Source organism: Molothrus aeneus, chromosome 16 (assembly GCF_037042795.1).
Source record: "Molothrus aeneus isolate 106 chromosome 16, BPBGC_Maene_1.0, whole genome shotgun sequence".
NCBI classification, from domain to species: domain Eukaryota; kingdom Metazoa; phylum Chordata; class Aves; order Passeriformes; family Icteridae; genus Molothrus; species Molothrus aeneus.
In genome coordinates this window covers 14,208,673-14,452,298 of record NC_089661.1, presented here as the reverse complement: position 1 = coordinate 14,452,298, position 243,626 = coordinate 14,208,673, and the positions used below count along the sequence as shown (strand labels likewise).

Sequence of the window (243,626 nt, the reverse complement as noted above, 5' to 3'; positions counted from 1 at the left end):
CAGCAGTGTTAATTTTGTTGATTAAATCTCTGCAGCATTAAGCAATTTCCCCCCGGACTGTCTGCAAGCCTCGCTTAAGATCGGAAGTGAAAAGCACGGGCTAAATGCAAGTCATGATTATTTAATTGGATCGATTTCTATTTTGCATTTTTAATGGCCATTCAGTCCTGTCCATTAATCAGCCAGACTCTGCCCCAGCACTCTCCATTCCAGCAAACCCACAGCCCGCAGGGATGGGGGCTGTGTCCATCTGGGCTGGCCCAGAGCCACCTCAGCACCCTTGGAGGAGCAGGAATCAAGCAGGGATTAAAAACCACCATGCTAAGGAGGGAAACCATCACAGGGGCTCTGCTTCAAGGGTAAATCTCAGATGGCATCGATCTGAAATTCTCTTTGTCATGCTGGGGAGGGAAAAAAGCTTTAAAAAATACCAAGCACCAAATCTGACGCCATCCTGGGTGCAATTAGCCCCAACCTTAATCTGTCAGAGCTGTGAGATCATACAGGTTGCATGAATGCTAATAAGCATTTGATATTTGTACAAGCTTTCTGGGGATGAATAATTCAATTGACTTCATCCATTAAATTTCCCCTATTAAGTTTTCAAACCATGGCTGGGTTTTAATGGCTGGGGCCACCTCATCCTCCAGACGAGGGGGCTTAATTAGGAATTTTAGCACACCCTGACAGAGCCACAGGAGCTGAAATCTCTGTGGCTCTTTGGGTTTTGAGCAGCTCGTGTCTCTCTGCTGGAGCCCTGCTGAGCCCCTGGAATAACTCCAGCTCACACCAGGTGAGTGCTCCATCCTCTCCCAGCATTATGGTGCTCTCACAGGCTGCTTTAGCCCTTTCTTTCCACGGGGTCAGCCCCTCTCTGGAGGTTGGGAAGGTGCTGAGGGGCTGCTTGGGACGGGGGATGTGCAGTGGCACTGATGCACCCTCTGGATTTTGGCACCACTCAATGATTCTGTGGGTCCCTTCCAACTCAATATTCTACAATTCCACGATTCCCTGGCATTCACTGATGCAGAGATGTCACCAGGAGTGTCCCACACCCAACTTGGGCTGCTCCTCATGCCAGGACCCTTCACCTGTGTCCCTCACTTGTAGGTCAACGTTGGGTTGGTTTTTTCCAGCTGTGGATGTTGGGCTATCCAGTGAAAAATAAATCTGTTCACAATGAAAGGGGGAAAATGCCAACAACCCTCATTAAGTCACACCACAGGGAAGATCCAGATTAATGATTTGAATATTTGATTGAAGTCCCCTGGAGCAGCTTCTTCTGATTCCGCTTTGCCCCACGTGGAGGCACAAGCTGCCAAGGGCCTGTGGCCACGTCTGCAGGGTCTGCTGGATGCATGGAAAACAGAGTTCCCACCTGAGTTATTCCCAAAAAATGCAGCCACCACTGGACACAAGCAGGAGGGCTCCATGGCCAGCAGGAGAAGGAGCTTGTTTACCCTCCCATCTCCTCGTGCTTTTATTCCTTATGTCCCTATCAAATCCAGCTGTCCCTCTGGGCACCATCTCCCCGGGTCTGCCTCACCCCCTCCTCCCCTCCCTGCCTCTGTGTCAATTTATTCTGACTGGCTCATTAATTCATTTTGCTCGTTAACCAAAAGAAACCTCACCAATGATAACGAGTTCCAATACAAATTAATTCTGCAGGGAAGACCGGGCACTTCACAGCTCCTTGGCAGCGACAGCGTCCGTGCCCAGCAGGGCCCCTGGCATGAGGCTGGCGGCCACATGGACACAGGGATCATCCCTGCAAGTGTCCAAGGACAGGCTGGACAGCAAGCTGGGATAGTGGAAGGTGTCTCTGCCCGTGGCAGGGGGTGGAATTGGATGAGCTTTAAGGTCCTTTCCAAGATCAATCACTCTGGGATCCAGCCACGGAACACAAAACCCACCCAGCCTCACCCAGGTGCCTTCCCACCACCAGGTAAGTGTGAATTACAGCAGAATTACAGCAGGAATATCCCCCTGTGTGTGCTGCTGTGAGATCCCACTCACCCCCTGTTTGATTTGAGCAGCAGGAGCAAAAGGCAGGGAAGACAAAAGGCAGGGGAGCTCCCTGCAGCCTCCTGGCAGGCAGGGATGAGTCAACGCTGTGCAAACAACTCTAAAAATACAAAAGCTTTATGGCAGATTAATGACACCATCAAATGTATTTCACTGGCCATTTACCAGGTGTTGATCATAAATATCTGGGATTCAAAATAAACGTTTGTGCTGTGCCATCGTGGTGTTGTTTGTGTCTCTCCCACCGTCCCTGGATCAGCCCTGGGGCTGCTGTGAGGGGCTTGAGCAGGTAATGGAGACAAAGGAGCTGCTCCTGCTCCCCCCCTGCTGCACGGGGTGTCTCTCCACTCTGTTCTCCAGGGATCTGCTGCTCCTGCTGCAGTTGCAGTGGATGATCCCAGAGGTGGGGCGATGGGCAGGAGACACAACCCACAGGTATCCCCTGCTGGCACTGGAGCCCCTGCCTGCCCTCCCCAGGGCTCATCCAGAGGTGATTCCAGGGTAAACCCATGGAAAGGGCTCAGCACAACTCTCCAGCCTCCCTGGGAGCTCCTGGACCCAGAGCCAGGCAGCCTGGGCAGGTCACAGTGCCTGGGCTGGATTCAGGAGCTCCCAGTGGCAGAGCTCCCAGCAGTTTGGATTTTTTTTGTTTCATTTTTCCAGCCCTTGGCTCTTGCTGGGAATGAAGCAAACATAATTCCCTCAGCTGTTCCACTTCGTGCCTCCAGCACAGAGGTCAGTGCTGCAGGGACTCTGGGAATGGCTCTCCAGGAGCTGGGATCCAACTGGAAAAGGTGACAAGTCAGTGATTAGCAGGACCTTGTCCTTCCTCCCTGGGAGGATGACTGTGGCTCCAAACACCCTAGGGAGGATTCCTGTGAAAATCACAGTCCTGGAGAAGAGGAGAATGTTTTAAACAGCCAGGAGAAACAGCAGCATTGCTAAACAACACCCATGGGGTCACCACCACACACAAACCTTCATCATGCTTGGAAATCAAACTCTCTGATGGAGCATTAATTAAGTTTTCCAGCAGGATAAAACCACTTCCTTGCTTGGGATTTCACTCTGCTCACAAAGATTAAAAGTACAGCTAATTAAAACAAGGCTGGCATGCAAAGAAGGGAGGAATAAAAAGTCTTGCTATGGCTGGGAGGGGACAGAGTCCTCCCAGATGCAGGTACAGATGACTCACGGCTGCTGAATAACCCCCCTGCCGTCTCTCTGCCATGGGGAAGGTCTCCTATTGCTGGGAGAACTCCTCCAGCAGCTGTATATCACCTGCCAGGCAACAAAAATGTCCTGAAATTGGCTCCAAGGTAGCTGGTAGCCAAGTGCCGTGTTAATTAAACTGCCTCACTAGCTGCTCCAGACAGCTGCTCCAGAACGGCTCTACTTCCCCCCCATCCCTGATAATTTTCAGTTCAAATGAATTCTTTTCCCTGAAGCATTTCTGAAGGGCTGTGGAGAAAGGATAACATTTCAGGCATTCCCTCCCATCCCTCCTGCTTCCCTGTCCCATTCTTCTCTTGGCCAAATTTGTTTGGCCTGAAAAACTAAGTTGAAATAGGTACTGACAGAGAACACATCTACTGAAATGTGGAAGGGCTCCCTCCACTCCTCCCACACTTCCCCAGAGAGTCTGGCAGCAATGAATACCCCAAAATTCCACAGGGAGAGGGGAAGGCAGCCTAGGATGTGGAAAGGAGGAGAAGGATGAACCACAGCCAGGCTGGGCAGCCTCCATGGCCCTGACCTGGTGTGTGGGCAGCAAATTCCCTGGCACAACCACAGTCCCGATGGGCCAGCACCATGTCACCAGTCCAGAACTGTCACAGCACCAGGCCAGCAGGAGAAGGAGCTTGTTTACCCTCCCCTCTTTGCCCTGCTTTATTCCTTATGTCCCTATCAAATCCAGCTGTCCCTCTGGGCACCATCTCCCCGGGTCTTCCTCACCCTCTCCCCTCCCTGCCTCTGTGTCAATTCATTCCGACTGGCTCATTAATTCATTTTGCTCGTTAACCAAAAGAAATCTCACCAATGATAACGAGTTCCAATACAAATTAATTCTTCAGGGCCAGCACCATGTCACTGGGCCAGAACTGTCACTGGGCCACCATCAGAACAAGTCACCCTCAGCAGATCCCAGCGGGTGCAGCTCTTAAAAAGCCCCAGCACATCCATCCTTATTTACACACCCAACTCCCCCTTTCCTTTTTTAATTAGAGCGGGATAATTAAGCCAGCACCGTGCTGTTCCCTCTTTTTCCCGCCCCCATCCACACCCAGCGGTGTGAGGGCTTTTCTCCCGCTCGCCATGGTCAACACCCGCCCTGCTGAGGGCACCGCGGGCCCCTCTCCTCACCGCTGGAGCTGAGCCTCCAGAGAGCACAAAATCCACCATTTCCCACATTCTCCCTGCCAACATCAACTGCTCTGGCCCTTGCCCGGCAGCATCATCTAGTGGCCATGGCCTCCACACATGGAATTGTAGGATCGGGAATGTCCCGAGCTGGATCATCCCAGCCCGTCCTGGGATCCCGTCCGGCTTCAAACACGCCAAACCCGCACCCTGTGCATCCCTCAAAGCGCTGTCCCTGAAGTCCGGCAGCTTTGGGGTCGTGCCCATCCCCTGGGCAGGCCGAATCCTCGGTTGGGGTTGCTTCAGGCTGATATTAAATTATAATAATGATAAATAAAGTTCTGGACACGTGGCGGTGCGAGAATAACGGGGCAGCGCCGGGCGGGCTCAGCGGCTGAGGGGAGCGGGTAGGATCCGCCTGGGTACACCCGTGCCGGGGGTGCCAGGGGTTCCGGAGATGGGGTGGCCGCGTTTTGGAGCGATTTGGGGACGATTTTTGGGTGATTTTGGGGCGACTTTGCGGATCGGGAGCCCCGCGAAGAGAAGCGAAGCCCGGTGCCGAGGAAGTTTGGCCGCTGCGCCGCCCCGTCCGTCGCCACGGCAACCGGCGCGCCCGCCATGGCGGCGCCCAGCGTGTTCCTGCTGGCCGTGAGCGGCGAGATCGAGAGCGGAGAGGTGCGGGGGAGCCGGGGACACCGCGGGAAACACACCGGGACAGCGCCGAGGGATGGGGGGATCGCCCTGGCCCGGTCTCGGTGCTGCAGCCGCCCGCGCGGGAGGAGAATCTGACCCCCCTGAACCTGGCCGGCCTCAGCCCCAAACCCAACCCATCCTCATCCTGCCCAACCCTGCACACCCGCAGCACCCCCATAACCCAACCCATCCTCATCCTGCCCAGCCCTGCACACCTTCAGCACCCTCATAACCCTGCCTGGCTTCATCCCCCTTAACCCATCCCTGTCTTAACCCCTCCCAAACTCATCCCAGCCTCATCCCCCAAACCCATCCCAGCCTTATCCCCCAAACCCATCCCAGCCTTATCCCCCAAACCCATCCCGTCTGTCCCAGTCTCGCTGGCACAGGCTGCCCTCAGCATCCTGACTCGGGCAGATCCTCACCCCCAGAAATTCCCAGTGAATTCCCAGTAATCCCTCCCCCTCTCTCTCTCTCTCTCTCCCGCAGTTCCCGGGATTCGATGACCTCTACTGCAAGTTCTCCTTTGTCTACGGCCAGGACTGGGTCCCCACGGCGGTACCGCCCCTGTCCCCACCCCGTGTCCCCCTGTCCCCACCCCCGGGCTCAGCCGGGCCCCAGGCTCACCCCCTGCTCCCTGCAGGGCCTGGAGGAGGGAATCTCGCAGATCGCCTCCAAGAGCAGCGTCTCGCCCACCACGCTGGTCTGGAACTTCCCCATCGACATCACCTTCAAGAGCACCAACCCCTTTGGCTGTGAGTGCTGGGGGGGGTCTGGCCCTGCTGCCAAAGCGCCCCCCTCACCCCCATTTCCTTGCAGGGCCGCAGATTGTGCTCAGTGTCTACGGGCCTGACTTCTTTGGCCACGATGTGGTCAGGGGTTATGGAGCTGTGCACGTGCCCTTCGTGCCAGGCAGGTGAGTGCCAGGCAGGTGAGTGCCAGCCTGACCTGCAGGGCTCAGACACATCCTGGTCTGGTTATTCTGCTGTTCCTGAAACAAAAAAAAACTCCCAAAAATCTCCTCATCGTGCCCTGTCAGTTCACAGAGATTTTCTAGCAGAATTCTTTCATCATTAAATAAGTTTTGGTAATCCTGTAAAGCTCAAACTGGCCTGTAAAAAGGCCAGATATGAAGGTCAGTTCCTCACACAATAAATTCTCATTTATTGGAGGATGGAATGGAGGAAAATCTGTAGTTCCTGTGCAAAGAAACCCTTTTTTTGTGAAGGGAAAGTTCCTGGTTTGCCAGGAATTCTGTGCCTTCATAAATATAAAAATGCTGCTTTTTATTCATTCCTGAGGTTCTGGGCTCTCCTCTTGGTTTCAGGCACAAAAGAACCATTGCCATGTTTGTCCCAGAGTCCACCTCGAGGCTGCAGCAGCTCACAAGGTAATAATTAATGACTTTCATTCATTAATGAATGAATTTCTCTCCTGTTCTCAGCCACAAAGGCATTTGCAGCCACTCAGTGGTGCAGAGGTGTCACTGCTCTGTGCCATAACCAGCTTTGTGTTCTGTGGGTAAAAATCACATTTTCAGGTGTCTGGGTCTTCTGAAAAGCTTTCATAAACTTATTAACCACAATATATTAATATATTACAGTAATATCAACATATTAATATCATATATATTAGTATATAGTAATATAATATATTAATATATAATATAACAGTCATATTAATTACCTGCTACCTGCACTAAATTACTGCCTGAATCTTCTTGGTGCTGTTCTGGAAGGACAGCCACAGGAAGAGCAAACCCATGAAAAAACAATTCCCAATCCAATTTTTTTTTAAGAAACTCAAGAAGAATTTTTCAACAATATCTTTGCCACAGAAAGATTCTTCTAGCCCAGAAAAAAAAACTGGATTTAACAAAATCTGTATGAAACCAGTTGCATTTTTTTTCCTTTAGGCAAAACCTACCTTTGATTGAATTAGATCAATAAAGAGAATCAGATTTCAAAACCCTCTAGGCAGTCTCACTGACATCCATCTCATAGCCTGGATCAATCTCAGCCACCCAATTCATTATTTTGTATTTTGCATTCATAATTTTGTATTGTGTATTCAGTTTGTATTTTAAATTAATTACTTTGTATTCAATAATTTGTGTTTTGAATTCAATAATTTTGTATTTTGTATTCATTAATTTGTATTTTGAATTCATAATTTTCTGTTTTGAATTCAATGATTTGTTTTCTGTATTCATTATTTTGTTTTTGTCTTCATTGTGTTGTATTCATTAATTTGAATTTTGAATCCTGTATTCATTATTTTGTATTCATTAATTTGTATTTTGAATTCATTAATTTGAATTTTGTATTCATTAATTTGCATTCAATATTTTGTGTTTGGTATTCATTAATTTTTATTTTGTATTCAATATTTTGTGGTTTGTTTTCATTAATTTGTATTTTTCTCCAAGCTGGTTCACAGGGAGACGCCCGGAATTCACCGACCCCAAAGTGGTGGCACAGGGAGAGGGACGGGAAGGTGAGTCCTGGCAGCTCCTGCCTGCTGACAAAGAGCTCCCCTTGAATCCCTTTAATTAATCTTTAATTAATCTTTAATTAATGCCATCCCCTCCCCTCTGTGCAGTGACCAGGGTGCGATCCCAGGGCTTTGTCACCATTTCCTTCAACGTGATCACCAAAGACCTGCACAAGCTGGGCTACGACGTGGGCCAGGGCCAGACCACCGGGCCCCAGGGGCTGCAGGGCTTCTGAGCCCCCCAAATCCCCAGGGGCTGCATGGACTCTGAGCCCCCAAACCCCAGGGGCTGCAGGGTCTCTGAGCCCCCAAACCCCAGGGCCTGCAGGGCTTCTGAGATCCCCAAACCCCAGGGCCTGCAGGGCTTCTGAGCCCCCCAAATCCCCAGGGGCTGCAGGGTCTCTGAGCCCCCCAAATCCCCAGGGGCTGCAGGGTCTCTGAGCCCCCAAACCCCAGGGGCTGCAGGGCTCCTGAGCCCCCCAAACCCCAGGGCCTGCAGGGCTCCTGAGCCCCCCAGGGGCTGCAGGGTCTCTGAGCCCCCAAACCCCAGGGGCTGCAGGGTCTCTGAGCCCCCCAAATCCCCAGGGGCTGCAGGGTCTCTGAGCCCCCCAAATCCCCAGGGGCTGCAGGGTCTCTGAGCCCCCCAAACCCCAGGGGCTGCAGGGCTTCTGAGCCCCCCAAATCCCCAGGGGCTGCAGGGCTTCTGATCCCCCCAAACCCCAGGGCCTGCAGGGTCTCTGAGCCCCCCAAATCCCCAGGGGCTGCAGGGTCTCTGAGCCCCCCAAATCCCCAGGGGCTGCAGGGCTCTTGAGCCCTCCAGGGGCTGCACGGCTTCTGTGCCCCCAAATCCCCTGGGTCCAGGGGCTGCAGGGCTTCTGATCCCCCCAAACCCCAGGGGCTGCAGGGTCTCTGAGCCCCCCAGGGGCTTCAGGGCTCCTGAGCCCCCCAAATCCCCTGGGCCCCTGCACAGCTCCCGAGCCCCCCAAAGCCCTTCTGAGGGAAAGGAGGAGCTGCTCCAACTCAGTCACTCCAAAAAACACCAGCCCGGGAGGATCTGGGATAACAACCAAGCCTGATCCTCTCAGCCAGGCTGAAGTGTTTGTGGAAATTGATATTATTGGTAACATGCAGTGTTTTATTGATGATTATTGTATTTTATTCAGTGTTTTTAGGGGTCAAGCTGTCTCAGAGTAAGGCCTGTAACAAAATATTTTTATAGCAGCCTTTTGTACACCTTCTTATAGAATTAATGACATGGAAAGTTTAGAGCTGTAGCAGTTTCCCTGCAGTTAAAACTTTGCAAACCCAGTTTCTCTTCAGTGATATTTTTTTTTTTTGGCAAATGAGGAATTGAAATTATTGCACCTTCCAAAAATGGTCCTGTGAAATGCAACCCATTCTAAGATTTTTTAGGCTGAATAAATAAACTCTGTTGTATCAATGGATTCATTTGTTTTTCTGCTGATAAAGGGGTTTCTTTGTTTTTGCCAGGATGTTTTTAAGCCCTAAATCATCTGAGCTCTGCTAAACTTAAAGGTAGAAGAGAAAAAAAAAGTGTTTCAATGCAGTGACTAATTGCTGAGTCATTTTCCTATTTAATTTTGGGCATGTAACCTCTTGTGTTTGACTGCAAATCCCAGGAGAATGACACCATCTCCCTAAAAGGGAACTCCAAGTGTAGAAATCCCAGGAAAAACACCCAGGGATGAGCCACAAATCCTCCAGGACGCAGCTCAACAAAACACCTGGGCAGAGATTGTTCTGATCCACAGTGGGATGGAATAAATTTAATTTCTGAGATCATAAAGTAGCCACTAGAACATTGCTGGGGGCAGCAGCACCTTTTATATAACATAGAAATACTTTTCCAAACGTTTTTAGGGATAACTTTTCATCTCCTGCCATGTTTTTGTTGACTCCACACTTGCAGTGGAGTTGTTTTGGTCATTTGTAATCTCTGAACTGAGTCATGTTGGAATCCAAATTCAGAAGCATTTCCTGTTGGCTCAGAGGAGACTCGAGGAATTTTGTTTCCTTTTCAGCAGTTCGGGAAGCAGGATGAATATCAGAGTTTGAAAGGCTTGGGAGGCAAACACTGAACCTCCTGCTGCTGCCCAAGGGCCAGTTTTCCCTGGAGTTCCTGCCCACATTCCAACTGCAGCAAGGCTGCACAGGAGCCTGGCACAGCCCAAACCTGGGCTTTATTCACAGCCAGCTCCTCACCCTGCTGCTCCAAAGCCCTGAATTACTCCTGTTCCAAAGGAACTCTTGGCTGTTTCACCCCAGTGGCACCAACCAGACCTGAGCCAGCTTCCTCCTGACAGCTGAGGGGAAGTTAAAAACAATGAGGAGCAAAAATCCTGAACTCCCTAAGACAGGATTAAAGATCTTTGAGGTGTTTAAGCAGCTCTCTAAGCAGATCCCACACTGCTACCTGCACTATTAGGGCTTTTTGCCTATTTTCTCTGGGTTTAGCTGGATTTTGGGGTGGTTTTGGGCTCCTCAATGGCCTGAACACATCTAAGAGCTTCACTTACCTTCCCCAAGGGCTGGGCAAGTTTCCTGTGAGTGTTTCCCTCAGGGCATCACCCAGGGGCTGATGTTTGGAGTTTCCCAAGCCCAATGCCGTTGATATCCCTCAGAAACTTCTCCCAGAAATGGCCCTGCTGCTGCTTTCATCGTTTCCTAGTTGAAATCTTTGCCCCTCAGGTGTGGCAGTGTTTGCACCTGGGGACAACCTGTGAATAAAAATGGACACGACACCGTGAGCAGGGAGCGGTGCCAAGGAAGGGATTTAGGATCCCTAGTGGTTCATGGAAGTTAAACCCTGGAAGCAGCAGTGCTTTAAGAGCAGCCAAATCCCAGTAAAAGCCAGCAGCAGAGGCTCACCCAGCTGGAACAGCCTGCTCCTTTCCTGGTTAATCATTCTCCCTTCTCTTCAAACCTGCACTGAAATTCCCAACCCCACAACAGCAGCGCAAGGCTCTCAGCTGGAGCTCTGCTTCCCTCCCCTGAAATCCCTGCCAGACAGTGAAATTGGTCATTATCCTCTGAATTCCAGATGGGCAGGGAAAAAAGGAAAACAGATAAAAATCTTCCTGGAGAATGAGTCCTGGCACAGGAGAGGCTCCAAGGCCATCACAAACCAGGGAGCCTGGGAGAAGTTTGGGGTCTCTGCAGCTCTCCTGGCCTGGAGAGGCTTTGGATTCGCTCCATGGGAGTTTTCCTGCTGTTCCCCAGGGAGGGAGACAGCCAAGGACGGGGGCTGAACAGCAGCTTGGGGATCAAACCCTCCAGGAAAAGGAGAATGATTCGGGCAATCCTTAGGAATTGGTATTTACCGCCTTTCCTACCAAACAGCAGCAGCAGCTCCTGCCCTCTCGTGGCTGCTCCCAACCTTCAGGAAAGCGCTGAAAGTGATGAATAACGATTAACTCCGAGGCTGAATGAAGAATTCCGAGTTTTTCCCGTTCCTCCGTGGAAGTGGCTCCGTGCTGGCTGCCCTGGCACTGCCCCTTGTCCCCAGAGCAGGGAGCAAACACCTCCCGGGGCTGCTCCACGGGGAGGGGGCTGAGCCAGGGATCTGAGCATCCACAAGAGGCTGCCAGGCTGCTTTACACCAGCAGCTCTGTGGCAGCTGGGAATGATCTCCATCTGAAAATGAGATGGATTCAAGCTGACAGCAGCTTCTCCCCAGCAGCAGTGTCAGGCTGGGAGCAGGAGATCTGTGAAATGCTCCAAAGGAAAACAAAAAAAAAGAATAGGAAAAAATCAAACACTCAAGCACAGAGCAGCCTGTTTGAAGAAAATTGGGGATTTAGCTCCAATTCTTGACATGTTTTTAGTGTTTTCTCCCATTTGTGCCACTGGAGATGCAGGGGGATAAAGGCCCTGGATCTGTGCTGGACACAGATCTGGGGGCTCACGGGACAGGACAGCTGGGGTGGGAGCAGTGGCACAGCCAGGCTGGCACCCAGAGCGTGGGGCATTCCCCATCCTGGGGACACCCAGGCCTGGGGAACAGCAGGAACCCCAACCCTGGGCTGGCAGCACCTGGAGGGGCTGGTGGCCCTGGAGAATCCACCCAGGACATCTCCAGGGTGTCCCTGAGCCCCCCAGCAGCCAGCCCCGGTCCAGCCACACCTGAGCAGCACATCTGGAGCAGCCACCAGCTCCAGTTTGGGAGGTTCTCCAGGCCACACCACCCCCAGCAGAGCTGGGCAAAGGCCACCCCAATCCCACCCTGTCCCCTCCCAACATCACCCTTGGGGTGCACAGGGGATCCCTGAGGGCTTTTTCCATCAGCTGAGGAGTCCTCTGGGAGGCAAACGTGGGGGAGCTCAACCCCAACCCTAAGACACTCGTGGGTATTTGCAAACCCAGGAGCCACCTCCACTTTTGGAAACAAAAACTCCCAAACCTGCAGCTCCCACCCAACTCCAGAGCTGCCAGTGGCCTCCAGGGCAGCCCCACTGGGGCTGGGAGCACAGGACAGCACAAATCGCTCAGAACCCATCCTTGGGGCATGGAAAGCAGGGCTGGGCCCCCGGGAGGGAGGGAGGGAACAAGAGGAGCTGCATTCCCAGCAGGATCTGAGGGATCCAGCCTTGTCCTTCAGAGGGAAGAGCAGCAGACACATGGAACTGCTGAAGGTGTCTATTTTTGGCTCCCTATTCAGGCCAGGATATTTAAGTACCCAAATTCACCTCAGAGAATATCATCACTCCATTTAGTGCCAGACTTGCTGATGAAGATATTAAAAAAGCAGAAAAAAAAACCTCCTCCACCATCACCCAACACAACCCCAGGCAGCCCACGGACTCCAGGGCTGCTACAGCACAGCAGAGCTGGCTCCCTGGAGCTTGGAAAATCCATGGATTTCATTCCATGGCCACAAAAAACCCTTTAGGAAGAAGGCAGAGCTGATTTTCACAGGTTCTAGGAGAAGAAGGACATGAAGGTGTCTGATGATTTTCCATGGCAGGCATTACTCGAGGTGGTTCAGCTGCGGTGCTGTGGAGAATTCCAGGAGGGATGGGGAGAGGATGGGCGGGATTGGGAGGAGGGTTTGGGAGTTTTGAACATGAGGGGTTCATAAATCCCACTGGTTCCCTGAAATGCAGCTTGCAGGGTGTTGCAGAGTGCCAAAGGCAGAGCACGAGATGGGCCCAGCCCTTCTCCCACAGCTCCATGAAAAGCAGCAGAAAGGGCAGAGCTGCACCCTCAGCCCAGCACAGAGGCAACACAAACCTCAGCAAAATCTTAAAGCAGTGTGGGCGAGGGGAAGCCAAAAGATAAATCCTTATCTTCCTCTGCACAGCAGGCAAATCCTCCTCACTCCTCTGGAGAGGAAGAGGAAGAGGAAATGTGGGATGGGGGAGCAGCTCTGCAAGGTCAGCAGAAAGCTCAACCACAGGCACAGCTCTGCTGACCACGGGCTGGGCAGCTCAGGCTCCCCTGGCTCACACTGCCAGCAGAACCCGTCAGAATCCATCAGAATTCACCAGAACCCATCAGAACCCAGCAGAACCCGTCAGAATTCACCAGAACCCATCAGAATCCATCAGAATTCACCAGAACCCATCAGAACCCAGCAGAATTCACCAGAACCCATCAGAATCCACCAGAACGCAGCTCCTCTGGAGGAGATCAGAGTCCCCACATCTTCCACAGCGAGCAGATTTAGCTGAAAATGTGCAATTCCAAGAGGCAGGAGTAGAATCAGAGTCCCAGAATGGTTTGGACCTTAAAGCCCATCCACTTCCAACCCCAGCACCTTCCACTGTCCCAGGTGGCGCCAGGCCCTGCCCAGCCTGGCCCTGGACACTGCCAGGGCTCCAGGGCAGCCCCAGCTCCTCCAGGGACACTGGAACATTTCTGGGGCAGCAGCTTCCCCCAGCTGAAACCAGAGCAGAGACTTCTCTCCAAAGCTGCCTTTCCCACAGTCACATCTGCAGCATTAATTAGTGACCATTGATTAGTGATCAGCCTGATTGGCTGCAAACGAAGCAGGGCACCTGGAGGGGCTCTGCAGAGGCAGCTCCTGCTGGTGCCTGCTAATGAAGTGCCCTCCAATTAAAGCAGCCGGGATTAGAGGCCTGGATCTCTTCCAGGCTGGAAGCAGCCTCGTGATCCATGCACAGAGCCCAGGCTGAGCTACAAAGTGGGAAGTGAGGACTCCCCAGGTGCTGTCCCAGCTCCCCAGCCCTCCTTCCACAGGCACCTTCCCCACGTTCCTGCCTGGACACAAATCCAGAGCCTCCAGAGAGGCACTGCTCCCTCCACAGGGCTGTTCCAGGGTTGAAAGAAGGAATTCAGTCACCTGCAACACAACAAATCTCCATTTTTATTGAGTCAGTAAGGTCTCAGCTGAGCCTGATTTCAGTGAGTCACAGAAACCCTCTTCTCTCCCAGCCAAAGCAGCCTGTCCTGGGCAAAGGGCTGGATGCACCCAAGGAATCCACAGCACCCTCCATCCTCCTGCCACAAACCTTCCATCAGCTCACCCCAAACCCAGCAGCTCCCTGCAAACCTCCACCAAGCAGGGCCTGGGTGGGAATGGGAGAACAAACACCATGGAGAAGCTTGGAAAAAGCAACACAGCTGGAATAGAAGCAATACAATTTTAATTCTGACCAGTCACCTCCAAACCCCTCGTCTTTCCACTGTTCTGATGGCATCGTTTAAATATCACATCTGTGACATTGCTGGGGGGGGAGAAAAAAAAATGACACAAAGATACAGACATTATGATACAATAGTACAAATGATAAATTATTTATACAGTAAATAATGGCAATAGTCAGCACAAATCCAGAAAAAGCAGCTGGCTCCCGGGGTTATGAGCAGTTTGGGAAATATTGGAACACTTGGAGAGGAAGAGTTGTGTGAGATTCTGCTGGGAAAAGGAAATTTCTTCTTTCTCCCCACCTGTGCAATGTTCAGGCACAGAGCACACTTTGAGCTGGGACAGCAAAGGGGCACAAGAGGAACAAGAGCTGTCTTGGCTATGGGATTCCCAAAAACTGAAAACACCACAACCCACCAGGGCTTCCCTTCCCTGTCCCCTCCACAGAGCTGAGTTTCTCTAGAGCATAAAACTGAATAAATAACTGAGCTTATTTAGGGGGGAATTATGCCAAGGAGTGTGTGTTAATTTATATTTTTTTTAACAAGATATTTAACACTTTTCTCTTTGGTCAATTTGACCAGTAAGGCTATTTTGGGCTACAAACATTTTAAAAATCAAAAAAGAAAAAAAAAGCACTTTGAATATTTGCAAAGTGAGAGAAAGAAGGAGAAGAGGAGAAAATGGAGAACTGGGGCAGAGGGGACACACAAACACCCTCCAGGAATGTGGGAGGGCCAGGAGGGAGGGAGGATTATCCTGGAGATGAGGAAGATCATCACAAAGTGAGCTGGACCATTCAGAGCATCCCCAGCCAGGACAGTGACCCCCCTGTGTCAGCCCTGGGGACAGCCCAGCCCAGGAACATTGACCAAACCAGCTCCTTCTCCTGCTAAACTCAGCTCCTGCCACAAGCCCCGTGCCAGGCTGGGCTCTGGCCTTGGTTAGTCTCAGCCTAAGGATTTTCAGCAGCAGAATTTGGGCTGTGGCTCCTCAGGGAGCCTCCCTGGGGTTTGTTGTGCCATAAGTGTCTCTATTTCATATAAAAGGGATAAAGTTCTGGGGGCAGTGACAACGATTTGCCATTCAACAGCTTCATTAAGCCAGGGCTCCCTCCCAGAGCAAATTTACAGTGACAGCTCCAACTGCAGATTATTGCAGCACTTTAAATATTTCTTATCAACTTCATCTTGCCTCTAAAAAGTTCCCAAGAACGTGGCCAGGACTCTTGGCTGGACAGACAATGCCCCATCCCTCTGCAGTTCAGGGGACAAAGGGACAAACCCCGAGTGACCTCGATTCCAGAGCTGGTCAAATGCAACTGGGAAAAGAACCCAGGAGGAATCTTGTCACAGATCAGCTGGAAAAAAGCACCTTCCCCCCCATCTGCAAGAATCACACCCTTCCTGCCCTACTCTTCTCAACAGCCTCAACAACAACAGAAAAAGTCTTTTGCTTTGCTCTGAAAGGCAACACGAATGGGGTTTGGTTTTGTTTTTAAAGACAGGCTGGGTGTGGACAGCAAAGCTCTTCCCTCCTCTATAAAAACAAGGATTGGGAATGCTCCTTGGCAATTCCAGAGGATCCCAGAGGACCCCACATCTGCACAGGAACATCCACACACTGAGCATTCCTGCCACTGCCACAGCTCCCCTGGCCTGCACAGCTCCAGTCTGGGGCTGTGTCCCTAAATCTGATCATCCTTCAGCCTCCCCTTCCCACTGGGAGGTGGATCCCAGTCCTTCCATGGGATCCACTCCCTCCATGGGATCCACTCCCTCCATGGGATCCACTCCCTCCATGGGATCCAGCCCCACAGGGAATTGTTCCACCTCAACACAACTCTGGCAAATTCTGTTCTCCCCCCTCTTAAATTAAGGAAAGGCCACCAAGTCCGTTCAGAGGTGCCCTGCAGGCAGGAAAATTCCCTTTCCATGGATTTTTGGGAGAGGCTGGAGCTGCAGCAGAACTCCTGAGCGTGGTGAGGAGTCCAGACATGAAAATTCATCTAAAAGGGATAACTCAGCTCCCAAGGGAGGCTGGCCATGGAAGCAGTCATCCAACGGAGTGCACCTTCCAACAGGAAAAATCAGTGGATAAAATCAAACAAGTTCTGTTTGCACATCAGGATCTTTAACAGCTCCACAAGTTTTACAAGGAAAATAAAACCAAACGGCCTCTCTTGGGATCTTCATCAAGGCTAAAAGTCTGTCCAGTCTGGGGATTGGGAAATGGGAACAAATCAAGGGAAAGGCGACTTTAGTGTTTTTTCTTTTTAATGTAGTCTTAAATCATGTTATGCTCAAATTCAATTCATCTAAAAATAATTAGTCACGAGGATTTGTTTTTGATTTGCATTATGAATACTTCATTTAAAAGTAAATATTTTAGTGTTAATCTTCCCTTTTAAACTCTCTTTACAGAAACAAAGAGCGAAAACCATAAATAAGAGGGCATTAAAACCATAAAAATGACATTTGCCAATATCTTAATTTTTCAGCCAGACTTGATAAATCTATCAAAACCAGACAGTTAAATAAGAACCACATTATAAAAATTAGCAAAAAAAGGACTATTAGGTAACTCTGCAAACTCAAAATATGAAACTGTACTAAACAAAATATGTGCAAAAGTATACAAGAGTAACTGCATATAGCAAGGTTAAGCCTGAATTAGTTTTAAAGCTTGCCCCGGTGAAACTGAATTCAAAGTTGTCCCACTGTATCTCCTTTTTTTTTTTTTTTTGCTTTTCTTTGTTTTTTCCATTTTTTTTCCTTTCAACTCACATTGTAAGTCAAATAAAAACAAAATACACATGAAAAAACTTCCAAACGAAGCTGGTACTGGACAAGCACAGAGCAGGACACTCACTCAGCACGAGTGCAGCCACTCACAGAGAGTTCCAGGAGTCCTTAGAGTAGTGTAGGAATTCAACACTGCACACGACAGCACAACTCGAGCATGGTCTTGGGTGTTTTGCCTGGGGTTTTGTGTTATTTTCCTTTCGAGACAAGCTTGCTGTTGTCAGTCACACCTCAGAGATACCAAAGCAGTGCGAGTTTGCAATGTTTAATGCATAAAAACCAAGCCCCCCTGGGCCCTCCAGGTCGGTCTCTTCTAAGAGTAAGGACTATGGGTGAACCAACAGTCTAGAACTGTGTGTAGTTATGTGCAAAACATTCACTAGCACTCGGAATCTCAGGTCTATCTTACGGGCAGAGGAAGTGACAGATGCAGGGGAAGAGTAACTTCAGGAATCCAGCACATGATCTGACATCTACAAAATAGCCAAGGGAGTTTTCCGGTGGCAGGTTCTCTCCCTAGAAAGTGTGTTTGAAATGATTAACAAAGTAACAAAAATGGGCAGAATCTAACTTTGGTGAAAAGTCTGAACATTTCACATGATGCTCAACAAGCCAAAGTAAGGTACCATCTGTAGCAAAGACTAGATTTAGATTAACTGGTAAGTAGAGACAACTCTTCAAAGATCATAACTGTAAACTGCAAATCTACTTCCAAGTCTCTCACACACCGTTCAGTCCACACAGGCCACGTTCGTTTCGCTGGAAAGACTTCAGCCTGGAAACACTAAGAAAAGAAAAGTTCCTTTAATTGGGTCTTTATAGGAGGAAAGGGTTAGTTGTATTTGCAGCCTGGGAGGCTGCTGGCGGCATTCCTGTACTGTGCAGAGCTTGGGGCATTGATCCTGCAATGCTCAGCCCCTGGCCCATGCGGATGGTGCCCATGGCCGGCAGCGGCGCCATGCCCACGGGCACGGGGGCCATGGAAGACAGAGGTATTGGCTCCATGCTCAGGGGGGGCACGGTGCTGAACGAGGGGCTGCTGCCCAGCACGGGGCTCGCTCGCATCTGGTTCAGGGTCAGAGGCTGAGGCTGGTTCACCTGGAAGGGGTTGATTGGAGTCGCTGCCGTAGCGGCGCCTGCGGGGCAGAGAAGGGACAGTGAGGCACTGCCGTCAACACCAGGGGCTGCAGTCATCTCTGCTGGCAAACAACACTCCCTGTGTGCATCCCCATGCCCAAAACACCCTGAGCAGCATCTGATCCCCAGCAGAGCACACAGTGTTCCCTGGAAGCAGCCAGTGGTGCCTCCAGCATCCCTTCACTGACCCACAGCTCCCACCTCGGACAGCTCTGACTGGAGTCACAGGCTCCAAACCTGCTTCCCTGCAAAAGCCCTAACCACGACTCCCACATCACTGATTTAATGTTCTATATGCTGCTTTGCAGGCTCTGTGTGCTCCTTTACTGCAGAGAGTGAGTTCACATCAGACATTGGGAAGAAATCCTTCCCTGGGAGGGTGGGCAGGTCCTGGCACAGGGTGCCCAGAGCAGCTGGGGCTGCCCTGGATCCCCTGAAGTGTCCAAGACCAGGTTGGACAGGGCTTGGAGCAGCCTGGGATAGTGAAAGGTGTCCCTGCCCATGGCAGGGGTGGTTTTTAAGGTCCCTTCCAAACCATCCTGGGACTCTGTGATTTGTGTGCTTGCTCCAAGCTCCCAGCAGCCACCTCCATTTTTGTGTTTCTGGCACCGAGCTGGGACAAGAATTCCCAAAGTAAACAACTTGTTTCCGAATTGCAGCGGTGCTCGAAAAAGCAGAGCACAACTTTCCCAGCCTCTGAGGTTCCCTGGATTGCTGCCAGTCCTGCAAATTCCTTTTAGTGTACAAGCCCAGGATTATTTGGATGGCCCAGTGACCCCTCACAAACTTTTTGTAGTACCCGGGAAGGGCAGATACACAGATTTCCTCTCTCTCCCTGCTCACTGCCAAGGCTGCTCAGAATCACTGCTTTCTTCCTACTCAGGGGTTTTAATAAATTGACTTTTTCTTCCATTGGAAGAGTGATGAAAATAAATACTGAAAAAGCATTTCCAAGTTTCACCCTAAGAACAACAGAGGAAAACATCAGTGCAAATTCAGCTTTTAAAAAACACATGTGCCACATGTTTGGTGTCACCATTTTCAGTCTGCTCCAAGCAAGGGCTCACTTCTAACAGGCCCAGCTTGCAGGAGAACTGCAACAGCCAATTTTTCTTCCAAAATACACTGAGAATGTGTTTTCAGATCAAAACTGGCTCACTGTGGCAGCCTGACACAGACTAACCAGCAGCTCACTGAATTACTCAGTGAGTAATTCAGTCAGAGATCTCCCGTGCCTGCTGCAGCTCCAGGAAAAGGGCAATTCCAACCTTCTTCCACAGGAAACTCCTACCTGTTACCTTCCCAAGGCAATCTTACCTGTTTTGACAAAATCCAGCTGAAGTTCAGCCATTTTTAACAACCCCAAACTTTCTAACACAGATAATTCTGAGTGAGCAGAACTGCTGGAATGAAGCTCAGCTGCAGACCAAGAGCAGAGGCTCTGTGTTTTCAGGGACTGTCACTGTGCTGGGTGAGCCCAGGATGCCTCTCTGAAACCCTCCTGCTCTTGCTCATGATCTGTTGGCTGAAGTATCCAACAAAACCAAGCCCAAACCACCCATCTTTAACCCCGCCAGCACCGAGCTGGGCAGAATTCCCCTGCAGGAAGGGAAAGCTCCAACAGAAAAGTGAAGGATTGTGCAGAAACCAACCTGGTGCCAAGAATGGGTTCAGAGAAGTAACAGGCTGTGGTGGCTTGGACACCAGGGAGTCCAGGTTCACCAGGGCAGCGTTGGGGCCCAGGAAGGACTCCGGGGTTTTCCGGGCCGTGCTCTGCTTGCCTGATGTCCCACTCGAGTGCTGGGACTCAAAGAGATCAGGACTCGTGGTGCCACTGTGCTGAGAGGGCAGAGTGGAACCTGATTCAGCTGCAACAACACAAAGGGACAAACAGAACTCCTGGTTAATGCCCAGAGCCCAGGCAGAGAGCAGGCTGAAGGGTGTGGGAGCAGAGATGCTTTATGCTAAGTTAGTGTTAGTCAGGGCTCAGTGTTTCAGGCTGTTACACCCTCTCAGCATGCAAGCAGCTCAATGTCCTTTAGCAGAGCATGAAGAAGCTACAGTCAGAGTTGCAGCGCTCTACTGCTGGAATTCCACAGCTTTGCTGCTCCAGGTGGGACTCACAGGCTCCAAGGAACAGATACTCCAAAGCCTTGGCTCGTGCCCTGGCCCTACACCACTGCTGTGCCCTTCCTAGCTGGATTCCACCCAGGGCTGGCTCCTCAAAAAGCCCAGCTGTGCTTCAGGCAGAACCATCCTGAGAGCAATGCTACCACAGCACTGACAGGGTCTGGCAGTGTTGATTTACTGACCATTGACCAGAGGCAAAATAAATCAGAGTATTCAGAGAAGGTATTTTCTCATCTTCCTGCTGGAATTTACACATTTGAGAGATTCAGTCAGCATGGTTCTGGTTGAGTCTCTGAGCATAAGCCCTGCTCCAAACATGTTGGACACTGGAAATTAGGAAGTCCAACAAATTTCTGGGTCAATGCAGCAAAAGGTCACACGGTGCAATTCCATGGAGTACAAAAGGCCCATTCCCCACGAGTTCATGCACAGGCCAAAATGGAAACAAGGAGCTTTTACTGCTGCATCATCACTTCCTTTGTGGAAACTGATTTTTTTTGTTCAATAAAATTTAAGAACAGAGACATTTGTTGCCGTGACTGTCACCCAACCTGTCCACATGCTAAGAATTTGATTCGTACCTGGCTTTTTGGAAGTTCGAAGTGTGTCAAATTCAGAAAAATCATCTTTAACTGTACCATTCAAATTACTGAAGAGGTCAAAAGATGTACTTCCTGTTCAAAACAACAAGACAGCCCTGTCATTAACACATCTTCAGTTGCATCACACAGCTGATCCTCCTGGAAGCAATTCCTGACCCGTTCCTGTCACCAAGAAGCCACCACAGGTTCCAGGGCAGCAGCTGGGAGTGCTCCTACTCTGAGCTGGGAGAAGCAGAATGTCACAGAACTGTCCTTTCTGACAGCATGGAACAACTAAATCAGAGCAGTTTGCTTTTGGATCAGTGTAGGGCACACCTGAGCACGCTGGGGTTTGGTTGATTGAGTGTCTGCATTAGAGACAAGCAGATCTTGCTGTGGAAGGAGAGAACAGAAATGGATTTACAGCCTCAACTATCAAGTGTTAATCAGCCCTCAAGGAAAACACCACCAGTGATGATTTCATTTCTGCTTCCCAAGTGGAAAGGAGGAGGAATGCCAGAGCAGAGGTTGTGGAGGTGGCAAAGCCCCGTTAGCTGAAGCACCAGCACTCACCCAGAGCTTGCAATCAATGAAACATCACCACAGCCAAATGTGGACACACTCTTACCTCAGACTGGGAGGCACAGAAACAACACCTAAATGATCAGCAATCACACTCCTGAACAGCTTTAAGGTTTGTGTGGGTATTTTTAATTAGCTGAAATGTTTTCTTAGTTTATTTTTAACCTTCAGGACATTTCAAGCAAGAAGAGCACAAGATGACAAAACCCAAGAGAAGGTGAAAATTGAACATAAAAACAATATTTATCAAGAACAAAGAGCCACCATAGCTAAAGGCTCATTTCACAATGCTCCAGTTATTGCCCTTTGCCCAGGAAAAGCTGCTTAGAGAAGTTTTTGCAGCACTCAGATCCCTTTGTCTGTTGTATTCTGGGACGAACGATGAGCAGAAAATGCATTTTGGATGCTTTTAGCCATGGTGCCAATATGAAAATGCCAGGTATTAACACTCATCAAGGTTGTATTAGTTACAGAGCATGAAAAGACAATTACAGCAGCACCTTCTACATCTTTACCAGGGCTCAGGGAGGGTTTCACACCCTCAGTCTGAAGGAACAAACCTTCATTTGCACCTCTAAAAGTCTCCTCCGAGCTGCTCAACCTGTCAATCTACATCTGCAGAGACATCCATCTGCAGAACTATTCATCATGAGGAAAGGTGAAATTAGAGTATCATTCATTGCCAGAAATTAAGTCCTTGCCTAATTAAAGATAAAACCCAGAGCAGCAGCAGTCCCAAGTGCTCAGCAGGCAGCCACAAATACCAGGAGGAGACATAGAAGGGACAGAGCAGGAAGCAGCACCTCGAATTCAGAGCTGTAAGTCTGAATAATTACATTCAAATTTCTTTTTCCTGCTGGTTATTCCAAGTCCCTTTTATTTTGAAGACCAATTCTGCCAATTGTCCAGCTTCTTTGAACCACACAATGCAAGAAAACCATTTGGACTTCTCCTCATTACTCAAATAAGATGCATATGGGATGAGAATATTGCTCACCAGAAGTAGAGAGAGGTTTGTTTGCAGGTGCTGATCCCCAAGGATCCACAGAAGATTTTGCTGCAGTAGAAGATGGCTGAGCAGGAGCCCAAGGGTCCACATTTTTGGCCAGAGGCTGAGCTGTGGATCCTGCTGGTGCTGCCCAGGGGTCAACAGAAGCAGCTGGTTTGGCACCTGCAAGAAGAATCAGCAGGAAGAGAAGTCAGTGCTGCTTCTCTAGAAAGCTTTCCTTGGAGTCTGACCCCATCCAGGAGCCTTTCCTTGGGCACTGACCCCTCCCAGGAGCCTTTCCTTGGGCACTGACCCCTCCCAGGAGCCTTTCCTTGGGCACTGACCCCATCCAGGAGCCTTTCCTTGGGCACTGACCCCTCCCAGGAGCCTTTCCTTGGACACTGACCCCTCCCAGGAGCCTTTCCTTGGGCACTGACCCCATCCAGGAGCCTTTCCTTGGAGTCTGACCCCATCCAGGAGCCTTTCCTTGGAGTCTGACCCCATCCAGGAGCCTTTCCTTGGGCACTGACCCCATCCAGGAGCCTTTCCTTGGGCACTGACCCCTCCCAGGAGCCTTTCCTTGGGCACTGACCCCATCCAGGAGCCTTTCCTTGGGCACTGACCCCTCCCAGGAGCCTTTCCTTGGGCACTGACCCCTCCCAGGAGCCTTTCCTTGGACACTGACCCCATCCAGGAGCCTTTCCTTGGACACTGACCCCATCCAGGAGCCTTTCCTTGGGCACTGACCCCATCCAGGAGCCTTTCCTTGGGCACTGACCCCTCCCAGGAGCCTTTCCTTGGGCACTGACCCCTCCCAGGAGCCTTTCCTTGGGCACTGACCCCTCCCAGGAGCCTTTCCTCCTCCCAATTAACACTGAGCATTAATGGGAGCAGCAGCTCAGCACCAGCCACTCCCAGCATTTGTCACACTCTGACCAACAACAGCACCAGGAAATTCCTGGCAAGGCAGAGGAATAAACAATTCCCCTCTCTGGATACAAATACCTGCAGTTCCAGCAAGAAAATAAACTTGCCTTTGTTGCTGACATTGCCACCACAAGTGACAATCCCTGCCTGGAGGTGACCTAAATCACAGGGTCTATTTATGAACTCAGGGGAAAGTGAATTTATAAAAATCCCAAAGGTAAAAGGTGTGAGATACACAACATTAACCCTTGGACAAAGGAAGCTGTAAGATTCAGAGGGAATGTTTTCCAACTCTTTTAAACCCACTGCTATTTTATAAAAATATAATCAGCTCCCCTGAGCCAGCTGTGCTTTTTTATTCCCATTTCTAAGCACTCCTGACACACATCTAAGCTGCCCACTGATACCCCTTTATTATTTTTAACCCAATGCCTGTGTGCTCAGGGTTCTCATTTCTACTGGAACATGCTGACAACTCTTCATCCCTACAAATTCAATCACCAAAGGTTTGATTCCCAAATGAGGATTTTATAACCCAAGAGAGCAGGACAGAATCACCCACATGCAACAACTCTGACCTTCAATATCCTGCAGATTTCAAATTACAACTGAAAATTATTTTAGCTTTTAAAACTCCATTATTCAACCCCCCCGGCATCCCAATATTCCTGTAAATCAGGAATGCTGTGCCACACAGTGGCACAAATTCCAGCTGGAATTTTGGGTTTTGTTTCATCAGCAGGCACGTGGTCACTACAGCTCCAGAGCAGGAAATGCCAAAACTCTCCAAGGAAGGCCCATTATTCTCACAGCAATACTCCCATTTCCTTTACTGTCCCCAGTGCTGAGGCAGGAGCAGTGCCACACTAATGACAGCATTTCCCAAAATGTCCTTTCTTCCCTAAAAGGAGCACTCAAAACGAGAATGCTCGGGAAAATCCCTTCCTGGAGCTTCCATCAGCTCCACTGGAACACCACAGCACTGGCAGGAGTTGGGAAATGCAGATTCCTGAGTCATTTTTTTACCAGCAAATTCATGAACTGGCATCTTGGAGACTATTCCTGGGAGAATCCAGCGGGCTGGAAGCAGGGATTGTGCTGTGGTGAAAGAAAGCTGGGAAGCACTGAGGAGATGCTACAGCTGGAACTGGTACAAGGAAAATCCTGTCACAGGGTGACACATCAGGTGGAGATTTGAGGAAAGGGGATTTTGGTTGCTTTAAGCCATGGAAAAATAAACGGAGTGGCCTCAGGGCCCAAAATCTGGGCTTTTTCTCAGTTCCTATCACCAAAAAAAGCAGGTGACACTTGGAATGATGACCTGGCAGTTGGCCCAGGAGCTTTGTAGGTGCCTTTCATGCCATCATGAGCAGGGAAAAGTCCCCAAACAAGGCATTTTATCATTAAACTTCCAATTTTTCATCAGGAATCTGATGGTGGTGTGTGGATTGCAAACAGCTTGGAAGCATTTTGGAGCACAGGTTGTAGAATCAGCAGCCCGAAACAGAACTGACAGAACAAAGGTGTCAATCTTCATGGAAATCTTCATCAAGATTTGCACAGAAACTCCCTGCCCTTTAAAAAAGTCAAAAATTCCAACCAAAAAATAGATCCACCTCCAGTTCCAAGTGTTACACTGTGAGAAACCAGCCACTTTCTTATCCAAGGAGTAACTCCTTGGCAGGCTGTGGCTGACCCAGACATCAGCCCACCACACAGGCAGCAACACACACACAAAAAACCAAAATACCACACAAAAATTTGGCTTAGCTGCTCTTTAAAATGTGAAACACTGCACCTTTCCCTTCAGATATATTCCATGGATTTAGCATTGGAATCCTATGGAACATTCAGTATTTTAAATGGCAACCTGAATTTTTTTGTCTGCTATAAAAATCTTCATTTAAGTAATTTAATCCTTTTGGTTCTGACCATACACAAATGCATTATAATTCTCTAGGAGCAACTAAAGACATGATAATTCACACTGATGGCCTTCCTAAGCTCAGCACCCTGCCTAATATCAGATTAAATTCTGGGAACAGTCTAAAGCCATGGCACTGACACAGCCAGCAGTGAGACACCAGCTGGACAAGTTGGTTTTGCTGTAAAGATAACAGAATTGCCACTCTCTTCTTCCTTAGAAGAAACTCAGCTGCTTAAAAAACCACACAGAAACTCAGCTGCTTAAAAAAAAAAAAAAAAAAAGCAACTGCCATTGGTGTTTTGATGCTCCTCATTCCATTGCTTGGAAATGAGGAATTTAGTGAAATGAATGAAAATGGACTCGTACATGAGTACAACACTGAGGAACTTTGAAGTGCAAGGTTAAAAAGCAAAACCTTTGAAATCCCAGTGCTCCTGGCAGTTTGCTCTTACCAAATGATTGCCAGGGGTCGGAGGCAGGGGCTGCAGCTGTGGATCCTCCCCAGGGATCCGTTTGGTTGGCAGCAGCAGCAGCAGCAGCAGCAGCAGCAGCAGGAGGTCCCCAGGGCTCGCTTTTGGCCGGGGCCGGTGCCGAGGAGGGCAGGGCATCCATCAGGTCCAACAGGGTGGTGTGCTGAGGGCAGGAAGAAGCTGAGCTTTACTCAAGAGCCTTGCCAGGCTGAAGTACAAACCCACGAGAGTGAAGAAGCAATTATTATTATTATTATCATTATTATTATTATTTTTCCTTTTACACGCCTGCATTGACTAGCTCCAAATTTAACCCACACGGAAGAAGCTTTAAGCTACACAACAAAGCAAACCCAAAAGCACAAAAGAGCTCGGTATTAAGCTAAATTTGTGTTACTGTAATTCAGCTTTTGGCAGCATAACCGGGAATTTCTTAGGCCAAGGCACTACCTCCTTCTTTTTGGGAATTTTAATTGTGTCTCTGCGACTCTCCTCCAGAGCCATCTGTAATCTCAGATCGTCCCCGCGTCTGAGGCGCTCCTCCTGCAAAGGAAACCAACACTGGTGACACCGAGCACGAGCCTGCTCTGAGCTGCTGCTGCTCCCTGCAGGGCTCCAGCCCTGCCCCTGTGCTCCACAGGCTCCATTTCCACACAGCACACACCAGGCACAGGAGCTCTCCTGGGGTTCGTGCCTCGGGAGCACCCCGACCCTGCTGTGGTCATTGCTGGTTGGGATTTACCCTGGTGTTGTTTTATTCTTTCCAAAATTCTGTTAGAAACACCACAGAACTTCAAGTGAACAAGCCATTTTTAAATTTACCCCGGTGTTGCTCCATTCTTTCCAAAATTCTGTTAGAAACACCACAGAACTTCAAGTGAACAAGGCATTTTTAAATTTACCCCGGTGTTGCTCCCTTCTTTCCAAAATTCTGTTAGAAACACCACAGAACTTCAAGTGAACAAGCCATTTTTAAATTTACCCTGGTGTTGCTCCATTCTTTCCAAAATTCTGTTAGAAACACCACAGAACTTCAATGAACAAGCCATTTTTAAATTGGCATCATGGTTTTTCAGCATTCAGATCACCACTGAGGATTGCAGGGAGCCAAACTGGAATTTCCCCTGCCTTTGTTCACTTCCCTCCACGCTGGTGCGAGATGCACCGAGGGAATTGAGTCTTGCCAAGTGCAGGTGTAATTTGAAGGTTTAAACATCTGTAACTACAATGTTTATGCCACACTCAACTCCTTTAAATATCTCTGCTTGCATCATGTCTCTCAGAAGTTGACTAATCCCCCAGCTTGTCATTTCTGAAGCTACTTCAAATGCTTAGGAGTTGATTTATATTTTAGTTCCCTTTATTGCTCAATAATGACAAAGTTTACTGGGTTACAGTTTCCCTTTCCGAGCATTCATGCTTAACATACAGCTGTAAACTAAATTGTTACAGGAATCCTCTAAAATATTCCAGGCACTCAGCATGGCTGACTTGAATTTTCACTCAGAGCTGAGATTTGTCTTTGTTATGTATTAAAATGCAGTCATTTTATCCAAATTTACTCCAAATTCAGAATGAAGCTGCTAAGAATTAGCACAGTAACATAACTCAGGTGACAGATCAGGAGTCAATTTCCTTAATCCATTTTTTTTTAATATATTCTGGTACTTTGTGTCAGGTCACCCTCCTGTTCCAGAAACTCCCACCAAACGAACAGGCTGTTCCAAATTCCACTGGAATCAGAATTCACTGACATTAATGAAGATTTCAGGACCAGTCATGCTTTCAGCTCTTCCTAACTGAAAACATCTTCAGTAATGTGATGATTAACATCCTCCCACACAAAGTCTTCTCTCAAAGTGACTGTCATCTTCCACTAGTCTCAACAGCTCGGAGGCTGAAGTTACTTTAAAAAGAGATTTGAAGAATAATAATAATAAAAAAGAAACCAACCCACACACAGGATTCTACCTGGAGCAAAGCCAAGCTGCCATAAATAAAATAAAATAAGATAAAATAAATGAAATAAGATAAAATAAAATAGAAATAAAATGGAATGGAATGGAATGGAAAGGAAAGGAAAGGAAAGGAAAGGAAAGGAAAGGAAAGGAAAGGAAAGGAAAGGAAAGGAAAGGAAAGGAAAGGAAAGGAAAGGAAAGGAAAGGAAAGGAAAGGAAAGGAAAGGAAAGGAAAGGGGGAAGGGGAAAGGGAAGGGAAAGGAAGGGGAAAGGGAAAGGAGGGGGAAAGGGGAAAAGAAGATAATAAAATAAAATAAAATAAAATATAAAAATAAGAGAAAGTAAAATAAAACTAAATAAAAATAAAAATAAAATAAAACAAGATTAAACAAAATAAATAAAATAAAAAATAAAAATAAAATAAAAAACGAGATAAAATAAAATAAAAAATAAAATTAAATTAAATTCAAATTAAAAGAAAATAAGATAAAATAAACAAAACAAAATTTAAAAAATAAAATAAAATAAAATTTAAAATAAAATAAAATAAAATAAAAATAAGATAAAATCAAACCCAACCAACCAAACCAGGCTGCACTGTGAACTCTCCAAGCAGGGACACTTTGGAAAACCTACACGGGCACCGACCTGCTCCGCCACCTCCCGGCTCATGGCCAGCGCCAGCTGCAGCTGCAGCTCCTCCTCGCCGCTGGTCTGGGGCCGCGCCTGCTCCAGCTCCGAGGACACCCGCGGGGATGTCGCTGTAGGGACACAAAAGCCAAAACCCGGCACGTTCAGCACAGCGAACTGCAGGAGATGGGGCACAGATTCAGCAGAGCAAAGTGCAGGAGATGGGGCACAGATTCAGCACAGCAAAGTGCAGGACATGGGGCACAGATTCAGCACAGCAAAGTGCAGGACATGGGGCACAGATTCAGCACAGCAAAGTGCAGGACATGGGGCACAGATTCAGCACAGCAAAGTGCAGGACATGGGGCACAGATTCAGCACAGCAAAGTGCAGGAGATGGGGCACAGATTCAGCACAGCAAAGTGCAGGAGATGGGGCACAGATTCAGCACAGCAAAGTGCAGGAGATGGGGCACAGATTCAGCACAGCAAAGTGCAGGAGATGGGGCACAGATTCAGCACAGCAAAGTGCAGGACATGGGGCACAGATTCAGCACAGCAAAGTGCAGGACATGGGGCACAGATTCAGCACAGCAAAGTGCAGGACATGGGGCACAGATTCAGCACAGCAAAGTGCAGGAGATGGGGCACAGGACCCTGCAGGAGATGGGGCACAAATTCAGCACAGCAAACTGTAGGAGATGGGGCACAGATTCAGCACAGCACCCTGCAGGAGATGGGGAAACAGGACCCTGCAGGAGATGGGGCACAGATTCAGCCCAGCACCCTGCAGGAGATGGGACACAGATTCAGCCCAGCACCCTGCAGGAGATGGGGGCAGGCTCAGCTCCTGCACCCCGTGTTTGGTGTCAGAGCTCCCCCAGGGTGAAGAGGTGAGGGGATCATTTAGCTCTTCATGGCAGTTCAGCTGCTTTAAGGGAAAAATATTCCTGGAAAATCAAAGGGTTTTTTTTATAAGAAGTACCCCCAGCTGATGCTGGAGTGTATCAGAGCTCTTGACTTAAAAATTCATTGTTGAAGGAAACATTTGTGAGTATTTCTTCCATCTTCCAGTGTCAGTAAGGATCTTCTGGGAATGGGCCAATATCAGGGTAAAACTGGATACCACCCACTTTTCTGTAAAATAATACAGTCTTAATGGGAAGATAAAGAACTATTCTTAACTGCTGAGCAGGCTTGGGGATAAACAAACCAGCTATTCAGACTCCAAATTTAAACAAATACAGGCTCATTCTCTGCTAAAGAAGAGTTTGGGAAGTGGGTAGGGGGTGTTGGTTGGTTTCTGGGGTTGGTTGGGGTTTTTTGGGGGTATCTCCTCCTCCTCTTCAAGGAACAGCCAACCTTGACAGCTAAAAGATGCAATTTCTCAACACACAAACCATCTTTTAGTGCTGTTTTCACTCCAGGAGCATGTGAAATTCCCATCCTACACCACTAGCAGGTTTAGCACTGTACAGTAATTGAACAATTTTGCGCTCACTCTCTCTCAGACAATTCTTCAGCATCCAAATCATTCATGCAGAAATTCTACCTCGCTTTGGCAAGGAAGTTTGTATTTAGTGGCTGGACTGATGATTAGTTTGGCAAAATATATATTGACATTTAATACATTTAATTGAATGTTTCAAACTAGTGTGTCAAGCTCCAAGAAATCAAGTTTCTTCCTACCAGGTCAGCTGGGCATGTGAAAATGAGATTGCCAAATTTGGTTTGAAAACCACTTTTTCATCACTACTTTAATTCTCCAAACATTTCCCAGTCTTGTCTCTCCCTCCTGAAGTTTCAGGCCAAAATGACACCACAAAACAAGTGGAACTTTCTCATCCAGCAGGCCAGAAGGAAGAGGACTCTCCATAAACAAGGAATGACCTTTCCTCCTTCCCACCACACCCCGAGGTGCCCTCCCACCCCATCTGCTTCTACAGACATAAACTAATTTATCACCCACAAGGATTCTTCCACCCTGTGCTGATCCTGAAGCTCTCAAGCCAACCTTACCTCAATTAAGATGCTCCTCATAGCTCAATTCTATTACTCTTTCACACTTTTTCATATAAAATAATTAAATTTAGCCTGGTTGATGAGTACTTACTGCTCCAACAGTCACTGCCAGGCTCTCCAATATATTACATTAAAAATATGATGATTAAAGCATGTGATAATTCCCAGCCACTCACCTAATACAGGTGATAAATTAGCACTAATTCTAATCATTCTAATCCAAAATGGATGATTTTAAACCAGGATGGAGGTGGAAACGCTTCCCTTTGGAGCCAGAGAATGATTTCTATTTATCTTTGCCAGAAGAAGATGGAGCAGCTTATGGTTGTTAAATACCTCAGAGAGAGAGAAAAACTATTTCAGATAAAGGGGCAAGAATTCATGGTATAAACTGGCCATGAATGGATGTGAGATGCAGATGGAGAAGAGCAGTTCTGCAGCAGGGATTAGAGAAGGAAAGAGTCCTAACTGGTTTAAAAACAGAGCCTGGGACACATGGGACAGCAGCAGAGGCACCTGAGAACAGATGGCACCTGGAGCAGGAGCAGGAGGAACCTTCTGCTCTGCTGGGCCTGAACTGTGGGGGGGAAATGGGATTTCCTGCATTTCCTGCATCCCAGCTTTTCCAGCTCTGCTCACATCCCTGCATTCCACAGCGACCAAGGGCCTGATGGCAGAGTGGCATTAAAATGAAAACGATGCAAAGTGGGTTCGATGCCATTGCTCTTCCTCCCATTTCCACACAAAGGATTGCTGACCTCACTGCCCAGTGATTCCTGCCTGGAAAAGCTGATCAAAGCAGGGATTGCATCCCACTCCAAGCCTTTCCCTGGCTCTGCACTCCCAGCCAGGCATGGGAAGGGCTGGCTTGGCTTTGGCAGGGGGGTCCATGAGCTCCCAGAGATCCCAAGAATGGCAGTTCTGGGACTCCCACATGGACACCAGGGGCTCACACACACACAGGTCATTCCTTCCCATTTCTGGGCTTTCCAGCAATTCATTCTACTTGCTATCATTAACTCTGAAAGGTATTTCCAGCTCCTTTTTACTTAAAATAAAAGGGGAAAATGTCCATTTGAAGTTCTTCCTTGGGCCTCAATAAAAAAAACAAACTATAGGAATGCTGCTGTTTTCCATGTAAGCCTCTGCAGTGTTATAAAATCATCCACATTAAAGAGCTGCCAGCACTTTTCTTTTCTTTTTTGAAAAGGATTAATTCAAAACACCATTCTTGGGAGTAAGCTGACAAGTTTTCCCTAAGATTCCTGTCCACATGGGCCTCATGCTGCTGTAAGGTCAGAATCCCCAGGATCCAGCAGGAAGGTGACAGCCTCAGGAGCAGGATGGTGGCACACAAAGCATCCCTTATCCCCAGCACATGACAGCTAACTCAGATGTTTATGGAAGATGGGACTCAACAGATCAATTCTGAAACCCTGCTAAACCCTGCTTTGCTGGGAATTTGGGGATCCCAGTCCCACCAGGAGCAAATCTGGGGGATCTGGTCCTGCAGGGAGCACAGGGCTGGCTGCTCAAGGAAATCATCTGGAGGCTCAGTTAATCACTAAAGCAGGATTCTGCTGCACCATCTGTGCCTGGCCAGGCTGGGACAGCTCCCAGACACAGCTATTGATAATTTCCTATATTTTGGCTCTATTAAAAGGCCTCTGTAGCTGGTTATAGATCTGGCTGAGTTAAAGTGAAATACAGGACACAGAGAGCAGAGCCTGCATTAATAATAAAAATCAGACTGTATTTTCATTCAGAATCCTGTGCTTGGGCTTTGGGGCTGTTTTTGTTATTTCTGGGTTTTTTCTTTAGTGTCAGGCTTTCTAATTTGCAGGTGGAATTCTGAAGACCAGAATTCAGCTCTCAGAATGAAAAGCTGCTTCCTCACACACTCACTGAACCTACAAAAGTGGGCAAAACCCAACAGTGACTTGAAAAACTGAAATAATATCAAGGTAAGAACTCAGAAATCAACAGCAATTCACTTGGGAAGCAGGCAGAGATCCCATCTGTCAGTGTGCCAGTGAACAACCACTCCAATAAAATGGGATAATTTAAAAAAGGCAAATGATGGAAAGGCAAGTACAAGCTGTTTAATCTAGAAGGAATTGTGTAATCCACCTTTCCCTTGGGAATGAAGGAATCTTTCAGGTACAAGAAGAGAGTTGGTAACACTGATGAGTGTGACAAGGTGGAGCTGCTCAGCCCTCCTGCAGGATTCTGATTGCACTGAGCAGACTGAGAGCTGCTGAAATTCATTTAACACTCAACAAATCCTTCAGGTCTGTTCTGTTGGGAGCATTTTCCTCTCAGGTGATGCCAAGCCCCGTGTGAATGGACACAGTTGGATAATTCAGTGTCACTACAAAGTCTGGATGCACCAGCGGCACCTCCCACCTTCACTCTCAGCAGCAGAAAAATAAATGTATGATGAGAGGATTTAATCAAGCTGTCAAATGACATCTGACAGGAGTCTGCCACATTCCCTCAACACCTCAAACTACAGGAATTCTCCATGCTGCTCAGCCAGATTCATTGCTGGGTGATAGTCCCTATATTCCCTGACTAAGGTGGAAGGGCAGGGATGTGTTCCAACCTGTAGAGAGGCAGAACAGATTATTAAAGACATAATGATTAAATAAAAAGCAAACCCTTTAAAAAGAGGAGTGTTCTGAATGGAACAGGCTGCCCAGAGAAGCTGTGGCTGCCACATCTCTGGAATGTTCAAGGCTGGAGCAACCTGGGATAGTGGAAAGTGTCCCATAGCAGGGGGCTGGGACAAGATGAGCTTCAAGGTCCCTTCCAACCCAAACCATTCTGGATTTCATAAATTTCCAATTGTGTCAAACCCAAACCAGCAATTCCTCTGAATTATTTTCTACTCCAAGCAAAAGGGGAGACAAAACAGAAACAGATGAGTGAACACAAACTTGCTGAGGCTTCACAAAACTGGTTTTAAATAACGAGTCAACTGAACGTGAATAATCGCTGCAAATATAAAACTCATTAATTCAGCTACAGCAAATTGCTCCCAGAATTTTGCCAGGTTCAGGTTAAAGACTTGGCATTTCCCAAGATCCATAAAAGCCCTTCCCAGTGCATCCTTCAGCATCTGCTCTCTCCAGCAGGCTCTGAGCACAGCGAGCTGAGCTGAGCCCACCTCAGGCAGTGCTGCTGAAACCAGGCCACACCCAGCTGTGTGTGACACTGAAATCAGGGTTTGTGACACTGAAACCAGGGTCTGTGACACTGAAATCAGGGTCTGTGACACTGAAACCAGGGTCTGTGACACTGGAATCAGGGTTTGTGTCACTGAAACCAGGGTCTGTGACACTGGAATCAGGGTTTGTGACACTGGAATCAGGGTTTGTGACACTGAAACCAGGGTCTGTGACACTGAAATCAGGGTTTGTGACACTGAAATCAGGGTTTGTGTCACTGAAATCAGGGTCTGTGACACTGAAACCAGGGTTTGTGTCACTCAAATTGGGGTTTGTGACACTCAAATCAGGGTCTGTGACACTGAAACCAGGGTCTGTGACACTGAAACCAGGGTCTGTGACACTGAAACCAGGGTCTGTGACACTGAAACCAGGATCTGTGACACTGAAATCAGGGTTTGTGACACTGAAACCAGGGTTTGTGACACTGAAATCAGGGTCTGTGACACTGAAACCAGGGTCTGTAACACTGAAATCAGGGTCTGTGACACTGAAACCAGGGTTTGTGACACTCAAATCAGGGTCTGTGACACTCAAATCAGGGTTTGTCACTGAAATCAGGGTCTGTGTCACTGAAATCAGGGTCTGTGTCACTGAAATCAGAATTTGTGTCACTGAAATCGGGGTTTGTGTCACTGGAATCAGGGCATCCATCCCATCCCATCCCATCCCATTATCCCATTATCCCATCCCATCTTCCCATCCTCTCCTGGAGCACAGGAAAAAGGGAAGGATGTGGGCACAACCCAAAACAACACCTGGACACCCCAGCTTGGCCCTACCAGGACTGGATCTCTTCAAAAGCGTGGCCTCAGTAAACCTGGTTTTAGAACACCACCAGCAGCACCCCAGCCCAGGCTTAAGAGGTCTAAATTAAGAACATCCTACTTTTCCCTGTGCAGCCATAAATCCAGAATCCTATTTAAGTGGTCACTGGCAGCTGGAGATGAAACAAGGCCAGGAACAAGAGGCTGAAGTTTTTGAAACTGGGTGACAAATGTCAGGCAAAAAGCCAATTATTTAGACCCAGAGGCAGATTAGGAGTGAGGGACTATTGCTCCAAAAGATTTTTAATATCTGCTTTATATCCCTTCCTCTCCCCAGTAAGTTTGCTTTCAGCACTACACAAAAATATTTCCTTAAGGTGAAATAAAACCTGATTTGATGCAACTCTAAAGAACTGGCACATTTTCTAAAATAAATAAAAATGATACATTTTGTCATGGAATATTTAACAGCTCCTAATCTGAGCATTAATTGTCCCTGGTTTGAAGCTGGAAGATAAAACCAATTGCTCCCAGTATGTCAGAAATTGCTGACAAGATGGAAGTTGGGAGGAGCTTTATTTCTGCTTTTTGCTTTTGAGTATCTCTCATAGCTTCCATTTTCAGGTTATGAGACTGGGTAGAAAAAAAAAACTTTTCCAATTCACATGCCATAATGTGCTCCCTGGAATTATCCAAGCACAGAGATCTTCAGGGCCAACAAAGTCATTAAGGCAAAGCTTTGGGGGAAAGGATTTTATTAAAAACCATCAAGTTGCACCATTTCGTTTTGCACAGTTTCTAAAGGATTTTCAGAGATGAAATGAAAATATTCACAAGAAAACGGGGAAAATACCCTTATTTGCTTGTAGCAGTGAGGGATGATTGGATATCAGCCAAGAGATCCTTTTCCATCTTGAATTCTCTCTCACTACACAGGGTATCAATACTGCTTTTATTTTGTTACAAAGGATGAACGTGGGACACAAAAACCAGCAATTCTTTAAGAAAATCCCTTGTGGGCAACATCCAGCAAAAATCCAATTGTCCCCATGCAAACCTGCCCAGGTTGGGAAGCTGGAGGAGAGGAGGAGTTGGAGCAGAGTTCAGTCGGTGCTGGCTGTGCAGCGCAGCTGATTCAACATTCCAAAAAACTGACCCAAAAAGGCTTCACTGATTTAACCAAAACTGCATTTTTAGTGCCTGAAAGGAGAGGGCAGAGCTCCCTCACATCCTCCCCAGTATCCACTGGGAGTTACTGGGGAGCTGTTCTTCAGGAATTACCAAACTCTCAGCTCTTGCTTCTGCAAGAAAGCGCTAAAAATGAGGGTTTATAACCCAACTCTAGAAGGAGCAAGAGTAAAATGTGCAGATGGCAAACCTCTGAGGGATGAAACCTTTCCTGGGGTGGTGCTGCCAAAAGGGCTCTGCCACTCTCCCAAACTTTATTTCTATTTCTATTTCTATTTTCTTTATTTCTATTTGCCTGCTAAGCAGTGCTGGGCATTCAGCAAAGAGGGTGGCTGGACATTTTGAAGAGGCAAATCTCTGCTGTAGATGGCAAATCTAAAAGTCTCTGATCTCCTCTTCAAAGGCTCAGAGGAATGAAAGAGAATTCTGCCAGAATATACAGAGCAGCAACAGCATCTTAGGGATGTTCTGAGGGGAGTATTTCCCAGGAGTGAGGCAGAACTTCATTCCTTTTACAGATTTTTTTTTTCTGAATCAAGATTTTCTGCACAAAAGAAGGGTATTAATAATAAAAAATATATAATTTAAATATAGATGTAATTAATTTATATTTTAAATTTATTTTTATTTAAATATATAATATAAAATATATATTTTTATATATAATTATATATAAAATATATATAATATATAATATATTATATATATAAAATATATATAATTTATATATATATAAAATATATATAATTATATATAAAAATTTAATTTTTTTAAAAAAAGAATACAGGATGGATACAATCTCTTTCACTTTAAATAATGAAAAGCATCTTTTCCATCAAATTTAGCAGGCACAGGAATAACCCTACATTTATGTAACAGATTAAATGTCTGGATTTTAATGAAACTCCTTCCTCGTTTCCTGGGATAAAGCTCTTCCCAGTTTCCCAATATCAGAGGGACTCAGCACAGCTGTTCTGGAAGGTGCTGGTTTGCTTTGCTCCACTCAATTAAACCAGCCAAAAAACCACATTTAAAACTCTAAATAGACAACGTGAGAGGCACCTGCATTTCTGCTGATCCACCGTGAAAAAAGCCCAGGAGAGCTGGAACAGAGGAAGAACCAAGGGGGGAGGAGAAAAACCTCTGAGATTTCTAAAGCTTCTTAAGGAATGAGGAAAAAAAAAAAAGCTTAAGGAATCTTTACCTCCAAAGCAATCCTGCCACAGGACACACACAGGGAGGAGGGAGCAGGAAATGCACCCTTGGAGGAGTGAGGAACAGCCCAAGTCCTTCTCCCATCCGAATTCCTAAAGCAGCCCAGGAACAACTGGGGAACACGCCCTGCATGGCTCAGCCCTGCTGGAGGAACCCTTGGGAGCATTGAGCATTCCAAACAATGGTTTCAGGCATTAATTAAAGTTGGGGCTGGTGGAGCAGTGATTCTGTGAAGCCCGAGGTGTGCAAATTCAGTTATTTTAGCCCACCAGCCCAAGTTAAAATCAGTATTTCGAGCTATTTCTAAATGAAGAATTTTTGTTGTAGTCAACAATAATCTATAGGTTTGAAAAGGGAAAATGTTGTTATTGTTGAGGTAACAATATATGAGGTTTTCTTTAAAAATGCACAGTGCTCAAGTATGGTTATATTGCTCAAATATGGTTATATTATATATAATATTCTATATTATAGAAAAACTGTATAAATACAGAAAAACTATTATTACAGAAAAATTAAGATGTTTGTCATCCTACTGCTAATTAAAAGCCAAGATCAAAACTTCTCATAGCTGGAAGCCTTCACTCACATTTTTTGTACCTTCACTCACATTTTTTGTACCTTCACTGACATTTTTTGTACCCTCTATGCTAAAAAAATTTCCTTTTGGAAATCATTTTTTCTGCCTGTCTTCAGAGCTTTAAACAGAGATATCTTCTCCATCCTGGTTTGATTTTCTGCTATCTCCTCCTGCAAATGTCAGCAGGGCTGACCCCACTCATGGATTTCTGATTTAAGAAGCACTTTGGGACGCAGGACATGAGAAACTTCAGATTCTTAAAGCTGGTGCTCAATGGTTCCTGCACCCTGGCTCAGTCACAGCCCTCCACACTCTCTAAACATTCATTTAAAGAAAAGATTTCCCTTCAGAATTAGACCACAACCACTGACATTCCAGCCAAAGCAGCTTTCATCAGATCATTACTTACATTAAGGAGGATTTAGTGCCAGATCAGGCCTCTTCCTGACATGACAGGGAGTCCCACCAAGCAGTGGTGGAAAGAATTTGTTCTTCCCACATCACTGTATTCATTTTTTAAGAATGAAGTATAGTATTTAGTATTTAGGACACACACACACACACACACACTAAATACTGAGAATTTAAATATTTAAATACAGATTTAAAGCACTCCTCCTCCAAGAACTGCTGAGTAAGCAACAAAGGAAATTTAAACAGCAAAGTACAATAGGAGCAACATAAAGTAGCAAAATGATCCAGGAAATATTTTGTATTTCTTATTTATTCTTAATCCAAGACCAGGTTGGACAGGGTTTGGAGCAACCTGGGATAGTGGAAGGTGTCCCTGAGCACGGCAGGGGGGTGGAATGAGATCAGCTTGAAATTCCCTCCCAACCCAAACAATCCTATGATTCCATCCTGAACAAAAAGAATACATCTCAAGCACTCCTTTTAAAACCAGAAACAAACAGAAAATCCCCTTCACACCCTCCCCACCACAGCAAACACTGGACCAGGTTCACATGAGCAGCCTGGCACTGCTACCTTTGGAACTGACAGTAAACAAGGGCCTTTAAAATCGATTTCCATCACTGCACACGTCCTCTCCAAAGCAAATATTTACCCAGGCATCTGCAGAGCCATCAACAGCACAGAGCAGATCCAGAGGGATCCCAGACCCCCTGGCAGGCAGCGTTTCACCCTCCCACAGGCACCACTCACTCACTCCCTCCCAGGCCCAGGAGGAGCCCTCCAAAGAAAAGGATCTGGGACGTGTTTGCTGTACTTACAGCCGTGGTAGGATGCTGGGGACCCTCCAGACTTGCCATACTCCTGCTCTGAGTAGCTGGTGGACAGGTTGGGCTGGCTGGAGCCTCGGCCAAAGGTGATCTGGTTGCTGCCCACCCCAGTGGCCACCTGAGCCATCCTTTCTTTGGTCTTCAGGGCTTGGGCCCTCTCTGTCTTGAGGCGCTCGTCGTCCTTCAGAAGGGACACCAGCTGCTTGGACTTCTCCCTCACGTTGATGCCCTGGTCCTTCCCATCTCGATCGATGTACTGAAAATCTTTCAACGTCTGGATAGCAAAAATATTCTCTTTACACTGCTGGGCCACCCTCTCAGAGCCAGTTTTAATCAGGTAATCTAAGAGAGTGAGGGCCTTGTAGACGTGTCGCCAGTTCTTGCCGTGGTCATTCAGTCGTTTCCAGATCATGCTCATAATTTCAGAGAAGGCCACAACATTGTAGGTCAGATCTGCTATTTCAGTCATCAAGGAACTGGAAGGACCCCAGGGGTCATTTGAGGTCGCTTCCCGAACTTTTATTTCGGCCTCTGAGTAATTGTTCACAATGTTCTTCATCTGCCGTCGGATAGACGAAGTCGTCATTTTTATTTCCCTTTTTCCCAAGACAGATTCCACAACACAAACAGCAAAGGGCTAAATTTGCTCTTCCAGGAACGTTTCTGAACAGCAAAGGCTCCGTAGCAGTGGCGTGCTTGTGACACGTTCCACTACAATCATTTCCTCTCCTCAAGAGAATGACATGAGAAAATGAAAATCATGACCTGAGCGAAGAAAGAAAACAAAGCAGGTTAGTTGGGTCTGATTGTTCTGCACAGCCAGCAAGGCACACACACACTTGGGAGACGTTTTCCTAGATTAATTTTTTCCTCCTCGAATTTCTTCTGATTTTGAAAACAACTTGTTCTTCTCACGAGTCACATTAAACATTGAAGATTAAAAACTTGAAGTGCTGAGCAAAACAAAAGCAAGAACACAATCACGCTGATACAAAGGCAAAATCTGAAAAGCAAACCAGAAACAAAGTCCAACCTGGAGATTTATTTTCCAGTGTAAAGCCTACCTAGAACTTTAAAATTACAGAGCTGAGATGAAACCACAGGAGGAATTCCACGCTCAGCAGCCCTCTAACACTTGGAATCTGCATCCAGACAGGACAAGCAAACTTCCTAAAAATCAACCAAGCCATTTCTGAAACCCTGGGTAAGTTTAAAGCCCTTTCAGTCTCAGGACAGAGGTCCTGTGGCCCAACACACTCCAACTCAAGGTGACCTTTCATGATAAGTAGATCAGAAGGAATTTTTTTTGTTCCCAAATGCATTTACTTTGTTCATTTGAGAACACTCAGCAGATCCACACTTTCTGCTCTGCGGCTTCCACTCAGCACCAAAGAATTTTTAATTCTATGAGAATGGAATTGTAAAGCCAAAATGACTGGCAAGAAAAGGCAAGGACAAGCTGTGGAGCTGGAAAGCTGGGTCAGTTCTTTAGTTAAGGTCACTGTTTCAAGTAAACAGAGGCCTATTAAGCTTTGGAATAAATTACTTGAGCAAACTGGCAGATTCCATGAGCACAGAGCAGCCCTGAGAGCACAAACACTGAGCAGGGACTCTGAACTGAGCTGGCCATGTTCACAGAGATTCCCATCCAGGTGTCCTTTATGTTCCTCCAAACACTCCAAGAACCAACCTCATCCCTCACAGAGACAAGGAAAGCACAGATTTCAAACCTGACATTGTTATAATTCTCCAAATTACTGCAGTGCCATTTCCATGCACAGATTAAACTCCCATTTCTTGGGATACACACAGTTGTTCTCCCTGTGCATTTCACCTGCCACTTTATCCCTCAGCAGGTCTCAATCTTTCATCATTCCTTTCAATTCAAGATTACATTCAAATGTGACTAATTTGCTTCAATTTAGCCATCTTATTATTCCAGGCCAATCTGCTAAAGGGAATATTTGCAAGAGCACTGATCTCTGGCAGGACACTTGGCTGGGAAGAGCCCTTCCCTGTGAGAACCAACATCTACTCCTAACCCCATTTCCTGTCCTTTAACCCACTGCAAATCTACAAAAAACATTCCTGCCTTATGAAAGTTTTATTTCTTTCAAGGCCACGGATGAGAGGCCTCCCCAAAATCTTTTTACAAGTACCCTACAGGAGCAAGTGCCTCCTCACCTGTGTGTATCTCCCCAGTCATAGACAAGTTTCTCACTTTACAACTTCACAGGCTTTTGGAAAAATCATTTTAATACTTCACATGTAAAAGTCCCTGAAGATTTAACCATCCTCACAACACAACTGCTTCCCTTTTCTCTCTCTGAAACCAAATCCAGCCCTTTTTACACAACAGCACAGGAAAAATACTCCAAGTCTCTTAAGTTTTTCAAGTAAGAACAACCCAACGCGGGATCACTTCTGGAGCTGATTAAATGCAACACAAAGCTGTCAAGGTCTAAAAAAACAGAGCAAAGAGTCTTCATTCCCTCCCAATTACAGCCCACTAGGAAAGCAGGCACTCGGGTTTGGAGAAGAAACCAAAGGAAGAACTCCTTTGGAAGCTTCTCTAAGTCTGGAGGAGCACTTTGGAAAAACAATCCCAGAGCAAACACAGGAGGGAACACACTGGGTAAAGAGAAGCCAGCAATTCACACACTTCCAGGAAATTCAATATTTCACTTGTTGTTCTGTAATAGACTCAAAACCCATCAATCCATCAACGCTGAGGGATTCTTCACTTTCATATCTTCAGTCCTGAAAACCAAGGCCTTTCATGAGAGAAATATTAAGGTTTGTTTTTTCCTTTTCTTGATGGACATGTTTTCATCTTACCCCACTCACAGCCCATAAAAACCAACTTATTCTAAAGCTCATCATAAACACCCAGAGGAGGACAGGGTGGAAAGCTGATGGAGCTGCTGCTCCCCTCAGCAGTGCAGCTGTTCCAATGTTCAGGGTCCTGCCCTGGCACTGACCCTCACCCAAGAGCTCTGGTTTTGTCCCTGCTTTACTCACTCTGCTCCCTCACCACACCATGGAAGCCTTCTCCTGGATTATTTCAAATCTTGCAGCATCACAACAACTCCTTTTATCATTGAACAGATCAAAAAGCCAAACACCCCAACTGCATAAAAGAGGGAGAGTTTCTAACACATTCTAACAAATTCTTACACAGAAAGTTTAGATTTCTTTTTTTCAGTGAATTAACTTCTCACAACAAACCACAAGGAAGCACAATGCATTTGCAACTTCAGCAAAAATGTGAGTTTGCATTTTTAACAGCAGAGTTGCAAAGAAAGCAGAAAGTGAGACCAGTTGATTAAAGCTGTTCCTGGTTAGCAGGAAAAAGGCTTGAGCAGATTTCTGTGAAGGTTCAACAGTCTTGGGGAGCCTTCCTCACGTTTGCTCTTGGTACCCATAAGCTATTTGCTCTGATTTTGAGGTACCTGGCATCTCCAAAGGGCAAAGCAAACAGACGTGCAGACAAGAAGGTGAAGCTTACCTGTGTTACCAGGGCTCACCTGGAGGGAAGCACCCCATGCCCTTCTCCCTATTCCAGCAGTTCCATGACACAAATAATGAATTCTCCTGGTGCTCTCCTGCACACAATTGCAGACAGAAGGAATTCTTGCCTCTCATGCTCATCCCTCTCACAAGAGATGAAGCTCAGTGCACGAAGTCTGCATGAGGAAACATCTTTAACTTGCTGAGACTAACACAGAGCCAAGGCCAAGCCACAAAGTCCTTCATCAACTCAGTTCAAAGCAAACAGCCCCACAAATCCACCTATAGACAGGCTTTCAGCAGAATCCATTCACACCTCTGGAATGCAAAACTCCAAGCAGGATTTGTCTGCACTGATAAAATGCCCTTTGTATCAGCCTGAAGGTAAATATCTGCACAGCCCAGCTAAGCATGCACAGGAAATATAGGAAAAGCTTTTAATATCAAGTGTGAAAATTAACATGGAACATCAGGAGTTCAGCAGACATTTGCATAAAATTTTAATTAACAGTATTACAGACAACATATATCCTTAGATTAGACATTTACTGTAAGTCACATGCATGAGAAGGGAGGTTTGGAAAATAGTTATTAATTCAGTCAGTCTGTGATCTAAATCTGCAGAAAAATATCCCAGCCTTGCTGCCTCCCCTCTCACGGGGAATACACAGAGATCTGCTCTCCCTGCTACCAGGCTGCCATGGCAGAGGCAGGTGATGCTCAGGGACCTGCATTCCAGGATAAAGCAGGGAATTCTTGCCCATCTGCAGAGGATCAGGCTGAGAGAAGCTGCTGCCAGGTGCTGACTGAGGAATCTGACAGACAGACACCAACACCACACCTGCACACACAACCCCAATCCCAACGAGAAGTCAGCTCCTATTTATGGCAAAGAAAAAGGATTCCCATTGCCTGACACTAAATTCACATTATTTTCACATTATTTATAATTCACATATCCTGCTTTTCCTGGGATAGCTCTTTGTGTGTCTAAATCCAAACTCACTGTGTTTTAGGAAGTCTCATTTCCCACAACCAGCTCAGAAAAAACCCAAGCACAAACCTTCACATAAAAATCAGGAATATAATGCAGATAAAAGCCATTTTTCTTATACTAAATCCACGCTGCTAGAGAGATTTTCAAACTTCACTTATTCTCTGATTTTTTTTCTTTCTTCATCAATTATTCTCAGAGAACAACTGGCTGACCAGAGGGTACCATTACCCTGCCTAGGATACAATATTCAACTGCAATCCCAAAACCAAACAGGAAAAGGGGCAACTGTGCATCGTGGCCACTTGGAGGAGAGCACTGAGAGAGAGAAGACACTTGGCACTACCCAGAAAAGCCAACAAGCAGAACACTTATTAGCTCTCTCTTGCTATTCTACAGCAGAGAAAACAGCAATTCATGGGAATAAAACAGCAAAATGAAGAGCCTGAAATTCCCATCAATGCCCTTCCTCAACCTTCAAAATTATTTAGGAAACGAGTTACAAATACAGATTGGCAAAGGGTTTGGAGAACAGGGTTAACTCCAGATGAAAGGTTTCAGTTCCATTTTTCACAGCTTAAATGCTTGTCTTCAGTGTAATTTCTGAGGAGAGGAAATGGTTCAAAATTCAAAGTTTTGGAAGCTTTCCACTCCCTTTTACAAATGAGAGAACAAGGTCAGCTTTCACAGACAGCAGGTGGCCAAATTATTTCTTTATTTAAAGAGTTAATGCTGAAAGATAATTCTCCTTCAAATTTATGCATATTCATGAGTGCCAAGGTTTGATTCTGCGCTGGTTTTACAGTCCTGCCTCAGCCTCACTGAGGGAAAGGAGCTGCAGCTTGAGCAGGCTTTGAGCTGTAAAAGAGATTTCCAGACACAAATCTGGTTCTGTTTTCCCCATACCACCTTTTGTTAGTCCTTGTCTCCTTAAATTCCCAGGATTTGAGCTCCGTGGGGAGCTCATTTCTCAGAGTGGATGGGAAGGGGGGTGAGGAGCAAATCTCTGACCTGTCCAACACAGCAGCAGCAGCACCTGGCCACGTCCTTTTGGGACCTGCCAAGCCACAGCTGCTGGGGCTTTGTCCCCCCCAGCTCCCCTGGCCTTTGTGGGGCTTTGTCCCCCCCAGCTCCCCTGGTCCTTGTGGGGTTTTGTCCCCCCAGCTACCCTGGTCCTTGTGGGGTTTTGTCACCCCCAGCTCCCTTGGTCCTTATGGGGCTTTGTCACCCCCAGTTCCCCATGTCCTTGTGGGGTTTTGTCACCCCCAGCTCCCCTGGTCCTTGTGGGGTTTTGTCACCCCCAGTTCCCCATGTCCTTGTGGGGTTTTGTCACCCTCAGCTCCCCTGGCCTTTGTGGAATTTTGTCACCCTCAGCTCCCCTGGTCCTTGTGGGGTTTTGTCACCCTCAGCTCCCCTGGTCCTTGTGGGGTTTTGTCCCCCCCAGCTCCCCTGGTCCTTGTGGGGTTTTGTCCCCCCCAGCTCCCCTGGTCCTTGTGGAATTTTGTCACCCTCAGTTCCCCTGGTCCTTGTGGGGTTTTGTCCCCCCAGCTCCCCTGGTCCTTGTGGGGTTTTGTCCCCCCAGCTCCCCTGGTCCTTGTGGGGTTTTGTCCCCCCAGCTCCCCTGGTCCTTGTGGGGTTTTGTCACCCCCAGCTCCCCTGGCCTTTGTGGAATTTTGTCACCCCCAGCTCCCTTGGTCCTTGTGGGGTTTTGTCACCCCCAGCTCCCCTGGTCCTTGCAGCTGGAATGATGGACAGGGGGGCTGGAAATGTGCCCTGAAGGGCTGGGAGAGGGGACAGCTCTGCCAGACCTGCAGATCACCACCACGACCCAAATCCGACCTGCACCAGGATCTAATTTTAGGATTACAAGCTTTGACAACAGCTCTTTAAAAATAACACATTCCTCCTTCTGCAGCCAAGTCAGGTGTCACCCACAGTGCCACCTGCACATGTTTGTAGGCTTGGTGTGGTTTTTTTGTAGTTGTTCACTTACTAATTTTTTTGATAATATTTAATTATTTGGTTTTGTTTCAGAGGTTATTGATCAATCTAAATTGGCTGATTGGTTTTCTATGATAAGGTAAGACTAAAAGACTTTGGAGAGTATTAAGACTAAATTTAAGACTAATATTTATGACTAAATACTTTGGAGAAATAGAACCATGAAAGATGCATTGTAGTAGGACTCATGAGGGGCAGTTTTAGATTATTGGCTTTAAGGCATTTACAGCATGGTGTGGCAAAAGCTGATAGACCAAGAAACTCTTATATTGTAATTAAAATACAATATAGTGCATTGTAATCAGGAAATAAGTTAACTTCTGATTGTGATACTGTGAATTATAACATCTGTATGGTCTCACCCTTCTCATGAGACTGAAAATGGAACAAAAAAATTTAAAACACCTCTCAGTTTCCCCATGTCTGGGTCAGGAGAAGGGTACTGTCTGACATGGGCATATCTCAGCTGATGCTCCATGCAGCAGGTGTGCAGTGAACATCAGAATATTGCAGAATTACACACCAGAGTGAGGTCAGGCCATTACACACTGAAGCAGAAATGCCAAATGCAAATTAATCCAACAGGGCAGTGAAAATACCTCCCCAAACTCCCCAAAGGAATTTGTTCTCTGGGGATTACCTGCTTCAAGGAAAGCATTTCATCTGTTTTCTCACAAATTGGAAAAAAGAGACCACCCAATGTGTGCCTTGACAGCCTGAAATAAATTCAGCTTATCAAATATACCTGAATTGTATTTTCAGCTCAATTAAGGGCAGGAGGAGACACTTCTCTCCTTTCACATTTTCCTTTTGGAAGGAAAGAGGATATCCAATACTCTTGCCAGAGGATGTGCCTCAGAATCTATTACTAATTAGAAAAGTCCAGCCTTGTCACTTAGGCTGTTATAGAGTGACAGGCACCTGCTCAGGCCCCACAGATCAGCTTGAACACAGGAAGAACTGTAAAAAATACAAGAGCACAAAATGTCAGCTCCCTTCTTTAAACCCCAGTGTTTTCCTACAGAACTGCAATATTTAAAATTCATGTTCACCTAAATGTGTGCTCATGTATCAGATTCCATATTTTGGGGATGTATTTTGGGAAGATACCTGCTACTTAAAATTACCTGATGATTTCATTACCTAAATTGATTTTGCACTTTTATTATTACGAAGCAAACGTCACCGAGTGCAGCTTCTCCCATCCTCCTACACACACCAGACATGAAACCACATTAATACACTCAGTAGGCCAGAGGCAAATGCTCACCATGACAAAGATTAGGGGGGAAAAACAGTTTAACTCTCCATGTTACTACTGGTAGAAGCTGAAGGATTAATACTTTTATTTTATGACACGGATTTCTAAGGAAAAGGATTGTTCAATAAGTACAAGATGCCAAGAAATACCTGTCCATACATCCAAACACTATTTTTTCCATTTTAATTAAGTGTGCTTCCTGCCAGCACAAACTACAAGCCTGCAAAGAAAACAGAGATTGATTTAATATCCTGCTTACATTCATCAATGTCCATTCACGGCATAAAATATTTCAAGTGCCTTCCCTCACAGCCACCAGATTTTGCACAATCATCTTGAAAGTGACCACAATGTCTTAATTCAACTCTAAGAGCTGCTACCAACATCAGACTGCTTTAAAGCTCAGAAATTCAGGTCCATGAGCTGTCTGCTCATGAGATTGGAGTTGAGGAGGAAATCCTTCCCTGGGAGGGTGGGGAGGCTCTGGCACAGACTCCCAGAGAAGCTGGGGCTGCTCCATCCCTGGAAGTGTTCCAGGCCAGGCTGGATGGGGCTTGGAGCAGCCTGGGACAGTGGAAGGTGTCCCTGCCATGGCAGGGGTGGCACTGGATGAGCTTTAAGGTCCTTTCCAACCCAACTCATTGTGGGATTCTGTGAATCAATTGCTGTAAGACTGCAAAGCAGGAAACACATCCCAAAATCCTCCCTACAGGAAGATTCTGGCCTAAGCCCAGGGTTCCAGAGCAGGATCTGCTGCTCAGAGGAGAACTGAGGATGGGATTCCCCAGCTCCTGCCTCTCCACTCTGCCCCACACCAGAGGCACAGCTGCAACAGCTCCAGAGACTGATCCCACACACCAGGGCAGGCAGGGGGACAGGCAGGGCTGGGGCTGCTCACAGGCCACAACACCCAACCAATTAATGCCAAGGTCACTCTAATTACTCCAAAGAACACCCCAAATAAGGGGAGCACCAGCAATTCCATCAGCAGTCTCCAGTTGCAGCTCACCAGGAAAAGCTGCACCTGGGGAGCTCAAACTGGAGGTGGAGTTGATGGTTCAGGTTTGGGACTTGGCTCAGCAGGTGACTGCAAGGACTGCAGGCTGGGGCTCTGGGAAATCTCCTTTTCCTGCCTAAGGACAAAGCAATTCCACATTCCAGGTGGAAATTTGGTCCTTCGCTCTCCAAATTACTAAATTTCACAAAACCTTAGCCCTGCCCTGTTCCCACCCCGATTTCAGCTCAGTCCTGCAACACCGAATGTTCAGCTTTCCCTCTGACTCCTCCAGACCTCTCTCTTATCTTTTCATACTGCACACACCACAGTTTCCAAAATCCTTCCCAAACCAACCCACCTCTCTCTCCCTCTTCCTCTCAGACCTGTCTAACGTGTCCAGCACCATCCCCCTGGCAGGAGCAATTCCAGAGCAGAGGTCCCAGCTGTGCCACCAGCAGCCTGGATCTACACTGGATTCTGGTTCCCAGGAAACAGAACTGAAGAATATTGAATAATATAAAAATAATTCTCTTTGGTCAGCTTCTGTGGTGCTCCAGTTCCTGATTCTGAGCTGTATTTTTAAGTTCAGCTTTGATGGAAGTGAATCACTTAAAGATTTTTTTTTAAATATCAGCACATCTGACATAAGGATTTTGCCTCATTTTTCTGCTTCAAACTTTCCAATTCCTTCATTCATGCACAAAAAAGAGTCATCCTTGTTGTAATATATAAAATATTTGTTTTTATTGTATTATGATTTTGTTGATTTTTGTGGAATTAAGAAAAAAAAATCTGGTTTGAAAATGCCAGTGAATCCCACATTCTCCTATACAGATATACAGAAATTTTCAGCTGTCAGCATAACAATTCCTCAAGTTTTCTGAATCCATCCTCCAGCAGTAAAATTCTACCTACTCTTTTATCTATTCTGGATATTTAGACGGAAAATGATTTGAGTGGGAGGCAGCTTGTTCGTTTCAAAGAGGATGACAAAGACTTGTTACTCAAAAAAAGCATCTGTGCCTGTTCCTTCATTAAAGGTCATTTTCTTCCAGTCAGCTCTTGCAGAGAACATCTTCTACCCCTCAGCTCTGATACCCTGCAAGCAGCAACTGGATCATGGCCTTGGGACTCCAGATATCTCCTAAGGAAGCCACATGGAAAAGGCACCACCTAGCTCTGTTTCCAAAGCAGCTGATTGTGGCTTGGGATGTATTGAATAAAATGCAAGAAATCCCTGGTGTAGCACTGCTCCTCCCTGTCCCTCCCAGAGCTGCCTGGTGATTATTGTTTTGACCATTGTTTTCATGCAAGTCATTAAGAACATTCCCTCGTTAGATTTAGAAGCAGAACACAAAAGTTGCTTAAAAACTCGCCCACTCCATTTTCTCATTATTTTTTTTTTTTCAAGAGCTTTCCACCTAGTCCAAATGCACAGAAGAAATTCTGGCCCATTAACATCCATCAGAGAGCAGTAATGAATTCATCAATATTGCTCCAATCCGTGGGCACCGTGCTGAATCATTTGGTAACTACATCTGCAGCAGGAAGGGCCCATCCAACCCTCCCCACACTGCCAGCAGCCACCTCCCTGAAGAAGGAAAAATGAATGGATGAGATTTCCCCCAGCTCTGGTATCCCTCAGCGTGGGGCTGGTGGTGCCTCTCCACACCAGGATCCCCAGAGCCACCAAATCCTCCTGGAGCTGCTCCCCCTGGACATGTCCCTCCTTTGCCAAGCCACCTGCAGGCTTGCAAGGAGCTTTCAGGGCTCTTTCTTTCTAGAAATGATACAAGGATTTGGTTTTTCCCCTGCTTGTTAATGTACAGTGCAAATATGTTAAGCCTTGAGTATTTAATTTGCAAAGAAAAATAAAACAAAAACCCCTCCACACCAGGTTACTGCAATCACACTGAACTGTGATTTTATTTTTGTGTCAAGAAGTTTTCCTAACAGTGAAAGTTCTAAGAATAAGAAAAGCTAAAAAGCTACCAAAATCAGCCAGCCTTAAAAGAAAATAATTATCAAGTAACATGGAAGTTCAGCTGCCAAAAAAAAGCCCATACCTGTGGCTGGAGTACAACAGTATTAAATTACTGCTCTCACAACAAAGGAAAAGGAATCTATGCTTAAAAAAAACCAGCCTTAATGATATAAACAAAATTATCCTTCAATGTAGATTGGAAAGGACCCTGCCTGCTCTGCCTCGCCCAGGGATGCCAAGGCCGGTGGGCTCTGCAGTTTCCCCTCTCTCCAAGTCCTTTCCTTGTGTTTACACTCTCAGTTCTAATGGCGTCTCTAATTAACCCCAGGAATAAATAGGGTTTGTTAAGGTGGCCCTTACAGAGCAAGCACAGCTAATCGAGCTCTCAGCACTCTGCTGCCTTAACCCAGAGGATGGCTCAGAACATACACTCACACATGTGTCTACATATCCTCAACTCCCACGGCTTAATTCAATTAATACTATTAAATCTTTAATGCTTGCCTTCAAAGGCTCTTTTTTAATTTTTAATAGCTCTCATAGGTGAGCACGAATGTTTTAAGTCTTTCTGCTATATTTTAAATAAACTCCTCTGTTCTTGCCACTTTGATGTTTGCCTTTCTGACAAACCTCTGCTCTGTGAAGCTGTTGTGACTTTGTTTTGTGTGCAAGGATGACATTACAAGCTCCAAACGATATGTTAATCACCGAGCTGGAATCTGGGATTTTTTTAATTCCTCTCACCTGCCCTCCGGGCTGGGAGTTGGCACCAGAACAGCTTTCATCAAAACAATGAAACCCAGGAGGAGAGAAGAGGCAACTGGAGGGAGGGGGCCCTGATTTGCATCTGTTTAGCATGGAAGCGGCAGGCGGGGCTAAATTCTCTTGTGCTCGGCTTTCCCATGGAAGGAGAGACCGCCAAAGTCACCGGATTTTATTTAAATAGTTAAAACAGGAGTTTTGACAAAAGACTGGTCAAGCTGGATGGAAGAATAAGCCTTGTGGCATCTAAAGGCACATCCATTTCACACATGAATGGGCACTGAATGTGGTTTTAATTCTCCCCTTCTCTCACTCCAAATTACCTTGAGACCCCTCCCCACCTTGCCCTGCCCCGTTTCTAAATTTTGAATTTGTGAGACAGGAGATAAAGCTTTGACAGAACATTTCAGGCCTTTCTGTAAAGCATAAACTACAACAAGAAACGAAAAAGAAAAACAAAACAAAACAAAACAAAAGCACAGACTTTCCTCCTCCTTCAAAGTTTATTTTTCTTCTAAATAAGAAAAAGAAAACCCTTCTTAAAGTAAAACTAAAAATCAGCATTTCCAGGGACAGGAAAAGGCACTATAGTAATATATACACTATCCAAGCTGACACAAAAAAGAAGAGATTAAAAGGCTGGCTGGAAGCCAAGGCATCCAGACACAATTTTGCACAGAGCATAGAGAACAAAAGTGTTCCTGCATTCAGGATGTTGGAGCGAGTTTCCTGCACTCACACCTGAAAGCAAACAGCACTGAAAACCAGGGATCCCAGTCAGCCCCACACCACCAGGTCCCTCACCCCTCAGAGTAAAGATGTGCTCACACTCTGCTTGATCCAGACCATCCCCTGCAGGACAAACCCCCCCAATAAAGCAAATGAAAAACAGAATAATAAAGACAAGCTACAAAACCCTGCTGCTGTTCCTCACTCCTCAACATTTCAGCAGAGCGCTCCCCAAAATTCCCAATCTCCAGCCATAAAACACGTCCTGACTTTTAAAGCCCATGTAAATACTCCTGGAGGCATCCTATGGTTGTATTAGGATGAAATTAAATATCCACAGCCACTATTGGTTGGCAGACAGACACCAGAATGGCAATTGCAGCACTCAGTGTGTGTAAAGCAGCAGGCCAGGCAAAAGCAGATTATTCACTAGGTAGTCAAACGTAAAACAGAGCCAGACATTTCAGGCTGTCTCACAAAGGGGTCAGCGATTTGTAAATTTTAAACACAACATTTAAGCAGTTTTGCAGACTACAAAAATCCTTTGATGATTTACCTCAGTGCTTCTCTGCAATAAACCAGTTTAAAAGTGATTTTGCTGTACCCGGAGCTTTTATACTTCAGTTTCTCTACAAGAATTCTGAAAGCCAAGTCAAACCAATTATAAACGTTCCTGTATTTTACTTCCTTATTAAACTTCCCAAGAGAACCAGTAAACATATAAACAAAAATATCTTTCAGAGGAGTCACCCAAGTACCAATAAAATCTTCAAAAAGCAGCAGCTTTGCTGAAAAAGTATGAAATACCACGATCATAGCCTGGTGCAAGGACAGTCATGCTCTTCTTCTGAGCAGCAGATAGAAATTTCTGCCTTAAAAATATGCAGAAATTGAAAATATTCTCAAAATCTACAGTATTAAATATTGATTTCTGAGCTGCATTTGCATACTCCTAAGAAAAGTAGTCTGTGTCACCTATGCTGTTTATCTGAAAACATTCCAACAGAGGCATTATCTTGACTTTCTGAGAAACTCTTCTAAATTGGTAGACAAAGTTTAACTTCATGAACTCTGCTCAACAACAGCAGCAAAATATAGTAACACTTCTCATAGGTAATAAGCATTCCATCCTTAAAAAAAAAAATAATCACTGCAAGCAGCAGAACACTGCAAGAAGGAATCAAAGCCCTGCAATAAGGCAGGATGGGCTCAGAAGGCAAATATTTCATTAGATAATACAACAGAGGGGAGTTTGTGCTTTCCAGTGGTCATTAGAGAAAGAGGTTTCCATCAAAGAATTAAATACCTGGGCAGGGGCATGTTAAAGATGCATCAGATCTTCCCTGGATGTGAATATTGAGGGTAATGCCTGATCAGGAGCCTCTAACCAGACATTACCAGCCACAATCCAGCAATGGCACAAAATGGGAGGGTTTCTCTGATTAATTAAGTGAATAATTAAAAATATTCAAGTTCTGTTTTTCAACTACCAATTGCAGTGCTTTGCTTTACGTGCACCACGTGGCAGAGCACGCTGTGCTTGACCATCCCCACCAGAGAACAGGCATGTCAGAACAGCTCTGCAGATAAGGATTAATTAATGATCTTCAATTCTGGCTGATTTCATAGGTTAGAGCAAACATCTCTGCCTTACTGCTGTTGTCACAAGCCTCATCCCTGTCCAAACAGAGCTGAAAGTCAGTAGAAAAGCAGCTTCAGCAGCAATTGGGTCAACAGATTTGGCTGAAGAAATCCTCATCACTAAAAAGGAAGAAATAAATAAAAATCAGAATGATAAAACTGAGGTGATGCTTGGGGTCTGCTCATCCCCAGGAGGAACCTCCTGGAACAGAATTCCCACCTAGAGGGAAACGTGCCTGAGGGATTCTTTTGTGCTGCCATCTCAGGGGAGGAAGTTACCTTTGAAAAGATTTTCTTTGGTCTCTCCCTGAGGAATATCAGAACTGTTTGTATCAGTTCTTTCACTGGGGTTTGTCCCACGAAGGTTTTACTCATGAACACCACAGCTCTTACACCAGTGAGCAACTTACTCATGCGATTACTCCCAGTGGACTCAGAAGAACTGTGTGAGAAAGGAGCTTTGCCAACCTAAAGGTTGCACAATCAGGGGGAAAAAAAACTTCAACCAAACCAGGGAGGGGGATAAATTGCAACTGACAAAAACTACAATCAAGCAATAGCTGGTGCCAGATTGTTATTTAAGTACAAGGAAGTGATTTAAACAGGAGCAGTTGTAATAAGATTATACGATTCTCTAGTAAGATTCTTAAAATGTCTTTGTTCTAGCAAAGCTCTGAAAAGACCATTGCCCTTGCAAAGGTTCAGAAACTACTAAATTGATGTTAAGTCTAGAAATTAATATGATTTGGGAGAATAAAGATAAAAATGTAAAAGAACTTCCCAGCCATCATTAGCACCCTGTCACCCATGCTGGTGTTTTTCTCTAGCAGGGGTACCACGTGTGCTGGAGCATTTCTTGGTGGCAAAACTCAAACCCATCCAACAGAAGCAGGGAGCTTGCTCTGCCTGGGTTTCTGCTTTTAAATAATGAAAACTCCCAGGTGGATTGTAGAAGCCATCACATTATGTAAGTGACATCTCCAGAAGGGCAGGGGAGTCTCTATGAGGTTATACAGGAGAGAGATTAAATCAGTGTCTGGCTGCTGAATTTTAGCCATGACCCCCAGACTCCACCACGAATTTTAGAAATTTGTTCTAAAAGTCCAGCCCCCAAAATTGGCCATAACTCCTGCAATACTGAAAAGCAAACAAGGCAAGGGAGTCTCCAGATTTCTGTCTGGTAGGGTGAACATAAAACATCTCTAACTAAGGTGTCTGGCATGGTTTTAAACTCATAAGTAGCTTTGAACTTTCAAAAAAATAATTTATTACTTAATTTGTACGAGTATTGTTCACTGAGTGCTGCATTCTGAGAAACAAAAAAAGCCTCAAAGAGCCAGGTCTGTCCCAAACCTCTGTGTAAAAGCAGCACAGAGGCCTTCTCCTGCCTGGGCCAGCCTCCAAACTCTCCTGGACCTCATGACCATTTAGGATTTATTGTATGGTGACACGAGAGGCTCAGACACTGCAAACAACATGGCTAAAACTGCTCTGGGAGGAGAGGCAGGAGCAGGGTGGAAGGAAAGGCAGGAGAAGGAGCAGGGTGCAAGGAAAGGAAGGAGCAGGGTGGAAGGAAAGGCAGGAGAAGGAGCAGGGTGCAAGGAAAGGAAGGAATGGGGTGGAAGGAAAGGCAGGAGAAGGAGCAGGGTGCAAGGAAAGGCAGGAGCAGGAGCAGGGTGGAAGGAAAGGAAGGAGCAGGGTGGAAGGAAAGGCAGGAGAAGGAGCAGGGTGGAAGGAATGAAAGGAACAGGGTGGAAAAAAAAGGCAGGAACAAGGTGGAAGGAAAGGCAGGAGCAGGAACAAGGTGGAAGGAAAGGCAGGAGCAGAGTGGAAAACTGCAGAGGTCTCACACACAAATTTCAGCTGATTACTCCAGACAGCTCAGGGAGCTCCACTCCTGATGGCAGAAGGAAAACTGTGCCTTGAGAAGAATTTGTGTGGATCACGACAACAAAACAAGAGTGTGCTTGAGGCTCCTTCCAACCTCCCCCAGGCACCTGCAGCACAGAACACAGCCAAGGGGAGCCTCCAAGGTGGAGCTGCAGCCAGGCCTGGGCTGGGACTGGTTGCACCCAGTCCCAGAGCAGAGGCAGCTGCACTCCCACTGCCAGCGGGGACCTGTCCGAGCCTGAGCTCTGCTACCCCACCTGCACAGAGCTGGGCTTGGCAAGCCGAGGCACAGGAGGCGTGAACAGCCCAGGCCTGACCTTGAACACAAGCTCCAGGCACCAGTTAGAGGCATTTATGTTAACAGCCCTGGGTGACAGGAACCAGAGAGACACACTATTAACAATTAATGTAACACAGGGTATTGGCTCTGGGATCAATTCAGGTTCAATTTTTGTAACAATACTGGAAAAATGAGCTGGAAATTATCTATACAGAAGAAAAGCATCTCGCTAGCATAACTCAAAGTTATATATCCATATAGAAAGGCACAATAGTGAATTACAAACTGAATTCTGCAGACATCTCCAGTGCCAGTGCAATGAACAAACACAAAGTACTTCTATACTGATTTTCTAATTAGTATCATCATTCATACAAACTTCACTATTAGGTATTTACATAGAACACAATCTTGGTAACTTAAGCTACTCTCCTTAAACTCTGCCTACAACCACTGGTAACCTACAGAAAACACCACAGAACCTTCTGACCCAACAACTTCACCTTTATCAATGGACAGCATCATAAAATGAAGCAAACCCCAAATTTGGAAACCAGAGACAAAACTGCTATTTATGAAATGATAAATAAAGAATATCAGTTTTCCTGTAGCTTTCTACCTGCTGCACCACTCACTGAGAGGCTCAGCCCAACAGCCACTGAGTTCTAGATCCATCCTGAAGCCCAGAGTCTCTGAATTCACTCCCATTCAACCATTCTGAATTCTCTCCCCACGCAGAACAGGAAAGCAGTCCTGTAACAACCAGCTAAAGTGATTAACTCAGGCTTTTCAGGGTCTGTTATTCAGCACAGCCCAGTCTGTACCAAACCTGCAGCACACCAACGCTAGCAGACCTACAATCAGCCCCGGCAGGTTTTATTCCAGAGGACAGCAATCCATGTTGTTCTCCTCCATGGAGTCTCCTGCCTTCTTAATGAGCAGCCAGGCTACTGAAACACACAAAAACCTGCTGTTCTTTGAAGCACTTAAGCCAGCAGGATGCTGGTACGTTTCGATATTTTCCCTGCACAGATCAGAGCGAGGCGAAGTGGGAAAAGAACATTACAGGCGTTCCTACAAAGCAGGCACATTTCATTTTCTATTAGCAACATCCCAAGGGACACTTTAGCACTCTGCAAATATGGCCCTGCAAGACTGGGAAGTTGCTTCCTGAGTACCAGTCATTAAAGAAAGGTATTAGAGTAACTTATACTCTTCTACACCGAGCAAAAGCCAGAGTCATTTCCCCATCCCACGTAGGAGACCTAAGAAAAGCAAGCTCAGGAACATCATAACTACTCTTTAATGTATTTCCCCTAAACTGATTATCATTTAATGATTGCTCTCTCTCTCTCTCTAAAGGAAAAAAAAAAAAAAACCAGCCACAGAAACAAAACCCCGATTTCTGTATCAAGAGAGACTATCAGCATTTTTATGAAGTAACAAATTAGGCCTTTGGCATTTCCCAGCAGTGATCCAAGATTTGAGGCTTCTTAAAAGCTCCAAGTTTTAAAGCAATCAAATGGCTGACAGCTGGAACAAAACTAGCATGATTAACCAGTTATGTAAATAATGATGTGGTCAGTGCAAGCTGAATTCACTTCTGCTGCCTCCATTATACTGGACATCAGATGTTTGTGAACCCTTCATTAAATGTGACTGCAGGAATAATGCAAGTGAAAACCAACATGAACATCACCAGCCAGGCTACCTGACAGTCTGGGGTCTCTCCTCCAATCCTTCCACACCCATCAGGTAACTCATAAACTGCATTTTTTTTAACCCAAATATTACCCACCCCTGCTTAGCTTCTACCTAGGAAACAAGTCTGCTTTTCTCAGGAGACAAGTCCATGGAGAGAGGATATTTATTTACAAGGGCTTGGACTGACAGGCCAAGGGGGAACAGCTTCCCACTGCCAGAGAGCAGCACTGGATGGGACATTGGGAAGGAATTCCACCCTGGGAAGGTGGGGAGGCCCTGGCAGAGGTTCCCAGAGAAGCTGTGGCCGCCCCTGGATCCCTGGAGGTGCCCAAGGCCAGGCTGGACCTTTTCTGGAAGAACCTGGGACAGTGGAAGGTGTCCCTGCCATAGCAGGGGTGGGACTGGATGAGCTTTGAGGTCCCTTCCAACCCAACCCATTCCAGGATTCAAAGATGTGCTGCCTTGCATTTCTTACAGGCTGATAACAATTTCCATTCCTCAGCAGATGTAAAAGTCAAGCTGCTGTGTCAGAGAGCTGTTGTGACACAGGTGAAATGTTGCAGAGTAACTTCATGGAATAGAGGAAGTTACAATCAGCACCCCCAAGTCAAACTTCCTCAAATGGAACCCACAGTCAATTTGGCCTTATCAGAATCCGCCTTCAGGAATGCACACTCATGGGTCATTTGTGCTTGATAATTTTTGATAACATAGTTAAATATTTAATACGGGGGAGATTATCGCTGAAATTCTGTCGAGCTAGTTTACCATTACTTGGAGTCTATAAAGGAAAATTTATCAAAAGTTTTGATTCCTCCCAATAAAACTCTACACTTGAGTTTGTTCAAAAATAACACATCTGAGAATGAGCCAAGACAAACATATTTAGAAGTAACTCCTAAACAGGCTGCATTTTGCTAAAGATACCATTACAATATATTTCTGATTTTAAAAAATCATTCATCCCGCATTTCACACCCCAACAATACAATCTCCTATGACCTTGTGCCTCACAAAACACAGCAACACACTGGAATTATGCAAGAGTTCTGTATTACCATCAAACAAGTATTTCAGTGGAGAGAATAATAAAACTTAATCTCATGGCCTGATTTGCATTTTGAACTCCTCAAGTCAGACTCTACAGCCCATAACATCTGCAACAGCTTCACAATCCTAACAAGTCTTTTAGGCCTCCTGTTGAAAATGGATGAGCATGTAGATAATTCAGGTTATTTTCTTAATAGATGAGGACAAGAAATATGTCCAACTGTTGTAAATTTAAAATCTCACTCGGCTTTTCAGATCCCTGTCGATACCGTACTCGAGAAGGGGGAGGGGGAAGCATTACACACCCATAAAACTGAGACCAAACGCTACCAGTTTTAAAGCCTTAGAGCTTTAAATCTTAACATGAATATTTTAACATTTACATTAAAGCCTTACGGCTTTAAAATAGGGGACTTCCATTGCGGGCAGCCTGTGATAATTACTGTTTCAATATATTTCACAGCAATAATGTAATACAGCTCGCTGGCTACCCAACCCTAATCTCCAGCATCACAGGTACTGCAGGTAAAAAATTTTAAAAAATATATATATAAGTATGTATCAGTGTAAATATATATAGGGAGAGAGAGAATATCACAGCACCACAGAAAATCACAGAATTATTAGGGCTGAAAGGGACCTCTGGAGATCATCTAGTCCAAGCCCCCTATATAAAACAGACCCTTAAAAATCATTAAAAGCATTAACACACATCTCCCAAACAACGATATCACTGAAAATACAACAAAATACCGCCCGCCCCGCCGCGACGGAGGTGAACAACGCCGGGGCGGGGGTCGGACCGGGCGGAGCGGAGCCCCCCCCGCCCCAGCGCCGCCGCCGGGAGCCCCCCGAGCCCGCAGGCCCCGCCATCCCCCGCAGCCCCGGGAGGCCCATCGGGAACCAGGCCCGCACCCGGGGCCGCGGGGGCCCGGCCCGTCCCCGCCGCCGCCCGCCCAGCCACCCACCGGCGACAACAAAGGCGACCGCGGCCCCGCGCCCTCCCCGCGGGGACCCCCGGGGGCCCTTCCCGCGCCCACCCCGCGCCCCGCCGAGGGGAAAGGCGGCGCTGCGGGGGCCGCCCGCCCGTTCCCCCCTCCCGTCCCGCAGCCCGCGGGAGCCGCGCTGACCTGCGGGCGCGGGGCGGGCGCGGTGTCCCGGTGTCCCGGTGCCCGGCGGCCGCGGGCTGCGCTTGACACCCACACGCACCATCCAACATGGCGGCGGCGGCCGCGGGGAGGCGGCGGAGGAGGCGGAACCGGCGGCCGCGCGCGGCCCCGAGGCGCGGCCGCGCTGAGGGCGGGGGGGACGCGGCGCTGCCCGTCCCCTCCTTCCCTCCCTTTTCCCCTCCTTCCCTCCCTCTTCCCTTCCTTCCCTCCCTCCTGGCGCGGCTCCTCGCAGCCGGACCCGGCGCCAGCGCGGAGCGAGGCAGGATCGGCCCCCGGGCGACTTTGGATGGGAGAGCGCCTGGGGAGGGCCCTCAGTGCTCACAAGAGCCCAGGGGTCCCCCAAAAACCTGGGTGAAATAATACAAAACAAGTCTGTCATTACAAAATAGCCACATTTATGGGTCGGGGGACGCTTTAGAGAGGGTGCGGGGCTGGGTTTGATGGAAGGAGAACGCTTGGGGATCCCCCTCAGTGCTCATAGAGCCCAGGAGGAACTGGGTTCAGGGCTAGAGATCCCCCAAATTCCAGGGACAAAAAATACAAAATAATGACTATCAGTATAAAATAACCACATTTATGGATCAGGGTACAGTTTAAAGCAGGTCTGGGGCTGGCTTTGATGGCAGGAGAAGGCTTGGGGAGCACACTCCCTCTCCACACTCACAGCCCCCAGGAGAAACTGATTTCAGGGCAGGGCTGTCCCCCAAAAATCGAGGTTCAGTGTGGGCTGGCAGCCCCCAAAGCAGAATCATAGAATGAATTAGTTTGGAAAAGACCTGAGATGATCAAGTCCCGACTTGTGGCCCAACACCCCCTTGTCAACTAGACCGTGGCACTGAGTGCCACATCCAGCCTTTCCTTAAACACCTCCAGGGCCAGGGATTCCTCCACATCCTTGGGCAGCCCATTCCAATATTTATTCACTCCTCCAATGAGAAAATCCCTCCCAATGTCCCACCTGAACCTCCCTGGCACAGCTCCCATTGCCTCACACAGCACAGATACTCCCACTGCAGATGCCAGTATAAAATAACCACATTTATGGCTAAGGGGACACTTTATGGACACATTTGCGGATCAGGGTCACCATGCTGGGTGATGAAGAGGAGCTCAGCAGGGACACAGAGGCACGAACGTGGCAGGAGGAGCCGGAGGGTCTGGGTGGGTCGGAACACACGTCCTTCCCCTTGGGATAATGACTAAACCTGTGTCCGGTACACGGGCTGGAGGAGGGCTCTGCTCCCATTGTAGTCCTCCCTGAATATATTTGTTCCCATCTTAAAACCAGGAGACAATTCAAGGAAACGGGACACGGCTGCTCGGGAGACAGTCAGGATTGGTGGGGGCCAGGGGAGAAGCTGGAGAGCAGAGCTCTGCTTGGATCTGCTGCTGGTTATTTAAAACCCCAATTCCTGAGGAATCGTGCCTTACAAAAGCATAGGAAAACAGAAATGTGGAGCAAAATCCAGTTTATGAGTCACTGCTTTTAAGCGAAAGGAAGGTCAGGCTGAGTGCTGCAAACTTCATCAAATCCTACAAGGGGTTTGGGAAGGGACCTTAAAAATCATCTCATTCCAAATCCTGACAGGGACAGGGACACCTCCCACTGTCCCAGGCTGCTCCAAAACCCATCCAACCTGGCCTTGGAAACTTCCATGGATGGAGCATCCACCACTTAGAGCCCAGCCCTTCCTCCCATGGAGCCACTATGAAATCTGCCACAGATTTGAGGTTTAAATACAGAAGAACGGGGACTGCAGTGAAGCACCGGGTGAGCTGCATTAAAAGCAACTTGTTTAGAAATGCTGCACATTCCAATGCCTTGAACACCATCTGGGAGCTGGGAAGCTCTGAATCTTCTGCAGCAAGCTGTGATTCTGGCTTAGCTGTTAACCTTGAGCTAGGCAGGATTAAATTCTGGGTGAAAAAAATAAGGGATCAGCACACCTCTGATGGTATCAGCAGGAGCTGAAAGACTACTTCCCCCTTTTCTTCTTTGCAAGAAAACAGCAATGATGGAAACCCAATGTTTCTGTGCACGTTCATTAATCCTAATGATCAGGTGCCGACAGCTCTAAAGGAGGAGAAGAAAGCTCTTGGTTAAAATAAAATGGGAAGAACAGGGTTGTTCCTGCTGCCTTCTCTCCTGCCTGTGTTCCTTCCAGATCTGGGCAGACAGCTCTCCAGAGCAGGAGGCAGCTTCCTCTCCATTTCCAGCTCCATCCCAGGTGTCTGTCTACATCATTAAGTGTGCAAATCAGCAAACCCAGCAAAAACCTCCTGCAGCTGGCACACTTCCACCAAAAAAACACTTCTCTATCAACCAGATCAAGCCCCTTAGTGAGAGTAAAACAAACCAACCAAGTAAAATCACTTAATTTTTGATTATTATATCAGTGTTAATGCCTTAAAGTGCAGTGTTCCTGCTGCCCTGGGCAGGTACATGAGTGGCAGAGCTGCACCAGCAGAGCTCTGCCCAAGCTGCACAGGGATGTTCCCTCCTGGTGGCCCCTGAGCAGACTCGTGGCAGTGGATTTATGTCTCTTGTTTCCTATTAGCAACAGGAGGTCACTGCATTTGTCCCGATTTTAAAGGCAGGAGCTGGTGCAGGACACTTCCCACTGCAGCCCTGCCCCATCCCTCTCTGGAGCAGGCTGGAGCTGGATCTTGACCCGAGCCATCTCTGATCCTTCCCAGCCCACAACATTTCAGCTGCGTTGGCAGGACCAGAGTCCAAGGCCACGATTTGGAGTCTGAGATGGCACCAGGAGCTGTGGCACCACCCTGATAACCAGCAGAGCAATCCACATGGAGAAGGCAGCTCACAGACTCCCAGGATATGCTTGGGATATGGAAGGGACTTACAGGGAGCATCAAATCCAACAGCAAGGATAGTGACACCTTTCACTGGACCAGGTTGCCCAGAGAAGCTGTGGCTGCCCCATCCCTGGAAATGTCCAAGGCCAGACTGGACAGGGCTTGGAGCAACCTGGGATAGTGGAAGGTGTCCCTGCCCATGGCAGGGGTAGAACCAGAGGGTTTTTGAGATCCTTTCCAACCCAAACTTTTCTGTGATTCGGTGAATCCCTGAGCCTGAGAGCGTTTTCCAAACACTCCTGGAGCTCTGGCAGCCTTGATGCCGTGATCATTCCCTGGGGAGCCTGTCCAGTGCCCCAGCACCCTCTGGGTGAAAACCCTTTTCCTGATAACCTAAACTTTCCTGGCACAGCTTCACGCCGTGCCCTCGGGTCCTGTCACTGGTCACCAGAGACAAGCTGGTGGCAGTGGACCCAGCAAGTGGGAGTAGGCAAGGAGCAGAAGGATAAGGAGCAGGAGGATAAGGAATGGGATGTCTGGAATGCAGGAGGCTCTCCCAGAGAAGATGAGGAAGGCACATCCTCCCCCAGCTGCCCTCCCAACTAACCTAGGGAAGAGCAGCTGCCAGGGAGCCTCAGGAGGGCCTGTTCCACAGCCATAATGGGAATATCGCCCACGTGGGGCTGAGCACACCACTAATTAGCTAATGAGTTTGCTCCAAATGTCTGGCCACGGTGCGAGGGACAACAGGAGCAGCACTTGAAAAGCCCCAAACAGTGACAATTGCATTTGTCCCTTGTCGCTGACCCCAGCCCCGCATTAACAAATAGGTCAGAACCAACGGTGCTTTGCAGTGATCTAATCCTCCTGCCATATGTCAGCTGCCCGAAAAAACACTGCCCAGAGAACGCCCCAAAGCTCTGCAGAAATCCCAAGGAAAACTCGATAAATATATCCCTGCCATTTGAAATTTGATTTCCTCACTCTATTGTTCCTCATTTCCTGAGAGCTGGCTTGGTGGATCACATTTTCTGCTTCTGTCTCCAGTGCTTGTAAGCAAACAAGACTGAATCTCATTATCCTGATGCATGGCCCTGGCTGCTTGCAATCCGATCTCTAAATCACAGTCATTTTGCTCCATTACTGATTTTCCTTCCCACTCCTAACCTGCAGGTCTTCAGAGGAATCGATGCAGAAATAGAGACGAGCATCATCTAATGAAGGTGTGTTTAACGTTCAGCTCTTCAGCCTGGATTAAACAGCCAAGTGAGGAACTGCCTGCTTGGGCACCCTCCACTCCCGTGGCAGCTGGAGCTTCCCAGCCTTCCCGGGAAGCCACATGCTTCCACATGGGGTAAATGGGGACTTCAGTCCCTGAGAGCCCAATTTGGGAAATCTGCTAATTAAATAGTCTGGGCAAACACAATCATCATTGTCCTTAGAGCCAAAGCAGTGAGATGTTTCTCAACAAGCACAGACCCTTCCCGGAATTTTCTGAGCTGTCTGCGTGTTGCTGACAGTTATAGAGAATATATTCAGATTATACAACTTGATGTTCACCCCGGGTTATTCTCTCCCGGATTCATGAATATTTCATTGAAATATGCAAAGTCTGAGTTACAGTCGTGTCTGCTTCAATTAGACACAGGGATCCACGGGGTCTGCAGCCCTTCCACACTCCCAGGGTTTGTCTACAAAGCGAGGAGAACCAAAATAAGAGTTTAGCTCCCATCATATTTAGCCTGGCTTCTTCAAACGTCTTTAAATAAGGGAGAAAAGCAGAAGGATTGGAGAGTAGAGCCCAGTGAGCCTGTGCCCGAGTTCAGCTGGAAGCAACTCAAGCTAATCAGAACAGAGCCAGCAGGAGGGGGTTCGTTCCCTTCGTGATGCAGACAAACTTGTAGAACTGTTTCCAATGCAAATATTCCTTTTGACAAGTTCAAAATTAATACACCTCTAATATGGGTATTCAAACCAGACCTTTTCTGAACACGTTGGCAGATTCATGAAAAGAGAAGGGAGAATGCAAGCCCAGCACATTCTGATTTTCTCAAAATGAATGTGCTCTGACAGTGCAAGAGGCAGTGACGTTTGAATGTGCTTAGTTCTAGTAATTACCAAGTGTTGTGTTTCTTTAGAAGCTGGAGCTGTTCTCATCTGTGGGCACCTTCCCTCATTCCTTTCTCCTTACTGCTCAGGAGGTGCAGTTTCTCCCATGCCTCAGCAAGAAGCCAAGGCTACTGTGCTGCTTACATTAAATCCCACTGAAGCCTTGGGGTGAAATTCCACAAGTTTTAATTGACCTAAGTCAGGGTGTTGTGGTTCCTGCCCTTCCTCCACCAGCCCTTCCCATTCCCTCCCTGCCACCAGCACCAGCTTATACCACCTGTGGTGAAGATTAATCACTTTTTTGGGGGGAGTGCTGCTTCTCAGCCAGTTCAGCTCCCTGAACCAGCTCACCAGAGGCTCAGATCAGCACCCACATCAGCAGAAAAGAGAGGACAGGGCCATGCAAGGCCACACCAAGTGCTGAGGAGGTATTTTTCTGGGTTTATAGGACACAAGGAACACATTTGACCTAAAGAACCTGGATCTGCTGCTTGTTTCCAGGCTGGGAGCACTCACCCATTAGGACCATCTGCACAGTTTGGAGTGGCAGACTCAGGCCCAGCAAAGTCAGGCTCATTTATTGTTACCATCTGGCTCCCCAAAGCAAGTCACCAAGGCAGAGGCTGTAAGCATTCCCTTTTGCTTGGTACAGTTTGTTCCATCCCTCTTGACTTCTTCCTTGTCACAACAAGAGCACTTCCTGCCAGGATGGAGCTGATGGACAACATCTCCCATCAGGATTCCTCCTCCTCATTCCTGCAGCCACCCAAAGAATGTCACCCGGAGAGGCAGCCCCTCCCTTTTGCCCCAGGCCCATCCTCAGACTGATAGAGGCTCCATAATCACTTCCAAACTGCAGGATGACCTGTGCAGTTGCACAAAGATCTCACGTGGCCAGGATTATCCTCACTCCTCCCAGCTGTTTCTAACCTTGAGGGAAAACGCCCTGTGGGCTTGGCTCTGAGGAACGTGTCAGGAGTTATGCTCCTGGCTCGGCAGAATCCTCTAGGATTTGGGTCTCCTCTCTCCTGTTGGCACAGGGATTTTGGCTAGAAGGGTGGCAAAAGACTTCGTACACAGGTAGAGGAGGGAGGAAATGATGTGTACCTACCAAACACCCAGCCTGTGGCCGCTGCTGAGGACATGGTCCAGCACAAAGAGTCTCATTTTTAAGCACAAAACCACAGAAAGCACCACCCTCCCCACAGGAATCAGATGCAGCAAATCATCCACCCCTTACCTGTGCTGAGTCGGGGTCCCAACACTGAAATCAGCATTATCACACCACAGTGGGGTGCTCACAGAGATTTGGGGCATCATGGGGACAACTGGAGCTTCCTTCACGAGTGCTGTGCTCCCAGAGCATCCAATGCCTGGAAAGCCACCTCAGCTCCAACTCTGGCAGCTGAGCTGCACAGCTACAGCCAGTTTGGGCTCAAATTTCAGAGTCTTGCTCTCAGACACAAAGATGTGACCCCCCCAAAGCAGAGCAAGTACTGCAAGCTTCAGGTATTTTGTGTCTTTTAAACAGAGAGGCTGGAACAGTGCTGGAAGAGTGCTGCCACATCCCCGGGTGACAGCTGGATGCCCATCACTGACAAGCTGGTAGCTTTCCCCCTTGACAGAGGAAAACTGAGAGCTGTTTGGTTTGTGTTTGCACAGCATCCAGCCAGTCCCTAAATTGGTTGGCCCAATTTCTGGGTTTCTGATTCCCACTTCTGCAAGTAACTTCCTCCATTCCCAGGCTCACAGAGCCACTTGAAACTTTCATATCTGCATGCACGGTTGTGGCTCCAAACTCGTCCCTGCTGCCCCATCTCATCCTCAACAAGGCTTCCCAGGAACTTTCACTCTGTAAAAATCCCTAAACAATGCTGCAGAGCTGTAAATACATGGTCCCTGTGTGATAAACAAGCAGATTTTAAAAATTCACCAGCTGGGCTGGAAGAGATTCATGACAAGCCATCAGGACTCCACAAAGCAAACAAACTGCACAGCACTGCAGGCAAGAATTCCTCCAGAAATCCAGTGTTCAATCCTAACACAACCCAGCCAAGCTGCTCCATGGATCAGCCCTGCTCTGAGCTCCTCAAAAACCTGGTGGAAGGAAAAATGTTCCTCTTCAACAGCAGCAAGTCTCAGGAGCCATTTGAGCACCTCAGCCAGTCAAGCAGGTTATAATTGGCTGTAATTAATACTCCTACGAGCTTCCACATTCTTCTGCACTGAGATGGAGAAATACAGGATTGCTCCCTGACCCTGTGAACACGAGAGGAAGTCAAAGGGGTCTGTTGCCTTCTGATTTTTAGAAATCAAACATCTCTGAGAGGAAAAGGTGAGAGACAAACACCAGCGCTGCTGGGAACTGGCTTTGCACGGCCCCATCTTTTCTGGGACACAAACCACAATAACCTCCAACCAAAAATAACTGCAGAGCAAGTTGCTACAGACAGCAAGTTTCCTCTGTCCCTCAAGATGCTTCCACGTCACTCAGAGCATTTTGGGAGGGGCATGGGGTGCAAACCACGCACAACCATGACATTTTAGCAGTACTGAAAGTGGCCTTTGGTGAAACATCAGCTGAATAATCCAGTCCAGGAGGTTGAAAATTAAAGAAGAGCAAAATGCCTGATGTCATGAAAACCCCTCATGTGTCACCAGTGGGCTGGAAGAAGGGTTTGTGGCACCTGCACAGCTCAGCTGAGAAGTTCTTTGCACTCAGCAGGATCTCCAGCACTTGGGGAGGAAGGGCTGGGCTGTGCAGGCCATTTCCTCCAAGAAGCCACCAGCTGACCCTTAAATGAAACCTGCCAGGCAGTTCCACACAAGCACACTGTGCCTTGCTCCTCATTAGGGTTCCAGAGCGTGTCTGCATCAGCTTTTCCAGCTTGCACTTGAGAGAGAAACGTGAGACACCCGTGTTTTCCCTCCAGGCAGGGCAGGACCTCTTGTTTTGCTCTGAGATCAGAGCCTGGGGGAAGGCAGGGAACTGGAGATGCTGTCCCTCAAGGGTGCCTCTTTCAAGATGCATCTTGCAGCCATAGCTCCAGTTTGGGAGGTTCCCAGAATTACTGAATCCAAGGAGAACACAGCGTGGAATTCTGTCTGCTCACTCACTTATTCCTCTTATCAGAGAATCACAGACTGGTTTGAGTAGGAAGGGACCTCAAAGATCATCCAGTTCCAAACCCTCACCCACGCCCAGGAACACCTTCCACTATCCCAGGTTGCTCCAAGCCCCATCCAGCCTGGCCTTGGACACTTCCAGGGATCCAGGGGCAGCACAGCTGCTCTGGGCACCCTGTGCCAGGACCTCACCACCCTCACAGGGAAGAATTTCTTCCTAATACCCAATCTAACCCTGCCCTCCTTCAGCTTAAGGCCATTCTCCCAGATCCTATCACTACACGCCCTTGTGAAAGGTCCCTCTCCAGTTATATCCCCCCATTATCCTCAAACATTTGCTATAAACGCTGCCAGTGCTCAGATTTTGGCCTGGACACCTGGTTTTTAGCAGGATGGATGTTCTTATCTTCCTACACATTGGCTCCCAGCTCCAGCCCTTCATGTTTACCATCCTTCAGAGCAGAGGCCAAGAGCAGCACCCACGTGCTGTTTGCCTCAGCTCTCCTGGGTTTCTCCCAAAATCTCCATCCCTGGGAAGCTCCTTTCCTTTCTCCAGACTCTCCATGGACTGGCACCACCACCCTCAAGCCTAAAGCCTCCCCTGAGCCTTGCAGACACTTGGCACATTCCCTAAGCCTTTTGCACCCAGAGGTGCTCAGGGAGATTTAAACATATGCTGAAATGATTTCCTGATCTGTCTCTGCCCCGGGGAGCCAAGAACAGCACAGCTGCAAACCACTGGAGGCTGCATTCCTGATCCCAGCTGAGGGAGCAGCAAGCAGGCATCAGGCTGGGATACAGAGTTTGTGCTAATCTGGTTTCCAGACGGAGAAAACACAGGTGCCCACACTGGAGAGGGGCTGTAGCCCCTTTCCAAGCTGTTTTTGAGGGTCTCCCACAAGTGATTCCAGTCCTTTGTGCCCAGTCCAGACTGTTCCTGTGGCTCCAGAGGTTCCTGAGCTCCTCCAGTCTCTTCACCCTCCACACTGTCCCCTCCACTTGGAGCTGGAGCTTGCCCATGATCAAACTCTTGTCCCTGTTGCTCATTGGAGCCCTTCCAGGGCATCCTGTGCCTCGTGGTGCCTCCAGCCCCCTGCTCCCAGGCAATGCCAGAGGCTGTGTCATGCTGAGTTGGGTCACACAGGGATCACTGATCCAACTCCTGGCTCTGCACAGACACCCCAACAATCCCACCTGTGCCTGGGAGTGGTGTCCAAACCCTCCTGGACCCTCCAGGTCCTCCTGGACCATTCCCTGGGGAGCCTGGGCAGTGCCCACCACCCTCTTTTCCTAATATCCAACCTAACCCTCCCTGACATGAAAAGGCACTGAAATCCCAGTTTCTGCAGCAGAGCCATTTCTCCAGCACAGCAGGACATCCCCATGTGGCATCAATGGGACAAAAGGACACAGCACACCACTGGGTCCTGCTGCCACCTCATCAGCAGCTCCACGAGCTGCTCAGCCTGTAGTGACCACCAGCCCCTCCCAAGCAAAGCCCAAAACCAGCAGCAAACCCCAGAGTTCCTCTTTCAGCCTGGGAGAGGAAGAGAGGGGAGGAAGGAGGAAGGAAGATGACAAATCTGCATTTCAGATGCTGAAAGGAACATGCTGTAGAAACAGATATTTTACAGCATTTTGCCAAATACTTTGCTTGCTTCTGCAAGTGCATCTTGTGCCAAGCACACCTACATGGGGAGGGTTTTTATTACCTGTGCTAATGTTAGTGCTTTACATCATGAGCCCTGTCAGAGCAATGCTGTTCCTTTCCATCAGCTTCACAGGGAGGGGGCTCAGGCCCCATTTTCCTGGGGATCTCAAACTCTTCCATCGAAGCAAATGCTGTTCCCAGCTCTACAGGAATACTTCAAGAGAAAGCAGTGCCTTGGCTTTCTATTAAAATGCAGAATTGCCTCCTAGGAGTGCTGCATTTGCTCAGAGAGCAGAAAGCAAGAACACACATCTGGGAGCAACCCCCTGGGCAGTGTTCCTTCAACACAGGCCATATCCTGCTCTCATTTACACACAGGCTTCAGTGAAATTACCCTGGATTGCCACAGCTGATGTGTCAGAAATCACAGCCCAACACAGCCCTTGGGAGGAATTCATCAGTTTTATTGTGGCTTCCTAAAAAACCTGCACTCAGTTTTTCCTCTTGCCTTGCACAGGTGAAAATCATCACTGAGGAAAAGTGCCCTGAGAGGGCTCTGCCACTGGAGCAGCAGCTTTACTCAGCTGGCTTTTCCAAAAGGAGCAGCAGGGTGGGGCTGGGACAGGCAAGGCCACGTGTGTGGATTCTCCCATGGATCCTTTGGGGCTGATTTCAGCCCCAGCTGATGACAGGCTGGGCAGAGTTTTCACAGCTACTTAATTACTAAAACATTTCCTGCAGATCCTCAGCTGAGGAGAGGAGACAGGTCAGAGCAACTGAGGGACAGCCCAACCCTGGGTGACACTTTAAGAGAATCCACCCAGACCTACAGGAAAAAAAATAAATAAATAAAGGCAGCACTGGACAGCGTGGCAGGAGGAATAAACCAGAGTGAATAAAGCAGGGCTGGGGACTCTGGGGGGACTCCGAGTGCATCCCCAGCGAGAAAGGGCAGCGTGGAGCATCCGGGGAATCCACAGCTGCACCTGCATCCGTCCTGCCACACACAGAGGCCCTCAGTGCTCCCTGTTCCCTCCGCTTCCTCCCTCTTGTGCTGCTCTCCGTGCCCTGAATAGGCGGTTTCAGGAGCAGCACAGTGCCCGGATTCTCTGAGCATCCGGCTCTGCCCGGGATGTGGCACCGCGCACATCACTGGCCCGCAGGGACCCTCCTCCTCCTCCTCCTCCCTCCGTGTCCCCACGGCTGTCACCACCTGCGCTGGCACTGCCCAAATTCCTGCCAAATCCCTCTCCCACCAGCTTAGCCAAACACACCATATCCCGGCCTTAGGTCCCCCGCAGCCCTGGCAGGTGTCACCATGGCCCTGGCGGTGCCACCTGGGCATGTCCCCATCCCCAGCAGCCCTGTGGGGAGGGGACACCTGCCCAAATGTCCCCCCCCAAAGCAGCAGGGTGGGTACGGAGCCGGAGGAGGAACCAGGGCCACTCTTGCCACACTCCCAGAGGAAGGCATGACGTGAGCTGTGCCTTAATTGGTTATTAATAACTTCTTTGTTAACCAGCCAGCCCTAAGGAGGAACCGCAATTTGACCGCCCCGCTGGCGAGCTCAGTCACCGGCAGCCAGCGATCATTCACAATTTCTCCCTGCTTTTATTTTTTGTTGTTTTTCCCGGGAGCCGCAGCCCCCCGGGTGAGTCACGGCGGTGACAGCAGGGTGGCAGCACGGTCCCCTCACCTACGCACGCGGCACAGCTTTCCGCGGTGGGATTTTCGTTTTAATTCCTAGAAAAATAACAGATGCTCCCGTTGAGGGGGAGACTCTTGGAACCCGCTCAGGCTGAGCCTGGATGTGACCAAACTCCCGGCTCCCCTCGAACAAGCCCAGCGCGAGCCGCGGAGCTCCCCTGCCCTTGGGTGGTTCCTCCTCCAGCCCAGGCCCAGGGTGAGGAGCCTCCCCCCAGGGCAAACACGGACAGCAAACAGCCTCCACACCCAAATCCCAGCCTGCTGCCCGCTGCTTTGGAGCTTCCACTTAAAAGGGACCCTTTTCATTGTGTCCCGTGGGAATCAAAGCGGTGCTGGGACCCTCTGCACCTCCCTGCTGCACAGGGAGGTTTCCAGCTTCAGCTGCCTGGGAATGGGTTCTGAGGACTCACAAGAGCTGGCAGAGCATTCCCAGCTCCCATCCATGCTGCAGCACCAGCCCACCTGGGAAATTTGAGTATGGGAACCTGGGCTTCTCCATAACCCAGCACCAAGGATGGAGACTGGAGGCCACACACATTGCTCATCCTGGGAGTCACCATCAGACATTTCCACAGCGGGATTCAGCAGGAAACATTCCTCCCACAGCTTAGAGCAGAGCCTGACCTGCATGAGGGCACCCAGCAGGTGCCAGAGTTACCCCAGGTGTGTCAGTGACCACAGCAAGGCCCCAGGACAGAGCCAGGGACCAGGACACCACAGCCATGGGGCACACGAGATCTGCTGCCAGCTGGACACCCAGCACCTGCTCCAGGTGGATCTGGACAGCTCCAGCCTCTCCTGGTCACCCCAGGGAAGACACAGCCACCACTCAGAAACACAGCTCACCTTTTGCTCTTGGTGCATCCCAGGGAACAGCAGGATCTCAGGAGTAGCTCCAAGGCACAGCCACAAGAGAGAACACTCCCTTCTCCTCAGTCCAAACCTGAGAAGTGGCCTCCAAGGCCTTTTATAGAGCCCAGAGAGCAAATAACCTCCAGCTGATGATTAAGCCCTTAATGGTTCACACCTCTGTAAAGGATCCCGGCCTGAGCCCCCAGCCCAGCCCAGGCACTGGCAGTGACCTCATCCAGCAGCCCAAAACCGAGTCCTGGGAACCCCCAGGAAGCCCCCACTGTTTGTTCCCCTTGGCTGCTCTGTCTGGGCTCTCCCTCCTCACCAAAACAAGGTTTGGCCTTTCCCAGGAGGCCAATCCCAGCCACCATCCAGGGCTGTATCCCTCTTGGAGAGGCTGTTTGGGATGACCCCATCAGTCAGTGATCCTTCCTTGTAGGTTTGTTGTTGTATTCCATAATCAAGGCTTCATGACATCCACTTCTTTTCCAGATCCATTTTTGGGGCCAAAAGCAGAAAGTGAGGTCTCACCACCAGCCCCCTGCCCTCGGGCTTCTCCCATGAGAGCACAGTCCCACTTCCCAACCCACCTGCATCACAGGCAAGCGGGTCCTGCTCTGATTTACCAGCTCAAAAACCCCAATACCAGCCCCAGCCACCCCTGCTGACCCTGAGGAGATGCAGCTCCACGTCTGGAGACCACCAGCACCTCAGGGAGCCTTTCATGGCCACGCTGGACCCAGTGTGGCAAATTGTCCCTGGGTGTGCTCCTCCTGTAGATGCTTTCCTACAGATCCTGTGGGGTAATGTGAGGTCCAGAGGGGTCTGATCCCCTGTCCTCAGCTACACCAGGGTGTCAATGGTGCCACAAGTTCCTCTGTGTGGGCTGAGAAGTTGAGTTACACACAAGCTCCAGTGCTCAGGAGTCATCGATGTGGCCTCTGCTCCAGAGGGAAGGTGCTGACACTGAGATCCTGCCTGGGGGCCCTGATGTGGCATTTTCCAGCCCAGGATGTCACTTCCTCTCTGCACGGGGCCTCAGTGGGGCTCGAGAGACATCCAGGACCCCACTGGAAGGACTGACTCCATCCCTGGGCACACAGGCAGCTGCAGCCTTTGTCCTACAGGATTTATCCACGTTCCCCATCCCAGGCACTGGGATGCCTGAATCCTGGCTGTGCTGCACTCCCAACCCCCAGCACAGTGCTGTGTCCTGGGGCAGCATCCATCCCTCTCCCTGCCCTGGATCTGCAGTGAGCAGCTCCCCTTGCCCAGCCCTGAACCATCCAGGCCCAGCCCAAAGCCCCCCGAGAGGCAAAGCCAGGCTTGGGACACCTCCTCCATGGGCAGAGCAAGGGGTCACTGAGGCAGCAGCCAGAGAGGAGCTGGGGAGCCTGGAGTGGTGTCCATAACAAAGCTCCCCAGGCCGCAGAGGAAGGGGAAGAGGCTCCCCTCCCTCCTCTTCCTCCCTCCCGCGTGGGGATTTTGCAGCCAGGTAAACACAGGATGTTGATGAAACAGGGCTGGGCAGATTGGGCAAGCTGGGAGTCAGCAGGAGCTCCAGGCAGCTCCCAACGCCTGGAGTAGCCCTAGAGCTGGGAAAGGGCAATGCCAGAGCCCCTGGCACCTTCCTCAGCTTGAGCCAGAGCCCCTGGCACCTTCCTCTGCCTGTCCCCAGGGTCACAGAGCTCCCCTGCTCACAGGGAGAGGCAGCGTGGGCTGGTGGCCAAAGCCAGGGCAGGGTGGGATCCCTTGGGTCACCCTTGGGATCCTCAGGTGATCCTTGGGATCCCTTGGGTGATCTTGGGATCCTTTGGGTGTTCCATGAATCCCTCGGGTGACCCTTGGGATCCCTTGGCATCTCCTCACAGTCTGAGCTGAGCTCAGTACTGAGCCCCAAAGTTCAAGCTTTGACACCCAACCCACAGCAACCGTGTGGCACCTCCTGTGTCCCTCTGCACACTGGGGACGTGCAGGGCACAGGGATGAGGGGACACATCCCAGGATCCCACCCTGCCGGGCATGGGCTCATGGCTGGCACAGCGATTTGGGATGGGCACCCGGGGACCAGCTCAACACGGCAGTGTTTGGTTCCCGGCCCAGAAAAGGGTCCCCAGCCCAGCCCAGCCTCCCCTGGGGTGCAGGTGCTGCTGTCACCGCCACCGTGAGCACGGACAGCGAGCCAGCAGCGAGGGGAAGGGACCCGGGCCGTGCCCGGGGCAGCGGGAGGGGGCCGGGAGGGGCTGTGATGTGACAGGGATGTCAGAGGGGCCGCCCGCCTCCCTGGAGCCGGAGTGCAGGGGCAGGTGGCGCTGTCCCCGTGTCCCCTGTGTCCCTTGGGGCACTGCTGCCATCTGCCGGCAGGATCCCGGTCCTGAGCCCGGCCTGGGCACCCTCTGCGGCCCCACTGTCCTGTGCCCCCTCCCAGGCACTGCGGGACCGGGTGTGGCTCCAGCCCGGAGACCCCAAGGTGCCCCCAAAGCCTCCCCGCTGCCCCCGGAATCCAAACCCCAACACTGCTCCCGGTGTCCCCCCTGGCACAGCTGATTGGCACCCCCATAAGCCGCTCCTGGGCTGCACGCACTGACCCCTTCCCAGACACCCTCCCTGCCCTCTTGTTCTCCATGTAGGATGGCCTGGAGTGGCCTCTGCATCATCCACTCGGGCTGTGGAGAGGAGACAGGATCAGGCACAGGACTGGGGGAACAGCAGCTCTGCTGGGCTGCTTTCCCCAGGGAACACCCAGCTCCATACCCCCAAGGCTGCTGAGGGGCAGAGGAAGCTCACCCCAAGATGATTTCCTGCTGCATTCCCATCCCCTGGGTCTCTCTGGGATTTGGGATTTGCTGAGTCCCCTCCTCCCTGGGACAGCCCAGCACACTGGGAGCCTCTTCCCACGGCCTCCCTGACCCTCCTGGCCTCCCCAGCGCCCCCGTGTCCCCCGGGAGCAGCACATCCCGGGATAACCATGGGGACTGTGCCTCGCTGGCTGTGGGGACACTCAGTGACACCCTGCACATCCCTCTCTGCTTCCACGGGCACTGGGAGCGGCCTCCGTGGGGTGCTAGAGGGCGTTTGCTTTTCGGATCCAGTTGGGAACTGGGAATGGGGTTTGGGAGAGACGAATCTCCGAGCCCGTGTCCCCACAGTGGCCCTGCAAGCTCATCCCACCCCGGGCAGATGGCAGCAGAGCTGGAAAACGCCCAAACCCACGGGCAGGGACTGCGCTGCAGCTGTCCCTGGTTTGATTCCTCGCAGCAAAGCCAGGCAGTGTCTGGCGGGTTTTCCATGCGCTCCCTGCCCCTGCCCACACACAGGAAGGCTGAACAGCTCCGATCATTCCCGCTGGGAATGCTCCCCCGGCGGGCGAGCCCTGCAGGCTCCGTGCCTGACGCCCACGGGAGCAGCAGGAAGTTTTAGTGCTCAGTTTTAGTCTAAAAGGGATTTTTATTCCCTGAGCCCTGCAGAGGAAAACTGGGAAAAAATCAACCCTCTCAAGGGGTCCAGTATCAGCCCAAAGAGCCCATATCAGCTGTGCTGGAAGCTCCCTGCTCAGAGCTGCGCCAGAAGGGTTCGCTCTGAATTCCAGCTAAACCAGGTGTGTGCATCCACCCGCCTCCAGCATTCTCTTGCTTCTGGAACAACCATTCCCACCAGGCCCCTCAAGCAGTGACTCCCCCACCAGCACTGCCCGTGCTCTCCAAACACCCTTCCCAAAATCCTCACCCCGTGCCCGGCCCATCACCGTCCCCTTTCCACCCAGCCCCGCTGCCCGCCACTCACCGCGGGGCAAACGCCAAATCCTCCTGCCATCCTCGGCCACACGGCTCCCCTGGCAGCCGGCTGGACTGGCACGGCTCCCCCGCCTCCGCCGCACATCTGGGCAGCTGTGGCGGCGGCGGGGCCCGCCCGGTGCCCCGGCAGCAGCGCTGACATCAGCGCGGTTTCCTGCCCCCAGCGCCGCCGCACCGTGCGCGCAGCCCCGAGCCCGGAGCCCCCCGGGACCCTCCCGCAGAGCCCCTCTGCCATGGAGTCCGTGGCCCTGTACAGCTTCCAGGCCACGGAGGAGGACGAGCTGCCCTTCCAGAAAGGGGACACCCTGAAGGTACAGGGGACCAGCCGGGAGGGGGGTTGGGTGATGTTGTTTTGTGGGACGGATGTCACCGGGCCCATGGTGACACCGGTGCTTTCGTTATCGCTGACTTTAAAGCTTCTGGGGCTTTCTGTGGGATATAAGGAGCCAGCCTCGAGGATTTGGGAGCGTGGAGTAGCATTCCCTGCTTGCCTGTGCCACCAGGCACAACTTCAGAGAAGGACACCCCAGCTGGGACATGGCATGTGGCCTCTGTGGGTATCAGTGCCACCAGCTGTGCTCAGTGACAGCCCCTCGGGGCTGGGACACGTTTTCCCTGTCCGGGGGGCGCTGGAGGTCACAAGGATCCAGCAGCGTGCCCAAACACCCACCCAGGCACTGGCAATAGGGTCGGCCCTTAGATGCCACCTGGGAATCCCAAAAAGCTCCAGAGGGGCTCAGAACATCCCTGGGGGGAGCAGCCATGCAAGGGGAGTGAGGCCCCCCCTCCCTGCCCATGTGCTCATCCCTCTCGGGCTCCTCCCGGAGCCCTGGCACCCTGGAGCCCCCCGGGGGGGACGGGGGCAGATCCCAGCTGGAATCCGGAGCCCCAGACCCGCCGTGCCAGCCCTGCCTCCCGCCGTGTTTCCCCCGTGCCCTGAGCCGGGGTTTCGGATCCTGTTTTCACAGCTGTGCCGGCCCCGGGCCCTGCGGGGGAGGCTGGAAAATGTTGTTGTCACACGGAAGCGGTGTCAGCACCTTCTGCCACCTCCTGGGGGACACCAGGGCCTGGCTCCCATCCTGGCTACTCCAGGGACAGATCCCACCCTCTTCCCTGGGCGGGGGTTTGGGAACACACCAGGCACCTTCCAGCTCAGTGACCCCAAAGCCCCCAGAGCGTGCCAGCGCTGCCAGAGCCCCCTTTTCCCCAGGGGTGGTGGTTGGTGGGTGCTGTGGGGTCTGGGGCAGCAATGGGGGTCCCACCCAGCCCCTGGCAGCCAGGCTGACACCTCCCTGCTCCTCTCCCACCTCAGATCCTCAACATGGAGGATGACCAGAACTGGTACAAGGCCGAGCTGTTCGGCCGCGAGGGCTTTGTCCCCAAAAACTACATCAAGGTCAAGCCACACCCGTAAGTACCAATCCCAATTCCCAATTTACAACAAGCCAGGGTAGTCCCACACGTGGGGAAGCTGAGTCACAGAGGTGGGGAGGTCAGTGCCAGTGCCACCACAGCCCGAGGGGACAGGAGGCAGCAGCACACCCACATACCCCCAAAAATCCAACCCTCACACCGAGCTGCCACTGAAGAAATGATAATTGGGGAACAACAAAGCGTTATGGGATTATCACTGCATTAAACACAATCCTATTACCACGTTATTAAAGCCCAGCCTAATCCATCGCTGACTGAACCTGTGTTTGATATATCCTTAGCCCCTGGTAAATCACATTTAAATGGCAGAGCGAGCGCGTGGGCTCGGGGCAGCCCGGGGCACATCCCACTGCTCCTGCAGCTCGGGATAACACCCGGCATGGGCGAGACACAGCCTCCTCCTGCAGCTCCTGGAGGGCTGGCTCTGTGCTAAACTCCCTGGCTGATCATTCACCAGGCAGCTCTTACAGCAGCAGAGAATCTCCCCAGCCCAGGGACTTGAAATATCCTGAAATACCCTGAAATACCCTGAAATACCCTGAAATACCCTGAAATGCAGGGGTGGGACACATCCCCACGGGGACTCTGCTCCTGCACTCCTGTGGCGGTGCAGCAGGAGGGGTTTATCCTGGCACCGAGGGATTTCTGCCCCACACCTGGAAGGGCTGCTCGCACCGGGGGCCAAGGGACGCGGAGGAGGGAGGGGACAGGCGGCACAGCGGGGCCGGGTGACAGGATGCGGTGGCGGCTGTCGGTGACGCGGAGGGGGCAGCGCGCCCACAGCACCCTGCGGTGCCCCCCCAAAATGCCGGGGTGAACCAGGAGGGGGAGGGAAGGGAGGAACAGCCGGGGGAGGGTCGCAGCGCCCTGAGGAGCCCGATGCAGACCCCTCTCCAGGGGTGCCCAGGTGGCTCAGCCCGGTGCCCCTCACAGGTGGTACGCGGGCAGGATCTCCCGGCACCTGGCAGAGGAACGGCTGCTCCAGCGCAATCACCTGGGAGCCTTCCTGATCCGCGACAGCGAGAGCGCCCCGGGCGAGTTCTCCCTCTCCGTCAGGTAAATAAATGCCTTTGGGACAAGCGGCAGGAGGGGAAGGGTCCCTGCAGCCCTCGCTTTGGGGCCACCCTCGCGTGTGCTGGGCAAGGGCTGAGCACCCTGCCCTGTGCTGGCCACCTCGGAGGGGCTGCGGAGCCGGGACCCCAGCACATCCAGCACGGCCTCGCACGGGACCTTCCCCTCCTTCCTCCCCTCCACAGCCCCGCTTCCATCCCCGCTGCTTCTTGCTCCCTGCACCGCTGCCCTCGCGGGGACACGCCTAAACACAGCACCCCCAGGGGTGCAGGGCTCAGCATCCCCAGGGGTGCAGGGCTCAGCATCCCCAGGGATGGAATGCTCAGAATCCCCAGGGGTGCAGGGCTCAGCATCCCCAGGGATGAATGGCTCGGCATCCCCAGGGATGGCCGGCTCGGCATCCTCGGGGATGCAAGGCCAGAGCCTGTCCCCAGGGATCTCACCCCTGCCCTGCCCCAGCCTGGGGAGCAGGGGCGGCCCCAGGCCAGCCAGGCACTTTCTCACACTTTTAATCCCTAATTGAACGTTTCGGGAGGTTCCTGCCCCTAATGAGAGGGAGCCGTGCTCTCTCTGCCGCGTCACCGGCAGCGCAGCCGGGTCCCGCCCCTGCCCGGGGCCACCCAACCTGTCACCCCAGGCACACCCTGCGAGGTGACAGCAGGGGACATCCTGCCTGCCCCATCCTCCTGCAGCACAGGAGCACAATCCCAGCCTCTGCAGCCTCCTGCCTTGTGCCCAGACCTGCAGCTCTCACCACGCCTTCCCCAGATGTGGCCCTGGACAAAGCCACCTGCCCTCCACATGGCTGGCGTGCTGCCACCCCTGAGCCCCCGCTGTGCCAGGGCTGGGTACTGAGCTTTGGCTGCCTGTGGGGTGATTTGCAGCAGGGCTCAGCTGTGGGTCCTCATTGCAGGGCCAGGAGTGACCCCAGGGCCACCATCACCCCCACCATGGCAGGAGGGCTGCAGTGAGACCCATGGGCTCACCCCAGCCTTGCCAGCACCCCCAGGCTTTACTCACCTCAGGGGATGCTGCCAGGATGTCCCCAGGGTGACATCCATCCATCCATCCATCCATCCATCCATCCATCCATCCATCCATCCATCCATCCATCCATCCATCCATCCTCCTTCTGCAGCTACGGGAAGCAGGTCCAACACTTCAAGGTGCTCAGGGAGAGGAATGGCAAATATTTCCTCTGGGAGGAAAAGTTCAACTCCATCAACGAGCTGGTGGATTTCTACAGGATGACCACGATCGCCAAAGAGCAGCAGATTTTCCTGTGGGACGAGGACCAGACCCAGGAGGTACCACCTTGGATGGGGCTGTGGGTCCCAAACCGCTGTGTGAGCCCCCTTGAGGCTCAGTGTCCCTGCAGAGGGACAGGGACATCCCTGGCTGGCCCCCTTTGGCTCAGGGGGGTGAGGAGCAGGAGAGGGAGCAGTAGCCTGGGACAGGCAGCGCTGCAGGGAGGAAGAGCTCCTGGAGCAGCTCAGAGGGGCAGAGCAGGGCAGGACAGGGCAGGGCACAGATCCCTGTCCCTTGTGCCAGGGGTGATGCCCAGGGCAGGTGGCAGAGCCAGGACAGGGCACAGCCAAACCCCAGCAAAGCCAAGCCCTGGGGCAGTGGTTGCAAAACTGGACTTTGGGAGCTGGGATGGGGAAGGCTCCAGCACCTGGAAGGAGCTGGGAAGGAGAGGGTGCCAGCTGCCTCCAAGGGCCCTGGGCACCCATCCCAGCAGCAAGAACAGGGAGCTGTGTGCCCTGGGGTGTTCCCCAGCACTCCACTCTCCCCTTTCCTTGCTTCTGTCTCTCCAAAGCAGGGATCCCAGGGCTCGTCCTCCTCCCGTGGTGGCACAGCCTCCCCACCAGGACCCAGGCAGTGCCACCCAGTGCCAGGGGCTGGCAGATGGGGACCCCTCTCCTCCCACTAACCCCGGCCCTCGGCTTCCCTGCAGGTGAGGAGACCCCGGTTCGTGCAAGCCCAGTTTGACTTCTCAGCCCAGGAGGGCTCCCAGCTGCCCTTCCTACGGGGGGACATCATTGAGGTCCTGAGCTGCCCCGACCCCAACTGGTGGCAGGGGAAGATCTACAGCCGTGTCGGGCTCTTCCCACGGAGCTACGTCCACCCCATCCACAAGTGACCTTCAGGTGACCATCCAGTGACCATCCAGTGACCATCCACAAGTGACCTTCAGGTGACCATCCAGTGACCATCCAGTGACCATCCACAAGTGACCTTCAGGTGACCATCCACTGACCATCCAGTGATCATCCACAAGTGACCTTCAGGTGACCACCCACTGACCATCCACAAGTGACCATCCATGAGTGACCATCCACAGGTGACCATCCACTGACCATCCAGTGACCATCCACAAGTGACCTTCGAGTGACCATCCACCAGTGACCATCCACAAGTGACCACCCACAAGTGACCCTCACCATGCTGCCCCTGACCGGGCAGGACCCAGCCCCGTTGTCCCCCCTCACCAGAGCTGCCCACACAGCCTGAGTGTCCCTTTGTCCCCAGGATGGTGCCTGGTCCATGACCGCCTGGTTGGTAACCCCCAGCCCAGGGATGGGGCTGGCAGTGCTGCTCTCCAGGGAGGGAGTGTGGAATGTTCAACCACGGCCATAAAACCTTTTCCAGAGGCACAATCCAGTGGGATGACAGCAACAGAGGGAGTGAGCCCAAAACCCCAAACCTTGAAACCTCTCCAAACCCTGTAAGCAAAGCCCCAGCTCCAGGGAGGGCTGCAGGCAGCCAGGACACAGCCAGGATCCACAACTCCACAGAGGAATTCCAGGACTCAGGGTACCAGGGAAGGCTGGTCCAGGGGGATTCCATCCTGTGGGTGCTGTTCATAGCTGCAAATTTCTATTTTTTTCTATTATTTTTATATTTAGGGCCAATAAAACGTGTTTGAGTATTATCCCTGAGAGTGGCTGCTCCTTTTCCAGTACTGCCAAGGTGGTCCCATCCCTCCATTCATGCAGGTGCTGCTTCACTGCAGTTTTAATTCCTTGCAGCCCCCATTTCCCCATCCCAATGCCTGTCCCAAACCCCTCCTAGGGATTTTCTGCCCCCACAAATGCCCCCCACACCCCCTGGGATGTACTCAGGGAATGCAGTGCTCAGAACACCCAACTCGCTGCACCAGTGGATTTAATCATCACATCCCAAACAAATGAAAAATAGCACCCAAATCCTCATTTTTCCCCTCTCCAAGCACCTCTTCCCCACCCCAGGGGCTGCCAGGACAAAACAGGCTTAAGAGAAAACACTGACACACATCAGGACAATGGCACTGATGCCACAGACACGGGCCCAGAACGGGGGTCCTGTGGTGTCCCCAAGGGCCACAGCCAGGGTCCCTTGGGTGGCTGAGCTGGCTGAGCAGGAGCCTGGCACAGAAACACGGTGAGTGCAGGGGACAGATGACCCTGGGGACAGCCACCTCCTGCAGCTCAAACCCCCAGGCCCGGGAGCTTGGAGCTCTTTCCCCCCCTACAGTCAAAAGCCCTTTCCTCAGGGCTGGAACGAGATGATCTTGAAGGAACCTTCCAGCCCAAACCCTGATCCCAGGATGGGCACAGGGGCAGTTGGGACCCCCTGACAACTACTCAGAACCCAACCCACGCTGAGGAAAACCTCAAACTTGCAGCTCACAGAGCTTTTTTTCCCTGCCAAGCACATTTCCTTGGCTCTGTCCCTGCAATCCGCAGCGTCCTGCTCGCACTCATCACCCGAGCCTGCCCGGGATCCACCGCAGCAGCGACTCCCGCCCCGGGCGGGCAAAGCCCTTCGCAAACACTCATTATCCATCCCGGGGAAAGCTCTCCTGCCTTGTCACACCCTTGTCACCGGCAGCCAAGCCACTGCCAGGGAGGGGCTCACCGGCTCTGAGAGAAGCGCGGGACAATGCGGGACCCCCATTCCCCGGGATGGCCGCCCATCCCCTTCCCACCCTCTGCACATGGAGATGCCGAGAACCAGCCGCTCCTGCAGCCGCTCCTGGTCCGGCCAAGGCTCCGCAGAGCGCAGCCAAAGCCCTGACCCAGATTCGCTCCCTGTTATTGTCTCCCCGGCCGGTGGCACCGTGCCGGGCATTCCCCAGCGCTGAGTGCGGCTCCGCGGGCACCCCCGGGGGTGAACGGGGTTGTGCGGGCAGCGCTGCCCTCTGTCACTGCCCTCTGTCACTGTCCTGCCCTCTGTCACTGCCCTCTGTCACTGCCCTCTGTCACTGTCCTGCTCTCTGTCACTGCCCTCTGTCACTGTCCTGCTCTCTGTCACTGCCCTCTGTCACTGCCCTCTGTCACCGCCCGAGCTCCGTGTGTGACCGCGACCCGGCTGCACCGAGCGCCCCGTCTGCATTTCCAGCGCTTTCACCCATAAAATAATCCAAGGGTTTTGTGTTCCTTGCATAAGCCAGGCTGGGTGGAGGCGCTCTGCAGGCTCGGCCGGCCCCACGGGTCTCCCCGAGAGCCCCGGTCAGTGCCTGCCCACGAGGGGCAGCTCCCTGCAGGTGTCCGTGGAGGAGAGGAGGAGGAGGAGGATGCTGCTGCTGCTGCTGCTGGTGAAGAGGGAGGTCAGGGGATGACAGGAGCGCTGCCATCATCACCGCCATCATCAGCCCTGCGGGAGCGGCTGAACCGGGAGGGATGGAAGGGGATAACCCCGGGATGGTGCCCACCCCTCTGCAGCCACAGGCTGGGATCTCCCCCGGGGCGAGGATGGAGTTTGGGAACATTCAGCTGCACTCGGGGGCTCACATCCCCTGACCTCACTGCTGGAGCGACCCTCGGAGGGGCTGCACCATGCACAGACCCTCCCACATCATCCCTGGGGTACCCCAAACACAGACCCTCCCACACCATCCCTGGGGTACCCCAAACACAGACCCTCCCACACCATCCCTGGGGTCCCCCCCAACATCCCATCCAAACCCTGGCAGCAGCCCCAGGGTGCAGCAATCCCAGTGGGAATGGGGTCACCCCCTGGCACCCACCTACCCCTGGACATCAGCTCCACCACCAGCCTGGGGTTGGTGATGTTGGAGCAGCCCCATACTCACAGGTGCACTCCTCAGGGTCCACACAGGCCATGGAGTCTGGGGGACAGAGCAAAGTGACATGTTGAGACCCCTGACAGGGTGGGAACCAGCCCTGCACCCCCTCACCCCCTCCTGCCCCCTTTCCCTTTGCCATGGCCACCATGCCCATACCTTGGCAGGACACCGGTGGAGGAGCCAGGAGCACATCCCACCTCAGAGGTGAAAATCCACCTCTGCCTCTCCCCACTCCCACCCTCAGCTCCAGCACTGCAGGGCCCATCCCACCCCTCACCCTCTGCTGCCCACCCCAGCCCGGTGCTGGCTGGATCCGTTCCCAGTTAAACCCAGTGACAGCTGCCCCGGGGGGATCCCCAGAGCCCCACCAGGACCCGGGGCTGTGGCCAGAGGCAGCAGAGCCCCGGGGCAGGCACTGCCCATCCCCACCCACGGGGTTCCTGCACCGTTGTGGCAATTTCCTGGGCATGGGCAGCACCAGCAGCTCCTGGGATTTGCATGGCAGAGCTCCAGGACCATCAACACCCAATTATTTCTATGTCTCAACGAGCGCTGAACCCTTTTCTTTTTTTTTTTTTTTTTTTTTTAATTGTTACGCTCATAAAATATTGAAATGAATGGAAATTAATGTCAGGCATAAATATGGATGGGCTGCACCCGCCCAGGCAGGAGCACGGGGACGAGCACTGGTGATCCCTGCACAGGGCTGGCAGCACTGGCCTGCTTCTCCTGCCTGGTGACCTCTACCAGCACAGCCCTCAGCCTCCCAGTTTGTCCCAAACACCGCTGGTGACACCTTGGGACTGTCCACAAAGCAGCGTGGGGCGTGCTGGGAGCACGACTCGGTTGTGGGCAGACCACAGGCCGTGCTCAGCACATCCCAAGGATGCCAAAAAGCCCAGCCTGGACTCAGCCCTGAGGTCAGAGTCAGCGCTGAGGCTCCAGTGACTCCTTCCTGCAGCAGCCCTGAGCAAAGCTGCCCTCAGAGCTCCGTGCCTCAGATTCCCCTCTCTAAAACACCACGTTGTGCACGGCTCCATGCAAATCCTTGGTGGCTGGAGGGTGGAAAACGTTCCAAAGGGCAAGGCAGTGTCTGGCTGTTGTATTCCAGCTGAAATGCCTGCCCCAGGCCTCAGCTCTACCAGTGAACACTTGGTGGCACCTCGGAGTGAGTGGGAAGCAGGAGCCCCCGAGCCAGGAGCTGAGCTCAGTGTCATACCCCTCTGCCTCACTTTTAGGCCCTCTGCTAAAAATGGAAAATTAGTTAGGACCCTGTAATTAATGCTTCCATCTGCAGGAAGGGGCCGTGTCTGCAGCGGGCGCTGCCTGTCCAGCTGGATCCACCCGGGGACGCCTGGAATGACGAGGACCAACCTGCTCAGCCACAGCAGCCCAAGCCTGCAAACAGGGGATGCGCCCAATTCAGGGCTAAATTCACCATGTGGGGTGAGGAATGGGAAGATGGGCGACCAGGTGAGGACCAGGTGGTGATGCTGCAGGTGTGGGGCTCTGCCACCCCAATCCACCCCCAGCAGCAGAGCCAGCACACAGTGCAGGATGGCTGGGATGCAGCATTTACCCCACATGCAATAAATCATTAATGCACACACCCCATGAAAGAGTCTATAAATCTCCTGGCACAATAAAAACACCTCGAGTGAGCGGCTGAGGCGGCCAAAACCACAACACGCTCCTGCCACGCCACACACCCACAGCCCAGCACCCATCTGGGCCATCTCCCATCACACCCAGAGAGGTCCTGGCTGCTGGCTCAGTGCTCACCTCTGTCCCATTTGCTGTCCCCATCACAGCCAGCAGCGCTGGGATTTCACCTAAAACACCCAGGTTTGGTTCCAGTCTCTGCTGCACCGGTCACTGGTCAGGCCACGGCCTGGGGCTGTCATCCCACCCCTGGGAAATCCCTTCAGGGTCAGCTATAAAGTCACCAGCTCCAGCTGGAGCACCTCCTGAGCTGGCATTCTTTGGGAGCCAGACACCTGGATCTTCCCCAAGCTGATGTGACACTTGGGGACATGGTGTACTCTTGGAGCTGGCAGTGCTGGCTTGGACCCTGTGATCCTTTCCAACCTCAGTGATTCCATGATCCCAACAAACTGTTGTCACATTCCTGTGTCCCCCAGCCCTGCTGCCACCTCCTGCACGGGCCAGGCCAGGGCTGGGCACGAGCCCACGCAGGATTTGTCACGGTGGGGTGAGCAGGGCCACTGTGCCTGCAGAGAGGAGCACTTTGATGGCCCGGCACCCGGCCAGACAGGCGGCTTTGCCCCAGGAACCTGACTCAGGCAGGGCCCTCATTTATCCAGCTCTGAATGCAGATGAGCCACACCAACGCCAGGGACAGACATACAGCCCATGGCACTTCCCTTTTTTGCATTGGCGCAAGAATCTGACCCCAATTCCTGAAATTCGTCTTCAGCTCAGCTCCCAAGAGAAAAGCTCAAGAGAGCTTCCACATTTCTGGGCTTGTGAGCACCAGCTGGTGAATCCAGGGTGGGGTTTTTGGTCCATCTCACAGTTATTAATGAAATCTGTCACAGCCAGATCTGGTGACGTTACTGTGACCACGCTGCAAGCCCTGTAGAAGAAGGGACAGGACAGGACAGGACAGGACATGACAGGACAGGACAGAATAGAATAAATGGTTTCATTTAGAAGAGCCCTGCAACAATTATCTGGTCCCACTGCCTGACCAATTGAGGGCTGACCAAAAAAATTAATGGCATTGTCCAAATGCCTCTTAAACACTGACAGGTTTGAGGCCTTGACCACCTCTCTAAGAAACCTGTTCCAGGATTGGAGCACCCTCTCCACAAAGAAATGCTTCCTAACATCCAGTCTAAACCTGCCTCAGTGCAGCTTTGAAGTGTTCTGGCAGCTCCCACTCGCTGCTCCCCAGCCGGGCTCCAAGCTGCTGCTCCAGCACTCCAGCACAGGAGGGGTTAACCACAGGACAGAGCTCTTTTCCTGGAAAATATTGACTTACCAGCCGGCACATCGGGAGAGAGGGGAATCTCAGGGGAGAGATTAAAAAAAAAAAAAAAAAAAAAAAAAGAAAAATAATTTAAAAAGAAGAAAATACAAAACACCCAAAGCCCTCTGGAGCCGCCCAGGACCCTCCCGGGGGCTCCGGGCTCGGCTCCGCGGGCGCATCAGCCGAAAGAGTTAATGGGGCTGGGCAGGGAATGTGTGAAGGCAGCATGTGACTGCAGGTGGGGCAGGGCGGAGGGATGAATCACTCTTTTCCTTTTCCTCTTTTCACTTCTTGCTGTTACCTGTCCGGGCCCGGCAGTGCGCGCCGGCAGAGCCGAGCCGGGATGCGCAGGAGGCTGGGGCACAGCGCTGCCTTCCCCCGCTGCAACCGCAGCCAGGCACCGCACCTCGGCCCAGGCTCCCTGCTCCTCGCTGCCCTGCTTTAAGCCGCTTTTTTCTCTTTGTTTCTTTCCCAGTTTTTGGGTTGTTTTTTTTGTTGTTTTTTTTTTTTTTTTTTTAAATTTCACCCGGTGCTAGCGTTGTCTTGGGAGAGCGGAGGATGAGGAGGGAGCGGCCGCGGGGGTGAAGGACCTTGCTGGTGCTGTAGGTACACCTGGGGCTGTCTGCCCCGCCACGCAGCCCCTGCTGGGGGCAGCTCCGCGTTTTCCTTGCCTGGAGCCCGGGGCAAGGCAGAATCCAAAGCCTCCTCCCCGGCAGGAAGAGCTCCTGCGTGGCAGAGCCGTTGGAAAAGGGAGCGGTGCCTTCCCCAAGCTGCGCCTGGAGCCGGGCAGGGTGAAGCAAACTGTGTATTTAAAGACTGGAGAATAATTAATTCCTATTTATTGCCGACGTCCGGCGCTCGCTGGGGGCTCGGAGCTCCCTCGGCAGAGGGGACCGGCGTGCGGGGTCACCATGGCTTTCTCCCAGGTACAGTGCTTGGACGACAGCCACGTCAACTGGAGGTCCAGCGAGTCCAAGCCCGAGTTCTTCTACAGCGAGGAGCAACGCCTGGCCCTGGAGGCGCTGGCCTCCCGCGGCCCCGACGCCTTCTATGAAGTCCTGAAGAGGGAGAACATCAGGGACTTCTTGTCCGAGCTGGAGCTGAAGAAGATCCTGGACACGCTGGAGACCTACGACCCCGGCTCCGAGTACATCCCGCGGCACGGCAGCGGGGACAGCGAGGGCGACAGGAACAGCCAAGGGGACGAGCAGGACGTGGCGCCTTCCCTGGAGTATTGGCCGCAGAGGTCGGACCGCTCCATCCCGCAGCTGGACCTGGGCTGGCCCGAGACCATCGCCTACCGCGGGGTCACCAGGGCCACCGTGTACATGCAGCCGCCCATCGAGGGCCAGGCGCACATCAAGGAGGTGGTGAGGAAGATGATCTGCCAGGCTCAGAAGGTGAGGGGTGCGCCGCGGGGACCGGGCAGGGTTGGCCCCAGGGCGTCCTGCTCCGATCCCTGTCCCACGGGGAGCTCTGCCCGAGCAGCGGGGCCGAGCCTGCAGGTTTTTCTTTGTAACCAATATAATCATGATCTATCCTACAATTTGCAACGTGATCTATAGCTTCAGCCTCCTATATCACAAAATTTTTCACCTACCTACTATTCTTCCTAATCGCAATACTCATCCTAATCATCGCCAACATCTTAATTTGTCCTATTCACTGGCTGAGAAGGATATCCTTCATATCCTTCATATCCTTCCTATAATATTTGAGGATCAGGTTTTGCTGTGGATGCTGCTAGCTGGGCTCAGCACAGCCCTTCCCAATATCCACACAGCAGCTCTGCTCATCCCAGGGTCTCTGCAGGGCTGCTGGGGAGAAAAATGGGTTGAGCCCATGGTCCCAGGCACTCCACAATCATTATTCCCGGTGTGACACCATGCAGGAACCTGGGATTGTGTCCCGGTTTCAGGCCCTGGGTCCACCAGCTGTCCAGTATTGACCCTGGGGTCATGGCCTGGCCTCAGTCCTTGTGTCCACCACCTGTCTAGTCCGTGACCCTGGGGGAAAGTGGCCAAAGCTCCTGGTCTAGCTCTGACTCACACGAGGGCCAAGTTTGGCCTGAGATGGCTGTGGGGCTCCAGGCTGGCTTATCCTGGCGTTTAGAGGACGAGGATGAGCTGGTGAGGGGAGGGACAAGGCTGGGCAGATGCTGAAGGGATTTGGGTTCAGACTTGTCCTCCCTTGTGGCGTCAAGGCGAGGAGCAGGGAGTGGGCATGCATGAGCCATCCATCACCCAGGGAAGGAGGGAGATGCTGGCCTGTGCTGAAGGTCAGAGGTGAGAAGGTGCTGCTGGTGCTTCCCAGTGACCCAGTCCCAGGAGGGGTTGGTACCTGCTGGTTTCTTGGTGCTTTGAAGCTCCTTGAGTTCTGTGCATCCAGAATCATGAAGGAAGGAGCTTCCCAACCAGAGGATGTTCCAGCAGGGCAACAGGGAGAGCCTGCCAGGGGAGCTGTGGAGCAGAGGGGACAGGCTGGGATGCATCAGGTCCACCTGGCTGCTCCAGAGATAGTGCTGGTGTTTGCAGGTCCTGCTAGGAGAGAGGGAATCCTGTGACATGCAGCCAGCAGAGCCTCTTCAGACCAGCTCAGGCAGGAAAATGAACGTCTCAAAACATCCAAGGCAGCAGGATCTCAGGAATGGCTGTTGGGGGTGTCAGGGCTGTGGGCAGGAGCCATCTCTGGCCACTGTCACCTCACACAAGTCGAGGTGACTTGTCGTCCCCTGTGGCATTTTCCCTGCCAAAGCACTCTGCAGCGAGGGCAGAGGGAAGGGAGAGCTGCCACCCCGTGGGATGGAGGATGGGAGCACAATCCCACAACAAACAATGTCTCATCTTCGGGTCTTTCCGACTCGGGCTGGCAGCTCCCGCCTGCCTTTGCCTACTCACCGCTTCCCACCTGCCCTCCTGAGTCATCCCACACCCTGCTCCTGCTCCCAGAGCTGAGTCAGGCACATCCCCACCTCCCCTGGAGCCTCTCCAGGATTCGGGGACGTGGCCAGGGCTGATGCTGCTGTGCTCATCCCCGGCACTCGATGGCCCTGAGCGGGGCTGGGCTCTGCCTCCTGCTCCAGACGGGCTCTGACTGTGGGGTGAGACATGGTGACACCACTGGTGGCATGTAGGAGCCTGCTTGCAGCTTATGGTGCCTCAGGAAACGTAGAGATGGGTGAGTGCTTGGTGCTGCAGGGTCTGGGGGTGCAGGTGTTTAGGAGAGTGGGGTTCTTCCATGATCTCCCATCCTGTATTTAAGCACAGAATTCCTTGCAGCTGAACCTGCTGTCACACAGTGCAGCCCAGGTGACAACTTGTGGGTGCTCCTGAGGGTGGGGGACACTGGGCTCGACCACCCTGCTGATTTCTGCCAGGGCTCAAGGTCTCCACAGCAGCTCAGAGGTGAAAGGGTTTGGCTGAGGGAGCCGCGAGTGGGCAAAGGGACCGTCCTGCTGCCACCATCAGATGTCACACACACTGTCCAGGTGCTCTGTCCTCCCTGGGGAGATCCCTGCCCACGTGCTCTCCTGCACAGGAGCACAGGCTTGGCAGAGGCTCAGGTCCCTGCCAGAGGATGACCCTTGCTCCAGACGCTGTCCCAGACGCTCTCCCTGCCCCGGTGCCAGCCCCAAACCCCGCTGTGTCACTTGCTGTCCCACGGCCAGGAGAGCAAAGTCCTCTGGGGCTGGCCCAGCAGAGTTCAGAGCCCATGGGAGCAGTGCTGGTGCTGGGAGGTCACACAGGCTCTCAGGGTGAGGAATCCCAGGGATGTGAGGCCGCTCTGAGGGTCAGAGGAGCCCTGGTGCTCACAGGAACGAGGCCAAACGCTGCCTCTAACCCAGAGAGGGAGATGCAAATGATCCCCTCCTCTTGCTGGGAGTGAATGGGAGAAAGGAGAGGCAGGATCCTGTGGCCAGGTCCCTGAAAATGCCATCTTTGTGGCCAGCAAGCAGAGCTGGTGAGGGGTTCACCCCAGAGACCTTCACCAGGCTGAGCATGGCACGGCTGTCTCCTCCTTGCTGAGGATCCCTCAGGCTGCAGAGCTCTCAGGTTGGACATCAGGAACAATTTCTTCATGGAAAGGGTGGGCAGGCACGGGAAGGGGCTGCCCAGAGAGGTTTGGAGTCCATCCGGGAGGTGTCCAAGGAATCTGTGGATGTGGCACTCAGTGCTCAGGGCTGGTGACAAGTGGTGATGGGTCCAAGGAGTTGACAATCCTGAATGTCTTTTCCAACCTTAATGATTCTATGGTGGAAGGGAGGAAGATCTTCCTCCTCCTCCTCCTGTCTTGGCTCTCTCTGACCAGAAACCAGAGCATGCAAACATTGACCTTGGCCCAGAGCCAGGGGAGAGAGCAGTGACTCTGACCTCCTGTCTTCACTTGAGGTTCCAGGTTGGGATTGTGGTGATGTAATTACCCTGAGCAACTTCCAGAGAAGGTTGGGAGGCCCTATTAATTACTGTTTACAAAACCTTCTGCTGTTCCTGGATGAAAGGGTCAACAGAGGAGAGCAATTATTAATGTTACTTGTCCCACCTCTCCTCCATCCCAACACTCTTCCTCTAATTGTGCCTTGGTGCCTGCCTAATTTATTGAATGCCCACGTGGTGCACCCCAGAAGTCATTATCTGATGATTCACAGTGAGACAATAAAGAGCTGCAACTTCCTCTATAAAACATGATCCTGCAGTTTAGGTGCTCATCAAAGCTGTTCCAAAAATCCTAACAGCATTTCCCAGTGTCCAGCAAAGGGGATACAGGGATTTGGGACCCAGCTCCTGCACAGCTGCTGTACCCCATGGATTCTGGCAGCTCCTGGGACCCTGGCAAGAAAAGCTTCACCTTCATGGGCACTGGGAGCCTCCAGCTGCAGATTTCAGGCTGATTTCCTCTGTACCCTCCCAGAGAATGGCAAAAGGATGGTGAAGTTTCCTGGGATGACACAGCAGCAAAAGGGCTTCAGCAAAGGGAATGTCCAGCACCAAGCAGTGCCCTGGCAGAGGTGACAGGGACAGGGGACAGGCTGGCTCCTCACAGCCAGGTGGCACAGCTTGCTGCAGGCAACCCCATTCTCCAAGCTGGGGAGCAAAGAGCAGGCAGGATTGCACTGCTGCAGAGCAGACAGGCCTCCACTCTTTGCAGAGGATCCCTGGGCCAGGGTTTGGCACCCCAGGTTCAAGCCCAAGCAGCCCAGCAGGAGAATTCACCCAGGCAGGGACAGATCCCAGCAGAATTCACCCAGACTGGACAGATCCCAGCAGGAGAATTCACCCAGGCAGGGACAGATCCCAGCAGGAGAATTCACCCAGACAGGGACAGATCCCAGCAGGAGAATTCACCCAGGCAGGGACAGATCCCAGCAGGAGAATTCACCCAGGCAGGGACAGATTCCAGCAGAATTCACCCAGACTGGACAGATCCCAGCAGGAGAATTCACCCAGGCAGGGACAGATCCCAGCAGGAGAATTCACCCAGACTGGACAGATCCCAGCAGGAGAATTCACCCAGACAGGGACAGATCCCAGCAGGAGATGTCACCCAGGCAGGGACAGATCCCAGCAGGAGAATTCACCCAGGCAGGGACAGATCCCAGCAGGAGAATTCACCCAGGCAGGGACAGATCCCAGCAGCAGATGTCACCCAGGCAGGGACAGATTCCAGAAGGTGTCACCCAGGCAGGGACAGATCCCAGCAGCAGAATTCACCCAGGCAGGGACAGTCCCCCCATGAGGAGCTGCCTCATCCTCGCTCTCCCGCCCATCCCGTGCTCCAGTGTTGGCACATTGGAGTGAGATCCTGGTGACAAACCAGGGCCAAGCCTGTCCTGCAGGCAAGACACAGCAGGGAGGGAAGCAGGAGCCGAGCAGTGACAGGAGGCACCAGCTGGGCAGGAGGAATTGGGTTCGAACGTGGGCAGGTGGCTGAGGGCTGGGCACCCTGGGCACTGCCTGCAGTGTGTGAGCAGGGCTGGCACGGGGCACAGTGCCCTGCCCACAGCCCTGAGAAACTCCCTCACACCCTCGAGCAGAGAGCCAAGGCCTCAGCACTGCTGGGACCACGGTGGGAAAATGTTCTTGTCCCTCAAAATGAAGGTCAGCACTGTCCTCATGCCCATTTCACAAGTGCTCAACTTTTCCTGGAGAAAACACAGCACACAGGAGAAGTGGCATGGGCATGGAGAATCAGGGTCAGAAGCAAACCCTCTGCCACCAAACCCTCTGCCACCAAACCCTCTGCCACCAAACCCACACTGTCCCACCAAGGTGTCCCTTGCCCAGGACTCATGGAACACAGCTCAGCTCCTCCCCAGTTTTTTGCTGAACGTGGCAAATGCGAGCCCAGAGCTCCCAGAGTAGCTTTGAACCCGTCCCACTTCGCATCCATGCAAATCCAGCAGTTGGTTCCTGCCTCGGTTTCCCCGCCAGGACAAGGATGAGCAAAGCACACGAGTGGGTGCACAGGGGAGTGAGGGTTCAGCCTTTCACAAAGCCTGGGGGGAGGCTCTGGGCCGAGGAAAAATGGGAAATCGGTTAAAATCGAGTGGCAAAGCCACAAAGTGCCCCCTCACCTGGCTCCGTGGCACCTCCCAAAACGCTGCAGTGTGGTCAGGGCTGGGGACACCAGGGTGGCAGCAGGGACAGCAGGGCTGGGGCTCCCCACACTGCCTTGCTCTTCCCCCCATGGCCTGCAGAAAAGGAAGGGAAGAGCCAGCAGTGTCATAACAATCCTCTGCTTAATTAAAGCTCTCCACGTCCTGTGGCACAGAGCTAATTAAAAGGCAGCTCAGGGTGCTTTGAGAGCTCTGGGCTGGAGGTGTCTGAGTGTGCAAGCACCCAGCACCATCCCAGCCCCTTCCTGAGGGAGGGAGGAGCAGCCTGGGGTCTCCCTGGTGTCCCCCTGGCTCAGCCACGTGCCATGGCCAGCAGGGAAGGGCAAGAGCACCCACCTGGCCCAGCCCAGGGCACCTTCCAGGGACAGCCACGGGCATGGGAGGAATTCCAGCCATGGCACAAGGACAAACCAGCTCCCTGATGCCTTTCCCCTGGGCTGAGGGGAGGCAGAAATCCCTGTGGAGCTGCCCTGGGATTGCCTCCAGCCCCTCTGCCTGCCATGAGCTGCTGCTCACTGCCACAGGTGATGGCATCAGCAGGAAATCAACAGCCATGGGCACAGGCAGACATCCCAGTGACATTCCCAGCACAGGCAGACATCCCAGTGACATTCCCAGCACAGGCACACATCCCAGTGACATTCCCAGCGTGGCCCAGATCCATTTTCCTGTCAGCCCCAGCTGTGGCTGGCACAGCAGCAAACGCCCTGGGTGCAGCCTGTGGGTATCAGTGACACTGCCATGTGACAAACACAGCTGTCACTGCTCGGGGTGCTTGTCGCACACATCTTTTCACTAAAAATCCTTTCTTTAAGATTTTTCCTTCTGAGAAGCCGAGAGGCCTCAGAGACAGAATGTAAGCAATGGTTATCTGCTGCTGTGGAATGCAACAGGTCCACCTGTGATTGGCCCCTCTTGGATGTTTATAATTCATGGCCAATCAAGGACTGAGCTGCCTTTGTCATCATTCTTTTCTTTTCTATTCTTAGCTTAGTTAGCATCTGAGGAAACCTTTTCTTTTTCTTTTTAGTTATAATGTAATATATATATCATAAAATAATAAATTGAGCCTTCTGAACATGGAGTCAACATTCTCGTCTCTTCCTTCTCCTGAAAACCCCTGTGACCACAGGTGCTGGCACTGCTGTCCTGGCTCTGCTCCTTCCACACAGCCTGGGAGGAAGCAGGGATGCTGTGCAGGAGGAGCAGCAGCCCAGGCTGGGCAGTGAGAGCAGGACAGATGGACACACCACTCAGTGGCTGGGTTTGATGATCCTGCAGGTCTTTATCAACCTTAGCAATTCTGTGATCATTGTGCATCAAGAGCTTCTCCTTCTGATGCTCCCTGCAATGCTGACAGCAAAGGGACACCAAACTTCTCAGCCACAAACTGGACTCTGAATTTTGTGAAGCCTTTAGAGGCAGGAAAGTTAGATTCACCCTCAGTAACTGGTTTTTCATCAATAGATGATGCTTTGGATCACCACTGAAATGGTCAGGGTTGAAAAAAAAACATCCAAAGACCATCAAGTCCAACAATTAACTCAGCACTGCCGGGGCCACCACTAAACCATGTCCCCAGGTGCCACATCTACCTCTCTTGGAGATCAAACTTTCCACAGTGACAGCAGAGGAATGGGAGGACTTTCCATCCTCAGACTGGGGGCAATCCTGGGCTCCCCCAGCCCAAATTCCAGCCCGAATTCCAGCCCAAATTCCAGCTTCCTACAGGGAGCACTTTGCTTTGCCTCTCACAAAACCAAGCTCTGACTGTACCTTGGTTGTCCCTGGCCACCCAGCCTCGTGTCCCCTGTCCCCTCTGCAGGTCATTGCTGTGGTCATGGACATGTTCACTGACGTGGACATCTTCAAGGACCTCCTGGACGCTGGCTTCAAGAGGAAAGTGGGAGTCTACATCATCCTGGATGAGACCAACGTGAAGCACTTCCTGCAGATGTGTGAGCGAGCCCACATGCACGCTGGACACCTGAAGGTAGGGCTGACCTGGAGCTGGGGAGCCTCCTCCAAATGCAGGAGAAAATCAGAATTTTAAGCTCTGCTCCCTCCTGTCTTGGGCAATCACAACCCCAGTTGTGGAGAGTTCAGTTCATTTTTTGCTGTAGCCAAAGCTGGAGGTGATGCCCAAATTCAGGAGCAGCTTGGAGAGGTGGGTGAGAGGATGGGATGTGGATTTACACCCAGCAAAGCTGGAGCAGAAAGCCCAGGGGGCTGCTGGTACCCACCAGTGCTGGGGCTGGGACAGAGGAGAGGGCGAGGGTGCAGCCCTGCAGGGGTGGGCACAGCAAAGCCCAGGGCAAACCTGTGAGCTCAGCCCCTCCTGAGGGACAGGGAGCAGCAGATGCTGTGCCAGGGCTGGGTCCCTGCTGTCCCCAGCTGCTGCCCCGGGGGCAGGACCAGCAGCAACCACCACAAGTCAGAGGCTGGAATTAAAAACCCGATTTTCCCCTTTTCCAGAGCCTCCACCCCAGCAGGGGCTGGCAGCAGAGCAGGGAGGCTCCCACAGTGCCCCAGGCCCTGGCAGCTGCCAAGGGTGCCCTCAGTGCTGTCACTGTGCTGGGCAGTGCCACAGGTGATGCCAGCACCAGGAAACCAACAGCCATGGGCACAGGCAGACACCCCAGTGACATTCCCAGCACAGGCAGACACCCCAGTGACATTCCCAGCACAGGCACACACCCCAGTGACATTCCCAGCACAGGCAGACACCCCAGTGACTTTCCCAGCCCCATTTTCCTGTCAGCCCCAGCAGGATCCATGGATGCACATGGAATCACTCCTGTGCAGAATCCCATGGAAAAGCAGGGAAGGCGAAGCACAAGGGGGGATGGCTGCCAGTGCAGGGGTGGCTTGGATGGGGCTTGGAGCAACCTGGTCTAGTTTAAGGTGTCCCTGCCCGTGGCAGGGGGTTGGAATGAGATTTAAGGCCCCTTAAATCTCATTCCAAGTGAGATTCTGGGATTCCCAAGTGATTCTGGGATTCCTCTTCCACACCCCTGTGCGAGCAGGGGGTGCAGAGAAAATCACCTGGCCACAGAGCAAAGGCAGAAGAAGGGGCAGAGGAGAGGACAGAGGGTTGTTCCAGCCTCAGCAGCAGCAGCAGCCAGAGCAGGGACCCTCACTGCAGCCACAGGACAGTCCCAGGCTGTGCCCCCATCACCAGCATGGGATGCAAACACTCCAGAGCAGCCCCGCAGCCCCACTGGGGGGCTCCTGGCCCAGCCTGGCCTGTTGCTTGGCACAGCAGTGATGTTGCTGCTCCTGACGTCAGCGTGCCCGCTGCCAAATGCCCTCCAGGAGGGCCCGTGCCCGGGCAAGCTCCCCAGATTTGCTTAGGTGGGTGAGGGCCAGGCCCTGGCTGAGCAGGAGCACGCAGGAGCCACGACACCCTCACACCTGGCTGGCACAAGGAGGGGGAATGGGGCTCAGGGACCCCCAAAACCTCACAGCCTCCCTCCCCAGTGCCTGCTGCCAACAATTACAGCAAACACAGCCCAGCTTTTACCCGAGCCCAAGCTCCCTGGGGAGCCTGGGATCCCGCAGGCTGCTGCTGCTCCAAGACCAGAAAAGCCAGCGCTGACGCACGCCGGTGTTTTCCTGCATTAGCAGCCCCGGTGGCAGGACTGGAAAAGCAGGAGAACACCTGCAGAGCTCGGCAAATGTCTGGAAGTTGGGATTTGCCACATATTGCAGCCAGCTGGCTGGCACGGGGTGCAGGAGGAGGTGAGGGAAAGTAGGGCAGAGTCTGGGAGCTGCTTCTCAAGGCAGGAGATGTTAACGAAACGTCCCCTCGTTATCTCGGTGGCAATTAGCAACCGGCTTGAGCAAGGGCTGGGTGATTCACCCCTGCCTCAGCAGGGATTAGAGGAGCAGATTTTACTCAACAGCACTGATAGGAGGAGGGAGAGGGATCAGCAGCAGGAGAGTTGTTGCCTGGAAAACACCCAGAGCTGCTCCTGGGGTTTGGGCAAAGGGGCAGCTCTGGGTGGGTGGTGGGCAGAGGGTGAAGCCTTGGGTGTCACTGCTCTCTCAGCAACCCCATGTGTAGGGAAAATAAGGGACAGGGGTGACAATTGCCATCCCAGCCCTCTCAGTGCAGCACACTGGCAGAAATTAGGATGCTCAGCACCGGTTTCGCCCCAGCCACAGCAGGCAAAAAGCATTTTCTTAGCATTTTCTTTTGCTAAGAAAAACGTGAAATTTGCAAAAAATTCCCTCCCAGACCTTCTCTGTTCAGTGAGTGGAACTTCCCTGGAAACACAGTCAGGAAAGCTGTGGCTTGCACATCAGCTGCACTGAATTTTCCTGCCAGGGATGGGGGAGCAGGGACCAGGGGTGTACCTGGGCTTGGGCCTGTGCCTGGTCATGGTCTCCAGGGACAGAGGAGAGCCCAGGGAAGCAGATGGGAAAGGCTGGAGGAGGGAAGACAAATATTTTCGATGCTTTTCTTTAAAAAACAAAACAAAACAGACAATGAAACAGCCATGGAGGGCATGACCCAGTGATGACACAGAGCCTTTTGCAACAGCCTTACCAACATCCCGGCAGGAACAGGAGGAATGCAGGCGCTTTCTCAAGAAAATATTTTCTCCCCACCCAAAGGGAGCCCCTTTGCTGTGGGAGATGCTATCTGCTCTGCTGAGGAATGTGCCAGTGCCCTCCATGGAGAGGCCAGAGACAGGAGCCAGCCTGGGGATAAAAAAAGAACAAAAACATTTTCACAGAGCCAGGGCTGCCCCTGCGTCACTGGGTTCCCTGGGGAGGACACCCAGCTCCACTCCAGGGACCTGCTCCCACATCACCAGGTTTCATTTCCCGAGGGTGAAAAGATGTTTCCCCACTGCCTGATTTCCCACCAGCCCCTAAAACCAGGGGTAGATGGCCAAATTTAGGAGCACAGCAAAGGGGGAGCGTGGGGAAGGACAAAACACCACGTGGGATGTCCTGGGGTCCCCACCTCCCCCTGAAACCCCCTGCAGATCTGCTGGGAGCAGGTGAGCAGCCTCCTCTCCCATGGTGGCATTTGCATAGATTGCAGCAGCACCACACAGCCCTCGCCCACAGACACCGAGTTCAAGAGATGCCGAACACAGCCTGGCAGCACATGGGCAAGGCAGGAAACTCCCCAAGCCCAGCCCGTGGTGGCCTTGGGCGAGTTATTTCATCTCCCCATCGCTGTGGCCTCCTCTGAGCCAGCCATGAGGAACATTCTCCTTCCTCAGAGGGGCTGTGGAGCATCCAGAGGGGTTCCTGGAGGGGTGGGTGGTGATTGTGTTCACAGGGGTCTGAGGATGAGGGAAGAGATGAGGATCTGACCCCATGTTTCAGAAGGCTTGATTTATTATTTTATGATATATATTACATTAAAACTATACTAAAAGAATAGAAGAAAGGATTTCATCAGAAGGCTGGCTAAGAATAGTAAAAGAAAGAATGATAACAAAGGTTTGTGGCTCAGACTCTCTGTCCGAGCCAGCTGGACTGTGATTGACCATTAATTAGAAACAACCACATGAGCCCAATCCCAGATGCACCTGTTGCATTCCACAGCAGCAGATAACCATTGGTTGCATTTTGTTCCTGAGGCCTCTCAGCTTCTCAGGAGGAAAAATCCTAAGGAAAGGATTTTCCATAAAAGATGTCTGTGACAGTGGGTGGTGCTGTCCTTGGAGGGGTGGGTGATGCTGTCCTTGGAGGGGTGGGTGATGCTGTCCTTGGAGGGGTGGGTGATGGGGTCCCTGGAGGGTGGGTGATGGGGTCCCTGGAGGGGTGGGTGATGCTGTCCTTGGAGGGGTGGGTGATGCGGTCCCTGGAGGGGTGGGTGGTGGTGCCACAGCAGCTCTTCCCCCCTGCCCACCCCTCTGCCTCTGCCCTGCAGAACCTGCGCATCCGCAGCACCGGGGGCACCGAGTTCTTCACCCGCTCAGCCACCAAGTTCAAGGGGGCTTTGGCCCAGAAGTTCATGTTCGTGGACGGGGATCGAGCCATGTGTGGCTCCTACAGGTACACCAGAGACGTCTCCTCTTGCCCACCCCACTGAGGTGTTGGTGAAAGGATCAACGTCAACCCTCGTGGTCCAAGGCTCCAGGAGCCCAAGCCAGATTTGCTCTCCTCATCCTAAACTGGGAGGAGATTTTCCATCTGGAGTGGGTCCTAAGGGGCTCCCACTACTCCCTACACCACCAGGTCTAGGACACCCACCCTTCTTGGAGGTGGTGGGACACACAAGTGTTTCTGTGCTGATGAGCACAAGGAAGGACCAGAGCACCAAAGCACAGCCTGTCCCAGCTCTCACACCAAGCTCAGCTTTCCAGTCAATTTCCTACACAAAGTATTTTTCAGTTTGTTCAAAGGAAAACTTACTTAGGTAGGAAGCGACCAGCCCTGGTCAGGTTTCAGGTCTAAAAGACAAATTTTATAAACATGGAGCTGGAACATTTCCTCTTTTCTGGCTATAACAAATAACACATCCACTTAGGAGTCACTTCTCTTAACCCAAACTGAGACAGGAAAAGCAGCCAACACTAAGGCACTGACCCCCTGCAAATTCCTCTTCTTTTTACTTCAAGTCCCACTGTGCTCAGGACTTCAACCCTTCACTCTAATTTGGGATGGGAGCTATTTTGTCAATCCCATTATTATGTTCACAGTGAGCTCATGTCCCTGCTGGCACCATCAGTCCCTGGAGAAGGCCAGGCCTGGGGAGAGGTGTTATTTACCAGCTGAGAGTCTCCAATGTGTTTCTGTTCCAGCTTCACCTGGTCTGCGGCGAGGACGGACCGGAATGTCATCACAGTCCTGTCGGGCCAGGTGGTGGAGGCCTTTGACAAGCAGTTCCAGGAGCTCTACCTCATGTCCAAGGGGGTGAGCCTCAAGTCCATCTCCATGGGTGAAGAGCCCGAGCCCGAGCCTGTGACACTGCCCTCCGTGGTGCCCGTGACCCCCGCCAACGCCGTGGTGAAGAAGCTGATAAACCCCAAATACGCCCTGGTGAAGGCCAAGAGCGCCGACCAGATCAGCAAAACCTCATCTGAGAACCAGGACAAAAACCAGAAGAGTGACAACAAAGGCAAAGCACCTCCCGAGGGCCAGGGGGGCGAGCGGCACGGGGACGTGGCTGAGCTCTCCCCGCTCATCCACCCCGGCCTCCTGAACCTGGAGAAAGCCAACATGTTTGACTACCTGCCCACCTGGGTGGAGCCTGACCCCGAGCCTGGCAGCGAGGTCTTGGGCTACATCAACATCATCGACCCCAAGGTGAAGAACGTGAAGCTGTCGCAGATGAACCGCATCAAAGTCTGCGACGTGTCCCAGGCCAGCGCCCAGCACCGGCAGATGCTGAAGAACAGGGAGATGGAGGCCAGGAAGAACTCAGAGCAGGAGCTGCCTCTGCTGTCCCCCAGCCACAGACAGATCCCACAGCTCCCCGTGGAAGCTCCTGCAGCCCCCACGAGCACCCCCATCGAGGGTGTCAGCTGGACAACGAGGCAAGTGGGGACATTTGCCTCTTCACCTCTGGGCCACCATTTGAAGCCACAGGAGGAGGCACTGGAGGATGTGAAGCCTCCAGTTCCAAGGCCAAGGACCGTCCCTGTCGGTGTCATCATGACCAAAGTCACCACAGCCTGTGACAGCAGCACTGCCCTGCAGGGTGACACACAGCCAGCCCTGGCTGAGCACGCGGCTGTGAAGCAGGAGCGGGAGGAGAAGCCCAGCCGGGCTGCCAGGGAGAGCTGCCGTGCCCAGCCAGCAGCAGCTCCACAGGAGGGCAAAGGGCCTCCCTGCGCCCACAATGGGCTGGGAGAAGAGGAGGAGGAGGAGGAAGAGGAGTTCCTCACCCTCAGTGACCAGGAGAGCTACTCCAGCAGCTCTGCTGACCACAGCTACCGCCGCTCCAACGCCTCCTCCATCTCCGACGAGTACTTCGAGGCCAGGGATCGCTACGGGCCCCTGCGCAGAACCAACTCAGACGTCACCCACAACGGGGAGATCCTGCCCATGCAGAGGAAGCTCAGTGACCCCCACATCAGCAGGGGCACCTTCATCAGCCCCCTGGGCAGCCTCCCCTCCCTGAAGCACCTGGACATGACCAAGAGGAGGAGCACAGCTGTGGAGATCAGGCCCATGCTGCCCTGTGCCATCCTGGATGGAAACGGCTCCTACCCCAGCAGTGCTGCCCAGGTAGGACTTCCTGCTGTAACCCTTTGTTTCTCCACCCTACAAAGGTTTGCAAACCTGGGGGTGACCCAGTCAGCTCAAGCGAGGTGTGATGTCATCCTGAGTTTTGCTGTCATCCCAACCTTTGGTGCTGTCCTAGATGCTGAGATGAGATTCCCATAGAGAATAACACCCTGCATGTGGCTATGGTCACCTGAGAGGTGACAAAGATGCAGTGGCTGTGCCACAGTTCTCGGTGTCCAGCAGTGGGGATGGCTGTTAAAGGGAAGGGTTTTGGTAATTGAAGATGATCCCCACAGCTCTGGGCTGGGGCTCCAGGCACAGCTGCACAGATGTGCTGGGGCTCTGAGCTCCATCCACAGCCCATCACACCCAGCTGGGGACAGACTGTGCATGCAGGCGTGTCCTTCTCAGGCTTGTTTTCCAGGCCTTGCCAGGGTGATTAGCATCAAAGGGAAAGCGCTCGGACAGGTAATTAGCAGCAGAGAAACAGGGACAGCAGCCTCTGTGGGTGAGTGCCACAGTCAGCAGCTTTGTGGCTGAGCCACGAGTGACGCCAGGCCCTGTCACCACGCAGGGCCAGCACCCTGCTGCAATTCCCTGGGGAGCAGGCCAGAACTGCCAGGAGGTCACAGCAGCATCCCCTCCACAGCATTGTCCCGCCCAGGGGTGATGACACTGCCATCCCCTGATTTCCACCCAAGCTCTGCAACCTCCTGCACCTCTGCCAAGCATTCCAGCTTCTCACGGCTCCCCACCCGCTGTTTTTGGGGCATTCAAACCCCCAGGGCTAAACCAGCAGCTGAAATCACTGAAACTGCCTGAGGTTACCCCAGCTGAGCATCTAATCTCTATTTACAGGGAATTAAATGTACCATCCCAGAGTCCACTTGCTTCTCCCTTCCCAGCCAGCGACAGGGAGCTCAGAGCTTTAATCCTTGCACATCAAATACCCCTGAGCCCTGCAGGGCAAGGAGCTCCGAGCTCTTTGATGCTCTGTGACCCAGGTCCCAGGTGCCACCTCGCTGGGGACGGCTGGGCACGCTGGTGTTCCTGCAGTAACTTGTTCTGGCCCTTTGATGAGAGGCAGATAATTAGCACAGCATCAGGGTTAGGAAAGCCAGCAAGCAGTGGAGAGGTGCAGGGAAGAGTTTCTCCCATGTGTAAAAAGAATAAATTGAAGTAACCCTTGATTAACTGTTGAAAACTCAAATTTGACAGAAATCACTACCAATTCTCCCAAATACATATTTTTTTTCCCTGGGTCCACATTTCTTAGGTGCTGGCCCATTGCCCAGCATAGCCCAAAACACAGGTGGAGGCTCACTCAGGGCAAACATCCTGTTCTCCATGTCATGGAAACCAAATTCTCTCTGGAAATCACCTTCCCTAAATACACAACCCCATTCAGCTGGATGCACAGCAGCCTCGAGGAGGAGGAGGGACAGGGACACCTGGGTCCTGTCCTGCCCCTCTCCCACCTGCAGAGCCCCCAGGTCTGTGCAGAGCAGAGCTTTCCCCTCAGTGACAGGGAAAATCCCCACCCCAGCAGCTCCACAGCCACATGGGGGCCCTCACCTGGGCACAGGACCCTGCTGACCATCCCTGGCAGATGATGAGGAACAGGGGCAGCAGCATCTTCAGGTCTGGCCAGGATGGAGCCTTGGTGTGGCTCAGGTTTTTAGCAGAGAGTGACCACTGGACAATGAGCTGTGGAGAGCTGAGCAGCACCAACATCTACTCCACATCAGCCTCTTCCTTGCCAAACTGCATCCCAAACGCTGGAGCCACTGGGCATGGGGCCCAAATACAGTGTAGAAGTTCACCCAGCCCACAGTGGGGTTTCTCTCCAGACCAGTAACGGGTTGGGGTTACACCATAGCACCACAAAAAGCCCAGTGCAACCACAGCAGCACATCCTGCAGCCAGGAACCACCATTCCCCACCACCATCCCACCCCTCCTGCCCCTTCTAGCCAATCTCCTTCCCAAAGAGTGCCCACAATGACATGGGAACCGAGTCCAGCCTCCTTCTCCTCCCACAGCTCCACTCAAACCATCACACCTCAAAGCTCTGGCCAAGCCGTGTCCATCCACAACACAGCCACCCCTCCTAAAAGGCAACATCTGCAGGAATTGCTGATTTCACAGAGCTCAAAGTCTCTCCAAAGGCTTCCAGAGGAGTGCTCAGCACCCAGCAGGATTCAGGCTCTCCTGGGCAAGCATTGCCTCATTCTGCTGGTGGGCAGGAGGGACAGGGTGCAGGTTCCTGGGGTGGGATACTTGGTTTAAGCCATGGTTTAACTCCTTCCCAAGAGCCAGAGCATGTCAGGAGCCACCACCCAGCTCAGGCACATGATGAGCTCAGAGGAAGAAAAGCTAAATCACCCTTAATCCCTCTCACCTGAAGCCATCTCAGGCCTTAGCACTGATTTTAAGCACCTAATTAAATCAATCTCGGACTACCTAAGCTAAACTGCTTTAACACAACTCTCCTGGCCAAAGGAGGAGGTGTCAGCTCCAGGACCAGGGAGGCCTTTGGGCCACAGCAGTAGCACAGTGAGGGTCGCTGCAGAGGCAGGGCAGGTTGGCACAGCCAGCTCTGCAGCCTGCTGGCCCCAGCTCCTCCTGCCACCTGCACCTTGGCTCACCAGATCTCACCTCCCCTGGTACCTCTGCACAGGTGCAATCACACCTCCAGATCATGGCACGGGCACACCCAAAGGGGAGATAAACATCTGGTGGCCACAGCCATGTGTGACAGCCTTACCCAGTCTAGAATTAGGATTAATGGTGCTCAGACCCGAGCCAAGCGTGTGTCTCAACCCAGCTGAGAGAGCCACCCCCACAGTGGTGTTGCAGCTCTCTGCTGTCTCCTCTCCCAGCCCTCCATCCATCCTTTCATCTGCTCCTGGCTGTCACCTGGTGCCACAGGATGGCTCTGGGTGACTGAATGCTCTCGGGGCTGACGTGAGGCCTGGGATGATTCACGTGGGTGTTCAGTGTTGAGAGGCCTTGTCCTGGATTTCCAGGCAGGAGGGACTTGGCTCGGGGCAGCCTCCAGACTGCCAGGGCTGCTTGGGGAGTGTCAGTGTTTGGTACCAGATGAGCAGCCTGGGTTAATATTTGAGGCTGTTCCTGTAGGAGTGTCGGGGGCAGGAGGGTCAGGACGGATGGAGAGCAGAGATCTCTGCAGCCAGGTCTGGAACTTGGGGTTTGTTGCAAAGGGCCAAGTGCAGGGGCCTGCTGGGATTTGGGGTTTATTGCAAAGGGCCAAGTGCAGGGCCCTGCTGGGAGCTGCAGCCACAGCTCAGAGCAGGACCGAGAGAAGAGAGGGGGAGAGAGGATGAGAGGGTGAGAGGGTAAGAGCATAAAGGAGTAAAAAAAGTAAGAGCATAAAAGGGTAAAAGAGAGGGGTTCCCATTCCAATACAATAAATCTTCTTCTGTGTTGAATGTTCTAATTCTCACTAACCATTCTAGTACAAGATACAAATCCTATTGCATTTACATACAGCCTGTAAGAATCATTACCATACTGTGTTACATTTTAAACCCTACAAACTCCTCTTTGGGCCCCTTCTGCCAAGCTGGCAGGGTCTGCTCTGACCCTTGGGCCTGTCCACAAGCAGAGGGTATTGTTCCATCACAAGGGGATCACCTTCAGCTGGCCATGCCATTGTTTTCCAGTTGTTCAGTAACTGAGGGATCTCAAAGCTTGCTTTCATTTCAATCTCGCTTATAGTTTCCATATTCTCAAAACCTTTTGCCAGACAATCATATTGATAAGGCTTTCCTGTCTCATCCTCCCCAACAGTTCTGAGCTGCCCCTGAATTTGGGCGAGGGAAAGAGGGATTTTCACCTGGCCCAGGTGAAGAGGTGTCCTTGCAGGGAGCAGCACCCTTCCTCCAGCCCGAGCTCACTGTGTCTCTGCTCTCTCCCCCACAGGGCACCCACATCTACCCACGCTACCGGCCCAGGAGGGCGGGCAGGGAGCCGGGCAAGGAGCTCTCCTGCTCCCCAACGCACGAGAAACCCCTCAGGGCCTCCAAGCACGCAGGGGAGGGGGCAGAACCCAAAAAGACCATTGCAGGCAGCCAGCCCTACTGGCCGAGCAAAGCCTTGAGCCCCAGCAAGGCCACAGCGCCCGGGCACGTGGCCCCGAGCGCGGGCAGAGCGCCGGGCCAGCGCTTCAGCCCCCTGCCCCAAGAGAGCCAGAGGGCACCCGAGGAGATGAGGACACCCCTGGGCATCCCGCTCTCCAAGCTCTCCCAGACCAAGCACCTCAAGAACAGGGTTGCAGGGGCTCAGGGTGCTTGTGTGGACTCCAAGAAGGCACCCCCCGAGCCCACGGGGCAGAAGGAGCAGTAGGGGCTGGTGAGGGTGGCCCTGCAGAGCTGGTGGAGCCCAGGCGCCACCACCGCCTTCCTTGGGGCAGGGGTTTGTTTTGTTTGTCTTGTTTACATTTACCAGCACCACGTGGCCACGATGGACAGCCCAAAAGCATCCCTGGCCAGGGCAGAGCTCCAGAGATGGGGCTTGGAAGGGGTGCACGGCATCCACCCTGGCAGCTGGCAGTAGTGCTGGGGACAATCTTGGATGGCACAGCCTTTAAAGAGGTCTCTTCCAGGCTGGGGTGACCTCCAGCCTCGTTAAAAGCTGGAAAGCATCACTGGAACCCAGAAGTCTGTGGGATCAGCTGGCAAAAGCCAGCCAGCTCCTCATCCCAGAATGCTGCTGGAAAAGGAGGGATCGCCCATGATCGTGTTTTCTTCTGGTTATTTAAGAGACTCTTCTGTTACCATTTTGCACAGCAGGTCCCACTGCAGTCTGCCCTCCCTTTGGAGGGTGGCCCGTGTCCTGGGACAAAGACTCCTCAAGGGACTCACCTCTTGTCAACTTGTACTGTAAAAAAGCAGCCTGTTCATTAAAGCTCCCTGGTCCCACGGCAGGAGAGCCTTGCCTAAGACTATTAAAATGCAAGATTAGGTGGCCTTGGACTCAATAAACTGCAGCTCAAGGTGCCTTGGCACAAACGTCCAGCCAAATACTTTTTACCCCCCTGAGCATTTCCCCAGGACCCCCATGGGGGAATGTGCTCCCATCCCCAAACTTCCTGACGTGCTCCCATCCCCAGACCTCCAGCAACCAGTAAAAGAAAAATAAGAATAGAAAAAAAAAAAGAAAAAGAAAAATAGAAGCCCCTTTTCACTGCATTTTTCCCAGGAAATGGGAGCCAAGCTCTGAGCCAGAGCCCTGACAAGGAATATGTGCCATGAACAAGCCCTCACAAGCGAGCCCCCGAGCCCTTGGCAGCTGCCCCGTGCTCCTCCTCAGTGCTGCCAGCCCATGGGATGAACCCTCCCTGCAGCTCCCCCAGAACCTCCAGCAGGAGAATCTTGGAGCCAGAGGCGTCAGTTTTTGGAGGGAGGGATGGGAGGCACCCACCCCACTCCCACCCAGGCAGCAGCCTGGGGAGATGAGCAGGGAGGGGCACCCCCAAAGCCAGGGCAGCTGCTGAGGCTTGGCAGAGGAGAGGAGGCTCCAGAGGCCTCACAGAGGGAAGAGACAAAACCCAGGAGCATCCCTGGTGGATTCCCCACAGCTGGTGCTGCTGTCTGAGCCTGGGTCCCTTCCATCCCTGCAGTGCAGCCCCTCTGCCCTGTCCCCTCAGAGCAGCAGGATGAGCTCTGTAGGAGCATCGGGGCCTAGGAGGGTTGGGATGGATGGAGAGCAGAGATCTCTGCAGCCAGGGCTGGGATTTGGGGTTTATTGCAAAGGGCCTGGGTGCAGGGCCCTGCTGGGAGCTGCAGCCACAGCTCAGAGCAGGCCTGAGAGAAGAGAGGGGGAGAGAGGATGAGAGGGTGAGAGAGTAAGAGGGTAAGAGAGAGAGGTTCTCGTTCCAGTACAATAAATCTTCTTCTGTGTTGAATATTCTAATTCTCACTAACCAATCCAGTACAAGATACAAATCCTATAGCATTTACATACAGCCTGTAAGAATCATTACATTACCACACTGTGTTACATTTTAAACCCTGAAAACTCCTCTTTGGGCCCCTTCTGCCAAGCAGGCAGGGTCTGCTCTGACCCTTGGGCCTGTCCACAAGCAGAGGGTGTTGTTCCATCAAAAGGGGATCACCTTCAGCAGCCACACCATTGTTTTCCCATTGTTCAGTAACTGAGGGATCTCAAAGCTTGCTTTCATTTCAATCTCGCTTATAGTTTCTATATTCTCTAAATCTTTTGCCAGACAATCATATTTATAAGGCTTTCCTGTTTCATCTTCCCCAACAAGGTGGGAATGTGCTTCTGGGCCAATCTCCCTCCCACAGGACCTTCCCCACCAGTGCTGCTGTCTTTAGACCAAGTGCAAATCCCTCAGACGTCAGGCACTGGCATCCCCAGCCAGTCCAGCTTGAGCAAATCCCAATTCCCTTCCTGCTCCTCCTCCACTGTCCCCTCCTGCCTGGGACCCTGCAGTCCTGCCCTTTCCATGGCCACCCCACAGTCCTGTCCTCATCCCCCTGAGCAGAGCCCTTTGGGGAGCTGGCCAAGGGCCATCACCCCCTTATTCCCCTCAATCCGTCCCCCTGTGTTTCACAGGGAGTCAGCACTGGGAGCTCCTCCTGCTCTTGCACAAGCAGCCAAACCTGGCCCCCCTCCAGGGCTTGGTTTATCCAGGCCCGGCTCCTCCCGGGCTCTGCATGGGCGTTGGGCACCCACAAAGGCTCTCCAGAGGCACAGAGCCAGTGCTGAAAGCAGAGATTTGTGCCTGGGGCTGCAGACCTGCTCCCTTCCCAAAGGTGTTCCCCAGCAAGTCCCAGCAGCCAGGGAGGAAGGGCAGGGAAAGCCCTGCAGGCAGCAGGAGAGGGATGGCAGAGGCTGGGATGCAGCACAGGGGCTCTGCTGGGGTTAAATCCCTGCAGGGGGGGTGGGATGGCCCCAGTCTGTGCCATCTGTGATGCCAGAGCAAGGCAGAGCCATCACCAAGGTCTGTGCTCAGCAAAGGGGTTTAAACTGACAGAGGGTACAAATGGATGGGATTTTAGGAAAGAATTGTTCACTGGGAGGGGCTGGCTCAGGTTTCCAGAGAAGCTGTGACTGCCCCTGGATCCCTGGAAGCATCCAAAGCCAGGCTGGATGGGCTTGGAGCACCCTGGGACAGTGGAAGGTGCCCCTGCCCATGGCAGGGGGTGGAACAAGATGGGATTTAAGGTCCCAAATTCATTGTGAGTGTCCTTTATTAGCTGAGCCTGACAGGAGCTGGAGCAAACCAAGCACCCTTGGGGCACACCCACCTCCAGGTCCGGAGGCCTCCTGAGACCTGGGGAAAGAAAACCTGTGCAACCAGCAGCTTCCTCCTGGCTGCCCTGGATCCTCCCCTACCCCTGCAAACACCGGGCAGGCAGCAAAGCCAAAACAAACCAGGCTCTGCAGCTCCCCCAGGGCATTTTCCAGGCTTTGCCTACCTGCCCTCCTCCTCTGGCTCCCCTGCACCTGGCAGGGACAATCCTCAGAGAGCCAAGGACAGCTCCAAACAGTTCCCAGCATCCCGGCACTGCGGCCACTGCTCGGCTCTGCCCCGACAGGCAAAGCCCTGCTGTGCCTGGAGCTGCTCTGTGCTGCTCTTGGGCTGGTTAAATGCCACTGGCCCTTCTCCAGAAAGCCTCTGTCCTCTCAGCTGCCTTGTGTAAATGTGCCCTGCTGCATCCAGGGCTCTGCTTTGGCACAGGGCTGGGCTGGGGCTGCTCCCCCTCCACAGCTCTGGGGCAGAGCCTTCCCCACCTGCCTTCCCCAGGAGATGCTGGAAATCATCTCAGGAGAGCCTCTAGAAGTCACCCTCTGTAGTTAAACACCTGCCTTTGAAGCTGGGAGCTGACTTTGTGCTTCCTGCTCCTCAGGGCCAAGAGCCCCATGGCAGAGCCAGGCTGATGAAAGCTCCCGGCCTCCCAAGGATGCTCTGAGGCAGAAAAAGGGGAGACACAGCAGTGCTGGGGGCTCAGGAAGGGCTGAAGCCTCACTCCAGCCCAGAGCAGGGCACCAGGATCCACATCCAGCCCTGCAGCAGTGCCTTGTTCCCCTGCCAGGCACATCCTGGGCTCCTCTCTGGAGACCCCACCAAAACTCCTGGAGCAGAGCTGGGAATTCTGCTTTGCTGTCAAACCAAAATGGTTTGGGTTGGAAGGGACCTTCAGGAGCATCACATTCACCCCCTGCCATGGGCAGGGACACCTCCCACTGTCCCAGGCTGCTCCCAGCCCTGTCCAGCCTGGCCTTGGGCACTGCCAGGGATCCAGGGGCAGCCACAGCTGCTCTGTGCCAGGGCCTCCCACCCTCACAGGGAAGGATTTTTTTCCTTGTATCCAATCTAAATCTGTCCTGTTTTATTTAAAACCATTCCCCCTTGTCCTGTCACTATCTGCCCATATAAAAAATGGGTTTCCCTCTTTTTGATTAACCATTTAAATACTGGAAAGCCACGTTCAGGTCCCCATGGAGCCCTTTCTGAGCCCCTGTGGCACACACCGGGACAATCCTGAGCCCCAGGGGTGGCAGTGTCACAGACCACCCTCCCCAGCCACAGGGAGCAGAGCAGGCAGCTCCCAGCCTTGTGGAAATGAGAAGCAAAGCAGAGCCCCAGAGCTGGGACACCTCCTTCTGCAAAAGCCACGACACCATGGCAGGACAGGCCCTGGCACAGTGACAGTGGCACTGCCACCGCCACGTCTCCACCCAGAGCTGAGCTCAGCCATCCCCAGCTCTCAGCTGGGGCATCCTCACAAAAACCTTGTTTGGGGAAGGGAATGAGGCCAGCAGGGGCAGGAAGAGGCAAGAAGAGCTGATCCACACCCTGGCCCCGAGCTGAGACGGGTTCCCACAGCCAAGAGAGCAGCTCTGATTTGACATCTCCCCACACACCCCCCTGCAGCAGGGCTGTCTTGCCCTGTCATGTGGGAGCATCTCTGGGGATTAGGAAGGTGCTGGGCAGGTTGTTTCCCATGTCACCCCTCCTTGCCCAGCTCGGCCCTGTGACCGTGTTCACAGGGCTCTGAGGATGAGGGGAGAGACGAGGATCTGACTCCATGTTTCAGAAGGCTTGATTTATTATTTTATGATATATATTATATTAAAACTATACTAAAAGAATAGAGGAAAGGATTTCATCAGAAGGCTGGCTAAGAATAGAAAAAGAAAGAATGATAACAAAGGTTTGTGGCTCAGACTCTCTGTCCGAGCCAGCTGGGCTGTGATTGGCCATTAATTAGAAACAACCACATGAGACCAACCCCAGATGCACCTGTTGCATTCCATAGCAGCAGATAACCATTGGTTACATTTTGTTCCTGAGGCCTCTCAGCTTCTCAGGAGAAAAAATCCCTAAGGAAAGGCTTTTCCATAAAAGATGTCTGTGACAGTGCCCTCCTCCTGCTCTGCTCCAGCACCTTCCCCATGGAGCTGGATCAGCATCAGGCCGTGGAGAGGGGCCCTGCAGGATCATGCAGGGGAAGAGCAGAGGTGTGAGCTGCCCAGGAGGGCTCCACCAGCCCAAAACCCAGGAGGGGAGCACAGATCCAGCTTCAGCACAGCACAAAAGCCCTTCCCCATCACCTGAGCCCACAGTGTTAGACACGAGCTCAGTTAAAGCAAACCAAACCAGACACAAGAGCACTTACACCATGATCCTGAGGATCCTAATTCAGGGCCTCTTCCATGGCATCTGGAGCAGGCTTTACACCACAGCCAAGCCAGGCATTCCCAAGGGAGGCAGTGTCTGTCCTCAGCTGCACTTGGTGTGTCTGGGAGAGCCCTTGTCAGCACCAGGAAGGAATTCAGCCCTGCAATGACCTCCTGAAGAGGAACCAACTCATGGGCAGCCACGCCACGACCTCCACCAGCGGCTCCTCAAATATTTCCCCACTGCAAATGCAACCCAACCACAGCTTGATACCCCTGAGCTGCCCTACAAGAGGGCAGCTGAAGCCCTCAGCCAGCACATGCTCCAGTGACAAGGCAGAAAAGCCCCAGCCAAGGGCTCTCAGCCCAACACAGCCTGAAGTGGGAACCCAAAAAAGGCTCAGCTTTGCTAGCACAGTGCCAGCCAAGCATCCTGGGTGTCTTCCAGAGCCCCTCACATCCCTCAGAGGGATCCATCACTTGCCACGTCAGCACCAGCCAGGAGTTTTTTCTCCCCCTTCCTGATTTTCTCCCCATTCTCCAGCAACCCTTCCCCACAGCCCAGCTGGAAGATTCAGGCCCTGGACAAGAGATTTCATCATTGCTTCTCCTGGATTTCTCAATGCTTAATCATTTTTGCAGTCGTCTGCAGATGAGTCGAAGCCTTTGCTATGAGGAAGCAGAGGAATCTCCTCCTCCCTTCCTGCTAATCCTGCAAGGGTGGGAAAAAATAAAAGCACATGTGACCGAGACATTAATAAGACATCCCAAATACAAAAACAAGCTAATTAAAACCAGGCATGACCTATTCATAAAATAAGTTCCTTTCAACCTCAAGAGGAGAGGAGAAGCCTTTGAAGTCAGGCTTCATAATCCAGAGAGATCCCTGCCTCCACCAGTGACCTCACCTGGAAACTTGTTCTTGCCCAAGTGTCACTAAAGCCTTCCCAATAAAAGCTGGCTTTGGAGACAGCTTGGGATGAACAATTGGTGAAGCCAGAAGCTTGGTAGAACGAGTTCCCCAGGGTACAGAGGAGTCTCCAGGGGCTCTGCCAAGGCTAGGAGGCCTCTGCATCTCCTCACACGTTCCCAGCTGGGTGGGAAACCATCTCCCAGCAGGGTTTTGGGCTGCCCTGCTGCACCCTGACAGGAAACGTGAGAGGTTGGGGTCCAGCAAAAGGAGATTTCCAGAAGAGGAGGCTCTGACATCCCCTCTGCCAGAAAGGAGAGCTGAGGGAGCAGCACTGATGCAGTGTCTCAGCTTGGGAGAACGTGGAGCAAAAACCCATCTGTAAACACAACATCTGCAGGGAGAGGGGGCAGGAAGAGCCCAGATAACCTTGGGCCTGAGGCAGCCCCAGCAAGGACCAAAGGAACCCCTCGGGACACAGCCCTGCCTAATTGCCCCGCGTTTCACACTCCCCTCCCACACTCGGGGCCACCACAGGGATGGGGACATCAGGGATGGGGACATGGGGCCAGTTTGGGAACGCCCGTGGTGTCTGCAGCCACTGATCCCAGCCCACTGCTGGAAGCAGCCATTGTCTGCAGGATTTGCTGTGAATGCAGCCAGATGCCAAGATAATCCCCTCATTAGCCTGGTTCCTCTTCTGCCGCATCCTGCCTGACTCAGAGATCACAGAAAGCTCAGCAGACCAAAGAAAGGGCAGCAAAGGGAAGGCTCAGGAAGGGCACTTTGGGAGTGTCCATGGAGCTCCAAACACGAGGCTGAGTGGAGAAGGGCCCAGAGAGCTGCAGAGGCTCCCGTTGGAGCAGGCGCTGCACAGGGGTCACCTGCAGGTTCCTCTGGGGCCAGGCAAGAGGGGACACCACAGCACCTCCTGAGCCAAGAAGGAGCTGGGAGGAAGCACATCCATCCCTTTGGGCACAGCCTTGGAGAGGCTGCAAAAAAATGGACCAAGCTTGGCAGGACATCACCTGGTGAGGGAAGAGGGGACTGGGGAATGCCTGGGAAGAGGCTGAAACCTCCAACTGCCAGTGATCTCTTCCTTCAAATTCAGACCAGCGAGAACAAACCATCCCAGCACAAATCCTGTCCCAGCTCCCTTTCCTTTCAAATGGCAGCAGGGATCTGTGAGAGCCCCACAGATCACAGAGCCAGGGAGCACAGACACACACGAGCTCCAGCACGGCCCCTGAGCCCCTCCTGGGTCTTTGCTGGGTGATTTGACACACAGGGGAGTGACTTTGAACAGTTTACTGGATTCCAGGACAAGCAGAGAGTAATCCAAGTGTCACTGTCCAAACTTGCAAGCTGAACTTGTGCTCCAAAAGATGATCTCAGGAATGGTGCTGTAGGATTTTTCAACTCCATATATGACTGGGATATAAAGAATATTAGGTAGCTATATGGAAGGATGCCTTCCAGCAGGACAGAGCATGGGTTTGTGGGGGAAATACAGGGCAAAGCTGCAGCACCAGAGCCACCAGTGCCACCTCTGCCACTCTGGAGGCCTTGGGGTTGTGGAAAGGGCTGCTGTGTCCCTGTCACTTTCCTGTTAAACCCAAAGCCTCCTGCCCAGGGTCAGAGAGCAGCTCAGGAGGGGAGGCAGGGCTCTCCTGGAGCTGGGGATTCCCAGCAGCAGCACTGGGCTCGGCCCCAGGCAGATCCAGCCTCTCCCTTTGCAGGAAGCACTGAGGGATGTGCACAGAGAGCCCGGGTTTGGGCTGCTCCATCCCCCACAGCCCTGGGAGGGACAGCCAGAGGGTCCCCCCACTGTCACAGACATCTTTTATGGAAAACCCTTTCCTTAGGATTGTTCCTCCTGAGAAGCTGAGAGGCCTCGGGAACAAAATGTAACCAATGGTTATCTGCTGCTGTGGAATGCAACAGGTGCATCTGGGGTTGGTCTCATGTGGTTGTTTCTAATTAATGGCCAATCATAGCCCAGCTGGCTCGGACAGAGAGTCTGAGCCACAAACCTTTGTTATCATTCTTTCCATTCTATTCTTAGTTTAGCTGGCCTTCTGATGAAATCCTTTCTTCTATTCTTTTAGTATAGTTTTAATATAATATATATCATAAAATAATAAATCAAGCCTTCTGAAACATGGAGTCAGACCCTCATCTCTTCCCTCATCCTCAGAGCCCTGTGAACACGGTCACACCCCACAGCTCAGCCCAGGCCCTGGGCTGCAGGAACGCCGTGCAGGGAGCCATGGCACACCCAGAGACACTGGGTGAACACAGGGACAGGCAATGAGCACCTCCTGCCTCGGCCTCTGCTCTGCAAAAGCTCTTTTCTTGCTGCCAGCCACCTGCAAAAGCACATTTCTTTCAGCCCCAGCAGAGCCCAGGTCAGATCCACCTGTTCCATCAGAGCAGGGCTGCTCCCTGAGGCAGGTTTTCTTTCTCTCCAGCTTTTCTGAGCTCTTTGCTCTTGATCTCTGTCTCGCTGTCTGCAGCCCCCCAGGGCTGTCTGTGCCAGGCTCTCTCCTGCTTGCCCTAGACCTGGTATCACAGGCTCTGGAGCTGTTTTACCTCGGATAAACTCTTCCCGTGATTACCAGAGGCTGCACACAGGGAGCTGTGAATGAGGTTAAAACGAGGGGAAAACATCCCTGTGGAAAAGTGCCTGATTTCCAGGCAGTCTACAGGATTGAATATCCTGGAGCTGCTGCAAGGCTTCATTTCCTCAGAAAACCCACCAGAGCCCCAAAGGAATTAATTCACTCCCAGTTCAGTCCCTGGCTGCCCCAGGTCCTTTGGGAATGCTGGAAGCATCCCTGCCAGATTGGAGACAAACCCAGGCAATGCAGCCCAAGCTCTGAGCACATTTCACTCACAACCTCTGCTACCAGGCAGGCTTGGGAGCCCTGACACACAGGCTCACATCCATCAGGGCCCCTGGGAAGGGCCATCACTGCTGGATCCATCTTTGAATTCATGGGATGGCACAGACAGCATCTGCACACAAATTCCCACTTTTTGTCCCACTGCTTCCTGGAGCATCCTATCCTGCAGCAGATGCTCTCCCCCAGTTTGGCTATACAAGGTCTGAACCCAAAAATAACTTTCTTACAGCTGGAAATAAGTCCTGGATTGGTCACAGAGTTGAAGGTGGGGCTAAAATCTCACTGAGATTTTGGTGAAGATGGAGAGCAGGAGCGCCAGACTGGAGAGGAACACCCAGACCCTCTCCCCTCCAAACCTGTGCTGGAGAGGCTCAGGAACTGTGACAATCTGCCAGGGGGGGAGAGCCATCACTGACTGCCCTGTGCAGGCCCCATCCTCCTGGGATGGTCCTGGCAGGGCAAGGGGACAGCAGGAACTCCCAGAGCAGAACTCAGGAGTCCCACGGGATTCCTTGGAATGGGGACCAAGGCCACACTCCCCACAACAGGGCAGCTGTAAATACCCCAGGTGAGATGTAGACAGGCACAAACACTCGGGCCAGTGCCAGAAGAGCATAAATTGCCTGCCAGCAAGGAGGAAAGAGACAGAAAACCATGGCTACTGCTGCAGCTCAACACTGACTGCAGTCCTAGACCTGTCTCTGCTCCTGATCCAGCCCTGGTTCATCCTCAAGGACACATTTACACCCACAAATGGTTTCAGATAGCCTTGATACCCTTTTGGGTATGGGGACATGGTGGAGACCCCCTGGCACCTCTGCCAGCAGGAACCTGCTGCCCTCAGCCCTTCAGCTCCTGATGGGACATTTCCCACCAACTCCTTGAGCACCACAAAACCAAATTTTTGGGTTTGTGGTTTTTTGGTTTTTTTTTTTTTTTCCCAGGACCCAAGGACTTTGGAGAAGCAGGGAATGGGTGACCTATTCAGCCACGTCCCTGTTAGGACCTGCACGGCTGGATTAGCAACTCGACTCCAAAATCTCCTTTTCCCTGAGCACCTGGAGGGAGCTGAACTGACTCCAACCTCACCGTAGGACACCGGAGAAAGCTGAGTTAGCAGGGCTGTGATAATTACCCCCTGCGCGGCTCCTCCCAAAGCTTTCGAGACTGTGAAATGGCCCATCTGCTGCGACAGAGCTCATTGTCTTAATCACACGACACACGGGTGACATTCCGCCCGGAGCCGGCGACAGCGACCGAGCCCTCGCTGCTGGCCAAGAGCGAGGCACCGATTGCAGGAGCAGGGGAGGAGCTCAGGTGCTCGCAGGTGCCCTGCCAGCTGAACCAGCTTTGGTGCTCCCCCAGGGGATAACTCAGGAAAAGGAGGTGGAAAAAATAAGGTCGAAAGTGGAGCAACAGGGCACAGATGTCCCCGTTGTTACTAAAAGTAAAAGAGCCCCCATGTGGGATGAGGGATGTGTGTGTATTTAGCAAGAAAATCCTTTAGCACATAAGATGAAGGTAGCTGAGTGTGATGCTCCCACAGCCCAGCTCATCTGGACATCCCTGCTGGGTTTGGGATTGACTTTCTTGTCTCCAGGAGGATGAGGAGGCACACGTGGCTGTGTTTGCCACAAACCCTGTGCAAGGAGAGGGACCAACAAACAGGTTGTCAAGATCAGATAGAAATAAGAGGGGAAAAAACCAAACTTGGGACAGCCATAGTTTGTTGGAGTCGCCAGGGGCATGCAGGAATGGTGGAAATGGATGTTTGGCTCCATGGATCCCTCCCCAATCTCAGAGCAGCCTGTGGGAAAACCCAACAAACTCCAGCATCCTCTGGAGAAGGGAAACACAGCTCCAAGAGCATCGATTCTGGCAGGAGGAGGTGGGCAGGGTGGGGGAAAGCGTGGGCAAACAGTGGAGAAAGCAGGGGGGGATTCAGTGGGGCTGATATCCCTGTGCCCAGCATGTCACAGAGAGCCACAGCTGTGTCTGTACTTACTGGCCACCAGGCCATGTCACTCCCAGCCACTGGTGGTGCTCCTGTTCACCCTGCAGGGAGGCTGGGAGGAGGAAAGATCAGCACAGAGCACCCTTTCCCTAAAACCCAGACGAGTCACTAGGGCCCAAGTCTGCCAGACAAGAAGCCAAGAGACAGGAGACTCGATAATTAATGGGAGCTCTGCAACTCGAGCTTAATTACACCAAACGGTGGCTGCACCCCAGGAACCTGGAGCCATGAATAGCAAAAGGAAGCACCTGGAGAGGGGGAAGCAGGGAGGATGTTCCTGCCCTAGTGCCATCCCCAGCAGACAGGTTGGCTAATAGGACACAGCTTTGGCCAGGATTTTTCTGCAAGGCAGAATAAATGCAACTGGAGAGTCTTTATCTGGGGCTGCTGTAGCTGATGGCTGTTGCTGTTATCAGGGCTGTTATCAGGGCATTTGGCTCAGCACCCTGTCATAGAGCAGGGGCAGAGCTGCTCACACCCGGCAGAGGCTGGGGGAGAGATGGTTAATTGCTTAATTCTGTGGTTAATTCCACCTTGCTCCCAGGCTATAGGAGCCTTTCCTAGGGGGTGAAAGGGGCAGAGGATTTATACAAACGGAGCAAGTCACAGAACCCCAGAATGGTTTGGACTGGAAGGGACCTTAAATCTCAGTTTGTTCCAAACCCCTTCCACTGTCTCAGGTTGCTCCAAGTCCTGTCCAACCTGGCTTTGGACAACCTCCAAGATCCAGGAGTAGTCTCAGATTCTCTGGGCACCCTGTGCCAGGGCCTCCCCACCCTCACAGGGAAGAATTTTTCCCAATATTCCATCTAACCCTGCCCTCTGTAGTGGGAAGCCATTCCCCCTTGTCCCGTCACTCCAAGCTCTTGACCAAAGCTCCTCTCCAGCTCTCCTGGAGCCCCTTCAGGCACTGGAAGGGGCTCTAGGGTGTCCCCACACCCCTCTCTTCTCCAGATGAACACCCCCAGCTCTCCCAGCCTGGCTCCACACAGCACAACACACAGAATACACAAGTGAAGATGACAAGAAAATAATAGAAGCTTTCAAATATTCCACGCAGAAAATATTCCAGCCCTGAAAAGAAAATCTATTCAATCAAGAAAGCAGAAAGGAACAAAAGGCTCTTACCCATATTTCCACACCAACATTTAAGGAAAAATAAACCACTACAACAACAAGGTCAGAATGCTGAGCTGATGTGAGGGGGTAACAGAGCCAGCAGTGGAATTTAACTCCATTCCTCTGCCTCCTTCTTCATCCTCAGCCTCACAGGGTGACTGAATCAGTAACTCATTAGCAGCCCAAGGGCATTTACCATTAAACAGCCCAGCAGGAGGAATTGTGCTTCCAAAGGTGCCTGGGTGGGCAGCCTGGCCCCCGCTGCTCCCCACCCTCTCCACTCCACCTGATTTCAGTGTCTCACAGATGGGCAGGGTTGAAAAATGTCTGAGTGATGCCTCACATGCTTCCCTCCCTTTCCACCACCCTATCAACAGCCAAAGGACAGCAGCCCAGCCTTGTGGGTGCAGTTTGTTCCCAAATTCCTGAGCCCTCATCAATATCATAATTGTATAACTGCACGAAACCAGGCAAAGTTGGGGTTTTCTGTGTTTTAAAGCAAAGTTCAAACAGGAGCTGGGTGAATGCCTGAGGTGGAGCCTGGCATGGCAGCAAGGGCTGACCAGGAGAGACCCCCACAGAAGAGATCACAGAATCATGGAATCATTTGGCCTGGAAAAGTCCTCTAAGATCATTGAGTCCAAGCATTATTCCACATCTACACTGTTTTTAAATCCCTGGTGATTCCACCACTGCTCTGGGCAGTCTGTGCCAACGCTTGACAACCCTTCCCATGAGATTTTTCCTAATATCCAACCTAACCTCTCCTGGTGCAACTTGAGATTGTTTCCTCTTGTTAACTGGGAGAAAAGACCAACCCTCACCTGCATCCTCCTGTCAGGGAGCTGTGGAGAGAGGAAGACAGCAATTCCTCTGAAAGGAGAGGAGACAGCATGAGACAGGCACAGGAAACCACCTCAGAATCCCTCATTTTGGGGTACTTAGCCATCAATTTGCTGCACTGGACACTCATCTGGCTCGTTGCCAAGTGGCAGCACACCTCCACAAGGTCTCACTAATAAAATAAACACGGTGCAGTTAATGTGCCCATCACTGAGTCAGGTCAGCATTCCTCCTCTCTTTGAAGGAGCCGCAGCAGCTCTGCACAGCCCTGAGAGGAACCGACCTTCCCCCTCAGTGCTCAGCTGGAATTTGACCTGCATTAACACATCCAAAGTACCCACACGTGTCAATAAATCAGCCTGGTGTATCCATTAACATTAAGGAAAGCACCTGGTTTTATCCTTTCAAGTCAATGAACCCTCCAAAGTCCTTGGAAGTTTGTCTCTAACATAGAAACGGTGTCAACAAAGGTTAATTTTCACTTCTGAACACGCCAAAAGCTTTACACTCATTTGTAGGACATGATGGAAAGATGAAACCAAACAGCCTCGAAATGCTCATCAATTCCACCACTGTTTTCTCTGCAGCAGGTGAGGAATTGGAGTCTCTGGGACTGGGAGCTGCTGCCTGGCAGCCAGCCGGCCATTCCACCCACACCTGCCCAAGGAGGGCTGGGAAAACAAACCTGGACAAGTTCAGCTCTGCTCTGTGGCGTAGATTTTAGCTCATCCACGCATTCAGGGCAGGCAAGAAACCTCAAAAAACACCCCCAGTTTACCTGTGATGAGCTGGTTTGGATTTTACCAGCTGGAACCTACATCCCCCACAATATCTCCAAGTCAAAGAGGCACAGAATGGTTTGGGTTGGGAGGGATCATCTCATTCCAAAACCTTGCCATGGCAGGGACACCTTCCACTACCCCAGGTGGCTCCAAGCCCCATCCAAACTGGCCTTGGACACTTCCAGGGATCCAGGGGCAGCCACAGCTTCTCTGGGAATCTGTGCCATGGTCTGAGCAAGTCCCTGTGGCTCCCTGACCATATTTAAGGACACACAGTTTAGAAAACAAAGGAGCAGCACATGAGCATTTTTAGAAAGCTCACACAAAACAAGTTTTTATTCTTTGTCGCAGAAAATAAATACAGGTGCATATTCCATATGCTTTTCTATAAAAGCACTCCTACAAAATCACTGGACTGCATACAACAGTACAACCTTTTTGGCTTTTAAAATGCAAATATGATACAGTCACTTCATTTTATTATCATTTAAAGCACTTGTAGCAAGCAGCTTTGGAAAAGGAATGCTTAATTTAGAAGCCAAATTCTTGCCTCAAGTTTTTTGTGGGATTTTTCCATCGTGTATAGTGCAGCTAACCTAAAAGCAACTAGAACAGTTTTTCTGTAAAACGTTTATTCCCACCAACCCCCCCAACTCCAAAAAACCCTGTAAAGGAAAAAAAAAATTGTCTTAAAAACTGTTCTACGTTGATACTTAAACCAAGAGAAAACAAGAAGTGGCTCAATGGAAATATTAAGGAAAGCACAACGCTTCACAGCTCGTTCTCTGTTCGCGTCCAGTTTGGCCCGGGTGTTTATTTAGAGGAAGAAGCTTTAATCATCCACTCCTATATTCCTGAAAAGGTAGGACATGGACTCCCCATTGTGGATCCTGCGAATGGCTTCTGACAGGATCATGCTGATATCCACAGTCTTGATTTTAGGGCACTGAAGTTTTTGTATTTCGTGTGGAATTGTGTTTGTAACAACCACCTACAGGAAGAAGAAATGGTCAGGAAGATGTAGCTCTTTTGTTTTCCACCTTTTATACTGGAAGGGTGAAAGGAGTTTTACAGATCTCGCCAAACCACCCTGGCTGACAAAACAACATTTTACATTACTGTCAGGGTCCCAGTGTCAGGAAGGGCCATGTGCTGCCACAGGTTCCATGTATCCATGGATACTAATGGCACTGGCCCTCCTTCCTTTCATTCATTCCTTCATTCCGCCACACAGATCCAGAGGAGGTACAGAAATACCCCACCCACTGAAGAGAAAGGTGTGCTGATACTGACAGTCCAGCACCTCACCACTGCCCACATTTCCCACTGCTCTGGTTTAAAGACATGTGGATGCTAATATTCCAGCACACAATTGCACAGTGAGAAAGCCTGAAGCAGGAAGCTCCCATCTAAATCCTTAATGCCAGCATATGTCAATAACCAATTCAGGAGAAAATGGCCCCAGAGCCCACACTCACCTCATCGATGGCAGACTCCTCGATCAGCCGGGGAGCATCTGAGGACAGCAGGCCATGGGTGGCCATGACAAAGATCTTGTAGGCCCCTCTCTCCTTGAGGGTCTCAGCTGCAGCCAGAAAGGTGTCAACGTCATCTATGATGTCATCCTGCCAAAATCCCAGAGTCACTGAGGGTTCACCACATCAGACAGACCAACACAGCACACCTGACCGACAGCACAGCTTGAACAGGTGTAACCAACCTCAAACTATCAGAAAATTGTTCTTTTCCTTGACAAACCCAGAGATACACTCTGCTCCAGAGAAAAGTGCATCAAGGAATCATAGAATGGCCTGGGTTGGAAGGGACCTTAAAGATCATCTCATTCCAAGCCCTGCCATGGGCAGGGACAGCTCCCATTAGAACTGGCTGGAATGCTTCCAGGGATGGGGCAGCCACAGCTGCCCTCATAGAGAAAAATTTCTCCCTTCTATCCAATCTGCCCTACTCTGCTGTAAGTCTGAAGCCATTCCCCCTTGTCCTGTCACTGCAGGCCCTTATAAATAATCTCTCTCCACCTTTCTTGCAGGCTCTGCTCAGGTACTGACAGCCACAATTAGGTCACCCCAGATCCTTCTCTTTTCCAGGCTAACAATCCCCGTTCTCTCAGCCTCTCCTCATAGCAGAGCTGCTCCATCCCTCTGATCATCTTGGTGGCCTCCTCCAGACCTGTTCCAGCAAGTGCACATCCATCACCTCAGCCTCACTGGCATTCCCAAACCCAGCAGTGGGAACAGGGGGATTCTCCCCTCCTCCTGTGGGGTGCAGGCAGCACCTGAAGCCCTTCAGGTAAGCACTGAACAGAATTCCACCTGCTCTGCTCATGGAAACAAGGTCCTGCTGTTTCCAGAATGGATCCCTTCAGAGCTCCCAGGCAGCTTTGTGAGGGTGCTCAGTGCTGCCCCATCCTATCAGAAGCCCACCAGCAGCCAAAGTTTAGTGGCTGACACAGAACAGCTACTTGATTTCTGCAACTTTGACATGTTTGATAGAATTGATGAGAACTGAGGGCATCTCACTTACCACAATGATAGCTATTCTTCCTCCTACATCTCCAACAACTGTGATGGGTGGTTTTTCCTTGGGAATCAGCACTGATTAATGGCAGATGTTTTCAGAGGGGTAGAAAGAAGAAAGAAAAGAAGAAGTTTATATAATTTATTTGAACTATGGAAATGTCTGATGGGTCACCACTATTAGAGACATGAAGCAGCAACTATTTCAACACCACTACTGAATGAAAACCAGCAGGATTCTAACAGATAAATATTTTTTAAACTTAATTAAAATATTAACTATATTCATTTATACCTGAATTCTTTACCAATTCAATTAACTCTTAATTTCAGCACAGAAACAGAGTGGCTTACAGACACAACCAGTTCAGTCACCCATTGACACCCATGCTGGGTTTATGCCCTGCAGTTCTGGTGGTGCAGCTGTGGGTCACATCCACACTCAAGCAACAAGGAATCTATAGTATTTGCAGGGAACCCCCAATGAGAGGGAGAGAAATGCTGTATTTGATTTTATTAGAAGGCCAATTAATTATTTTATTATACTATTTTATTCTATATTATATTACATTATATCTAAACTGAATCTGCTAAGCACTTAACTTTGCACATAACTGCACAGAACTTGTGACTGTCAGCCAACAGTCCCAACAACACACACACACACACACACACACACACACTCTTGGCCCTGATAGGCCAAGGAAATAAAACACCATCACTTTGGGTAAACAATTTCTATATTGCATTCTACTTTTGCACAAACACAGGCACAGCAAATGATAAGAATTATTTTTCCTTTCTCTGAGGTTCAGAGAATATGAAACCCAGAAATATTCCTGGGAAGAATAGTGCCTTGCTTTTCTCTGTGAGGAGAAATGTGGTGACAGGAACCATCTTCTCCCCACTATGAAAGATGATTTTTTTTTTCCCCTCTGTGAAGAACCACTCCTTTTAGCCAATCCACCCGTGCCATACCCAATCCCTAAACCCACAAAAGCACCAGGTAACACCTTCCCCCCACACTTACTTACTGGGGATCTCCAGGCTGGGGTGGATGGCAGCCACGTATTTGGCTGTGGGAGGGGAGTGCCGCCCGTCCACCATGTCCGACTCGGCGTCCTGAGCTTCCCCGTGGATCACCGCGATCCCCAACCGCAAGCGCTCGGCAAACGACTGGGCCCTGCAGGGAAAGGGTTAAAAATACCAGGGAAAGGTTACATTTCAAATAACCCACCTGTGTACAACCCTAACTTGTTTTTCATTTTATTGCTAATGTTTCAGAGGGAAGTCAAACAATCTTAAAATTTTAGGAGAATTCATAGAGAAATCGGTTGCCCCTCAGGATCTTTTTTTATCAGGTTTGTAAAAGTCAGAGTAAGGGCCCATATGGGCCTTAAAGCAACAGGATGAATGCTGCAAGTCCCAAAATGCTGACTGCTCCCTTCTGCTTTGCCCAAGAGCCAAAATAACACTTCCCAGCCTTCAGGGATCCCATGCTTTAGCAGGACACATCCAACAGTAACCAAGAACAGCCCTGATGTCTGGATTGTCTGCATTTAATAGGGAAAAAAATACTCCTTTAAAAAGAGAAAATAAGTGTTCACCTATTTATTTAGTAGTAAATAAAGCCAATATCCCTGACCTGCTGACACATAACCTGAGATACCCTATGGAAAAGGGGATCCAGATGATCATTCTGCCTGACAAACCACACTTGGGAGTTGAACAGCTTGGATTTTTTTAATTAGCTGACATGAAGTTCCTTCACACTCCAGTATTTCTTCAACTAAAATGAGAAATTTCTGTAAAGAAGTGTAAGGTTAGTTGGGGGAGTGGGAAAAGCAGAGAGTCAGGAAAATAGGATTTTGCATCCCAGATACTGGAAGCAGCAAATACCAATTAGCACATCCATGCCACCTTACCTTGCACACCCAAGGTTTGGGATCCTGCCTAAGCACCCATCCAAGTCTCCTGTGGTCCAAGCAAGCCCAGCAAATCCAGAGTGATTCACTCTGCTCTAACATCAGCACCTCAGAGCAGTGCCTGAATCACCTGCTCTGTCCTTAAGCCTTACTTCACTATCCAAACAATACAAAGTCCAGACAATAATTTGCCCATCGTGATACTCAGCTAATTAAAAATGAAGACTCTTCCACCCTGTGGTTATCATACAGTTGCAATATTTTTGCAAGTAGTTAATTACAGGTAATTATTATTACAAACAATAACAGTTATGACTTAGCAGGAATAATCATATCAATAAAACTCTATTAATTACCTTAAAATGCAGTATTAAACTGAATAAAGTTCAGAGTAACAGCCAAATGATTTATTAATTTCCCAGTGAGCTCAGAAACCACAGAGACATTCTGAACTTCAACACACAAGGGTTCTTTTTCACAAGCAGGCATTCATCAAATGTCTTTTCCTAGATTGTTTTCAGCCTGGATTAAGCTGAACCATCCAATTATCCCTCTCCCAATGCAATGTAACTCTTCACATACTGTCCTTAAATACTCATAGGAGCATGTGAAGAAGCTAAACAATACATCCTGGGATCCTCTCCTGCACAAATCACTGCATGATGTGCAACTCATCTGTCTATTTGCTGGCATTGACAATTACTGGATAAGCATTAAAATGCTGCAACAAACCCTTGCCTCCACCCAAGAGGCAACACTGACACCGTGGAAAATGGAAAAGAAACAAATGTAAAGTTACCTGGCCAAAACAAAAGAAATCACAAAAAGTACTGCTGGAGAAAAAAGATGACAAAAGGTGGTTTGTTACAGAAAATAGGGAAAACACAGAGTATCAGAATTCATTGGCATGGAAGTCCAAATATCTTTTCAACAAACTCTTGGTTTGTCACCACAGCAAATACAGCCTCTCTTAAACCATCATCCAGCTCTTGCAGCAGCTGCTGACAGCGCTGTAATTCCACAGGTTAGGAACAGTCAACTAAAAAGCTTCATGGATTAAGAACAGTCATTCAACCACCAGAGACTTGACAATCACAATCATCTCAAACAGCAAACCCAGATTCACCATCTGTGTTCAGGATCTGATCAGCCATGTTCTTGGTTATGCCCACATTAATAAACTCATCTGGATTAATGGCATTACACTTCCAGCCACTCTTCCTCATTTACAGCAGATTTATAATGTAAATGCACACAAATATAACATGATTAAAAATCTTAATCATAAGCACTGCACTGATTTACCACATCCTTTTGTTTTGTTTTTTTTTTTACTCTCCTTAGATTTATTAGGATTACAGCAATGATGTAAAAACTACACAGCTGACAGAGGAGAATAGGGAGGGGTGTGAAGGCTTCATCTTCTAATTATGGAATATTTGTCCTTTACTTGATCCTAAGAACAAAATCCCGACAGAGATTTGCTGCTCTAAGGCAGAGAGCAGATCTTACCCACCTCTTTGCAGATGCAGGAGATTTGGCCACAATTACAGCATTCCTGTAGTCTGGTATCTGTAGTAAATAACAGATAGCAATGTCCACTTCATATCTTTAGACAAATTTAAACTCAGTAAGAATCAGAGAACTTTATTTTGCCAGAATTTTAAGCATTGAACATTTTACCTAAGAAAGCAACCTCAAGAATCCATGGTACATGATCAGGCTTGGCAGCTCAGTAAAAACACATATAGAAAATTCAGGTATTAACTTCAAACTGTACCTTTCATAAACTCCATTTTACAGTACAGATGACAGAAAAATAACCGCTTTAGGACATCAGCATTACACCCACAAGTGTTAAAAGAAACAGGAAACCATCAAAATTCAAGTTTCCTGTTCAACCTAAATTGTCTTTCATGACTAAAAACCAGCATTTTACAACTTCCTATTGTCTTATAGAGTACCCCAAGAAACATCACATGGCTACATCACATCACATCACATCACATCACATCTCATCACACTGATTCTCTCTCTGGACCATGGGAAGGGATAAAACTTCCACAGGCCTGCACTGATGCTGGAGGCTCAGTCTCACAGCACTGCAAACTCTCACCAGGGGATGCTGCTGAAATGCTGACAGCACCAGAGGGATGAGCCCAGCAGTCTGGGTTTCCCTCTGCTGTCTGACAGCCTCCACAAGCACAGTCTGCTCCTCACTTTGCTGCCCCTGCCCCATCTCATATGGTTTTTCACTCCAGACTCCTGATCCCCATTTTAGTCCCCATCTCTCCAAAGTTTCTTATCCTCATCTCCATTTTCCCTGCAAACAGTGACTCCACATCGGATTCATTGGTTTGTAACTTCCCAAGCATTCCACATGCACACTTCCAGCTCTCTTTTCCAACAGCAACTCCAAGTGCACTTCCTCTGGTATCCCATTTTACCCCACTCCCTGCAAACTCAGCCTTTTCCTTCCCTGTGCTGCCCTGGGATGATCCATCTCTACGGAGAGCAGCTTAGAGAGCCTGTCTGTCCTTCTAGCCAAAAACCACAGTCCTGAGCCAAGCAAAGTCCTCCAGAGCAGGTCCAGTCCTCAGCATCCCAGTGTAAGGGATGGAAGACTCTTCACTAAATACCTGCAAACTGATCTGTTAGGGATGGAATTCAGAGATTTGTGGGGATGACACCCTGTCATGCAGTTCACTGCTTTGTCAGATACCAAACACCCATTCCAGAGCACAGAAATACTTGGGGTTTCTGCCAACACAGGCAAAGTAAGTTCTTCCACAATCTGACCCACAATATACAAACTGCACTGGCTGATTATTGCCAAAAGCTCCACCTGAAGTAGGCATGGGAAAGAAATAATAAGTTCTGAATTTGGGCAAGGATTCAACCAACAGAAAGTAAGATTTTTTTTGAGGACGTCAGGCAACATTAATAATCCACAATGTTGGTAACTCCACCTATAAACTGGGAATTCAGCATGTTCTGTCCCTGACAAACACTGAGTTATACAAGAGGCTACAAAGATTAACATGATGGAAGGTATGGACAAGGCAGGGCCTGTCACTCAACATAATAAAGGCTTTGATCTAGTTCAGACACCATTGCCTCATTTTTCCTCTGCCAAATTAACAAATTTGTTCTCAGCTCTTCAAAAATGAAGTCAGAAATGTCATCCCAAAGACTCTGAGGTGTCAACATGTCCATGTAACAAAGGGCTGTGTCACTCTGGGATTAACACCTGCTAAAAGCAGAGAGAAGCCACCAAGTATCCAACATTTGCCAAGCACACCAAACTAAACACCCAACTATTTTATATCACAGGAATTTCACTGATTGCACTGTCTTCATCCCAGAACAGCAAGTGATTCCCTTCACATCTAGGCATAAATTTCCAACAGGAAACAACTACAAGCCCTCATTCTCCTAACTTTCAGTGAGATGTTTTTTAAGTGACTTTCATTCCTATCAAGCTGGACTCCATTTCATGCTCCTCAGTACATCCCATCACGAGCCCCAGAGCTTTCAAAGCTCTGGCAATCCCAGTGCAGGATACCCAGCAAGTTGTGGCCACCAGGAACTGGAGGTGAATACTAAATTCCCCCTGAGCAGCAATGGTTCAAAGTTTCAAGCACAGGTAAAAGATCTGGCTGGTGAAGGTACAGAGCCCACGTGATCAGATCCATGCAGTTCACTCTGCTTTTAGAAAATCCCCTCATGGATGAGCAGAGGGATGAAGAACTGAAAGTATCTTTTAAAACTTTTCTACAATACTTCAGATCTCTACAAATGGTCACTACTTTTTAGATTGCACAGCAGTGTCAGACTCAAAGCTGCAAAAATTCTGTGTAAACCACTGAAAGCTCAGGAATCAAAATGTGCTTCAAGACCAAATCAGGATCATGATCTTGTTATTGACCATAAACCACAGTTTCAAGCAACACATAAAGGCAAAACTTGTCTTGTGTCTGTGTGTTTGGTTTTCCACTTTTGTTCTTTTTTTTTTTTAAGTTAGGAAGTGCTTACAATGTGCAATACTTCTTTCCTGGAACAGCAGGTGAATGACTGTGGCAAAGCCTGGAGTTTTGTTCTGCCATCCTCTTTGACTCTATTACCAAATGAAACTATAATGAGGAACTCAAATAGATTTTAATACTGTCATAACAAAATCATGTTGGTTTGGGTTTCTTTAAGGGGGTGGGGTGGGGTGTGTTTTGTTTTTTAAATTGAGGCATTCCTAGCTTTATAAAAAGAAATAGCTTGGATTCAGAAGCAAGAGTGAGCTAAACCCTTTCTCTCATCAGGAAGAAAGCATTTGCTTTATTCCAAATTACCATTAGTCAGAGGCTTAACGTGCATCTTATACCTACAATTATCATTTGCACATTTTGTACAGGCCAATCTACCAGTAGCACTTCTCAAAACCCTTATAAAAAGAAGATGGAGAAAGGGAGGCACAGAACATCCCAAGTTAAGCTCCTCAAGTCAAGGCACGCAGTCTGAACTAACAGTGAGCGAGATTTCCACCCACCAGCCTGACTTTCAGAGCACCACCAACAGCCTCTCTCATAGTTTACAACTTCCAAAGTGTTTCTTATTATGTGATTTAAATTGATGCCAACACAAGCAGCCCTTCCTATAAATGTCAAGGAAACTGGAAATAGAAAAGGAAGAGGACACTGAGAACAAGAAAATGCTAATTTTTGTCAGTGTTAGGGGAATACATCTAAGAGAAAAACCAGCACTGCTGCATGAGTAAGAAAACATCAGCTCTTCAAGAAAGCAAAAGTTAAATGTGGGGAAGAGAAGAACCAACAGTTCCCAACATCACTCCCTGCCCCAACACGACCCTTCTCCCCTAAAAATTCAGTTTGAAGAGTTAATCTTTTCAGAGGGATTTGTTTCAGATGGCCTGAGACACGACAGAAAAGAATGAAAAAACCCAACTGTAATAACAGGCCTTCCTCACCTCTTCTTGGATGTACTGGAGTAAAAATGGAGATGCTCTCAAATTATCAACTGGAATATTGAAGAACCCCTGAATTTCCTTCTGATGTAGATCCATGGTAATAAGATGAGTTAGTCCTTTAAAATAAAATAGTGAGACAAACAGAGAAGCACATTAAGAAGAGAGAACAGACACTTTCTTTTTCTAAGTTTCATTGCAGCTTGTTCAGAAAATCTCTAAGCTGCCTGAGAACACTGAGTGAAAATACACAATAAATTAATTTTAGTCCCTCTTAAGCACACTGGCATTAATGTGTTTTGAAGCTTCCAGAGTGACTTTTAAAAAAGAACCTCAGAACACTGCACATAACTGACTCTGCAGTGCCACACTGAGGCAGGCAAGATCCTTCTCCACTGGACACAGGACAAAATGGAAGCATTGATTTGTCCTGTGCCACACAGCAAGATCCTGGCACGCTCATTAGTTCTGAACTCCTGAAAAATGGGCCAAGCTCCTAATCAAAAACCACTTCTCCCAAAATAACAGCCCAGATCCCACAGTTTGTTATAACTGCCTGCTTTTTCCCAGGGATGGGAGTGAAAGGAAAGAAGTAGAAAATGTGTTGAAGGCTGTGAAAATGAATAATCTCATTCTCCCACATGGTCTCAGATGTAAAGGACAAAGTGCATTCATCCAACAAGTAAAAAACAAGATAGAAATGACAAGGCACAACTGTTCCAGACTGCAGGAAAGGCAAAGGATGGTTTTATGAGAGGTGGATACCACAGCCCAAAGCAGCCCAGCACAGCAGACTCATTTTGCCAGCTCAGTACAACTCGAGGTAAAATGGTTGTATCAAATTTGGGTTTTTTATGAACTCATAATTTAGAAACATGTCTAATTACATTCTCCTTTTTACTACGTAGGTTTTAAACACATGAAAAGCTTGGCAGTTATTTTTAAACAGGGTCCAAACTTGTGTACAGATCTCTCTAAACCTGGAAGCTGACAGCAGGAGCCCCCCTTGCTGTGATTATTTAAGGACAGCCACATTCTCACCAGCTTTGCACATCATCGAGGCCAGCAATTTGGAGACAATGGAGCCCCTTTTCCTCATCTTGCACTGTTTGCTGTAGGGGAAGTAAGGAACGACTCCAATAATGCTTTTGGCACAGGAGGTTTTACATGCATACACCATGATCAGGAGCTCCATGATCGTGGTATTCACATCCCTGCAACGAGAAACATCTGCTCCTGTAGCTGCTGCATCAAAATCCTGAATTCACCACAGGATTCCCACCCAGCAGACATAGAGAGGGCATATTTTTAGTAAACTGGTCATCAGCTAAGAACTACATTTCTGCTGCCATTAAAAAAAAAAAAAAAGTCTTAGCATTTGTAAAGTTCTTTTCACATAAAATTAAAGAATTTCTGAATCACAGGACACATTGCCCAGGAAACATTCCTCCTACATCTTAACTTTGTGATGGTGCTAGAGACAGGGAGCTGAGAAGAATTTAAAAGAGATTGACATAAGCAAAAGAATACACTTAGGGAAGGAATGCAGAGACCAGGGGGAAGGTTTTATTGCTATAGTCACTAAAAATTAAAATTGCAGAAGCTACCTTATGCCAAAGCTGCCTTTGTGTACATATAAAAAACCCAACAAAACCAATACCCAAAACTCTCCACAAGCCTCTACCTAGTTAATATAAGCTTATTATACTGCATCACAAACAAAAAAGGTGATTAAAAATGAAAACAGAAGCATTGCTATGGACAGCCCAGATCAAATGCCAGCACAGGGCCTTTAAACAGTTACTCACTTGGAAACTGTTTGGATGATAAATACATCCTTTCCTCTCACAGACTCCTGAATCTGCACTCGTGTTTCTGCCAAGAAGAGAAAGATGTAATATTTGCAAGAGCAAATCTCTTGTTAGAGTCTAAGAAAAGGGGAACCAGTACATTCAAATCAGGTTGCATTTCCAGTTTTGTTAATTAAATGCTCACCTCTGTTTGGCTCTTGATAAACCTGAACCTTCCCCATCTCAACTCCCAAGCGCCTGCAGGAACAGAAATAAGAAGAAGTGAATAAGGGGAGAGGAAGGGCAAATCCAATGTAAATCCCATATAAGGCAAGAGTCACTGAAAAGTCTGCATTCTGTGGGAGAAAACCAAGGAAAGAAAATCCCAAACCATAAAACCAGGAATTACAGTGAACACCTCTTTAAAAAGCACCAACAATTTCCAAAAGCTGCACTGCAGACTATGCTAAACTTATTTTCCAGCCAAGCTCAGAACAAGCAGCAGGAAAAAAAATGCTGCTGTAAAAATGTAACATTTTGTAATTTTTAATATATTTCTTGCCCTATATATATATATATGCACACACACATGTGGCAATATACATGTGCACAACACTTAAAAATACTGCTTTTAAATCACTCTTATCTATAGAAAAAATTCAATGCAGAGTGAAGAGGAAAGAGTAGCAAGCACTATTTTATGGATAATGGAAGGATAATATCTGCTGTATTTATTCCTTGTCAGCATTAGCTACACCCCATCACTACAAAGAGACCAGAGTATGCTCTGCACTCAGGCCCAAATTCTTTCTACACATAACCCGAGTTCCTCTGCACTCCCCTTTCCCCTCCTAGCACACCTAACTTTGGGTAAATAAGCCTCTGGAAGAAATCAATCTTGTCTAATATTCCCAGTAATGTTAGGCATCCTAATTAGCACAGTAAAAATGTACTTAAGTCCTAAAAGTTCTGCTACAGATCTGCATGGATTGAAGCTGAAGAAATGTTCCCATCCAAAATATACAGAGAGCAGGAGGGATTTAGCTGTCCTGCCTAAAAATACCCCACTACAAGGAGTGAAAACTTCTGCCATGATGATTTATCACTATGCAAACATTAATTATCCCACGTGTTCCCTATGAAATGCTGCAGCCAGTCACAGCCTGCCACGGAACAATTCAAACACAAATTACTCTCTCTGTTATTGAGCTGTTGAAATATCCTCTCCTATAGAGCAAACTCCATATTCTTGCAAATCATAGCAGTTTTCCCTTGTAACTTTCCTTAAATAGGAGGAAAAGAAGTGTCCAGTAAAACAAATCCCATCAGAATACCCCAAAAGATGGGAAGATTCCCTGCAGATTTTACTCACTCAGCAATCCTCTTGGACAGCTCCATGCATGAGGAATTGGAATTAGCTGAGAACAGCACCAGCCCACCCTTGGTGATATTCATGATGGCCCCAATTTCAGTGGATGGCACACAAAACATCAACCCTAAGTTCTTTTGCCGCTTCTGAAAGACTGCAAGAGATCAAAAGTCATTTAAATCCATGTTAAAAAACAAAACAAAACAAGACAGACAGACAGACATTTGCTCTGTTTAGAAAGTGCAGTCTCCCAGAACCCTGGATATTCCAGCATCCTTAAAATCTGTTATCCCCACTTTCACAGCTGCCATAGAGCTCTCCAAAGATCCCCCAAGACAACGTTCTTGCACCATTTTTTTGTCCTTTTTAACTGTTTTCCTCAGGCTATCATCCAGTAACACTGATACTTTTTTTCCATCGCCTTGTCCAGTTCATTTTCCAGAACTGAGCAACGTTTATTGACTTTGCCAAAATCACAAAGACAGTCTGGGGTGGAATTGAGCTAAAAAGAGCTCCTGGGCCCTGGCTAGAAGAGTTTATTTCCAAAGCTGAATCTCTTCCCAGTACTTTTGCAGTTATAAACTTACAAATAAGGATGAAAGGTAAGGAAGAATTCAATAAAGCTGGCAGCTGTAAATAATGACCTCTTGCACAGCAAATCCACTTGCTGAAGCAGCTGTTGTCATGCTTTGACAGCAATATTTCTCCTGTGAAAACAGGAGAAAAATAACAGGAGGAAATCAGTATAATTTGGTTTTTATTTCAAATAAAGGCACAAACCACTAATCTCACCAAGGACTTGATGGGATTCCATGTTTTTATTATTCTTTGTAAATCACATTTTCGTGGTTACTTCTACTATAAAATTTTAGTCAAATAAAAAGAAAAGAAAAAAGATCCCATTGACCAGCAGCCCTGGATAGAGGGAGGCAGCATTCATCTAAAAATCCTGCTGCACTTCACCTCTGCTGCATAAATAATCCAATCCTTCATCATCCATTTCAGCATTATGTAGGAGACTGGAAATATTAAATATGAGCGGCATGATTTAAACCAAAATAAACAGAAGTTACAGCTAAATCAGTAAGTTCTTTCCTGGTAAACATCTCCCTGCTGAGAAACAGAATTATCTCATTGTCACACCTAATTGGTTAGAAAAAGCTGATGATGTATCAACTATTAAGTACTCCAAAACAACAACAAAGAACTTTGTATTTACAGGAACAGCTGGCTAGGTCCGTAATGAAACTCGTTCACACCTTCTTCACAACCAGACAATCTGGCTCAGTTTAACTCTGTCACAGGAACCCGATTCACTCTTGTGAAGAGCCAAAGTCAAGTCAGGAACTTCCTAACAACAAATCTGCTGGTGCCAAGGCTGAGCTGTGCTCAGCTGCCATGAATGAAAACCTGCCCATCATCAGAACTGTGCACAGAGCGACAGCTTCGGCGCCCAGCACGTCTGAATGTTTCACTGCACTAAAAGCAGAGGGGCCCCCAAAGCAAGACCTGTATCCCTCTCAAATTAAACATCTAAAAAAACCCCCATTTCTTAGCTGGTGTTTCTCTGCTCTGCTGCTCATTCACTCTCTGCAACTCCCAGCTGTCAACTAATGGCCATCACCCATCAAATATTCATGATGGTGTTCAAGATCCATCTCAGCTCCACCAGAGGGAAGAACCTGAAATGCTTTTAGGTATAACAGCACCTGAGAGCACCCTGCTTGTGTGCCTGGATGGGAAGAGAGTGGAGGCAACCTTCTGTGTTACTAAAAGCATTCACAGAGCGTTCAGAAGGGGGATTTTTATCCAGTTGTGTGTCTTCTTTGTTCCATAGATTAGGGAAATGGGGAGCTGATTAAGAGATCTGAAAAGATGAGTTGTTGGTTCCCAACTATTGCTGAGGGTACACTTTACACCACAATATACCGATTTACAAGCAACAGTGAACATTACTCTTCATTTTATTATAGGTCAAGGACTTTCTTGTGGATGTACTTCAACAGCTACAAGTGGGCTATGGTGTGTGTGGGCAGGGAAGTTGCATTTCAAGAGCAATATGGATATATCAACCTTCAAACAGGTGTTGGGATGAAAGCAAGCTCACAAAACTTTATTAGATGTGCAAAGGCATGACTCCACAGGGGTACATGGGACAATAACCCTCTGGTTTGAGGTGGGCCAACCTTCCACGGTTGAACACAAGCACAGAACAGGCTGCAGCACAAACACCTGCCTTTCCTTTTGGGCTGCACACGATTACACAGACACATCATGATGAGCACAACAATTACTGGGCACACATGGCTTTATGCCTCCATCAACTGAGCATGTCCACACAGAAAGCAACAGAGGCAGGAATAACTGGACGGGATAAGGAATGGAGCCCATGGGATGGAGGGAATCTGCACCCTCTCCCCAATCTCCCCACAGGGAATTTTCCCGTCCCTCCACACTCACCGATCCCCGTGGGCTAAGAGACCCTTCCAGCCCACACCTCCCTGCAGTGCTTCGGGTGCTCCAGGTGGGTCACACAGGCCCCGTGTCCCCGGTGGATCCCATCCCTCCGCCCCAGAGCGGCCCGGGCACGCCGCAGCCCCAGCCGCTGCCCCTCACCTGTGGGACCTGCGGGCAGCCCGAACGACCCCGAGAAGGGGCAGCCCAGGAGAGGGGCTCCATCCCCTGAGGGAAGGGCGACCTAGCCCATTCCTCAGCGTCGGAACCCCGTGTGGGGAAGGGGGATGTCCTGCCCTCACACAGCCGGCTGAACTGGGCTGAGCGGGCGGGAGCGCCCCTCGCTGAATGCCTTACCTGCCGGCTCCGGCCCCCCGGCCCCGGGAGAAGGCGGCCCGGCCGGAGGGGAAGGAGGGGGAGAGGCAGAGGCGGCGGCGGAGCTCAACCCCTCCGGTGCTCCGCGGGCAAGATGGCGGCGGGGCGTGAGGGAGGGAGCGCGGGCGGGCGGGGCGGGCCCGAGGCGACGCCCCCCCCCTTCCCCCTCCGCGCTGAGGGGAGCGGGCGCCATCTTCCCCCTCAGCCCGCCGTGCTCGGTGGCATCGGGACGGGGTCTCAGAGTTTTAGGATTTTAGAATCGTCAGTGTTGGAAAAGACCTTCAGGATCATCCAGTCCGACCGTCAACGCAGCAGTACCACGAAACCATATCACCCACCGCCAGATGCGGGTGCCTCTTCCAACACCTCGAGGTGTGGTGATTCCACCACCTCCCTGGGTACCGATGCCAATGCCTGGCCACACCGACAATGAAAAGAATTTTTCTGATATCTAATCTGAATCTCCCATGTGTCATCTTGAGGCCATTTTCAAGACCAGCCCCCCTCCTCACTACAACATCCTTTCAGGGAGTTAGAGACCATGATAAGGGCCCTGAGCGTCCTCCATAGTAAACAAACCCAGCTCAGCCATCCCTTATAAAATACATTTTTCTAGATCCATCATGAGCCTTGTTGACCTTTGCAATAAAAAGGGAAGCTGAGGGGACTGGGATGATGGAGGGACACCAACACCACAATTCAGCTGCCCCCCACCAAAATTTAACCCCGGTGCAAAATCCATGTGGAATAACGCAGTGATGTCCATAAGGTGCCATAATTTTCCCACATCTGCATCCCCACCAGAGAGGGATGGAAGGGCGACTCCATCCCCACTGAGCTACCATCTGGCCTTTGCCATCAGCAGTGTTTATGGAAAAAGAGGCATTTCTACAAAGTAAATTAAGAACAGAAACTATCTAGTGGCCTCTCAGTTCCTTGTCAAAAGCACACATGATTTATCCAGAGTCCTCTCAGGACTCTCCTTGCCACATGCATCAGTTGAACTGCACAAAGATTCTTCTGACATCCAAAATGAGGCTCTTATTTCAGTCACTCTCCTTAAAAAGAAAAAAAGCTTTATCCCAAGACACCCATGACAAAACTGCTTTGAGGAAGTTGCAGTCATCCCACTCAGACACACATCCCTCCTTTAAATACAAAACCCAAACACCATGTTTTTTCCCCAGACTGCGCAGTTAGAACCTGTTTTAAATTACTCTTCTCAGTACGCCCAAGTTGAGCAGCATTTTGTGGATCAGAATTTTAGCATTCAGCATAAAGCTACAAATCAGGTACTTGCCACTGCAGCTTTTCTCACAAAAAGCAATTAAATTTGCTTATTCCTGGACTGCAGGGTGCACTGGAGCAAGGCTGATCATCCCAGCAGATATTTCTGCCCACGCTGGCCTTAATATAAAAAGAGGAGGAAAAGCCACAGGCAAGCTCACCAAACATGACTGTGAAGAGACAACATTAAATTCATAGTTTGAAACCCTGTTTCTGCCACTACAAGCTGTGTTTTCCACTTTAAATATTCACGGGCCAGCGTTTTCCCCAGATTTCACATTTGTTTCTTGCTTCATGCATTCCAAGACTTGGTAGTTCCCTTTTTTGATTGTTTTTTTCAGCAAAGTTGGCACTGGGGAAGGAAAAGCCATTTAACATGGAGCCGTGGAGCAGATGTTGAGCACTCCACTTGCAGGCTCCCAAAGCCAGGACATCTGTTAGAAATATGTGAGCAGAGAGGCCATCAAGCCTCTTAGATGCTGCAGTGATCCTCTGCCTTTCCTACATCCTCTCCCAAATTACACTGAGGTGTAAGGGAAGAGTCCCGTCCCTTGCCACCCCCATCATTCCCAGTCCATGTTTTTCTGCTTCCAGGCTGGTGCTTCCACACAGTCAATTCAGGATCACTGACCCAAGCAGGTTCTTTTTTTGTTTCAGGGTTTTCAGGACAAAAAGGAAGGGGGGGGTGAGCCTTTTGTTGGCCTCTTCACAGAGCAGCAGAGATTTCTCTTACCATCAATGTCCCTGGCAGGATCCCGCTACAGGCTGGTGTGGCAGAGCAGTTTAATGCAGAACAACCAGAAACAACACATGGTGAAGCACTGAACCATAATGCAATTAGCAGCCTTCCCCAGAAGCATTTTTCAGTACCCCAGGGCACTCAGAATTTGCTGACTGTTTGATTTGTGCTGCCCAAATTCCTGACACTGCTTAAGCAAACCACAGGACCAGGAACTAAGTGATCCTGTCTTCTGATCCTTTTTTTTTATAAGGCTACTGCCTTTGTTTTCTTGGAGAAAAAAAGATCAATTTCTTTCCCACCTCTGTCTTCCTGATCAGAGGAACACCAGTTTAAATCTCAGCTCCCAAGGGGAGACGGATTTGTTAATTTGACAATACTCTATTCAAACACTAAGAGTTCAACAAACACTTGCTGCAAGATGAGCACATGGATTTTGTTTCATTTGCAATGATTCAATTAGCAGCCATCTAAGGAATTCTGAAAATTTGCTGGATGTGAACACACTGGGTCACAGAGGTTTGTTGTTCTTGATCCAGATGTGACCCTGGCAAGCAGAGATGTGCAAAAAAAACTCCCCCATGCCACACCTGGTCCAGCCAAGGTGAAGGGCACTGCTCATCCTGTGCTGGGCTGACTGACAGCCTACATCCATCACCTGAGAGAAGATAAATGCTGCTGTCAGCCCAGCTCCTGAGCTCCATCCATCACTGCTCAACCAGGTTGGCTTTTGTTTGTTTGGAGTTGTTTCTGTTAAAAAAAAAAAAAAAAAGGATATTAAAGCTCTCCTCTCAAACCAGCTAGCGGTGAGAACTATCAGACATGGTGCACCAGAGAAACACTGAATTCATCCTGACAGAGCCCTGTGGATAGGTTTGGTCTCTCCCAACTAATAAAGGCATCCCAAAAACATCCTGTACCCTACACAGCCCCTGTGAGCCTGCAGGCAGGTTCTGCAGCACACAGACACCTCCACTGGGCACAGACCAAAAGCCATCACCTCCCTGCTCCCCTGCCTTCAGCTTTATTGCCTGGGGGACAACAACTGTGTCCAATTTCCAGAAGATTCTGCCTTGGATACGACCCAGCTAGGGAGGCAGAACTCAAACCAACTATAAATGCATTTTGGAATTGATGGAAGGAAGGTGTAATTTTATCATATCTCGGGAGTGATCTGGAAATAGCATTCCCCATGTCTGGCAAGCAAAATGCTTTAATAAAGGTCCTGGAGCAGGGAACTACATCTTCTCTGTGTGAGGGGCTGTGGCAGTAGACAGCACTCATTGCTTTATCAAACATTACTGCTTGGCTGTCTGTGGCAAACAGGCACAGACTCATTTGTCACAGCCCTGTTCCCCCTGAGTCACAAAGCTCTGACTGAAGGCTCCCTGCAGGGTTTTTTTTCCTGTTTCTGACTGCGCTCCCAGCTCCGGATCAGTCTGTGATGTTTAACAGATCTGCCACATCAGCCCCAGCACAGACACGGGGTTATCTCCAACAAGGGGACAAGAAGTTGTGGGAATACCTGGAGTGTGACAGGTCCTGCACAGACAGATGGCTCGAGCTGGATATCAGGGTGAGGGTTTGGACAAGCACTGCACCACCATGGTGGTGGTTCCTCTTGTTTGGTTCTCACATAGCCTCTGCTTTGCTGTGTGTGGGCAGCTCTGTCCTGCAAAGTCTGTGTAAGATCCTGTTCACACCAATCACCTGGTGTTTACAGGTGTGGTTTGCCCTTTGATTGGCCTTTACGCAAAATTTATTGGACTGCACAATGAAATCATGTTATTTTAGGGAATTTGAACAGCTACACAGTCCATGACAAACACTAATTAGTGCTGTGTTCCTTTGTCCTACCCATACTGGGTTCCAGCATGGTTTGCAATTTGCCTCACTAAGCTGCAGCTCCCGTCCAAAGAGCACACAGGCACCGTGCCCTGTGCAGGCATTTAGTGAGCACAGCAAGGGTTTGACTTGGTCACTGCAGAGCAACTTTGTAGCTTAAAGCAGAATTCAGTGTATGAGAGCAGGTCCTATGCTTTGTAGGCACAACTGTGAGGTGCAAAGAAAGGTTTGATACCAGCCTTGGCCCATCCACTAAAAAGGAGCTGGAAGAGGTGTAGGGAAGCAGCAAAGTGTATTCTGTGTCCTCCCCAGTTTGGTTCTGACCAGGACCAGTGAGAGCAGATTAATGCTTATACTGGCAGTGGGACCCTCACCCTGCTGCTACACCAAAAAAAAGGCTGAGCCTTACTCAGGACTCAGCCTACCCCACCTACTGACACTATTACCAACATCTTCACAGAGAAGCTTGCTACCAGAACCTCTCCTCTAATTCACTGCATTATTTCCTGCCTGATTCCAGCAAGCTCTGGAAGAGGTTCTGCTCTCATACCCCTGTGCACTACCTTTGACCTTATCAAACAAGTCAATCCCCCAAGTTCAAGATTGGGACACTTAAAAATTTTACTCACCAGGAAAGTCTCACCAGAGGAGAGGCGTGGGAACTGTGAGGCTTCCCAGAGGCTTTTATTGTCTCATTAAGCTCTTCTTAATGAGAATTTCCTCACCTGCTGCAGTGTCCCTCCCATTCATTTGCATTCACTATCCTGCTGATAGTACTTAAGGCTGTCCTAGCTCCCACTCCTTCCTCTTTCCTCGTAACTATTCTGAGCCCATTTTTTATCTCCCTGATCTCATCCAGGTCCCAGGGAGAAAATACTTTCTCCTCTTTTGTTACTGCTTGCTACATTCTCCTTGGCTGGTTTCCTCCCTGCCATCTCTGCAGCTTCTCCTGGCTCCAGAGCCACCTGCAACAGTCTCTCCTCCAAAGCAAGGCAGCAACAGCTGCTCGTGGTGAGATCCCTGACTTAAATGCTCACTAAAAACTCGCTTGTTCTCTCAGCTAAGGCTCCCCATGCCTGGACCACACACACCTCGGTGCCTGCCCCCCGAGCACGACAGCGGCTCTGCCCATCCCAGCCCGCTGTTTGCAGGGGCGGGGCTGTCGGATCGGCCCCTCTGCAGGACCAATGAGGCAGTGGGTTCAGCACCTTTCTCAATGACTGCAAATACTGGAGGGGCTCAGGCTGTTCCACTCCTCCCATGGCATCTGAAAGAGCCTTGACAGCAAAGCTGCGTCAGAGGGGGCACAGCTGCCAAAGCAGCCATTCAGCCTCCTCTGATTGCCTGTTGGAAAGTATTTCCCCCTTTTTTTCGTTCAAGCTTTTCTTGATAAGCATATGGCAAATGGAAATATCAGAGAGAATGAACTGCCTCCTAGTTGGGAATGAGGGACTGACAATTATCCTCGTGATAATGAGATAGTCTGAACATGAGGGAACTCGATACAATGGGAGATTTATCTTGGAAGCAGTGCCTTGGCAGCCTGGCCTGTCTTGCTGTCAGCATGGTTTCCCATTGCACAAAGGGCAGGGATCAGACCCAGGATGACAAATCAGTCTCTGTCCAAGCTTATCCTGCTCCGTTACCTACAGCTTTTCCATGGTAATTCCTTACATCACCCAGACACTCCCTCATTTAAATCATGTTGTCCCATGGGACTCTGTACCCACCTTGGATCTCCAAATGACCCAGAAAACTTTCTGCTTTCTTTCCTACCACAAACCAGGTCAACACTTCAAACCCTGACCTTTGAGGCTGCCAGGGTTGAGGAGAAAGGCAAGCCAGGAGTCCAAGCCTTGGTCCAACACTCACGGAGACTCTTGTCACAAGGAATTATGTGGACTCTGCAAACAGATAAAGAAAACCAGAAAGAGCAAACCTGGGTCTGCAAAACCTTGACATGGCAATCGATGCTGTAGTTTACCATCAGGAGCAAGTAAATAGCCCCAGAGTTACGTGCTGCATGGCAAACATTGCAGTTTTATCTGCATGACAGGCAGCAATTTGTGACAAAGGTTAAATCTCTCTGTTCACTCAAGTTTGACGTATGATGGTCGTGTTACATTCCCCGTTCTCAGCGGGTTTGTGCATGAATGTGCCTGTGTGCCTTCAGGATCATGACCTTCATTCAATACTGCATGGCCCAGCAGACCCATAATTAATCCCCAAGATGTTCAAGTGACAGCTCTCATTCATAACATCATCCATGCAGAATAGTGAGGTACGTGTAAATTCCTACAATCCGGCTGGGAGCCAGAGATTTTCCAGCCACTGGAGCAGGGAGGCTCCAAGGCAGGTTTCTGACAGGATGAACAGGACAATTGGTAGGTTGGACTAATCTACAGATAAATTGGGTAGGGCAGGAGAGGGAGGTGTGATACAGTCACTGCTCGCTGAGGATGGGCAGGGAATGACAACACCTCAGTGCTCTCATTCCCTGTTACGTGACCAACATTTTCTACTCACAAAAGTCTAAGGGGTCCAGAGGCTTATGAAGCCTGTAAGAAAGTCCCCACCTTCTTCACCCTGGACAGTTTACAAACATGAAGCTTGGCCAGACTCAGCTCAGCCACTTGTTCTTCTTTCTTCTCTCAATCACTGGTTTTCAAATGTACCCAAAGGTCTGAAACCCAAATAAACCATAAGCATTGTCTGGCAATCAGATCCATGTGCCTCAGGCAAATCCTCACGCCCAGGTCATGTCCTGTGTGCCTCACTCATAGAGCTGCTGCTAATACCAGTGGTTTGTTTCCAAATTCTAGATATTTAATCTTTTTATCTGCTTGTTCTGTTACCAAAGATGAACCTGCTCGGTCAGGTTGGATCAAGTGTTTATCCCACAGGCAACACAACAGGATGGGTATGTTTTACACAAGTTTATTGGGGGTCAATATTCATTCACCAACAGCACAAAATATCACATCTCTGCTGTTTAAGGGCTGGGAGCATGTCAAACACAGAGACAAGCATTGCTCAGAAATACATCAAATCTGAGTAACAGCAGCATGACCACTGATTTGTCCTGTCTTAGGAGAGAAGAGTGTCTTAGTCACTATTCCATTCCCTACAAAAATACATACAGCCATTGCATTTAACCCTCTTTCTATAAAGGTTCCATACACAACAGTCAAAAGGCACAAGGAGTAAAATGCTGCTACTTTGACCCACCTTGTTGCAGCTCCAGAGAGCTCTTCCATCCCCATTGTGTGTTAAATCACAGCATATTTGAGACATCTCCAAAACACAAAATCACACCTCGCTAGCATGTGCAGCCCTGTGCAGTCCCCAGTCCCATGATCTGAGCTCTGAAATGAGGGAAAATGCAGAGAAAAGAACAGCCCCTTCCACGGCAGCACCTGCTCAGACCCTCGGGATCTCCACTTCTGAGGCAGACCTGGACTTGCGCCGGCCGGTCAGGCTGCCCAGGACCGACTCCTCGCTGAGGGCCCCTTCAAAGGTGGACAGGATGGACTGGCGAAACTTCTCCTTGAAATCCGGCCCCACAAAGACGTACAGGATGGGGTTGATGCAGCTGTTGAAGAAAGCCAGGCTGGAAACCAAGGGGATCCCTATGTAAAGGGCCAGTTTCATCTCATGGCTGGAAGAGTTGTTGGATATTTCCAGCAAGGAGAAGACGTGATATGGGAAATAACAGAGGAAAAACGAGACTGTGACAGCAATGATGATTCTGTAGGGCTTTGCAGAGTTGGCCAGCTGCCTTCTTTTCAGCTTGACAGCCACAACGCTGTAGCAGATGAGAATCACCATGAAGGGGATGAGGAACCCGCATAAGAACCGCGTGACGATCATCGCTTTGTGCCGCATCCTCCACAGCCTGCGCGTCGCCTCCGATGTGTAATCATCGGAGAGCGCGAAATTATTGTAACAGCTGGTGACGTTCCTGGAGCTGACCAGGGTGTCCCGAAAGACGAGGTACGGGGAGCTGAGCAGGACAGCCAGGACCCACGTCCCCAGCGCGATCCTGGCTGCCAGCTCCGGGCTCCTGCGGTTGTGAGACCAGACGGGGAAAGCCACAGAAACGCAGCGGTCGATGCTGATCACCGTCAGGAGGAAGACGCTGGCAAACATGTTGAGGAAGGCCATGGTGCTGTTCAGCTTGCACAGCAGCTTCCCAAACGGCCAGTGGAAGCCCAGGGCTGTGTAGGCGATGCTGAGGGGCAGGAAAAAGGTAAAGATGAAGTCAGCTATGGCCAGGTTGAGGAACCAGATGGAATTCACCGTCTTCTTCATCTTGAAGCCTGCAATCCAAATGACGAGGCCATTGCCTGACACCCCCAGCAAACAGGCGATGCTGTACACCACCATGGAGAGGATGTGCATGGCCTTCTGCAGGCCAGAGTAGTAGTCATGGTCAGTGGCGTTGTCAGGCTGCTCCGTGGGGCAGCTGGCAGAGAAGGGGGAAGGGGAAGAAGAGGTGCTGTCCATCACTCACAAGCCAAGACCCGGAATCACAACAGAGCTGTTGTCTGCTGCTCAAGAGAAGTGAAAATCTTTGTGAGCAACTGTACAGAAAATGTGTGTGAAAAGCTAGATTAGATGAATTAATTTATAATTAATATAAAGTCCTTCTCTATAGCATGTGCAGCTGCACCTCACAGAAACCACCTCGACCAGAGAAACCAACCCCAAGTTTGCTGTTGATGTCAGTGTGTCAGAACAACACCTTCATCACCAGCCCACAGCAGCAATTCAGCATGGACCAGCAGCAAAACCATGGAAACCCAGATCCCCCACTGTGACAAATCCTCTTTGGGTGACCAGTAACAAATTATGACAGCAAAAACTATCTAGACTGGTAACAATGATGTTAACAGACTGTTTTTTCACCAGTCCCTTCCAGGTAGGTGCAGAACAACACCTGAACTATATCCGAGTGTAACCACAGGCCCTTCACCCACCCACCACCCTCTGGTGAGCCCACCCTCCTCCTCCTCTCTCTCCTGGTCATCCTGGCACTTGTCTTGGCATTCCTGGCAGGACTCACCGTGCTGTTCCTTGGCTGCTCTGCCCACAGCTGGTGGTCTCGCCCTCCTGCCTGACTCCCCTTGTGCTGCTCCTCTCCAGGGTGACTCACACTGCCTCGCCCCATTTTCCCATGGCTTGGGATCACGAGGAATTTAGTAGGATCACTTATTCCCTAATCTTCTTCCTCAATTTGGGGTGTGTGGATTTAACCCCCGAAGCCCCAGGGGGTGCAGGTTCCCTGGGGCCGGTTGGCCAAGCCCGGCCACTAACTGGGATTTGATGAATGAAGAAAACACGGCCACTCCCCTGCCTGCACCATTCACCCCCTGGCTGCTCTCCCTCCTGAGCACCCCAAAATCCCTCTGGGCACAGGGGGTGGTGTCCCTCTGCCGCGAGGCGGGACAGGGCCAGCTCTGCTCCCCACAACAGCAGCAACGTGCTCAGCCTGTGCCAGGGCCTGGAGACACGGCCTTGCCTGGGGGGTTCTGGGGGTGCCTGGAAATGTCCCTGCCCGCTGCACGGTGTTGGGGTGTCCCATCCTTCGGCTCATGGGGGGTGGCGGGACACAGGGAACACCGCAGGGAAGCACCTGGGGGTGCACGGCAGGCAGGGCTGGAGCTGTGGGTGACAGCACAGGAGTGACGGCACAGGGGTGACAGACAGCACAGGGGTGACGGCACAGGGGTGACAGCGGCGGGCCCCCCGCCCCTCCCCGGCCCAAGGTCACCCGCGCCCCGGGCGCCACGTGCGGGCCGCGCCGCCAGCCCCGCCCCTGCGCGAGCCAATGGGAGGCGGGGAGGGGGCAGAGCGCGGCGCTGATTGGCTCAGGGGCTTCCTGAGCGTATTCCCCGCCGCCGGAGCCGGGGCGGAGCGCGGCGCTGATTGGTCGCGGCGCGGAGGGGGCGGGGCCCGGCCGGGCTATGGTAGTGCGCGGGCTTTCGCGCGGTAGCGGAATCGGGATCGGGTAAGGACCGGGACCGGGGCCGAGGCACGATCGGGGTGTGCGGCTCGGGGAGAGCAGGGCCGGGACACGGCATCCCGCTGAGGGGGACAGCGGCCAGGCAGCGCTGGTCCCCGCCACGCGGGGCAGGGCAGAGGGGCGCGTCACCGGGCTCTCGGGATGTGGGAGGTGATGGAGTCGGGATATAGCGGGTGCAGAACTAGGTGGAGACAGAGCTTCGGGGATGGGGTTCCCCAGGTGAGGTGTCAGGTGTGGGGGAGGTCTCATCCTGCCTGGGAATGGCAGCTCTGTCCCTCTGTGCAGTGAGTGCTGCAGCACCCTGGGCTGGGGGACATGCAGGAGCTGCATCCTGCTCAGAGCCAGAGCACTGCCCCTCGCAGCCCTCTGCACAGCCCAGCCTCTCCGGCCGTGAGCATTCCCACCCTGCCAGTGAGGCCTGGGCTTGGGCCAGAGCATGGCTGAGCATCCCTGCCCAGCAAGGGTGGTGTGAATGGACTTTGGCAGCTTGGCACAAGGAAACCGTGTGGGATTGCTTAATAACCTGCTCACGGACCTTCACCCGTCCTTGGGGGTTAATGAGTAAAAAGATGGATTGTTTTCTGCCAAGGCAGCAGCTAGGCTGTTCCTCCTTCCCCAAGAGCAGCACCAACTGGGCCAGAGGGCTCCTGCCAGGCCTGGGCATCACCCCTGCCATGGAGCCCAGCAGAGGCAGAGCTGCTGCCTCTCAGGGCCTCTCAGCTCCACAGGATGCTTCAGTCAGGGTTTGGGGCAGGACTCTGACCTGCTGGGGTTTTGCCCAAGGGAAAGTAGCCAAGAGGTTTAAGCATGCTGGGCATTGCAGCATGTATTAAAATTGAGATCTGTGGGTATGAGCACTTTGCTGCCCTTGAAATTAAACATCAGGCAGTGCCAAGCTGAGCAGGAGGAGCTCAGGGAGGGGTGGTGATGGGAGAGTATCAGACATTATCAAAGCACAGTAATTAACAAACTGACCTTAAAGCAGCAGGGGAAGCCTGAGGGTTGTGTGTGTTTTCCTCACCCAACAGCCCGTGGCTGTTCCCAGGGAATACGTGGGATGGCAGCAGGCAGCACTCAGGGAGATGTGGAGGCACCCAGCCCCGCTGCCATCCCACAGACTCCCTGCTCTCCTGGCAGGTGACTCAGAGCCAGCAGCAGCACCATGGCGAGCTCAGCACAAGGCCTCCCCAGCGCCGAGCTCTGGGCCTCCCATAACAAGATGGTGATGGAGCCGCTGGACACCAACGACCCCGAGGTGAGAGCCCCTTCCTGGCTCGTGCCCAGCTGCTTCATTCATCCCCCAGCCAGCCACGGGGATGCTGTTCTCATCAAGCCAAGGACGTGGCAGGGTCCAAGGCTGAGCTGCTGGAACCCATCCATCCTCTGTGCCCTCTCTGTGACTGGTCGGGATCAGCTGCACCAAGAAGGGATCACATCTCTGTTCTCCAGCACCTTTCCAAGCCCCTCTCCAAGCCCTGTTCCTGTGGTGGAACATCCATATCTCTGTGCAGAGATGGCTGAAGCCATTTCTCTCCTCTCCCAAAGGTGCACAGCATCATCAAGAAGGAGAAGCAGCGGCAGAGGTTGGGGCTGGAGTTAATTGCATCGGAGAACTTTGCAAGCCGAGCAGTCCTGGAGGCCCTGGGATCCTGCATGAACAACAAATACTCTGAGGGTTACCCAGGACAGAGGTATGGGGCTGGGCTAAGGCCCACCAACCCAAACCCTGGCAGGGTGGGAGAGGAACCCCCCATCCTGCCAGGCCTCACCTGAGGGAAGGAAGCAGTGTCCTTGTGCTGGCAGCCAGGCTCTTCCACGACAGGCTCTGACCTTCTCAGCCTCTGTCCATGGCCACACATGGGACAGTCTCAGCAGGGTCACATCTGCTGTGGCTGCACAAAAGGGGCATCACCGCAGTGTGTCCCCAGCCTGGTCACAGGGCCTGTTCTGGGTACTGAGTTTGGTTTTAGCCCTGCCCTGTCCTGCATGCAGGTACTACGGTGGGACGGAGTTTGTGGACGAGCTGGAGAGGCTGTGCCAGAAGCGAGCCCTGCAGGCTTACCAGCTCGACCCCCAGAAGTGGGGAGTCAATGTCCAGCCCTACTCAGGTATTGGGGTGCTCAGGAGAGCCAGGACAGTTTGCCCAGGCCCCTGTGTGCCCCAGTATTCATACCCAGCCTGGTGTGCTCTCTCTGCAGGGTCACCTGCAAACTTTGCGGTGTACACGGCCCTGGTGGAGCCCCACGGCAGGATCATGGGGCTGGATCTGCCCGACGGTGGCCACCTCACCCACGGCTTCATGACAGACAAGAAGAAGATCTCTGCCACCTCTCTCTTCTTTGAGTCCATGCCCTACAAGGTAGGGAGCTGCTCCAGCCAGAGCCAGGATGCACTAATCATTAGTGTTGGTGCCTCTTAAAGTTAAAGGTGCCAGTACTCCCTCCTGCAGGACAGCACTGCAGCTGATCTTCACCACAGCGAGGTGGCTGAATCCTCCTCTTCCTCTCCCAGGTCAACCCCAAGACTGGTTACATCGACTATGACAAGCTGGAGGAGAACGCCCGGCTCTTCCACCCCAAGCTGATCATAGCAGGTAAGGATCACACCTGTACCAACCTCCCCTGGTGGCAGGGCTGGGCTGGGGGTGGCTCCCTGAAACCCATGGATGCTGCAGTGCCAGGAGGAAACCTCCAACACAACCACCCCAGAAGGAGCTCGTGTACTGTGCTCGTGTACAGCCTGCTGGGCTGTCTGCACTGCAGGCCTGGTCCTGGGGCTGTCCCAGAGTGCTGCACATCTGCTCCTGTCCCCTCCTGTCCCCGCAGGTGTCAGCTGCTACTCGCGGAACCTGGACTACGCCCGCATGCGGAAGATCGCCGATGACAACGGGGCCTTCCTGATGGCCGACATGGCGCACATCAGCGGGCTGGTGGCCGCCGGCGTGGTGCCCTCGCCCTTCGAGCACTGCGACATCGTCTCCACCACCACCCACAAGACCCTGCGGGGCTGCAGGGCCGGCATGATCTTCTACCGCAAAGGTGCCCGGGGTGCTGGGAGAAACGCTGCAAGCTAACGCTCCCTCCTGCTCTAACTGGGAAGGAGGGAGGGCAGAAAGATCCTGGGAGTGTCTAGGGAGCTGTCCTGGGCTAATCCTGGCTCAGATTTGAAGAGGAATAGCCACTGTGCCTGCAGTGAGCAGCCAGGGGGTGAAAGCAGCTCGTGGGAGAAGGGTGGCTGTGCTGCCTTGTCACCATGTCCTCCCCGTCTCACAGGCACCCGCAGCGTGGACCCCAAGACAGGCAAGGAGACCCTCTACAACCTGGAGAGCCTCATCAACCAGGCAGTGTTCCCGGGGCTGCAGGGAGGCCCACACAACCACGCCATTGCAGGTATGCAGCCAGGCTGGCTGCCAGCTCCAGCATGGCAGAGGGAGCTGGCAAAGGGGTCCTGGCAGGGCTCTGACCCCCAGCAGCAGCACGGGAGGCCCAGCTGCCCTACAGGGCTCACAGCCTGGGGACACTGTGGAAAAAGGCAGCTGGTGATCCAGCATTGCCCAAGGAGTGACCAAGCCTGTCCTATCCTGTGTTTTGGCTCATGGCAATGCCACCAGCCTGGTTAGGGGAAAGCAAGGATCAGTCCATTCATTCATTCAGCTCCAGTATGGCTTCTGCTGCCATTGCTGGTGGGAGCCCCCCAGATCTGACCCTGGCCTGCCTCTATCCACAGGGATTGCTGTGGCACTGCATCAGGCCATGACACCTGAGTTCAAGGCTTACCAGCAGCAGGTGGTGGCCAACTGCAAGGCACTCTCATCAGCACTGATGGAGATGGGCTACGACATTGTCACAGGTGAGGACACGTCTCAGCAGTGAGATGGTGCTGACCTGGGCAGCTCTTCAAGGACACCATGGCAGGGCTCTCTTGGCACAATTCCTCACCCCCTGTTAGATGTCAAGTCTTCTTTTGCTGAAGTTTCCTGTGGGAGCAGGAATTGGATTGGATTTCCCCAGTCCCACCAAAGCCCTCTCTTTGCAGGGGGCTCTGACAATCACCTGATCCTGGTGGACCTGCGCAGCAAAGGCACAGACGGCGGCCGGGCCGAGCGGGTGCTGGAGCTCTGCTCCATCGCCTGCAACAAGAACACGTGCCCTGGTGAGGGATCCCACAAGCTCTGCCAGCCCCTGCTCTGCTCCAGGAGCCGGGCTGGAATCCCACAGGTGGTGGTTTCGGTGCCAGGTTGGGTCACGGGTGCCTCGTTGTGCTGCAGGTGATGTCAGTGCCCTGCGGCCCAGCGGCCTCCGCTTCGGGACCCCGGCCCTGACCTCGCGCGGCTTCCGGCAGGACGATTTCCGCAAGGTGGCCCAGTACATCCACAAAGGTGAGCTGGGGTGGGAGCCTCAGCTCCAGCACCAGCCTGGAACAGGGCAGCTCCCCCGGGGGAGGAGGCACCAGCTGGCAAGGGAGCACACCCACCAAAGAGGAATATCCATCCTACCTCCACATCTGGATGTGGGAGAGGGCATCTGGCCACAGCTGGGACCAGCCAAACTCTCCCCACTGCACGCAGTGGGCTGAAAGCCCGTCCCTCTCGCAGTTCTCTCTCCGTTGTCCTCAGGAGCTCCAAGTTGTTTCCCTGGGCAGCAAGTCCCTGAGATGGGAAGGAGGGAGGGAGCAGGGCTGTGTCCCAGGGGGCAGCAGGGCTGGGAGAGCCCTGGGCTGCAGCAGCTGTGAGGGCTGACCAAGACATCTCCATCGTGGCAGGGATTGAGCTGGCTCTGCGTGTGCAGAAGGACATGAGCCCCAAGGCCACACTGAAGGAATTCAAGGACAAATTGGAAGACCCGAAATACCGTGGGGAGCTGAAGGCACTGAAGGAAGAGGTGGAAGCCTTTGCAGCCACATTCCCACTGCCGGGGCTGCCTGTCCTGTAAGGGGACACAGCCATGCCCGCTCCTGGAGCCACAGGAGTACCCAGGGTCATGGCACACCCCCAATCCCCAGCCTGACACCAACACCCCAGTGCCTTCCCCCAGCCCTTCCCTGTGGAGCTGCAGCAGCAGCTCCTCCTTTGGCTCTTACTCCCCTTTCCCCTCCCATGTGGGGCACAGGGACCCCATGAGTACAACCCCTGTGGGGACACCAGCCCTTCACCACTGTGTCACCGAGCACCAGGTCACCCTCACTCACCTCATGGCCAGGTGCCATCCAGCTCCTGCTGGCTGTGGAGCAGCAGATGAATGTCCACATTCCCTGGACACCCTGCCCATGGCAGTGTGAGGGACAGGGGCTCCAGCTGCACAAGGAACCTCACAGCCAGTAAAAGCCCCCCTGGTTTCAGCCTCGAGGATTACCCTTCATCCTATGTGCCGTGCCACCTCCCCAGGCTATGACAAGGCCAAGCCTTGTCCTGAACATCCCTCCTGGGATCACTATCCCATCCTAACCAGATCCTCCAGTATTTTCTCAGACCCCTTGGCACAAAGCTTAGGTTGAACCATTTTTTAATAAGCACGGTAAAATTAAGAATTGAACCACAACGTATGACAAGAATTATAAGCTTTAAAAAATACGACCAATTTTTTTTTTTTTTTTTTTTTTTTGTATTTCAAAAATATCTGAACCCAAATAAATATTTTTTTTTTTTTAAAAGTACATTTCTCAGACTAGTCATTTGGTGTTAACATCTGTTAAACTCTTGTGCAGTGACACTTACAGCACGACACTAAGACATGCTTCTTGGGTTTCCCCCGGTCACACTCGCCCTAACTACTGACGCAAGCATTCGGCACGCACAGGCACACACACGGAACTCAACATGCAGGAATAGGATACAGTGCTTTTAAAATAAGATGAGAATTCATCACAGCCTCCTGGGAGCCTCCAGAGGCAGCTCCAAGCCCAGCCCCATCCCCGTGGCAGCAGCCGTGCTGCCCGCAGGACCGGGTCCCCTGCTTCTGCCTTCCAGTTAGATCTGTCCCAGGGAGCAGGGGGTGGGGGTCTGTGACCCCTCCAACATCGGGGTGCAGTTTGGTGCTCTGACATTGTGCTCTGGACCAGGGGTTCTCCTGCAGCCCGGGCAGCTCCCTGAATTCCCTCAGACCCTGTCACAGGAGCCTTCTCACTGTGCTGCTACAAGCCCCAGGTCCTGCCCAGCTCCTGCAGTGTGGGCTGGCCCCCACCACCAGACCAGGGGGCTCAGGACCCTCACACTTAATAAACCCCAAAGAACTGGCCTGGGGGCACAGAGCCATCAGCTCCCACCCCTGGAGTGCCTCTCCCACCCTCCCACCACGGTGAATATTGCTAGAGTATAGGCAGCTCTGTGGAGCTGCTCAGAAGTGATTGCTATCAGATGAAAGGAAATCTGAGCACTGTTCTCTGAGAAATGAAACCTTTGTAGGGTTAAGATCACCTACAGCTATGGCTGAGCCTCCTGGGGTGGGAGCTGGAAGCAGGGGGGGGTTAGTGGGGAGCAGAGCAGGGGCTGGCAGCTGGGAAGAGCAGGAGTGGGGAACGGGAGCCCTCCCTCCTGGCTGGGAGAGGCTTCTGCTCTGATGAATTCTCGGTCAGGTGAACACCTCCTCTCCCTGGACGCCGGGGGGAGCCTGCAGGGCCGTGCGGGAGCGGGGACATGCTGGGCTGGCAGCACTCACAGAAGCAGGGGACACGGCCATGCAGGGCACCGGTGGCTCTGGCAGCTGAAAGGCTGGTGAGGGTGGCACTGCCACTGCCAGGAACCCCCTGCTCCTCGGGGAAGGATGGCTCAGGCAAGAGGACGACACACACGTCATGGCAGGAGCTGTCAGTGCAAAGGTTGTGGTTTGTGGTTAGTCTGTGAGTATCAGAAACTGGTGAGGTACCACACCAGAGATGGGGGAAAGTCCTAAAGTGCCAATACAGGATCAGTACTGTACAGCAGCAGAAAAACAGAGACATTGCAGAGGAAAGAGGAACTCAGCTCCCAGACACCAGCTGCCCTCAGAATCCCCCCAGTTTCTACCACCACAAGCAGAGGCCTCCAAATGCCCAGAGGTGCCAGAGCCCGGTGTCAACTCCCCCTTTTCCAGTCCAGGTTCAGAGGTTACACTGCTGAGAGGAGGACAAGCACTCCAGGGCGTTTCTCCACAGCTCCCAGTTGCAGATAATCCCAGAGCTCCTGTTGGGAATCAGTGATGTTCCAGCCCCCGGGGCATCCTCCCCAGTCAGAGCTGCTTGGTGGCAGAGAGGTGAAGCAGGTCAGACAGATGGCAGTGCAAGTATTGCTCAACACAGCCTTGAATATCAGATACTACAGGTTGGACAGAGGGAGCAAGAAGTGAGTTATTTATCAATTTATGAGCACAGCTGAACAGCACAGGTCGAAACCACTGTGACTAAGATGAGCCACCACGAATCATCTCTCCCACTCTGTGCTGGAGGAAGACATGTGAGTGAGTCAGCAGGAAAAAAAGTCTGTCCTTCCCTCCCCTCCTCAAACCCAAACAGCACTGGGTGGTTTCCCAGCAGGAAACAAGCTCCTGTTCTGAGCACTGCTCCAGAGCAGGCTGCTGGGAGCTTTCATCTGCCTGCTGTCACCTGCATTACTCATCTCCCTCTCCCCCCAGGGAATCTCACCTCAGCTTTAGTGTGGAAGTTTGGGTGTGCATGAATCAATCAGAGGGCACCTTGAGTCACATCAGGAAGCAGAAAACTGGATGGACACAGAGGCCTTTCAGCAGCAGACTCAGCTCACATGAGACAGGAGGGCACAGGCAGGACAGGAAAAGGCTTTGAACACGCTATAAAGGTGAGAAGCTCACCTTCAGCAAAGGCCACACCACCCTGCTTCCAACCACGACCTCAAAACACCATCACAAGCAACCCCTGACCCTGGAAAACCCTCTGGAGAGAACCACGAGGCCAACTTGGCTGAGCCACCACAAACAGCAGTAACCTTAAAAACAACTTCTCTGCCCTGTTGGTTTGTACCCCAAAGAGCCCTTTCCAGGGGAGAGGAGGAGGTGGCACAACCCTGAGGCACTGATGCTGGTGCAAAATGACAGCCTCCCCAAGGAGCCTCCCTGCCTCCAGACATGGTTTTGCAGGAGTGCAGGTCTCACAGCAAGTGGGGTCTAAGCCACGCTGGGGAAGCCCAGGCTGTACACAGAAACCTCCCAGGCTCAGAAAGAAGATCACATTCACCTCCAAAGCTGCTTCACATTATCACCATAAACAGAAGTTTAAAAAAAACCCAACGAACCAAAGAACAGATCAGCTCTTGTATGATGTCAGCTGCTCTCACCCCATAATCAGCATTAAAAAGAATTAAAACCAAGATTAGCTTTCCTAGAAAGACTTTGCTTACTTAGAAATACCTTGGGAGCTGCTGCTGCCCATGGCACTGGGCAGAGCAGCCCAGGCCCAGGATCACCCACGAGACTCCAGAGGGAAGTGCTGTGCCTGGGCACAAAGCTTTGGGCACTGACAGGAACAATCTGGGAGTGTCACCACCTTGGTGGTACCTCCTTTATGGCACAGAAGCTTTGAAAGGAAAAGTTCTCAGTACCCAGGCTCAGGGAGCAGTAGTTCTGCCCCATCCAGAGCCACCCAGGAGCCCTGGGAGAGGTAGTCAGGACATGACAACAGCTCAGCCAGGAGCAGCAGGCAGCAATGCCAGCTCTGTTTTACCACAAAGCACAAATGCCAACTCCCCAACAAAACAAAATAAAATAAAATAAGATAAAATAAACTATTATGGATAAAACATAGACTCCAGTACATTCATCCCCCATCTCTCCTGAGCACTTGTACCTCACCAGCCTGTGGTAACAGCCTGCTGTCTCACAGCGTGGCTCCAGCTGAATCACATCATTTCCCCACCACAAAAAGCACCTAAAAACAGGGCCCTCACCCTCCTTCAGTTCCCTTCTGCCTTTAAAAAGCCACGCCCGACCTCACAATCTCTGAGGATCCCCAGTCTCCCTAAGGATGCCCAGGCTCCCTGCAGCCTGAGGAGGATCCCCAGGCTCCCTGCAGCCTGAGGAGGATGCCCAGGCTCCCTGCACCCCCAGCAAATGGGACGTGACAAATGAACAAGGCACAGTGCTCTACATTCACAGCGGCCGGCGCCTCGGGGCTCACCAGCCTTAGGGACTGCTTCCACCTTCCTGATTTTAACCAAGCTGGGAGACACTGGGAAACCCTTTCTGGGGAGAAGCAGGTATGCCTCCACTGTGCTCCCACTCACCCAGGTATGACCTATCCTGGGAAGTGCCCAGAAACTCACTGCAGGAAGGGACACCACCCACTGTGGCTGTGCACAGGCCTGTGAGCTGCTGCCCTGCCAGGGGGTTCTGAGCTACACTTTCGTGACAGTCACATTGGTGGATACAAAACTTCACATGGCCTTTACACCTCTGGTCACAGCCCTGGCTCCATGGAAGGGCCTGACAGTGCTCAGGGCTCTGGCAGAAGCATGCACTGTGCTGTATGGGGGTTTGCACACTGGTCAGTATTGATCCCCGAGATAGCCCACCTCCCCTCATGCCATAAACCCCCAGGATGCTGCCGTGATCCACTTTAACAGTGCCCCTTCTAACATTTACAGAGTGCCTGATGGTTTATGTGATGGAATACCTATGCTTTTGGCTACAGGGAACACCCAGAAATCCAGAAATCCACTCCCACAGCGCCGGATTTCTGCGGAGCAGAGACACCAACACCTGGGCCCCTTCCCCACGTGTGAGAGCTGCTGCAGACAGCGGCAATGCCAAGCACGGATGAGCTCTGTCAGACCCCGAGCACGTGGGCACACAGCCTGTGCAAGGCTAGATTTTGTACAAAAAGCTGGGAACATAGTCAAATCTGAGCAGGGGGTTCCCCCCCTGCCCCGGTTCCTGAATGTAGTGCAGCTTCAGCAGCTCGGCCAAGTACTGCACGATTTTGATATCTTCATTGGCAAGGCCCAGCTGAAGCTTTAGGAAGTTCATCCTGCGATTCACAACGGATTCCTCCGGTTCCCTTTCGCTGATGGGAAGGTGCAAATGATGGCAGAAGGTGAACAGGAAGGCTTTGGAGCACAGCTGGGTGAGGATGCTCTGCACGTGCATGTAGTAGGTGCTGCCTCGCTTGATCTGGGTGCGGTGGTCGGCCAGCCTGGCCACCACGCTGCCCTTGTACAGGGGGCAGCGCAGGGTCTTGCTGTCGGCGTCCAGGATGCTCAGGTAGCGGCTGTAGCGGCTCAGGGCGTGCAGCACGTTCACCCCGCCAGGGGACACTGCCCTGCAACAGTGACACACGCGTCAGGGCTGCAGGGCAGCCACAAGGAAGCAGCAGGGTGCGTCCGTGTCCTGTACCAAGACCTCTGGGGGTGAATAAAGCCTAAGGTGGGGGGCAAATTGGCTCTGCAGCCTGCCAGATCCTAAAGAAACCTGCCCTGATCTGTACTGTGCAGGCTGCAGCATAAACCACCACAGCTGGGGTCAGCTCCCTCCCTCAGTGACACGCAGAGGGACCCATAGGACATCTCTGGTGAACAGCAGCTGGGAGCCTCCCAGTGTGACTCAGAAACCCAAAGCAGTCCCCCCTTTTCCAAGAGCTCCCCCCAAATCACTTTGGGATGGAGCTGTTCTGAGGTGGTCGGAGCCCTGAGTGGAGCAGAACCTTCTGAATTTCCTAAAAGACAGAACCATCCTTAACCCACAACATTTCCTGGCTGAGCCTATTTGTCACTCAGGTGCAAACCCACAGCTCACAGGGATACAATTACCCACCAAGCTTAACCTAATGTTATTGAAATGCAAATTAGCAGCCTACGCACACCCTTCAGCTCCTCCATTCTTTGCGCTGACAGCTGCCGGGCTGAGATACAGCTCCCAGCCTCAAACTGGGAGCCCCAACTGGTGTAGGGGCTGCCCCAGTGCCCAGGCAGCACCTGGCCATAGGAGACACAGGATCCTTACCGGAATAAAGAGTTCAGCCTCTGAATTCCTTCCCAGAGCCCTCCTACAAATGGTTTGTGGAGAGCACCCACATTAAACTGAGCACTTAATTAACATTCCACGGAGGAGAGCTGAAATGACTGACACATGTTACAGGCAGCTCTTAAATAAAGATTTCTGTTTATAAAAATGGCATCTAACCACAAACATTGAGCAACGAGTAAACACTTGGGGTTTTTAAAAACCTCACTGACAGACAGAGAGCTTGTGAGCAGCTGTTGGCAGAGCTGTCATCCTGCCTCACAAGCATAGAAATGAGAGCAAACTCACAGATTTGGATAATTTCCCCCAGCAATACAATACTCTGCAGCTCAGCAAGCAGGTTTCTGTGTTTTAATTTTCCTGCTGTTTACAAACACTCCTGCAGGAGCTGTTCCAGCCTGGCTCTGAGCACCGTCTGCCACTCTGACTCATGTTTTCCACACTGGTGACAGCAATGGCCATTCCCTGCCATACCTGCACCCAAAGCACAGAACACATCCTGGAACACACAAAAAAATCCTTTTCATCAACAAGGGCAGGGCCCTCGAGTTGAGCAAACATTCTTTGCTAACATGAGCTAATATGTGAAGCCACAGCTCAGGACTGGGTGTTGGGAAGGGGCACTTGTTTTTGGGACAGTTCTCACCCTAAGCAGAGGTTTCCTACAATCCCAACACTGCTCCTGCACAGCTCCAGGCACCTTTCTTCCTCACCAGCACAGACTGAGGTGCTGCACTCCAATTCTCATCTACAGATCTCATCACTTCTTCAATAGGCTCCAGAAGGTGAAGAAGGCTCCTCCCCTCCAGCACAGCACCATCTACCCTAAAATTCCAGCTAGAAATGTGAGAAAAGTTCCAGTAGGAGATGGCAAAGCAGAGCACACAAGGGACTCCAGGAACACTTGTACCAGATCATCCAGGAACCCAGCAGGACTCAGGTGTTTGTTCTCTGCTTTGCCAGGCAAAAACCTCCTGGCCAAGTAACTCACCTGAGGCAGGCAGCAAGTGCCCAGCAGATGTTTTAAACACTGACTCCCAAGCGAGGCTGGATACAGGGATAGATCTACTCCTTTTCCAAAATAAATCCCACCAGCAGAAATTCATGGCAGCTAGGTTGGTATAATTAAGAGACCTCCCCTTCATACCCACTGCCCTCTGAGATGAAGCTCTTACCACACACCTCAACCCTACTTAAGCAAACAGATCCTTGCATTTACCTCTGCAGTCCAATCAACTTCCACTTCTGGAAATCCACCAGGTGCAGAGCGGAGGTGACCCAGTGCTTCACGGGCTTGGTGTAGCCACCAGAGCTGGGCACGAAGATGGAGAGCGCCGTCACCAGCCTCTTGACCATGGCCTCGTCCTCTCCCAGCACCACCAGGGTCCTGCCGCTGAGCAGGGAGTAGATGGCGGGGTGGGCAAAGGGGTACTGGCGGATGAAGCGCAGCGCGTTCTGCCCGGCCCTCTTCCTGTGCCTGTCCCCGGGCTGCGCGCACGCCGGCTGCGCGGGGGACGGGGTCCTGTCGGAGCACGTGGAGGTGGCGCTGCTGATGTGGCTGGTGGAGTCCGAGCACTCGTCCAGGCTGCTCTTACTCACCTCCCTGCTGCCCGTCAGGTGGCGCGAGTCGAGCTCGTAGGGCAGGAGCCCCCCCGAGAGGCCCTGGTGGGAGGGGAAGCCCCCGCGCAGCCCCTGCTCGGCCGGGCCCCGGTAGGGCTGCGGCGGGATCCGCACCACCCCGTCCTCCTCGCACGCCTTCTGCCCCAGCTGCTCGGCCAGGGGCTCCAGGAAGTTGGGACTCTCCTTCCCGATACAACAGGCGGCATCCACCTGCACTAAGCTTTCCTGCTTCGAGATGTCGTCCTGCCCGTCATGCACGCCCGGGCTGGCTCTGGGCGTGAAGCGAAGGCCTCCCTGGTCGTCATCCACGTAGGGCTCCTCGTTAATGGCACTTGGGTAGCTGGCTTTGAAGTCCTCTGGGATGAGGGCCTCGGAGGGACACGTGCTGAGCACCTCGATGCTGTCCTCGCTGACCGTGCGCCGGCTGCCCACCTTGCTGCGGCCGGCCTGGGGGCTGGCCATGGCGGGCAGGCTGGCCTGGCTCTCAGACTTGGTCAGCCCAGACCCTGACTTCTCCGTGCCCAGCACCTCAATGCTCTCCCCGCTGCTGATGCTGCCTTTGATATCTGCATCCAGATAGTCCAGGTTCTCCTGCTGCTCAGACATCACGGACTCAGACATCTTGGGTTCTTCAGAGTCCTCCATTTCCTGCTCCATCTTGATGGGCACACACTCCACACTGGATTTGTAGGAGCCCAGGCTGATGACCACTTTGGGAGCAAGGGACTCTTCCAAACACTTTTCATCCATGGCATCTTGGCCGAGCCCCTGGCAGCCTCTGTACTGTTTTTCAGGAGGTTTTTCATCCAGGAAAGACACATCCTCAAAGAGGAAGTTGGTGACGCTCTGTTGCTTGAGGAGAGCCCGGCTGATCTGCTCTGTCAGGAGGTAACACACATCCCCTCGAAAAGTCCTCTCGATATGGTGCAACTGGTCAAGGGTCTGGGTGAAAAAATAAACATCACAGAGTTCCTCCAGTGTCTTCAGCTTCTTGTCAAAGCACTTGGCAGACTTGGCTTTGATGAGTTTGGGGGTGTAGGATGGCACGTGGGTGTAAAGGTGAGTTTCACCAGGCTCAGAGGCAGTCGGGTCCTGATCATGGCTGCCCATGTCAGCCCGGTCCTGGGCACACTCTGGCTCATAGGGGTGGAATTCAGAGTCCTTCAGCTTCCTGTAGGGATATGACCGGATCTGCCTCAGCAGGTCTTGGTGCTCTATGATTGACTTTTCCACACTGGCCAGCTCGTTGGCCTTCTCAATGGCCTGGGTTGTGTAGTACCCTTTGTCATTGGCTTTCTTCTGCTGCTCAGTCTCATTGTGCAGGACGGTCCTGGTGTAGTCAAGGTCTTTCAGTTTCTTTTCCAGCTCGTTGGCAAAAGCTTTCCGGTTCCCCGTCTTCAGGCATTCGGAGGCTTTGGAGAACTCGGTGGAAAGTTCCTGAAACTGCTGCATGATTTTGTGCTCGTCAGCAGAAATATAGGCCATGCAGAAGGGCCTCACAAAGCCCCTGGCTTCCAGGTCATACAGGGTCAAGTGGTGCACGTAGGCAAAGGCCCCTTCCTTGGAGTCCCCCAGCACCACCTTGGAATCCTCCACAAAGTTCAGCTTCGGGTAGGCAGAGCCGGGAGGGTGCCCCACGAAGGATGCCTGGTAATCCACAGACATGATCCGCAGGGAAAAATAATTGAGATCGAAGGTGCCCGACACTCTGGCGTCATCGGGGATGGTCAGGAGGGGCTGGGGCCCCACTTGCTCCGAGAACTCGGAGATCAGGATGAAGTCCCGGGTGAACTTGGAGCCGGCGACCTTGGCCCAGGGGTTGGCGCCCTGGCCGGAGAAGGGGAACAGCGGCACCGAGTACTCCTCGGGCAGGGGCGGCTCGCGGTACAGATCATCCTCCAGCTCCTCCTCCCTGGTGAAGGCCACCACGTCAGGGGCGCTGATCATATTTCCCGCAGGACGGGACCGACATGGAGCAGCGACGCGCCCCCGGTCCCCCCGCCACCGCCGGGCCCCGCGGGAGGCACCGGCGCACCCCCGGCCCGGCCCTGCCACTGCCGCAACCCCTTGTCCCCCTCACGCCGCCGCCATGGCCGGAGCCGCCGCCTCCTCACGGACCCGCAGCCATCTTGGAGTCACATGACGCGCGGCCTCTGACCTCGCCGGCAGGAAGCGACGCCACCGTCTCCTCTTCCTCCTCCTCAGCTGGAGTTGTTCATATTTACCGTCGTCGCCCTTTGTCGTTACCGACCGTGGGACGCGCCCAGCGGCGGCGGGAAAAGAGGAAAACCGAGGCGGAGCGGCGGCGGGAGGGGCGCTGCGGAGCATCTCGGGAGTTGTAGTTCCGTGCCACCGCCGCGGCTGCGCTTTACGGCAGGACGTGACGGAGAGGGGGAGCGACAGCGGAGCGCGGGAGGTCTGGGAGGTGAGGGGGGAACGGGAGAGAAAAGGGCGAAAGGAAAGGGAAAGGGAAAGGTCTGCACCGGGTAAGGGACAGCCCGAGGGGGTTAGGGTGGCGAGGGGACTGCGCTGCCCCCGGTAAGGGACAGCCCCAGGCGGGCGAGAGGGCTGCGCTGGCCCGGGTAAGGGACAGCCCAAGGGGGGATCGGGAGTGATGAGGGGACTGCGCTACCCCGTTAAGGGATAGCCCAAGGGGGGATCGGGAGTGATGAGGGGACTGCGCTACCCCGTTAAGGGACAGCCCATGGGGGGATCAGGGCTGATGAGGGGACTGCACTATCCTTGATAAGGGACAGCCCAAAGGGGGATCGGGGTGGCGAAGGGGCTGCGCTGCCTTGGTAAGGGAGAGCCCGAGGGGGATCGGGGGTGACGAGGGGGCTGCGCTGTCCCGGCTATGGGGGAGAGGGCAGCCCCAGCCGGGCAGGAGAGGGCCGAGGGACGGGCTGCGGTACCCCCGGCAGCTGTGCCTGCAGAGGGGGCTGCCCTTGGTGACACCTTTTCCATCCCCGAGGGGCTGCCCCGAGCCTCCTGGGGTGCCGAACGGTGACCCCGGCCGTCTCTCCATCCCCGCAGCACCGGCCCCGGGACGCGGAGCAGCAGCAGCAGCAGCAGCAGCAGCAGCAGCATGCCCTGGCCTCACCCCCTGTGATGAACCTGTCGGTGCGGCTGTTCCGCAGGGCCAGGATGCTGCCCCAGCCCTGGCGCTGCTTCTCGCGGGCCGCGGAGGAGCTGGCGCTGCAGAGGATCCGCAGGGTGCTGTGCGTGGCCGAGAAGAACGATGCGGCCCGAGGCATCGCCGAGCTGCTCTCCAACAGGAGGATGCGGCGGGTAGGAACGGCCCAGCCACATCGTGCTGCCCCCTGGGGCACAGAGACAGGGGTGGGGCGGGTTTGTGTTGTGTATGGCAGCCCCAGCACTCCTGGCAGAGCTTGGCATGGCCACTCCACATCAGCACATGGCACACTTGGCACTGGTTTTGTCCCTGAACACACGAGGGTACAAGAATGTTCTGTGGACAAACATCACTTGCCCAAATGTATTTGGGAGTCTCAGGTCTTTGTGGGTTAAGCAGAGAGGGAACTCAGCTCCCTCTGCCTTCCCATGGTGAGGGCTCCCTGGGTTCTTCCTGGATTAGCAGTGCATGACAAGGGCTTCATAAACTGCCACCATCCATTGGCATGCATTTCCCTGTCTAAAAGCACCACTTCTGCAGCATCAGCAGTGTCAGGGGTTTACTGGAGGTCACCAAATAAAGCAAAAACAGGCTGTGGTTTGAAGAAAAATTCAATTATTTCTACTCTCTGCTGCTGTGCTAACAGTTTGCAAAATCACTTCCTGTTTCCAAACTAAGTTGCTACTAGACCAGAATGAGAGGTTGAAAAAGACCTCTGAGATTATTGAATCCAACCCATGATCCCCACCTTGGCACCCAGACCAGAGCACTGAGTGCCACATCCAGCTGTTCCTTGAACACCTCCAGGGGTGGTGACTCCACCACTTCCCTGGGCACTTGCAATGCTTGATAACCCTTTCCATGAAAAAATTCTTCCTGATGTCCAGCCTAAACCTTCCCTGGAACAGCCTGAGGCTGTTCCCTCTCACCTTGTCAGCTGGGAAAAGAGGCTGACCCCCACGTGGCCCTAACCTCCTTTATTTGAATAAAAGGTGTCATTGAGAACCTGGATGCTGACAGACCCAATCAAGACATCAATCATCCCGCTTCTGTAAAAAAAAGTAGCAAATACACAGTCTAGAAACTTCCATGAGCCCCAGTTAGGTGGGAGGTAGCCTTGGGGACACTGTTTGTCACTTGGAACAAGATAGGAGTTTCTAAAAACTGGCCAGCCCCATTAAATAAATCAGTTCCTCATTATTCATGGAAAGATAACCCTGGCACCACCTACAGGAATGGTTTAAAATCCTCTTACTTTGGAAATCACCATTTCAGTGTCTCCATAAATGATAGAGGAGATTTCCATCCCCTTGCTGCAATTCCCATTAGCTCCAGTAGCTGGTTTTCCTTTGCCATGTGCCTCTTGTGCTCCATCCCAGTGTGGACAAAGTGGGGCAGGATGGATTTGTTTCCTGTTAAAAAATTTAATTAAAAAATTTAAGAATTTGTGTCCTGTTAAAAGCCAGAAACTCGATTTCTCCTTTTCCTTCCAGCGAGAAGGGTTTTCCAAGTTCAACAAAATCTATGAATATGACTACCAGATGTTTGGCCAGGTAAGAGTTTTCTCTCCATCTGCTGCTGGATTAATGAAGTACAAATACTAATTAATAAAAGCCATTTGTCAGGAGTTACAAAACACAGCTCCAGCCATGGGGTTGTTCTGCCCAAAGATGAGAAAAAGTCAAATGTTATTTTCTTTGCTCCACCACCTGTTTGGTTGCTCTAAATCTTTTAACTTTCTGGTTTTATGTCAGTCAAAAATATGTTGCTGTTTAGAATTGGGAGCTTCCTACAGAAATTGAGGATAAGGCCATGGATAGAGCTTGTTGTGATGTATTAGTTTTGGTTGCTCCATCCCTGGAAGTGCTCCAGGCCAGGTTGGATGGGGCTTGGAGCAGCCTGGGACAGTGGAAGGTGTCCCTGCCATGGCAGGGGTGGCCCTGGATGGGCTTTAAGGTCCCTCCCAACCCAAACCATTCTGGGATTAACAGGAGAAAGGTGTCACTAATCATTTAAACTGAGAACTAAAGGGAGATTTTGGGCTGGAGGTAGTTTCTGGTGAGTGATGGGCGCTAATTTCCTCTCTGTGCCTCTTGCAGAACGTTACCATGGTGATGACATCCGTGTCAGGACATTTACTGGCTCATGATTTTATCATGCCATTTCGCAAATGGTTGGTACCTCGTGGCCCTGGCAGGGAGGGGAAGGGCTCTGTCACCTCCTGGCCCTCACAGGAAGGATTTGTCACCTCCTGGCCCTCACAGGAGGGGCCTGTCACCTCCTGTTCTCATCCTTGAAACTGCAAGCTCAAAGACAAAGGGGCAGGGAGAGACTCTGACTCAGAGCAGGGTGATGAGTTCCAAATTTTATAGAAAATAGCCAAAATATTGTTTCAAATTCCTGTCTTCAGAGTGCTAAAACCCCCTGAAGACATAATACTGGTTAAAATACATCAAGGCAGACACAGGGAATTAAACACCCTCCAAAATGGGATGGTTTTGTGTTCTTTGTTCAGCTATGAGCTGTTCTGGGAAGCAAGGTGCTTTCTCTGCCTTACCTCCTTTTGTATTCTGGCCTTCAGATAGGACAAGCTGCTTGTTGCCTTCCAGATTTGCTGTTTTCTCTGGCTGGTTTTTCACTCTGTTGCTTTGAGAAGTTACTCAGCATTTCATTTCTGTTGTCTGAAACAAGGCCTGTAATAAAATACATTAATGCCAGTACTTAGGGAGCACCAAATAGTGTCTCACAAATAGTGTTTTAGCTTATGTGATGCACACATACATTTCTCCTCTGTTTTCCAGGCATAGCTGCAACCCTTTAGCTCTTTTTGATGCTGAAATTGAGAAGTTTTGCCCTGAAAATTACCTGGATATCAAGGTACATCATGGTTAACACTTTGAAACTGAGCTCAGGGGTTGGCTCAACAAATCTTGTCCCAGACAGAAGGATGATCTTACCTTTGCCCTTAACATCCAAATTTCTGCAGTTTAGGAGATTCCTCATCCATTTCCTAGGACTGTATATGCTGTTCATTTGTGGCACTGAAACTCTTGTTCATGTGCAAGTAGTGCAGTGAAGGAACAGCTAAAAATAGAAATGTTTTTTTCCAACAAGGTGGAATTGATGATTGTGTCTCAGTTCTACAGGAAAAGACATTTTTAGAAAACAGATTGTGGTACAACCTGCTCCAAGCCAAACTTTTTAATAGAATTAGATGTAAATAAATGACTCAATTCTTTTAAAAGCTGCCTGATCTCCCGAGACACACAATTACAAAATGTTATTGCAACAACACATCTCCATGGATACACATTGCATTTGGTGTTCAGTGAGTCATTCTGAAATGAAATGACAGAGCAAGTGGCCTGGAATGTTCTCCCTGTGTTGTTTTTCTCCTCTCAGAGAACCCTTGAACGAGAAATCCAGCAGTGCCAAGCCCTGGTGATCTGGACTGACTGCGATCGAGAGGGAGAGAACATTGGCTTTGAGATCATCCACGTGTGCAGAGCTGGTGTGTAGAGATCTCCATCACTCTGACTTCTATTAATGGTTTAACAACTCCTTTAGCAAAGGCAAATTCTCAATTTTAGTGTGTCCAGGTTAAATGCTGGCTAATTCTAAAAATGTGGCTGTGATAGGCTAGAAATGCAACCAGCTGTTGGATGCTGTAGAATCAGTTGACAGCACGCTCTCTTAAGCACTCTGACTCAGAGCAGGGTAATGAGTTCCAAATTTTATAGAAAACATCCAAAATATTGTTTCAAATTCCTGTCTTCAGAGTGCTAAAACCCCCTGAAGACATAATACTGGTTAAAATACATCAAGTCAGACACAGGGAATTAAACTGACTCCAAAATGGGATGGTTTTGTCTTCTTTGTCACTGTTTATCAGTCGCTCCTTTCTGTTGGTGATGGAGTCCCTGTGATTTCTCCTGTGTGTGTGTCTGCAGTAAAGCCAAGCCTGCAGGTTTTCCGGGCGCGGTTCTCCGAGATCACCCCTCACGCTGTCAGGGCAGCCTGTGAGAACCTCACCCAGCCCGACCAGAGAACCAGCGACGCCGTGGATGTCAGGCAGGAGCTGGACCTCAGGATAGGCACGTAAACGTCTCGTACTGGAACCTCAACTCAAGGCAGAAATGCCCTCTGTAGTCTCTTGAAACTGATTTTTAGATCAGATGTGATTAAAACTCATGTTATGTTTTACTGGAAGTGTGCTCTTTGAATCAAAAAATCATCAACTGCCAAGATCAAATCCAGTCTGTGATTGATACCCTTCTTGTAAACAAGCCTAGAGCACTGAATGCCACATCCAGTTGTTTCTTGAACATCTCCAGGGATGGTGACTCCACCACCTCCCTGGGGAATCCATTCCAATGTTTAAAAGCCTCTTCTCTGAAGAGATTCCTCCTGAAAAGAGGAAATTTCTCCTTGAAGCAAATATTAAATTTATAGCTCATGCAGCACTGAGAGGCTTCTTCAACTGTGTATTAAACGGAGTAAAATTAATACTCAGAATATTAAAAAGATCTGAAGTACTGTGATTATCACTCAGCATTGTTATATTCAGTGTGGTGCTCATTTTGTTCCCTCAGGTGCTGCCTTCACCAGATTCCAGACTCTGAGGCTGCGGAAGATCTTCCCTGATATTTTAGCAGATCAGCTGATCAGCTATGGCAGCTGCCAGTTCCCCACACTGGGATTTGTAGTTGAACGCTTTAAAGCCATCCAGGCTTTTGTTCCTGAAGCCTTCTACAAAATTAAAGGTATGTTTGGGGAAAAAGTCCTGGGCTCCCTCTTCGAGGGTTTGATGTGGATAAAAAGGAAAAACATTGGAGCAACTTGACACAAAAATGCTTCAGAGATAATTTCCTCTTCCTCTGCCATGAGCACTGAGCAGAGCTGGAAGGTTTCCAAGCTCCTTTGTGGTATTTCCATTTGGTGGCTCCTGCATCAGCCAGCTCTGTTGTCCATCACAGTGACCCACGACCATGAGGACGGCAACGTGGTCTTCAACTGGAAGAGGAACCGTCTCTTCAATCACACGGCGTGCCTGGTCCTTTACCAGATGTGTATGGAGGTAGGAAAGCTTGTAAATAGTTGCATAATCCAGATTCAGCCAAACATTCCCTGTCTCTGTCTTGCTCAAGACTTTTTAAGAACAGTTTGTGTAAACTCCTGAAGGATATGTGGGTTTTGCTTACTCTGTTTAGGATCCGGTAGCGACTGTTGTTGACGTTGTGAGCAAGCCAAAGAGCAAATGGAGGCCTCTGCCCCTGGACACTGTGGTATGTTTGAACTCTGGGTAGGATTTCTCTGGAAAGAGCTTTGAACAGATGTTTTACTCACTGCTTTGAATTATCCACTAATACTTCTGGGTTTTCTGGCTCTTCCCAATGCAGGAACTGGAAAAATTGGCTTCCCGCAAACTGAAAATAAATGCGAAGGAAACAATGACAATAGCAGAAAAACTCTATACTAAAGGGTAAGAAAGCAAGACTTGGCTTGGTAAACTTAATTCTTCTAAAACTAAATGGCCTTTTGTTCGAAATGGGAAGCATCTTGGAGCAACTCTCAAAGTGGTCTCCTGTCTTTCTTCCTAAGGTTCATTAGTTACCCTCGAACTGAGACCAACATTTTCCCCAAGGAGCTGAACCTGTCTGCCTTGGTAGAGCAGCAAACACAGGACCCAAACTGGGGAGGGTTTGCACAGAGGATTTTGGATGAGGGTGGGCCAACCCCTCGGAGTGGAAACAAATCTGATCAGGCTCACCCTCCCATTCACCCCACAAAATACGCCAGCAACCTGCAGGTGGGTGTAACCAGAGGGAACTGGATGGGTTGTGTTGCTTGATAAATAAAGATAAAATCTTAACCTGGTCATTAGCACAAAATCCTCACCTGAGATCCCACTGATTTTGTGATGTCTTGCTGACCTAGGAGGACACTCACCCTTCTCACTGTTTGATCTCAGGGCAACGAGCAGAGACTCTACGAGTTCATCGTGCGCCACTTCTTGGCGTGCTGCTCTCAAGATGCCAAAGGACAGGAAACAACCGTGGAGATTGACATTGCCAACGAGCAATTCATTGCTCAGGGACTCATGATCCTGGCCAGAAATTACCTGGAAGTGTATCCTTATGACAAGTGGAGTGATAAGGTAATCCCCTTGAGTAACATAAGTGGGAGAGGCTAAAGTAGCACTTCACTGCCAACTTCAGACCTCTCTGCACAACATCTTTTGACCATTTCTGGCTGTTTGACTCAGAGCCTTTGTCCTGAGTGAGTGGACCAGGAAGCAGTTTCAAAGAGACTCTCCTTCTCTCCAGGTTATCCCACTGTATCAGAAAGGGTCTCGCTTTCAGCCCACCACAGTGGAGATGGTGGATGGGGAAACCAGTCCTCCCCTGCTCCTCACAGAAGCAGATCTCATTGCTCTCATGGAAAAACACGGCATTGGTCAGTACTGGGCAGCATGGCCTCTTGCTCTTGGCAGAGGGAATTCTCCAAATGTTGCTGCAGATAAGAAATTACTTAAATGTGCAGAAAAAAGGGATATAAAGGGCAAAGTCCAAATATCCTCAGGAGCCTGCAGAGTGCCTCCAGTACCCAGGGAGGTGGGAAGTTTTGGGTTCAGGGTGTGCTGCCAGCACCTTGCTGACCTCAGTGCCAGCAAGACATGAGGGCAGTGCTGGTCCTCACCATAGGTTGTGTCCTTGTTCCTGGGCATGGGGGAAATCACTTCTTGGCTCCTGGTTTGGCTGACATCTCTCTGCTTCCAGGGACTGATGCCACCCACGCCGAGCACATCGAGACGATCAAGACGCGGATGTACGTGGGGCTGACGGCAGATCAGCGCTTCCTGCCCGGCCAGCTGGGCATGGGGCTGGTGGAAGGTGAGGGGAGGGCCCTCACAAAGGTGGCAGAGGCCTTACTGGCTCCTTCCTTTCACTTACCATTCCACATATTCCTCAGGCTATGATTCCATGGGCTATGAGATGTCCAAGCCTGACCTTCGAGCTGAACTGGAGGCTGATCTAAAACTGATCTGTGAGGGGAAGAAAGACAAATCTGTAGTGTTGCAGCAGCAGGTCCAGAAGTACAAGAAAGTCTTCATTGAAGCTGTGGCCAGAGCCAACAAGTGAGTACTGTCTTTGCCCTCTTCCTTTTGCTGGGAGGTGCTGGCTGCTCTTCTGGGTCTCAGTCTGGAGTGGGGGATTCTGTCACACTCTTTCCCTGGAGCTCTGCCCCCTGTGTTGTGGTATTTGTGTGGGAAAGGATGACTCAAAGCCTGGCATGCTGTCAGGAGTTCCTCCTAGCCAAGGGTTTAAACCAGGATGAGCAGTTAAGATTAAATTTGGGGATAGCAACATGCACTGACCTCTGATGTTGTACCCATACCTTTCCTGTTCCAGAAGTGTGGTGCTGAGTCAATGTGCTCATGGAGGAGCTCAGAGGGGCTGTGTGGGGGGCAGCAGGCTCTGAGTCACTGCAGCACCTGACTGCTCTTTGCAGAGACACACAGGATGCTCTGCTCCTTTCTTTACAGGTTAGACCAGGCCCTGGCTCAGTATCTGGGAGAAGCTGCAGAAGTTCCAGAGCAGGATGAGGTGTACCCAGAAACGCCCCTTTCTGTTCGGAAATGTCCCCAGTGCAACAGTGACATGGTCCTGAAGACCAGGAAGAATGGCGGGTGGGTGACCTTCCCTCTTGTAGCCTCCTGTGTTGGTTTGTGTCTCTCCAGGCTTCCATTTACCCCCTGTGGTAAAAGCTTGGAAACCTTGGGCTGCAGCTTGCTGACTCCACCAGCTACATGAGCTGTGTGGACTCAGCTGAATCTCTTCTCAAGTAGGTATTTACCCTGAAAATGTGCAGTTTTGACAATTTCTGATGGCTGAGAAGATACAAGAATTGATCCCAAACTGTCTTGAGTTTGCCTATTCCTCATCCAGTGCCCTTGTCCCTCGGCAGGTTCTATCTCAGCTGCATGGGCTATCCAGCCTGTAAAACTGCAGTCTGGTTCCCTGATTTCGTGGTGGATGTGACCAGGGACGAGAGCATCTGTGATGTGTGTAAACCCCATCCAGTTCACAGGTAGGTCATGCCAGTTGTCCCTTGTTGGACATTGGGGCAGAGACTTCCATGGGCTAGGCTGGGCAACCATTTTCCATTCCAGTCTTGGAAAGCTGGAATAGCACTTTGCTTAGGGATGGAAAGAAGAGGGGTTGGGGAAACTGGCCTCCATATAGCAGAATCAAAACAATAAATATAAGTCCAAGTATAAATTGAGGTCTGTTGATGAGAAACTGGCAGACTTTGACTCTTCCTTTCCTTGCAGACTGAAGTTTAAATTCAAGAAGGGCAGCGTTCCCCCTGTGATGCCCCTGGAGTTCGTTGGCTGCATTGGAGGCTGTGATGAGATGCTGAAAGAGCTTTTGGACCTCAAGTACTTGCACAGATCATCCCAACCTGCATCATCCACCCCCCAACCCGGGCATCACCTGCAGGCCAACCACTCCCTGAACAGATCCAGCAGTGAGACCAGGCAAGCCAGGGGGACCTCAAACGTGGCACGGGGACACCTGCTCTCCATCAACTCCTCCAGGACCCCCAGGGCTGCTCCTCCAGCTGCTGCAGATGATGGCAATGCTGTGGTGTGCAACTGTGGGAGCGAGGCGCTGCTGCTGACCGTGCGCAAGGACGGCCCCAACAAGGGCCGCCAGTTCTACAAGTGCAGCTCCAGCACCTGCAACTTCTTCCTCTGGGCTGACGAGCAGCCACAGGACAGAGGCAGCTCCATGCCGCTCCAGCCCGCTGCTGCAAGAACCCCAGCAGGATTCCAGCGGCCAGGGGGAGGCAGGGAGCCCCTGGGAAGCAGCAGCTGGGACAGTGGTGGCAGTGGTGGCACGGTGTGCAGGTGTGAGCAGCCCGCGGTGACGCGCACCGTGCAGAAGGACGGCCCCAACAAGGGGAGGCAGTTCCACACCTGCCCCAAGCCCCGGGAGCAGCAGTGCGGATTCTTCCAGTGGGCAGATGAGAACATGGCACCAGGTACGGCCGGGCTGGGGGCACACTGCAGGGCTGCAGGCTGTTCTTCAGCTGAACAGAACAAGGAGATGCTGGAGAGGGTCCAGGGGAGGCCACAGAGATGGTGGGGAGTCTGAGAGCACACTGCAGGACTGCAGGCTGTTCTTCAGCTGAACAGAACGAGGAGATGCTGGAGAGGGTCCAGGGGAGGCCACAAAGGTGGTGGGGGGTCTGAAGCATCTCTCTGGCTGAGGGAGCTGGGCCTGTTTAGTCTAGAGAAGAGAAGACTGAGAGGGGATCTCATTAATGCTTGTAAATATCTCAAGGAAGGATGGTGCCAGGCTTTTTTTTTGGTGGTGCCCAGTGACAGGATGAGGAGCAACAGCCAGAAACCAAAACACAAGAAGTTTGACCTCAACATGAGGAAGAACTTCTTTACATTAGAGGTGGCAGAGGTCTGCAACAGCTGTCCAGGGAGGTGATAGTGTCTCCCTCTCTGGAGACATTCAAACCCACCTGGCACGCCAGGGAAACTGTGCTGCTCTAGTTTGGGGGGTACAGGGAAAGGGCAAGTCAGTCTGGAGCTTTGATCAGAGATGAAACTGTGTGGAAAGATGCTGAAAAGAAAAATAATGACAAAACAAGGGTGCAAAAGAGAGAGAACTGATAAAAAGGGACATAACCAGGTAGAGAGGGGGAGATGTGGTCTGAGAGAGATCCTCCTCAGACATTTGAGCCTGAAGGGGCAAAATCAAACTTTCAAAACTACTTAGACCCCAAGTTCTTCTCTGCCATGTTTTGTTTCTGCTTCAGCTGCAGACCAGAGCATGCAAGCAGGCAGATCAGCTTCCCCTGTGCTGTTCCCACATGTCTCTTATGCTGCAAGAGAAATGGGTAACATTTCACTGTTCAGATAAGTCTGAAGCAAATGCAGGTTCAGGAATAATCTGAGAATCTTTGATCTGCTATTTTGAACTTACCTTGTGTTTCTCACCTATTTATCTTTTCAAAGATTCTTAAATTCAAGTTGTTTATCTCTAGGCCCTTCTGGAGATGACTCTTTGAACCACTTTGGCAGCAATGGATACTCCAGAGGGTTGGGAAGCAAGGCCAAGAGACCAGGCAATCTCTCCTCAGCATCTGCTGCCAAGAAGCCACGGACCTGCAGCATTTGCCACCAGCCTGGGCACACGAGGAAAACCTGTCCTCAGAACCACTGAGCTGGGATGGGGCTCTGAGAGCCTGCAAGGACCACAAATGTGAACTCTGCAGGAGCCACAGGGAACTGGACTTTGGGAACAAATCCCTTGAGTGTTTTTTGGAGGGGCTGGTTGCAGGCTGCTCCTGCCAAGGGATGCCATTTGTTTCAGCAAGGGTTCAACCAGCTTGGAAAAGTGGTTCCACTACCAGGTTTTGTTTCCAGCTGCTCTTCTGCTGAGCAGTTTGGGAAGGTCTGGACATTTCAAGGAAGCACTTGGAAGCTGAGTCTGTGGAGAAAAGTGCACTGCATCATCCCCCTGCACCACCCTGGTGTTGTTCCTGGCCTCTCCATGCAGGGAAGAGCTGGATCAGGACAGACACCAGGGCTGCCAAGCTCTGCTCAGTCCCTGCCTTTCCACAGTGTGGAATTTAAGTTCCCTTCACAGTTGATGTTACCTGAGCAACATTCCCCTTTTTTGTCACCCTTACCTGGGTTGTCCCTGCCAGTGAAGGAGGGTCAGGTGCAGAGGAGCTGGATCTGGTGCTTGCCCTGGGAGGAGCTCAGCTGCAGTGCTCAGGGAAAGCCCTCATTTTAGATGGTTCCTGAATTTGAAGGCAAGTTCTTCCTCAAACTTTGAGACATGCCTTTGTGATGCTGCTAGCTGATGAAAGTTATTTTTGTCAAACTAATGAGTTTCTTATTAAAATATTATTTAAATTTTAAATTTGATGCAGTGACACCTAAGCTTTCCCTAATTATTTCTTCCTACATCAAATAGTGAAGCTTTTACTGTAAAAGCATCCAGCCAAATCTTGCTCTTTCCAATCACTGGAACAATAGAGGAGCTTTCTTGGCAGAAACTCCCCACAGCAATTTAGAAGTGAGCTACAAAGAGATGGGAAAAAGTTTTTATCTCACCAGCTGCATCTGCTGACCTGGGACAGACAGACAGAGCTGGCTGAGCTGAAGAGAAGCTCTGTTTTCCTGTTCTGAGTCCAGACTGCACTCCCTGGGAGGCCAGGCTGCCTCTTCCCTCGCTGCTGGGGCTTCCTCTGTTCATCAGAGGAGGGAATCTGCAGGATTGCTGTGTGCTCTGCTGCCAGGAGCTCCAGTGCTGCTCAGGACCCTGCACAGAGCGGTTCCTGGGGCCAGCACTGAGGGGATGGGCTGGAGCCCTTGGAGGGCAGCTGGAGCAGAGCCCACAGCTCTGAAAGAGAGCCTGAAACCCTGCAGCAGTCCATTGCTATCAGGCCTAAATCCATGCAGACAGCCAGAAGAATTTGGGTTGCATTTCCCTGTAGCCCTCACTCCCACCATCAACAGCCGTGGCCTAAAAATACCAACATGACAAGGTTTGGAATGCAGCCACTGAGCCAAGGCAGGGCAGCAGCCTGGCCAGCCACCTTGGAATGGCAACAGCAGTGAGAAGCAGCTGTGCAGGACACAGGGAGCAGGTTAAACCTTGCTGGTGGATCAGCCAGGACCAGCTTTAGGAATCTCAGCCTGGGCAATGCTCAGCTGAGCTCTGTAAGTGGTACAAGCTCAGTGTCCACAGCTCCCACACTGCAGCCAGGCACTCTGTGGGTTCAGGGCTTTGGAAGAGGATGAGGAAGACTTTGCAGGATGGGATCTGACCATCACCAAGCTCTCCAGGCAGCAGGGACATGCCCTGGGTGGTTCCCAGGAAGGCCGCACAGCTGGGGAGTCATTTCAGGCCTTAGCAGGGGAAAGGAGACAAAGGAGAGCTGACAGCAGAGAACCAGTGTGCACAGGGAAGGTTTATTCTCATCACTAACACCTGGGAAGTGGTTTGGAGGAACAAAGGAATTGTCAAGACTGGGGGAAAAGCAGGTTTTTTTCCTCCCATAAACAAGATGATAGCTGTAAAGAAAACTAAACCACAACAGCTGCTCACAGTGAAGTCCACAGGATTTCTCCAGCTCCACCCACGAGCACAACCAGCTCTTCCCATTAAATATAAGAATAAATTGCTTTTCTCTGGGACTAGAGCCAGACCAAACCCTACTAGCAGCCACTCAAAGGAAAAGAAAAAATCAACAAAATACCCAAACAAAAGATATCTTCTTAATAAAAAGCATAAACCACTTCAGTTCTTGCAAGCACTCTGCTCACATCATTCCTGCCCTGCTTCCCCACCCCATTCCAGGGTGCTCCAGGGAAAAAGGACCTCAAGACAGCAGCAATACATGTGTGAAAAGGTGACCAGACAGACTGGGAGGGGACAGGTACCTGCAGACAGACACTGGCAGCCACCCACCCACTGGGGAGGGCAAACAGCCCTGCTGCAGCCTCCAGCTGAAACCAGGAGCTTCCCCAGAGCCAGCAGCTCTTGTTCAGGACATCTTCCAGCCAAACACTGCACGGGACAAGGGCCCCTTCTTTGGGGCAGCATCAACACTGTCAGAACAAAGAGGTAGGGCTGAGCTCACCCCTTCTGGAAGAGTCTCCAAGGAATGAACCCCCATTTGCTATGGCTGTACCATCCAGCACCCAGATCACCCACAGGGCTTATTTTGGATTGGCAAAATCCTGCAGGTGGGTGAGGCTTCCCCCTGCCCCGAGTGCTGGCACAGTGAGGCCACACAGGCTGCTGGTGACAGGACCAACCCAGGACGTGGCACCTGAGGGGTCTGCAGGACACAGCAGCAGGAAGGGGCTGCTCCCCTCCAGCTCCAGCTGGTCTCAGAGCCTGAGGGGAACCTGACAGCTGGGACAGGCAGAGGACACTGGAGCCAGAGACCAAACATGCTTCACTGGGTTCCCAGCAGACAGAACTCACATGTGTGGTGTGGGCTGCTCTCACCCCGGGTTCAGCAGAGCCTCTGAGGCAAAGGCTCCTTCTGCCAGCACCCACCTCTGCTCAGGCACGTTTTATTCACACAGGAAACGTGGGTTTTTTCCTCATAAAGTGCAAGAACTTTGCCTCTTACTGACTAGTCAACTAGAAGCATCACAGCCCTCACAGCAGGGAGCAGCAGGCAGGGGAGCAACACCCCACATTCAGGAGCTCCCAACACACCAGTCACTTGAGCAGGACCTCTGGCTCAGTTATGGCCCTGTAGAGCACAAAGCCCATCTCATCAATTTCCTCTTCCAAGAGCCCGGAGAACAGGTTGATTTTGGGGTTGAAATAGGAAGGCAGGACTCCTTTCTCCAGGGAAGCCACCAGCTCCTCGAGCACCTGCTGGAACCTGTCAGCAAGGCTCTCCTCTGCCCAGTCCGAGGCAGTGTCACTGAGGTGCAGGATCAGGTGGCTCAGGGGGCTGCCCCCCAGTTTGTGCAGCCTGGGCTGGCTCTTGCAGACGCCGTTCAGGATGCGCAGGCAGAGCTGCCGAGCCCCGGAGTCAGCGGCATCCAGCTCCTTCAGCCTCGACACCTCCGCCCTGTAAAAGCTCTCCAGCCACAGGTTTTCCACCAGTCCTTCAGGAGGAACAGCCAGAAGAACCTTGTCCTCCATTTCCACCACTGGCAAGAGGGTGATGCTCAGATCAACCTGATCGTGTTTGACTTCCAGCTTCAGCTCCCGGGAGGCCACCACGGGGTGGATGGCACAGCCCAGCAGGCCACCAATGGCAGGCCAGTTGATGGAGGCCACCAGCAGCTTGTGGAGGGTCTCGTTGAGCACGCTGGAGGACAGGTACCGGCCCACCATGAACCTGTCCCAGGGGCTGCACCCACGAGGGAAATAGCCCAGATCAATCCTCTTGATCATCCAGTACTGGGGGTTCCTCACCACGGTGTCCTCTCCTGAGATGAGGCTCCAGAGCCCAGCGTCGAGGACCAGCGGGAGCATGAGGTGGACGTGGTCAGCTGCCAGCACCTCGAGGCCATCGAGCAGGGCCCCGCTGAGGGACAGGCGGCCGAAGGGCAGCTCCGGGAATTTGCTCCGCAGGAAGTTCTGCAGTTGGCTGCAGATGCTCCTGGCCAGCTGTGGGACAAGAGACACTTGGAACTCGGGCACAGCCAGCTGGCTGCTGTGTGAGAGGAGCTTCTCCTGCAGCGTGAGGCAGCGCACGGGGCTGGACTGGACCTGAGGAGCCCTCAGAGGGGCAGAGGAGCCCCTGGGATCTGTGGGAAGAGAAAGGAGAAGTCACAGCTCTGAGCACATCATCTGAAACCCTCAGCAGCACAAGGTGGGTGCCCAGCTCTCAGCCCATCCCTCTGGAGGTGACACCAACCTCACCAAGAGCCCCCATCGAGCCCACTGATGTTAAGAGCACTTCTCAGCCATGCAGAGCCCAAACCAACCCCAAAACCTGACTGTTCCCAACCTCACTCCTCAGCCAGGGATGGGAACCAGGCAAGGGACCTGCTGCCAGGGTCAGAGAATCACAGAATATGCTGAGTTGGAAAGGACCCACAAAAATCATCCAGTCCAGCTCCTGGCCCTGCACAGCCACCCCAACAATCTCACCCTGCCCCTGAGAGTGTTGTCCAAACACTCCTGGAGCTCTGGCAGTCTTGAGGCCGTGACCCACTCCCTGGGGAGCCTGGGCAGTGCTAAAACACCCTGTGGGGGAAGAACCTTTTCCTAATATCCAACCTGACCCTCCCTGACACAGCTGCTGCTGTTCCCTCACATCTTGTCACTGATCATCAGAGAGATCAGTGCCTGCCCCTCCACCTCCTCAAAGGAGAATCCTACAGACAATCCTGCTCTGGGGCCATTATCTCAGGACATGCCCTAGACCCGGCTGGGCCACTTTCCCACTTGGAAAAACGCCATCTCCATGGGCAGCTGGACAAGGCAGCCTTTGTCTGCAGCAGCTCCCGAGCACACCTTCCTGCAGGCACAGCTGACCCAGAAAACGAGCACAGCCAGAGGACAGCCCCTGCCAGGATACCCTGGGTGTCACCAGAGGTCCTGCTGAGATCCTCTTTCCACAGGCATTGCCTAAAAAGGGGCTGAGGCTCAGGAGCCTCCCAGGAGGGCAGGCTCATAGGGGTCAGCTTTCCAGACACCGAGCTAAAAATAACACAGAGCTCTGGCAGGGCCACCCAAGCAGGAGCACAGCAAGGTGATCCTTCTGCCTGGGCACCAGAGCCTCACCTGCCACCACAGGCTGGGCTGGAGACAGCAGGGGCGCGCTGAGGTCTTCCCTTCTCTGCTTCTTGGCGGGTTTTGGTGTTGTCTTGATCAATGCCAGGTCCTGCCAGCTGTCCTCCAGAGATTTCTGCTCAGCTTTGGGATCGCCCTCATCCCGAGGGCTGGTGGCTCGGTCGATCAGCTGGAGGGAGGGAAAACCCACGAGGACAAGATGTTATCTTTGTTTTCTATGATTTAAGGGTGACAACAGCCCCTCTGGAGCACACACATGGAGGGACAGCCCCACTCAAGGCTTCTGCTCAGAAAAAAAAACAGTTTGGGGGGGAGCCATAAATGTGCACATTGTCTTTGTGCAGGTTTTACATGGAAAACAGATACCCAACTATAACTTCAGTCCCTTTTGGGGACTTAAGTGCCTTTTGGGATGGGATAGCATATCCCAAATGCTCCAGGCAAAGAGGGATACATGCCCCCACAGGGTGGGAGCAGGCAGGTCTATGCCCATGCACTGCTGCCAGCACCAGTGCCATTTGTGCCATATGCAAGGAACCATCTCAGGAGCAAACATCAAGATTTGGGGCACACTGGAGCCAACCCAGCTCTCCTGGGCACCTTCTGGTGCCCTGTTCCCCATCCCAGCCTTACCCTCTTGACAGCCAGCGTGGCGATGGCCAGCACGGCGGCGCCGCTGACGCCCAGCACCAGCCTGGCATTGGCCAGCAGCACATCGAACACGCTGCCCAGCCCGTCCAGGACACTGCCCAGCCCGCCGCTCTCCTGCCGCCTGCCCCGCTGCTGCCAAAACGTCGCCATGGTCACCCTGCGGAGAACGGGAGTGTCACCCCGGGCTGGGGGACCTGGCACCCCGGGACAGGCACAGCCGCAGGGTTTGGGGAACGAGGGGTTCCGCTGCTCCGCTTTCCTCCGGGATAAAGGCGCCCGCCGCCGCCGGGATGGCTGGGTGCGGCCAGGGGGCAAGGGTCACCCGGGGGAGCGACACACCGGGGGACGGACACACCGGGGGAGGAAGGGGCACCCCCGGGGAGGAAGAGGCAGCCCGGGAAAGGAACGGACACGCCGGGGAAGGGTCACCCGCTCCTCACCCAGCCCTACCGCAAAGCCTCGCGGGGCACCGAGGCGGTACCGCGGGAAGGGAGCCCCCCCGACCCCAGTGACCGAGGGGAGGCGGCACCGACGGCGGGACCGGGACGGGACCGGGACCTGCCCGGGCCCGGCGCTGCCCGCCCGCGCGCGCCCCCGCGCCGCACTCACCGCGCGCCCCCGGCACGGCCTTGGCCAATGGGGGCGCGGGCAGCGCAGCCCCGCCCACCTGCGCGCGGAAGTAGCGCCCGGCCCCGCCCAGTCCCCGGTGCGTCACGGCCGGGGCGGGGCCGGAGGCGGGGCCTGGCAGGGGCGGGGCCTGTCGGGGCGCGGCGCCGCCTCAGGGTCCCCCTCCGCCCTTCCGCCATGGCGGCCACCGGCGTCCTGCCCTTCGTCCGCGGCGTCGATCTCAGCGGCAACGACTTCAAGGTGCGGGGGAGCGGGAGCGGGGCACGGCCCGGCCCACAGTGCCCCGGCGGGACCGCGCCCCGCGGGACTGTCAGGCCTGGCTCGGCCCCCGGGGCGGGGGAATCCTAGGCCCGGCCCCGCCCGCGGTGGGTGACCCGGGGCAGTCCCGGTCCCGAGCCCACGGGCACTGCGGGGTCGGGGGATCCTTGACCCCCATCAAGCCGCTATGGTTGAGCCACCTGGCCCCCAGCCCACGGGGTCCCGGAGAGACCGGTGATCCCCGAGCCTCCAGCTCCCGATCCCATAGGACTGGGCGATCCCGGCTCCCGACCCCATAGGACTGGGCGATCCCATCTCCCATTCCCATAGGACTGGGCGATCCCGGCTCCCGATCCCATAGGACTGGGCGATCCCAGCTCCCATTGCCATAAGACTGGGCGATCCCATCTCCCATTCCCATAGGACTGGGCGATCCCAGCTCCCATTGCCATAAGACTGGGCGATTCCAGCTCCCCTTCCCATAGGACTGGGCGATCCCATCTCCCATTCCCATAGGACTGGGCGATCCCAGCTCCCATTGCCATAAGACTGGGCAATTCCATCTCCCATTCCCATAGGACTGGGCGATCCCAGCTCCCGATCCCATAGGACTGGGCGATCCCAGCTCCCATTGCCATAAGACTGGGTCTCCATGGCCCCCAGCTCCCATTCCCATAGAACTGGGCAATCCCAGCCCTCTAGTTCCCAATTTTATGGGACCGCTTGATCCCAATCCCCACATCTCCCCGTCCCTCAGGACTGGGTCATCACAACCCCACACTTGCCAGTCCCATAGCACTGCTCGATCCCAAACCTCCCCTGACCACTGAGCCTCAATCAGACTGAGGTTCCCAGATCCTCATCCTATGGGGCAGGTCCTCACCCTCCTCCTCCTCCTTCCCCCTGCAGGGCGGGTACTTCCCGGAGCATGTCAAGGCCATGACGAGCCTGCGCTGGCTGAAGCTGAACCGCACGGGGCTCTGTTACCTGCCCGAGGAGCTCGCTGCTCTCCAGAAGCTGGTGAGCCCCGTGTTTTGGGGTGGAACGGGGCTCCCCTGTCCTGCTGGGGCTGTAGGATCTGACAGGATCCCTGCCAGCCTGGTGGCTCAGCAGCAGATGCTCCAGTGCCTAATAATAGCACTGAGCTACAATGCGTGGTTGAAATGGGATGCAGGAGCTGTCAGGAGTGGGGCTGGCATGGACTTGCACTTGGCTTCACCTTGTTTTCCTAGAAAACCAGATTAAAAAACATGCTTAGATCCTCTACCCTGTAGCAGAAGGGAAGGGTGATGTTCACAATGGGAACAATCAAGGTTTTTGGGGCTTTTTTCCCTTCTCCTTTGCTAAAATATATAAAAAGCAGGAGCTGGCAGCTGCCTGGTTTTGTTTTTTGGGTGGTTCAACCAGGCCCTTGGTGGAGTCGTGGCTCAGCTTGGCTTTGGTGGTGTCCACAGCACATCAGGGACCTCCTCCTGTCAGTGCCAGACAAACTCAGGGCTTTAAACGCTGCCAGGAGTCCCCATCCCTGTGCCAGGTGCAGGGAATCCCTCTGTGCCACTCCTGCCAGCCCTGCCAGGTGCTCGGGGGCCGCAGCAAGATTGAAATCCTGGCATCCCACCCACAGCCTGCCAGTGCCTTGTGTTCCTGAGCAGGCAACAGCCGGGCTGGTGATGCTCAGAGCAAAACATTTCCCCAGGGAAATTCCTCCCACCCCGGCAGTGCCCACGTCTGCCTGTTCCCAGTGAGAGGCACTTCCAAGGACTGGGATCTGTGTGCACAGGGACTGTGTGGGCCAGCTCTGGGCATCCCAGAGCACCCCAAACTCCACAGCAGGGCTGAGGTGTCCTCATCCCCAGGGGAGGAGGGATGTGGAGGCAGCACAGGCACGCTGGGCCAACAAACCAGTTTGGGACTGGGAGTGTGCCAGCAGCCCTGTGTGTGACAGGGCTTCACAAGTCCCCAACTCTCCTGGGATGGAGGAGCCTCCACATCAATGTGGGGGCCCAACCCTTGCCCTGCACAGCCCCAGCTCCTCTCTCTGCTCACTGGGACCTGTCTGGGCCTTCCCTGCAGGAACACCTCTCCGTGAGCCACAACAGCCTCACCACACTCCATGGGGAGCTCTCCGGCCTGCCCTGCCTCCGGGTGAGTGTCCCCCTCCTGCCTCGGGGGTCCCCAGGCACCTCTGGGGTCTGAGGGCACACACACATCACACCTGGGCACCCTGGGGGCTCAGCAGGCAGCTGCATTCCCACCTCTCTCCCCTTTGCAGGCAATTGTGGCTCGTGCAAACAGCCTGAAGAACTCAGGAGTCCCTGATGACATCTTCCAGCTGGATGACCTCTCAGTGCTGGTGGGTGCACAGGCTCCTCAGCTGATGCAGGAGCCAGCTCAGACTCCTGGGTCCCATTCCTGCACTTTGGTGGCTCCTTGTGCTCCTTGGGAGCACCAGTTCCAAGCCCATGGCTGAGCTCCAGGGCAGCTGGCTGTTGGCAGGGTAACCCTCTGGCAATGCCTCCTTTAAAGGCTGATGCCATGGATGGGCTCCCTGGGTTCCTTGTGTGCTGGTCCAGCTCCTGCTGTGCCCCTGGAGATGGCCCCCAGTCCTGAGGTTTGGGTAGTGGTGGCTGGGGGTGACAGTTGCTTTGTGCTCCCATTTTCCCAGGACCTGAGTTACAACCAGCTCACAGAGTGTCCCAGGGAGCTGGAAAATGCCAAGAACATGCTGGTCCTTAACCTGGGCCACAACAGGTGAGTCCAGGCTAGAGTGACCATCTTCTCCTCCTGGCCATGGCCACCTCCATTGGTCACACTTTGCTCTGGGTCCTGCTCTCTGCCCCTCCTCAAGGGAGACCTGGTGCAGCTCCTAGGCCCTCCTGAATTTCCCCATATCCCTGCAGCATCGACACCATCCCCAACCAGCTCTTCATCAACCTGACGGATCTGCTGTACCTGGACCTGAGTGACAACAAGCTGGAGAGTCTCCCACCGCAGATGAGGCGCCTGGTGCACCTGCAGACCCTCATCCTCAACAACAACCCCCTGCTGCACGCCCAGCTCCGGTACAGCCCCGCTCCCCAGGCTGGCAGGGCTGCCACTGAGGCCCCTGCTCCATCCTGACTCTCTCTCTGCCCTCTGGCTCTCCCTGCTCCTCAGGCAGCTCCCAGCCATGACAGCCCTGCAGACCCTGCACCTGCGCAACACCCAGCGCACGCAGAGCAACCTGCCCACCAGCCTGGAGGCCCTGGTGAACCTGGCAGGTAGGGCTGGGGCACCCACAGAGCCCTCCAGGGGCTCTCCCAGCCCCAGTGTTAGTCTGGCTGGTGGTGTCACCCCGTTGTTTCTTTCCCCAGATGTGGACCTGTCCTGCAATGACCTCAGCCGTGTCCCCGAGTGTCTCTACACCCTGGGCAGCCTGCGGCGCCTCAACCTCAGCAGCAACCAGATCACAGAGCTGTCCCTCTGCATCGACCAGTGGACCCAGCTGGAGACCCTCAACCTGTCCCGCAACCAGCTCACCTCCTTACCCGTATGTCCCTGCCCTCGTGTGCCATCCCTGCCAGTGGTTCCATGGTTCTCCCTCACCCCACCATCTCCTCCTTCCCCAGTCGGCCATCTGTAAGCTGACCAAGCTGAAGAAGATGTACCTGAACTCCAACAAGCTGGACTTTGACGGGATCCCCTCGGGCATTGGCAAGCTCACCAACCTTGAGGAGTTCATGGCAGCCAACAACAACCTGGAGCTCATCCCCGAGAGCCTGTGCAGGTAAGGAACACACAGCTGGATCTGCTGTGTCCCCAAGAGGGAACACAGAGGTTGTGTGGTCACAGGTCACCAGCATCACTGTCCCACAGGTGCTCCAAGCTGAGGAAGTTGGTGCTGAACAAGAACCGCCTGGTGACTCTGCCAGAGGCCATCCACTTCCTGACGGATTTGGAGGTGGGCACCCAGAACCTTTCAGTCTTGGGCTGGCTCCACCACAGCCCCAGCACCTCCTTAGGACCCCAGGGCTATAGGGTGGGCTGGATGAGGCAATGGCAGGGGAGCTCAGGGCCAGTCCCTGCAATCTGCCCCATGGATCAACCCAGGCAGGCTGTGGAGCTCCCCCACATCCCCTCATCTCACTGAAGCCTGGAGCGCTCCGGAGATCTCCACCCCATGCCACACTCCAATGTCCCTGTGAGCAGGTACTTCAGCAAGGTCTCTGTGCCCTCCCTGGCAGATCCTGGACGTGCGAGAGAACCCCAGCCTGGTGATGCCCCCAAAGCCGGCGGATCGCTCCTCAGAGTGGTACAACATCGACTTCTCCCTGCAGAACCAGCTCCGCCTGGCTGGCGCCTCCCCCGCCACCGTGGCCGCCGCCGCCGCGGGTACGCCTGCAGGGAGGGGGGCACGCAGCCCCTGCCTTGGCACGGCCCTGGCAGAGCTTGGGGAGTGAGCCCTGCTCCATAGGGTGCCCCACAGGCCGCCTCTCACCCTGTGCCCGTGTCCCCAGGGAGCAGCACCAAGGACCCGCTGGCCCGCAAGATGCGGCTGCGGCGGCGCAAGGACTCTGCCCAGGATGACCAGGCGAAGCAGGTGCTGAAGGGGATGTCAGATGTGGCCCAGGAGAAGAATAAGAAGATAGAGGTAGGGTCTGGGGTGGGAAAGGGGACCTGAGGGCATCCCAATGTCCCTGGCCTACCTTGGGTGCTGGCAGGGAGTTCTGGTTGTCCCTAATTTGACCTGTTCCCGTCCCACAGGAGAGTGGGGAGGCGAAGGCGCCGGACCTGAAGACGCGGCGCTGGGACCAGGGCCTGGAGAAGCCCCAGCTGGACTACTCAGAGTTTTTCAGCGAGGATGTGGGGCAGCTGCCTGGCCTCTGTGTCTGGCAGATTGAGAACTTCGTGCCCACGCTGGTGGACGAGGCTTTCCACGGCAAGTTCTACGAAGCCGACTGCTACATCGTGCTTAAGGTACCTGGGGAGGACCAAGGGTCCCCTGCTCCCCTGCCAGGAGCTGCAGCCATCTCATCTCACACCCTGTCCTTCCCAGACCTTCCTGGATGAGAATGGTTCCCTGAACTGGGAGATCTACTACTGGATAGGGCAGGAGGCCACACTGGACAAGAAGGCCTGTTCAGCCATCCACGCCGTCAACCTCCGCAACTACCTGGGGGCTGAGTGCCGCAGCATCCGGGAGGAGATGGGGGATGAAAGTGAGGAGTTCCTTCAGGTGAGGCCAACCCCCAGCTCCCCTGTAGCCCCTAACCCCTCCTGTCCCACCCTCACCCCCTCCCTGCCCCCAGGTCTTTGACAATGACATCTCCTACATCGAGGGTGGCACGGCCAGCGGTTTCTTCACCGTTGAGGACACGCAATATGTCACCAGGTACAGCTGGGGACAGAGGCTGGGGGGATGCGTGGGGCAGGCAGTGCCCCGTGTCCCACCATGGCTGTCCCTTCCCCAGGCTCTACCGTGTCTATGGGAAGAAGAATGTCAAGCTGGAGCCAGTGGCACTGAAAGGGACATCACTGGACCCCCGGTGAGTGGCCAGGGGACAGAGGGACCTTGCAGAAGGTTCAGCAGAATCCACCTGAGACATTATAGCTGCAGTTCTGTGGTGCAAATGGGCTATGCCAGCACCTTTCTACAAAAATATGGGTTCAAACCCCCTTGGTGCCCTGCAGGGACCCCCAGGATGGGGAGAATGCTCAGCACACCCCATTCTCTCCTGACTTCTCTCACCTCTCTCCACCAGGTTTGTTTTCCTCCTGGACCACGGCCTCGACCTCCTGGTGTGGCGTGGGAGCCAGGCCACGCTGAGCAGCACCACCAAGGCCAGGTAGGGCTGGTGGGGGTGCCAGGGTGTGGGGAGCCCAGCTGCCATCTCACCTGCTCCCACTGCAGGCTCTTTGCCGAGAAGATCAACAAGAATGAGCGGAAGGGCAAGGCCGAGATCACGCTGCTCACCCAGGGCCAGGAGACCCCTGAATTCTGGGAGGTGCTGGGGGGGCAGCCCGAGGAGATCCGACCCTGTGTCCCTGATGACTTCCAGCCCCACAAGCCCAAGCTGTACAAGGTGGGGAGCCGCATCCATAGGGTCACCAGCCCTGCTGAGGTCCTGCAGCCCCCACTCACTTCTGTCCCCATCCCCTCTGCAGGTCGGCCTCGGTCTGGGCTACCTGGAGCTTCCCCAGATCAACTACAAGCTCTCCGTGGAGCACAAGAAGAGGCTGAAGGCTGATCTGATGCCAGAGATGCGCCTGGTAGGATGGGGCGGGGAGGTTCTCCCAGTCTGACCAGTGAGACTGGTTTCGTGCCCCTTGTGCCTCCAGCCGTGCCCTGGGAGAGGGAGGTTCAGCCAGCAGCGCCTGGCGGGGGGATGCTCTGCTCTGTTGGGAGCAGGCAGGGTGTTTTCCAGCTGGGACAGCCTGCAGGTGCCTGACCCCTCTCCCCTGTGGTGCCCTCAGCTGCAGAGCCTGCTGGACACCAAGAGTGTGTACATCCTGGACTGCTGGTCCGACGTCTTCATCTGGATCGGGAGGAAATCGTCGCGGCTGGTGCGGGCAGCGGCGCTGAAGCTGAGCCAGGAGCTGTGCACCATGCTGCACCGGCCCAAGCACGCCATGGTCACCAGGAACCTGGAGGGCACCGAGTGCCAGGTGGGGCACGGACTCCTCAGACGGGTGCTGGGTGCTTGGGAGGGCGCTGAGGCCAAGGGTCTGTTACCTGCTCCCCAATTACACCTTGAACGACTGCACGTGGCACCCGGTGCTCTGGTCTGGTTGATGAGGCGGGGATCGGTCACAGGTTGGACTCGATGATCTTGGAGGTCTTTCCCACCCTTAGTGATTGTGTGTTGCAGGTGTTCAAGTCCAAGTTCAAGAACTGGGACGATGTCCTGCGTGTGGATTACACCCGGAACGCCGAGACAGTGCTGCAGGACGGGGGCCTGGCCGGCAAGGTCCGCAAGGACGCCGAGAAGAAGGACCAGATGAAGGCCGACCTCACTGCGCTCTTCCTGCCCCGCCAGCCCCCCATGCCCCTCAGCGAGGTAGGGCTGGGGACCCCCATGGATCCCCCATGGCGTGGGGCTGGGTGCTGATGGAGGAGCTGGGGGCTGACACAGCTCGTGGGGCCACAGGCAGAGCAGCTGATGGAGGAGTGGAACGAGGACCTGGATGGCATGGAGGGCTTCGTGCTGGAGGGCAAGAAATTCACTCGTCTGCCCGAGGAGGAGTTTGGCCACTTCCACACCCACGACTGCTACGTCTTCCTGTGCAGGTGACAGCTGGTTTGTCCCCTCTCAGGGACTGCAGGGCCACCTTGTCCCCAACATCCCTTCCCAGTCCTCCCGACTGTCCCATCCCTCACATCATTCCCTGTTCCTGCCCTCAGGTACTGGGTGCCAGTGGAGTACGAGGAGGATGAGGAGAAAAAGAAGAAGGGTGAAGGCAAAGGGGAAGAGGAGGGTGAGGAAGAAGAGGAGGAGAAGCAGCCTGAGGAAGACTCCCAGTGCATCGTCTACTTCTGGCAGGGCCGGGAGGCCTCCAACATGGGCTGGCTCACCTTCACCTTCAGCCTCCAGAAGAAGTTTGAGAGTCACTTCCGTGGCAAGCTGGAGGTGACAAAGTTTGAGGGTGACACAGGGGTGCCCCAGCTCTGCCTTTCTTCTTCCCCAAACCCCTCTCTGCCCTCAGGCTGAAGCAGAGACAGCAGCAGAGATAGGAGCTGGCAGGGGGGTGCAGCTGGGGCTTGGAGCTGTGTTTGGGAAGTCCCAATGCCCCTTCTGACCCCCACCCCTGTGCAGGTGGTGCGCATGACCCAGCAGCAGGAGAACCCCAAGTTCCTCTCGCACTTCAAGAGGAGGTTTGTGATCCACCGGGGCAAGAGGAAGGACAGGGTCAGCACTCCCCAGCCCAGCCTGTACCACATCCGCACCAATGGCGGGGCCCTCTGCACCAGGTCAGTGCCAGGCAGCACCCACGGGTGCCACATCCAGCTGGGATACCTGCTGGTGGGCACAGCTGCCAGCTCTCCCTGATTTGTGCCTTGGGGGGGCTCCATCTCCAGGTGCATCCAGATCAACACGGACGCTGCTCTGCTCAACTCCGAGTTCTGCTTCATCCTCAAGGTACTGCTCATGACTGAGCATCCTCAGGGCTGCCTGGGTGCCCTCCTGCCTCTCTGGGCAGCCCTGACCCCACTGTCCCCCAGGTGCCTTTTGAGAGCACAGACAACCAGGGCATTGTCTACACCTGGGTGGGCCGGGCAGCTGATCCTGACGAGGCCAAGCTGGCTGAGGACATCATGAACCACATGTTTGATGACTCCTACAGCAAACAGGTGAGCAGGGCTCAGTGCCACCTTACCTGAATGACAGTGCCCACCCAGGCCACACTCAGCCTTGTTCTCCTTTCAGGTCATCAACGAGGGAGAAGAACCTGAGAACTTCTTCTGGGTGGGCATTGGGGGCCAGAAGCCCTACGATGAAGATGCTGACTACATGAAGCACTCACGGCTCTTCAGGTGGGCACTGGCCTCAGAGCCCATCCCCTTTGGGAACCAACCAGCCAGAACAGCTGCTCCATCAGATCCCTGCCCTCTGCATGAGCCAAGTCCTAACAAACTCATGCCTGATGCTGTCCCTGTCTGTCTCCCTGCAGATGCTCCAATGAGAAAGGTTATTTCTCCGTGTCAGAGAAGTGCTCAGATTTCTGCCAGGATGACCTGGCTGATGATGACATCATGCTGCTGGACAACGGGCGGGAGGTGAGCTGGGGGCACAAGGCTCTCCTGGGTCCAGATCTTCCATGGCTCTGTGGGCTGAGCCCAGCTGCTGATCCTTTTGCAGGTCTACATGTGGGTGGGCACCCAGACCAGCCAGGTGGAGATCAAGCTGAGCCTCAAGGCGTGCCAGGTAAGACCTCCCTCCTTCCTGGGACTGCATGGGGGAGAATTTGGGCACTTCCATCTCCCCTCTGCGCCCTGACCTGGCTGCTGCAGAGCTCTGGGCTGGGGAATGTGAGGGTGGGTGAGGTGGGTGAGGGCCAGGCCCCCCATGGCAATGCTCTGCCCCAGGTCTACATCCAGCACATGCGCTCCAAGGACCCCACACATCCCCGCAAGCTCCGGCTGGTGCGGAAAGGCAACGAGCCCTGGCCCTTCACCCGCTGCTTCCACGCCTGGAGCGTGTTCCGCAAGCCGCCCACCTAAGGGTGGGGGGCACCTGGTGCCCCGGGCATGGCCCCCCTGGCACAGCCCCCCTGGCACAGCCAGCCCAGCACCCGTGCTGCCGCCACTGCCAGGCTCAGCCTGGAGCTGCCTCCCCCCGAGCCGGGGCCGGGGGGGATCACTGGGGCTGTCCCTCTGTCCCCCCTTCTCCCAGCACAGGGCCCAGCTCAGCCCCTGCCCTTCCTGGGGGGCATATGGGGTGGTGTGGGCCCCTGTCACACCCTGCTTGGGGATGCTGCTGCCCCAAACCAGTGCTGAGCTCCCCCCGTGGCTGGGGGATGGGAGTGACCCCCAGTTTGGGTGGGAGGATGCTTTGCTAAGGAGAACGGGGGGCAGGGAGCGAGGGGCTGTGAGCCCTGGGCCTTACAGCTGGTCCCTGGTGTCCTGGGGACTGGACCCCCAGCAGGGATCAGCCCATCTGGATCATATCAATAAAGGCTGTACTTCTCACCTCGACCCTGTCCCAGGCTCTGACTCACTCCCAAATGGGGTCACCCCCAACCCTGATCGTGCCCCTCTGCAGCTCAGCACTCACCTGTCTCCAAGGCTCAGCAAACACCTGCAGCCCAGGCAGCTGATATTAAATGCTTTATTTTCAATATTAAAAACCAGTATTTTTAATAACTAAACAATGCTAAATTCATCTTACCAAAAAAAAAAAAGAAAAAAAAAAAAAAGATGAGGTTGGGTTGGGGGGGAGGGTTCTACCAGGGACGCTACAGCCCCGGCCTCGGCCGGCAGCAACCGAGCCCAAACCCCCCCAGCCACACACGTACCACAAGGGAGCCCGGGGGGGCCCAGCTCCCCAAAGGAGAGGGGCAGGGGCCAGCTGAGCCCCATGGGAACAGCCACCATGGGCCAGGGGACAGAGCTGGCCCGCAGCAGCTGTGTCACCACAGCCCCCCAGGAGGACGACGCCAGGCTCGGAGCCCAGGGGGGATTTGGCACAGTGAGACCCCCAGGGTGGGGCAGCCCCGCCTGGGGCAGGAGGGGGCTGGGGTAACCCCATCTGCCCCCTCCCAGCACCAACATGGAGCAGGAGCAGGAGCCTGCGTGTGATTCCACAGCGTGATCCCATCCCAAACCCACCCCGTGGCAGGAATTAGTGTCAGAAAGGAGCAGCAGGCACAGAGCCCAACCTGGAGAATAGCCCTTGGAGAAGCCACTAAGAGAAAAAGGCCACCTGTGACCCCCCAGCGTGCCCCTCCTCGGGCTGCTCAAGGCCTCTGCTGCCCACCTGGGAGCCAGGGGGTCCCCACTGGGCTCCCCTGGGGGGACAGTCCCTGTGCAGCAGCCAGAGCCTCCTGGCAGGCAGGGAACGGGGCTGTAAACTGCAGGGAGCCGGGCATGTAAACACAGACCAGGGTACGGGGGGGCCGTGCCCGGGGGCTTCTGACCCCCCACTGCCCCAAGGGACCAAAACCAGGGGACAAGGGGGGGTCCACAAGTCCCAGCCCTCCCCGTGGAGCCGGGGAAGCAGCAGCATCCCCCAGGAAGGGGGCTCTGGAGCAGGGGACAGTGACACTCGACCGTGTATAAAAAAGGAACTGATCTTCCCCGGGAAGAGTTTGTGCCCCACGGCGCCGGGGCCGGGCAGGGGGTGTGGGGAGTGCCGGAGCCGGGGTGCAGATGTTAGAGAGGAGGCCAGTCTACGTTACATGGGGAGGGGCGCGGGGGTCCAGTCGAGTCGCGCATCCCGGGAATCCGAGCACTGAGATGGGGCAGGGAGGCCGGCGATGCCTGCGGGAGAGGCAGCTCCTCAGCAGGAGTGGGTGGGGATCAGGACAGGCATTCCCCCTGCTCCCCCTCCCCTGCAAGCCCCAGGGATCACAGCTCCATCCTCCCATGGTGGATCACGAAGCCAGGGCACTGTGCTGGGGTCCCAGTTCCAAATCCCACTCCCATCCCAGGGACCACCAGCCCCTCACAGACCTCACTTGATGAGGATCCCTGTGGGCCGGGCCTCGTCCTCGCTGGTGTTCCTCAGGTTCTGCTCTGCTTCCTCCGAGGACCTGGGGCAGAGCAGGATGAGAGGCACTGCCACAGCCCCTCAGCACCGTTTACCCCATTCCCACCCCACTCACGCCAGGAAATCCTTCACTTCCTCCACGGTGATGTCCCCGGTGGTGTCCAGCGGGGTCTCCAGGCTGCTGTTGGGGGAGTCGATGGGGCCGGGCGAGAAGGCGGCTGGGTGCTCCTCAGGGGACCCTGGGGAGTCACAGGACAGGAGGGATTGGGGACAGCCAGGCGTGGAGCAGGGCTGTGGGACACGGTGTGTGTGCAGCGTGCAGGGACAGGGTACAGGGGGGTCACTCACGGTCACTGTCCGAAGGGGAGTGCTGGCCCTCGGAGCTGCGGGGGACGTGGGTGCCGTTCGCCTGCGGCAGCTTCGGTGTCACAGCTGAGCTGTTGCTGCAAGGAAACAGGGAGAAGTTATGGCCAGAACCAGTGTCATGGGGTGGGTGTATGGGGGTTCCACCACAGCAAAGCCCCTCACGCCCCCGAGACAGCCCACCTGAGGCAGGAGGTGTCCTGGAGCCGGGCGACCTCCAGCCGGCACAGTGGCTCTGTCACATTCCTGGCGCTCAGCGAGAAGCGCTCAAACTCAGATGGTGAAATTAGGTAGAAACCTACAGGGAGGACAACGACGAGCCTCAGGCATCCCCCACAGGGCTGCAGGTGAGGTCAACACCCCATTGACACAGACATCACCTGGTGTCCTCACCTTGGCCGTGCTTGGTGAAGACACAGGAGGCGATGCCGCTGATGTCCTCCTTACGGATGCAGCTGTAGTGGACCTGGGGCCGCAGGCTGGGCACGGTGAAGATGTGGATGTCCCCCAGGTTGGTGAGACAGGCCAGGCAGTTTTCCAGCCTCTCCTCAGAGCCAGCGCTGGCCAGGCTCACCAGGGCCACCTTCCTCACCCGGCAGCCCTCGTGTGCTGTCAGCTTGAACTTGGTCTTGGCACTCACTTTGGGCAGCGTGAACACCTGGGGGGCAGGAGGAGCCGGGCTCAGGGGAGAACAGGAACCTGCAGGGTTTAGGGGGGCACCTTCCCCTTGGATTCACACCCTAGAACAGGCATAGGAGTGCCCCCAAAACCTGACTGGTCACCTCCAGTCCCTGCATGATGAAGACATCCAAAGAGGACAAGGGACATTTTGTGTCCCATCTCTACCACAGCGGGACACTGAGCCCCACACTCACCTTGAACTGTTCCTCAGAGGAGATGAGCATGGAGTGGCTGCCCTGCATGTCGGGGGCCTTGGCCAGGTCCCGAGACACCTCGTAGGGCTCGGGCAGGGGGTTCCCCCGCCCGTCCAGCACCGCAATGGCCACCACGGGCGCCCGGTGCATCAGCTGGATCTCCTTCCCCAGCACCGCCTCCACCGCCCGCTCCGAGAACTTCTCCTGCGACGGCACCTCCAGGGCGTAGGCAAACACCGAGCCCGAGTTGGTCCCTGCCCACATCGTGGGGCCGTGGTGGGCGGCTGTGGGGGTGGAGCAGTGTCAGAACCCCCTCCCCACAGACCCAGCCTGGGGGCTTTTCCCAGGGAGGGAGGCAGGGAGGGGGTCTCACCGTCACGGAGGAAGGTGTCGGCAAAGTAGAGGCACCGCACGACCCCCGAAAGCGAATCATCGGCTGAGCGAGGCTCGATCCGCCGCTGCACCGGAGTCATCTCCACCTCGGGGGGACCTGCCTGCTCCGCCAGCTGCGCATTGGCCTCCTGCACCTGGCGAGGGGACACAGGGTCGCTCACTCTCTGCTGGGTGGGGACGGGGAGCTGCCACGGTGACCCCCACTCCCTGCCCACCTTGCTGGAGGGGCTGCTGGCATTGAGCCTCTTCTTGCCCGACACGCGGCTCTTGCGGATGCGGCGGAAGGACTGGCGCAGGGACTTCTTGAGGGACTTCACGCGGGACAGGGGCCCCTCCATGGCCAGCGAGTCGTTGGGGTGCAGCGTACACCTGTAGGCACCAAGGCTGCTCAGCACCCCCAGGCCATCCAGGGGTCCCCAGCACCGAGGTCCCCCCATACCTGGCCAGCACGGGGTTGCGCCGGTAGTAGTCGAAGAGCCCGAAGCCGTGGCTGGTGCCGAAGGCCACGAGGTTCCACTCGGAGTGGAGGGTGACGGCGGTGACGGCGGCGGGGGGCACGCACTGCACCAGCACGCTGGGCTGGAAGCCGGGGGGGAAGTGGAGGGGCCCGTTCCGGGGGGCCAGGCGGTCGTGGCCCTTCCAGGTGAAGCCCTCACGGTCCTGCAGCAGGTCCACGGTGGCCACGCTGACCGCGTGCTCTGACTTCTCATCGCTCAGCTCCATCACCAGCACCTGCAGGGACAAACACAGACAGGGGGACACACTGGACCTCCCCCAGCCAGCCAGCCTGCTGCACACCGGGGGCTAAACCCAGGCTAGGAGCCCCTCAAGGACAACCGTGGGGGTCTGTAGCCCCCTCATGCTGTGGGTCCCCAATGGGGAAGCCCCTGCTCTTACCTGCCCCGCCGTGCCAGCCACCACCATCTTGGCCGTGTACTTGCAGAGCGCGATCTTCTGCACGCCCAGGCGCGGGTCATCGCTGTAGGGATCAAAGCAGCCCACCTGCGGGAGGGGACAGCTGAAGGGACAGCCAGGACCCCGCACACAGCTGTGGGACAGCCCCCCTGCACCCCCGCATCCCTCCGCCAGCTGTGGCACACGGGCCACTCTGGGCATCACGCCCAGGAAAAGTCTGTCCCCACTCACCCCCCGGCCCTGTCCCCCATGCTGGGGGAGACCCATGGACGGGGCCCACGGAAACAAGCGTCCCTTGTGTCCCCACAGTGCGTCACACAGCAGCTGTGCCCTGAGCCGGGGGACACGTCCCCGGGGCGCAGCCGAGATGGCTCCAGCAGGTGCATCCCCCGTGCCCAGCTCTGGGTTTGCCCCCTCCAGTGCTGGCAGAGCCAGGAGGGTGCTGAGCTCCATGGCAGTGTCACCCTGCCCAGGGGACCTCACCTTGCGGAACGGAGGCCACTCCTCCTCGCCCGCCTGGTTGAGGCTGTCATTGTGCTCACAGTCTGTCTGGAAGATGTTGGCGGTGCCCAGCTTGTAGAGGGGCTTCAGGGAGACCCCCGAGGCATCCCAGAACCGCACCGTGCCGTCCTCGTGCCTGGGAGGGGGGGGTCCTGTCAGTGTGGGCCCCAACATCTGCCCGGCTAACAAGAGCTGCCTGTGTGCTGGCAGCCACAGTGCCAGAGGGGGGGACACGGGGGACAGCGCAGCAGGTGACACACTCATGCCCAGCCAGAACAAAAAGGGGCAGCCCACCCCAAATGAGGGAGTGGATGCCACCACCATCCCAATTAGCAATTAGAGCCATTAATCTCCACCAGAAATGGGTGTGGATGTGTCCCCCCCCACATTTTGGGGTTCCCAGGCCCCCTCCCTGCTGCCAGCCCACTCACCCGGTGAGGAGAAGCCCCCTCTGCGTGGGCTCCTGGGCCAGGTTCTTCCCCCCATCAATGGGCCAAGCCTGGAGGGAGGGATGGAGGAAGGGATGAAGCCACTGGGCCATGCTGGAAGGGCTCAGCAGGACCCCTCCCCACCACCCCCATCACTGACCGCAGAGGATTGCCGGGGGCTCTGCTGCTCGCCCACGCTGACGATCCTCTCCCAGAGCTTGAGGGGCACGTTGGAGACATGGCAGGAGCAGGTGATGGCAGAGGAGTGCAGAGGTGCCAGGTACGGGGCAGGGATGGTGGGCCAGCCCGGTGTCTGCAGGTCGATGGCCACCAGCTCCTCCTCCACCAGCACCACGAGGGCTCGGGGGTTCTCAAAGCCTGGGGAGGGGGGAGATGGCTGCTGCACGTGGAGACCCCCACAGCATCACCCGCTCCCCGGGCGGCCCTGGCAGGACGTACCTCCCTCGGGCACCTCTGCGCTCTGCACAGTGAAGAAGTCAATGACGCGGGAGGTGAAGTCGAGTGTGGCCAGGGTCTGGCCCTGCAGCACGCTGACACAGTGCCTGTCACCATAGCTGGCGCGTGGCATCCCCCCACTGAAGATGATGAAGGGGTTCCTGGGTGGGATGAAGCAGTTGCCATCAGACCCTGGACCCCCAAGTGCCCCCTGTGCCCATGCCCAGCCCACCCACCTACCCTGACTCGCAGGTTCGCCAGAGGATTTTGCTGATGGCTTTGCAAGGGAACGGCCCTGAAATGAAAACACCAACACTGGCTGTAGCACCGGGATATGGGAGGGGATCAGCTCCCAACCCCAGAGCCCCCCAGACCCCCATCCTGTACCGTAGGGGATGGTGGACATGACGGGCTGCTGGGTCCTCAGGCCGGTGCCGCTCGCTGCCCACACCATGTACCCGCCGTCGCTGTGGGAGCTGACGATGCTCGTCCCGCTCTGCTCCCAGGCCAGGCTCTCCAGCTGCTGCAGGGCCACACGGGGGGCTCAGCACTCACATGGGAACACACACACACAGCCCCACCAGCCCCACATGGATGGGGACACACACACCCAGGGCCATGGCCCCACCAGCCCTGGTACCTGGTTGCCCAGGCCAGGCTCTCCAGCTGCTGCAGGGCCACACGGGGGGCTCAGCACTCACATGGGGACACACACACACACACACCCAGGGCCATGACCCCCCCAGCCCCAGTACCTGGTTGCCCAGGAAGAGATGCAGGACAGCACGAGTGCTCTGCTCCCACAGGACCAGCAGCCCCCGGCTGTAGCCGATGAGAAGCCGGCTGCCGTTGCGTGGGTGCTCCTGGATGGACTCCACGGGCCCCAGCGCCTTCCCACAGCGATAATCATCAGGGACACTGGGGGGGAACAGGCACAGGGGGTCAGAGATGGGCTGGGGGTGATGGGGATGCAGGGGCATGGGGCCTGCAGGGCTCTCACCTCTGCAGGATCTCATCTGGGAAGAGGGTTTTGTCCTCCAGCAGCGTCAGGGTGGGCAGGGTGACAAAGTACACGGCACCACCCTCAGTGCCCAAACAGACCATGGCACCAGCAGCCATGGGCAGGACCACTGTCACCCGTGTGATGCCAGGAGAGCAGCTGTGGGGGGAACAGGGGCTGCCTCAGCACCAGGTTGGGTCTGGGGGAGCGTCAAAGAGACCCAGACCTGCCCTGCTCCATCCCTCCATTCCCATCTCCCTGAGTGCAGGAGGACAAGGGCAAGGACAGCCTCAGTGCCAACAGCAATTACAGCCATTAATCACCCCCGGGCCCTGCCAGCACCATAAAAATCCAGAGCTGTTCCCTGCACTCAGCATCTCAGCTGAGATCAGAGGAGCATCCCAGTGGGGCAAACACCACCACGGAGAGGACCTTGGCCACCATCCCGCCCCGGCAGACCGGCTGCTCCCCCGCGCCGTTCCCAGCCGGCACCGGCACCGCCGCAGCCCCGTGGGGGAGCGGCTCCGACCCCCAGGCAAGTACTTAGCGCCGGCGGACCCTGGGCGTCCCGGGAGGCCGAAGCTGCGGGTCTCCTCCAGGTGGGAGCAGCCCTCCTTGTGGCACACCTCCCACAGGTGCAGCGTGTTGTCGTCCAGCAGCGACAGGAGCCAGCCCTGGGGATGGAGGGGGGGATGATAGAGGGGTGTGTGAGGTGCTGGGGGGCTGCTGCCAGGTTCCCCCCCGGGACACCCTCGTACCTGGCCGGGAAGGAAGTGCAGCTGGGTGACAGTGGCTGTCTCCTTGTGCAGGCCTGTCAGCTCCACACCCGGTGCGCCATATCTGGGGGGGCCGTCAAAGAAACAACAAGGGTAGGGCCCCCCCCCCCCCACACACCCTTCCCCAGCAAACTCAGGACCCTCCGTATTCCCTCAGGTCACAGTTCTGCCTGCAAACACCAGTTCAGCCCCCTGTCCCCAGGAGAGCCAGGGCAGAGCATCCCTGGCTGCACCCCATGCCAGAGCTGGCCTGGGCACCACCATCCCCATCCGGGATCCACCAAGCACCTCCAACTCCAACCAGGACGCTCTGAATCAGCCTGAAATCCACCAAGCACCTCCAGCTGGGGCACGGCAGGTCAGGCTGGGATCCACCAAGCACCTCCAGCTGGGATGTCCCAGGTCAGGCTGGGATCCACCAAGCACCTCCAGCTAGGATGTCCCAGGTCAGGCTGGGATCCACCAAGCACCTCCAGCCAGGATGTCCCAGGTCAGGCTGGGATCCACCAAGCAGCTCCAGCCGGGATGTCCCAGGTCAGGCTGCGGCCAACGCTCACAGCTGGGCTGGGTGTGCGAGAGGCGCCGGGAGCCCCGGCACGCACCGGCGGCGGGGTGGGGTTCGGCATGCGCCGGCACAGCCGCACTCACCCGACTGGTCCCGGCTCCTTCGGCGACGCCGCTCGGCAGGAACGGCAGCAGGAACCGCGGCAGGAACCGCGGCAGGACCCGCGCAGCGGCTGCAGCACCGCACAGAGCAGCCCAGCCTGGCATCCCCAGCACACCCAGCAGCCCCAGACCAGCTGCTGCCCCCAGCCCGGTGTCACCAGTGTGCTGTGCAGCCCCTCTGGGCATGCTGTGTGCTGGGAGTCCTTGCCCCTGGCCACCCTCTGGCGCCCTGGGCACGGGGAACCAGCCCGGCGGCTCTGCCCGGCCGGACAGGCAGGAGCTGTCTGGCAGTGCTGGGCACAGCGGAGCTGGCAGAGCCAGGGACAGCCACAGAGTTTGGAGACAGCAGGGAACAGGGCATGGGAATGAAGCAGGGAGCACGCAGAGGGCTCTCGGTGCGACATACATGGGGGATGCCGCCCATCCTTGCTCATTCTGGGGTCTTTCCCCACCCAAAAGAGTGCCACAAGCTGAGAGAGCCCTCAAGGCAAGTGGCTCGGGCACACCAGTGTCACCAGTATGTGGAATGGGGGTCCAGGCACAGGGACCTCCAGCTGTCCCAGGAGACCCCCCCAGGCACTGGCTGCCCCTCAATGCCGGGCTGTCAGCAACCAGATCTGCCCAGCCCGGCCGGGGAGCACCCAGGGGTGCCCCCACTAACCAGTAACGCCAGTCAGGCCAGCTCCGGCTGCTGCCTCGCCCGGCCCCGGCTTCCCCGGCACCTCCAGCCTCCAGAAGCATCTTTTTGGAGGCAGCCAGAGCAGGGCCATGTAGGCACGGGGTACCACGCCGGGTACCACCCCAAAACCATCCCCGCAGAGGATGCTCAGGACACCGCAGCCCCCCACAACCGCATCCCCGCCGTGCCGGGGGGGGCTCAGCTGGGACCGGCACCGCGGGCTGGGCGGGCGAGTGGGGCGGCCGGCGACGTCGCGGCCGGGCTGGCTGGCACCCGGGCGGCCCCGGCAGAACAAAACACGCCATCTTTGTGCTCGGGAGGCAGCGAGCCGCCGGCCTGGGGGAGGGGGAGCGCGGCCGCCCCCCACACCCCGACCCCGCTGCGGGCGCGGCCGCCCCCAGCCCGCATTCCTGCAGCGCGGGGCCCCCCGAGCACGGCCCGCATCCAGCCCTGGCCGCCCGCCAGCAGAGCCCTCTGAAGTCTCCCTGCACGCTGCCGCCAACAAAGCCCGGCCGGCCCCGCTCGGCGTCCCCCGCTTCGGCCCCCCAGCCGGCACCGGGCTCCGCGCCCACCGCAGCCCCGGGCCGGCCAGAGCCCCCGCTGCTCCCTCCCCCGAGGGCTGAGTGGGTGAGGATGGACAGGAGCCCCCCGGGATAAGCGGGGTAACAGCGGGAAGGACCCCATTGGGATGCCCCCGAGCCTCTTTTTTCTCCCCGGCGTTTTTTGGGCGAGGCGGGGGTTTCCTCCAGCCGCCCCCTCGCCGCCCGGCCCAGCTGCAGCACAGCTGGACGGAGGGATGGACGGCAGCCGAGTGGGGGCTGCCGGATGGGCCAGAAGCAGCACAGCCACGTCTCCAAGCATTCTCCGGGATGGGGACAGGCAGAGAGGAGCGAGCGCAGGAGGGTCCGGGAGGTCCTTACCTCCTGCTCATGTGGGAGGAAAAGGATACAGCTTGACGGCTCCCGCCTTGGTGCCGATGGCCATCACTCGCAGCACGGGGTCGTAGGCCAGGGCGCTGGGCTGGCTGGGGAAGCCGTGCTCCACCGTCTGGCGTGGAGACATGCAGGTCAGAGCAGGACCCCGCGCCTCTGACACCCCCAAACCTCCCACAGCCCCCCTCACCCCCGATCCCACACCAGCCTGAGCATCACCCCTACAATGGGGGACCACAAAGATGCTGCTCTGTCCCCCAGTGCCACCAGGGAGAGCTTTGAGGAGAGGGGACATCACTCCTCACCCAATTTCCACCCAGCACCCCAAAACCCAGCCCAACAGCCGCACCACGGGCCGGGGTAGCTCTGACCTTGAACGAGCTGTCCCACTGCCCGCCAGCACTTTGGGGATGGGACCCCTCTGCTCGAAACCCCCGCGGTGAGGACCCCCCGGGAGAGGCGAGCGGGACCCCCCCGCTGCGACATCACCGGGCGTCCCCGGTGCCGGGCGGCAGAACCAGGCGAGCGGGACCCGCCAGCGCCAGGGACGTCCCCGCCGGAGCCGCGTGTCACCCGAGGGCACCTTCCCAAGGAAGTCCGGGCCGTGCGGCGTGCCCGGGCTCGCCGGCTGGGGAGGGGCTGCCCCGGCAGCGGGGGGACGCGGGGGGCACCCACCGGGCCGGCCCGCGGTGCGGGCACCGCAGGGCTCCCGAGGGCAGCTGGGCTGAGCAGCCACGGCGCGATCAGACGATACGGAGGCCGCCGGAGCCAGCCTGGCCGGATCCTGACCTGCTCCCTTTGTCTGGGGCATCCGAGAGGCGCAGCGGGGCGGCTTTCCGCACCCGCCGGCGGCAGCCGCTGTCACCCCGGCTCCTGTTCCCCTCCCAAGGGACAACTTCAGCAGCGTGAAAACGTCCCCAGCCCGTCCCAGGCGTCCCGGCCCATCCAAGGGGGTCCCAACACGTCCGAGAGGCGAGGAAGTGGATGCTCGTGGGTGCCGACCCACGCAGGGTCACGGTGAATCCCCCCGGGATGCACGCTGCGCTGGAGGACGGAGCTGGGACAGCGGCAGCAGCACAGGGGACACCACAGCGATGCTTTAGGCCAGAAACCAACACCGTGACACCGGCAAAGACTCCTCAAAAAGCGCTGTCGCAGTTCCCCAGCACTCCCAGCCCCAAAGGGGGACCCGGCTCAGCCCCCCAGCCGCAGCCCCCGCTCCCGCCCGCATCCGGCAGGCTGTGCCGGCCGGCCAAGGCGCGCTCCCGGCCAAATTACAGCAAATCCCAGGCAGATCTGGAGCTCGGGAGGAAAAACAACCCTTAATGGGAGGCAGGTGGGCAGCCGGCGGCCCCAGGGCTGGGACGGCCGCGAGGGGCTCTCCTCAGCCTCTCCCCAGCGCATCCCACCGGCACACACCGCCCATAGACCCGGCCGTGGCACTGAGCTCCCCAAAAACGGGGGGCTCTGGCTGGGCTGAGCCTTGCACCCCCGGCCAGACCCTCACCCAGGGCAGCGAGCTGGGGGTCAGGGCTGTGCTGGGCAGCACCGCACACCCCGACACCCGCGGGACAGCTGCGGGACAGCCCGGGGGGCGCTCCGGGGCACGGCAGAGGCCCCAGCAGGAGCTGGGCAAGCACCCCACAGCAGTGCCGGGATGGACAGACAGATGGGCACGGCTTGGGCTCATCCAGGGGCGCTGCCGGCGGTCTCATGCCCCGCGGCCAGGGCAGGAGAATGGTCCCAAGGCTTCCTGGACAAGGTGCACCAAGTGCCAGGTGGGCACCCGCTGGCACAGCCCGATGTCCCGAGGGAAGGATCTGGCACCCCAGGGTTGGTGGGGGTCGCGCCAGGGTTGTTTGATGAGCCTGGGGGTCTCTCCCACCCCAAATGAGGGGTTAAGTGGGAAAACTCGAGGGAGGAGGGGGCAAGTGCTGACCTCTCATGTCCCCACAGAGACGCATCTTTGGGGTGCCAGGGAACCCCGAAAGCCCAGGGGGTCATTGCCACAGCCCTTCTGGCTGACACAGGGGGTCCAGCCCCCCGGTATCCCACCCCTGGGGAGACCGGGGTGAGCCTCTCATGGGGGATGCAGCCAGGGATGCCCCAAGGCCAGACAGGGTGCGGGACCACGGGTCACCCCAAAACGCCCGTGAGCGAGGCCTCGGGGAACCCACGGGACAGGGGGAGTGCGGGAACCGGGGCGCTCCAGGGAACCCCCCCAGGAGGGGCTGGGACGGGGATGTCGCGCTGCCGAGGGGGTCGCATCCTCTCCCGGAGTGGCCCCCTGCACCGCACGGGGAGGAGCGCAGCCCCCGGTGCGCATCCCGCACCCGGGGCTCCCGGGACCCACCCCCGGGGGTGCATCCTGCCGGGGCGGCCCACCAGCCCGTCCCGGGATCCCCCGGCCAGGCGGCCCTGCCCTTTCTGCGCGCCCCTTCCCCGGGAGCGGGGAGGTCCCGGTGCGCGGCTCCCCCGGGGCTTCAGCCGGTCCCGGGGGGCGGTGCCCCGCACGCTGCTCGCCTCCCCGCGGGCAGCATCCCGCCGGGGTCCCAGAGCCCCGCGGCACCGGGGGGCTCCCCGCTCGCCGCACCCTGCCCGGTACCCCCGGTGCCTCCGGTGGTAGCCGCCCCCCCGGGATCCACCGCCGCGCCCCCCGCTCGCCCCAGACGCACCTTGCTGAAGGCGAAGAGGTCGTGGCGGAGGCGGTCGCGGTGCGGGTCGGCACCCTGCCGCCGGAACCGAAACTTCATCATGGTTGGGCCGGCGGCGGCGGCGGTGGCGGTGGCGCGGTACCGGGCGGGGCGGGCGCGGCCGGCGGTCCCGGGGCCGGTCCCGGGGCGGCGGTGGCGGTGGCGGGGCCGGGGCGCGGCGCGGGGCGGGGCCGGCAGGGGGCGCGGCGCCGGTGCGGGGTCCCCGGTGCCGGTGCGGGGTCCCGGTGCGCGCGCCCGCCGAGCCCGGGCAGGCACCGCCGCGGCGGGGGCGGGGCGAGACCCTGACGGACAGCTCCACCCGCCAATCACCGCGCGGCAACGCGCGCCGCGCGCCGCGGCCCCGCCCACCCGCGCTGCGCCTGCGCCGCCGCGGCGGCCGATGGGATGTGTAGTCGTCCAACTCAACGCCCTCTGCGCTGGGTTTATTTATGTTGTTTTTAAAATACTCTTCTTTCGGTTTCTTCCCTCCCCGTGGGCAGAGTGAGAAACAGTGAGGATACCCCAAGCCTGGTCACCGTGGTCACAACCCCCCACAAACACGGGGTGTCGTGGATTTAGGGTCTCATCGTGTGCCCCACAGCCATGGGGTGCATCAACATGGCGGCGGGCCGGCTCCTAGGCCCGGAGCATCCTGCCGGCTCCCACAATGAGCATCCGAGCCTCATTCCCGGCTGGCCACTCATTCTTCCCGCCAGGGCACCGGGAATGTTGTTCCCCACTCCCCCCACGGCATCACGGCAAGGTGGGAGGGGGAGCAGCCTGCCCTGCGCCCAGTTTTGGGGTGAGTCAGCCCGGGCAGGGCACGGCTTCCCCTCCCTGCTGACTAACCCGGCCCGGGGGGATGCGGCTCGGGCTGACTCAGGGGCTGGGGCGGAAAACAGCCCGGGGGTGAGCGGGGAACACGGCCCGGTGATGGGCTGTGGGTCATGGGGGGATGGATGGAGGGGCCTGAAGCGTCAGCACAGCCCTGGGGAATGAGTGTGGGCAGGGTGGGTCTGCTCTGAGGAGAGAGGAAAGGAGGAAGAACTCGGAGGAGGAAGAAGGAGAAAGAAGGGGGTAGTGACAATGGGAGGAGAGAAGGAGGAGAGGTGGAGGAAGGGGATAAGAGGTAAAGAGGTGTGAAGAAGAGAAGGAAGGAGGATGGAGATGAGGAAGGAAGAGATGGAGATGAGGAAGAGACGGAGAGGAGAGGAGAGGAGAGGAGAGGAGAGGAGAGGAGAGGAAGAAGGAAAGAAAGGAAGAAGAGAGGAGAAGCAATACCACAGACCAGCAGATCCCATCCATGCCCCCTCTGGCACCTCACAGCCACCCCACCATCTCCCTCTTGCAGGAGGGAAACACCAGGAGGAAGAGGAGCTCAGTGCGAGGCCGAAGCCCAGGGTGCTGGCAGGAAGGCAGAGATCCCTGTCCCTCCTTTCTAGGACAGCTCAGGAAGCACAGCCACCGCGTTTGGCCACCCTGTCCCCGGGGAGATGGTGACTCCCTTTATTTAGAACCAGTTCCCTGCTCCCAAACCACCTCATTCCTGCCAGGGGGAATTGAGGCACATCCCAGCCCCCAGTACCACACAGCCAGGCCAAGAGATGCTTTCTGCTTTTATTCAATTAATGCAGCAATCTATACAAGAAAAAAAAAATAATAATGAAACCATGAAATTCCAAACCCTGACAGTGAAGAACCAAATTCTTCCTAAGAATCAACTGGAATTAAAAGATTCCCCCACGTCAGACTGTACATAAAATAATCTCTGCTCCATTTACAGCGTTTCACACAGTACTTCTCGTATCTCAAACTTCAGAACTGTACAACTTTGTTACAAACCACGCTTTTTCCTAGGAAAAGCTTACAGAAAAAAATATTGCCACTTTCTTTTTTATTTTTAATTTTTATTTTTTATTGATAACAAAAAAAAAAAATTAGAATCTTTTAAAAAACAAAAATTAAAGTCAGCCAGAACTTCTAAGTGTGGGCAGGGAAAGGAGCAGAGACATTTCTCAGTCAAATGTTTCTCCTCCCAACAGGGAAAAGGGAACACTTTTGGCAGGTAAAAGACTCTTTGCTGCTGGTGGGGGTCTAGAGCCTGGCCCCCTTGAGTCCTCCTCAAAGCCTGGCAGCTGTTTTGATCCATGGGCTTGGATAATTCCACCACTGACCCTTCTCGAGATACGGTAACAGTAACACACCCCAATTCCTCCTGTTCTTTGTGGAAAAGCAAGGATGAAACCCCAACTTGCTCCCCCTTCCTTAGGAAAGACAGTTCTCCTGGTCTGGGCTCTGGGCACATGGGCTGTCACACTGAATGGAGCTCCCAGTTTGGGGCTGAGCACGGACACGCTGTGGGTGGATGGAGAGGTTGGACCACACACAACCAGATCAGACACACACAAACCAACGGGGTCAGGGCTCTGCAGGAGCCTGGGGAGAAGTTCTGCCTCTAAACTCGAGCTCACCCCACTCCCTGCTCGCCCCCAGCCCCTTGCCACCAGCCTGACTGATGCCTGTGTGCAGCCCAACAGTGAAAACCAGGAATTCCGAGCCACAGTTCCAACCAGACAGGTTACAGGAAGGATCCAGACCTCTGGATCCGTGTGAAAAATGTCTTCTAGTTTCGAATCCAGGTTTCACTCTGATGTTGTTCAGTGCAAAAGAGTTAAAAAACCATGTTATCTACACATGTACATCCGTGTCTATAGAAAATGTCTGTACAAGTGGGGAGATGGCCCTGCCTGCACGCTGGGGACTCCTCTCCTGAGGGATCCTGCTCCCTCTCTCTCCAAGGTGTCAAGCCCCAACCAGTCAGGTTAAAAACCAAGAGCAGATGGTGGCTGGAGAGAGCTCCTCCTGTCCCCCCAGCCACAGCTGCCAGCTCTGACCCACTGCATGGATGGGGACAGGGAAAGGGGGAAAGCTCCTGAGCAGGACATGCACGAATACCAAAACAAGCTGGGAAAGGAATCTTGCACATGTACAGCCTGCACAAGGACCAGGATGAGGTGGTGGCTGGGACCAGGCTGGAGGTGTAAGAGCTCAGGATGTCCAGAGACAGCTCCTCATCCCATGGAAGTCCTGCTCTGGGAAGCAGCTGTGGAAGGGCCAGCTGCTCCAGCTTCATTCTGAGTTGACACCAGGGTAGAATATCCATATTGGAGAGGTAGGGATAAAACTGGGAGCCAGGAGGGGAGAGGGGAGAGCTGAGACCTCTGGCAGTGACCTCTGTCACCATCTGCACACACAGCAGAGCCTGGCACCGTGACAGGAACAGGGCATGGCCAGGATGGATCCAGAAAGACAAAGCCATCAGGAGGAAAAGGGATCTCTGCTCCCTGCGTGCAGTTTTGCTGTCAGGGGAATGCCAAGCTGCCCAGAACAGGGGGTTTGTAGCCATGAGCTGACCTGGATTCACAGCAGAAAGCTGGGAGGGTGAGGAACATGGCTTCAAATGCTACGTGAGGTCTGAAAATGGCATTTCCAAAGTTTCACAAGCAGCAGAAGCACAAACTTTTGGATCTCTGGACTGACAAGACACATTCCTTCAGAGGCTGTGCCTCAGCACGGAGCCAGTGGGGGCTCTCACCAGGAAAACCACTGGATAATCAGAGACAGGCACTGGGGACCTCACCAACACCCCCACAGCCAGCTGAAAGTGATGGCAAAGTCCTCTGAGCTCATGTGACAAGATCCAGCCTGAGCAGAACCCCAACACCAGGTGAAAATCAGCAGGGAAGGAAAAGGACAGTGGGACCCAGATGTCAGCAAATGTCCTTGATCAGCACTGCAGGGAACAACGCCTGGGTGGTTGTTTTAGACCAGGAGCCCCTCAAGACAGCAGCAAACAAGTTTCAAAATATATTACATCTTTTTATTGCCAAGCGTGCAGACCATGAAGTGTGAGGGGGACACGACACTAAGAAAAACTACAGTTGGAGGGAGGGCAAAGCAGTAAAAATTTAAAAATAAGACTACTCCTTACAACTGCCAACACTTGGGTTCAAAGAATCAACTGGAGGAAGTTTTCCTTAAAAGTACAGCTCTAAATATGGCATTGGGCCCCAAACTTTGCAAACACCAAGGCTTTGGTCTGGGCTAACACAAACCAGGTGGGAGAAGAGGATGATGATGGCAGATGCTCTATCACAACCCCACGGGGCTGAATGCCTGATTCTTCTCAGCATTTCCTGTAGCAACCAGAAAACTCCCTACCCCAGGAACACAGGCAGGAATAAGCCAGGAGAAAGCAGGCAGCTTCAGTGCTGGATGCACTGAACTGGGGCCAACCTCGAGCCCTGCAGTGTCCCTGCTCCCAGAGCCAGCCTCGGAGGGGACAGAGCTGCTCAGCTCCCCCAAGGCCACAGCAGCTCCTGCTCCATCAGAGTGCAGCCACTCCTTGAGGATGGGACACTGTGCTGGGAATGCTGCACTGACTCAGCTCTCCCCACCTGGAAGGGGCAGTGGAGAAGGGCTCTTCTGGGGGGTTCCAAGGCACAAACCCTCACAAGCACAGCGTCTCCTACTCCTCTTTGCTATCCCCAGCTCTGGGAAGCAGCACGTGCTCAGTGTGATCCCTCACTTGGCAGCCCTGAGATTCCAATATGGATCTCAGGACAATGCTGGGCCACCTTTCCCTCCTCCTCAAGCACAGCCCCAGTCAGACCAGCACGGAGAAACCAGAGCTCTAGTACATTCTTCTTGGAGAGGGCAGCGCAGGGACACAGGGCTGCGAGCCCATGCTGGCTTGGGAAAAGGGTCTGGAAAGGAAACCTACGGCATTTAAAACACTAAAGTGCAACAAAAATGTCCTAAACTCTTTGAAATCAATCGCAGCAAGAGGGGTCTGCAAAGCTTCAAACTTCCAGTTACTGCAGGGCAACCTTAAAACAGACCCGACAACCACCAGGTAAAAAAAAGACCAAGGAGCCCTTTGGTGAAACAAGGAATACGAGCCCACCATGGAATTTTAGCTCCTGGGGTCAAACATCATATTTAGAACATTTGGAAAGGAAAAGTGTTAAAGCAAAAAAAAAAAAAAAAAAAAAAAACCAAAAAAACCAAACCCAACCAAAAACCAAAACAAAAATACAATTCTTGAATCTTGCGCAATGAAACAGTTAAACTTTTTGGTGTTTTCAAAAGAAATCCCAACAGACAACCTGGCATAACTTTATCTGCTTCCTAAGGGAGAGATGCCCACTTGACCCACGACAGGACACCATGTGCACTGGACATGTTCCATCCTCACGTATGTCTCAGCATTCCTCCATTCATAAAACCAAATCCTTCCTGTTTACTCTTCAGCCTGAAAGGAAAAACCAAAACTGAAGCTAGATGGAAGATAGCCAGAGGGAGGAGAAAGTTTTCACAGACTGGAGGCCAATCTCATCAGCTCCACGAGCCTGGCAAGTGCAATCCTCAGTGTCGCCTCATTTTAACCTTCCTGGCGGGGCTGCCGTCCTCCTCCTCATCCTCACAGTCCTCTGTGTACTCGTACGACCTTCGCCAATAGTTCTCAGAGCTGAAGTTGCTCCGTCTCCTATGTTTTGGTAAGAGGACTGAACGCCTGTTCTCCTCCTTATCCATTTCTAGAATCCGTGGCCTGTGGAGAGGGAGAAAACAGGAGTGAGAGCACAGCACGATGGGATCCAGGTGATCCTCCTGGATGCTGTCTGCAGGTACCTGCTGTGACAGCTCTGCCTGTTTTCCCACTGCTTTCCCAGCACTGGGCACTTGGCAGAGAAAGAACAAATCACCAAGTTGCACCTCCCTAGAGGAGCTGAGAACTTTGCTATGATGGGCCAGTTCCTTCCCTTCCCAAGGCAAGCTTTGGCCTTTACCTCCACCAGAACACTTCCAGTCCACCTCTTTTTTTTTTTTTACTTGCAGCTTGTGGCCCCAAGAAAAATCCCTTGGGCAGAGTGGTCTATCACTACTGCAGCAGAATTTAGAGCACAGAGCTGAGCTCCTTATGGTGCAGGATCCCACCACAGCTCCAAAATCCTTTGTCCTCTCAAATATTAGCACAGTGCAATTGTTATTTCTGCAGACCTGCCTCTGATCACTTTCTAGCAGGACTGGGTTGGTGGGCAGCACACACCACTTAGTTTATCTGAGTGGTTCCTGAGTGATCCCACTATGATATCCATGAGAATTACCTGTTATACTGGAGCCTCTGAGGCCAGAGAAGGAGAAAAACATGTTTTTCACACCCATCTGCTGCAGGAGCCTAGGCAAGCCATCCCCCACAGCCTGATAAGGTCACATCAGGCTGAAAAACAGCTCTGAGGGATGTGCACATTTGTCCCGCATGATCGCTCCTCTAATCGGACACCCAGGGAAGCTGCATCTGCAGCCCAGCCTCAGACCTTCATCCATCTTCCAGCCTGCATCCAGGTGAATGAACACTGCTCACAAACAATCCATCCCCACCCTTCTCCCTCCAGGACAGGTTCAAACAGGGCCAGGACTGCATGGCAGCCAAACCCTGAGACCAAGGCAACTTTTGGGTTGTACCCATTGTGCAGAGAGTGCCATCTGGATCCTCAGGAAGCTTTGGAATTGGACTATGCAGGACAGCTGGCAGACTGGCTATCACTCACAACCTTCAGTGTGCTCACACCAAGGTGTTTAAGGGAAGCCTTGCTGCAGAGCTCAAGCTTGTCTGAAACCTCAGCAAGGAGCTTCTCTCAAGGTCAGGCTTCAACATCCACACGGTCTGGTTTCTCACACAAAAATACACACACAGAGCTCTGGAATCAAAACAGGCCTGAGAAGCTTCCCAAGAAGTCCTTAACCTTTCCCAGATAGCAAACCCTCACGTTCCCTCCCAGGACTGCTTTCATAATATAGTTTAACGCAGCTGCACAGGTTGCTTGGCAATAGAGGTCAAAAATGATTAGTTGCAGGGAAACTATTGTTCTGAACGACTGCATTATCAAAAGCCAGCCAAATCTATTGCTTCTTCATTATGCCACTCACAGGATAAACAATGTAAGCTGCTTACAGCCAGAGCTCAGCCTCCACAAGTCTGGGAGGAACGCATAAAGAGCTCATTCTGATAAAACAGATCTGGGCATTGCAGAAAGCACCTGGCAGGTGCAAATCAGAATGGTTTTAAATATGTTCTGAGGCCAGGGACCTCAGCTATGCACTGATCCAGAGACAACATCCCAAACATGGCTCTTAGGAGAGATGATCCTACCTGTGGGCAGCATCAGGATCTGCTTTGCGATGGGACCGCTTTGGTTTGAGGATCTGGTCCCGGTTGCTTCCCGACAGGCGGTCAGAGTTATAACCTGGTGGCAACACAGAGCTACTCAGGGATTTTGTTTCCAATCGAGGTGCATCTAGTCTTGTTCTGCAAATATTGAAAGAGAAGAGAATTTGTAAGGAGTTTCTACAGAATCACAGCAGAGCCCTCCATCCCAACCACACAGCTCAGGAGGAGGGGCAGGAATACCCCATTCCACAGCACAACAAGCTGCAGCTTTGTGGTATTAGAAGCTTCACAGAATCACAGAATGGTTAAAGTTAAAAGGGACCTTGAAGATCATCTCATTTCCAAACCCCTGCCACAGGCAGGAGCACCTTCCACTAGACCAGACTGCTCCAAGCCCTGTCCACCTTGGCCTTGGACACTTTCAAGGATGGAGCAGCCACAACTTCTCTGGGCAACCTGAGCCAGGGCCTCAGCACCCTCACAGGAAAGGATTTTTTCCTTATACCTAATTTAAACACTCTCTGTCAGTTTGAAGCCATTGCCCTTTGTCCTGCCTTGGCTTAGGGACACACAGTCATGAGGTGAAGGCAAAAGGTGCTGAGCTCACTGCAACCCCAGCTCTGGGATAAGGAGCAGAGCTGCTGGAGCAGCTGTGAAATCCCATGAAATCACTTGGCAATAACTCCCAGCTCCAGTTAAGCCACCTGGCTGGGAGATGCCCTGCAAAAGCATCATCACCTGCAACAGTAATAACTGCTTCCACCTGGAAACTCCCTCCTGCCCACGGATCTCCCGGGGTCAGGTGTTCCTCAGCTTGACTACAAAGTGCAAAGAGTTGAAGTACGAGTCAGGAGAAGGTGTAGCAAACAGAAGCTGCACCATACATCCCTTCCAGCAGCTCTGCACACACTCAAGCTATGCTGGAGAGCAAGCACAGCTCATCCCAAAAGAGAACTATCACAGGACTGAAGCCATGCACAGGTGGAGGAGGCAGCAAGAATGAAGGGGGAGAACCACTACTTGCTCTCCAGTGCTGAACTTCAGCTCCTGAGGGAGGTTTCCACAGGAGAATCCCAATCTAAACTTCCATTAGGAAGCACATCCACTTGCCAAGCTTCTCTCTGCCATCAGGGAGAGCCTCTTCAGCTAACGAGGGTGATGCCAGTCTGGCACGGGCAAAGCTGGGCATGGCAGCCTGAGTTTGCCCAGCATGCCAGAAACAAGGAACACTTCCACAGGCAGATGCCAGGTTGGAGCCTGTGCTACTCCACGCTGTCATCCTGAGTTGTTCTGAGCTCCAGGGCTGGACCCAGTCCAGCCTGAACACCACAGGCCTTGAAGATCCTGCCCGTGACAAGGGAGGTTGTTTAAATACCTCTCAAATACAACAGCAACCACAGGGCTGCAATTCTAACAAACCAACCCCCAATACACTGCAAGGGCAAGGGAACACCAGCCATGCTCCCTCTGGCCAGGTGCAAGGAGAGGTGACACTAAAATGGAGAACAATATACCTACAAATAGAGAAATTCTGCTTATGAGAGTGAAAGCAGAATGGCAGCAAAAGCCTCTAAAATTGCTTTCAAGACCCGGTTGAGTAGGTCTCATTTCTACACCCACCTCCCACGTTACCTCTCCCAGCATCTCATAAAATTAAGAGCACCATTCCTCCCCTCCTCTGGCACAAAGCACTTCCAAACCCTGCTGGCTCCCGGCAGCCCTGCGATCCAACACAGGAAACACCGAGCACTGAAGTGTTTATGACCTGCTTGGTAACCACACAGCTCTGGAGAATCCTGCAGAACCCCACTGCTCCTGCAGCTCCCACAGCTTTGCTCTCCTGCTGCTGTCAGTGGGAACATGCTCAGAGCAGAGGCGAGAGCAGAGGCAGACTCAAACGCGTGGGACCCAGCGGGCTCCGGCAGAACTCAGAGCTGAACATCCCAGCTCCGACCGGGATGATCCAGCTGATCTGAAAGCTCAGGGCTGATCCTCGCCGCCAAGAAGAGGAAGAGGAGTTTTACGAGGCCAGCAGGGGAAGGAGCTGCTTTCCTGGTTGCACAACAGCCTGTTCCAGGCACAGCCGCAGATCAGGGGAGCGGGAACGGCGCTGGTGCAGCGACCCTGGCACAGGCAAAGGGCACACTGCACACACAGGGACACGCAGGGGACACAGGGAGGTGGCTGCCCTGGCCAGGGGATAAGCAGCAATTAATAAGCTCTAATTGGCAGCAATCACAGCCCAGCCTTTGGCAAACATTGCCATGGATTCACCACAGCTGCGGAGGCTACGCAGGAATAATTACCAGGGGGTTTGTGCTTTGCTCGAGAGAAAAATCCTGGTGTGGTTTCATCTGGTTTGTCTGTTGGGTTAGCCCCTCACTGTCTGATGGGCAGAGACATGAAGCAAATCAGGCCCCAAAAATCAGGGTGGGTGGGCAAACAAAGCCAGCAGAGCTACAGGCTCAGTCCCTTCAGCAGGAATGCAGCAGGTCAGCTGGGTACAACTGGGGACACCTCACTGCTCCTCCCATGACTTAAAGGGGGCTTATAAAAAACAAAGAAAACAACTTTTTACATTGGGAGATGGTCATAAGACAAGAGGGACAAGTGTTAAACTAGAGGGATGATTTAGATTGGATATTAGAAAGAAATCCTTTGCTCAGAGAGCAGTGAAGCACTGGCACAGGTTGCCCAGGGAAGCACAGGTTGGACAGGGCTCTGAGCAACCAGGTCTAGTGGAAGGTGTCCTTGTCCATGACAGGGGCTGAAACAAGGTGAGGTTTAAGGTCCCTTCTTGCCCTGATGCACTTTGAGGGCAGCCAGGCTTGACTGAAACAATCCAACACCCTCAGCTCACCAAGGCTGGAGAAAGCAAGAGGCAGAGCCAGTTTAAACAGGTACACTGGACATCTGCACCAGTTTGGGCAGCTTTACCTTATTTATCTGAGTCTGTTTTTTCCAGAAAACTGCTCCACAACCTAGGACAGGCAGCTTCTCTTTCCCAATGTCCAAGCAAAGCAGCTACAAGACTTGGAGATGCCTCCTTGTCAGCACTGGTGCTGCTTTTCCCTGGCTGCTCCAACACCATGAACACAACAGCTCCGAGTTCTTACCACAGCCTCTCACCCCACACCTCACATGGCCATCCATCCCCACCTGTGGGGTGGTTTGGCTGCAGCCTGCCTTGCATCCCACTCTATCTCCTGCCACATCTCATCCTGCCTCCCTGGGTCTGGGCTGATTTTGCTTGGCTAATGCCTCAGGGCTGCTGTTTTTCCTGCCTTCATTCCATGGGTTTCTCTAACCAGATGTCCAACTCCACTCCACTGGCTTTGTGCCATATCCTCATAATGTTGCCAGACTTGTTTTGAAATCAACTAAGCTATCCAAAAGCTCATCCAGCCTGGATCCAGACCACTTGCCTGCGAGCCTTATGCCAGCCTGGGCCACAACCACAGCCCTGTCACCAATGCCCACGTTTTTGGCTGAGTTTACAGGACTCAAAGTGTGTATTTTCATTTACAAAGATGCTTCTTGACAGCACAACTACTGCCAACACCTTCCAAGGCACAGTCAGCAGGGGTCAATGTGTGGCAGTCACATGTTTTGGTCTCCTAGTAGAAGGAACTGGTAACAGAGGACATTTCTAGGCAGAAAAGAAAGTTTTACTGAGGAGTTTGGGGTGGGGTTAGTTTACTTTGTCTCTCATTTTCTTTAGAGCTTTAGGAACAAGCATTGATTGATGAAATGCCATCAAGAGTGCTTTTCTAGAACAGGAAGCCCCTTTCTAAAACAGCTTATGAAGCTTGGCTTCCCAACACAGACTCAAAGGACAAGCTCTGTAACGAGCACTGAACTCCCTACATGTTTCCCTCCAAAGCCAGTGTCTTCCTCTCTCCCCAGGAAACAAAAGCCATGACACCAAGAAAACTCCCTCTGCTTCACAGGACATTCTTCATCACAAACATCAGCTTCAAAAGTCCATCCAGGTAACTCACACACATGGGTCTCACATGACCAGACACCTGAACAGCCCAAAACAAGAGAGTTTGATACCCTGGGTGTTTGGAACTGGGCAGCCAAAGGAAAGCCTGGGCACCAGCAGGGCTTGCAAGCCCAGACATTACAACAAAGTGCTGCTGCAGAGAGTCAAGAAGTGATGAACCCTGCAGGAACAGGTTCCAGCCACTTCCACTGCCAGGTACAGCACGACACGAGCGAGCGTCAGAGTGACACCTAATCAAGGTGCAAGATCAAGCCAGCAAATTAACAAGCAAGGCAGTTTTCAAGTGTTTAGGCATCATGACACCACATCCACGTTTATCTTGCTGTCTGGAGGGCTTCAACACTTACTTTCTGAGGATGATGACAGCTCTCCTCTCCTTGATGTCCTGTGGTCGAATGCAGTGTGTGATTTCGTCGGCCGCATACCCACTGACAACAGAAACAAAAAGCCACCATCAGGGAGATGCCAGGCAGAAGCAGAAAATGCTTTCCAGCCTCAACAACTCACTTTGGCCAGTACTTCCTAAGTTGCACCAGGAATTTCTCCTCCAAACACCATCCCCCAGGCACACAGGAAGGAACAAACAATGGGAAAGAATGAGGACAGTCAGGGGGTTTTGGGGGGTTTCATGACTCAATTTTTCAGCCTGTCCCAGAGGAAACTTTCACCTGCTCCAGCACTGTGAAATAAAACATGTAGAAATGTAGAACTGTAGGTTCAGACGATTAATTTATGAAGAAATTAGAAAGCAACAGGGGGAAAGATGAGCACATTCCTCCAAAGCATCATCTCAAAGATGCCTATTGGGAAAAGCCATCTGTCACAGCTCAGGTGTGCAGCACACCCAGACCCAAACATGTAACACATCAAGGAGGCTTTTTAGTCACAGAGGGGTGCAGTCATGCAGAGCTGAGCCTCTCACCCCCTTTTCCTGCTCATCATTCTCCCCATCACATGGCATATCCTCAGGCACCACAAGAACATCACCAGCCCTAACCCAGCACTCATGGGGTAACCTACAGACCTGCAAACCAAGCTGCACTCCTCTGTAACAGGGTGAAACAGCTCCCTGGGCTGAGGAAAAGCCAGGCTCAAGCAGTGGCTGTTGTCAGCAGCAGTGTTTCACTGTGTGACATGACTCCAGATACTCCACATTTCCAGCAGGCTGGAGAAAAGCCACGGCCAAGGACAGCCCCAGCTTCTCACAACACTGGAGCATTTCCTGACGGCTGCTTCTGTCTCCAGGTGAGATCAGAGCAGGTGAAATCACAGTGGGTCCGTGGAGAGCAGCCACCAGACCTGCTGTGACACACAAACCATGCTGGGAGCACATCCCTCCCTGCAAGGGAGTGAGCAGCAGATCCCAGCGGTGGGGCCTGCCCTCTGCCTGCCGTTTGGAGAGTGTCAGCTCACTGAGAGCCTTCTGCAGCCCAGCACGGGCAAAAGAGAGGCTGAACACCCTCAGAGCTTCCTGAAACACCCAGCAAGGGCAGGAACACCTTGGGAGGCACTTGGGCGAAGGCCGCTCAAGCCTGCACACCCAACCTGAAGCAGAAATCAGCAGGCTGAGTGTCCCCACAAGGCTTTTCCAGGCCAGGGTCAGGGGCTGGCAGGTTATTCAGGACACCCTGAGCAGAGAACAGAGCTCACACACAAGACTTCTCTGGGGACAGGGCCGGGTTTCCTTGATCTGGTTAGATAACCCACCCACTCACCCAGAAACACCTCCTCACACACAGATTTACTGCTCTGCAAAGACAGCTACAAATCCAAGGCCTGACCAGCTGAAGCAGGGGTGGTGTCCAGCCCCACCTTGCTCCAGGCATGGCAGAACATGACAAGTGGCTCATGATGATGCTCTGTTATGTTCCTGGAATCTCTGTGTCAAGCTCCAGTGAATTCATGAATATCACCCACGTTAGCATTCAACTCAGCACCCTCAGCAGCACCCTGAACACAGGGAAAGGTCTGCTTCCAGACCTGCTTCCAGACCCACAAGGTATCAGCCTGGACACTCCTTTTCACTCCTTCCCCAGGCAAGAACACCCTTTTCAGATCACTTCCAGAGTGGCACCAGGAAGTTTGTGTTCCCAGATGCACACAGACAGCATCAAACAAGAGCCCCACCACTCTGGTCTGAGACCATAAGGGGGACACACCAGTCAGCCCCAGTGCCAAACTGGTGTGGAAAACTCTGCACTGTATCATATGTAGTGATGGAGTGCCTCTGCACAGGCAGGGAAATGAAAGAAAAGGATTATTTGGTTGTGTCACACTCGTGCTGCCTCGTGCCAGCGTGAACTTCTCACCCACTGCCCAGCCTTGCACACCCTGAGGATGGGTGAAGGGGCAGACCCTGAAGAAAAACATCCATAATGATATCAAGGGTCTACACACAGATTTCTTGCCCAGAGAATAAACTCAAAACAACCTGGAAAGGAAAATCTAACTCCTGCCCACAAGAATACCTAAGTGTGACATCTCCATCCCAGAGCATTTTCCAGAAGAACAGGGGGAAGTGCTGATGTTTTCCACACACTACCCCAAAACCAGCTCCCAATTCCAAACTAACCTGTCAAACCTTACACCCCCAACTCTCCCCTGAGTCTTTTTCCATGTGGAAGAGCCGCTGCTGAGCCAGAACTGATTCACACAGAGATAAAAGCGGATATTTCTGTGCAAACATCACCAGAAAGGAAGCCTTGAAGTTCTACAGACTCTAACAAGAAAAGCTTCAACAAATCTCTGCCTCATCACCACTGGCACACGTGGAACTTCCTCTGCAGCAGCAGCCTGCTCTGAGGGATCAGGCTATTTTGGAGCAGACAGCTGCAGAGAGATCCCTCCAGCTGGGAAGGAAGGAAGGAGCTTCATCCTCCAGCGACTCCAACCTGCTCTGACTGTGCCTCCATCAGGCACGCCTGGAGACAACAGGAGGGACACACATCACAGCACTCCCCTGCCATTCCAAACAGCCAGGAGATGACCCAGAGCACTCTCCAGCTGTGGGAGGGAAGCCTGTATGGCACAAGCTCTGGGAACCTGGGAAATGCTACCTGTGCCTTTCGTTCCTCCAGCTGCACTCTTCCCAATGCTCAGGCAGCATACCTGGCAGTTTCAGTGCTGGGATTTGCCACCTGTGACAGCAGCTGCAGGGCAGGGATCCACCTGGAACCCCCCAGCCCAGGTGGCTCCACACACCCCCCGTTCCTTTCTTGTTTCCCAGCCCAAGCATTCTCAAAGCACAGATGAAAAGGCAAATTCCTCCATCTCCCTGCCACTGCTTCTATCGATTGATGCTCACCAAATTGTTGTGAAAATAAGAAAAACCCACAAACGTGGTGAGGTCAGCAGCCGCTCCCCAGGGAGCTGATGGGTCACAGGACTGGGATCCAGCAGCACACACTGAGCCGATGCTTCCTCCTGGCCTGGCTGCCACAGGGACAAACCTGCAGGAGCTCCTGCTTCCCTGGGCTGTGGGAAAAGAGGGGACTGGAGGAGGTCATCTTCTAGATCACAAAACCTACAAGAGCAAATCTTCCCTGCAGATGTGAAAGGAGAGGAGAAAGGGCTCATTAGCAGGTCATGGGGTGGCTCAGCCTTTGCCTTCTGGCAGAGGGGCACAGCCCAGCCACGTGAATCTTGTTCCACCTCACCTGTCATTTGAGGTCTGAACGCTTTCCAAGGAGTCTGAGGCAGGTTCAGTGTTGGCAAACACCACATCCTGCTTCAGGGCAGGCAAACAAAATCAAGGGAGGGAAACAGGGAAAAGTGCCTCTGTGAAATCCTTACTGGCTCAGCAGCTGTGAAATTAGGAGCAGGAACAGGACAGGGGCAATCTGGGGCCAGTGTGAGAGTCCTGTGGGGTCAAAGAGGGATCTGACAGCTTACTTTAGATCCTCAGGACTTCCACACAGCTTCCCAGTAAAGGCTGCAGCCACTGACCCAGCAGGATTTGAATCCCAGACATTACAGGCATGCCACCTCTATCTGTGCCCATTCCCCATCTCCAGGGTAACTGCCTCCAGCAGCTGTTTACCCAGAGGAGAAAACGCCAAGTTTGGGGAGTTGACTTAGTCACGACCAAGGGCTGGATTTGGTGCCGCACCCCTGAGCACGGTGTGCACCTCTCCTGCTCCTCCTGACTGCTGGGGTGAGATGGGAGAGCAGGAGATCTGCTGTGAGGCAAGGAATTGATCCCAGACAGGATCCTGCCAACACAGAGCAGTCACTCTGGCAGAATCTCTCCTAAGTGAGTGTAAAGTACCCGCTAACTGCTGTACCAAATTTGAAATAATCCCCGTTTTAAAGTCTATTACTTGCTGGAAGGCAGAACATCTGACCGTGATCAAGCTGCAGCGGGTGGGTCAGAAAGCAGCCCTTGGATTTAGAGGGAAAAGATACCAAGACATTTTCATCTGGTTTGTAGGATTGCTTCAGCCACACGAACAAACTGATTACAGCACCTGAGTGACACTGGCCAACAACCCAAACACCCCTGGGAGACACCTCGCTCCAATTCCATGAGCCCTGAGCCAGCAGCCTCTTCCCAGCAGTTTTGAAGGAAGAGCAAGGGTCTGGAATAAGAAAACATCATTCTCTGGTCCTGGAGCAGAGAAAGCATCTCTCCTTCCTCCCACCATCCTCCACTGCAGATCCTCCTCCAGAGTTTTTCAAGAGGCTTTGACTGCAAGACTTGAGGCTGACCCTGCATTAGCAGCTCTGCCAGAATGCTTCCAAGCAGGATAACACTCTCACTGTCCTTAAAAAACAGAAGGCCTCTGGCTGTAAAAGGAAGGACAACTATTTATCCAGGCCTGACGAGGAAAGACAGCAGAGGGGTTTGCATCAGGAGCAGGAAAATTAGGGTAGAAAGTTTCCCTCCTGGTATCTCAGAGAAGTCCAGGAGCAGAGCAGCTGTCTCACACCCAGCAGTCCATCCCTGGGGATGGAGCTTGCTCTGCAGTAAAAAGATACAGAGCAGGATGGGTCCCCTTGGGTCCCATTGCACAAAATCACCCTGACCTCTGCCCCCCGAGCCCTGTCAAACCACCAGGGAATGAGAAAATGTCCTCAGCGCCATTCCCGCCTCCCTCTGCAGCCTCCCTCATCCCTGGCTAATCCACACAAGTTACCTAACACCGGGGTACAGCAAGGATTAGTTAATGTTTGTGCAGCTTTTCCGAGATAAAAGCGACGCGAGATCTCAGCATTTATTATTGATGCACCAGTCAAGGAGGCCGTGTGTTTGTGGGGGGAAAAAATTCCTCCCCGAACCCTGCAGCGATCAATTTACAAGCCAAAGCAAGGGATTGTATTACGGCCTGGGAGCCCGGAAAACCGGCCTGGACCTTCACCAGTCCAAGAAAACCACCCCCCAAAGGAGGATAGAGCTGGTGGCACTGCTGGCACAGCCCTGGTGATCCCTGCTCCTGGCAGGGAGCACTCTGACCTTCAGGGACACAAGGGACTGGCAGCCCTGGTGCCAGGCTTCCAGCTGCCCTCCCCAGGAGCTGGAAACAGCGGGATCCCTGTGCTCCAGCCCCGTCCCCTTACCTGCCTGTCCCCTCACCTGCGTGCTCCCCCTCCCAGCCCGTACTGGGATTCGGAAGCAGGCGTTTCCCGGTGCCAATCCCAGCCTTACTGCCGGCCAACTGCGTGACCTTGGGCAGGTCATTGCACCTTCCAGGGCTCTTCCTCAACACACATCAAGTCCCTTCCTGTGCCCGTGACCCGCTGCACTTCCAAGTGACAATCACGCGGGGCTCTGCACTCTGCTCTCCCTATCGTCACCGGGCAGGGGAGGGCTCAGCATTCCCAGTTTACAGACTGGGAGCAGGAGGCCATTCACACCTCCTCTCCACGATTAAGGTCAGGTCAGAGAAGCACCGGCCGAGCTAAGAATAGACCCAGGAGCCCCAGCCCTACAGCTGCTCCGCTCTGACCACTCTTGGGCTAAGGATCCATTTTGTGTCTCAACGTGTTACTTTAACCATTTACAGAACTCAGTGGCCAGCTCAGCTCGGCTCCCACCAGCATTTGCCTCAAGCTCCATGGAGAGAGCAGCCACCCAAATCCTCACCCACAACAACGGCAGGACCACCCCCCCCAAAATCGCTGCTTCACCCCTTGCACCACAGCGAGCCCCTGAGCACCGACACGAGAGGGAGATGGAGCCCGAGGCGCCGTCGGGGCGCGCATCCGTGCGCCTCGTGATCCGCGTTACACAACCGGGGCCTCGGCAACGCGGGCGAGTTACCTGAGCACCGTGACGCTCCCCCTCTTCACGGGCAGGAACAGAACGGGCTCCGACACCCTGATGGGCTTGAACTGGAATTTACACCCGAAGCAGAGCGCCGAGTCGCTGAAGAAGGACACGGAGACGATGGGCCTCTCAAAGATATGGATGGGGTCCACGTGGGAGACAATGCAGCCCCCCGGCTGGTAGTCGTTGATGACGGCACTGTTCACAAAGCCCTCGGGGATCACCCGGTGCTCCACCAGCTTCCTGATCACCAGGTCGTGCACCCACTCGGGGATGACGTCCACCTCCCCCCGCGGGTACAGGCGCTCCTGGCCGGGGCCCCGCCGCTGCAGCTGAGACCCGTAGGTGTAGCCTTCCCCGAAAAAATACTTGTTCCGCAGCGGCGCCCGGTCCACCGTGTGCTCCTTGTAGAGCCCCTTCTCCGCCCGGGACACCACGTCCTCGATGCGCGCCTCGATCTTGGCGCACTCCTCGGCGCTGAAGAGGCGAAGCTGGCGGATGCCGCTCTTCACTTTCCGAGCTTCCTCCTCCTCCTTCTGCTCCTCGTAGTCGCTGGGCTCGGAGCCGGAGTCCTCCTGGTGCCGCCGCTTGCGCTCGTACGGCGGTTCGGGGGGCTCCCGCGGGAGGCCGCCGCCGCCGCCGCCGCCTTTGTGGCCGTCCCGGTAGGGCATCATGGACTTGAGCTTCTCCCGCAGGTCCGTGTAGCCGCTGCCGGCCATGGCGCGTCCGCAGCTCCCGCCTCTATCGATCCCGGCGCTGCAGGCGGCGGCGGGCGGCGGCGGGGGACGCGCAGCTGCTGCTCATGGCACCCGCCGCCCTGCCGGGAGAGAGAACCCCGCAGAACGGGGAGGTGAGCACGGGACCCCGGTACCGCGCCAGACCCTCTCCCGCCCCCCCCTTCCTCGGGAGATGGGACTCCGCTCCCGGCGCAGAGCTCCCGCCCTCTCCCTCCCTCCCGGGGCAGGGGCGGCCCGCCGGACGCCACACTCACGGCTTGGCCCGGGGCGGGCGCGGACAACGCTGCCGGTGCCGGTGCTCACGCGGCGGCAGGGCCTGGCACATTCCCAGCGGCGGCCCCGGACTCCCTGCCCGTTCCCACCGCCGCGGCTCTGCCCATGGCGGGGGACAACCGGAGGAGGTGTGGGGGGTCCCGTGCCGTGCCGGGGGAAGGCGGCGGGCGGGGGTCTGGCGCGGCCCTTCCCGCTACGTCACCAGGAGCCGGCCCGACATCCCGGATCGCCGCGGGGCCGCCCCGCCCCGCCGCGCACGCGCCGCCACCGCCCCCGGCCCGGCCCCGGCCCCGGCCCCGGCCCCGGCCCCGCCCCTCCCGCGCACGTACGGACAGAGCGCGCGACCCGGCCCCACCCCCCGCGCGCGCCCACCGGCGCCGTTAACCGGCAGCGGCGGCCCCGCCCCGTTCCGCCCCGCGCGGCGCTGATTGGCCGGGGGGCGGCCGCGAGCGCCGCGGGCCGGCGGCTGATTGGGCGGTTGGAGCGCGCGCGCGCGGCGGCGGCGGGGAGGGAGGAGCGCGGAGGTGGCGGCGGGTGCGCGGCGCCGGCGCCCCCTGGCGGACACGGCGAGCGCGACAGGCGGGCGGGAGTGATTTAAAAGGGGGGCACAGGGAAACTGAGGCACGGGTGGGATGGAGGGGAAACTGAGGCACCGGGATAGGGAAACGAACACGGAGATCGGTGGGGGAAACTGAGGCACGGGAATAGGAAACACATGGGGATCGATGGGGAATCAGACACGGGGGGCAGCATCCCCCCTGCGGCAGCGAGCGCAACACAAAACCACGGACACCGGAGTCATGCCGGGCTGCCGGGCGTGTATAAAACCCCAGAACAACAGCGGGGTGGTGACAGGGGGACAGCGGCCACTGGCCAAGCCGGGGGGACCCCATGGTCACTGCATGCTCTGTCCCCCCTGCCGGGGGTGCGGGGTGCCGGGGGTCCGGGCCGTGGCGGGCTCAGAGCAGGGTGATCTCGCTGGGCGGCAGCGTCAGCCTCTTCTCCCGGGCACCCAGCAGCCTCTCCATGTGCGCGGCCACCACGCGGCACAGCTCCAGGCCCTGCAGAGGGACACAGCGATGGGCAGTGGCCGTGCCACCACTGTGAGAGCCCCTGCAGGGCCCCCCTGCAATGTCTCCAGGTGTCCCCGACCTGCTCCAGCTGCAGCTGGGTGATGCCCTGGGCCAGGAGGTCTCCCAGAGTGATCTCCACGTAGGGAGAGCTGGATCCGGCCGTCGGGCGCTGCGTCCGTGTGGACTGGATCTCATTCAGCGAGAACTTGGCCATGAGTTCCTGGGAGGGGACAGGGGGCTGGCCTGTGTGTCCTGGGAATCCCCCTAAGGGGACCAGGGACCCCAGTTTGGACAGGGTTTGGAGCAAACTGGTCTAGTGGAAGGTGTCCCTGCCCATGGCAGGGGGTGGAACTGGATGGGCTTTAAGGTTTGTTCCAACCCAAGCCATTCCATGATTACATGGGTCCCACACGGCCCCACACCTACGTGGGTCTCCTTGCTGAGGAAGTTGAGGCCGTTCTGGTTGACGGCCAGGATACAGGGCGAAACGATGGCGTTGTTGCTGCAGCTCTGGATGTAGAAGAAGGACGAGCCAAACATGGGGTAGGCGCTCAGCAGCCCTGCAGGGCAGAGGATGGGGTCTCAGTGCCCACTGCCACCCCCATCTGCCCGGTCCCCAGGGTGGCTTTGCACCCAGGAGCAGCCAAAGGAAAAAATGGGTGTCCCTGCCCTGTCTTGTCCTGCCAATCCATCCTGCCCTCCATGTGCAGCAGCACCCCAGGCTCTGTGCAGGGACAACCAGCGTTCCATCCCCATCATCATCACCCTCCAGGCAGCATTGCATCCTCATTAACGTATGTCCTCATTAGCATTGCATCCTCTCCCTCACCCAGGAACTGTGCCCTGGCCTGGTGGGCGCTGAGTGCCTGGGCTTGCTGCACGTGCTGGGTCACCATCTGCAGCCAGGACTGCGGCTTCAGCAGGCGGAACAGCTGCGGGGGGACGTAGTCCTGCATCTCCCTCCTGTGGGGAGCCCGAGGTCAGGGCCAGCACTGCCCGGTGGCTCCCCAGTCCCACGGGACACGTGTTTGCCGCCCTCCAGGTGCCCCGTGCCCTGCCGTACGCCGTGGGGAGGTGGTGGCGGTCCTTGGCTCGGTGCTGGAGGGCGGCCAGCTTGGCCACGTGCGGGAAGTGCTGCTCTCCCGGCCTCGCCGGCGGCAGGACGGTGAACAGCCCCTTGAGGTAGTCAGGGAGCACCTGGGAGGGGACAGAGCACAGGGACAGGGCTTGGGGACAGGGCACGCTCTGAGGAAGGCAGGGAGGTGGCCCTGGGGGAGGCTGATGGGGTGGCCCGACCTGGTTGTAGTGGACGGTGACGTAGAGCTCGTTGTCGAACTTGAGGGGCTGGCCCCAGACCACGCGGCGGCACCAGAAGCTGTAGCTGCTGTCCCGGAGCTCGGTCTCCGCAGCCACGTCCAGGACGTATTCCCGGCGGGTCAGGGGCCGCACGCTCTGCCCTGTGCCACCCCGGAGTCTGAGTGTGCCACCACACCACCCGTGGGGCTGTCCCGTCCTGGCTTATCCTGTCCCGTCTGTCCCACCCACCCCTGCCAGCTCCTCACCTCTGTCGGTCACCACAAAGAGGATGTATTCCTCCAGAGCCTCTGGGTTCTGCAGCCCCATCTCACAGCACAGCTCCTCGATCACATCCAGAGCCACCTGGGCACAGGGACAGGTGGCTGGGACACTGCCACATCCCCCTGCTGTGCACTGGGCCACCAACTTGTCCTGCACTGAGGCCCATCCCAATCATGAGCCCCTTCCCCCAGGGGATGAAGTCCCACAGCAAGGACAGCCAAAGGGTGCAGCTCCCCCACATCCACCCCCTCTGGGTGCCCACAGCTGAGGTGTCACCATAATCTTCACCATAACCATAACCATCACCATAATCTCGGGGTGCACTGAGCCTCCTGTCCGCTCTGGCTCACCGAGCACGTCTTGATCTTGAGGTGCCTCTCGATGCCACCGGGCAGGAGGAAGAGCTGGCGCTTGGCGCTGCGTCCAGCCTGCATGGAGGGACACACTGGGCTGCAGGGGGGCCCTTCACATAGCAAAAACCCACAGGACATCCCAAATCCTGCAGCTATCCCTAAGGAACCATCGCATTGGGATCATCCTGTCTCTTGCCCATCCTGTCCAGTTGAACCATCATGCCCCCAACTCCATGTCCACAGAGCTCCATCCCCACTGGGGACCCCTGAAGGCTCAGGGAACCCCCAAAGTGGTGAAGAGCAGACCCTAAGAATGGCTGTGCTCTCTTGGGAAGATCCCCAAAAAGGATCAGCTCCATTCCAGGGTGGTGTCTGAGGGAGATCCCAAACCCTCAGGGAGGACCTGACCCCATGTGGGTACCCAGAACTTCTGGGGGGGGGGATCTCAAGCTGACACCAGCCCTGTTCCACCCCATGAGCCCCTGGCCTCACCACCATGGCCTTGAGCTCCATGCTGCTGGGGAAGAGGCTGCGGCCACCAAACTGCAGGGTTTTCCTCAGGTTCTGCTCACAGGCTTTGGCGATGCCTGGCAGGAGCAGGGACCGGCATGAAGGATGGGGCTGAGCTGCTCTGTTAGAGCTCCTCCTGAGCTCTGTGACACTGGGGTGTCCTTTCCCACCGCCCCCCCAGCACCCTGAGGTGTTCACAGCCCCTACCGTGGAAAGGCAGCTCCGGGTGCCTGCTGGCATCCTGCAGGAAGGCCAGGAGGAAGGGCCGGAGCACCTCAGAGCACTTGTAGTAGGCAGCGAGGATGTAGAGCAGCCTCCAGCCCCTCTGGCAGCTGTCCCTGTGGGAACAGGCAGGGCTGATCCCCTAAGCAAGGTGAGGGTGCCCACAGTGGCACAGGGATGAGGTCCCCAGGTGTCCCCCCCAGGCTGGAGCAGCTGGCCTGGCCAGGGCGCAGGTGTCCCAGTGCCAGCCTCTGCTGCTGTCCCACGTGGGTGGAGGGACTCACGGCTTGGAGCTGGTGTTGTTGGTGATCTGCTTGATGATCTGGCAGTACACCTCATCCCGCAGGACCTCGTGCTCTGCACACAGCTGGGGACAGGCACAGCTGCCACCTCTCTGCCACCCCCTGCCCAGGCCACCACCCCCAGGACTCAGTGCCCCAGTGGTGGATTTACCTTGAGCACGGTGCAGACGATGTCCAGCTCTGTCTGCCCCCGCACGGGGTGGTCACCCATGAACTTCATCACAGCTGGGGACAACAAAGCCACACGGTGACACAGGTCAGCATGTCCCTTGCCCAGGGACGTGCTCTCCTGGGTGGGCACATGGAGCACTGGGACCAGAAATAAACTCCCCTAGGACACCCCCTCTGCCCATCCCAGTCCACCCCAACCTCCTCCAAGGGCAGGGCTGGGGATGGCTGAGGGACAGGGGGACAGGACACTCGTGCCCCTGCCTACCTTGGAAAGCCTCAGCAGCCAGTTTGTTGAGGCCACCATCCACAAATTCAATGAGTGACTCCTGAATGGGAATCTGGAGCGGGGGGAGAGGACCAGCTCTGGGACCCTGCTGGGACCTCAAAGGGACCTGCAGGTGACAAGCAGGACAAGGCCACCCCAGAACTCCACCTCCCCATACCTTGGTGAACATCAGCATCTCCAGCACACTTGGCACCCTCATCCCACGGGAGTCCCTGGCGGAGGGGCAGGGGAGCAGGTGAGCACAGGTGTCCCCACCATGGCACACCCCTGTCCCAGCTCTGGACACTCACGTGGTCCCACGTCGTGCTGCACGGAAATGCCGCTGGGCAAAGGCCAGCATGGGACAGGCACCAGTGACATCCCCGAGCTGCTCGTCATCATCTCCCTCCGGACCTTCCACAAAGGTGGCACTGCCTGGGGACACCTGTGGAGCAGGGCAGTGGGCACCAGGCACGGCCAGCACTGGGGACAGCCCCGGGCCAGCACCTGTGGTGGTGTTTGAGGGTCCCAAGGACGAGGTGAGGGATGAGAATCTGGACTCCACGTCTCAGAAGGCTGATATATTATATTATATTATATTATATTATATTATATTATATTATATTATATTATATTATATTATATTATATTATATTATATTATATTATATTATATTATATTATATTATATTATATTATATTATATTATATTATTATAATACATTACATTATATTACAATGATATACTAAAACTATACTAAAGAAAGAGAAAGGAATGAACAATAAAATCTTGTGACTGCTCACAGCCTCGACACAGCTGGACCGGTGATTGGTCATTAACTAAAATCAATTCACATGCTGGCTAAACAATTCTCCAAATCACATTCCAAAGCAGCAAAACATGGAGAAGCCGAAGCTTCCCAGCTTGTCAGGAGCAAAGATCCCAGCGAAAGGATTTTTCAGAACACAAGCTTGTGACAAGGACCCACCTCAGTTTTGCGGTCCAGCTCCTGGGCAGCAGCAGTGGAGGCCACGGCCACGGCCACGGCTGCTGACGCTGCCACCTTGCCCTGCTTGTCCCTGGGCTCCTCCTTCCTCTCCGCAGGCAGGTGGACGAAGTCGGGAGCTGCCACGGGCTGGACGTACTCGGCAGGGAAGAGCCCCGACCTGCCATGGATGGCCCCGAACTTCCACCCTGTGCCAGACAGATGGTGGGCATGGCCCCGGGCTGGCAGCCACGGGGTCACCCCTAAAATTCTCAGCCTGATCCTTCCCACCTCTGCACCCCCAGCTCTTTTCAGGGATCTGGCCATGGGTTTTGGCTGGAAGCAGCTGCTGTTTGGCATCACTCAAGGGAAAGGTATAGACCACAAAGACTGTCACTTGAGGGACATGGGTGGCACCAGGGTAGGACCTGCAGGGCAGCATCTCCCTGCATCAGGTCAGTGCCAAAAAAGACCCCAAACCATCCTGCTGAGGGGTGGCAGAGGCAGGACCCTGCCCCGCGCCCCAGACCCAGGAGGGGACACACCAGGGACACACACAGGGACAGTGTGACACCCACCAAAATCCTGCGTGCCTGTCTTCAGCTCCTCCAGGTACATCACCTTCTTGCGGACCACACAGCCATAGTAGCGGTCTGCAGGGACACCATGGGGACACCATGGGGACATGGGGTGTCACAGGATGCAAGGCAAGCACACCTCCAGGGCAGGGTTAGCCATCAGTCTGCTGCCCCTGTGTCCCCCATCAAAGGCATTTTGGCATGGGGGGCTTTGGGGGTCCCTCACCTCTCTCAGGGTGCTCCAGTGACTGCAGGTGGATGATGTCCCCTTTGTGGAAGCTGAGCTGGCCCCTGTCCTCTGGGCTGTAGTTCCTCACGGCCACCACATACTGGGAGTCCTGGGCACAGGGGGTGTGGCACAGCCCATGCACGTAGGGACACCCACACCCCACCCAGCACAGGGACTTCCAGCACCCACAGCCTCAGCACCATTCCCCCAAATCCAGCCACGGATTTGCAGGATGCCCTCCTCTGTCCATCCCAACCTCCCAAACACAGGCACACGGGCAGGTTCTGATCCCCAGGACAAACCCCCCCTGGCCCCAGGGCACCCCCCACCTTCCTGAGCTCTGTGATGAAGTGGTCGACCATGACCTTGACCTGGGGGGCTTTGGGGGAGAAGAGGATGAGCTTCTCTCCACGCAGGTTGAACTCCAGCATGTTCCTGGATGGGGTGGTCACGAAGAGCACGTCGGGGTAGCTGGGGCAGGGCGAGGGGAGGCTGAAACACCCGGCATCTGTGGCACCCACAGCACCCACCCCACCCTGGCCACCCCTACCTGTAGGCTCTCAGCACCCGCAGCTGCTCCCCGGGGACGTTGGTGCCCTTCACCACCTGCAGCAGCTTGATGCCAGTGTGGGACACGGCCAGGATCTGCACGCCTGTCCCCACGCTGCCCTGGGGGCCAGGACAGCACCTCAGCCAGGGGCACAGCCACGCTGTGGATCCATGCTGACCACAGCCGGGCCCTCACCGTGGCAGGGAAGAGGCGGGAGAAGTACACCTCACAGCCATCCCTGGCTGCAGCAATGATCTCCCTCTTGACACTCTCGGTGGCCACCGGGCTGAAGGAGTCCAGCTTGTTCTCCGCTGTGGGGAGGGGGAGATACCTCCTGTGAGCTCCCCCTGCCTGGAGAGGATGTAGACAGAGTTCCCAACAAAATGGGATGCTCATGCCCTTCCCATGCCTGGACTGTGCTGCAGAGACAGACGTGTGTCCCCCAGGCAGCTGGCTGAGAGCTGACACAACTTGTGATGTTGTGGAGCACTAAATTACAGGGGGGTCGCTGCTTTTGGAGGCAAAACTAGCCAGGGTTAAGCAGAGCCAGTCCTGGCTTGGAGATAGACACCCAGGAGAAGAGGACAGGCACAAGAGTGGCTGGGTGTGAGCCCCCAGGCAGGGAGCAGCAGGACACAGGGTTACCAAAGAGGGATTTCAGGTGGAGCCGCTCCTCGTGGCTGATCCGGATGCAGGTGTCGGACAGCACATCATTGAAGATCTGGGAAAGGGGGTGAGGAGCAGCGGGCTTGTGTGGGGAGGAGCAAAAAACCCCCCAGCCCCAGCATGCAACAGCCCCAGCTCCTCCACGGCAGCTCAGCAGGGGAAGGCAGGGTGGGCACAGTGGGAAAGCAGGGTGGGCACAGTGGGATGAGTAAATCATCACCCCACTGGGGAGTACCCCAGCTCCCAGGGGACCCCGGGGTGCTGCGGGGCCAGCTCGGTGCCTCACCTGCCGGAAGATGAGGTCGAGTAGCAGTGGGTTGTTGATGTTGTCCTTGGGGTAGAAAACCTGCCAGGAGAGAGACCAGGGCTCGGTGTAAACCCTGTTATCCTTGGCACCAGCCTGTCCCCAGGTGTCCCCACAATCTGTACCTCCTTCCGGATGAATATTTTCCAGGGCACGTTGTGGTAGGTGTAGAAGTCCTCGCTGCAGCTGCGGTGCAGCTGGGTCTGCACCTGCTGTGCCTCGGACGGGAGCTCCCGGGACACAAAGACTGCAAAGGCACAGAAAGCCTTGCAATCCCTGGGGGGAGCCACCAACAGCTGCCTCCACCTGGGGAAACTGAGGCACGGGGAGCAGCCCTCTGGCTGAGCTGGACACAGCAGTTACCCCACCAGGCATCAGCTGTGCCACTGGGAGGGTGAAGTGCCTCACTCCACCATGGCCCCCCAATGCCACAGCTCTGCCCAGCAATACCTGGGGGCTGTGGGGCTGCAGGACGTCCTGTGGGTGCTCGCGGCTGGTACCTGGCACTTGGCACGGGCTTCACCGCAGCCACCACCTCCTTGGGCCCCTGCGAGGCACAGAGGGGCTGTGGGCAGTGCCAGTGACACCCCAGCCTCGCCAGGGGCACATGGGGGTGGCCACATCCCTACCACAGCCGATGGCACCCGGGCTGCTGAGAGCTGCTCCTTCAGGATCTGCATGGCTTCCTCGTGGGGGTCCAGCTTCTTCCCGAAGAGCTTGCTGCCAGGACAGAATCCCACATCAGCTGCACCCCAGCATTCCCTGTACCTGACACCACCTGCAGCCCCATCACTTGGGGCACCCCATCATCCCCTACACTCCATCATTCCCTACACCCCGCTAATCCCTGCACCCTGGCATTCCCTGCACCCCATCATCCCCTACACCCCAGCATCAGGACCAGCCCATGCAGCCCCAGGCAGGAGAAGCCCCAGGCGTGGCTGGGAGCCAGGTGTGCACCTGTGGGGCTGGGAGCTGTGCGGGGCGGGCTGGCACTGCCGGATGATGTTGCGGATGTCGTGCGTGGGCCGCGGGAAGTGCTCCGAGTTGAGCCGGGAATGCCGCACGGGCTCTCCCGGCCACCGCCGGCCCAGGGCTGCTGCGGAGCCAAGCACACGGCTCAGGGCCCCTGGCTCAGTGCCACCAGCCCCTGTGGCCACCCCGATGCACCGGGACCCCTTACCGGCTTTCTGGGAGTAGGGCCGGGGCTGGGGGACATGGGCTGGCGTCCCCTCTGTCGCTCTGCCCTGTGAAGGACACGATGCTGTCAACACCCGGCACCTCCAGCTGCTCCCATCCCCAGGGGCTGCCCCTGAAGCAGAGAAGGGGCCCGGCCCCTCCTGGCCCCATGCACTGACCGGGGCTGCGGGTGGCTGGTTGACATCTGCCCGGCGCTGTGGGGACGGGTCTGGCTCTGTGCCTGTGGCAGCAAAGAGGAGAGCTCAGTCAGAGCTGTGGGGCTCTGGGTGCAGGGATGTTCCCCACACCAGGGAAACTGAGGCAGGGGGCTGGGAGGGGATGTGGGAGTGCTGGAGGCGCTCACCCCTCGGCTGACGCGTCTCCGCAGCCACGGGAGGCTCGCTCCGGGTGGCATCAGTGCCACTGTGGCCCCCTCCCACGCCACCTCCTCCCTTCAGCCTCTGTGAGAGGATGGATGGCTTCTCCAGCTCCTGGGGAACAGGTGTCAGGGCACAGTGGCCGAGCCACCTGCCCCCAAAATGCCTCGGGCAGGGGGACACCCCTCTCACCCCATTGCCGTAGGAGAGCACGGGGTCAAAGAGACTGTCCAGGTACCGGTCCAGACCCTTCTGGCTGCGTGGCTCCCCAAATTCCCCATCTGAGAGGGGACAAGGCATGAAAAAGGCATGGCAGAGCTTTGTCACAACGCTGGGGGACAGGAGCTGGGAGGAACAATGCCCTACCATGGGGGTGATACGCCTCCATGGAGGGCAGTGTGGGGGCTTTCACAGCCGGGGGAGGAGGCACTTCATCCAAATCAAATCCGTGTCCCAGCACCCTGCAGAGAGGGAGGATGCACTCATCAAGCACCCCCTGGGTGCCAGGTTTCCCCTCAGGAGCCCACCCACCCCTGGCACCCATCCAGCCCCATGCCAGGGTCCCCCCCCAGCCCCACAGTGGGGCACCATCCCTGCCCGGGTACCTACGGCCGGCTGTCCCTGCTGGGGCTCTCGGTGCCATCCCATGCGATGAGGAAGCAGGATTTCTGTCTGGGGAAGCCCCGCAGCAGCTCCAGGTCGGAGACAAGGTCCAGGACATAATCGTGTCCAGCCAGCTCAGCCCACTGGGCACCTGCCTTCATAGCCACAGACCAGCCACGCCAGCCCTCTGCCAGCCCTCTGCCAACAGCCAGACACTGGGGATAGGCACGGGCTCCACAGGGACACCCTGCCCATGAGCTGGGCATTCGGGCTCCCACATCCTGGGGACACCGAGGTGACACCGTGACCTGCAGGGTGGGTGGGTGCCAAACCAGCACCTACCTGAGCTTCAGGACATCCCCTGCCAGGTCCTCGCCTGTGCTCCAGGAGTGGATGGGGCAGGAGAATTGGTCACCTGGGGAGGGATGGACAGTGAGCAGGTGCCACCAGCCCCCTCTGCCCATGAGGGCGGCCACCTTGGGACCAACGCTCACCAGCAGCGTGCCCAGCACCCTGCTGCCCTCACCATTGAAGCAGTGCAGGTCCAGGGCCATGCTGGCCTGGCGCCGGTTCGCCGTCCACTCCAGCAGCGACGGGGGGAAGGTGCGGGCGGCCGCGGCGCCCAGCTGGGAGCGCGCCATGGCCTGCATCAGCTTGCGCTGGCACACCGGCTTGTAGCCAGCGAAGGCGTAGTCAGAGACAAACCTGAGGGGAAGGGAGGCTGCTGCAGGAGGATCACGGGTGCCAGCTTGGCACAGGGCACCACAGCCCTCTTCGCAGAGAGCTGCAGGTACAACTTTCCCAAGGATTTTTCCTGGGGAAGGCAGAGAAAGCTCAGAGAAGAAAACAATTTTTATCTCTATTCACTGCTCTTGTTGTTTGGCACATGTGGAACGTGTTATGGAGATTGTTTACCCAAAGTGACTTCTTAATTGGGCACTGGTGAAGGTTGTTTTGATTCCTTGACCAATTGGATCCATGTGTGTCGTGACTGTCTGGAGACAGTCACAGGTTTTTCTTTAGTATTCTTTAGTATAGTATTAGTGTAATATAGTATAGCTTAAAAAAGCATTTGTTCAGTTTTCTGAATCATTGGAGTCACAGCACATTATTCCCCAGCTGGGGGATCACCTGTTTCTATAGAGGGATTAAAAGCATCCCTGGAGGGATCTTGGCAGCATCCTGGGTACATGTGCCAGGCTGGCCCTGGGGAACCTAGAGGGACATGGGCACATATGCCAGCTTGGCCAGAGGGATCCTGAAGGGACCTCAGAGCATTCCCAACAGGACCTAGCCATGTGTGCCAGGCTGGCCCAAGCAATTGTGGAGGACCCAGCTGGGATGTGGGCAGCATCCTCAGCCACAAGTGCCAGGAGAGCCCTGCAAAGCCCCAGCAGTGTTCCCAGGAATGAGGGGCCATTCCCAAGGGTCCCAGCCATGCCCATGCCCAGCCCAGAGCCCATGCCCAGCTCACTTGAGCAGGTACTTGTCGAAGGCGGCGGACGGGGGGAAGGCGCTCAGGCAGGTGGCCAGCAGCAGCCAGCCCCTCTCCTCGTTGTTGACGTTGGTGTTCCTCCACACCTGGTTGGCAGCTTGTGCCAGGAGCTCGTCCCGCAGCCCTGGCACTGACAGCCCCTTCTGCACGATGTAGTTGCCAAAAAGGGTCTCCTGAGGGCCGCCCAGCCCCGGGTCCCCCATGAACCGCAGGATCTGCCACAGGGACAGCCAGGTCCTCCCTCTGAGCCCGGGCACAGAGTGGGCAGGGGACTGTGGTGATGGAGCCCGTGCCATGCCACCTACCAGCTGGAAGAGGCTGAGAGCCTCGTGGCACAGCTCCTCATCCAGCCGGGTGAGGGGGGCTTTCAGTGGGGCCGTCAGCATCCCAAATGCAGGTTCCTGCGGTGACACCCGCACCCATGGCTACCTGGGGACAGCCTCAGGCCACGAGGGGCTGGCCCCACGGTGCTGGGCATGGTGTTGATGCTGGGTGGAGCCTGTGGGGCTGCCAAAGGGCTGGGGTGAAGGATGGGGGCAGCAGTGTCCTGGGAGTGGGGCAGGGAGGGGCTCAGGCTGTGCTGGCAGCACCAGAGATGGGTGGTGAGGCACTGGCACACATTGCCCAGAGAAGCTGTGGCTGCCCCGTCCTTGGAAACGTTCAAGGCCAGGTTGGACAGGGCTTGCAGCCACCTGGTCTAGTGGAAGGTGTCCCTGCCCATGGCAGGGGATGGAACAGGATGGTCTTTAAGTCCCTCCCGACCCAAGCCATTCTGTGGTTCCATGGCAACACCTTGGCAAGGCTGGGAGCCTTATCCAGCCCCGGTGCTGTCATTCAGGATGCCGGGGACTGGGAAACACAGGGCAAAAACGGGGATGAGGAAGAGGAATGAGGCAAAGTGTCGGTGTTTGGGGCCAGGGTCCGGGAGCAAAGCGACCTGGTCTCCCGCCCCAGCGTTCCGGATCCGCCCCGCGTCGGGCGTCCAGGAGGGCTCAGCGGGTCTGTCTCTCTCCGATAACCTCAGCAGGGTCCCCCCGGCCTCTGGAGACGACAGGAACCCACGGGGAGGGAGGGAGGTGGCAGCCAGCTCCCCACAGCACCACAGCCACCCCGGATCCAGCCTCTCTTGCTACCCGTGGCGTCCCCGGGGCGGGAGCCGGGGCAGAGCCCGGTGGGACAGGGCGGGGAGCCACCGCGGGGACCCTGAACCTCACTGCTGCACCACGGATCGGGGTGCCAGGGACTCCCCAAAAGCTGTCTGCCCGTCGGGAAAAGCTCCCCGCTGCCGGGCCGCGGCGCCCACCTTACCTGGAAGTGGCCCCGCACGTACTTGGCCATGGGGTAATCGTTGATGTCGAGCGGGAGGGTGAGCTGGGGGTCGGGCTGCAGCGCCGGCGGCGGCACCAGCACCACGCAGCCGGCGTTCACCTCCCGAGCGGCTGCGGCACAGCGGGAAGGTTCGGCACGGCCGTCGCGGGGGGAACAAGGGGCTGGGAGCGATGGCGGTGCGGGACCCGCTCACCTGCAGCGGCCTCCAGCAGCCCCATCAGCTCGGCCGGGATCTCCAGGTGGGTGACATCCACCACCTCCCTCCGTGTCAGCTCCTGCCGCCGCAGCACAGGGATGGGACACTTGCCGTGCTGGTTCCTGCCCCAGCACCCACGGGTGCCGCGGCCAGGAGCACAGGGATGGGCAGGACAGCACAGCGACACGGGCTGCACATGCATCACACCTGTGCTCCCACCGGGGCTGTACATCCTTTACCTGCTTCATCCTCTCCTTCTCCTCCTCAGCCCGCCTGCGAGCATCCTCCTTCCTCTGCAAGCAGAGCAGCCATGCTGAGTCCCACTGGGGGGAGACCCTGAGGCATCACGGCACCCTGGGTTGCCGTTGCCCCCTCCCCAAAATCAGCAGGGTTTTCACCCCGAAAGGCACTGCCCACACCCAATGGGACACAGAGGAGGTGTAGGGTGGCACATGGTGGGGCTCACGGTCTGGGGATGCCACTGTGTTTTCTCCAGACTGAACATGCAGCAGGGTGGCAGCAAGTCCCCTGGACGCCCTGGGATGTGACAGGCCCCACCTCACCTTGAGGTACCTCCGGCGGTTCACGTAGATGTGCACCAGTGACCTGAACTTGATGAGCGTGTGCCGCATGCGCCGGTACCGCTGCCTGCGGGAGGGCACCCGTCACCCTCTGCCACCCACCCACGGCCACCCGCCACCCCCGGGGACCCCCACCTGGCCAGGTATCCCCGCGCCCGGCTCTGCAGGAGGACGATCTTGCGGCGGAGGGAGCGGAAGCGCCGCTTGATGAAGAAGGTGCGAGCGTAGCGCTGGAGCGTGAGCGCGGCCAGGTGATGGGCACGGCACCGCTTGCTCTCCAGAGCCTGGTACAGCTGCTCCTTCAGGAAGAGCTGGGAGCAGGGGTAAGGCTGTGAGCTCCCCACCTTGGCCACCACCCCCAGGGCATCACCAGAGCCAAGCCCCCTCCCAGGACAGCACCTTGGTGACACCGACGTAGTACATGCTGGGGTTAACGGGGCAGAGGCTCCTCAGCATCTCCACGCAGTTGGCTCCATTGGGAATGACATTGGACCACATATCAACGAGGCAGCGGTACCTGGGTGAGCCCATGACACTGTCACCACACAGGACCCCGCTGGGACACCACCACCCTCCCTGTGGTGACAAACACTGCAACGGGAGCTGCAGCTTCTTCCAGAGCTGTGTATTAACACAAGGGGTTCCCAGCTCCCACTGTGGGTGAACCCCAGCCCAAATGCTGCCCCCAAAGCACCCACAAGCTCTGTGGTGTCCCCTGGCTGGGGTGGCAGTGCCCAGCCTGCAGCCCCCGGGCACCTGTCGATGAAGACGAGGAAGGGGATGCGGATGGGGTAGCCCTCCTTGCGGATGCGGATGGTCTCCAGGATCCCCGAGTACCGCAGCTGGCTCCTGACCACATCAGGCTCAAAGAGCCCTGGCTCCTGGGGTGGGGATGGGGAGAAGCATCAGCAACTGCATGGGCAAACCCCCACCTACCGTGTGCCCACACACTCCCAGTGCCAGCAGGGCAGGTAGCACAGGCACCAGCAGCTCTCACCTTCTTGTTGTTGGGTTTGATGCAGCGCACAAAGAATGGGTTGCACCTGTGACAGAGAGACTCTGTCAGCCACAGGGAGCAGGGGACAAAGCCAGCCCAGGTACCTTGGGCTCAGGTCCAGCTCCCAACAGCCCAGAGAACGGCCTGGCTGCCCACCCTGCCCACTCTGACCTCTCCATCCTCTCCACTAGCTCCAGGAGTGACTGCTGGAACCGTGCGGCCACTGTGGGAGCCTTGTACCGCCGTGTCCTGGTGCTGCTCCTCCTGATGAGGCTCCTCTGCCGCGCCATCACCTGGGCGTGGCCGAAGAAGAGGTTGGCCACCACCTTGGGGACACAGGAAAGGTTAGAGAGGAGGAAGGTGGCTGGGATGGTGCAGCTCTCCCACATCCTCTTTGCAGCCCAGCCGCTCCTTTTTTGCCCAGCCCTAATTGTGGCCTGGATAGGGATGGGGATGAGGATATGGATAATGCAGAGCACAGGAGCAGCCCATGTGCCTGTTTGTGCCAAATGCTTGAGGGGTCAAAGCCCAGAGGATCCCATGGGTGGAGCCAGAGGCATCCTCTGCTTCTGGTCCCCCTGGGCTTCACTGGCCATAGGGAGACACTCGCGGACACGGAAAGGGATGTATGGAAGGGGGCTATTGGTGCCCAGTGTCACTGCAGAGCCAGTGCCAGGCAGGGCCCTACCTTGGTCCTGCTGCTGATGAACAAGTCCAGCACATCCTGACGGACCTGGTCATAGTTTTTATCCAAAAACTTGTGAACCTGGCAAATAGCAAAAAACTCATGGTGAGCAGCCTGGCAGAACGACAGGGTGAGGCAAGGAGCTCCAGGACCCCAGCCAGACCCCAGAGATGCATTTCTCTCCTTGGTGCAGGATCAACCTTCTCTTTAACCTGCCTTAACATCCCAAGGTCACACACCTGGTAGGTCACCTTCCCTGCATAGTGCTTGATGGTGAACTCGGGCAGTGGCATCTTGGGCTTTGTGTAGAGAGGGTTTGTCCCGTGGTGATAGTGACACTTCTGGAGGAATGTGTGGTCAGTGGCCTGGGAAGGGACACAGGAGTGACATACACAGCAGATTCAGCAGCAGGCTGGAGCTAGGTGATCTCCAAAATCCTTTCCAACCCAAATCATTCTGTGATTCCATGACATTTCTATGATTCTTTGGGCTTATCCAGCCTGGAGGAACCTGGGGGATTTCCCAGGTTGTCTAGAACAGCCCAGGAGAAGAGCAGCCCTGGGCCATGGTGATTCCCCAGCCACAGTGCCCTCCCAGTGCTGGCTGCACCTCATCACCAGGCAGCCCCTCCTCACCTGGGGGAAGCAGCTCTGGTCATCCAGGATCCGGAGGATGCCGTAGGGTTTTTGGGAGATGAGGTCAATGCAGGGCTGGTTGTCGCTGAAGGGGATCTCCTTCCACTCGATCTGCTCCCGGATATACTCCTCCTGCAGGGTGGGCACCAGGTCAGGCCCGTGCCCCCAGCCCCACAGCAGAGCCCAGCACTGCCCACCAGCCCCACCTGCTCCTCCTGGAACACAATCCTGTTGAAGAAGAACTGCAGATACTCGTTGGCGTAGTTGATGCACAGCTGCTCGAAGCTGTTGAAGTTGAGGTCCTGCGAGAAGGAAGATCCATGGAGCCTGGGAGGATGGAGCTGGGACTGAGCCGGGATGGAGGTGGGATGAATCCTGCTCACCTCAAAGCCATAGATGTCCAGGATGGCGATGGAGAGGGCCTCCTGCCGTGGGTACACCAGCTTGTTGATGCGATCCGTGAGCCAGCCGAAGAGCAGGGAGTAGAGGGTCTTGGCAATGGCATCCCTGGGAAGGGGAGAGATGAGCAGAGTGCTGGAGCTCCGGAATGGCACCAGTGTATTCCACTGCCACAGCCAGCACCCACCACAGCATCAGTTTTAATCACCACAGAGTCTAATCCACACTGGGGGACCTGATCATCCCCTTTCCCAGCTGGAATTTCACTCCCCACGCCATCCCTGGGGATGAGACCCCCACACCCTCCTGCAGTGCAGCCCCCTTCCCTCTACCTGGCATCCACGGCGCTTTCAACAGTCAGAGGGGTAAAAATCTTCTCCCGCTGCGTTTCCTGGTTGGGAAATGGCATGGTGGGCTTGCAGCAACATCAGCCCCGGTGGTCCCCAGGGGCCAGAGACCCCCTCCCAGGCTGTGCCCCCCTGCACTCACCGTCACCTTGAAGGTGATGGCTTTCTGCAGGCCCTCAGGGGACACCTGCAGCAGCTCAGCCACCGTCCGGATCTCGGTGGCGCTGACCACCATGGCGACCTCCTGGCAGTCAGTCTGTAGGACACAGCAATGCCATGGCATTGGCAATCCCCCCTTTGCCACATCCCAAATCACACCCCAGGAGCACAGCTCGGCCCACCCTGGGCTACCTCGTATTTCTCAAAGTAGACATTGCCCAGGTGGAGGACGGAGGAGAGGATGCGGAAGATGCTGTTCTGCTCATCCACGCTGAAGTTCAGCACCTCCATGGTGTTGAGCAGCCGGCGGAAATCCTCAGCGTCATCCTTGCCAGGAATCTCACAGTTCCCACCCTGGCACAACCCCCTCAGTCCATCAGTGTGTCCCAGGGGGTCAGCACCCAGCATGGGGGGGATCACCCTGCCCTGGGCATCCTCCTCATCCACACCTTGAGGGCTCAGGAACCCACCAGCCCCCCCAAAATCAGGCTGTGGGGTGGCCGGGGAGGGCGCAGTACCTGGTTCAGGTAGTAGTAGGTCTCGGCGCCCTGCAGGCAGTAGCGCTGCCGCTGCTGGGACGGCAGCCCTGCCAGCATCTCGTAGAAGATGTGGTAGTTGCGCTCGCTCTGGGCCTGGAGAGCAGAGGACAGAGCTGGGGAGGGGGTGGCAGAGGGGGCAGAGTGGGGGGCAGAGCTCAGGACCCCCTCACCACGCACCTGGAAGACCACACGGGATTTCTCCAGCAGGTACTGCGAGGTTATGGCACCGCAGATCAAACCGCTGCAGGGAGAGTGGGTACCGGGCTGGCAACCTCGGTGTGGGCAGGGGCTGTGGCCCCCCAATGCACCCACCCGTGCCCCAGTGCCCCCCAACAAAATGGGGGGGTCAGTGCTGCTTCCCAGATTCCCCCCAGCAGGGATGGGTGAGCAGGGAGAGGCGTCTGCACCTGGCTGTGGTATTGGGCACTCCCTGGCAGGATCAGTGGGACCAAGAGAGGATGGGATGGGATGGGATATGAGGACAGGGATGGGCACTGGAATGGTAGAGGTGCCAGCCAGCACTGCCCTTACCCCAGGGACAGCCACCTGTCCTCAGGTGCCATCACCTTTCCAACACCAGGTTTATCCCAAAACCATCCCCATGTGTCCTCCCAGAGCCAAGGGACAAGGGGCTGGCTTGGGCTGGACACCCCTGGGGCAGCAGGGGACATGGGGTGGGAGCAGCCACTCACAGGTTATCAGCATTACTTACTCCTCCAGGAAGATTTCCACAAATTTCCCAAACCTGCTGGAATTGTCATTCCTCACGGTTTTGGCGTTGCCGAAGGATTCCAGCAGAGGGGTCGCCTCCAGGATCTGTTGTGGTGAGGGGGAGAGCTGGGGGGGTAAGCCTGGGCACCCGACACACCACAGGGCATCTCCAAGGCTAGGGCCCCCCCTTTGACACCCTGCCACCCCCCCTGCCACCCCATGCTCCACACACACACACCCAGATTTGTGGGTGCCCAGATTTGAGGTGTGCACCACAGCCAGGTTAAATGAGGCTGTGAGAGAGCACAAAGACTCCATCTGTGTGCATGCACTGATTTCCTGCTGTCCCTCCCGCCTTTCCCCCGCAGGTGGGGTGCCATGGCCAAGGTGCCACCACGATTCTCTGTCCCCCTGACCCATCCCAGCACACATGTCCCCTCAGTACCTCGATCTGCCATGGTCCAGGTGGAAGCGTTGGGACAAGGAGAGAGCAGCAGAGCCATGAGGAGGGAGGGATGGAACAGAGGGATGGAGCTGGGAGAAGACAACAGGGACATGGGGACTCAGGGATGTCCCCAGAGCAGCACCCTCCCTACCTGTGGGGCAGCGCTGCGTTTCTGGCTGACGGCTGCCAGGTAGCTCAGGATCAGCTTGGTGGCTTCAGTCTTCCCTGAGCCGCTCTCCCCACTGAAACACAGAGCAGGGGCATGGCTGGGGCCATCAGCAGGCAAGCAAGGGGTGCCCACCCCAAACCTCCCAGACCGATGGGGCCGAGCCAGGCTGGTGGCAGTGACCCAGCAATCAGGGTGGTGTTGATTAGGGGCTGTGTGTGGGGACAGCCTTGTCACACCTGATGACGATACACTGGTTGTGTTTGGCATCCATCACTTTGGAGTAGGCGACGTTCGCGATGGCAAAGAGGTGCCTGGGGTGGGGAGAAGCAGAGGGTGGCAGGTGCCACACTGGCCCAGCACTGGGACCCCCAGAGTGCCCCGAGCATCCCCATGCATACACACAGCTGCTACAGCACCCAGTGACCCAAGGTCTGCTGCAGGACCCGAGGGTGGGAGTGACCCCATCCCCACGGGGCGTTTGGGGACAGCCTGGTACTCACGGTGGGGGAATGGAGGGTGGGAGTGACCCCATCCCCACAGGGCGTTTGGGGACAGCCTGGTACTCACGGTGGGTTTTCACCCAGGGCTCTGCCTTCGTACTGCTGCACCTGCTCCTTGCCGTAGATGTTGTAGAGCCGGTAGGGGTTCACCGACACCAGGATGCTGCCAATGTAGGTCTGCCAGAGAGAGAGTGTGGGGCTGTGAGCCCTCAGAGGGGGGTGACTCCCCAAAGACCCCACCCCACAGTCCTTGGGGGATGCTGTGTCCCCTGAGCTTACATAGATGAGCTGGCGCTCGAACCGTGTCCGGATGTTGCTCAGCACTGCAGCCTCCTGGAGGTCCCTGGCATGGAGCAGAGGCTGAATTAGGGGGTGACAGAGGGACAGAGGAGGTGACAGAGGGACTCTGCTGTGCCCAGAGTGTCCTCAGCATCTCCAGGCCCAGGAGGCTGAAGCAGAGCCCGTGTTGGGGTGAGATGGGGTGGGATAGCAAGGTCAGGGGTAAGGGGTTGGGGGCTGCAGCCCCATTGTCCCCCACAGCACTGAGTCATGGTGCAGGGGACAGGGACACTCACTCCAGCTGGGTCATGTCCTCCAGCCCGTCCTCCTCCTTTGGCTCCTGGTACCGCACGATGGGCAGGCTGCACAGTGACTGCATCTGCACGGAGCAACCAGCCCATCATGGCAGGGACGTGCCACCACCCTCAGACAGCCCACACAGCCACCACCACCACCCCGAAACACCATCTGTGTGACCCCACACCAGGGGACACACAGTCAGCGTTGGAACCCCAAGAAAACACGCCACAGCCCCAAAACCAGTCCCCCAGCAAGAGCACAGTGTGTCAGCTGAGAGCAGCAGTGCTGGAGCACAGGAACATGAAGCCACCAAGGCCACCTTGGGGCTGGTCCCAGGAAATCCTGCTCCTGGGAATCCCGGTCCCACTCACCGTGGGCATCACCCTCAGTGCAGGTGATGGAAGGGGGCTGGGGCAGCTCCCCCCGGCCACGTGCAGGGGTGACAAAGGACAGGTGTCACACAGGAGCCTGGCTGGCCCCCGGCCAGGGGGTGGGCAGGAAAGCGGACACCCCGCCGGGTCACCGTGCCACCTGCACCCGTCCCCGCGGATCGGATCGGGTCTCTGCATTTCCATACGCCAGAATCAAGTGTCCCCAGAGGGGCCGCTCGTGGGGGGACACACAACTGGTGACAATCCCCTCTTGCAGCCTGCTCCCCACCAGCACTCAGAACACCCACAGCCATTTACCCCCACCCTGGGCACTGCAAACCCCCCTGCCCCGATGCCTTCGTGCCCGGGAGAGCCATCAGGCCCCCCTTAACTCTCCACTCTGCCCCGGGTCCCAGCTGCCAGCTCACCCCCGGCTCCATCCCCCCGAGGGGGCTCCCCGCGGGCGTTACCTTGCTGCGCCAGGGCTGCTTGCTGCCCAGGTACCCCTCAGCCCAGGGGTGCCTGTCCCTCCAGCCGCCTGCCGGCGGGCGCTGGCACAGGTACCGGGCGATGTCGGCTCCCCACTGGCCTGCCCACCGCCGGCCGCGCTGGGTGGGCTGCCGGGGCAGGCCCTGCTCGGCCGTCCAGGGGTCGGGCATCTCCCGCACCCGCACGACGTGCTGCGTGGACCAGTGCTGCTTGTACATGCGGGATGCGCGGCGGAAGGAGCCCAACCTCTGCACCTGCGGCGTCACCACCGCGTAGCGCCCCGCGCCCTCCTCCGCGGCCGCCCCGTCACCCTCCAAGGGCTCCGGGGGACGGAGGCCGTGCCGGGGGGCGGCCGGAGAGCCGGGGGCTCGCCCGTGGGGGGGCGGGAAGGCGGCACGGCGGGGCGGTGAGGGGCTCCGGTTGCCGCGCGGGTTGGAGGGGAGCACGGGGCGCCCGACGTCCGCCCAGCCCCGGCGCCCCGGCGGTGGGCTCGGAGAGCGGCGGATGCTCCCGTCCCGCCGCGATGGGCGCCGGGGCAAGGGGGGCGAGCGAGTGGAGGGAAGGCGGCTGGGGGGTGAGGATGAGGGGGCTTTGTTGGGGCCTATGCTCTTTACGAGCAGCGAAGCCAGGGACTGCGCCACGGAGCGCCCCTTGGAGAGGCTGCGGGCCCCCGCTTCAGCAGATGGCCTCGGTGGGGGGGAGTGGGGGGCCATCCCCGCAAGGGGCTGCCCGATGCGCTGGATGAAACTTTTGGGGGTGCTGGGAGCGGGGCTGGGCGGAGGGGGCACCCCGGAGGGACCCCGCCAGGGGGGCAGCTCCTCATCCCAGGAGGGGCCGGGGGCGCCCAGGCGGCGGCTGCCGGGGCGGGACGATGGTGCCAGGAAGGGGCTCCTCTGCAGCGGCTTCACCGCCTTGGTGGGGGGCTCGGGAAGCCGGGGCCAGGCCTGGGGGAGCGGCAGCCCGGGGGGGCTGCTCCGCCGCGATGACAGAGATCGCCCCGGGGCCGCGGGCCCCCCCAGGCGCCTCCCCCCCGGGCCCGGCGAGCGGGGAGCGGGCGGCGGCGGGGCGGGGGGCTCGGGGCCGAAGCGCCGGAGGCTGGCACCGAGGGAGGGCGATCGCCGCGGCCCCTCGCCCCGCGTGCTACCGGGGCGCGGGCGGACGGCCGGCGGCGATGGGGAGCGCCCGGGGTTGGCGAAGGGGTTCCGGAGCGACGGCCGGCGCGCAGCCCCCGGCTGCCCCCAGGGCCCCCCCGGTGGGGAAGAGTCCCGGCCCCCCAAACCGGCGCTCTCCATCCCCGGCAGCCTGCGGCTGGAGCGCCTGTAGGAGAGCTGGGGGGTGCGGGATCCCCGAAATGCCCCGGCCCCTCGCGGCGGGCGGCTGGCAGGAATGGAGAGGGATCGCTGGAGGAACTGGCCCAGGGGGCTCCCGCACGCCCGCGCTGCCGAAACCGGGCGGGCCGGGGATGCCGCGGGGCTGGGGGCTGCCGGAGGCGGCGGCGGCTCGTACTCGTCGTAGTCGTCCTCGTCACGGGCGGCGGGAAGGTGGGGGGACGGCGGGAGGGGCACGTCCAGGCGGTCCCTGCCGAAAAGCTTGACCTGGGGTCGGGGGAAGAGCCTGAATTTCCTGTTGAGGGAGAGCTTGGAGGAGAGCGTCTCCCGCATGCCCCGCAGCGAGGAGGCGCTCAGGATGGAAAAGGGATACTCCTTCTCTTCTTCCTCCTCTTCTTCCCACTCCTCGGGCTCCTCGCCCTCCGCGATCCCCTCCAGGCCCAGGGCGTAGGGGTTGCAGGAGGATTGGGCGTGCGGCGCCCACCCACCCTCGCTGTACTGGATGCGATGCTCGGGGTACTCGCCCCCAGGGTACCCCCCGGGAAAGGGCTCCCCAAAGTCCTCGTAGGGGTCCCCCCTGTAGCCGAAGGGCCCCACTGCCTCCTCACCATATTCTGGGTCGCTGCTGTACGGGTCATAGAGGCCATGGGGAGACCCACCACCAAACGCTCCCTCATCCTCGAGCTCTGAGTCACCGTAGGGGTGCCCTGGCTGGTCTCCATCCTCCCAAAATCCCCCGTAGTAGTCGTACTCCTCCTCTGTCTCATAGCCAGGGTAGTCAGAGTAGGGGGCCGGCCCCGCATCCTCGAAGCCGTACTCTGCTGGGTAGGCTGGGCTCTGCATGTAGCCTTCCTCCTCCTCGGAGTAGTTGTGCCGGGGGCTGTAGGCTCCCTCCTCCTCCCCGTTGTAGCCGTGCCACGGGCCGTAGGCTCCATCCTCCTCGGTGTAGCCATGGTGGGGCCCATAGGCCCCATCTTCCTCCTTGGGCTGACCGCGCCAGGGCCCGTAGGCTCCATCTTCCTTGCTGGCAAAGCCACGGCGGGAGCCATAGGCGCCATCCTGCTTGCCATAGGCGCCATCCTGCTTGCCGTAGGCTCCGTCCTCCTTGCCGTAGCCTCGCCGGCGGCCGTAGGCTCCGCTCTCCTCCTCGGCCCAGCCGTAGCGCGGCACGGGCGGCTCGGAGCGCTGGGAGCGCCGCCGGGACGGCCGCCTCGCCATGCTGCCCTGCCGGGAGCGCCGCCGGGACGGCCGCCTCGCCACGCTGCCCTGCCGCGGAGTGCCGGGCAGCCCGACACCGCCAGGGATCCGCTTCATGTTGGCCCGGTGCCTGAGGATCTCATCTTCCGCGGGGAACGGCAGCTTCTTGGCACCGATACGGGACAGCCAGGCCGCGTCCGTGGCCCGGCCGCCCCCCACCAGCCGCCCGCGCCGGGACAGCACCTTCCTGGCCAGCCAGCCCGTGGCAGCGGCCGCCTTGCTCAGCACCTGAGCCCGGGGCTTGAATTTCCTTTCCGGGCGCCGGCGGAAGAGCAGCGAGCCGTCCTCGGGGTCCTGCCCGCCCCGCCGCAGCAGCAGGAAGGATGGCCTCGATGGTGACTCTTTCTTGGCCTCCTCCTTGGCCTCCTCCTCCTTCCTCTTCTTGCCCACCTGCTTGAAGCGCATCATCAGGTTGGAGGTGGACTTGAGCACTGCCTTGTTCTTCTTTTTCTTCCTCTTCTTGGTGCTGTGCTTATGCAGCCCCCAGAAGAAGCGGGATGTGTTCTTGAACTGCCCCTTCTTGGGCCGGCGCAGTCCCAGGTTCTTGAAGCCCATGAAGAGCTTCGAGGTGCTGCGGAGGCTCCGCTTTGCCCGGGCCTTCGGAGGTGCTGCCGCCTCCTCCTCGGCTGGGCTGGCTTCCACAGAATCTTTGGGCTGGCCCTTGGCCTCTGCACCCTTGGCTCCTTTCTTCTTCTTGTCAGTTGTCAGCCCCATCATCAGCTTGGAGGGGCCCTTTATGTTCTTCTTGGCTGTTGCAGCATTGCTCTCACCCTCCTCTTCCTCCGTCTCCTTCTTCCCACGGCCCAGTTTCTTTGCCACTCCTGCCTTGGGGAACCCCTTCTTCCCCTTCCCCTTCTTGGGCTCCTCTGCAACCACCTCCTCCTCATCTTTCTCCTTTTCCTCCTTTTCCACCTCCTTTTCCTCTTCCTTTTCCTCCTTTTCTTCCTTTTCCTCCTTTTCCTCCTTTTCTTCCTTTTCCTCCTCCACCACCTCCGTCCCCTCGCTCTCCTCTGCCTTCAGCAGCTCCGCATCCGAGGCATCCTCCGACTCGTTGGGATCCTCCTTCTTGCCCTTCTTTCCATCCTTCCCTTTCCCTTTGCCCGCCTTCCCTTTGGGCTCCCCCTTCTTGCCGGCCATCCCGGCAGCGGCGGGCGCTCATGCTCCGGCCCCGGCGGGGCGCGGGGAGGGGATTCCCGGTGCGGGCAGGATCCTGCTCCCGGCACAGCGGCCGGCTCGCTTCCCCGCCGCCTGCCCTGGCTGGGTATTTACCTGTGCCCGGGTTTGGCGAGGCACATGCCCGTGCGTGGCTCCCGGTGCCCGCCCGCTTGGCATGGCGCTGGGGCGGCGGGAGCGGCCCCGGGCAGCCCGGCGGAGCTGCTCCTGCCTCCCGCGCACCCCGCGGGGCCGGTGCCTGGGATCCGGCTGTAACCCAAGCGCCAGGCTCGCGGAGCCATGAATAATGTAAGGGATGCACCACGCCAGCCCCGAGACTTTTCCGAAGGAGCAGGGAAGGGCCCCTGCTGCTGGGAGCATCCCCCCAAGGGAACGCTGCAGAGGCGGCGCCCTTACCCCAAAACGGGACCCTGCCACCTCCCCACGCCTCGGGGCTTCCTCTGCCCCTCCTTGAGGAATCAGCCTCTTCCTCCAGGCAGCACGGAGACGGATGAAGCCCAGGGATCCGTGAAGCCAAACGGCGGCACCGAGAGAGAGGTGACAATTCTGCAGAGCCCAAGGCAGCAGCGGGGACACACCCAAGGGGAGCCCAACACCAAACCGAATTCCACAGCCCTGCTGGGAAGCACTGAGGAGCCCAGAGCCCGCAGGGGCACTCCTCATGCCATGCCAGGTGGCAGGTATGGGCAGGGTGCCACACGTGCCCACACACAGCTGCCCAGAGGGGTTGCATGTGGCACACGTGTGGCCGTGGCAGTGCCAGCAGCGTGTTTGCACACACACGTGCCCGGGAGCAGGGTGACCACATCAAATGTTAATGCCAGGCCTGGATTCCTGCAGCTCATCAAAGTTTAAGCAGCAGCAGTGGGAACTCGCTGTCCCACATGGATCGTCTGTGGGCAGGTGAGGGGCTGGTGTGGGCAGGGGCAGCTGCACCCCCTTACAGGGGATGTGTTTGGGGAGACACAAGCATCCAGCAGCTGGCAGACCCAAAGAACCAGCAGCAGTTGCTGGACTGAACCCATTGGTCTCCCCCAGGATCAGAAGAGCCCAGAGCTGGCACCTCCTGGCATTGTGTTGTCCCCAGCCTTGTCCCTCCCTGCCACATCTACAGTGGAGGGGCACCCATCATGATGCCATGGCTTTGCCTACTCCCTGCATTAATTTCTGGGATGGACACATCCTGGTCTGCACAGATGGAGGCAGCTCTGGAGTGCAGGCTGGGCAGAGTGGGATGAGGGGCACCTGGCGGGCACCAGGAGAGGGTCTGTGACAGAAACACAGGATCAGCAGGAGCCCTACCTGGCACTGTCACAGTCCACACACAGCTCTGCCATGGCCACTGAGCCATATGGGGCTGACAGAGCCTGCCCTGCCAGGGGCACAGCACCACCCCACCCCTCCTCCTGGCATGGGCACCACGATGTGGCAGGGAACCACCTCAGGCAGGGACACAGCCCTTACTCCCTGCTGGCAGAGAGCAGAGGGGTACCAGCCTGGTAAAAAGCTGCTAGAGGTCACTGCCTGCATCCCAGCACAGTCCTTGCCACCACCCCACTGCCCTCCACGGTCCCTCCCCTGTCCCCCCAGGCAGGGTGGCCCTGGCAGTGCTCTCAGTGCCCTGGCACAGCTCCCGTGCTGTTGCCATGGCTGTGCCCATGGTGCCTCCCTGCCCATGACAAGGGCTCTCCAAGAGGGGGAATAAAGGGACAGAGAGGGGCTTCATCCCACAGAGATGCTGCCTCCCATGGTCCCAGCCTCCATACCAGACCCCAAAACACCTCCCCATGCACTTTGTCCTGGTTCACCTGCCTTTGGCACGGCAGAGCTGGCCGAGAGGATTTTGTGCCCAGTTGCAGTGGGATGGAAGCAAAGCAGGGGCTCAGAGGGGCACCCACGCTTGGTGGCTGTTTCCAGGGTGTCTGGGCACGGCTGCACCCAGCAGCAGCACACAGGAGGGACCCTGGCTGCAAAACCTCGCAGTGAGGGCTCTCTGTGGTGGCAGTGGGTACCAAGGCAGTGGTAGGAGGTACCCAGAGCATCCTTTGGTCGGGTCAGTCCTGAATGTCTCCAGCCACGTGGGTGAGGGCAGGAAAAGCCACCTCACCCAGGGACACGGCCCGGGGCAGCCCCGGTGCCGCTGCCGCAGCCTGCGGCTGTGCCGTGGGGGGATGCAGGGAGGGGATGGAGACTTTGGCCTCGGGGGTTCACCCGCCCCAGCCCGGCAGGACGGTACCTTCGGAGTGCCGGCATCGGCGGGCAGAGCTCCAGAGGCAGCGGCTCCACGTCTCCAGGCAGGTCTGCGGTCACCAGCCGGCCCCGGCTCCGCTTACAGCCTGTTTCCAGTTACAGCCGGAGCAGGGCTCTGTGCCACCACACCACACCACACCACGCCACACCGCTGCCGTGCCTGCCGGGAGCCTGGAGGCACCACGGAGCCAGCCCCGGCACCTCCCGGCTGCGGCAGCACCTCTCAGCACATCCCCTTCCCTGCCTTCAGCTCTGCAGCATTGCACATCCACTCTCAAACACCTGGGAGCAGGTGAGGAAGCCCAGCCGCAGCTCCAGGGATGCTGGGAGTGTAGGGATAAGCTGGACCCCTTCAGCAGTGTGACAATGGCACAGCCCTCCAAGCCCCTGAGGCATAGTGGGGTCTTTTCTAGCTCCCCCAAGCACCCATCACGCCCCTGCCCTGGCTAATTTCCACCCCCCTCCAGTTCCTGCCTCCCAAATGAGGATGGAGACCCAGCCCATGAGCAATACACGGCAATCCCTGCCTGCCAGCTGCTGCCTGCTCCCCACGAGGGAGGTGTT

General features: G+C 54.1%; 14 protein-coding genes across 19 annotated transcripts; 6 read left to right on the top strand and 8 right to left on the bottom strand.

Moving 5' to 3' along the window:
* The first annotated feature begins 4,990 nt into the window (after positions 1–4,990).
* Positions 4,991–9,017, top strand: B9D1 (B9 domain containing 1). The gene is made up of 7 exons (XM_066560765.1): positions 4,991–5,061; positions 5,569–5,637; positions 5,723–5,834; positions 5,899–5,995; positions 6,407–6,469; positions 7,508–7,575; positions 7,681–9,017. The coding sequence occupies exons 1-7, from the start codon at positions 5,005–5,007 to the stop codon at positions 7,806–7,808; spliced, it is 594 nt and encodes a 197-aa protein (XP_066416862.1). The 5' UTR covers positions 4,991–5,004; the 3' UTR covers positions 7,809–9,017.
* A 4,878-nt stretch (positions 9,018–13,895) lies between these two features.
* EPN2 (epsin 2) lies at positions 13,896–58,619 on the bottom strand. Of its 2 annotated transcripts, XM_066560520.1 has the most exons (9): positions 58,510–58,619; positions 38,568–39,341; positions 28,353–28,465; positions 26,197–26,289; positions 25,729–25,909; positions 22,432–22,605; positions 20,853–20,945; positions 19,794–20,009; positions 13,896–18,140 (listed from the first exon to the last, which is right to left on the bottom strand). In XM_066560520.1, exons 2-9 carry the CDS (start codon positions 39,160–39,162, stop codon positions 17,821–17,823), a joined length of 1,785 nt encoding a protein of 594 aa, XP_066416617.1. In that variant the 5' UTR covers positions 39,163–39,341; positions 58,510–58,619; the 3' UTR covers positions 13,896–17,820. The 2 variants fall into 2 exon arrangements, with proteins under 2 accessions (XP_066416617.1, XP_066416618.1); XM_066560521.1 differs by lacking the exon at positions 20,853–20,945.
* Positions 58,620–74,822: 16,203 nt separating this feature from the next.
* Positions 74,823–80,044, top strand: GRAP (GRB2 related adaptor protein). Its single transcript, XM_066560988.1, has 5 exons — positions 74,823–74,915; positions 75,917–76,014; positions 76,972–77,094; positions 78,248–78,416; positions 79,067–80,044. Exons 1-5 carry the CDS (start codon positions 74,838–74,840, stop codon positions 79,250–79,252), a joined length of 654 nt encoding a protein of 217 aa, XP_066417085.1. The 5' UTR covers positions 74,823–74,837; the 3' UTR covers positions 79,253–80,044.
* Positions 80,045–86,083: 6,039 nt separating this feature from the next.
* Positions 86,084–104,893, top strand: FAM83G (family with sequence similarity 83 member G). Its single transcript, XM_066560989.1, has 5 exons — positions 86,084–86,572; positions 93,611–93,778; positions 97,682–97,806; positions 98,556–99,984; positions 103,929–104,893. The coding sequence occupies exons 1-5, from the start codon at positions 86,084–86,086 to the stop codon at positions 104,349–104,351; spliced, it is 2,634 nt and encodes an 877-aa protein (XP_066417086.1). The 3' UTR covers positions 104,352–104,893.
* Positions 104,894–118,535: 13,642 nt separating this feature from the next.
* PRPSAP2 (phosphoribosyl pyrophosphate synthetase associated protein 2) lies at positions 118,536–133,746 on the bottom strand. Of its 2 annotated transcripts, XM_066560883.1 has the most exons (12): positions 133,637–133,746; positions 131,413–131,532; positions 130,829–130,979; positions 129,662–129,714; positions 129,475–129,541; positions 128,708–128,880; positions 127,670–127,785; positions 124,208–124,263; positions 121,801–121,949; positions 120,774–120,844; positions 119,711–119,857; positions 118,536–119,223 (listed from the first exon to the last, which is right to left on the bottom strand). In XM_066560883.1, exons 3-12 carry the CDS (start codon positions 130,945–130,947, stop codon positions 119,065–119,067), a joined length of 1,110 nt encoding a protein of 369 aa, XP_066416980.1. In that variant the 5' UTR covers positions 130,948–130,979; positions 131,413–131,532; positions 133,637–133,746; the 3' UTR covers positions 118,536–119,064. The 2 variants fall into 2 exon arrangements, with proteins under 2 accessions (XP_066416980.1, XP_066416981.1); XM_066560884.1 differs by lacking the exon at positions 131,413–131,532.
* Positions 133,747–140,945: 7,199 nt separating this feature from the next.
* Positions 140,946–142,103, bottom strand: LOC136563595 (chemerin-like receptor 1). The gene has a single exon (XM_066561065.1). It carries the CDS (start codon positions 142,029–142,031, stop codon positions 140,946–140,948), a length of 1,086 nt encoding a protein of 361 aa, XP_066417162.1. The 5' UTR covers positions 142,032–142,103.
* A 1,379-nt stretch (positions 142,104–143,482) lies between these two features.
* SHMT1 (serine hydroxymethyltransferase 1) lies at positions 143,483–149,117 on the top strand. Its single transcript, XM_066560614.1, has 12 exons — positions 143,483–143,535; positions 144,688–144,805; positions 145,096–145,241; positions 145,543–145,658; positions 145,749–145,909; positions 146,062–146,143; positions 146,376–146,588; positions 146,823–146,939; positions 147,277–147,399; positions 147,586–147,702; positions 147,818–147,928; positions 148,312–149,117. The coding sequence occupies exons 2-12, from the start codon at positions 144,713–144,715 to the stop codon at positions 148,479–148,481; spliced, it is 1,449 nt and encodes a 482-aa protein (XP_066416711.1). The 5' UTR covers positions 143,483–143,535; positions 144,688–144,712; the 3' UTR covers positions 148,482–149,117.
* On the bottom strand, positions 149,035–158,081 carry SMCR8 (SMCR8-C9orf72 complex subunit). The gene is made up of 2 exons (XM_066560613.1): positions 155,731–158,081; positions 149,035–153,810 (listed from the first exon to the last, which is right to left on the bottom strand). The coding sequence occupies exons 1-2, from the start codon at positions 158,076–158,078 to the stop codon at positions 153,357–153,359; spliced, it is 2,802 nt and encodes a 933-aa protein (XP_066416710.1). The 5' UTR covers positions 158,079–158,081; the 3' UTR covers positions 149,035–153,356.
* Positions 158,082–158,421: 340 nt separating this feature from the next.
* TOP3A (DNA topoisomerase III alpha) lies at positions 158,422–170,213 on the top strand. Of its 2 annotated transcripts, XM_066560694.1 has the most exons (20): positions 158,422–158,556; positions 159,165–159,419; positions 160,758–160,817; positions 161,364–161,437; positions 162,066–162,141; positions 162,667–162,775; positions 163,215–163,358; positions 163,857–164,027; positions 164,241–164,341; positions 164,475–164,549; positions 164,664–164,746; positions 164,866–165,073; positions 165,236–165,421; positions 165,591–165,720; positions 166,044–166,157; positions 166,237–166,402; positions 166,811–166,954; positions 167,233–167,355; positions 167,600–168,312; positions 169,330–170,213. In XM_066560694.1, exons 2-20 carry the CDS (start codon positions 159,240–159,242, stop codon positions 169,506–169,508), a joined length of 3,036 nt encoding a protein of 1,011 aa, XP_066416791.1. In that variant the 5' UTR covers positions 158,422–158,556; positions 159,165–159,239; the 3' UTR covers positions 169,509–170,213. The 2 variants fall into 2 exon arrangements, with proteins under 2 accessions (XP_066416791.1, XP_066416790.1); XM_066560693.1 differs by lacking the exons at positions 158,422–158,556; positions 159,165–159,419; positions 160,758–160,817; positions 162,066–162,141 and having other exon boundaries at positions 161,404–161,437.
* A 1,036-nt stretch (positions 170,214–171,249) lies between these two features.
* Positions 171,250–175,715, bottom strand: MIEF2 (mitochondrial elongation factor 2). 2 transcript variants are annotated; one of them, XM_066560695.1, is made up of 4 exons: positions 175,671–175,715; positions 175,203–175,377; positions 174,561–174,738; positions 171,250–173,578 (listed from the first exon to the last, which is right to left on the bottom strand). In XM_066560695.1, the coding sequence occupies exons 2-4, from the start codon at positions 175,368–175,370 to the stop codon at positions 172,533–172,535; spliced, it is 1,392 nt and encodes a 463-aa protein (XP_066416792.1). In that variant the 5' UTR covers positions 175,371–175,377; positions 175,671–175,715; the 3' UTR covers positions 171,250–172,532. The 2 variants fall into 2 exon arrangements, with proteins under 2 accessions (XP_066416792.1, XP_066416793.1); XM_066560696.1 differs by having other exon boundaries at positions 175,661–175,698.
* A 265-nt stretch (positions 175,716–175,980) lies between these two features.
* FLII (FLII actin remodeling protein) lies at positions 175,981–185,778 on the top strand. The gene is made up of 30 exons (XM_066561020.1): positions 175,981–176,087; positions 177,015–177,125; positions 178,179–178,250; positions 178,378–178,458; positions 178,771–178,856; positions 179,006–179,167; positions 179,262–179,365; positions 179,459–179,634; positions 179,714–179,871; positions 179,961–180,045; positions 180,329–180,476; positions 180,602–180,735; positions 180,849–181,061; positions 181,141–181,320; positions 181,394–181,476; positions 181,556–181,630; positions 181,847–181,930; positions 181,996–182,167; positions 182,250–182,354; positions 182,559–182,750; positions 182,954–183,142; positions 183,233–183,372; positions 183,487–183,712; positions 183,899–184,053; positions 184,162–184,222; positions 184,306–184,434; positions 184,511–184,617; positions 184,755–184,860; positions 184,943–185,008; positions 185,170–185,778. The coding sequence occupies exons 1-30, from the start codon at positions 176,025–176,027 to the stop codon at positions 185,302–185,304; spliced, it is 3,798 nt and encodes a 1,265-aa protein (XP_066417117.1). The 5' UTR covers positions 175,981–176,024; the 3' UTR covers positions 185,305–185,778.
* Positions 185,779–186,006: 228 nt separating this feature from the next.
* Positions 186,007–198,052, bottom strand: LLGL1 (LLGL scribble cell polarity complex component 1). 2 transcript variants are annotated; one of them, XM_066560602.1, is made up of 23 exons: positions 197,951–198,052; positions 195,293–195,390; positions 192,981–193,062; positions 192,766–192,896; positions 192,223–192,381; positions 191,978–192,140; positions 191,610–191,745; positions 191,463–191,517; positions 191,226–191,383; positions 190,927–191,144; positions 190,770–190,837; positions 190,321–190,474; positions 189,820–189,924; positions 189,362–189,654; positions 189,138–189,291; positions 188,903–189,056; positions 188,530–188,813; positions 188,048–188,312; positions 187,838–187,952; positions 187,640–187,734; positions 187,407–187,530; positions 187,255–187,334; positions 186,007–187,062 (listed from the first exon to the last, which is right to left on the bottom strand). In XM_066560602.1, the coding sequence occupies exons 1-22, from the start codon at positions 198,029–198,031 to the stop codon at positions 187,256–187,258; spliced, it is 3,171 nt and encodes a 1,056-aa protein (XP_066416699.1). In that variant the 5' UTR covers positions 198,032–198,052; the 3' UTR covers positions 186,007–187,062; position 187,255. The 2 variants fall into 2 exon arrangements, with proteins under 2 accessions (XP_066416699.1, XP_066416700.1); XM_066560603.1 differs by having other exon boundaries at positions 192,781–192,896.
* A 4,981-nt stretch (positions 198,053–203,033) lies between these two features.
* On the bottom strand, positions 203,034–216,706 carry ALKBH5 (alkB homolog 5, RNA demethylase). Its single transcript, XM_066560888.1, has 5 exons — positions 216,465–216,706; positions 215,468–216,290; positions 209,556–209,636; positions 205,182–205,337; positions 203,034–203,579 (listed from the first exon to the last, which is right to left on the bottom strand). Exons 2-5 carry the CDS (start codon positions 216,190–216,192, stop codon positions 203,396–203,398), a joined length of 1,146 nt encoding a protein of 381 aa, XP_066416985.1. The 5' UTR covers positions 216,193–216,290; positions 216,465–216,706; the 3' UTR covers positions 203,034–203,395.
* A 575-nt stretch (positions 216,707–217,281) lies between these two features.
* MYO15A (myosin XVA) lies at positions 217,282–240,776 on the bottom strand. The gene is made up of 64 exons (XM_066560656.1): positions 240,627–240,776; positions 237,036–240,542; positions 236,191–236,273; positions 235,895–235,958; positions 235,683–235,792; positions 235,352–235,426; positions 235,098–235,188; positions 234,503–234,606; positions 233,968–234,031; positions 233,770–233,883; positions 233,444–233,605; positions 233,235–233,348; positions 233,078–233,136; positions 232,730–232,853; positions 232,553–232,648; positions 232,347–232,478; positions 231,951–232,076; positions 231,715–231,792; positions 231,198–231,352; positions 231,027–231,072; positions 230,786–230,910; positions 230,429–230,546; positions 230,165–230,340; positions 230,012–230,096; positions 229,688–229,741; positions 229,446–229,527; positions 229,232–229,362; positions 228,229–228,324; positions 227,903–228,138; positions 226,955–227,133; positions 226,771–226,843; positions 226,435–226,626; positions 226,192–226,286; positions 226,018–226,106; positions 225,813–225,939; positions 225,628–225,689; positions 225,453–225,516; positions 225,230–225,368; positions 224,899–224,989; positions 224,720–224,816; positions 224,395–224,516; positions 224,252–224,311; positions 223,945–224,020; positions 223,495–223,610; positions 223,300–223,418; positions 223,079–223,220; positions 222,747–222,858; positions 222,521–222,595; positions 221,946–222,151; positions 221,269–221,402; positions 221,136–221,190; positions 220,958–221,030; positions 220,673–220,746; positions 220,504–220,586; positions 220,205–220,335; positions 219,980–220,074; positions 219,485–219,562; positions 219,119–219,215; positions 218,853–219,013; positions 218,620–218,753; positions 218,386–218,519; positions 217,983–218,116; positions 217,636–217,776; positions 217,282–217,544 (listed from the first exon to the last, which is right to left on the bottom strand). The coding sequence occupies exons 1-64, from the start codon at positions 240,774–240,776 to the stop codon at positions 217,443–217,445; spliced, it is 10,419 nt and encodes a 3,472-aa protein (XP_066416753.1). The 3' UTR covers positions 217,282–217,442.
* Positions 240,777–243,626: the final 2,850 nt, after the last annotated feature.

What these genes read in the sequence shown, in the direction of transcription:
- MYO15A (XM_066560656.1), bottom strand. Translation starts at nt 240,776, where the DNA reads ATGGCCGGCAAGAAGGGGGAGCCCAAAGGGAAGGCGGGCAAAGGGAAA. An exon ending in GTGGAAATCTTCCTGGAGGA is followed by an intron (nt 234,032 to 234,502) that starts GTAAGTAATGCT and finishes CTCTCCCTGCAG; the next exon opens with CGGTTTGATCTGCGGTGCCA. An exon ending in CCCAGCAGGGACAGCCGGCC is followed by an intron (nt 226,287 to 226,434) that starts GTAGGTACCCGG and finishes CCCTCTCTGCAG; the next exon opens with GGTGCTGGGACACGGATTTG.
- EPN2 (XM_066560520.1), bottom strand. Translation starts at nt 39,162, where the DNA reads ATGACGACTTCGTCTATCCGACGGCAGATGAAGAACATTGTGAACAAT. An exon ending in GCCGGGAGGTGGCGGAGCAG is followed by an intron (nt 26,290 to 28,352) that starts GTCGGTGCCCGT and finishes TTTCCTTTGCAG; the next exon opens with GAGGAGCGCCTCAGACGCGG. An exon ending in AAATTCCCAAAAAGAAGGAG is followed by an intron (nt 25,910 to 26,196) that starts GTAGTGCCTTGG and finishes TCCTGCCCTCAG; the next exon opens with CACACCACCCTGTTGGACCT.
- LLGL1 (XM_066560602.1), bottom strand. Translation starts at nt 198,031, where the DNA reads ATGATGAAGTTTCGGTTCCGGCGGCAGGGTGCCGACCCGCACCGCGAC. An exon ending in GCCCCCGGCAATCCTCTGCG is followed by an intron (nt 190,838 to 190,926) that starts GTCAGTGATGGG and finishes CCCTCCCTCCAG; the next exon opens with GCTTGGCCCATTGATGGGGG. An exon ending in TGGCTGGCACGGCGGGGCAG is followed by an intron (nt 189,655 to 189,819) that starts GTAAGAGCAGGG and finishes TTGTCCCTGCAG; the next exon opens with GTGCTGGTGATGGAGCTGAG.
- SHMT1 (XM_066560614.1), top strand. Translation starts at nt 144,713, where the DNA reads ATGGCGAGCTCAGCACAAGGCCTCCCCAGCGCCGAGCTCTGGGCCTCC. An exon ending in CCCCAAGCTGATCATAGCAG is followed by an intron (nt 146,144 to 146,375) that starts GTAAGGATCACA and finishes CTGTCCCCGCAG; the next exon opens with GTGTCAGCTGCTACTCGCGG. An exon ending in GGCCCAGTACATCCACAAAG is followed by an intron (nt 147,929 to 148,311) that starts GTGAGCTGGGGT and finishes CCATCGTGGCAG; the next exon opens with GGATTGAGCTGGCTCTGCGT.
- FAM83G (XM_066560989.1), top strand. Translation starts at nt 86,084, where the DNA reads ATGGCTTTCTCCCAGGTACAGTGCTTGGACGACAGCCACGTCAACTGG. An exon ending in TGATCTGCCAGGCTCAGAAG is followed by an intron (nt 86,573 to 93,610) that starts GTGAGGGGTGCG and finishes TCCCCTCTGCAG; the next exon opens with GTCATTGCTGTGGTCATGGA. An exon ending in GCCATGTGTGGCTCCTACAG is followed by an intron (nt 97,807 to 98,555) that starts GTACACCAGAGA and finishes TTTCTGTTCCAG; the next exon opens with CTTCACCTGGTCTGCGGCGA.
- MIEF2 (XM_066560695.1), bottom strand. Translation starts at nt 175,370, where the DNA reads ATGGCGACGTTTTGGCAGCAGCGGGGCAGGCGGCAGGAGAGCGGCGGG. An exon ending in CCACGCTGGCTGTCAAGAGG is followed by an intron (nt 174,739 to 175,202) that starts GTAAGGCTGGGA and finishes CCCTCCCTCCAG; the next exon opens with CTGATCGACCGAGCCACCAG. An exon ending in AGCCCAGCCTGTGGTGGCAG is followed by an intron (nt 173,579 to 174,560) that starts GTGAGGCTCTGG and finishes CTCTTCCCACAG; the next exon opens with ATCCCAGGGGCTCCTCTGCC.
- SMCR8 (XM_066560613.1), bottom strand. Translation starts at nt 158,078, where the DNA reads ATGATCAGCGCCCCTGACGTGGTGGCCTTCACCAGGGAGGAGGAGCTG. An exon ending in AAGTTGATTGGACTGCAGAG is followed by an intron (nt 153,811 to 155,730) that starts GTAAATGCAAGG and finishes TCACTGTTGCAG; the next exon opens with GGCAGTGTCCCCTGGCGGGG.
- PRPSAP2 (XM_066560883.1), bottom strand. Translation starts at nt 130,947, where the DNA reads ATGTTTTGTGTGCCATCCACTGAAATTGGGGCCATCATGAATATCACC. An exon ending in ATCATCCAAACAGTTTCCAA is followed by an intron (nt 128,881 to 129,474) that starts GTGAGTAACTGT and finishes TTCTCGTTGCAG; the next exon opens with GGATGTGAATACCACGATCA. An exon ending in CTCGATGATGTGCAAAGCTG is followed by an intron (nt 127,786 to 128,707) that starts GTGAGAATGTGG and finishes TTTATTTTAAAG; the next exon opens with GACTAACTCATCTTATTACC.
- TOP3A (XM_066560694.1), top strand. Translation starts at nt 159,240, where the DNA reads ATGAACCTGTCGGTGCGGCTGTTCCGCAGGGCCAGGATGCTGCCCCAG. An exon ending in ATCATGCCATTTCGCAAATG is followed by an intron (nt 161,438 to 162,065) that starts GTTGGTACCTCG and finishes TCTGTTTTCCAG; the next exon opens with GCATAGCTGCAACCCTTTAG. An exon ending in CTCTGCCCCTGGACACTGTG is followed by an intron (nt 164,550 to 164,663) that starts GTATGTTTGAAC and finishes TTCCCAATGCAG; the next exon opens with GAACTGGAAAAATTGGCTTC.
- LOC136563595 (XM_066561065.1), bottom strand. Translation starts at nt 142,031, where the DNA reads ATGGACAGCACCTCTTCTTCCCCTTCCCCCTTCTCTGCCAGCTGCCCC.
- FLII (XM_066561020.1), top strand. Translation starts at nt 176,025, where the DNA reads ATGGCGGCCACCGGCGTCCTGCCCTTCGTCCGCGGCGTCGATCTCAGC. An exon ending in CCCCCATGCCCCTCAGCGAG is followed by an intron (nt 183,143 to 183,232) that starts GTAGGGCTGGGG and finishes GTGGGGCCACAG; the next exon opens with GCAGAGCAGCTGATGGAGGA. An exon ending in TGCTACGTCTTCCTGTGCAG is followed by an intron (nt 183,373 to 183,486) that starts GTGACAGCTGGT and finishes TCCTGCCCTCAG; the next exon opens with GTACTGGGTGCCAGTGGAGT.
- GRAP (XM_066560988.1), top strand. Translation starts at nt 74,838, where the DNA reads ATGGAGTCCGTGGCCCTGTACAGCTTCCAGGCCACGGAGGAGGACGAG. An exon ending in AGAAAGGGGACACCCTGAAG is followed by an intron (nt 74,916 to 75,916) that starts GTACAGGGGACC and finishes CTCCCACCTCAG; the next exon opens with ATCCTCAACATGGAGGATGA. An exon ending in ATCAAGGTCAAGCCACACCC is followed by an intron (nt 76,015 to 76,971) that starts GTAAGTACCAAT and finishes TGCCCCTCACAG; the next exon opens with GTGGTACGCGGGCAGGATCT.
- B9D1 (XM_066560765.1), top strand. Translation starts at nt 5,005, where the DNA reads ATGGCGGCGCCCAGCGTGTTCCTGCTGGCCGTGAGCGGCGAGATCGAG. An exon ending in GCGAGATCGAGAGCGGAGAG is followed by an intron (nt 5,062 to 5,568) that starts GTGCGGGGGAGC and finishes TCTCTCCCGCAG; the next exon opens with TTCCCGGGATTCGATGACCT. An exon ending in GTGCCCTTCGTGCCAGGCAG is followed by an intron (nt 5,996 to 6,406) that starts GTGAGTGCCAGG and finishes TCTTGGTTTCAG; the next exon opens with GCACAAAAGAACCATTGCCA.
- ALKBH5 (XM_066560888.1), bottom strand. Translation starts at nt 216,192, where the DNA reads ATGGCCGGCAGCGGCTACACGGACCTGCGGGAGAAGCTCAAGTCCATG. An exon ending in GCTGTCATCATCCTCAGAAA is followed by an intron (nt 205,338 to 209,555) that starts GTAAGTGTTGAA and finishes CAATATTTGCAG; the next exon opens with AACAAGACTAGATGCACCTC. An exon ending in GATCCTGATGCTGCCCACAG is followed by an intron (nt 203,580 to 205,181) that starts GTAGGATCATCT and finishes CCCTCTCCACAG; the next exon opens with GCCACGGATTCTAGAAATGG.